This window comes from Heteronotia binoei, chromosome 3 (genome assembly GCF_032191835.1).
Source record: "Heteronotia binoei isolate CCM8104 ecotype False Entrance Well chromosome 3, APGP_CSIRO_Hbin_v1, whole genome shotgun sequence".
Lineage (NCBI taxonomy): Eukaryota > Metazoa > Chordata > Lepidosauria > Squamata > Gekkonidae > Heteronotia > Heteronotia binoei.
This window is the reverse complement of record NC_083225.1, coordinates 139,777,055-140,065,412: the sequence shown is the minus strand read 5'-3', so window position 1 is coordinate 140,065,412 and position 288,358 is coordinate 139,777,055. Positions and strand designations below refer to the sequence as shown.

The following is a 288,358-nucleotide window of genomic DNA, read 5'->3' as shown; positions in this document are numbered from 1 at the left end:
GACCACGACCTATCCACCTTTCTCCTCTTCAGCTTCTCTTTATTCTTCTCATCTAGCTCATCCTTGGACTTCTTTTCCAGCTCCCTGTATAAAAGGCTGAAAACGTCTACATATTCACCTTTTAATATCTTCTCCCTAGTTGCCGCTATAAGATGATCACCAAGCGGCATAGCTGGATCCCCAAAGGGTAGCACATGAAACGCCACCGAACTGTAAGGAACCAGGGGATGCGATGAAAATCCCCAACTCCCCCACTGTTGCGGAGACCAAGTTGGGGGCAAGGAAGCGGCTTGCTGCCATCCCCAAGGTAACACACACCCTGCTGTAGAAGTCACTACTGCCCCCGGATTACCCGCCTGTCCTCCTCCAGATGAAGACGAAGGCCAAGGCGACCAGACCCCACCCTGACCTGGAAACGTAGGTGGATTAGGTGGCAAGCCTGACGACACTTGGTGACTTGTGGACGGGGCCCCACCCACATAGGGCAACCCTGTAGCAGGGGACATCCCCGCTGTGCCCAAACCAGGTGCCACCACCGGGCCCCAAGGGCCCCACCATCCCCCGTTGCTGGGCCGGTGACTTACCTTCCATGTCCAGTGGCACCACCGCAACCACTTCAGGCTCATCCTGCTGCTCTTGTCCAACAGCACCTCATTCATACTGCTGTCCTCGCCACCCTGTAAGGCAGAAAGCCTTAGCTAAAGTCTTTACAATTGTTTAATTGAATTAATGATAATACCTAGCATTTTAATATTTATTTGACTAATTCATTTATATCCTGCCTTTATCCCCAAACTGGCTTCCATCATTCTCCTATCTTCCATTTTATCCTCACAACAACCCTGGGAGGTAGGTTAGGCTGACAGACTGTGATTTGCCCAAGGTCATCCAAGAGCTTCCATGGCATGAGTAGGGATTTGAGCCTGGGTCTCACAGATACTAGCCCAATACTTTAAACCACTACACCACACTGGCTCTCTATAGCACTGTTGATGTCTAAGGCATGCAGCTGTCTTTTCAATAGCCATGTTAACTATTATCCCCATTTGCAGATGGAGGTCTGAAACTGAGGCACAGTGGCTTACTACCTATTGAATTTATGGTTGAGATGAGATTTGAACCAGCAGTCTCCTGGATCACTGCTACACCAACTCATAAAGCTTAATTTTTTGAAAATTTAAAATAAAATTATCATTCTTCCTTTGGCTAGAATATATGCAAGATAGGAAGAGATTTTTCCTGAGCAATTGATTATAACACAGTTTGCATATTTTTTGCATATTTCTGCAAGTAAATAGGCTAGCTGTATCCTTTTTATTAAGAATTGTTATTGTTTCAGATTCCCCCCACCCCCCGCAATATTAGACTAAGAAAACTTTTATAGGAGATGGAGAAAGAGAGAAATAATTGCAGTAGTTTTCTGCTGTTTTAGTATTCATAATGTTCTAGGAAAGGTCTCTGTATACTCTGGAATCTCCATTTCTCAATGGACAAATATTGCCTTTTCTTTTGCAGCAAGGTCCAGAAGTTCTTCCATCCACTTCTTTGTAGTAGGTGAAGTAACATTTCCCAGACTGAAGTACAGAATCATTTTTTAATAAAGTCATATTTTTAAATAAATAAATAAAACTAAAAATGCAGGAAGGATATGGAACCTCCTTCAAGGGGCATTCACTCCTATTGATGTTCTTCACAACAGTTCCAGTCCTTTTCCAGTTGCCACTTGTCTGTCTTTTACAAAGGCATACAATTTATTTAAATCAGGGGTGGAATTCTAGCAGGAACTCATTTGCATATTAGGCCACACACCCCTGATGTAGCCAATCCTCCAAGAGCTTACAAGGCTCCTTTTTGAAGCTCTTGGAGGATTGGCTACATCAGGGTGTGTGGCCTAATATGCAAAGGAGCTCCTGCTAGAATTCCACCCCTGGTATAAATTATTCAGACTCTGCCCTTTTCGATATGAACTCAAGGTGGCTTACTGCAAGAATACTAACCATTCTCAAAATGATAAAATCAGTTAACAGCACTACCATGCACAATATACATGCCACTACACAAACTCTAAATTTGTATCAAAAATTACAGATCTTCTGGCACTACATTTAAAAGCATCACTGAAAGAAAAATAGAACAGCTTTGCAAATCCTGTAGTAGCCATTCCATAAATTTAGTGCCATAGCAAAGAAGGCCTGGGTGCTAATAGTGGAAGATCTAGTCTCCAAAGGAGGAGAAATCAGAAACTAAAGAAATTTATACATTCACAGATGATTTATGGTGAATCAGATTCTAACTCTGTTAAATAGTGGGTTTGATGCATGAGGAGACTGTTGCAGTTGACCACAGCTCTTTATTAATGATTACAGCATTGTAATAGGCAGACTAAGACTACTGAACAAGGCCAACAAAGCCAATAATATACTATCCAAAGTTCCTGTGCTAGAATGTCATTGGGTCATTTGAATCAGCAGGGGGCTGGCAATTGGTCCAGGAAAGCAGAGTTCTGGATCCTGCTTCCCATTGTTCCCATGTCCCCAAGCTCAGTCCTAAGGGCTCCAGTGAGCCAGGCAGGAACTAACAGTCACACTAAACACAGAGTCCACATACACAACAAACTTCCAAACAGTTTATAAAAAGGACCAGTCCAGGCTATAGTGATATACTTAAAATAGAAGTCTTAGGTTTGTTCTTTGGGGTTGCGCTAATGTTAGTAACAAGGAATCTGATCTTTGCTGACTTTGCATATGTCCTACAGCTTTTATATTACCTGACTTTGTTTTAAGTAAAGATGGTCTTATATCAGGTCCCAAAGTTCATGGCCTTCTACATTCAAACTTTGAAAATTCTCTTTCTATACGAAGCAGAGGTTTACATTATGAATATATGGTGTGCTATACTCCAACAAGCCAATTATGATACAATAAGGCTGCTCTTTTCCATTTATGCAACCTTGCACATATTTTTGTCAATAAAACACTCCAGTTCAGCATTGTGCTGTGTTGGCTTTTTTCTTGCAATGCTCCTGAGAACATGGCCAGTTGTACAAGCAACAATTGCTCAGATAAGGATAGATTGTCTGTCTGCCTCAAATACTATATTGTGCAGAATGTATTGATTTCATTTGCAAATAAGACCCTAGCTACTGAAGGTGAGCTTAATGTACTTGAGCACACAACTGTAATCGTTGTGTTCTACCACCAGCAACAGCTTGTTCCATAAAAATGTGGCATTTTTGAAGTAGCATTAAAATTATGTTCTGAGGCACCAATACTATTTAGCTACAAAGGGCTTCTAAGTGATAACTGTGGGACTATAATGAGCAGAGTAGTTATAGGAGCCATTATTTCAAGAGCACACAAGCCCTAAAATGTACTCTGTCACTTGTTTATGTGATTAAGGGATTAGTCATAGAAATAAAGTTCCTTCTGAGCTGGAACTCCTAGGTTACGTTATTGCATCTTAGAGAAACTGATGCAAATAACTTTTGTTATAGCTGGTGCTTTCCATACAATACTAGTTAAGCCATGATATAAATAAAAATCAGTTTAAAAGTTTAAAAGAAACACTAGATGGACACTAGTTGAATTAGTTGGGTTGGGTTTCTTAAAAAAATATTGTAAGCAGGGCTTTCTTTGCAGCAGGAACTCATTTGCATATTAGGTTACACACCCTTGATGCAGCCAATCCTCCAAGAACTTACAGTAGGTCTTGTACTAAGAGCCCTGTAAGCTCTTGGAGGATTGGCTACATCAGGGATATGTGACCTAATATGCAAAGGAGTTCCTGTTACAAAAAAAGGCCTGATTGTAAGCCATTTTATATAGATAGCCGGGTTTAAATCTTATTTAAAAATGTTTATGAAGTGCCTTCATTTACAGAAGGGGGAAAGAATGTTGAAACTGAATGACTTGCTCAAGGCCTTCCAGAGAATTTATGGTTGACATGACAAAGCAGAGATCTGGACCAACCTCATTCCCCTCTAAATTAAACAAACTACCTATTGAACACAGGGGTCATTTTGTAGAAAAATAGGTGGTGGAGCTCATCCAGGGATTGTTATGCATCTGCACCTACTATTCAATGGACAAGGTGGGAAGGAGGAGATGGAACTGTCAGAAAAGTTCAGGAGCTACACTCCTGTGAGCTTCTGCTGAATCCGAGGCCTGATTGACCCTATCCTAAATATTGCAAGCTATTCTGATGCATTAAAAGGAAAATAGGTGCCCCATGCACACAGTAGCAGAGGAGTTGACAGTTTAGAAACTGAGGAGAAAATGGGGATGTCTGACAAAGTAGAACTGTACAGAAGAGCTGCTTAGAGCAGGTTGAAAACAGTACAGTTTAACTAAGGGATCCCAGTTGTAAGAACAGACCTCAGTTCAAAAGTTCGGTGGAAGTGTAACATTACTTATTCCTTACTTTCCTCAGTGTTTTGTTCATACTGTAAATAAAAGTTAAGGTGTTTTTACAAAACAAACAAATGCTGAGGGCTGCATGCCTAAGGCAAAGAAGCACACACACACAATTCAATATCTCAATCTATACATATATTATAGGATATGAATAAATGGTGACAGCAAGGGATTGGAACAGTGTTTAAGCCCCAACCCCAATAACTCTGTGTGAGTGAGGCCTTATTATTAAAGGAGGCTGGGCTACCCTGTCTGTGGATGTCTCTGGGCATGAGAGAGAGAACCTGAAGAGTGAAATGGTCATAGCTGAATATTTTAAAAGAGACAAGAGGGTAACTTGTGATGTCCTGACTGATATATATAGCATCATTTCCAGGGACTTTTGTCTTCTCATAATGTGACCAAAATATGTTACCTTCAGCTTAGTCATTTTAATGTCTAGGGAGAGTTCAGGTTTGATTTGATCTAGAATTGTCTTTTTTGGCAGTCCATGGTATCTGTGAAACTCTCATCCAATATCACATTTCAAATGAATCAGCTTTATTCCTGGGGCTGTTTAATACCTATATAGAGCGGGGTGGGGGGGGGGAGGAGATAAATTTTGACATTGAGTGCTATCAGTATGCTGGAGACATCCAATTTTATTCCATTTACCTAGCTCCCAGGACTAGGAGAGTCTGTTCTATACTAGTATCTGGAAGCTGTAGCAAGTTGCTGGGGTTGAAGGACATGAAACTGAATTCAGATCAAATGGAGATGTTTGGGTAGACAGTCTTGAAAAAGTTAAGGGAACTGTGAAGGAATGGGTCCGCAAACCCTTCCCTGGTCCTTCTGAATGGAAGCCCCTAGAGGTTAGAAGAACTTAATGGCCACCCCAAGTCTCCACTTGCTGACACACCTTTTCCTCATTTCCTTGGCATATCAGCTACAAAAATACATTGGCCTGTGTCCTACCACTCCACAGAGAAAAGCTTGAAGTCTTGTTCTAATTTAAGTGGCTGTTCTTTCAATTGTGGAGCCACTTAAGCTGAAGAAAAACTAGGATGCATGGCACTGTAATTAATACATAAATTGACATCTATAAAACATTGATTTTGTAGTTGTGCAGTTGACGTTGTCTTATATTGAGTTGAAACAGTAGTCCATTTGGTCCAAGAGCATGCATTGGATAGTAGCTTTTCAAGGTCTTGGACAGAGATCTTTCCCAGCTTGCTGTTGGAGATTCTTTTAACAACTGATGTCAGGAACTGAATTTACCAAAGGAAACAGTATGCTCTGGGCCCCCTGCCTCAAGCAACATGTATTGATTGGAGCCCTGTGAAGGTAACAATCACCTAACAGAACAGCTGAAGAAAACAGCAACTAACTTTTCTTTCTCCAATCATTATGTTTGCTTAGACTTAGAGCCTTCTTATTCGGTTGCCAAGGTGTGGGCATGGATGTTCTAATTACAGTGGCTTTTAGGCTTCTTCCTTTTTTCTCAGTATGTGAAATGGTTAGCCAAATTACAAAAACCTTGTCTGAGGATTTGTCTGATTCTGATGTTTTTGTTTCAACTTTTTCACTACTCTGATCATATTCTTCATTATTTTGCTCTGTAAATTTCTATCACCTTTGATGATGGTCATTAAATGTTTGGGGACCAGGATTTAAAACAGCATGGCTGCTTCCAGTTCTCCCTTAAAGAGGATCAGGTTTTGGTCATGTTTATGATATTGCACTGTCACCTTTCTCATGACTTTGCTGTTGTGCCTTTTCAAGAGGGAATCAAAGGCTGGTCCTCAATTTAACCCTAAAATACCAAAATTGAACAATGGTTATTTCTTCTAGAAGGCATCAGAAGTGATCAAAAAGTCACACTGCATGTGGGTACTGGTTTTAGATTGAAAAAGTTTCATGTAGCACCGTTGGTACATTTGAATTCTTTGTAACTAACCAGAAGGTTAGCCATGCTAGTACATACAATAAAATTCAAAGAAAGCTGTGGCATCTCAAATTCAAACAGATTTATTAGGCCACGCATTTTGGTGATGAAGTGTGCTCTAGTCTCTTAAAGTTTATGCCATAATAAATCATTAGTTGTTAAGTTTCCATGAGACCTTTTGTTGTTGCTGTAATTAAATAATATATGGCTGCGGTCCCCAACCACCAGTCCCCAACCAACTAGGCTGCCAGACGAGCTGCCCACCCACCCCCGCGGTGTCCCACAGCCTCCCACTCCCTCCGTGTCTCCTCCTCCCTCTGTGTTTATTAGGTTCAGTCGAGGAAAGCACCATCCTGGCTCTTTAAAAGCTCACCTCCCTCCCCCGCGGCAGCAGCTGATCTGCGGGGGAAACCGGCAGCAACAGCGAGCGACTGCTGAACACACGGCACTGCCTTTGCCTCCGGAGGTGGTTCCCCTGGCTTAGCATAATAAACACGGAGGGAGGAGGAGGCGACACAGGAGGAGGAGAAGGGGACGGTGTGGGAGTGGCGAAGCTGTGTGGCGCAAGGGGGAGGCCAAATTCAGTCCCCCCACCCTGTGTTTCCCCCACCCTGCCAGTCCCTGGTGCCAAAAAGGTTGGGGACCACTGGTATATGGTATGGACATGTTTGGCAATAAGCTATTTTAGATTAACATTTCAATCAATGTGTCTTGAAAACATCCCTCTTCCTTTTGAAGTATTGACTTAATGCTTCCAGAATCTGAACAGACTATGAATTTCCTAGTTAGAGTTCGTATCTGCACTTCTATGCTCTGTAATTAAAATGTAGTTACTGCACTCATCCAAATGCAGTCAAGGGATGCAGAATTTCTTGTGACTGATTTATTGCTATGGCATTAGAACTTGGTTAGAATTGATTTTTGTTCCAGATTTCCCTGAATGCTAATGATGGATTGTTTGGTAGTTTAAAGCTTTGTCTTCATATCATAAGATTGATCGGAATGGTTATTGCTGCCTGCTGTTTAATCATTCTGTTGCACAAGTCTTATTGCTGTGATTATTTTAGATTAGCTCTTTCATAGCAATATTTATTGTCAAATGGCTTGACCATTTAATGATCTGTCAGGAGATGGTAATTTGGTCAATGCTCAATGGGCTTTAAGCTTAAACCATCCAACTCTTTGCCAAGATGCACATTTCAATCTAACTGTCTTGGTTTGGCTGACAGCCCTTTCTGACTTTACATTATTAACATGTAATTGCCATGCATGTAGGAGGAGTAATTGTAGACAAAGGGGAGGTTCTTACAATGGCTTTCATGGATTTGTGAGTTGAAGAAAAGGTGCCTGCCTGAATTTGAGGAAAGGCCAAATGCAGTATATTGCCTGCATACAATTCCTAAGATAATCATAACAATCCCAGAGACATAGCTGTTGGTCTTGGCTGTTTGTTTGTTTTATATTCCTATATAAAGCATTTGCCTTTGTCCTGGCCTCATTCTAGGCTCTCAAGTTTGTGTGGGGCAGGGAGCAAGCAGGGAACACTCAGCCCCGCTCTGGAGATGCCAAAGCAGAATCCAGGAAAAATAGACACAGTGAGGAGCCCCACACAAAAGGGAGGCAAGTGCTAAGTGCGGAATTGGTCAAAATGACTGCATATGTAGTGAGGAATGGTCATTGCATCTGAAGTAGGCTTTAGTCCACAAAAATGTAACTAATATTGTGTTAGATCCAGGTGGATAGCAGTGTTAGTCTGAAGCAATAAAACAAAGATATTTTGGAATATTATGAAAATCATCCAGATAAGCAACTGGCTTTAATTTGTCTAGATGCTGAAAAGGCTTTTGACAATCTTCGTTGGCATTTTATGTTACAGCAATTGAAAGGTATAGAGTGCGGTGAAAACTTTTTGAAAGCAGTAGCAGTAATATACTCCTCACAAAAGGCTAGGGTGACAGTGAATGGCAGACTAACAGTTGTAATCAACATTCAAAGAGGTACAAGACAAGGCTGCCCACTGTCCCCTTTACTTTTTATTTTATCTTTAGAGGTATTGAACAATCAAATAAGAGAAGATACTAGTATAAAGGGAGCTGTGATAAAAGATGAACACTGCAAACTCAGAGCTTTTGCTGACGACTTAGTTTTTATACTAGAACAGCCAATGGACTCAATAGATTGTCTGACAAATAAAATCAAACAATTTGGTTATTGGGCAGGGTTAAAGATTAATTATCATAAAACAAAATTTTTGACAAAGAATATGACGATGGAACAAATTCAAGCCTTCCAGCAAAAATTAGGATTTTTGTATGAAAAAAGAATCAAATATTTAGGTGTGGTTATCTCAAACAGGTGTAGCAACTTAAAGCAGATAATTATGATAAATTACTGAAAGAAATTAAAAAAGATTTGGAAAAATGGCATGATTTGAACTTATCTTTTTTGGGAAGAATAGCCTTAATAAAGATAAATATTTTACCAAGGTTACTATTTTTGTTTCAAACTATCCCAATGTTCTTAAATAGTGGATTTTTTCAAGAATTAAACAAGATGGTTGCTAAATATGTATGGCAAGGTAAAAAAAACAGAATTAAACTAAAGACATTGCAGGATTCTAAATTAAGAGCAGGCATGGGCCTTCCAGACTGGCAATTGTACTATAAAGCATCTGTACTTAGTTGGATAAGAGATTGGATATTGTTGAAAGATTGTTGTTAGAAGGATATGATTTGACTATGGGATGGCATGCATATTTGTGGTATCAAAGACTTGAAGGCCACTCCTATTTTAAGAATCACTGGTTTTGAAAATCCTTGTATCATACATGGTCATGGTTAAAGACTAGAATTTACCAAAAAATTCCATATGGGTTTCACCAGTAGAAGCATTTACACATCCAAATCTTTTAAAATCAAATCAGAGCTATAGATATGATGATTTGCTGGGAAAAGATAATCAATTGAAAACCAAAGAAGAATTGGAAAATATGGACATTAAAATGAATTGGTGGCTGAGAATGCAAATTGAATCCAGATATGCTAAAGACAAGGCGACAGGTTTTAATACAGAACAATATTTGTTTGACAAAATTCTTTTGGGCTCACAAGAAAAGTTAATCTCCAAACTATATGTGTACTTACTTCAAATGAAGACCTAAGATGAAGTTGTAAAGGACTGTATGGTTCAATGGGCAAAAAAAATGGTTATAATATCTCATTAGAAGATTAGGAGAGATTGTGGAAGCTTAATGTGAAACTAACTAGGTCAGTAGCCTTCAAAGAAAACCTTTACAAGATGTTTTATAAATGGGACTTGACCCCACAAAAATTCTGTAAGATTTATACCAATATGTCTAATAAATGTACTAAACAGATTGGTACCTTGGACGTGTGAGATGGTGAAAGACTATTGGAAAATGGTGCATGAAATGTTACAGAAGATCATGAAGACTCAGATCCATTTCAAACCAGAACTATTTTTATTGAATATATTTCCTGAGAACTATTCAAAAGAGATGAGACATTTGTTGGCACATTTTATCACAGCAGCTAGGATCCTTCTGGCGCAGAGATGGAAATCTGACAGCATATGGCACTTTAAGGAGCCATAATGCTGAGTCAGTGTTATGTAACTCCTACTATACAGCCAAATGAGAAGCATGTGAGTTACATGTGGAGCTAGTTAACTGATTAAGAAATGTGATTGGCTAGCTGAAGTATAACAACAGAGGCCAAACTCTCTGTCTCTTGTGGGGTGTTGATGAATGAGAGTAGATCGGAGGAGAGGAGAGGAGAGGAGTGGAGAGATTTTGGAACGTGACTGTTACTCTGTTGGACTGGATAATTGTATTGACTTATGGACTGGTATGTGAAAATAATATGAGACAATTTATGTAAAGAAAATATTGTAGAATCATACTTGTGTTTGTTGAAAATATTTTATGTAGAATAAGATCAGAATGTATTGTGCTTTTATCTTTCTTTTCCCCCTTCCCTTACCCTCCCATTCTTTTGGAAACTAATAAAACTTTTGAAAACTCAACAAAGATTGAGTCCAGGCATCTTTAAGTCCAACAAAGACCACCAAACAAATTCCTTGAATAAAACTGTGTTGGTCTTAAAGATGCCACTGGACTCAAACTTTATTCTAATATTGTTTTAGTCTCTTGGGTGAACTTGAAGGAAATGAAAACTATGGAAAGCCGTCACAATCAGATTCTGGAATTAATTAGAAATTCTCCTGGAATTAAGCAGCAGCAGAATGAAGAGAGGGTAATTCTGGAACAAAAAAGGAATGAAGCAGGGGAAATCTGTTTTCTGCTATTTTGATGGCAGTGTGGAACACAGGTGACACCATTGTTGCCATCAGGATTACTGCTCTCCTCCATGTTTCTCCCTTGGGCCAGTCATTATCTCTCATTAAGCTACTTCACAGAATTGTTAGGAAGACAAAATTGGGGAGTCAGGGACATGGTATACCATTGTATGCTCCTTGGTGAAAAGGTCAGATAAATGTCAAATAGAATGTATGGTTGTTTAACTTTGTAACTCAATGACATACTCCTCAGCAAGATGAATATAACACAACAGTTGAATCCAAATTCCACCCCCCCCTCTGTATTTAAAAATCTTCAAATTTTAATTTCTTAATCTTAAAAGTTCATTAGATATAAAGTCACCTTTCTGTTATAAAGGTGATCTGCTGAGTCTTCCTGCTAGGATGAAATCTTTGTTTATTTTCCCCTACAGGTATCATATTACATTTCACATTTCATTTAAAATTTGCATCTCTGTTTAAAAACCTCTTCAATAGATCATGTGTGAACTATCTTGATTCCTGTTTCTTGCCAACACATCTAACTTGCTTTCTCATTTAAAAAATGAACTTTTTTGAATAATAATAATAATATATTTTATTTATATCCTGCCCTCCCCACCAAAACAGGCTCAGGGCGGCTCACAACATATAAGAATTACAACTTACAATATACAATATAAAAACATCTCAGTATAATATATATAATTTGCTAATTAAAACCATTATAATTAAAACCATCAAAATTTCAATTAAAACTAACATTTACAGTGCTATATTTTAGATGTTCTCCTCAGTAGTTTATGAAGGCCGGATATAGTAGACTAAATCCACATTAAGTGAAGGCCATTTGGAAAAGGGTAGTCTTGCAGGCCCTACGGAATTGATCAAGACTCCACAGGGCCCGCACTTCATCCGGTAGTTGGTTCCACCAGTGTGGAGCTGCGATCGAAAAGGCCCTTTCACGCGTACTCTTCAGTTTGGCCTCCTTCAGCCCAGGGATTGTCAGCCGATTTTGTGCACCTGATCTCAGTACTCTCTGGGGCACATATGGGGAGAGACAGTCCCTAAGGTAGGAAGGTCCTCGGCCATATAGGGCTTTAAAGGTAATGACCAGCACTTCGTAACAAATCCGGTATACAACTGGCAGCCAGTGCAGCTTGCGCAGCCCCGGCTGTATGTGCTCCCACTTTGGGAGCCCTAATAATAGCCTAGCCACTGCATTCTGCACTAGCTGCAACTTCCGGGTTTGGCACAAGGGCAGCCCCATGTAGAAGGCATTACAGTAATCCAATCTCGAGGTGACCATTGCATGAATTACTGTTGCCAAGTTGTGACGCTCTAGGAAGCGGGCCAACTGCCTCACCTGCCTAAGATGGAAAAAAGCAGATTTGGCAGTGGCTGCTATCTGGGCCTCCATTGACAAGGAAGGCTCCAGTAGAACCCTTAAGCTCTTGACCTTGTGCACCATTTTCAATGGTGCACCGTCAAAAACTGAAAGGGGGATTTCCCTTCCCAGACTGCCACGACCCAGGCAAAGGACCTTTGTCTTCGTTGGATTCAGCTTCAACCTACTCAGCTTGAGCCAACCTGCCATGGCTTGCAATGCTAGGTTCAGATTTTTTGGGATGCAGTCAGGCCGACCATCCATTAATAAATAGAGCCAGGTGTCATCCGCATATTGATGACACCCAAGCCCATATCTCCAGGCAATCTGGGCAAGGGGGCGCATGTAGATGTTAAATAACATCGGAAAAAGCACTGCCCCTTGTGGCACCCCGCAATCTAGTGAGTGACTCTGGGACAACTCTCCCCCAATTGCCACCCTTTGTCCCCGTCCATCAAGGAAGGAGGAAAGCCATTGTAAGGCCAGCCCCCGAATCCCTGCGTTGGCAAGGCAGCAGTCAGTAACCAATGGTCAAATGCATCCGATAGATCCAATAACATCAGCACTGCCACGCCACTTCGATCCAGATGCCTCTGGAGATCATCCACCAAGGCGACCAGCACTGTCTCTGTCCCATGACCTGGGCAGAAGCCAGACTGGTGAGGATCTAAGACGGAAGTGTCATCCAGAAAACTCTGCAACTGTAACGCTACTGCCCTCTCAATAATTTTATCCCAAAATGGTAAATTTGAGACTGGCCAATAATGTGCCAATTCGGCCAGATCTGATGTAATCTTTTTCAAGAGAGGGCGGACCACAGCCTCTTTAAGAGGTGTTGGAAAACGCCCCTCTGAGAGGGATCTATTTACGATGTCCCGTATAGGACATCTAAGTTTTCTCTGGCAAGATTTAATTAGCCAAGAGGGACATGGGTCCAAATCACAAGTTGCTGGGCGTACAGTAGAGAGGATTCCATCAACTTCCCCCAAACTAAGTGTGTCGAAGTGATCCAGAAGTGAATCAGAAGACAGGCATGGCGCCTTGAGTTCTTGTACTGTATCCAATGTGGCGGGGAGGTTGTGGCGGAGCGACGTGATTTTATCCGCAAAATTTTTTGCAAAAGCCTCACAGCCAATCTCTAATTCTCTAGCATTTGGTCTGCCTTGAGGCAGCGTTGTAAGGTTCCCAATTATCCTAAACAATTGTGCCGGGTGCAAATTTGCAGATGCAACCTTAGCCGCAAAGTAATCCTTCTTAGAGGCTTTGACTGCCATCTCATAGGACCTCATAAACTCTCTTTAAGAAGTTCTCATCGCTTCATCTCGAGTACACCGCCATTGCCTCTCTAACCGTCTGAGCCCTTGTTTCAGCTGTCGCAGCTCCGAGGTATACTACAAAGCCAGCTTAACACAAGGGTGCAGAGGGCGTTGAGGTGCGATCTCGTTGATGGCCCTGGATAGTCGGCCATGCCAAGACTCAACCAGGTCATCAAGGGAATCACCAGGGATCCAGGGATCCAGCAGAGCCATTTGGAACCGCTCAGGGTCCATCAGACTCCACGGGCGAGCCAAAATAGGCTCTCCGTCCATACAGGGTTGGATTTGAGCATCCACATGAGCCTTGAGGGCAAAGTGGTCCAATCATAGCACCGCCTCAGCTGCAATACCATCCACCAAAACTCCAGCCGCAAAGACCAAATCTAACATGTGCCCCACCTGGTGAATGGGTGTTGTAACAAGTTGGGAGAGTCCCAGTGTCGCCATGGAAGACACTAAGTCCGTTGCCTGACTGGAGGTCGCGTCATTGGCATGGACATTTGAAATCACCCAGGATCACAAGCCTTGGGTATTCCAATACCCAGTCTGTTACAGCCTCCATCAGGGATAGTAAGGCACTGGATGGTGCGTTAGGCAGATGTTACACCAGCCAGATCGCCAACCCCTCCCACACATCCCACGCCAGACCAGCACATTCTATACCATTGATCGTTGGGGCCGGGAGAGCCCAAAAGGAGTAATCCTCTCGTATGAATAGCACCACCTCTCCCCCCGCCCGCTAGTCCGTGATTGGTGAAAGACTGAGTATCTTGGGGGGGGGTGTCATCTGGGAGAGAGCTACAGTCTCCTCATCTCGCACCCAGGTCTCAGTCACGCAAGCCAGGTCCACATCCTGCTTAAGCAGGAACTCCCTAAGGGTCGAGGTCTTGTTATTTATGGACCTGGCATTACATGACAGAGTCGGGCCATTCCGCTTGACCCCACTACCTGTCAGCATTGGGATGGGACGCAGACTGGAAGGGGGCCGAGCACTATTTTGTCTTTTGAAGAGGATACAAACATGTGCTAGCAGTTGCCTGACTGGCAAAATATCCTATAGACATAAAACTGGTTTCATCTTGGCAAATCTGAACTCCCTAATTGGTTGGGACTGGGCAGAACTGCACTGCATCAGCCTTTGGCCCGTTAAACTATCAGACAAGATAGTATTGGTCAAGAGTACTTGCGCGCCATTGGTTGCGTCTGCATCTGTCTTATCTCCTGTCCTGGAGATTTAAGGGGTGGAGCCTGGAGATGGTGGAGTTTGAGGAGGGGTGGGACCTCAGACAGGTGCAATGCCACTTCCTCCTGGGGAACCACTGTTGCCAATCTCCAGGTGAGGATGGGAAGTAGGGGAGACCCATGTTCTACAAAAAAGTCAATTTCAATAGTGAGTTTTTAAAAAATTCCTTGTACTGAGCAACTACAGCATATTCTTGTACATTTCACTGAAATTGACTTCTTTTTTGTAGAACACAAGTCTCCCCTGCTTCCCAACTTCACTGTGTTCATCCCGTTTGGTTTGCAATCTCCAGGTGAGAGTTGCAGCTCACTCAGAAGTACAATTGCTCTCCAGACAGCAGAGATCAGCTACCCTAGAGGTGTGTGGGGGGAGTGAACATCTTCATTTGGGTGGGTGGGAAGACAAGAAGGACGGCACTCGCCCAGAGCCTCCTTCTAGAGCCCATTGTATTTTTCTTCACAACGGGCCTTATTACTAGTGTTTACATCTCTGTTTATTTACATTACTTTTTGTTCACCTTTTTCACTGGCACTCAAGGTGGATTACACAGTGTGTCAATACACTCAAGAAGATGAGACATCCAATAAACAATGCAATGGGGGTTGGACTGCAGAAATATGAAACAGAGTTGAAAATAAAGCTAAAATAAAACATAAGCATTAAGGTGATACATTAAATAATGCAGAAATTATGTAGCAGGAGCGTGCTGTACATACTATGATCAGTGGTATAATTCATAGTGCATATCTCTTTACCAAATCATCTTTCTAAGTGAGTTGCATACAGCCCTATTACCTGTGTTTTAAAAAGCCCTCCTGAATAATTCAGTTTTGCAGAATATTGCATAAATCAGTTTGTGGGAAGCCAGTAGAGTAGAAGCCTTCCTAACATCATCAGGCATGCCATTCCATAAGGCAAAAGCCACGAGAGAGAATGAAATTGTACAGGCATTTTGTCCATTTGCAAATCTATGAATGATTTCTCATGATGGTTTTATGTAGAAGCTGAATTACATGGAGATAAGATTGTGCCTGTGGAACCCACAAGACAACTTCCAAACTGAAGATGGCTGATTTCCAATGGCAACACTTTGAGTCTGATCCATGAGAACAACTACATCGGCAGCTACTTCTGCTTCCAAATGCCTCAGTAGGATACATAGTGTACTTATGCAGATAGAGCCAGTAGGAGTGACAATGAAGCATGGCTTTTGTCTACATTCTGATGGTCATAAACTAAACTCACCAGAGCCATCTCTGTCCTGCAACTTGGCCTGAAACCAGATTGAAAAGGGTCCAGATTGCATTTTTTTTATTATTTTATTGGATTTATATCCTGCCCTCCCTGCCAAAGCAGACTCAGGGTAGCATCAGTTATCCAAGAAGATGTGGGGTTGTTCCACTACTGCTTTCTCAATCACTTTGCCAAAAAAAAAGGTTGGATTAGAGACTGGGTAATAATTGGCAACATCATTTTTGTATAGTGGTGTTTTTTTAAAGCAGTAAATAGATAACTGCTTCTCTGAATGGCCAAGAAAAGGTAATCTCTCTGCTCTGGATTACAGTTAGATTCCCAAAATCCCCCCCCCCAAACACATAACTCACATTTTCTAATTATGAAGTTTAGAGGAAGGAAAGGAGATAGAGGGAGAGCCATAGAGAGAAACTAATACCTTCGAACCACCTTGCAAAATTATTGTCTGTCATGCACATCAGCACAGAAGAAGCACTTTGCATTCTAAACTAAAATATTTTACTAATATTATGACTTTGATCTTTACCATCCTGTTAAACCAGTGGTTCACTATGCTGTTTGGCTAGAAATTTAAATTCTGAAGTGGTTGTATAGCTGGCATGAACAAGCACACTGAGTTTTTAAAAAAATCATGAGCAATGGAGGCCTGTGTGCCTTATTGAGGTAATCAATGAAGCTTATCTTATCTAATTATTGCAATGCTTCAAGAGAAATTTAAAACCATTATGGATATTTGAACTTAACATGACCCTCTGCAGTTAATTTTCTTTAGACAAAGGTGGTCTTGATAAGAATGGTGGTGTTCTATCCATCTATGTTTAGTCTGAGCGCTTGCTTAAGAATAAGCAGTTTCTCTTGAGTAAGAATAAGTTCCATTTTAACAGCACCTTAAAATGGAAATCAAATAGATAGAGAAACTTGGGCCAAAGCATTGATAAACAAGGAAGTTGTGTTAGAAAATATTATTGACAATGTTGTTTGTTCCTGGAGATACATATAAGCCTGGCATTTTCTGCTGCCTCTCTGATCTTCAGATTTTATACACACATACACACACATACATTTTCTAAGGCTAGTGAATGGCATATTATTTTACACCTCTATTTGGCATGAAAAAGGTAAAGGTAGTCCCCTGTGCAAGCACCAGTCGTTTCCAACTCTGGGGTGATGTTGCATCACAACATTTTGCACAGCAGACTTTTTACGGGGTGGTTTGCCATTGCCTTCCCCAGTCATCTACACTTTACCCCCCGCAAGCAGGGTACTCATTTTACCGGCCACATTATAGAAGGAAATGTATAATAAGAAGCAACTGTTTATTTCACTTGTTTAATTGCTGCTTTCATTGAGCTATCATGACCCCAAGACCTCCCTCTCTCTCAGTCTAAGCAAGTTCAAAAGCCATTCACATATACTTGAAGTTGGGATTTTTTTTTGTTTCAGTGTTCATCACTGTGCTCTTACCTACGTTGAATTTCATTTGCCGCATTGTTCCCCACTTTGTGGAGATCACCCTGCAGCTTTTCAGTCAGCAATGGCTTTTCCCATCCTGAACAATTTTTTCTCATCTGCAAACTTGGCCACTATACTCCTCACTCTCAGTTCCAAATCATTTATGAACAAACTAAATCACAATAAGTCTAACACTGATCCTTGTGGAATCCCAATGTATACATCCCTCCACTGCAAGAGCTTTTTTAATTTATTCCTATTCTTTGCTTCTTGTTTAACCAATTTTAATCCTAAAAGGATCCATCCTCTGACTAAAGACTCCTAAATAAGCTAGTCAATGGGTAACATTGACTAGCTTATTTAGGAGTCTTTAGCCGATATCTCAACAAAAGCCTTTTGAAAGTCCAAGTATATAATGTCAACTTTTGAAAGTCCAAGTATACAATGTCAACTGCTTGTTCACTGTCACAAAGAATTCCAAAAGGTTGGCAAGGCAGGCTTCCCTTTGCAGAAGCCTTGCTGATTTCCCCTCAGCAAGCTTTGTTTCTCTGTGTGCCTAATAATGCTATATTTTATTAGAGTTTCTATTAATTTATCCAGGACAAACAGAGTAACTGGCCTGTAATTTCCTGGTTCTCCACTGGACCTTTTTAAAAAAATCAGTGCAACAATTGCTGCTCTGCAATCTTCTGGTACTGTGGTGATTTCAGTGAGAAGCTACATGTACTGGTTAGCAAGGGCATAAACTTTACGGGGTGGGGGGAGCAGAACATGGGGCTGAACTTGGTCCAGGCCCATACGTTGTAATCTGCATTAAATTACTGCTATATGAAATTCTTTATATTTCCAAATATCTTATCAAAAATCCATCAACAATTAATCGTGATTTTTAAAAATATATATTTTCCCACTCATAATAATCTGAATCTCAGTCAAAGAAACATGACTCTGTAAGAAGACAGGAAAGAATTCATTATTTCACTGAGACAAAAATTTCACTTATGCATGAAAGGAAATACCCCCCCCCCCTTTCTTTTCTTCACCACTTAGGCTGAATGTATGACAGGCATAAGATCACAAAGTGTGCTTTATGGCTAAGTGGGGATTTGAACTCTGGTCTTCCCAGTCTTAGACTGGAACTTTAACAATTGCATCATTCACATACTGGCTCTTCAGTAACCCCATCTTCTCAATTTTTTTTCCTCTAAAGCTGCAAGTCCCAGGATACCAAAATCACCTTAACTTCCAGTACATTTTAATAATCCACAGTTTGAGTGTAGGGCTTTAGGCGGAACTTCTAAAGTCCCAAAGGGGGGGGGGGAGATATGGCAGTGGAGGGGTACTTCTGCAAGTAAATGTCCCAAAGTCTCAGAGAAAAAAAGAACAGAATTGGCAGCCTTAGTGTGAGTGGAGAAGATGAGCCTATACTGATCCTGTGAATTAGGCAGATCATGAGAAGATGGGTGGGAAGAGTTGTATCAGTGCTTAGTTCTTGTGGCCCTTTCTTATATGCCCAGGGAAATGAGACACTTTGGGGTCAGTCAGCAATTTTTCTCCAGGCCAGTTTGACAACGGATCCTGGAAGTTTTTGTATTTCTTCTGGGCATGTAGTAGGGGTCACTGGCGATATGTGTGTGGTTTTTTGGGTGGGTGGGTGGTATTTGTGAAGTTCCTGCATTGTACAAGGGGTTGAACTAAATGACCCTGGAGGTCCTTTCCAACTCTATGATTCTATTATTCTATTCTATACAGTTTTGGCTAGCAGAGCGGTGATATTTATCGGAGCCAGCACAAAAAAATTTCAAATAATAAGGTCCAGGAAATCAAAATGAGCCCAGGATGAGAATTTATAGATTTCGTAGTTCTGACTGAATTAGCTGGAAGGGGTTTCCAGAAAGGCGACAGATGCAGTTTGTATCCAATCAGGGTGGACAACAGAGCTTTTGGGGTGGAGGATTCCTAAAATCCATGCCTGGAATGGGCTAATAGGCTAACAGACATCATTCACAGAAGGTCAGCAAAAGATCATCAGCTCACCTGGCTACTTGATAGTAATTAGACTTTGCACTCAGAAAGAGCTGCATTTGCCAGTGAAATTACCTTGATAGACCAAAGTGGGCTGCCTGGCTTTGCAAGCCCCTGTGGCAATACATAGGCATGCAGATGCCCCATCAGCTAACTAGTCTCCTGAGAAAGGTTTTGGACATCATTGGTATAGAGTGTTGGCCTCGCATTCTCCAAGGCAAGGCATTGCTAGTTCCTAAAATGGCTGCCAAGGTAAATTTAGCCAGGGTAGAATAGGGCATGCATTGTAAGCCAAAATGCCCTCAAAAGAGGTTGGGGAATTGACAGGTGGGCACCTTTGGCTTAAAAAGGATCTAGAATCTATGTATACAGGATTCCACTTCCAGATTGCTAAATTTACCAAGGACGCTAATTAAGTAAAACAATTAAAAATTTATTACAGAAAAATATAGACCATACATACAAGGTAATGGATACATACAACACACATACAGCCCTAATAAAAATAGAGAGAAATGCATAGAGGTAACATAAGGATGGACAAACAGGGTGATAATTACCGATCGTAGTCTTCAAGGAAGGCTCCAATGGCAACAAACAAGGACGATGGGGAAGGGGACCCTCAACTAGCCAAGAATCGGGGATGTATCTAAGCAGCAGGAATGGGGTACTGCTAGATGCACACCTGTGGGGAACTGGGTCACAGGTTATAAGGACTATCTTGAGCCCTTAGGGAATGGGAGGTACAGGGGTGGATGACAGGTGGTCAGCTGGTACATGACCTCAGAAAAAGGGGAGGCTCTGCAATGACCATAAGGGCTGGACTTATGTGGTGTCCAATAGCAGTTTATTGGGGGCACCTGATTGGATGCCCATACCTGGCCAATGAGCAGACCTGGCCCTGGTTACCTGATTGGACTTCCACGTAACAATGGACCAAAGGAGGAGGCTCCAGGATGACCATTAAGGGAAAGAATGGGAGAAATTATTGGGGTGGAGGTGATTAAAAGGCTATCAAAACTTATCTAAAAGGTGACAATAGATGGCCAAATTGCTACCTAAGGTAACACCTGATCTATACAAAGAAACTTGGCTCTGGGTGAAGATGTTCTTCCTCTTCTTCATTCCTCTATTGGCACCATCCTTTGTCTTGGGTTCTGTTGGACAAAGGCTTAGGCAGTCAGACAGGATTCACGCCTAAGATAAGCTTGATTGCCTTATGCGTAGGTGACATCTGTTGAGTACGTGAGCCTCCCGCTTCGCTGTAATGAAATCTGGCACTGCAGAAAGATAGCTGATGATGATGTTAGTCTTCTCATATGGATTCTATGGTCAAGCCTGGAAACCACTTGCCCGGACAGTTCCTGGCGGTGCGACATCTTCCGCTGCAACGGCCGAGGTGGTGATCACACGGAGTGACTGGAAACCCATCTGTTCTCCTGGTTAGCACCCTTCCAGAGACATGGAATGCTACTGCAACGTTGTGGCTGTTAGTACTCACATAAGTCCCTTACAGTCTGGTAGACAAAACCCACATTCTCCTGGCAGATGTGTATGAGTTGAGTCTCCTGGCAGATGTGTATGAGTTGAGTCTCTCTAACTTAAACTTACGAATTTGTATTTTAACTGTATCTTATTGTATTAATTGTATTTTATTGTTATATCATGGTATATGTACCATGTCTTGTAAGCCGCCCTGAGCCTGCTTTGGCGGGGAGGGCGGGATATATAATATTATTATTATTATTATTATTATTATTATTATTATTATTATTATTATTATTATTATTATTATTATTATAATTGAGATGGAACTATTTTTTTTCTTTAAGGCAGGGCCACTGGGACACAGAAATAAATTATTAGTCTCCCATCTGTGAAAGGAAACTATAATTCTCCTGATCTATTACTTACACCAGATAATTTCAGAGGATAGCCATGCTGGCCTGTAGTAGGTTCAAGTCCCATAGCACCTTAAGAGATCAACAAAACTGATGTGTGTGTTTGTAAGATTTTGAGAGTAAATGTCAGATACTTTTGTCAGATACTAGGCAATAGCCTAGGGCACCAGCCTTCTGGGGGTGTCGAATTGGGTGCCCCTCCATGTTATCAGTACAGGGTGTGTGTGTGCCAGAAGTTAGCCCTTGCCTAGCATGCCAAACAGTCTAGGACTGGCACTGACTGGACTCAAATTTAGCTGTACTTACATCAGAGTTGGTATAGACTACAGAAAATAATATTCTTCCATCCAACCATTGAGTCCTCCTGATTGTTAGATGGATTGATCTTTCCCTTCCCCCTTCCATGCTCTTTGTCTCTCTATTGTTTCTTCACAGACAATATTATCCACTGAATGTCTCCTCTTCCTCTCATCTTTACACAAACTCAACCAGTCCTGTGCCTCCTAGGAACTTGTTAAGTGCTACAAAGACAAACAGGACTCGATGAATTTGAGAACTTGACAGCACGAGCATCTTCATGATGCTACCTGGCAGCCCAGGGGGCATTGCCCCTGCTGGGAAAAGCTGGTGGTTTGAGCCCTGCTGCCCCCTGCATAGCTTATGCCCCTGCTCATTAGTAGATCTACAGCCTCAAGATGTCCTACCTGTTAAGGAGCTCTTCGTCATGAAATGCTCTTAGCAATTTGGTTCTGACAGTATATCATGCTCTTTCTGTTGGTCCTTTTGATGTTTAGAAAATTCAATCATGGCATTGTAAGTAAGTAAAGCGATCAATATACTTTCTTTAACTTACTTGAATGCTACATTTCCATATAAACTAATCCTACTATTGTGGAAAGTGCCATCAAGTTGCAGTTGAAATGACCTGTAGAGTTTGAAAGGCAAAAGACTTCAAAGTTGTTTCCAATTGGCTAGATTTCCTTGAAGATCTCCCATCCAAGCACTAACCAGAGCCAACATTTCTTAGCTTCTCAGATCTGAGATCAGGCTAGCCTGGGTTATCCTGGTCAGAGCTCCTGCTATTAGAACGTATTTAATTTTCCAGTGAAAAAAACTGTATATTCACATTTTTAAAAGAAATCATAAAATATGCAAATATTTATGTCCTTATCTTCATATTTCAAATAGATTCACATCTCAGATGGCTTTCATGGAATTTTGTTTCCTGTGCTTTACATGAAATCTTTGACCCCCTGATTATTATTCAACAGAGAAAACTTTATGTGAAACTGTCAAATCCATAGGTATTTTTCCATTTCCCCCTGATCAAGTAAGCATCATTTTCCATTTCCCCCTGATCAAGTAAGCATCATTTTACTCATCTAGAGTATACACAGGCTAATATCTTACAATGTACTTTATTCTTGCTCTTCTCTCAGTAGTTATACTATTCTTGGACAATGAAACTATTCAGTGCATTAGCATCTACATTATGCCAAGTACTGAAATTGAAACATTTATCTTGCAATTTCCATATAAATGTCTTAAAACAGCTCTCCAAGTCATCTGCATGTTCAACTATAAAAGGTTCATCTTTTGTTGAAGAGGCTAATATCAGATCCTGTAATACCTTTACTCCCTCCTTGTAACAATCACCTTTTAAAAAATAATTTAGGTTCACTTGCCTTTTTGCAAGGCAGACTTCTTCTTTCATGATGAACTTAAACGCAAGCAACATAAACCCATCTGGAGATAAAAATTATGTACAAGCTACACTTTAAAAAGACATAATCACATTATAATAAAGCTGCCACTTTTAGTTGGTGAGATGAAATATGCCCTAAACTGAGAGGCTGCCAATTGTTCTTACAGACATTATTCTGAAAGAAGAATTCAGATGGGAATTAGAGTAAATAATATACTGTTCAACAAGGAAATCCCAGGCATATTAACAGAACTAGATGAGAGGCAGGAGAAGATTAATCTGTATCCTGGCACCTTAAAAGATCTCCAGAACACAGTGCACTGTTAGACTAACAGTGGACAGTTATTTCCACAACACTTACCATACCTTTACTAGCATTTAACAAGAATGCTATTTTGTGTGGCTTGTTACATCATTCACAGAACTTCCATGAATGATAATTCCATTATTATGGAATTGAACTAATTGTGATTCATATAGGATGACAATTTTTATAGAACTAAAAAAATTATAGAACTGAAAAATTTCATGTCAAACATTTTCTACAGTCATACTTACCATGTTCAAACACAAAAATCAGGTGAACTGATCACCCAGTCTGTTTGACAGACATTGAACCTAAGAGGTTTGCTCCCTGGTTTTTGCTTTGTTTATTTTGTTTTAAAACTGCACATGTGCAAAGCATTGCTGATCCAAATAGCAGCCATTAACTAAGAACTGCCTGGACAAACACCAAAGCATAGGGGAGTTTTTTTACATAAAAAAACCCAGCATTTTCATGACATGTACGTATATATCTAACTACCTTCAATGGCATCCAAACAGCAAGTGACACAGCAGTAATTTTTTGCTGCTGTGTCACTGAAGGGATTTTTGCAATCTTTAAACAACAAAAATAAAGGAATAAAACTTTTAAAATCTAAAATGAACTGGACGGATTTTTCATCTTCATTCATAGATGTATTTTCTTGGCAGCTGTATTTTTTTAAAGCAACCCTCTAGCCCCTTCCTTTTTTGAAATATGTTAGTTTCACCATATATCTTTGCTATAGAAGAACCTGAAGACTTTTTGAAAAATGAAAGCTGAGAATTCTCCAAACCTGGTAGACTTATTGTTACAATGGTATATTGATACAAGAGTATGAAATTGCCAATTTTAAAAAACTAATGATTAAAAACTACCTGCTGAGGATAGAGAAAATGAGCCATTTTATGGGAAGGGCGGGATATAAGTCATAGAATAAATAAATAAATAAATAAATAAATAAAATAAAATGACAACTACAGGGACAGAGACAGGGAAAATGATTGCCATGTGGGCAAAGCTTTTGCACCCATGTGGCAGCCATCCTGACAAAAACAGATTTGAAACTGATCAGAGAAAAGCTGAAAGAAAACCTGGGAGATGCTGTGGAGAAGCAGGGGTGGGGGAATGGCCCAATAGCATTGAACCAGGAGCAAATAACCCTTGTGGAAATAAAAGGCCAGCACATGTGAATGGCTTATGTCAATATTCTGTTTAACGAATTAACACCAGATCATGCCTGAGGAAAAAAGACAGAAAAACAGCACTGAAAAGTGAGATACAATTGATTTGCTGTATCACCTTCCTCTTGGAGACTTTTCAACTGAACTATTGTTGCTGTATGGCATGGAATCTGGTTTTGGTGGAGCTCAGTGTCTTTCAGCATGGTGGTAAAAATGTGCTCGTCTCAATTTCAATTTTTAAAAATGAGGCAGGGTGGATTAACTGTTTTGAAACAATAAGCACAATTAAAGAAAATAGGAGCCCAGTGTCCCCTTAAAGACTAGGCATGCTTTAACTGCAGGTTTGGATTGCCTAGTAATCATGGGGTATGAATATGTCACTGATTTGTCAATGATTGGATTGACCAATCAGCAGTGAGTCATTTTCACTGGGGTTTATGATACTGTACAACATCACTCTTATGGCCTTAGATTTTAGAACCTGAATTGCCTATACTAATATTGAGATAGACACAACTGCATGTATAATCTATTTTGATCAGTAGTTTCTTTGTTTAAATGATAAGCAACTGGAAACATACTAATACCTGGGATTAGTCCCTCCATATCTTCATTAGAAGCTTAACAACATTTTCTGGAATCAACTAATGAATGACCTTGTAGATTTGGATGTTATATTTGTGCAACTGAAGGAGGATTTTTGTATTTGTTGCTAATTGTTGGACTTATAATAGTAATGGACCTTGAAAGAAATAGATATAGAGAATGTTTGATGATATATTGTTTATTTATAAACTGCAATACAACATAATACAGCTGTATTAATTGTTACACAGTGTTGATTTTGTGGTTTAGATTTTAAGTATGTAGGGTTGTGATGTACATTCCAATGTCACTACTTCGCAGACATAATTATTATCTCTGCAACCATGCCTATACCTGTCTCGTGAAAAGAATGTCTTCCAAAATAAATTAGTTTTAAAGTCAATTCTACCTTTTGTTGTTCTCACTAATGAGTATAGCCAGCAAACATGGTTTTACTGTTTACAACTTAGTTTTGCAAAGGAGCTCAGCATAGAGATTAGAGTTATTCATAAAACCAGGAATGGATTTGAAAGAACAAGGGAAGAGATATAATATGTCTTTGCAAGTAGAATAAGGCTGGGGACTTTGTCTGAGTAGATCTGCTTGAAGATTATCTTTCCCTTGGAAAAAACCACCACAACCACAATCCCATATTCCTTGGTGATGAAGTGTGCATGCACATGAAAGCTTAACCTTTGTTTGTCTTAAAGGTGCCACTGGACTCAAACTTGGCTACCCCACCTGAATCCATCGTTCTTTGTTGGAAGAAGGGGCAAGACACCAATCTTCTAAACACTAGGTCACATCACCCAGATAGCCTTTTCTGTCACTATTATACTTAATTTCTTTTCTACATCTAATACTAATAAACTTTTTTAGTAAAAGCTGCAGACTGCAATTCTAAGCTTTCTTACTTGAGGACTAGGGTTGCCAGGTTCACCTCAGGAAATATCTGGGGACTTTGGGGGTGGAGCCAGGAGACTCTCCCATTCTCTAAAAATAAATAAAAATATAGCAGTGCAGTTCCCCTGAATACAGTCTTCATTGCCTCCTCTTTTTTGCATTCAAGTGGTTTCACAGCAACTATACTTCCACTAAAATGAAAGTGAACTCATACACACACACAAAGCAGCCAAAATAAACAGTTTGCATGCCCACACTTTTGTGATCTCCCTGGGGCAATGGTATAGATAGCTTTACTCACCAGAGTTGCTGAATGTAACATCCTGGTGTATTTCAGCAAACTTACAGAAAGAGAGGTCTAGGGGGTAGAGTTTTCCTCTATCCCAGACTAAGGTTCTAGTTAACTCTTTTACTATCCCTTTTACTATGGAAACAGCTTCTGAAAAGAATGCAAAACCATCAGAGGGAATGGGCTCTCTCACTTCTTCTCTCTCTCACACATGTGGGTCTTCCTGCTCACCCTCCAGCTTGTTTTGCTAAGATTTAAAGGTACGCACACACCTTCCAAAATGGAAGCAGTTACAAGCTTCTGAACTTGCCTGAGATCTAAAGGCAGATTGTGGCTGTTGGGGTGGGGCTTCACCCCACCAGCTGGCTGGCTGGCAGCAGGGAAGAACCTGCAAAACTGGGGGATCTTCCACCTGGACCTGAGGACTCTGCCTATTGAGTACAATTCCTAAGAAAAATATGGGAATGAATCTTATGATCTCTGCAAGTAGAACAAGGATGCAATGCTTCCTGAGAGAAGGATCGGCACTTCCCAGCCAAGCCGGCTCGCCGGCGTTTAGGCAGGGGGCCGCATTTGCCCGTCCGGAAGAAGACGAACAGGCGTCGAGAGCACTTGCCCATCCGGGGCTTGAACTGGGCGCGGCGCCGGGGCTATATAAGCCCTGGCCCCGCCCCACTCAGTGCGGCTGTCGTCTTGGCTCTCTGAGGGAGAGCTCCTTGCGCAGCGTCGTCCAGGCGGGATCGTCGGCAGAGGCGGCGGGGAGCTGGATCGGCAGCGCAAGCGTTGACAGCGCGAGCGGCCGGTGCTGTTCGGGAGCGTGAGCGGCCGGTGGTTTTGGAGCGCGGTTTGTTGGTTGAGCGGGGGCTGGAAGGGCAGCTATAGGCGCGGTGGTTCTTGGGCCTGGGGAGACGGCGTGGGTGGTGTACGGCCAGGCCTGGGTGACAGCTTACGCGGCAGCAGTTGGGGGGGGCAGAGCTGCATCGGGTGAGAGGCGAGCCACGTAGTGGTCATTGGATGGGCGGCCCCTTCCGATCAGGCCCTGACTACCCTGTGCGGAGCACGAGGAGCGTGCGGCGGCCATTTTGAAGTAACGGCCGTCCCAACTTGCTGTTAGGCGCACGCGGCGGCCATTTTTTTTGGTCTCTTTGGGCGGCAAAAATTTAAAAAAAAAAGGGGGAAAGGCAGCGCGTGCGTCTGCAAGGTTAAGGCGCGGGCGGGGCATATTATACAGGCGGGCGCCTACCGCTCCCCCCCTTTTTTACACCCCCCAGTATTGCTTGGTGGCTGTTTTGACTTTGCGGCCTGCGCAAGCGGCGGCCATTTCGTAGCCCGTCACAGCGGCCATTTTGAGCACTATTGGCTCCGAAATAAGCCCTTGTTTAGGGAGCCACCCAGCCTCCTGGGGTTTTTCAAGTGTTTGCTTTGACTGCATCCCTGGGCGGGGGAAGTGCTGGACAGTAGTCTTTTACCAGGTTCCTCGTTAAAGGTTTGAATTGGGCACTATGGCACCCAAGAAGGGTCAGGACAAAGGCAAGGGAAAGCAGCCTGCACGGCCACCTCGGGTACGGCCAGGTGGGGAGCAAGGCCAAGGGGAACAGGTCCGTTTGGCCCTTCTTAGGCAGGTGGAGGCATTAGAGCAACAGAGGATGGCAGTGGGGGCTCCTATTTGGCAGGGGCGTCGCCGCGCTTCTGGGCGGTCGACGCGCCTTACATTTGAAGCGGAGATGCTGGCACGATTGTCTCCATTGCAGGGCGGTGTGTCGGCACCTGAACCACAGCCTGAGCCTGTGGACGAGGAGGACCCTGGCGAAGGACCATCAGGCGGACAGCCGAGTGGAGGCGGAGCTGGAGGCGGTCCTCTTCAGACTACGGAAGTAGGCGGAGCTTCTGGTGATGTTGGGGGTAAGTCCTTGGGTCAGCAAAACCCAGGGTGGCCTTGGGGACCCATCCAGAATCCAGTTCACCCCCCAAGTTTGGGGAGTGGGAATTGGGGAACAGGGCAGCCTGCGGTACCCACTAGTCAGTGGGGGGCGGGGTTACCTTGGCCTTGGGCCATACAGAGCCCTGTTGCACCTGGATCTGGGGAAGGTAGTGCTGGTTGGCATGCTGCTGGTTTACAGGTTGTGGCGCCAACTACTGTGGCGCCAACTCCAGCAGTTCCCGCTGCACCTCCCCCCCAAGGGGTGCTGCCTTGGGGGGGACTGCAAGCGTCCCAAATATTTGGAATGAGTCCCAGTAGTCTGGGAGGGGGGTGGTTTTACCCACCTAACCCTTATACGAATGTCCCTCTCCACGCGTTCCCATATGGTGACACCTCGTTGCCGCTTGGGGACCACTTAACGGCAGCTACCCGGGAGAAGATTTTACGTGGAGAATATGTGGACGTTTTCGGCCTTCTATACAGAGAGCTCGAGAAGAAAAATAAAGACGAGCTTGATGAGAAGGATAAGGAGAAGATGAAGCGTCGGAAGGTCGATAGGACCTGGACGAATTGGCTGCCAGGTTTTTTGATCTATGCTGGGGTTATCGCCAGGGCACAGCCTGCCCGGGCGGCCGCCCTTTTTCAATACATAGATATTATTTATAGAGCGTATTCGGACTTCGTCGGGGCAGCCTGCCTGCAATATGACGAAGCTTTTAGGATGAGGGCAGCAGTTCACCCGGGGTTGCCCTGGGACCAGGTCAGCCAGCAGCTTTGGCTGCAGCTGATGACCCCATCGAAGCCCAATGCTGGGGACAGGTCGGACAGCGGGCATCTGGTGCAAAAGCATCAACAGCAGCTCACGACAGGTGCCCGCCAGTCGGCGGGCCAGCCGGTTCAATCCCGGCTGCTATGTTGGGAGTTTGCTTCCAAGGGGGTGTGCCCCAGGAAGCAATGTAAGTTCAAACACAAGTGCCCGCTGTGCAGCGGGCCTCATGCCCAATCCGCCTGCAGCAAGTCTAAGCCTAAACCGTGGGGAAAACGCCCCGGGGGGGGGGGGGGCAGCGGCCAGCAGCCTCCTGGAAAAGGGGCCCAGAATGGAGGAAAGGGGATAAATGGGTAAGACTTGAATCTGCAGTCAATAAGGGAGCAGGTAGTAGTGGAATTTACACGAGAGAGATAAAAAAGGTAATGATACAAACCGAAGGTCCAAGAAAAATAGCTTTAATGGTGTGGAAGAGGTGGAAAAAGATCTTAATGCCTTTAACCTCGAAATGGACCCCACTTAAGGATATCTGGGAAAAAGAGATGAACCCAAAATTCTATGAAGAGCTGCAAAGGGAAGATATAATAAGAGTCAAGGATTTGTACAATAGCCAAGGGGCCTTATTACCACTTCAGGAGTTGAACTGTAAGATAGGGAAACAATATTGGTTAAATCTAATGGGATTATATCAAACAATCCGACAAGAAAAGTATAAAGATGCTATTAAAAGAGATGACAATTTTATAGAAAAGGTACTATATGTGGATGAAAGGAAGAAAGGACTGTCAGGGATTATTTACCTTGAATTGGTAAAAGATAAGGAGTTCATGTATAGAACCTTAAAGAACAAATGGAATAAAGAAAAACAAATAACTGATGGGGAGGTGAATAAGTTAATGATGAATTTGAAGAAAATTAAGATAGAGAAATATAGAGAACTGGAAAGGAAGATAATCTTGAAATGGTATAGGACGCCGGCTCAATTGGCATATATGATTAAAGGGATGAAACCAAATTGTTGGCACTGCAATGCAAAAGAAGGGTGGTACTCCCACTTATGGTGGGAGTGCCCCAAGGTTATAGAGTTTTGGGGGAAAATTCGGGGAAAAATAGTGGGGGTATGCAAGTTTAATATTGATATAGATGGGGAGTTGTTATTTATGGGGGTACTGGAAAACAATAAAATTGAGAAACAAAACCAGAGCATTTTCAAAGCAATGATATTAGCAGCACATGCAGTGATAGCATATGGTTGGAAGGAGAGCTCAAAATGGACCCTGGAAAGATGGAACAATTATTTGTATGAATATATACAATCAGACATATTAGAATGTTTAAAACAAGATAAGATATGGGATAGAAAAATTGAAGAGATAAAAGAGAAATGGGATATATACTTCTCATGGGTATTTAAGGGGGAAGCCAACAAAGCTATATTTGAAAAATTGGGAAAAGTGTGCTCATGGTTAAAAATTTAATTGTAACTTTAGTATGGTCACTTGGTGGGGGGGAGGGATATAAATAGGGGTAAAAATGGTGTCACAAGAGAATTGGAAATGTATTCTATGTAATGTAATATTTGAGACACAATAAAATAAAAAATGGAAAAAAAAAATAATTTATTGAGGAATTACCCGCGTAAGGCCGATGGGCAGTATCTGTGGGAAGGGTTTTCCGTTGGGTTTAGGATTCCTTACCAGGGGCCCAGGGCCCCTTGTTTGTCTCCTAACCTTAAATCAGTGGCAGGTCTTGAACACATCGTTCGAGCTAAGATCGCCAAGGAGTGCCAGGAGGGCAGGGTCCTTGGACCCTTTGAGGCGCCTCCGGTCCCAACATTGCGGGTATCCCCATTGGGGGTGGTGCCTAAGAAGGCTCCAGGAGAGTTTCGTCTCATTCATCACCTGTCCTATCCTAAAGGTGCATCGGTTAATGACGCCATCCCTGATGAACTGATGAACTTTGTTCTGTGCGCTACACTTCATTTGACCAGGCGGTCAGGGTAGTGCGGGGGTGCGGTATTGGGGCAGAGATGGCGAAATGTGACATCAAGTCAGCATTTCGCCTCTTGCCGGTGCATCCACAGGATTTCGAGCTCCTGGGTTTTTGCTTCGAGGGCAAATTCTATATGGACCGTGCCCTCCCCATGGGTTGCTCGGTATCCTGCGCGGCATTCGAGCGCTTTAGCTCCTTCATGGAATGGGTGCTGCGGGATAGGACGGGGTGCAATGACACGGCACATTACCTGGATGACTACCTTCTGGTTGGTCCTCCAGGCACTGGCCAATGCGCTAGGTTGTTGAGCGCCTTCCAAGACTTGGCCGCGGAGCTCGGGGTCCCGCTGGCGCAGGAGAAGACTGAGGGACCCAGTTCGGTACTCACCTTTTTGGGTATTGAGCTGGACGCCCACGAACAGTCTTCTCGGCTGCCAGAAGCTAAGGTACGGGATCTCAGAGCCCGGTTGGCTACATTGAGAGGCCGGCGCAAGGTTTCGTTGCTGGAGTTGCAACAGTTGGTGGGTCACCTTAACTTTGCATGCAAAGTGGTGGCACCAGGTAGGGCTTTCTTACGGCGTCTCTGTGACGCCATGCGCCAGTTGCGTTCCCCCCATCATCGGGTCCGCGTGACCGCTGGAATGCGGGCGGACCTAGAAGTATGGGAGTTGTTTTTGGAGGCTTTTAATGGGGTCTCTTTTTGGAGGGAGGAGTTGAAGATCGAGGCCGAACTTCAGATCTCCTCGGATGCCTCTGGATCTACCGGGTTTGGTGTGTACTTCAGGGGGCATTGGTGTGCAGAGCAATGGCCTACAGAGTGGCTGGACAGTGGGCTCAATAGGGACCTGACCTTTTTGGAATTTTTCCCTATCTTAGTTGTGGTTTGGCTCTGGGGGGAGCAGCTTGCCAACCATTCTGTACGCTTTTGGTGCGATAACATGGCAGTAGTACATGTTATCAACTCCTTAACATCAAAGTCTCTGCTGGTCATGAACCTGGTTAGATGTTTTACGTTGCGTTGCCTCCGGTTGAACATTTTGTTCACGGCCAGGCATGTACCTGGGGTCTGCAACGAGGTGGCGGACGCTCTATCTCGCCAACAAATGGAGCGTTTTCGGCAGCTCGCCCCAGAAGCGGACTTGCGGCCGGAGCGGATGCCCTTGGATCTATGGCGGCTTGGAAAGCTGAAGCCGGTAGGGCCATTCAGTTGGCTTTAGCGCCTAGCACGAGAAGGGCTTATGATAGGGCGGCCTCTCAGTTTCGGGAATTTAGGAGGGCTGCCGCGCTGAAGGATTGCTGGCCGATTCCCGCGGCCCATATTATGCAATTCAGCGTTTTTCAGAAACAGAGGGGCCTTGGGTTAAAGACTATTAGAGGCCAACTAGCAGCGTTGGCCTTTATTAGCAAAGCCCAGGGGTTTCAGGACAGCACGACTGATTTTAGGATCAGGAAGATGCTGGAGGGTTGGGCCAGGGAGCGCGGCCCGCGTGTGGATGACCGGCAGCCCATCTCCCCGTCTGTTTTGAAGGGGTTGTTTGGCAGCTGGCCGGCCATTTGTTCTTCCCCCTTCGAAGCCGCTTTGTTTCATGCGGCTTCGTTGGTGGCTTTTTTCGGTGCCCTAAGGATTAGTGAGCTGGTGATGCAGTCCAAGACGGACGCGTCAATGCGGGCGCTCCAGGTGGGAGACGTCAAACTTGGTCAGGAGCAGGTGGTTCTGGCGATACGGCGGTCCAAGACTGATCAAGGGAGTAAAGGGTCCGTCATCACTTTGGGACAGTGTGCGGTTCATGAGTGGTGCCCGGTTTTGGCTGTTAGGCAGTATATGCAGTTGAGGGGCACTGGGGATGGACCCTTTTTCCGGCATGAGGACGCATCACCCCTCACCAAGTACCAGTTCTGGGCGGTGACGAGTCGGGCGCTGGCCGTGATCGGACTGAAAGGAGTCAAATTCGGTACCCATTCGTTCCGCATTGGAGCTGCCTCCACTGCTGCTGCAATGGGTTACACACCAGCGTCTATTCAGCGCATTGGGCGCTGGCGGTCGGTGGCCTTTAAGGCGTATGTTCGCCCATTAGGGCCATAAGGGGTGGAGGGTCAGGCGTGGTTGTTATGGTTGTTGTTGTTAAGTTCAGCGGCCTGACTCTTTTTTGTCTTACAGGTGCTGTGGCTCGTGGTGAGAGGCGGCGTATTCTCATCTGCGGGCACAGCATGGTGTTCTGGGCCGCCCATCAGGCTCGGCGGTCGTCAGTTGGCACCCAGTTGGGCCTCAGTGCATGGGCGGTCGTGGAATGGCTTGGTCGGCGAGGCCTGCGGTGGCCTGGTTTTCTGCCCTTATTGTTCAAGGAAAGGGCTGCTCCGCCTCCACACATTCTGGTTGTTCATTTGGGAGGTAACGACCTGGGGTGGCTGCGAGGGAAGGCTCTCTCGCAGCAGGCACTGGCTGACCTCCGTGAAATTAAACGGAGATGGCCTGGGGTAACCCTGGTGTGGTCGGCAATTCTGCCACGCAGGGTGTGGAGGCATGCCCTTTCTCCGGGTGGGATTGAGCGCGCTAGGCGCAAAGCTAATAGGGAACTACAAAAAGCCATGGAGGATGGCTTGGGAATTTTCCTCCCTCATCCGGCCATACGGGTCGAGGATGCTGACCTGTATCGGTCGGATGGGGTCCATCTCTCTGAATTGGGCAACCGGGCCTTTTTGGACGAGATTCGGCAGGGTTTACGGTCGGCTCTGGGCCGCCCGGTGGGGCGCTAATGCCTAAGCAGAGGCTTGGCATTGGCGGTGGCCGGGGATGGGTTGGCCACAGTGTTTCAGGGGAGCACCTATGGCCTAGCACCTTTGGTGCGTGTGGTCTGTATGAACCGCAGATGGGCTAAACGGCTCAGTGCGGGGAATGCAGATCACGGGGAGCCTCACCTTGGGCGGATCTTTCCATGGGGGATCGATGCTAGCCCAGGTGGAGAAAGGCTGGAGGCCTGGCCGCTCAGTTACAACCCGAATACGGCGGGTTTGTGCTGGGGGCAGGGTTGCTCGCCCTTTGGACAAGGCGGGGTCCGTGGGTGACCCCAGGGGCTTGTCTGGTTAGGTCATATCCCTGCCGAGTTCTCAAGTTAATTGAGTTAAATAAAGCGGCCCGGTTTAAACCCAATATTTTGTGTCTGTGTCTTATTTCGACTGGGGGGGCAAGGATCGGCACTTCCCAGCCAAGCCGGCTCGCCGGCGTTTAGGCAGGGGGCCGCATTTGCCCGTCCGGAAGAAGACGAACAGGCGTCGAGAGCACTTGCCCATCCGGGGCTTGAGCTGGGCGCGGCGCCGGGGCTATATAAGCCCTGGCCCCGCCCCACTCAGTGCAGCTGTCGTCTTGGCTCTCTGCCCACCCACCCTCCCTTGGCAGTACAGGTTTCAACCGGTCGCCTTGTTGGGGGCCAGGTAGGAATTTTTTCAGCTCCGCATAATTGGCTCATGTGGAGTTGTTTTTCGCCTACCTTGTACTGCCTTATAGTGATAGGTTGAGGTATGGATTGTAGTTGGTCACTGGCCGGGGATGGGTTGGCCACAGTGTTTCAGGGGAGCACCTATGGCCTAGCACCTTTGGTGCGTGTGGTCTGTATGAACCGCAGATGGGCTAAACGGCTCAGTGCGGGGAATGCAGATCACGGGGAGCCTCACCTTGGGCAGATCTTTCCATGGGGGATCGATGCTAGCCCAGGTGGAGAAAGGCTGGAGGCCTGGCCGCTCAGTTACAACCCGAATACGGCGGGTTTGTGCTGGGGGCAGGGTTGCTCGCCCTTTGGACAAGGCGGGGTCCGTGGGTGACCCCAGGGGCTTGTCTGGTTAGGTCTTATCCCTGCCGAGTTCTCAAGTTAATTGAGTTAAATAAAGCGGCCCGGTTTAAACCCAATATTTTGTGTCTGTGTCTTATTTTGACTGGGGGGGCAAAGCTTACTGAATAAAAGGGAACTTGCAGATGATTGGATTAGACTGGGGTGGTCTGGAAGGCCAAAACAGTGCTGGAAAAGCACCCATTCTGATTGCATGGACTTTCATTCAGGTCTGAGGCTGGCATTCTAGTTCTTTTGGACTGCCAGTGCAGTCCTAAATCACAAATAAGTCCCTTTTCCAATTATAGGCTTACTCCTTGGAAAGAAGGTTGCATCTTGTTCTACTTTCAGGCACTGTGTCTGATGCACTGTGTTAGTTGCTTTATTTGCTGCTAGTGCTACTTTCCTGGCAGAAGATTGCAAGCACAACAGGCATTTGCCACACTAATGAACTAATCCCAAAAGTGGCTCCCAAGATTTGCTGCCTTCAATTTTGGTAAGTTCACCTGGTGAACTCATTGGTGGTAGACATCACAACATCCCTGTTAAAGGAACATTTAAACATTTATTGCAGTGTGAGTTTTGGTGAGTTGGAACTCACTTCATTGGATGCACAAGGATATCTAAATAAGTATTGTCTCACTCACTGCCACAGATCCCTTCCTGAGGTTGTTATCCAGGTCTGCATCCATCCAAACACAACCCAAAGGTCTCTTGCTCTGGGGATCTGGAGGTGAATTTGTGAAGGAATATTCACGCATACTCCCAGATTTCCCAGTAATATCAGTAGAGCCCAGCTCAGCAGGGAAGAAAAAAAGGAGGGTGCAGCAAATCACCATTGTGCCATGGTTTTGTGTGTTGATGAAGAAGGAAGAGGGAGGAGCAGTAAGCACAATGGAAATGGGGTTGTGCAGATGCTATGCCCACCCACTCCCACACCTCTTACTGCAGCTACTGTGGCACAGATGCATTTTCATGCTACTGTGTAGTTACAGCCAGTGATGCTATATGGTTCCATCATTTTGAAAAGGCATGAACAAATCACAGGAATTCCAGACAGATTCAAGTCATGTGACTCACCTTCATATGGGCATTGTGAAGACCTCTCCTGCCTGCGAAAAGTTACTTTAAAAACTCTGGTCAGCAATGTTCTCTCTAAGTTGAGTTGGCGTGAGCTAGCTCACAGTTTTTTAGCTGCCAGCTCACACATTTTTGTCTTCTTTCAGGAAAAATGGCCCCAGAGCAATCTGATTTATGCATTAGCTCACAACTTCTATACCAGTAGCTCACAAAGTAGAATTTTTGCTCACAAGTCTCCACGGTTTAGAGGGGGTATTGCTCGTCAGTGAAGGCATCAGTGGCTTAGATGTTTCTCACTGTATTCAAGTTATTCAGAAGAAAGAATTAGAACAGACTAAATTAAAAAAAAAAGTTCCTTTTTAGCAATTTTTGCTGATTATCCTCAGATAAGCCTACTGTTTCAACAGATGCCATGTAATGGAGCCATCTACAATGTCAGCTGGTAGCTTGCTAAAAACTGCAAGCACTAGGAAACTGGCGGGGAGGAAGGGAGTGCATAAATTTTTGCTGTTGTAATTGTGAATGTATACATGTTACTATTGATTCCCCCCACCAATCTGTACACTGACATTTTAGTTGAGTGAAGGCGTCTACCAGTTGTCCTTTCTATGAGCTTAGCTCTCAAATGGCTGAAATCTACTCCTCAAAGAATGGGAAGAAAGAGCTTCAAACTTAGTTGCTTCACAAGCAGCTGTTGATATTTTTAACATTGCCATCAGGCTTGGATGAAGGAGGATGTGTAGCACATTCTCTGGGTTTAATGTTACCTTTAATAAATCCACATTGAAATTCCATAGACATTCCCCACCAAACTCATTGTTCTGAGCTTGTGGTGAAGCTCTGCCTTTGAAGCGGCTGCTAAACACCAAGTAGGAGCAGATCAGTTCCTTTTTATATATACCTGAGTACAATAGATCAAAAGTGAATCAACAAATACTCAAAATATAGCATATTCTTGAATGATCCTGAAAACAGTTTTGTTTTGAAGTGTAATCATTTTACTTTGAATACTGTAAGCTTCTTAACATGTCCAAATATATTTTGATTTTAGGAGCCTTCAAATATGAATGTTCACGAGTTGCCAATTAGTACTTATAATTGCAGGCTTTTTATTAAATGTTCTAAGACACTTTATAAATGATTAAATATTAGATATAAAATATAGTGAAATACAGTACAACAGTGATTTTTCAGATTTTTTTTCTGGGAGAATTTGAGTTTCTCAAATTAAAAAGAAAAGAGCTGAAAACTCACTTATCCACATCCTTTGAAGTATGTGGCAACCGAGAATTTTGGGTGTGTTCTAGAATATAATTTCTACAAACAATATGTGGCAGTGAGGCTCTGCCCTGTGGGAAAACAGTCTGCACTGCACAATGTGTGGCAAAATATAATGTGTGGCAAATGTTGATGTGAAAAAATGTTGTCTGAATACAAAAATTCTGAAACCCACTATCATATACTATCTGGAATATCAGTCAGGTCTATTACTAAATACATATTTTGTTAACAAATAAATATCTCAAAATAGAGCATTTAAATAAAATGTCATTGGGTGTCAAAGTCGGATACCAAGTTATTTGATTATTGTGAAGCCTTTTGGAGACTATTACAAAGCCAAGTTTTTCATGGAGGATGTTGGGGTGTTCACTATAACAAATTAATCTCATCTCCTGTTTTCAAAAAACATTTATAAATGTTTCACATCATATGCAGCAGTCAGCAGCTCACAGTCTCCAAAAAAACCCCCAGAGTCCTGAGTTTTTTATAGGCTGATTTTTTGATAAAGTAACATCCTTTCTGATAGATTCAGCTGGGTGGCCATTGGGAGTGTGCAAAAAAAAAAACCCTCTGGTATTTTTCAGGTTTGGGTATATTGAACCTGGAAAATATCATTATTTCCTGATATATCTGAATCTCAATACCAGTATGGAAACAATGGAGGAGGGGAAAAGGCATTTAAAAGAATCTAAATGCCTTTTGCAAGCCACGAATGAACTCTGAAGGCAAGTTCACCTTCAGCTATTCAGAGAGTAAAAAAAAATCCTGAATATTTTTGGATAGCAAAAAAACAAAAACAAATCTCGGCTCTATGAAAAATATCTGCTGAAAAAAACCTGGAAAATATCAAAAAGGTATTTTTCAGATTTTTTTTTTTTTATGCTTGGTCAAATGCACACCCATAGTAGCCTTGTTGGTCTGAAGCAATGGAACAAGGTTTGAGTCCACTTTTAAGACTAGGGTTGCCAGTTCCCCCCAGCTGCTGGTGGGGGATGAGGGGGATAGAGTTGCCAGATTCAAGTTGGGAAACTCCTGGAAACTTGAGGATGGAATCTGGGGTGGACAGAGACCTCAGTGGGGTACAATGCCACAGAGTTCACTCTCCAAAACATTGTCTCCAGGGCGTGTAGTCCGGCGATGAACTGTAATTCCAGGAGATCTCTAGGTGTGCATGATCACTTCATCTGATTTATACCCATAATAAACTTTGGTCTTAAAGATTACATTGGACTCAAATGTTGTCTTTCCAGTGTCCCATTCTCCCCCATGAGGCCTACTACCCAGTTTTAAAGGCCCAAAAGTTATTTCTTTGTTTAAAATATTTATTAGTTTTGTTTCTACCATGAGGAACTTAAGGTGGCTTGCAAGGTGGCTTGCACTTTAAGTGTTTGTCTCCTACTTTTATCCATGAAGGGACCTAAAGCAGCTTACAACAAAAAAAATCTGTATATACATAAATTAATAATCAACAAACACTACTTCTTGGGGTAGTCTCATACTCATTTCCTGGCTTGTCTGAAGGCATATGGATTGCAAACTGTGGGCTAAGAGCCAAAAGGCTAAAAGCTCTTTGAGACTTTCCCCTTGGCTCATGCCCAGTGCCTCCCAAGTCTGACTGCACAGAAACTTTATTGGTACCTGGAGCAGGATGGGGAAAATAAATCCTCAGCAAAATGGTGTCGATGGTAAAAAAAAAAAAGTCCCTTCCTCTCTTTCCCCATCAGACATGAGAAGAGCATATTTTGATTCATAATAAGTTTTCCATTAGAATTTGTGCTGATTCTCTTATCTCACTGCAGACTTCTAATTTACTCCTCATACTCTTCCTGGGAGTCCTCCTAGCATGAGGAGTAAGGTTTCAAGATGATCAGAGAACAGCAGTGGGGGTGGAAACACAGGAGAGTACCATATCACTGACACAGGTGCCTTCCGTTGATGGAAAATTAGTCTGGATACAACCCAGTGCTTGCATTAGCCTTTTAATGTAAGTATTAGAGGAGGAAAGACCGCCAAGATGTATATTATGGTTATTTTTATCCAGGAGTCGTTTGTAGAAAAATAGGTGGTGGAGCTCATCCAGGGATTGTTATGCTGCTGCACATACTATTCAATGGACAAGGAGGTGGAACTCTCAGAAGGAGGAGGTGGAACTCTCAGAAAGGTTCAGGAGCCGCGCTCCTGAGCTTCCACTGAATCTGAGGCCTGTTTTTATCCTGCTTTATGCACACACAAATATAAATCTCTGCTTATATAGTGGCTAATAATAGAGAATGAGCTGCCTCCTATGATGTTAGAAAGATCGATTGTGAAGTTCTGTATGAGTTTGTCTAGTTCAAGCCTTCTGGCCTAGTAGTGATTGTTTGTGAAACCAATAAAGAATGTCCCTGTAAATGTAACTGTCTGAATTTATGTTGTGGAATTTTAATGTTAATTTATGTTGTGGGATATTTGTTGCTCTTTTGTGGTCAGAAAACACCAGATATGTCTCTTGTTCTGGTTGCTTAGTCTTTCTCCCCGTCCCTGTTTTTTCACTGATGCTGCTCTTTTGCAGTCAGCTCACACTTGTCAATGAAAATGTCTGCAGTTCTACAACATGTGAGTAATTTAGACAATATTGATTGTATCCCAAGCTGGTTCTGTAGGACACATGGGGCTAACCCATGAATTTGGTGACGTGTGTGATGTAGGCTTCTGGGTTCACAGATAAAGACTACTAGAACAAGGAATGGCTTAAAATAACTTTAATATGGACAGCAATTAAGACATCTTGTACAGCAGTCTGTAATCATTGTTTTATAATGAACGACGATCATGCAATTTTAGAGCAAGTTATCAAATTATCAGTTGCCTAACACTAGTAAATATAAGAGAACATATTTAAATTATAGATCTTCTTCCTACATCTTCCACCTGTTACCACATGAGGCTCGATGCACATCTGTGCATCTTCATGTGTGCCTTCGTGATGCCAGTTTTAAGGTCCTGTGTATAAATAGATACTTTTGGCCATATCTAGAAAATGAACAGGGGAGGGGGAAGCTATTAATTACCTGAACCAATCTTTGTGGGATATAAGTGCAGACAAAAGATCAAGGAAGAGAGGGAAATTTCAAAAAGGCAGCCCAGAGTAGTAAAAAAAAAAAAAGCAAAACATGCTTAGCATTCTAGTTGTCTCTCTCTTTTAATAATTTGTTAAAAACATATCAAACCAATGATAAAACCATGTTTTAAGAGATACAGCTTCTGAACATATACAAAGTATTCTTATTTGTCAAGAGCTCTGCTGGGAATGCTGCTGTGTTTATACTGTACAGATCAGTGTAGATTTTTTTTTATTAAAATGGTTGATTCAGTCTATGATTTTTTAAAAAATTAATAACTGATGTATCACTCCTAAAGTTCCTAATAATGTTCTAGTGGTTCTTGATTTTAAAAAAAAAACCTCTGCCCCTATAGGAAATGCTTAACTGTTTGTCATTTCAAGTCTTGATGATGGACTACATAATTATCTCTGGATCAAAAAATTCTATATTAAAAACTTAACCCAGGATAAAAGATATATAATTAGAGACAGCTTATTCAAAATATGGGAAATGCTACGAAAAAAAATCAGCCCCACCAATAATGTTACCAATAGATGCTTATTATGATAATCGTACAAGAAGAAATAGTGACATAGTGATATTATGAACCCACAAGATATGATTAAGATGTGGCAATAGATCAAAGAACAAGGAAAGGAAATAAAATGGTGGACATACTTTCAAATTTCTTCAAGACTCAAAAAACACTATCTGTAACCAAGAGAGGTGTTACCAAAGAACTGACTGACCATTCATTAGGATGAATTTACAAATTACTGCTTCAATATGACTCTGAATAAGAACAGGTAAAACCCTGCATAATCAAATGAATGCAAAATTTCAGTGCTGAGGAAACCCATGAATTAAGGACATTACATTTACTGTTAGTCAAGCACTAAGAGCAAATTGGTAAAAGATGTTCTATAGTTAGTATGTTACAAAAGATATTGAAAAGATGGACAAGAATTACAGAGGAAGTGCAAAGAAGCAGAAGACACATTTTACCATATGTGGTGGACCTACACCAACATGAAAAAATAGAAATACATACATTAAGACATACAAAACATTTTAAAAACCAGATTCCCAATGATACTAGAGACTTGTAATGGGGTGATCCATTAAATCTAATAAATACATAGTAAAATAATTATGAATATACTGTAAAATAATGTTACAGTATCCTGTAAAATGAATTAGTTTATACAGTTTACAAAGACTATGTTCATCATCATCATTCTCTCTCCCTCCCTACCTACCTACTTACCTCATGCACGCTTGCATAACTTGGATCATGAACACGTGGTTTGGGGAAATGATCCCAAAATCCTTGTGCTGAATTGTGCATAAGAATGGGAATGGGAATTGTGCATAAGAATGCTAACGGGAAGAATGGGATTACTGCATCTGAGCTGCACTGGCATGCTGATGACTATACAACAAGAATGATGGTTCATGCCTTTGTAAGGCAGCTACTGTATCATTTCTTGACTTTGCAGTTGTTTCCATATTTTTATAAGAGCAAATATGCCAAAGAATTAGATTTATAACCTCCTAACCTAGACATGTGAATAGCACATATTAGCCATATTCACATAAAATTCAGCACCAATATGAACACCACACACTTTTATTTAATAGAATTAAAACAAGGAGTTTCAAGGCATCAGATTGCACTATTTTGCACAACAAAACCTCTTGGCAGCCAAATTTTGAAGATTCTGACAACAGATTACATATCACCTTATCTGTGGCAGGTGAACAGATGAGTATTACTAGAATCATGCCTAGAGGAAATAAAAGCACAGTTGGGGTTCCCAGAACTGGCTAATGAAGATGTTGGAAAAAACACAATGAATTGAACAGGAACATGAATTCTTCTGCTCATTGTGTTGGACTAATGTGTTACTCATCAATCCACAATGGAGAACCATACAGTGATCATCATTATCCTGCTTTCAGCTGCTATCCATACTATCATTTAAAAAAAAAATCCACCCTGAAAACTCTGATGAGTGAAAGCTGATAAAAAGAAGTTGAAGCCTAACAGTCTCTAGCTTGGTTTTTATCCTAACTTTTCATAGAGCAAAAACCCTGACTCATTGACCAGTCTTTGTGTCCAATAGCCAAGTGACTAGGCTCATCATACTGAGATTCAGGTATGCTTTTCTCAAATAAATGTGGCAGTCGTGCAGTTCATTAGGAAACAAAACTGTTTCATTGCAGCATTTTTTTTTAGCAGGCTAAAACATTAAATTCAAAGTACAGGACCTTAACATGTTTCTGTAATCAGGAAGCTAAGATGCTTAGTATCACTCATTGAGGTCTGGATTCCATTTAAAAGAGGGCTAGTTTTTATTTTTAAAAAATACTTATCTACATTAAATATTCATAAATGCATGAACTAGTAATAGCACCAGTATTTTATTGTAAGTAACTAGTAATGAATTGAACAAGTTTGGCCAAAGATCTAAATTCAGGAAAAGGTTTTACAAATGATGTACACAGGTTATCTGAAGTAGTGAGTAATGACTCACGAAAACTCATACCCTTCCACAAATGTTGTTAATGTGCTACTGGACTCTTGCTCTTTTTTACTGGTACAGGTTAATCAGAGTTTTTGTAGCAAGAACTCTTGCATTTTAGGCCAAAGACCCATGATGTAGCCAGTCCTCCAAGAGCTTACAGGGCTGTTACAAGGCTATTACAAGGCCTACTGTAAGCTCTTGGAGGATTGGCTACATTAGGGATGTGTGGCCTATAATAATAATAATAATAATAATAATAATAATAATAATAATAACTTTTTATTTATATCCCGCCCTCCCCACCGAGGCAGGCTCAGGGCAGCTCACAATGTATAAATACAATATACAGCAAAACCATAATACGCAATAATTACAATCAAATAAAACCATCATTAAATCAACTTATATTAAAAATTAACATTATGGTGCTATAACTCAGTGGCTAAAACATTTCCAGAGAATCTATCTTGGCACAGCATTAAGTGAAGGCCATTTTAAAGAGGAAGGTCTTGCAGGCCCTGCAGAAATGGTCCAAACACCGCAGGGCTTGCACCTCCTCCGGGAGCTGGTTCCACAGTAGTGGAGCTGCAATAGAGAAGGCCCGTTCCCGAGTAGTCTTCAATCTGTCCTCCCTTGGCCCAGGGATATTCAGCTGGTTCTTTCCAGCTGACCTCAGTGCTCTCTGGGGTTCATATGGGGAGAGACGGTCCCTCAAGTAGGCAGGTCCTCGGCCATATAGGGCTTTAAAGGTAATAACCAGCACTTTGTAACAAACTTGGTACACCACTGGCAGCCAGTGCAGCCCGCGCAGCCCGGGCTGTATGTGCTCCCACCTTGGGAGCCCCAACAACAGCCTAGCCACCGTGTTCTGCACCAGCTACAATGCAAAGGAGTTCCTGCTACCAAAAAAACCCTGCAGGTTATTAATGATGGTACAAAACTTGATCGATAGTGGATCTAATATAGGGGTCTGTGGACAAACAGAATGGGCCCACTTTATTTTAAAATGTTGCATAGTGAACCTTGGTTATTTCTGCACTTGGGCAATGCATCCTAGATAGTTGGGGTTTCTACTCATTGATTTGTACCATCCAAGCACAACAGCATCCTTTATGGACAAATCAGGTTCATAAACCACAAATCAGGTCCCTCTGTCCCACCCCATATCTTTAGAGCATGGTATAAAGTCTGCCGTGAAAACATTGTGAAGAAAACTCCGGCAGCTGGCCACATCACGGCTCAGCTGTCGGAGATCTGTTTGCCGCCCTGGAGGGAAGAACGGGCTTTGCAGGCCTGTTTAGGCGCACTTTGGGGGGGGCAGGGGTTGGGCGTTCTAACAGCCAAGCCTCCGCCTCTCTGCTTCAGTTCCTCGTTGATGTTCGGCTGGGAAGGAGTGTGCTAGTTGTGCTCTGAGCCGGCATTGGGGGATTAGGCCTGGTTAGGCTGTCGGGTGCCCTTACCGGTCTGGCTCTTGTCGGGCTCGTTGGTCAGGCTAGTGATACGGAGTGCGTCAGAGTGCAGAGATTTCGTCATGGGACTCACAGTTTGTTTTTCGGGGGTTTTAGTGGCACGGCGGGGTGTCTTTCACCTTCTCCCTCCTCATTTCGCTGAGCTTAGTGGGGACGGGATTTGTGAGTAGTGCTAAGGGACAATTGGGGGCTGCCTTATGTTGTAGGCCTTCTCTGCTCACCACCACCCCTCCTCCTACCTCGCCTTGTGGGGCTTGGTGGCCATTTTAATTTTATTTTCTTAGGCGGCCATTTTAAGGGTTTAGTTTGAAGGCCTTTTTAGGTGAAGATTTTGGGCAGCCATTTTAGGGGCTGAGTGTTGGGGTCTTTATTGTTAGGTACTGCAATCCTTAGTATTTGGAGAAAGTCTGGGCGGAAAGGTGCAGGAAAGTCAAAAGGCAAGCAGCCTGCGCGTAAGGCTCCTAAGCCTCTACAGAAGCGTCCTCCGCCGCTTTCATCATCAGATGAGGAGGGGGAGGATGAGGTGAACGCAGCTATCTTTCTGAGGCTGCGGACCCTTGAGCATGCATCTGGGTTTCCTCCTTCGCAGGTTTTGAAAAGGGGCAGGTTTCCAAAATTGCTTTTCAAGCCGACATACTAACCAGATTGTCTATTTTAGAGGGCAGGTCTGCTGCTAATGCCACTGGAGGAGCCGTGGGTCTGGGTGCTCCGGATGCTGGAGCAGGCCCATCTTCTGGTGTCGTTGGGGCAGGCACGGCCTTGGTGGTGCCTGCTAGATTGCTGGGTAAGTTGGGTGACAGCTCTGTGGCCTACACTGGGCTTGTTTGGCTTTGGGGGGCCTGGGGACCTGCCGCACCTAATGGTTCGGGCATTGCTTTTGGGGGTTCAAGTACTCCTTCCACTTTGGGTGTGGGGCCTCAGACCAGCTGGGCATGGCCACATGGGAGTTGTCCAGGGGTTGGGCAGCAGGGGGTCATACCTTCATTAACTGGGGGATGGGGATTTCCCTCTCCCTATGGGGCAGTCCCTTTTACTGCCATGCCCTTTGGTGATGTCACCTTACTTTTAGGCGACCATTTGTTGCTGGCCACAAAGGACAAGATCCTTAAGGGGGAATATGTAGATATTTTTTCCCTTCCATTTAGGGAGTTGGAAAAGAAAGATAAGGAGGATCTTGATGACAAGGAGAAGGAGAAGTTGAAAAAGTGGAAGGTGGATCGGACCTGGGCTAATTAGCTGCCAGGGTTTTTTGTGTATGCTGGAGTGATAGCACGTGCTCAGCCTTGGCGGGCGGCAGCACTAATACAGTATATGGACATTATTTACAAAGGGTACACGATGTTTAGCGGCCCGGCCTGGATTCAGTATGACAAGAAATTCAGGATGAGTGCCTCATTGTACCCTTTCCTCCCCTGGGATCGTATCCATCAGCAATTGTGGCTGCAAATTATGTCACCGGCTCGGCCTAATTTGGGTGACCGCTCTGACAGCGGTCATTTGGTTGCTAAGGCTTCCACTTCTCTTTCTACTACGTCATCATCTTCCCGCGGTTCAGCGGGGCAGGCGGTTCAACCCCGCTTGCTTTGTTGGGAGTTTGGTTCACAGGGGGTGTGCAACAGGAAAGCTTGCCAGTTCAAGCACGAATGCCCCATGTGTGCCGGTCCGCACTCCTTTAGCAACTGCCCCAGAGTTCAGCCACGTAAGGGCCAAAAGAAACAGGGTGGGAGTGCTTCACAAGCTGGAAAAGGGGCCCAGCCTGATAAAGGTGGGACCTCTTGAGCGGTGGCTACGTAGGTACCCACGCAGGGCTGATAGTTTATATTTGTTAAACAGTTTTATATTAGGTTTTAGAATTCCTTTTCAGGGTCCCAACTTGGTCTCGGAACCATAGTTCTGTTAATGGTTTAGAACATGTGGTGGAGGTTAAGATCATGAAGGAAATGGTGGAGGGCAGAATTTTGGGCCCATTTTCTAATCCTCCTGTGGTTAACCTTAGGGTTTCCCCTTTGGGGGTGGTACCAAAGAAGGCGCCTGATGAATTTCATTTGATTCACCACCTTTCTTACCCCAAGGGTTCTTCTGTTAATGATGGGATTCCCGAGGAATTATGTTCAGTTAGGTATACTAGCTTTGATCAGGCCATGCGCGTCGTTCGACGCTGTAGTCAGGGGGCTGAGTTGGCTAAATGCGATATCAAATCTGCATTTCATCTTCTCCCTGTCCACCCAGATGATTTTGAGCTTTTAGGTTTTTCTTTTGCAGGACAATTTTACATGGACACGGCTTTGCCTATGCGCTGCTCTGTATCATGTGCGGCTTTTGAGTGTTTCAGCACATTCCTTGAATGGGCTGTGTGCGAAAAAGTGGGTTTGCAGGATGTTGTCCATTATTAGGATGACTATCTTTTTGTGGGTCCTGCAGGGACTGGGCGTTGCGCTCAGTTGTTGTCCAGCTTTATTGAGCTGGCCACAGAGTTGGGTGTGCCATTGGCTGAAGAAAAAAATGGAGGGTCTTGCTTAAGTCCGTCCCTTGTATTTTTGGGAATAGAATTGGACACCCTAGCGCAATCGTCCAGAATACTTTTCAGAAGGTGGAGGATTTAAGGAATAGGATTAGTAATTTCCTCCTCAAGAGAAATGTTACGCTGCTAGAGCTCCAGTAGTTAGTTGGGCATCTTAACTTTGCTTGCAAAGTGGTTGCCCCGGGAAGGGCTTATCTTCTCAGGTTTTGTGACGCTATGGCGGGTCTGCGCTTGCTTCAGCATAGGACTCGGGTTACCAGCAGCATGAGGGAGGATTTGCAGGTATAGCATGAATTTTGGAACCCTTTAATGGGATTTCCTTCTGGAGAGAGGACTTGAGGCAGAGCTTCAGGTCATGTCTGATGCTGTTGGGTTGTTAGGTTTTGGGGTTTATTTCCATGGACACAGGTGCACAGATGTTTGGCCTGATTCATAGGTGCGGGCGGGGTTGAGCTGGGATCTCACTTTTTTAGAGTTCTTCCCTATTTTGGTTGCGGTTTGGCTGTGGGGGAGTTATATGGCCAATCGCACGGTACATTTTTGGTGCGATAACATGGCTGTGGTTCATGTCATTAACTCCCTTTCATCCAAACCTCAACGGGTTATGAGGTTGGTGAGGGCCTTCACTCTGCATTGTCTGCGGCTTAACATTTTGTTTTTGGCGAAGCATGTTCCTGGGGTGAATAACGGGGTGGCTGACGCTCTCTCTCATAAACAGATGGAGAGGTTTTGTCAGCTGGCCCCGGATGCTGATCGAGAGGTGGCGCCAATGCCCCAGGAGCTATGGCTGATTGGAGAGCCGAGGCCTGCAGAGCGATAGGCCTAGCCATTGCACCTAGCACCAGGGAGTCTTACGAACATGCTGTGCGGCAATTTGAGGACTTTAGGGCTGAGGTAGGGTATCACATTGTCTGGCCCCTTCCGGTGGAGCAGTTGCTCCATTATTCCTTAAAAGGTATGGGATTGGCCGTGTGATCTATTAGGGGACGCTTGTCTGCGCTGGCTTTTGCTAGCAAGGCATTGGGGTATAAGGAGGAAACATTAGACTTTTGTCTTTGAAAGATGCTGGAGGGGTGGTCCAGAGAGGTTGGGCCTAATCCTGACACCAGGAACCCTATGTCCCCTGAGATTCTTAGGGGTTTGAAGGGGGTTTGGAGTATGGTTTGTGCATCTCGTTTTGAGGCAGTGTTGCTTCATGCAGCCTCTTTAGTGGCCTTTTGGGGACACTTAGGATCAGTAAATTAGTGGCAAGTTCCAGGTATGATGTTTCTGGCAGGGCTTTGTCACTTAGGGACATTATGTTAATGGAGGGTAAGGCGGTGCTTGCCGTCCGGAACTCCAAGACTGACCAACGCAGCAAAGGGACCGTACTGGAGCTGGGTCCTTGTTCTGAAGTTGAACTTTGCCCTGTTTCCACATTGGATGATTATTTGGCAGTCCGGGGAGGCTGCGAAGGGTTGTTGTTTTGTCATTTTGGAGGTAGCCCTCTGACAAAACATCAGTTTTGGGCGATAACGTCTAGGGCCTTAGCTCTGCTGGGATTGTCTGGAGTGAGGTTTGGTACCCACTCCTTTAGAATTGGTGCGGCCTCTATGGCCGCTGCCTTGAGATACTCTTCTTCATCCATTCAGCGCCTTGACTGGCAGCGGTTGCGGGCTTACAAATTTTATGTTCGCCCTTTGCTACACTCTTAGTTTTGTTTTTCTGGAGCTGGGGTAGTTATGGTATGTTTTTATAACTTGTCTATTTCTCTTTTAAGATGCTATTGTTCCAGGCCAGAGGAGCCAAGTTCTCATCTGTGGGCACAGCTGTGTGTTTTGGGCCGCACATCAGGCTGGAGAGAACTTCTGTTGGCTCTCAGCTGGGACTCAGCCAATATGTTACGGTTGAATGGCGGGGGCGCCGGTTTCTGCAGTGGCCTTGTTTGCTGTCACTGTTGTTTCATGGGAATGTGGGCCCTCCTCCTCAGGTTTTCATCATTCACTTGGGGAGGAATGATCTCGGGCTGATAAAAGGCAAGGCTTTGATCTTGCAGGCACGAGATGATTTTAAGTACATTAGGAAGAGATGGTCGGGGACCATTATAATTTGGTCGGCCATGATTCCTTGCTTGGTGTGGCGCAGCACTTGGAATCCAGCAGGGGTAGAGAGGGCTCGTTATAGAGTAAATAAGGAGATTCGTAAGGTATTGGAGGGAGGGTTGGGCCACTATTTGCCTCACCCGGATATTTCCACGCAATATCCTGACCTCTACAGAGGGGATGGGGTACATCTCTCAGAAAAGGGTAATATGCTTTTTTTGAGGGATCTTCGGCAAGGGCTGCGGTTGGCTCTGGACCTTCCTGTGGGTGCTAAGTCCTAAGTAGAGACTTGGCCTGGTTGTGGCAGGTTTTACTGGGTTTATGGTTCTATGCGGCTTGGGGAGAACCAGAAAGCCTTCCCCTTTTGGGGAGTTAGGGGTCTGGCAGGATCAACCTTTGGGTAGTTGTGACCCAAGGTGGGAGAATGCAGACTGTCCTGGAGACTCGATCGGAGGGTGCCTTCCATTGAGACGTGCATCTAGTGGCTGGGCCGTCTGGGGCGTGCCTCCCTGCTGGGCCTGCCAGCCGGAGCTGTGACACACAGCTCCGGCTGGGGGGCCGAGTCTCTTACTTGCTAATGGCAGGGGAGTGGCCTGTGGAGACCCCTGGCCCTGACCTGGCTGCAGTTCTTGTTGCCCTTGCCATTTTTGTGTTTGCATTTAATAAAGTGGCCCTTAGTTTTACCAACTCCTTGTGTCTGTCTCTTCATTCCGACTTGGGGGGCAAAGCAATGTCACCCCAGAGTTGAAAAATGACTGGTGCTTGCACAGGGAACTACCTTTACCTTTGTCAAGCATGGTTGAACCTGCATGCTTGACATTTTGAGAGAAAACTTTTTAGAAGTTTAACCGTCCTGGCAACTTTATAACCAAATGGCTGAAAAGATTCCAGTAAATGGTGAATTTCCAGAACCTGAAGAAGGGGTGAGAGCACCAACACTGCCGTGGCACGTGCTGGATGCCCAGAGAGGACTGAGTTCGCCCCTCCGCATCCAACAGCTCCTGGTCACCCCCCGATGGACGAGGCCCCAGCATGCAGAGAGGCCATACTAACCAGGCACATGCGCCGGGTGAAGATGGCCAATGAAGGAGGTGACAATCTGGGACCAGGAGAGGAGGAGATCGACACGATCATAGTCGTGTCCCTGACGGACTCCGATCCTACTGGAGGAGGAGGAGGGGGGATCCGGACATGCCGGTCCCAAAAGAGGAGGAAGATGAGATGGCCCACAAGTTCCGAGCGATGGTGAGAAAGGAGGTAGAAGACGTCGCTAATGGCTACGGGACGAGATGCAGGCAATGACCACCAGGATGGCCAGAGAATTCGCCAAGCAGATAAACTGAGTCTTGGGTCTACCAGGGCTGTGGAGGGCTCCCCAACCCCTTCCGGCCAGGCCACCAGCAGCCCCAGTACCACCACCGGCCCCACCAGCCCCGCAACCAGCAGCACCCCCAGCTCCCTGCGAGGGGGGCCGAGGAAGGGAACTGGACGCCACCTTTGATGGGGACCCAGACGAGGTGGAATACTTCATGATCCAGGCTAACAGTTACATGCACTATTGGGAGAACACCTTCCCTGATGAGTTCAGTCGAGTGGACTACTTGGGGTCAAAGCTGAAAGGGGCTGCCAGAAGATGGTAAATAAGCCTATGCAAGGCCATGAGCCAGGAGCTGGACTATGTAGCCACATTCTTACAGGCTCTGATGGCCCAGTATGAAGACCCCTTGCAGGAGACCCGAGCGTAGGCCGCTTTGAAGGACATGCAGCAAGGCTCCAAAACTATTAGGGAGTATGCTGCGGAGTTTCAAGCCAATGCCGCCAAGGTGAGGGGTTGGAGCGAGTTGATGAAAATTGAGCATTTCACACGTGGGCCGAATGCAAGCATCCTGGATCGAGCTCCCAAGCAAGCGAGACCCACTACCCTGGTGGGTTGGATCCAGCTAGCGGGAGAGGTAGAAACCAACATGAAGAGAGTGGCCATGCAATGCCAACATCAAAGCAGTAAGTCAAACCGGGAGCAGAAACCAGGGGGAAGGCAGAGGTGAAGAAACCCCAAGGGGGGTGCCAGTGGGAAGACCCAGGGGCCCTGCAAATGTTTCCAATGCGGGGACCCGAACCACTTGGCTGCGCCGGGGCTAGCCACGATGGCCCTACCTTTCCCCATCCAGTTCGAACAGATGGATGGGTCGGTCATGAGGGGGGAGCCCTGTGTCTTAGAGACTCAACTGGTGCCCATAGGGATAAAAAAATCATTGGGACCAGGAGATTTTTGTAATTGCCCCCTCATCCACTTATGATGTAGTATTAGGGGTAGGGTGGCTGGCCAAACACGAGCCAGACATACAATGGGGTGAATAAAATTCACTGATCTGAGATGCAAAACCGATCAATGGAATATAGAGTGGGGGCCTCAACCCCCTTCCCGAAACGAGAAAGTATGCTTAACGATGGAGGAGGTCCGGGCAATCCCCAAAGCCTATCAAGACTTAAGAGGAGTGTTCAGCGAGCAGGGGGCTGATGAACTCCCACCACACCGAAGCACATACTGTGCTATTGAACTGATTCCGGGGCAAACCCTGCCTGAGGCCAAACTGTTCTCCATGGGGTGGACAGAGGTGGAGTTGCAGAAGTTTTTGGACAAAAACTTAAAACAAGGCTTTATTAGACCAGCCACAGCCCCCCATGCGGCCCCCGTCCTTTTTAGGAAAAAGAAGGACGGCTCGCTCAGGCTTTGCACTGATTTTCAAGGGATTAATGGGATTTCTACTTCAAATGCTTACCCCGTCCCCCTCATCAAGGACTTGCTCAGCACGGTGTCTGAGGGGAAGATATTCACCAAACTAGACTTGAGGGATGCGTACTTCAGAGTATGCATTAAGGAGGGGGATGAGTGGAAAACAGCCTTCAACACACCCATGGGACAGTTTGAGTATTTGGTGATGCCGTTTGGACTGCAAGGGTCTCCGGGGGTGTTTATGAATTTTATCAATGATGTATTACGAAAGTTTTTGTTTAAGGGAGTGGTGGTGTATCTGGATGACATCATTATCTATTCTCAAGATCTACAATCACATGTGAAATTGGTGAGGGAGGTGCTTAGTACCTTATTGAAGCATAAGTTATACGCTAAACTGTCAAAATGTGAGTTTCACAAAACTGAATTGGACTATTTAGGATTCAGAGTCTCAGCCCAGGGGTTGGCAATGGATCCGGGCAAGGTTCAAGCAGTGTTAGACTGGGCTCCCCCGAGGACACATAGACAGCTTCAATCATTCCTCGGGTTCACAAATTTTTACAGAAACTTCATACCAGGGTTCACCCAAATCATGCTTCCTCTCACTGAGTTGTTAAAAATGAGGGGGAAGAGCCCAGACGCCAAGAAGCCGGGGGTGCGTTTAAATTGGACCCCTAAATGCCAAGAGGCATTTGATAAACTCAAGTGGCTGTTTACTAGCGAGCCAGTCCTGAGCCACCCCAATGAGCTGAGATGCTTTATTGTGCAATGTGATGCCTCCGATGTGGCCATAGGAGCCATCCTCATGCAAAAAGACGAGGAGGGGAGGTTGAGACCTTGTGCGTACATTTCAAAGAAATTCTCCCAGGAGCAAAGGAATTGGTCGGTGTGGGACAAGGAACTTATGCTTTGAAAAGATGGAGGTCTTGGGTGGAAGGTGCCAATGTCCCTTTCGAAATCTGAACCTATCACAAAAATTTGGAAGTGCTCATGGGGAGGACGAAATTAAGTGAAAAACAAATCAGGTGGGCAGGGTTTTTCTCCAAGTTTGACTTTGTGCTGCGGCATATTCCTGGAACCAACATTTTTTTTGGCGGACGTCCTTTCCCGCTTCCCGCAGCATAACAGTCAAAAGGAGGAAGTGGTAGACTCTTTAATTTCCCCCTCCCAAGTGGTGGCGATGGTAACCACTCGGTCTAAGATGAGGCGTGACCCTAGCACTTGGGGGGGGGGACGTCTGGCTTTAGAAACTGAGAAAGAGGAGGAGGACAAACCGGGGGAAGTGCAGAAGAAGGGGGATGGATTGTGATACAAGGGTGAGAAACTACGTTCCCAAAAGTTTACGGCTAGAAGTCCTGCAGTAGTGCCATTTGAACAAATTGGCTGGTCACTTTGGATACATGAAAACGCTCCACCTAATAAGTAGGCAATTCTGGTGGCCGTCCATAAAAAAGGATGTATCCGAATTTGTAGCCTCATGTCCTATTTGCATGATGGCGAAAAGGAGAGGGGGCAAGCCTCCTGGACTATTAAAGCCATTAGAGATGGCTACTCGCCCGTGGTCGGTAATATCAATGGATTTTATAGTCGAACTGCTGCCCTCACAGGGAAAAACCGTAATTCTGGTAGTAGTAGACACCTTTTCCAAACAGGCACATTTTATTCCCTGTGCGCAACTGCCAACCACGAAGCGATTGGCTTATCTGTTTTTCCATCACGTGGTGAAACTCCACTCATTCCCGGACAAGATAATTAGTGATAGGGGGCCACAGTTCATTGCCAACTTCTGGCAGGAGTTCTGCAAACTATCCGGCATTGAGCAAGGGTTGAGCTCTGCCTATCATCCTCAGACGGACGGACGGACAGACGGAACGCGTGAACGCGTTGTTGGAGCAGTACTTGCGGTGTTATGTGAACCATCAGCAGTCCAATTGGGTGGATCTATTACCATTTGCCGTGTATGGCTACAACAACAGCGTGCACAGCTCAATCAAGGCTTCCCCCTTCCAGATTGTAAATGGGTATGAGGGCAAGCCAATTCTGCTATTGCCAGGCGGGGAACAACCTCGGGAGCCCACTTCATTCGAACAGTGGTGGGGAAAGCTGGGGAGTAGTTGGAAAGGGATTCAAGAGAATCTAGAAATGGCCAAGGAGGCGTATAAAAAGCAATATGATAAATCTCGTGTACCTGTATGGGATTTAAAAGTGGGGGACTTGTTATTTGTGTCAACAAAAAACCTCCCACTAACTCAACCCTCCAAAAAAATTGGCCTATAGGTTCTTGGGCCCCTTTAAAATCAAAAGAGTGATAAACAAAGTAACAGTGGAGTTAGAACTGCCCAAAATGTTTAGTAAAGTCCATCCTGTTTTTCATTGCAGTCTTTTGCGAAGAGACCCCGGGGCTTCACCCTGGCACCCTCGACCGTCAGCTCCACATCCTATCCAGATTGGGAATCAAAGTCATCATGAGGTGCAGGATATATGAGACTTGAAACTGAAACGTGGGACTATGTATGATTTGATTAAGTGGAAACATTTCCCAGCCAGTGAAAACAAATGGGTAGCTAAGAAAGATGTATTGGCTCCAGAATTGGTTAATAAATTTCATTGAGCATTCCCAAACAAACCCTGAGGTTGATTTTAAGGGGGGCAGTATGTCAAGCATGGTTGAATATTATTGTCAATTGATTGTTTTAGGGTCCTGCCTAAAGCTGATCTGTGAATTGTCATGGAGGACCCAAGTCTATTTGTTTGTTATTCTTTCCCCTTTCCTTATCCCGCTTTATGGCTGTTAATTAAGAGTAGTGTGAAGGGAACAAAGTAATCAGCACCTTCCCATATTTCCTCCAGAGGGAGGATGAGACATCTGGTGAAAGCAAGGACAAAGTCCTGATAAACGTCCTGGGAAAGTAGACAGTCTGACAGTTTAGGTGTGAATGCTTCCCCACAGCCCCCTCCCTTGGAATCCTTTTGAAGTATGCTTTAAAAGTATTGTATCAATGTATCAGTTTCATTACTCTCAAGAAATGGCTTTGGCTGAAGTATCGGTCTATCAATAAACGTAGACTTTGTATCAACTTTGACTCGTCATTGAACCCGCATGCTTGACAACCTTTATAAAGGAAAGAAGAGTAACAGTGATATCTTTGAGAAAGTTTCAAGATGAGCCTTTGTGGGGTAGGTGTTCTAGCAGCTGGTGGTACAAATACAGAGCAAGAGCTACTAGGAGGGGATACAAAATTCAGGGGACCCAGGTCATGCTTGAGAGCTCAGTGAATACATTTCAATTTATTTTACTTCTAATGCAGCTCCCTGAATTTTGTACCCACCAGTCTACCCCTCTTGGTGGCCCTGACCTTCAATAAGAGCAGATCCACACAGAATAAACTATAACTATCCAGATTCCCCCCCCCCCCTTACCTTCTGGGCAGAGAACAGGCAGGGGAAGTTAGTCAATGGTTTTCCAGGCTCATCTCAGGTACCTCTTAAAAATGCTAATAGGTCTAGCTAGAGACAATGGGATGGTCAAGCTTCATCCCCTTCAAGTAGGGAACAGAGATCCTGAGGAATTAACTATTGGAGAGGCTTCAGGTAGGAAGATTCTAGAGGCCTGATTGGCCTGATGAGATCAGTGGACAGGGAAAAGAGAGGTTATAAAACTCAGGGGAGCAAGGACGAAACCCTCTTTTTGGTGCTGGGTCCATCAGAGCAGACAAAACTCTTAGCTGAGGTCTGGAGGAGGTGGCCATTGACCATGCCATGGCCTGAAGAGCTACAGAAAGTTTCAAGGTAATGGGAACTCTGTGGAGATCTGTACTCTTCTAAGCTAAGGAGCTTGTCCTGTTTTTTAATATCTGAGAGGGCATGTATAGAGAAAGGGACAAAGGAATTGTGTTTTACCCATTTCTTTTGAATCCCCTGCTCGATCTTGTGCTGTGCTTAAAGTACACTTACGAACCTTTTCTCTTTTGAATAAACGTTTTACAACTTTTTATGTTGGTAGTAGTTCTGTGTACTCCATAGACCCACACCATATTGAACACAATATTGTAAAAGGAGCATCAGGGAAGGCAAGCAGTTGGCAAACTGTCCCTGCGGTTACTAGATGCTGGGCAGCAAGAGTCACAGAGCCAAGTCCTCAGTACATGGAAGGACAGCTGGGGGTCCTTCCCACAAGGCAATTCCTACAAAGCTCAGGTGATAGAAACAGATTATTGGAGAGAAGCCAGAGAAACATCTACATCATTCTGTAGCCAAGCAGAGGTGGTTTGTCTTAGATCATATAACTATGGCACTTGAAGCCAGAGAAACATCTACCCATTTTGTCACAACAGAATGGTGCTATCAGAGGCTGTCCCCATGGTTTTTCAGTCCTTAAACCAGTATCAGTACTGGTACACTTTGCCCCAAACTCATTGTCCCCACCACCACCCTCAGCCTCAAACCTATCCTGGCACAAGGCAAGAAATCTAGCATCAGACCCACAGATGCATCATGAACCTCCACAGGGACCCTTTTTTGGTGGCTGAAGAATTAGAGGAGGAAGTAAAATCTATTTCCTTCCTTTCTCATGGGCCTCAACTTGTGTTTTCTTATTGCTGGCCCAGTTTTGTTCACATTAGTATAGGATACTGATTTCCTTATTAATTTTGTATGCACTATGCTTCAGAGTCTGTCAAAAATTAGCTGCTTAGCATACACAATTTCCTTTGACTTTAATATACATTAAAATACATTATTGGTATGGGGAAAACTGAGCCTGCTTTAACCTCCAGAGACTATATACTGAATGAGATTTAATCTGCTACAGGATGTCAACTCAGGAATACAGATGAAAATGTTCTAATATGAATAACAAATTAGTCTGTATTTAGGGTTTTATCATTCTTCTTCAAACTCCTAATCTGTATTATTTTCAGTACTTAATCGATTGCTTGGAGTGACCCATTTCAGAGATTCCAGGATGGGGCAAGTGCTTTGATCCAGGAATGTCTTGATATAGGACATCTGAGAGCCCTGTTTGCGAATTGACTTCTTAATGAGTTTCTTCTAAAAACCTCCTAATAAATTCAGTCAACTTAACTGATAATTTTGCATGACTTTATATAGGTTATCTTGCCCAGCTCAACAATTTTGGTACTCTCCATAATAAGGGCTAGGAAAGAATAGTTCCTAGTTTACAACCAATGGAATGGAATCAGGAACCATTGAGAACTACATTTCTCAGGATTCCTTATACCTGAGATGCTGCTGTTGCATTTTTTTTTCTTAGAACCCAGAGAGAGAAGGAAAAAAGAGGAGACTTTGCAACTGCCCTGACTGATGACAGGTAAATTTGAAAGAAGTAAAAAGGGGCAACGAGAGAGGGAGTAAAAGCTGCTATAATATTCAGTGGGCAAACACAAACCCAGATCTGAATTAGATAAATTCATATGGGAATAAAAAAAATCATTTTGATGTTCCTTAATTCAAACTTCATGTGCACTGATAATTTTATTAGTGTGCCCCAGGACATATACTTTCCAGGACACATAAAATGTATATTAATCACCTTAAATGCCTTGGGGAAACCACACTTCCCAGAGTTTCTGTTACCTGGAATGCTGCCTTTGCAGTATCTGCCTCACTGGGCAGGAGATGAAGGACTTTGAGGTAGCAGCCAGATAGGTGGGTGAAGGAGTGGGCTGTAGAAGTCAAGTGTTACAAGCAGCCCAAATTCATAATCTGAATCTAGTAAATTTACAAACTATACAGAGGTTGCTATATCCCTGTCTAAGCTCACAAAAAAAAGGAAGAATCCTATTTGTAAATTATTTATTGACTTATCAGCTGTGATACATTAATAGATAGATGATACACACACACACACACATGAGGGAACATGCAAGAACTTATGGGGAGCATCGCATTTGCTTTATCCCACTATTTCCTCTTCCTTTCCCTGAAGGACTCTTAGCCTCTCCTCTTGTCTTGCTTCCTGCTATCTTTCCGATCAAACAGCCAACCTTTAGCTGTTCCTCTGTCTTTAGTTTCCACTTGGGTTGCCAGGTCCTAGCTGGCAGGAGGATCCTTAAGGGAGGAGGGTTGACCCAGGAAACTACAGTCCAGTCAGTCTGACCTCTGTCCCAGGGAAGATACTGGAACAGTTTTTAAAGGGATCTTGTGAGCACCTAAAGGACAACTTAGTGATCTGGAGGAGTCAGCACAGATTTGTCCCTAACAGATCCTGCCAGACCAACCTTATTTCCTTCTTTGGTCAAGTGACAAGCTTATTGGATCAAAGGAGTGATGTTGATGTTGTTTACCTAGATTTCAATAAAGCTTTTGACAGGGTTCTCCATGATGTTCTGATGGGTAAACTAGAGGACTGTGGACTGGACTTGAGGATAGTTAGGTAGATAGCAAACTGGTTGGAGAACCGCACACAAAGAGTAGTTTTGAATGGCATTACATTTGAATGGAGGGAGCTTAAGCACTGGCCTATGGGCCCCCCTGCCTTTAAGGGCCCCGGGCCAGTCCCCCCCCCCCCCGGTTTTCCCCCTGCTTGCAGCCCTCTCACCCTGCACATACAACCAGCAACTGAGCTGCTCTTTGCCTGATTTGCCTGGTGCGGCTGCTGTGGACATCATCGCCAAGTTTCCTCTCTCTGCCTGTCCCCCACAGCTTTGTCAAAGGGGCTTTTGAGAAGGTGCCTGCAGGCTGCTGTGGGGCTGCAGGCAGCGGGGCAGCCACTGCAACTCTGAGATAATTTGTGAATGCCTCCCCCCCAAGATTTTGAATGCCTAGGGGCCTCCACATGGTTTAATCCGGCCCTGGGAGGGAGGTGTCTAGTGGGGTGCCACAGGGCTCAGTTTTGGGCCCTCTACTTTTCCATATTTTCATCAGTGATCTGGATGAAGGTGTGGAGGGGCTACTCAATAAATCTGCAGATGACACCAAATTGGGAGGAGCAGTGAATACACTGGAAGATAGAGTTAAAATTCAGTGAGATCTGATCATGCTGGAAAAGTGGGCAGACATGAACAAGGTGCAATTTAACAAGGATAAGCGCCAGGTTCTACATCTCGGTAACAAAAATGAGAAACACATATACTGGATGGGAAAACTCTTCTGCGTAGCAGTGTGTGAATACAATCTTGGGGAATGGGTGGACCATAAGTTAGATATGAACAGCCAGTGTGATGCAGTGACAAAAATGCAAATGTCATCTTAGGGTGTTTCAACAGAGGCATAACTTCCAGATCACAAGATGTCATAGTTCTGTTGTACACTTCATTGATCAGGCCACACCTGGAGTATTGTGTACAGTTCTGGAGGCCTCATTTCAAGAAGGATGTGGACAGAATGGAGCAGGTCTGGAGTATTTGAAGGGCTGTCACTTAGAGGAGAGCAGGAAGCTGTTCCTATTGGCAGCAGAGGAGAGGACTCATAATAATGGGTTTAAATTAAGGGTGGGAAGGTATCAACTGGATATTAGAAAAACTTTTTTTATAGTAAGAGTTGTTCGACAGTGGAATAAGCTGACTGATAGTGGAATAAGCGCCCCCTCACTGGCAATTTTAAGCAGTGGCTGGATGAATACTGGTCAGAGATGCTCTAGACTGATCCTGCATTGAGCAGGGGTTAGACTAGATGGCCTATATAGCCCCTTCCAACTCTATGAACAACCCTACAAATAGGTTAGGCTGAAATTGTGAGACTATCACATCATCACCTAGTGAGCTTTCATGGCTGACTGGTGATTTAAAGACTGGTCTTCTAGATTCTAATCAGAAACTCTAACCACTACACCACACTGGCTTTAATAGGGTGGCTTCTGTTGAATGGTAGCAAGCTGCCAGGCCTATGAGAGTCACGCAGTTGGGTGGTATCAGATCATTCAGTGGTTGCTGCCAGGACCCTGAAAGGGCCCTTCTCCTTCCCCCCTGCCTTTTGCTCAGAGAAATCAAGCCTACAATGCTATGGTTGCCTATGAACTACCACTGAGGGCTTCTCTTTTTAAAGCTACAGGCATCCCTTTTGTCATTTTGGGGTTTTAACCCCCCCCTCCATTTTTTTAAAAAAATTCAGATTTTTCTGCAAACCTGGCCTGTAGAAAGATCTGTTTTGTCCATTCACAGCTCCTATCATTGGATTTTAGCATCCTCAGATTTGGTATGAGTGTGTGTTTTACCACTGCCTTACTGTCATTGTCCTCCCTCGGGGGCAGCAAGCCACAACTTCTGCTCCTCCCCCCTTTCTCCACCAGAGGGGGTGAACTGCAACTTCTCTTCCATTCTCAGCCACACTTCTTTCCTGCTCAGGTGTTTGCACTGTGGAAACCAAAAGCAGTAATGCAACCTCCTCCCAGTCCTGTCCCAGCCACAGCCATTTGTCTGTCTTCTCTCCCTGATGAAGGAGGGAGAAAGCTGAGCTGCCTCTTATTGCAACCTTTCTGTCCATCCACCTTCTTTTCTGTTACGCATCAGCAACAGGAATCAAGCTCCTCTTTTCCTGACCTCCAGTTCTGCTTGCTTGTCTGTCTGCCCTCTCTCCTTGTCTTTGTCAGTTGCTGTTACCCTTACCCACCACAGCTTCCTGAAAGATGTTTCCCTTGGGTTTGTGTGTATGTGTGTAGTTGTGCAGACAACAGTTCCCACATATAGGGGTTTTTTTACCCTGCCCCCATTTTTTTTTTATTTTTTTTGCATTTTAAGATTTTTCTGCAAGCCTACTCCAAGTTTGCTGCAAAATCTTACTTCTGCATAAATGGCCCTGATCATCCGATTTAGGTCAGGGCTTAGTTGGCTATAACTATATCACACAGAAGATGTTGTGGGCTGTGGAGGAACTTATGCCAAACTGCTCATCTCCAGGTACAAGATACTGAATATCACCTGTAATGAGTGATTACAAACCTTTTCTGAGCTAGAACTGCATGCCACACTATAGTGACTTTGTGATCTAGGATGTGACTCATGTCCTTAGCAATATTCAACATATTTACATCCACAGACTGTGGCTGCTCCATTCATGAAAAACTCTGAGATTTCACTCTGATACTTCAGGGATTTCCCAGGTGAAGGCAGCCAGAAAACCCCTCCCTTGCACACATTTTAAATTTCAAAAAATAAAACGAACAACAATAAAAGTCATGATAAGTATGCAGCACCAGTGACCTCCCAACTTTAGCAGGTGCATGCCATTTTGATACAGACTTAGGATAAAGGTTTTGTCCTGACATTGCAGTCTGGGCTTAAGATTCCATCATGTTAGATATTTACATTGGCTCCTAAACTGATTTTTCAATACTCTCAAAGCAGAAATATAGCCAGCATATTGCTACCACAAAGAGTGGTGTCCTCATGTCTAGTTCTCCCACTCTTCCTTGTAATATCTACTGAAACTCCCTGCATGATATGATATTATCAAGCCATGAGTTTGAATGCAAATATATGTTTATTGACTGGCAGAGTAGATAAACTACTTTAAAATTTGACTAAGCTCAATACCCTAGCTATCTTCCATTCATTGCTTATGCTAAGTTGTACAAATAGATTAAAGCTGTTATGGCCTGATTCTTGGTTAGAAGACAGGGGTGGAAACTTATGGTTTAATACCTATGAAGTTCAGAGATTACTAACATCTTGACAAATATCTTGACAAATACTTAGTGATTTTATGAAGCTTGGGTCTAACCAAATAAACATGATTGACAATTAATGAATTAATACCATTATTTCTGCAATTATTCGCAAATCAGACACCTTATATTTTATCCAGCATGTTTATCATCTTGTTTTTCTTACTGGGAAACATACTCACTGCTGGTGAATTGATTTGCTCTAGTTACGTGCTCTCTGAGCATCAGGATGTTCGGAAGTCAGCACTACCAGGGCTAGCACTGTTTGCAGGAGTGAAAACTTTTGTGTGCAAAAGGGACGATTGCAATATAAGTGATAGGCTACCACTGGATCCTATGTCCTGAGTTACTTCAACCAAGTGAACTTACAATTCTGTATGCTGCACTCTCTGTATGACACACATTCTCTGTCTCAATCAAAAGCTAATTGTTTCTTCATATACATACACACACATTTCCCCCTCCTCTCTTCTGGGAGGTCACCTTCTCCAAGCTCTAATGAATACATAACAAAGCTATCAGGAGACTGTCTTTAAATAATTAGCATTCTATGAAGAAACATTAGCCAACCTTTCTGATCCATTAACTTGAAGGAATGGTCAGCCCGCACTACAGCACTATTACCTGCCTTGTGTTATTTGAAAGATCCAATACAAACCCAAGCTCCATGCTCTCAGTCTGGCATGATGTGTTACAGAGGAAAATGCAGGAAATTGGTAGAGACAGGAACTACAAAATACCTTTTATTACATGCAATGCTATAAAGCTGCTCTAGTTAGGTGAGTGGCTTACCATGGCTTGTAGAACAGATGGAAAGGGACTGTGAGCTTGCAGGGATGTTGAAAAAAGCAAGAGTCAAGTTGCACCTTTAAGGCTAACCAAGTCTTATTGACAATGTAAGCTTTCGTATGCTCTCTAAGCACACTTCATCAGAAGAGGGGATCAGGTCCGTGATACCTGATCCCCTCATCTGATGAAGTGTGCTTAGAGAGCACATGAAAGCTTACGTTCTCAATAAAACTTGGTTGGTCTTAAAGGTGCCACGACTCCTGCTTTGTTCAGCTGCTTCAACACAGCTGCCCTCTTGGATCTATCTTACAGGGATGTGGCATAGCTTGCAATAAGCTGCAGAGGTAATGAGCAGTGGACAAGGTCAGAAATCCACATAATAGGCAGGCAGAAAGAGAGGCAGGATTCAGAGAAGATAATAGGCTCAGCAAGGGGATAACAGAACAAGAAGGAGACACAAAGGAATAAACAGGTGGACTCAGAGATACAGATAGTGAGGTTCAGAAAAGAAACAAACCTTAGCAAACTTCACTGACTGTACAAGTGGAGCCAGGGGCTGATGGACCTCTGCTCCATATTTTTATCTAACCCCCTCTTGAAGCTGGCTATGCTTGTATCCACCACCACCTCCTGTGGCAGTGAATTCCACATGTTAATCACCCTCCAGAGTGGCCATTTTCTCCAAGGGAACTGATCTCTGTAGTCTGGAGATGAGCTGTAATTCCAGGGGATCTTCAGGTCCCATTGCTAACTCCAGATGAGCTTGGCTAACAACTGGAAAGACTGACTGGCTCTTGCCAGGAACAGGTGGCAGGCTCCTTCCATCCCATGACTAGCATGGGTTGGAAGGAGCCTGTGGGGACTATGAAGGGTGAAGGTTTGCTTGAAGATGGATCCATTATTCTTCATATCCATTTGGTATGTCTAGGTTTCTTCTTACTGGATCTATCAATTTCTGTGTCATTTACTGGGCCCTCAATAATTGTGATTTTTACCCTGATTGTTAAATAACCAGAAGTGATTGTATTAAATTCAGTGCTGTTGCATTCCACTACTCTTGGGGTAACTGAGAAAATATTTCTGCCCTTAGTCTTGTCTCTCTGCCTGAATGGAATTTAAGTTTGTTAGCCAATAAGTATATTCACAGAAATGCTTTGACTAATATTTCTTTTGCTGGTAAAAATTCTAAAAAATTAAATAATAAGCATGTAGAGTCTTGCATATCATGGACTATTCATTTAAAGAGGTATCTTGTCAAGACTGAAAGTCAAGAGGTCACCTTGATTTCTAGCCAATGAGACTGGTTTCTTCTAGATGCCCTTCAGACTTTATTTCTCTTGACTTCATTAGGCTGTGTGATTTCAGCTGGAACCAGGCATGCTGTGATGTCTCTCAGATTCTGTCTGCTTTCTGATTCATGTTATTAGCCAAACTAATTAGGATAAATATTCTACATTATCAGTAACTGCTTTAGGTTTATCTTGATTTATTGTATAGAACACTGAATAAAAGACAAAGACCTTTCTAGTTTACTAGATATGCAAAAATGCAAGTAGTTAGTTTAATTATGTAGGAATAGTATATTCTAGGGATGGGCATGAACTGACTTACAAACCGAAGTTTATGATTACTTGGCCGGTACATTAGTTTGTGAACCCTGATTCAGGCAATCGCACTGTTCATGAACCACCCACAAACCACCATGGTTTTTTGTGGTAGTTCAATTGTCTATTTAAAATGCCTTCCCTCCACTTGCTGAGGCATGGTGCCACAGCGGTATGCCTAAGCAAGTGAAGGAAAGGCATTTAAAGAAACCTACATGCCTTCCCTTCACTTGTTGAGTCCCACCACCACAGCGGCCTGCCTCAGCAAGTGAAGGGAAGGCATGTAAGATGCTTTAAATGCTTTCCCTTCAGTCACCAAGTCATGCTGCCACTGATGAGTGAAGGGAAGGCATTTAAAAACGTTGCCCCCCCCCCCCCCGGTGAAGCTCCCTCCAAGTCATGAACCAACAAACTACAAAATGGTTCAGGAAACTGAAAAATTCATGGGAGTTCAAGGTTTATGTTTCCTCACAAACCACCATTAACCTCCGTTCTCATGGTTCATGCCTCTCCCTAGCACAGACCATTCATGCTTTACCATTAAAATATGGCTACCTCTCCGGACCTGGATGGCCCTGACATGGTTAGGCCTGGCTATCCTGATCTCATCAGCTCTCAGAAGCTAAGCAGGGTTGGCCCTGTTTAGTATTCAGATGGGCAACCACTCAAAAATACCAGGGTTGCTATGCAGAGGCAGGCAAGGACAATCCACCTCTAAATGTCTCTTGCCTCGAAATCTCCATGTGATAGCCAAGTCAGTTGCCACTGGATGGTAAAAATTCAAAAACAGATCTAACTGTGAACAATACTATTGTTTAGTTTCAATTGTACAAGAATTCCTTTGAAGTAACCACCTTTCCATACTGAAAACTTGATTCAATATGAAAGAACTCTGAGGGTTTCTGCTGTGGCTTGATGGGACTTCTTTATATTTTTCTAGTTAATCCACTCTTCATTACTTGTAGTTCTCTACTGTTTCATTTTTTTCCATAATGAGGGTATTGGGATAAAGTACATTATACAATTAGATCCTAAATGTGTTGAATTTTAATTAATACTCTTCTTAAGGTTTCACTCCATTAAAAATGCTTTTATTTTAGCAAATCTACACAAATAAAGTGTTTTGAATTTAACTCCAAGAAAAATGAAAATTAAATCCATGGAAGTGACCTGGGGAAAAATTAGGGATCTCAGTCCCCTGCTCCGAGTGGGGGGTCCCCCAATTTGGGGAGGGCTTCCCCACTGATGGCCAGCTGGCTAGTGGGGGAAATCCTAGCCCAAAGTGCTGCTCCAGAACAGCCATTTGAGTGGGGAAACAAAAAGGACAACTCAAATGGCTGCTAGCAATTTTAGTGGCCACTTTTTTTTCCCCTAGGGAAAACAAAAAGGACCACTCAAATGGCTGCAAGACTTCAATGATCCTGAATGCTGAGGCTTGTAGGTCATTTAGGGTAAGAGCCTAAATTGGGTGCAAGCCTTTCCAGGGATCAGTTTTGCTCCTCTTCTCTTGATTAGAAGTAGGGAGGGAAGAACAAAACTGGTCATGAAATGGCTGGCAACCATTTGAGTGGTCCATTTTTTATCCACCTAGATACCACTAGGGGTTTGGGGGGAGGGGGGTACTTCCAGTTTTATCTGAAGTAGTCCAAAATATCATTTGCATCCCCACCCACCTCCCGGAAGACTCCCGCAAAGGCTCCCGCCAGATAGGTAAGAGGACTTGGCAATCCTAGGAAAAATACAAGTATGCTCTTTGCATTTTCAGGTTCTTTTTAAAGCAGAAAGTGACAAAGTATGGGGTGTCAAAGATGTAGCCCGTGGGCCACATCTGGCCCATGCAGGCCTTAAATCTGCCCCCCACCCCAATGTTATTCTTCTGCATCCTTTCCAGGGCTGCTACTGCCGCTGCACCACAGCTGCCTTTTCCCCAGCTCCCTTGGTGGCTCCTTGCTTCCTGCTTCCCATTTCCTGCCTGCCTGCCTCCCTTCTCTCTCTCTCACTCACTCACACACACTCACACACAGAGCTTCTGATTCCTTCTCAAGGGCTCCTCCTCCTCTTTTCTGTGGGGGAAGGAAAGAGAGAAAATGACTTCAAGACCAAGCTTCAAGACAAGGTATAAGTTTTTGTGTGCAAGCATGTTTCTTCTTCCCTCCTTCTCTTTCTCCTCCTTCTGAGGGTTGGGGAGGTCACTAAAATAATCTAGTTTGATCCTGTTTTTTGAGGGAGGCTTCCATTTTTAACAAACCCCTCCCAGCCACGGATTTGGGGGAGGTTTGGTATGGGTGCAGTTTGATTAGGGAGGGGGGATAGAAAACTCCCCCCCCCCCCCCGGCTTGGATTGCCTACAGTTAGAAAATGCTAATCTTCCCTGCAAAAGTAAAATCTTTGCTGGTGAAGTTGCAATGACCCAGAGGCAGTTTGGAGGAGTTTGATTTGCTTTAACTTTGCAAGCTGTAAAATTTCTTTTGGGAAGGTGTGAACAAGCTGGCGGAAGGAGGTTATCTCTCTCAGCTGGGGAGCCAGAGTGTGGAAGGCTGCAACTTTGGAGGAGAAGGTGGTAACTATAGAAAGGGGGCTGATGCTGAAGAAGAAAACTATTTATTATTGGAAGCATCACTTCAACAATAGTCTTCCCCCACATACACACAAAACTTCCCTTCCACGCACCTCTGTGCAGAAATGTTCTCTTGCTCGATATCTATAGGTTTCTTAATGCAGGGCTTTTTTTGAGCAGGAACACATAGGAACGCAGTTCCGGCTGGCTTGATGTCATGGGTGTTTGGCCTAATATGTAAATGAGTTCCTGCTGGGTTTTTCTACAAAAAAAGCTCTATGTGAAACAAGGGTGATGTCAGGAGGTGTCATTTTAATGTCAATGAGAATAAGATGAGGGGAAAGCCTCTTTGTGTATGCATGTGCGCCTATGTGTATGCATGTTTTTAAAAAATGGTTTCAAGAACTATCATTTTAGTGCATATATTTTAAGCTAATCCCCCTCAGGGTTTTCTTCACATTAAAAAAAAATCAATATTTCAATGATAGTGAAGAATGACGGTGGATTTAGCAGCTGGTGGCTGTGGCAATCAAAGGTAGTAGGGCAGGCAGTAGCAAGATTAATGGGGCATTAGCAGCAGTTGCTCATGGCAACAGGGGTGACCTTCCTTTAAGGTAGCTGTGAGCCCTCAGACCTACCCTCTTAAGTAGTCCTGATATTGACCAGCAGCATTTATGTTTGGCTGAACAAAATGAAACTCATTACACAGTCTCTGCAGTTGGTCATGCAGTTGGTCATGTAAAGGAGAAATAAGCATATTCACATAATGCATGTTTGAAGTACTGGGTGATATGCAAGTGTGTTCGGTCCATGCTGCCATCTATCTCCCTGTAAAAAGGATGAATCTCTATGTGCTATGATCCACAGCTCACATTACTGTGTATCCTCAGTATGTACATCAGTGATCCCATTTTGCTTATCATGGTGAGCATGTGAAAACCATATTAGAAATATACGGACTTTGAATTTCTTGCCAGTGCTAAGGAAACACTACATCATGACATTTCCATTTCCTCTCCTTCCATGTCTAGTTCAAATATAGTAATTGTTTATTTATAAATACTACAGATACTTTAAAGCTTCTTTGTGGAAGTTAATTCTAAAAACTGGATGACTTTCAATTATACAAGCCAATGACATCATGGCAGCCATTAGATAAATCAAGACTAAGGATAAAACTAAGGACTTTTAACTGCTTCACTGGTTTTTATTACTATATTAAATGACAATATGAAACCTTATAGAGCAAGGCAAATTAACAACTTATTGGAAAAATGCAATTGGAAAAGCTCTGTCCCCTTGAAGGTACATTCACAAGCATAATGCTTTCCTCAATATTATAGCAGTAAAATGTAAATGCTGATACACTGGAATAAAAACATGTTTAAATTTCATTTATTTTGATCTGCACAACAATATTGGATAAGATTGGGTGAGAATCAGAAATATGATGGAAGTTATAGAACTGGGACAGGGAATAGGACAAGGCTATTTTCTTTCTAGGTCAGATGAAATAGTTTTCCACAACATCCCAAAGTAATCCTTTGCACAGCTTTACTTGAGCCAGAAATTTTGCCCAAGGATGATGTTGTGGAAGCTGTTTCTTTTAGGCTGCTATTGTCTGCATCAGTACATACAAGTCAATGTAGCTAACTTGTCTTTTCCCAGGCTTTCATCTACACTGAGAACTATTGTTCTCTGGTGCACATATGTTGTCAGAGCATCTGCAGTTAAAAAATAGGGGGACCCTACCATGGCGACTGTCACAAAGTGCATAACCCTCTCCCTTCGGTCAAAATGTGCATAAGAGCTTACTGTTCAGCATTGAGCAGAATTGACAAGTATCACATGTTGGGCATAAGCCAGCCTAGGAGTTTGCACAAGATGAATACAATATTGATGTTTCTGCATGGAAATGGAAGCTGGGAACTAGATGTGTTGTGTTAACAGCACTTGGATCCTTCTGCATGGTGACTGACCTCCTTCCTCCTGTGCTACAGTTGTGGCAAGGCATGAATCTTCCAAGTAGGTCATGACACAAGCACCCTTTCAAAGAAATACAATTTCCTGGCCTTGGTTGACTCTCAGTGCAGGAGAATGCAGTTTAATAGCAACTTGGCCTGGTCAGTTGGACACTTCTAAAGGATTACAGAAAACACACTTGGTTGGTCTTGGTTGTCTCTGCATAGCTAGACAGTAAGTGCTACATAAAAAGGGCTTTAGAGGGACACTGAGTAGTAATTCAGGAACTGATGCAGAAAAAGAGCACATTGGAAGTCCTAAGTGAGGACTTCTTAGGCAGAGCTTCATGTTTTCTGCTTGTAGTGCAATGCACAGAAATAGGATTTTGATGAATGAATATTGAATTCTACAGTATTAGCACCTTAATGGTTTATTTCACACTTTTAAAAATCATTATATAATTGATAGAATGCTATAAAAATGACTTAAATTTTATACTATTTAGGTTTAGGGATTTATGATGCATTGCAATGATCTGGGAAAGAAAAGCTACCAGAAATATTTACAAGTAGAGAGATTCTCTTCAATTCACTCTGAGATTTTCACCAGAAACAAAGCAATTTCACTTGAAATGAACAGGTTAAATGCTCCCAAAAGCAATAGTATTACTAATGATAAAGGAGGAAAATAGTTCCCACTAGTGTGTTCCATCTTCATCTATTAGTATGATCCTCAGTATCTTCTCTCTACTCTTTGGGAATCCAACGCTGAAAACCTTATTGTCACCTTTTCTGCTTCTTAGCCTGTTTTATGTTACTAATACAGATTGCAACTATGTTAACTCCAAATTAAATTCTCCTCTCTTTTTCAGTCAGATGGTACATACATGTCACTTTGGCTATAAAATCAGTGGGGAAAAACCAAAGATATTCTTAAATGCTCCCTACACTCTTCCACTCTAAAAGATCGACAAGGATTTGATTAAGTGAAAAGATAGAATACGGTAGATTTATCACAACATTGCATATTGTAGTAATAAGGCCGCAAGCTTTAGAGCAGAGTATCAAACATAAGGCCCAGGGGCCAGAACCAGCCTGTTGAGGCTCTTAAGCAACTGGTGCGAGTGAGGAAAGAAGAGGCTGCTCAGGAGAAGCGGGTGGAGCCCCTCCGACTGTAGCTTCAGCACAGCGGAATAACCTCATCTGCTGCAGTCAGGCTGAATCCTTTTGCTTCAGCAGCAGCAGTTGGGGGCCACCACAGCCTCATTCATGCCACCTTGGGTTTCCAGGACAAGGTTGTATACCTTTCCACTCAGCCTGCAGGTCCAGGGATGCTGTCCTGGAGTGCTGCAGACAATTATCTGCTGGGGGCTGCTGGCAGCCAGTGCAGATGAGGGGTATTTGCACCCCCCATATGACAGCTGTGCTTTGGCCCATGGGGAGTGTTCTTTGGCAGTTTCTTCCACACACTGGGGGCCTAGTCCTGCCATTGAGCATGCAACTTCTTGGCTGGGCCTCCTTGTCCATGGGCCACCAAACAGTTTTCAGCTGTAGGCAGCTGTCATCTTGTGGGAGGTGGGGCTGGCAGTCTCTGGTTATATTGGTCACTGAGTGGCCTGGGGCCTCTGCCACACACACAGGTGATGGTGGTGGGGTTAGTTCAACTTCTCTTCCCAGTTCCTTTCCATAGTATCTTGGGGACAGGGGGGAGCTCGCAACACCTAGCTGTTTTGTATTTTTACCTTGGGGCCTGGGCTGACAGCATTGGTAGTGGAGTGGGCTGGGAAAGAGGCTTGCCCCCCTCCATGCAGTGCCAGGAACATCTGCCCAGTGCTGTACCAGTGGATCTGGAGAGCCAGTTTGGTGTAGTGGTTAAGAGCACAGACTCTTATTTGGGAGAACCAGGTTTGATTCTCCACTCCTCCACATATACCTGCTGATGTCACCCTGAGTCAGTCACAAGTTCTCATAGAATCGTTCTTCTCAATAACAGTTTCTGTCAGAGCTCTCTCACTTCCACCTACTGTACAAGGTGTCTGTTGTGGGGAGGGAAAGGGAAAGGAGATTGTAAGCTGCCCTGAGACTCCTTTGGGTTTTGAAGGGTGGGGTATGAATCCAATCTCCTCTTCTCTCCAGTCCACCCAGGTGGGTTTTCCTCTGAATCCTCCTCCCAGACTATAGGGCCTTGCAGTAACAACACACCAATTTGGAGGTTACCAACTGCTGTTCTTTATAAAGTTTATATACCAAATACCTGGCATTATGTTTTATGGCACACATGGCCCAACCCAACGAAGTTATATTTATGTCAGAGTTTGACACCTCTGCTTTAGAGTCCCCAGAACAACAGTATGGATCCTTACAGTTTCCCAATTTGTTTCTGTGGTAGCAACTTTAAGGCCAACAACATTTTATTCCATGTATAAGGTTTTGTGTGCAAGCATACTTCTTCCCTGGAGGGAGGTAGAGTGGATGGATTCTTCTAACAAGCACAATGCATATTGAGGAAATTATTTTGGCTTATTCTGAAAAGTTTTTGCTTAAAAAAAAAAGATTGGATTTCTCTGTTCCTATATAAATTGAACACTTCGGTTGGAGTGATTTCAGATGTCAAATAATAATAGCCAGGGCCGGTGCTAGGGTTTTTGCAGCCCCAGACAAGGCCCTGCCCTCCCGTAGGGGAAGGCCCCCAGTGCCAGCCCAAATCGAGCCCTGTTTGCATGGAGGGCTCCTCTTGAGAAGCCCTCCGTGCAAACGCTGTCCCCACTCAACTTTTCCACAGCATGGGAAAGCCGAGCGGGGCCAGATGGCCCTGTTGGCACAGTGGCTCCTCTTGAGGAGCCCTCTCTGCAAATGCCTCCTGCTCGACCTTCCCACGCGTGGGAACACCAAGCGGGGCCAGCTGACCCTGTTTGCATGGAGGGCTCCTCTTGAAGAGCCTCCATGCAAACACCCCCCTCCTGCTCGACCTTCCGACGGTGTGGGAAAGCTAAGGAGGGCCAGATCACTCAGCCCTTTGCTTCCCCAGCACTCTCTGAGGTCACTGGGGAAGGGAAACACCACTCTTTCTTGGGTCTGAGGGATCGGGGGAGCTCCTCTGATCCCTCAAAGCTGAGAAAAAATGAGCCAAAGGCTCAGGGACGTCATGAGCAGGAAAGGGGCACCCACCCCCTGCCCCTGCTGGGAGCTGGCTCCCTAGGTAATTGCCTAGTTCGCTGACTCCCACACACTGGCCCTGATAATAGCACACATTGGTCTTGAGCTTCATTATCAATTGCAGTTCAGCAGTCACTCTAATCTCCATTTGAAATTCCTTTGTAAGAGCACTGCTACCCTTAGGTCAGCAACTGAATGTTGTGGTTTCTAATGTCAGATTTATGTCCATTTACTCTTTGCATCCTCCTGGACTGAATCCTCCTGGATGGAATTGAGACTTAAGCTTCCTGTATAATTACCAGTGGTGAAATCTCCATGCCTACTACCCCAATCAAGTCTGCTGTTATCATTCATCTGCTATTGCCATTTGACATTTGAAATCACCTTTATAAATTTATATTTCTGGTACCTTATATTGCATTTTATGCTTGCATGGCCCAGCCAAACAAAGTGACATTTATGTCAGACCAATCCCTCATAACAAATGAGTTTGACACCTCTGCTCTAAGGCATAACCTGCTAAGGTCCCGCCCCTCTTCAAACTCCTCCCTCCCCAGGATTTTCCCAACCCAGAGTTGGCAGTTCTAATAAACAGCTTGTTTCATTTTCCATGCTGCAATGAAGAAAATGAATGCCCTAAATCCTTAGTGGGACTTTTGATGCTTTTTCAAGCACAACACCCTCATACCACATCACCTTTGAAATAAAAGCAGCTTGCTATGCAGAATAAGGAGGACTGGCTACCATCTGGGGGAAAATACCTTCTGCTAGATGTTCATGAGCCTTTTACGTGTCCCCTTATGGTCCACATGTTTTAGTATATTGTCACACATCCTCAGTTTCTAGAATAAAAAGATCAGGAGTGAAGGTTTATTTTTTATGAGCTTTTCATTTAAGAAGAGAAGTTGTGCTAGTCTGTGGCAGCTCATTTATACTGAGGTTGACACTCTCACATTATACTACACCTAAACAAATATGAGTTTGTTGGAATCTCGGTGCTGTACCCCTTAATGGGGTAGAAAGTTCATTAAACTATACTGGTTTGTTCAGCTACAGCAGTGGGTTCGGAATTTCACTTGCATCACAGTCTGGAAGAAGGAGGAGGAAGAGGAGGAGATTGGATTTATTCCCTGCTCTTTACTCAGAGTGGTTTACAATCTCCTTCCCTTCCTCTCCCCACAAGCAGACACCCTGTGAGGTGCTCACTCTCTCACTGTTTCTCTCTTTGCGCGTGGGCTCTCTCTCCCTCTCTTTTCTTCGGGCCCAATGGAGGGGCCCTACAGAGGGAAGGGGGGCTTACATAGAGCAGCCCAGCTCCTCCTGAGCCCAGCCCCTCCTGAGCCCTCCCCATAGCTACGGGCCTGGGGGTGTGCAGCCTAATATGCAAAGGAGTTCCTGCTACAAAAAAAGCCCTGTTGAAAAGCATGAAGTTACATTGCACTTAGCAATTATAAAATCAGCTGCTGATTTAATTTATATTGTAAAAGTCTTCTACACACTGGTTTTCCCCTCATGCCTAGAAAGCCACAGTCCTGCCACCTGTTGCTGTGATATGCTCCTTTGGATACATATGTGACTGATTGTATTGTGGAGATGAACAGCCATGAAAAAGGATAATTAAATTTTAAAAAGCAGAGAACCCATAAATAAAATGAAACACAACAATTGCTAAAGACAACCCACTCTAAATGTAGCTTTTATGACTAGAGGGTAGGAAATTGAGAGAGAATCTTGCAAGCAATTGCATTTATAGCAAGAAAATGTAAACATATCACAGCTATCTGCAAAACACTGAACCAATAAGAGAAGAATAGGACACAAATAACTGTTACAAATGTGTTTTTTTGTTTTAAGTCTTATTACTGGGAATGGATGTGGCTAAGGTCTAATATATAGTATTATTCCTCAGTGTCAGGGGGCTCAGTAGCTCTAGCAGAGGTTTAGGATGAGAAGAAAGTTTGCTTTAGAGGCTAGTGTTCAGGAGTGAAGGTTAAGTGAGGGCTCAATAAAACTTTTGATGAGTTTTTCATGTAAGAAGAGAAGCTGTGCTTGTCTGTGGCAGCTAGTTTTACTGAACTTGACACTGTCTTTTTATTTTAAAAAACTGGCTATAGTCTAGTGCCTTGAGAACCAGCTGGTTTATTATAGTATTCAGAAACTAAAGTCTACTTAATTAGATGCCTAAAAGTGTTCTCTACAATGAACATGTATAGGCTTTCAAACAAGCAGTTTGCATACTCAGTGAAATTTGCAAATGAAATATTTCAGAAAAGCACAAAACAGTGAGGGACGAGTCTGAGGCTGCAGATGAAAGAACCTGATGATAAAGACAGGATTGCAAGTGGCCAAGGAGAATTGAAGAGAAACAGCAAAAACTAAAGGAAATACTGAAAGAATAAAACAGTGCACGAATGAAGGTGCCTGATACTGAGTCAGACTATAGCTCTACCAAGGTTAGTATTGCCTATTCTGACTGGCAGCAGTTCTCCAGGGTGTCAAGTGGAGGTCACCTTTTGTCAGGCCCCACCTCCTCCAGTAGCCCCACCCCTCGGGTGGCCATAGCTTGATTGCCCGGGGGGAAAACCTCTCCTATCGGCCATGAAGGGGCCTCAGACAGGTGAGGGGCCAGGTTAAGCGCACCTGATCCCTTGCTGTAGCAATATTGGTGGCTCATTTATCTCTCTGTACTTCTCCTGCCTCCAGTCTCTGCTTCACCTCCTTTCCTCCTCATCGGCCCCCCTCTCTGCTGCCTTCCCTCTCTTTATACCTCCCCTGCTCCCTTGCCACCTGCCCCTTCCTCCTCCCCTCTGTCCTGCCCCCCGTATGAAGGACAAGATGGCCAGGCTGCCTCCAAGGTGGGGCTGGGCTTGTTTCCAGCTCTGCTGGGGCAGGGCTACAGTGTCTCGCGGCATGCCCTGTGGGCCTGGCACAACTTCGGGCTGTGGAGCAGCTGGTGTGGGGGCTGGTGGCCTCATCAGGAGGCTTTCAGGGTCTTCTGGGACTGGCAGCAGTTCCCAGCAGTCGAGCGGAGCCGCTGCTATGACCCCACGAGCTGCCCAGACCTGCATCTTCAGCCAGCCGCACTGGCACTTGGATGGACACAGGAGCCCTGAGGGGTCAGTGGCGAGTGGGGGTGCAAAGTGCTGGCCAGGACTGGTCAGGACACCTTTTACCAACTCTTTTTTAACTAGGGTTGCCAGAGGACTGAACCTGGGACCTTCTGCATGTAAAACAAATTTTCAGCCACTATGCTATAATTCCTTTCCTAGCTATGGGCAATATTGTAGGCAAGCAGATTGAAATTTTTGATTTAAAAATATGAAGAAAAATAACTAACAGAATTTATACCCTTGTGGCAAGCCTAGGGGTTCACTGGTTTTCCTGCATTTATGGTCTGACCCTGGTTACAAAACTCCAGCTATTAAACTGGTTCTGACCAATTCCCTAATTTCTCCAGACAACATTTCAGTGGCATGTTCCTCCTCAAAGTAGTTAATACTTTCTACTTTCTCTTGGAAGGAAATAATTAGTTCATCCATATAATTTCTTAAGATAACACTTAAGAAATTATATGGGTGAACTAATTAATCATGTAAATGTTTTAGTATATATCAGGGATGGCCAACAGTAGCTCTCCAGATGTTTTTTGCCTACAACTCCCATCAGCCCCAGCCAGCATGGCTAATAGCTGGGGCTGATGGGAGTTGTAGGCAAAAAACATCTGGAGAGCTACCGTTGGCCACCCCTGGTATATATTTATTCCAGGCATAGCACCCACATTGTTATACTAATTTAAACTATAAGATAGAAAGACACTATCCATTCTTTTTTTATTCTTTAATTTTTACTTTGTTTATACCCCCTCAAAGTATCTTACATTGTTCTCCTCTGTACTATTTTATACCCACAAAAATCCTGTGAGGCATTGTCAGAAGTAGGGGACCAGGGAGGGCCTTCTACTGGCTGTCACCACTCTGGTAGGGGTCTGTCTGGGAAGGCCCAGAACACCCACCTGACCCTGTCTTCCTTCTCAGGAAGTACCTTTTATCTGTGACCAAGAGGCATGCAGACCCAGGCAGTGTAACAACAATTTTTTATAATAAATGCTCAAGAACAAACAAGGTGTTTTTTTTAATTATTTAGTGCAACAGTAAACAAGGAAACTTAAAGGTAGTACAGATTTTTTAAAAGTCCTGATACAACATTCCCTTCCTCTAATTCCAGCTCTAATTCCAAAGACTCACCACTCTTTGGCTGAGGGAACCCTCCTGACTTCAGCCTTCTCTCCAGCTCAGCCTTTCCAGAGAGCTCTCCCCTGACTGCAGCCTCACCAGAGAGAACAACCCTCCCTCTCTAGCTGGGCCTTTTTTTTCTTTCCTTCCAGGTCCTACTCCTCTGATATCCCAGTCTTCCCTCCAAAACTGCTGTCCAGTCAATCAGAGGGACAGAAGGGATCCTGGGAAAGGTAGGCCCTATAGCTATTCTGATACTGGCTTCTCTGGAACCTGTAAGCCTCACTGGGCCAGGATCATGACAGGCATGTTAGGCTGAGATGATATTGTTGGCCCAAGGTCACCTAGCAAGTTTCCATGGCAGAGTAGGGATTTTAAGCCTGGTCTCTCAGAAACTAGTCTGGCAGGGTTTGTGATTCCTTTGGAATTCTTTAGATTTAAATTATTCCTTCATAATGAGCTGTCCAGCAAAGGCACTTAATTTTGAATCACTGTATTTCTAAAAAAAAAAAAACCCTCCATACAAGGTATTCTTTTTGGTGCAATTCCATGACAAATTTTTGAGTCCTATATACTATGTCAGGCTCTATAAATAAAAGTTTAGTAAGCCATTTTGATATAGTGAGTGCCAGTGTTCCCTCTATGCTGAGTTAGCATGAGCTAGCATGCAGAGGATGGTTTTGTAACAAGTACAGAGCGCATTCTGATCTGTCAGGGACTGCAGCAGAGAGAGTCATCTGCATTTTACAATATTTACTTCTTCCAGTTGCCTCAGCTATAGTGTAATCATTTCCATTTTACAGATGGGGAAACTAACTGACAGTGATTTACCAATGGCCGTTTACTGTTTTGACTGAGATAACTCCTGAATCTTGGTTTTCTGGATCCCCATTCACACTGGGCTGCACTGTTTCCTGCATGACATCAATCCTGAAAGGGGAACTCTGAAAATAAACTGTGAGAGAATGCATCACTATTGTCCTAAATAATCCTTCATTTACTCATTCCACACACACACACACACACACACACACACGGAGAAGTAGATTAAGAATGCAGTGAACACCTTTGAATATGGATGTAGATTGAAAAAAAGCTTGGACCCTAAGGTGTTATCAGTAAAGGTGCCCATAGTTCACTCCATAGTTCTCCTATGACATGCCATTTTCCTTGGTCAAGGCTTCACAATGATTATTTTTCTGATTGTCTGTTCTCTTTCTCTTACCCATTGTGTTTCTTTCATCCATTCATCAGTCTGTGTCATCTGGTTATTTCACTACCATCCCAGGAAAGAATGCTGTCCATCTAGTAAGCTACTCCAAGAGTGCAGTCACACGTCACATTAAAAGCGGGTATGTAGCACTCAAATTTGAACCGCTGAATATTGATTCGATGCAGGGCTGATCAGAGGAGCATCCAAGAATGAGACTCATCCTGTTGAGTGATCAGACATCCAATACTATCACGCTCTTTTCTTGGCGTGACAGGAGATGGTGGCGGCCACAAGCATAGCCACCTTCAAGAGGGGGTTAGATAAAAATATGGAGCAGAGGTCCATCAGTGGCTATTAGCCACAGTGTGTATATGTGTATATATGTGTATAATATATATGTGTATATGTGTATAATTTTTTGGCCACTGTGTGACACAGAGTGTTGGACTGGATGGGCCATTGGCCTGATCTAACATGGCTTCTCTTATGTTCTTGTGGCGCATGCATGATCAGATGGTGATTCCTGGGGGGGGGAGGGGTCCATTGAAAGTGCGCCCAACTGTTTGGAGGTGGGAAATCAAAAGTTGCTTCAGAGGCGGTGGGGGGGGGGAGGGAGGAAAGTTTCCGGAATTAACGTTGCCGATTCAAACCAGGTGACTGCCAGGAACTACTTTCCTGGAAATTGGCAGTGACAATGATATCTGGAAATCCTTCACATTGAAAAATATATATATATATTTTTCCTGTTCTGAATAGTGGGATAATGTCATCCCCCCGATCCTGTGTTGATCGGAGAAGCAGAAACATCACTTCAAATTCCCGGATGATCTGGCAATGCGCATGTCTGCTGGGACTTTTAAAAAAAAAAGGTGGGAGGGGCTGTAAACATTCCAAGGGGCAGGAAAAAACCGATTGTGTGCCACTTCTGTGAAAAAAGGGCTGTACTTCCTGTGTTATCAAATTAATGCGGCATTGATCCACAGCAAGCTGGGATGACCCCGGATGATGCTCGATTGCCAGATGTGGATGTCTGGATGAACATATTTAATCTGTCAGCGAGACGGAGCTGTGTCGCCACTAATAGTATGTCTGAACACACCCCAAGAGACCAATTTAAAATATTTCATTTTAAAAGTCTAGTACCATCATCCTTTTGTTGCAGATGACATGATTAATTATCCATAGCATATGACCCTTCAGAATTGTGAACCACTGGGTCTTGAAGTATTTTACTTCCTGGGTCTTAAATCTCTCATCATTTTTAATGGAAAGAGAGGTATCAGAATATTTATACTAATTTCCAGTTCCAAGTTTCTGCAGGGCCATTTAAATTAGCATGCAGCATTATGGTTTTGGCCCCCCACCCCTCCCTTAGGCAAGGTTTTCTGTATCTTCATTTTTCTCAGACAGAAAACCTGCTCCGTAAGTCACTTGAAGACACAAGGCCCTTGAAGCACAATACCTACCGCATGTGAAATGGACCCCATTGTTTTCTGCTTCTGATGAGAACATGCAGCTCGCCCATGCCACTTTCAACATCTAAGCAAATTCTGTGTGTGCTAGGCGAGTTATGCATTCACTTCACGAGCACTGCCTTTGAGTACATAAAAGAAAAACAGTATTTGGAATTGTTGGAAATAAAACCCTGTCCTTCACCTGAGTAGCAGTGAATTACTCAGAGACAATAATTTGCTATAAATTATCTCCTAACCAGGAATTGGTACTTAAAGGCAAAGGTAGCCCACTGTGCAAGCACCAGTCATTTCCGACTCTGGGGTGATGTCGCATCACAACGTTTTCATGGCAGACTTTTTACAAGGTGGTTTGCCATTGCCTTCCCTAGTCATCTACACTTTCTCCCCAGCAAGCTGGGTGCTCATTTTACTGACCTTAGAAGGATGGAAGGCTGAGTCAGCCTTGAGCCGGCTACCTGAACCCAGCTTCCACTGGGATCGAACTCAGGTCATGAGCAGAGAGTTTAGACTGCAGTACTGCAGATTTACCACTCTACACCATGGGGCTGCTGGAACTGGTACTTACAGTGGGGTATTAGGATTAGGGCATCATTCTCACTCATCTCTGCATATCAGGATCTGCCAATAAAATAAGAAAATATCCATTCAGATGGCAGGCCCATGCTATCAATACATCTGTAATGTTCATCACTCTTTTAATCTGACCCATGGCTTGCTTGTTCAATATTTGTAATGTGCCAGGAATCTCAAACACAAGATCAGGTCTCTTCCTGAACCCTACCCCCACAAGCAAGTTGAGCAACCTAGGCCTGAAGTAAACATACCTGTAAGTGGCCACTCTAGGAATGGCAGCCTGGGCCAGTCCAGCAGAAACATGTGACAAGCGGAGCCAATCTAAGCAGAGTCAGAACTTTATAAGCTCTTGACTATTGCATCCCATTTCATTTGGTCCATAAAGATCTAGTTCAGTTTCTTGAACCTCTTGCTACTAAGGTCTAAATTCCCTGCTTGTCTTCACAGCAACTCCAGCTCTAGTCCTATTGTCTGCTTTACTGGAGTTGATCCTTACCCAGTTACAGCTTTGCCTCACTATTCATTCCTCTTGTCTGACAGTGACCATGCTATTTGACTCTGGCCCTGCTTCCTACTCAGTAAGATTAGTTTACTCACTCACTAATATTATTTGGCTATAAGGGGGAATGGATATGGGCAAGACTGAGACAAAGAGCAAGTCCCACGGCATAAAAGTAAGGTGTGGAACATTTGGAATACTGTGTACAATTCTGGTCACTGCAAATCAAAAAAGATATAATAGCATTGGAAAAAGTGCAGAAAAGGGCAACTAGAATGATTAAAGGGTTGGAACACTTTCCTTATGAAGAAAGGTTAAAATGCTTGGGGCTCTTTAGCCTGGAGAAATGTCGACTGAGGGGTGGCATTATAGAGCTTTGCAAGATTATGCATGGGATAGAGAAGGTAGAGAAAGAAGTACTTTTCTCCCTTTCTCACAATACGAGAACTCATGGACATTCAATGAAATTGCTGAGCAGTTGGGTCAGAACTGATAAAAGGAAGTACTTCTTCACCCAAAGGGTGATTAATACATGGAATTCTCTGCCACGGAGGTGGCGGCAGCTGCAAGCATAGACAGCTTCAAGGGAGGATTGGATAAACATATGGAGCAGAGGTCCATCAGTGGCTATTAGCCACAGCATATTGTTGGAACTCTCTGGGGCAGTGATGCTCTGTATTCTTGGTGCTTGGGGGGCACAGTGGGAGGGCTTCTGGTATCCTGGTCCACTGATGGACCTCCTGATGGCACCTGGTTGTTGTTTTTTTTGCCACTGTGTGTCACAGAGTGTTGGACTGGATGGGCCATTGGCCCAATCCAACATGGCTTATCTTCTGTTCTTTGATGTGTATTCAGACTAACCAAAATAACTGCACTGCACATACCCTGGTTATTATCTTTATTATTGTGACTAGGCTAAATTGAAAAATTAGTGATAGTCAGAAATATTGGATCTGGTAATTATTCCACTACCTAGACATCTGCCTTTGAATTCAAGGTCAAATGAAGAACAGCATACACAGGTGATGGTGTAATTGACAGGGATATTTTCCAATCAACATAGTTACTTATGTATCATGCTACTGAAGGGAATGGTATACAATAAAACCATGGTCTTCAGTTGGCAAGACCTAAGAATGACTGTTAACATTAGGACATTTTGAAGGACATTAATTCATTGGGTTGCTAAAAGTCAGAAATGACTTGATGGCACTTAACATAGAGAGACTTGCCCCTCTCCTAGCAATGGAAAGCAGTGCTGTTAGTAAGTCATAGAATCATAGAGTTGCAAGGGACCTCCAGGATCATCTAGTCCAACCCCCTGCACCATGCAGGAAGCCCACAAATACCTACCCCAAATTCACAGGATCTTCATTGCTGTCAGATGGTCATCTAGCCTCTGTTTAAAAACCTCCAAGGAAGGCGAGCCCATCACCTCTCGAGGAAGCCTGTTCCACTGAGGAATCGCTCTAACAGTGAGGAAGTTCTTCCTAATATTGAGCCAGAAACTCTTTTGATTCAATTTTAACCCATTGGTTCTGGTCCTACCTTCTGGGGCCACAGAAAACAATTCCACACCATCCTCTATATGACAGCCCTTCAGGTACTTGAAGGTGGTGATCATATCACCTCTCAGCCTCCTCCTCTGCAGGCTAAACATCCCCAGCTCCTTCAATCTTTCCTCATAGGACTTGGTCTCCAGACCCCTCATCATCTTCGTCACCCTCCTCTGGACCCATTCCAGCTTGTCTACATCCTTCTTAAAATGTAGTGCTCAAAACTGAACACAATACTCCAGGTTTTACCAGAGCAGAGTAAAGCGATACCATCACATCACGTGATCTGGACACTATACTTTTGTTGATACAGCCCAAAATTGCATTTGCCTTTTTAGCCACTGCATCACACTGTTGAATCATGTTCAGCGTATGATCCACTAAGACCCCTAGATCCTTTTTGCACGTACTACTGCTAAAACAAGTCTCCCTCATCCTATAACTATGCATGGGATTTTTCCTACTGAAATGCAGAACTTTACATTTATCCCTGTTAAAATTCATTTTATTGGTTTTAGCCCAGTTTTCCAGCCTGTAAAGGTCATCCTGTATCTGTCTTCTACTGTATTTGCAACCCCTCCCAAGTTGGTATCATCAGCAAATTTAATAAGCATTCCCTCTATTACTTCATCCAAATCATTTATAAAAATGTTGAACAAAACAGGTCCCAGGACTGATCTTTGAGGCACTCCACTTGTCACTCCTCTCCAAGAGGATGAGGAATCATTCACAAGCACTCTTCGAAAGCCTTACTGAAATCAAGATAAATGACGTCTACAGCATTCCCCTGATCCGGCTAGGTAGACACTTTCTCAAAAAAAGAGATCATAAGAACATAAGAGAAGCCATATTGGATCAGGCCAATGGCCCATCCAGTCCAACACTCTGTGTCACACAGTGGCCAAAAAAATTATATATATTTTATATAATACACACACACACACACTGTGGCTAATAGCCACTGATGGACCTCTGCTCCATATTTTTATCTAACCCCCTCTTGAAGCTGGCTATGCTTGTAGCTGCCACCACCTCCTGTGGCAGTGAATTCACATGTTAATCACCCTTTGGGTGAAGAAGTACCTCTTTTTATCCATTCTAAGCTGACTGCTCAGCAATTTCATCGAATGCCCACGAGTTCTTGTATTGTGAGAAAGGGAGAAAAGTACTTCTTTCTCTACCTTCTCCATCCCATGCATAATCCCATGCTTTCGCCCGGGCTATGGGACGGAGACAGTACTGGTCGCCCTGGTAGACGATCTCCAACGGCATCTGGATCGGGGCGGTGTGGCGGTGCTGATGTTGTTAGACCTGTCGGCAGCGTTCGACACGGTCGACCATCGGCTACTGACCCGCCGCCTCGCCGATATAGGGGTGAGGGGGTCTGCCTTACAATGGCTCTCCTCCTTCCTCGAGGATCGGGGACAAAGGGTGGCAATTGGTGGCGAGCGGTCCCGGAGGCGCACACTGGACTGTGGAGTGCCTCAGGGGGCAGTTCTCTCACCAATATTATTCAATATCTACATGCGCCCTCTTGCCCAGATTGCCAGGAGATACGGACTTGGGTGCCATCAATATGCAGATGACACCCAACTCTATCTGCTAATGGACGGCCGGCCTGACTGCGTCCCTGAGAATCTAGACCGGGCCCTGCAGGATATGGCAATGTGGTTGAGGAGGAGCGGGCTGAAATTGAACCCAGCGAAGACAGAAGTCCTTTGTCTGGGTCGGGGCGCCCGGGAAGGGGAAACACCTCTTCCGGTCTTCGACGGGGAGCCGCTGAAAGCGGCGCACCGGGTTAGGAGTCTGGGAGTTTTACTGGAGCCTTCATTATCAATGGAGGCCCAGATTGCAGCCACTGCCAAGTCAGCCTTCTTCCACCTGAGGCGGGCAAGGCAGTTGGCTCCCTTCCTAGAGCGCCAAGATCTGGCAACGGTACTTCACGCAACGGTCACCTCGAGACTGGATTACTGTAATGCCCTCTACATGGGGCTGCCTCTGTACCGAACCCGGAAGCTGCAGCTGGTGCAGAACGCAGCGGCCAGGCTACTGTTGGGGCTCCCTAAATGGGAGCACATACAGCCTGGGCTGCGCGAGCTGCACTGGCTGCCAGTTATATACCGGGTTCGTTACAAAGTGCTGGTCATTACCTTTAAAGCCCTATATGGTCGAGGACCTGTCTACCTCAGGGACCGTCTCTCCCTATATGAACCCCAGAGAGCACTGAGGTCAGCTGGAAAAAACTTGCTGACTATCCCCGGACCAAGAGAGGTGAAGTTGCAATGCACCCGCAATCGGGCCTTCTCCTCTGTGGCCCCGAGCTTATGGAACCAACTTCCAGAGGAAATGCGGGCCCTGCGGGATCTTGAACAATTCCGCAGGGCCTGCAAGACTTTCCTCTTCCGACTGGCTTTCGATGATGTAGAAAATTAAGTACTAATGATACCGCCATCATAATAAAGAACAAATAGCAATAGCATTAGCACTTTTATAACTGTAATTAATTTTAAATCTATTAGAATTTTAATGTTGAATGTAACCTTGTTTTTATACAATGGAATGTTACTGTTACTGTTAGCCGCCCTGAGCCTGCCCCGGCGGGGAGGGCGGGATATAAATAAAATTATCTAATCTAATCTAATCTAATCTAATCTAATCTTGTAAACCTCTATCATGTTACACTTGCACTCCCCCAGTGATAAGCAAAATCTACTGCAGAGTCTTAATGTACAAGCAGCTGCAGAATTAATTGATTCAGTTTATAAACTGCCGTCACCTGGAGGGCTCAGGGTAATGTACAACAAATGCCAACATATCAATAATTAAACAGTTTAAAAATTCAATAAAAGCATTTAACACAATACAGTACAACCATATACTCATCTGAAGGCATCTGATGACAGTTTATACCCTCCTCATGGGAGGGGGGAGGGCAGGAGATGGAGGTCAGGCTATTGTATACCCTTAACTGAAAAATGGTACACTCCTATCTGGGATGGTCATCCTCTTCCACTGAGTGTGCAGCTTCAGGAGGGACACACATGGATCAGCAAGGGAGGTAGGGGACACCAGTCAGATCAGCTGAATCAACCCTGGTGATTAATGGGGTGACAGATGTCACAGCCAGATTGCTCTCACATTCTGGAGGCTAGGCTCAATAGCAGACCATTGTTGTCCTCAACCATAGGCCTGGGAAAACATTTGTCTTGAAAGCCCTGTGGAACTGGACCAGGTCCCACATAGCACAGATGTCACCAGGCAGAGAGGCTGTGGAGGACAGCTGGATATCTTTTGAGTCATGGATCACCAGAAGATTTTGCTTTCCAGGGGGGTATACCAGGAGAGGTGGATCAATGCCTCACCACTGGGACAGGAGAATTAACCCTTGGTCCCTTTTCACCCAAGGGAAATTCTCCCCATTGCTTTTAACCCTGATGGGGTGGGGGAGAGACAGACAACCTTCTCTTTATAGGCAAAAAAAGAGTTAAAAGTTAATATTTTAAGCTAATAAAGGAGTGCTCTAATGAGCGGGACTTCTGGGGTTGGAAAATGCCGAGCTGAATTGCTTCTCAGAAGGGGAGCAGGCTGGGGCTTCTGTTCGGGGTAGTGGAGGGCAATTTAATGCCTACTGCCTACTTTTTTCAGTCAGAGATCAGTCCAAGATAAGCACAGGAAACTCTGAGAAGATTTACCTTGGCTAAAAGGGAGTCCCGGGGGAGGCTCCTTTGAGGGGTCTCCGGAGACGAGTTGCATATTCATCATCTGCAGAAGTTTCCAGAGTCATATATTTGACATAAGCTTGACAAGATCCTAACCTTCTTTGAGACTGCTAAACATCTAAAGCTATACAAGACTGGTGTTGGATCTGGATAACTGCAGAAAAAGGTACTGATGACTATCTTCATTCCAGGACTATTTAAAGTTAAACAAAATAAAATCAGAAGGTGGGAAATAGAGATTCAGAAAGCTTGGAAAAAGAAGGGGAGAAGGGGCGAAATTTGAATTTTGTAAATTTAAAGGACAGTGCTAAAAAGTGGAAAGGAATTTATTGTTTTGTCTACCTGCGGTTTTGGTGAAAAAGCCCCATCGTCACAGATTTACAGCTCTCACAGTCAACACAGGAAATACGTCAAACATACGCAAGATCTTTTTACCAGTGAAAACGGGATTTGGTGGCAAGAAAAGCAAGAAGTGTCGGATGGAAAATCATTGAAGCAGCTAGCCTACTCTAGGACTATAATATCATAGAAAAATATCGGCGGCCATTGCTAGGAGGTCAAAATTTAAACTAAGTTTTTTAAGTGTTCGGGCTGACCATAACCCAATAATGTGGATTACAAAATTGTCTAAGAAGTTGAGAAGATGGAGATTGAATGAAGATTTACTACAGAATAAAGAAATAGTGACATCTCTAGAAAATGAAACTAAAGCTTTCTTCCAAATAAACGATAAAGAGGATATAGAATTTCAGACGGTCTGGGATGCTTATAAAGCAGTAATGAGAGGAATATTGATTACATTGAATAACAAAGATAAGAGGGCAAAAGAAAAACAGATTTTGGACATTCAAAATGAAATAAAGAAAAAAGAAGGGGAACTGAGAAAAAGGCCAGGGGAAAAGAAAATTATAAGGGAGATTACAATATTACTAATGCAAATGAGACATTTGTTAATTAAAGAACTGGAATGGAATCTGAAAAGATTGCAGCAGAAATCTTTCGAGGGAGCAAACAAACCTAGAAAATATTTGGCCTAGCAACTGAAGAAAAAGAGAGAAAGTAAAATTATTAATAAAATTGTGGTGGATGGAAGAGAGGTGGTAGATCAAGAAGGAATAAAAAGAGAACTCTTTAAGTATTATGCCAAGTTATTTAAAGGTGTTAAAATAAGGAAAATATGCGAAAAGTTTTGAACGATCCAATTGAAAAAATAGAAATTGAAGCAGCTATTAATGCAATGGAAAATGGAAAAGCACCTGGTCAGATGGATATACAGCTAAATTTTTTAAAACCCTCAAAGAGGAGTTAATCCCAAAACTTCAGAAATTGATGAATATGATAAGAACAAAAGGGAAAATACCAAATACGTGGAAGGAAGCTGTTATTTTGTTGATTCCAAAGGAAGATAGAGATGTTACAAACGTAAAAAATTATAGACCAGTTTCATTATTAAATAATGACTATAAAATATATACAAGAATCTTGGCAGAACGGTTTAAACAATATTTGTTAAATTGTATAAAGGAAGATCAAGCGGGGTTTCTTCCCAAAAGGCACATAAGAGACAATATCAGAACACAACTACACCATCTGGGAGCAGGAACTCCTGGCAATCAAGACCGTGCAAGGCTATGTATAAATGCTGATCTTACAGAAGACATGATAATTAGTAAAGGTACAAGACAAGGCTGTCCACTTTCCCCACTGTTGTTAATAATGACTCTTGAAATATTACTGATGCAAATTCAAGAAGATAAAGAAATAGAAGGATTAAAAGTAAAAGGATTTATTTACAAATACAGAGCATTTGCAGATGATATAATGTTTATAAATGAAAACCCCATACAAGTCACACTATTGTTGTTAGCCAAAATACAAGAATATGGGGAGTTGGCGGGACTTTGTATTAATAAAGAAAAATCAAAACTTCTATGTAAAAATATGCAAATAAATAAGCAACAAGAATTGCAGAGACTAATGGGCTGTGAAGTTACCTCCAAGGTAAAATATTTGGGTGTGGAGATAACAATGAAGAATATTGATTTGTTCAAAAATAATTATGAGAAGCTATGGCATAAAATGGATGGAGATATGTTAAAATGGAATATATTTAATTTGTCACTGTTGGGTAGAATAGCCGCAATTAAAATGAATATTCTACCAAGAATAATGTATTTGTTTCAAACTATTCCAATTGTGAAAGACAGTAAACAATTTAATAGATGGCAAAGAAAAATTTCAGAGTTTGTGTGGGTGGGGAAGAAACCAAGAATTAAAATGAAAATTTTGACAGATGCAAAAGAGAGAGGCGGATTTCAATTACCAGACTTAAAATTATATCATGAAGCAGTTTTCTTAGTATGGATAAAAGAATGGATAATGTTGTTAAACAAAAAACTCTTAGCATTGGAAGGTCATGAAAATAAATTAGATGTATTATTGGGGGGGGGGGAGTTATGACATGGAGTAAAATGGACAAATTAACAAGAATTTTAAGAGACTATAATTTAAAAGTTCTTAAGATGGAGTGGAAAAAGTACAGAAGGTATGTAGAAAAAGAGTGGAAAATAAAAGGACATTGGACAATTTCTGATAATGATTAAGTCTTAGAAAAAAGAAGAATATTAATTTTTGTTTTTATTAGTTAAGGGTACCTTTAAACATTAGTACTTTAAGTAAATAACACCGGCGGGGGTCAAGTAATGGGGGGAGGGGTGGGTAGAAAGTAATACATGGGATAGATAAAAGAAGTTATTAATGATGCAAGAAATATAATTTGTTACCATATGTTACCAAATAATTTTTTTTTAACCAGGAGTGCTCTAATGAGCAAACTGTAACATTGCTGCCATCTGTTTTTTTCACCATTTTTTGCCAGGCTCACATAAGTCAACCACAGGCTGGAAAAAAAAATACTTCAGTGAGGTAATGTAGAGAGAGGAGTAATATTTAACTCCCCTCACCTGTGTAATTTTGTTTTAAAATAAACCCACATCCATATTTTACACTTGAGTAGGTAGACCTATACACAATGTTCTGCTGGCTATTATTTTTAAAATAAAAATTAAAACAAAAAAAAGTTCCTGGTGGTAATTTGTGCCACACTAATATTGTTAAAATGATCTACAATTCTAGCCTAGTTAGCAAAACTATTCAGAGTAAAGCTTTTGCACCTGAAACACTGTGAGTGGTTAAACGATGCTGAGCTGATTTTAGCCACTCCTATTATCTTTTTTCTCTGTATAGCCTTTCTGCCACAAATGTGAAAACTGAGAGCAACATGTTTTTTTCACTGGCCAGAGAGGCTTCAAATCCCTTTATATCAATTCTTACTTTTTTCTCATTTTACTGCTTTAATCATAACAGTAATAAGCGTTGTCATACAAAATATGCACATTGACCATCTGTGTTAATAATTGACTTAATGAGGATCTAACAGGCTCTAGCTGATCCTGAAGAAGTTAATTGAAAGGTTTGTGTTTATAAGCTGCTTTGAGAGTCTTAATCTTCCATTCCAGAACCACCAAGCAAAGACTGATTGATTGATTTTGTTCTCTGGAAATGAATAACAACCCCCCAGAGACCGATCTTGGCTTTTTCTCAAAGAAAGTACATCACACTCAGGGGGCCTGGCTGGTGAAACCAGACAAAACACCTTCATTGTGTCTGAATATTTGATGCCAACTAGAGCTTGTTTGCCATCCCCTAGGCCTGACCCTCAGTACTACAGTCTGAAACAACTACAGACAATTAGGAGGGTTCTCCCTTTGCTCAATATCTGACAAGGACAGACATAGAATTGCCAGCCAGGAAAATATATGCATCTTGCTACAGCTTTGTAGAAACAAACTTCTAATTCATAGATAGTCAGACACAGACAGACAGACAGAGATACATACACATAGCAATTTTGGAAACCATACACCAGACCTAAATGGGCAGGGTAGCAGTATTCACGTCAGTGACTTCTTGCCATAAATAAAGGATGCTAGTAGACCCCATGAGTCAAATGCTAAGATCTTCCGTTACCTCTTAAGTAATTAGCTACTGGGAGCAGAAAGAGTAAAATTTAAGATGGCATCAGTGAGCATTTGACTTTGGCAGCACTCCTCCTCCATTGTCCTAATTGGCTCTTTAGCGCTTCTTTAAACTATCTCCATCTTCCTCAGATCCCATCTAATTAAGACATGGACTTATTTGTCCTTGACTGTAGCTTATTGCGGGGGGGGGGGGGGGGAGTTAGTGGTAAGATTGCCAGCTCTGGCTTAGAAAATTTCTGGAGATTTGGGATCAGAGACTGGAGAGGGTGGAGTTTGAGGAGAAGAGGGTCTCACTGGAGATGTGATTCCATGAAGTCTATCCTCCAAAACTTCAATTTCTTCCAGCGGGACTGACTGCTGTAGTCTGATGATCACTTGAGGATGACAACCCTAGCTGGTAGCTGTAAAGAATTATGGTTCACTACAAGTTTTGCTCAGTGTAAAAATGATGGTTCAGGCTAAAGGCCTACAAAATACTTTCTCATGGAGATAGCTAGAACAAGAGCTAACTGCTTTGCATCTGGCTGGGAGAGAGTGTCATCTTTGTCTAGGCCTCTTAATTGGCGAATTCCTAGAATCTGAAGGAAAGACTGTGCTACCTGAGAAACTGGACAGCTAATCTGCAGTGAGGTGGTCACATGTCTCAGAAACAAGGGAAGAGAGTTACATTATCTTACTGGTTCTGATTGGTTCCTCTGGGCCTGAGGCCCTTCAGAATCCTTTACTATAAATTAGCCAGTTTATGTCTTGTCTGTTAGCTTAGTAATCACTTGGCAAACATCATGTCCATAATGGCTTAGCTCAGATTTGCTTGGAATCCATTTTGATTGCTGTTCCAATATGGACTGATGCCCTGACTTGTCTCTGAAAACCAGAGGTTGATGCTGAACATGGCAAACTTTGTGAACTATAATGGTAACTGTTCAGTTTTGAAATAGCTATGCTGGTTATGCTCAGATTTCTTGTTTTTACCCTTCACAATCATGTCCTTTAAGAAATACCTTTGTACTTAAATAAAACAATTTTTAGCCTAGTGTGGTTTCTTGTTCCCTGTAGCCTCAAAAGCTAAATCCAGAAGTCTTGGACTTGACCACCTACTGGTAACATCTTAGTTTGGAAACTCAGACTGTAAGCCAAACTTGCAGGGCTGACTTTTATGTTAATTCCTGGAGACACTAAGAGGCTTGTCTCCTCAGAGGCTGGTGGCATATATTTTTTAGGCTAGAGTGAGAACTATTCTCCCTCTAGTAGCTTTGCAATTTGTTTTGCCTTGCTCCTTGATCCAAGGTTTCTTCTTGTCCCTGGCTTGGGGTGAGGGGAAACTGTGACAGTAGCAACCATAACAGAGGAGATATCTGACTCCTCCCTGGCAAAGTAGCAAAAGTAGGACCAGCAATTCAGCCAGATCCAGGAAGAATTTAGGGTTGCCAAGCCCAATTCAAGAAACATCTGGGGACTTTGGGGGTGGAGCCAGGAGACATTGGAGGTAGAGCCAGGAGCAAGGGTGTGACAAGCATAACATTTAAAGGGGCAGCACATCTTTTTAAATGCCTTCCTTCCATAGGAAATAATGAAGGAAAGGGACACCTTCTTTTGGGGATCATAGAATTTGACCCCCTGGTCCAATCATTTTGAAACTTGGGGGAGGGGTATTTTGGGGAGAGGCACTAGATGCTGTATTGAAAATTTGGTATTCTACCTAAAAAAAACAGCCCCCCCCAAGCCCCCAATACCCGTGGATCAATTCCCCATTATTCCCTATGGGAATCATTCGCCATAGGGAATAATAGAGTGCCCAGTAGACATTCCCCCCCCAGCTTTCTGATGACTCTAAAGCAGGGGGGGGCCCTCCAAACCTGGGGATTGGCAACCCTCTCTCTCACGCACACACACACATTTACTGGGTCTGGTTCCTCCACAACAACATCTGAAAAGAACAGGGGCTATGCTGCTCTCTCTCTCTCTCTCTCTCTCTCTCTCTCTCTCTCTCTCTCTCTCTCTCTCTCTCTCTCTCTCTCTCACACACACACACACACACACACACACACACACACACACATTCCTACTTGCTCTAAAATGAAAGCAAAACAAACAGACTGTGCTGCTGACCCTTCCCCATTAAGTGCTTCCTGCTTCCTGCTAAACTTTAAAGGCACACTGACACACACACATTTTGAAACGGACCTGTTTGCAGGTTTCTAAACCTGCCCAGATCTAGAGGTGCATGGTGGCGGGGCTTCCCCCACCGGCCAGCTGGCTGGGGGCGGGGAGAAGCCTGTAAATCCGGGGGATCGCCTGCTGGGACCTGGGGATTGGGAAACCTAGAAGGATTCCAAATAGGAATAGGGTTTGGGGAGGAGTGGGATCTCAGTGAGGTATAATGCCATAGGCTCCACACTCCAGAGCAGACTTTTTCTCCCAGGGAGACAGACCTCTGTAGTCTGGATATAAACTATAATTCCAGATCTTTGGCTAGGACTGCAAGGTGACCCCTGGCTACCAGCAGAGAATGGAGGGGTAGATCCAAGTTGGGAAATTCCTGGAATTTTGAAGATTGAGCCTGGGGGAGGATAGCAACTTCAGTGAGGTACAATGCTATAAAGTCCACTCTCCAAAGCATTCATTTTTCCAGGGGAACTGATCTCAGTAGTCTGGAGATAAACTGTAATTCTGGAGATCTCCCGAGTCCTACCTGGAGACTTCCTAAAGTTGCCAGGTCTCTCCGGGCCACCAGCAGTGGATGGGAAGGTAGGGTTACCAGGGCTGGGAGGTTTGAGGATGGAGCCTGGAAAGGACAGGACCACAGTAGGAGTACTGTGCTATATAGTCCACCTTCCAAAGCATCCATTTTTGACATGTTCTCAGGGTGCAGGCAGGCAGGAGTCCAAAGCCAGTCTAAGGTCAAAGTCCAGAAAGTCAAGCAGGAGCCAAGTCACCAATGCAAAATCACAAACCAGAATCAGAAGTCAATGTCCAAAAGCCAAAAGATCAGGGTGCCAAGGAAATCAAGCAGGTCAGGATCAGGAAGGAGCATGGATGCATGGATTGAGAATCATGGAGTAAAAGGACAGGTCCTCTTGTGGATCAAAAACTGGCTGAGTAATAGGAAGCAGAGAGTGAGTATAAATGGGCAGTCTTCGCAGTGGAGGATGGTAAGCAGTGGGGTGCCACAGGGCTCGGTACTGGGTCCCATGCTCTTTAACTTGTTCATAAATGATTTAGAGTTGGGAGTGAGCAGTGAAGTGGCCAAGTTTGCGGATGACACTAAATTGTTCAGGGTGGTGAGAACCAGAGAGGATTGTGAGGAACTCCAAAGGGATCTGTTGAGGCTGGGTGAGTGGGCGTCAACGTGGCAGATGCGGTTCAATGTGGCCAAGTGCAAAGTAATGCACATTGGGGCTAAGAATCCCAGCTACAAATACAAGTTGATGGGGTGTGAACTGGCAGAGACTGATCAAGAGAGAGATCTTGGGGTCATGATAGATAACTCACTGAAAGTGTCAAGACAGTGTGCGTTTGCAATAAAAAAGGCCAATGCCATGCTGGGAATTATTAGGAAGGGAATTGAAAACAAATCAGCCAGTATCATAATGCCCCTGTATAAATCGATGGTGCGGTCTCATTTGGAGTACTGTGTGCAGTTCTGGTCGCCGCACCTCAAAAAGGATATTATAGCTTTAGAGAAGGTGCAGAGAAGGGCAACTAGAATGATTAAAGGGCTGGAGCACTTTCCCTATGAAGAAAGGTTGAAACGCTTGGGACTCTTTAGCTTGGAGAAATGTCGACTGCGGGGTGACATGATAGAGGTTTACAAGATAATGCATGGAATGGAGAAAGTAGAGAAAGAAGTACTTTTCTCCCTTTCTCACAATACAAGAACTCGTGGGCATTCGATGAAATTGCTGAGCAGACAGGTTAAAACGGATAAAAGGAAGTACTTCTTCACCCAAAGGGTGATTAACATGTGGAATTCACTGCCACAGGAGGTGGTGGCGGCCACAAGTATAGCCACCTTCAAGAGGGGTTTAGATAAAAATATGGAGCAGAGGTCCATCAGTGGCTATTAGCCACAGTGTATGTGTGTATATAACATTTTTTGCCACTGTGTGACACAGAGTGTTGGACTTGATGGGCCGTTGGCCTGATCCAACATGGCTTCTCTTATGTTCTTATGCAAGCCAGAGAATATTGTTGCTTCTACAAGGTTACCAGGTCCTGGGTGGGAGCTATATAGGAGCCTCAATCAGTCTGCTACCTGGGTGGCGGTGACTCTGATAGAACTCAAGGCTGAGAGATCTGAAGCATCGGCGTGCCTCATTTCTTTGCTCTGACAGTTCTTTCCAGAGCCTGCTTTGAACTCTTGAGATGGGAGGAGGAGAGCTTGGAGGCGATTGATCATCAATAGCTGACACTTGTTCCTGGAGAGTGATTGATGGGCCAGCTGCTGTTTGTTCAGCTGGCAACTCTTCCAGGTCTGTTAACCCTTCCAGCTCCCTCTCATCAGGGCTCATTGCATTATCCCCTCCCTGCAGGACCCCCCCCACACACACACACAGAGATGGTCCAGGCCAGTCAGGGTAGGCCATGTGGAACTGCTGCATGAGGTCAGGGACGTGTAGGTTGTCCGCGTGTTCCCATGAACAGTCCTCAGGGCCATAGCCTTCTCAGTCCATGAGGTACTAGAGGTCCCCGCAGTGGATTTGGGAGTCCAGGAGCTGGTGGACATCGTATTCCTCCTCATCATCAACAAGGACAGGTGGAAGCGGCTCTGGAGGCAGCGGTCAGATGGGATCCGGTGGTGTAGCAGGAATAAGGAGGGACCGGTGGAAGACCGGGTGGATGCGGAGGGTGGCCGGCAGCTGTAGCTGGAAAGCAACGGGGTTGATTTGGTCCATGATCAGGTAAGTCCCCGTAAAGCGAGGGTCCAGCTTGCGAGACTGGCCAGGCCAATGCAGGTAATGGGTGGAGAGCCAGACGTGGTCCCCGGGCTTCAGTGGTGACCCCACCTGTCGCTTTCGGTAGGCGGTTGTCTTGTAGGCCTCTTTAGTCTGTTGGAGCTGCTCTTGGAGAGCCCAGAGTTCCTGCAGAGCCCAGAGAGCCCGGAGTTCCTGCAGATGTGTATCAGTGACCGGGACTGCTGTGGGTGGCAGGACTGCAGGGAAGAAGTGAGGGTGGTACCCATAGGTGGCAAATGGGGTCTGTTGTGTGGACACATGTACGGTGTTGTTGTAGGCAAACTCAGCCAGGGGTAGCAAGGTGGACCATCATCCTGTTGGTAGCTGGAGTAGCAACACAGGTATTGTTCCAGGGTGGCATTGGTGCGTTCAGTCTGCCCATCCGTTTGAGGATGGTAAGCTGAGGACAAATGCACCTGGGTGCTTAAGCTGGAGTGCAGGGCTTGCCAGAATCAGGAGGTGAACTAGAGGCCTCTGTCTGAGATCAAGTGTGCCGGGAATCCGTGCAGGAGAAAGACGTGCTGGAGGAAGAGCTGGGCTGTTTCAGGAGCCGTGGGCAGCTTGGGACATGGAACAAAGTGAGCCATCTTGGTGAAGAGGTCCACCATCACCAGGATGCAAGTGTACCCCTTGGACCTGGGGAGTGCGGTGATAAAGTCCAGGGAGACGGTGTCCCAGGATCCTGCAGGCGTGGGTAGGGGATGCAAAAGCCCTGGGGGCTTGGCTGGTACATCCTTAGCCCACCGGCAGACCTCACAGGAACCGACATAGCAGGCCATGTCGGCATGGGCACGAGGCCAGCAGAACTCCCGCATGAGCAGGTGCAGAATCTTGTGTTGGCCGAAGTGCCCCGCAGGAGGGAAGTTGTGAGTCAGGCGGAGCACGTTGGCCCAGAGGCACATATAGGTGCCCACGGTGCATGAGGAGACCTTGGAGGGTAGAGAGGTCCCCAGCCAGGCCGTCTTGCACTTCCAGGAGGCATTGCTGAGCCCAGTGGTCTTGGGCCTGGCTGGCCTGGATGTCTGCAGCCAAGATCGGGTTAGTCGTGGCGAGTCGTGGTGGCAGCAAAGACCAAGGGTGCAAGGATGAGCCCAGTTGGGGTCTCCTCCATTAGAGGTGCAGCGCACTTCAGTTTTTGGGAGAGGGCATCCGCTTTCCGGTTCTGGTTCTGCGGGATGTAGGTAATCCAGAAGTCAAACTGGGAAAAGAAGAGGAACCATCCAATCTGACACTGGGTGAGGCATCGAGCAGTCTGTAGATGCTCCAGGTTCCGGTGGTCAGTCAGAACCTGGATGGGGTGGCAGGCCCCTTCAAGGTGATACCTCCAAACCTCAAAGGCAGTCTTGATGGCCAGGAGTTCCTGCTCCCAGATGGTGTAGTTGTGTTCTGTGGGCGTCAGCTGCCATGAGTAGTATGCGCAGGGTTGGAGTGGCTGGGAGGGGTCCTCCTTCTGGGATAGCACTGCGCCGAGGGCCACGCTGGAGGCGTCGGTTTCTACTGTGAACGGCAGTGTGGGTCTGGTAACGCAGGAGCGGCTCGGTGGTGAAGCAGGTTTTCAGGATGGTGAAGGCATGGTCTGCCTCTGGAGTCCAATGAAATGGCTCTTTGGGCCGGAGGAGCTGGGTCAGAGGCATGGTTATGTCGGCATAGGCAGGGATGAACTGGCGGTAATAATTGGAAAAGCCAAGGAACCACTGTACGTCCTTGCAGTTCCGCGGCGTCTGCCAGGTCAGGACCGCCTTGACTTTGTTTGGGTCCATCCAAGTTCCATGGAGTGAGATGATGTGGCCAAGGAACTCGACTGCTGTTAAGTCGAAGGCACACTTCTCTAGTTTGGCGTAGAGACCATGCTCGCACAGGCGTTGCAGGACCTGGCAGACGTGCCCTGCGTGCTGGGTGGGGCTTTGAGAATAAATTAAAATGTCATCTAAATAAATGATCACAAAGTGGTCGAGCAGGTCACAAAAGATGTCGTTCATCAGCCTTTGGAAAACGGTGGGGGTGTTGGTCAGGCCGAAGGGCATCACAAGATACTCATACTGGCCATAGCGGTTCCGAAAGCCGTCTTCCATTCGTCTCCTGCACGGATCCACACCAAGTTGTAGGTGCCCCAGAGGTCCAGCTTGGTATAGACCTGGTCCCCCTTAAGGCAATCCAGTAGTTCTGGGATCAGTGGCAATGGGTAGCGGTCCTGGACGGTGATTTTGTTCAGGGTCCAGTAGTCATTGCAAGACCGGAGCTCGCTGCCTTTCTTCTTGACAAAGAGAACAGGGGTGGACAGTGGAGATGTTGATGGCCGGATGAAACCCCATTCCAGGTTTTTGGCGGGGAAGTCTCACAGGACTGCTAATTCCGGTTTGGACATGGGGTAGAGCCGCCCCATGGGCAGCGGTGCCCCTGGTACCAAATCAATGGCGCAGTCATAAGGCCGGTGCGGGGGGAGCTGGTTGGCCCTCTTTTCCTCAAAGACATCGGCAAAGTCTGTGTAGGCCAGGGGAAGTAGAGGACCAGCAGCCGGGGTGTCAGCAGCCAAGGTGGCCGACCAGGCCTGGTGAGGACAAGGGTCCTTGAAGCTCAGCTTTCCCTGTGCACAGTCCACGAGAGGGTTGTGTTTTACGAGCCAGGAGAGTCCCAGAATGAGGGGAAAGCGAGGCATGTGAGCAACATCGAATTGTACTTGCTCGTGATGGTGTTGGATCTGGAGCGTGACCAGGCGGGTCTCCTGGGTCACCGGATCAGAGCGGAGGAGGCACCCATTGATGGCTTTGACTAGGGTCGGGGTGTCTTTGTCCTGCACCGGAATCTGGTGTGGCTTCACAAAGGCTATGTTGACAAAGCAGCAGGCAGCCCCGAAGCACCCGTTCGGCAAGCCAAGTGTGACTTGTACAAGGAACGGGCCCTGGCCAGTAACATAGGGTTTAGGGGACCCAGCTAGGTGCCCCAAGTGGGGGGGTCCACTCAGACTTGGGGCTGGTCTTTTACTGGCAGCAGTAGCAGCTGAGAGGGATGGGCACTGCTTCGCACTTGTCGGCGGCTTTCCAGGCAGCCATCGATGCGGAGACACAGCGTGATTAGGCCTTGCAACGTGGCCAGTCGGTTTACTCATGCCAGTTCATCAAGGACTTCGTCAGCCAATCCCTCCATATACTGGTCCATGAGGACAGCCTCATTCCAGGCCAAGGTTTGGGCCAGAAGCTTGAACTTGGTGGAGTACTGGGAAACCGAGTCTCTACCGTGCTACAGGGTCTGGATCTTCCGATTGGTGGTGGCTGCTTGCTGGGTGTTAGCAAAAGCCACCGCCATATGCTCCAGAAAGCCCTGGTAGTCAGTCAGCAGGGGTGATTGGGCTAGAAGCAAGGGAGTAGCCCATTTAGCTGCCTGCCTTTTTAAGAGGCTGACAGTGAAGCATACCTTGGTCTTGTTGTTGGGGAAGTCTCTGGCATGTAATTCAATATATAGTTTGCACTGTGCCAGGAATGCAGGAAATTCCTTCACCTTCCCAGCGAACTTCTCTGAGGGAAGCACTGGGGTGGGGCGGGGCAGTGACAGTGGCTTGCTGCTGCTGCAGGTGAGCCACCATTTGAGTGAGGTGCTGTACCTGAGTGAGGAAGGCTGCTAGCTGCCCAGAGTCTCCACTTGCCTCCTCATCCATCTTGTGGAGTGAGTGTGTAGGTGGAAGCAATTTGTCACGTTCTCAGGGTGCAATTTGTAGGTGGAAGCAATTGTAGGTAGAAGCAATTTGTCACGTTCTCAGGAGTCCAAAGCCAGTCCAAGGTCAAAGTCCAGGAAGTCAAGCAGGAGCCAAGTCACCAATGCAGAATCACAAACCGGAATCAGAAGTCAATGTAAAAAAGCCAAAAGTCAGGGTGCCAAGGAAATCAAGCAGGTCAGGATCAGGAAGGAGCATGGATGTAAGCCAGAGACTTGTTGCTTCCACGAGGTTACCAGGTCCTGGATGGGAGCTATATAGGAGCCTCAATCAGCCTGCTCCCTGGGTGGCAATGACTCTGCTAGAACACAGGGCTGAGATATCTGAAGCATCGGTGTGCCTCATGTCTTCGCTCTGAAAGTTTTTTCCAGAGCCTGCTTTGAACTCTTGAGATGGGAGGAGGAGAGCTTGGAGGAGATTGATCATCAACAGCTGACACTGGTTCCTGAAGAATGAGTGATGGGCCAGCTGCTGTTTATTCAGCTGAGGAACTGGCTGGCAACTCTTCCAGATCTGTTAACCCTTCCAGCTCCCCCTCATCACGGCTCATGACAATTTTCTCCAAGGGATCTCTGTAGTCTGGATATGAGCTGTAATTCTGGGAGATCCCCAGGTCGCACCTGGAGGCTGGCAACTGTAAGGCTGGCATCCCTAAGTTTTGCAACTGTACCAGCACCTACTACCCAAGGTGCTTTAACTGGAGATTCCAGGAATTGAAGGTGTGGCCTTCTGCACCAAAGCTGTGCTCTAGGTGAAGTGAATTGCCATGAATTCCTACACATTGATGATCTGATATTCTCTTGCTCTCTAGTTTCCTTGTCACTATCTCTGCAACAAATTATCAGAAGAAGACTCCGCTGGCCTGGCAGTTGCCTAAGAGACCAAAGTTGACCGGCCAGGCTAGATGCAACTGGGACAGGTCAAGGGGCTTCCTGCGCATATTTTCCGCTTGAGCTTCCCGCTTTCCCTTTGAATTTATAATGGTTATATTGAATGTATATAAGGGAGTCAAAGACTAGCCCTGCCAGTCTTTGCAAAACCTGCCATGCCTAATATAGTTATCAAAGTTCAATAAACTACTATTACACTAATGATCTGTTTGATGTACCTGGGAGACTGAGGACTTGACACTAGGGTGTGCCTATGTTTACCTGAACAAAAAAAAACCTTTAAAAAATACCAATGGTTCCAAAAGGGTATAATGGAGCTGAAAAAAGTTGTGTTTCCTGAATATTTCCTAAATTTGAATATCATACTGGTATTGGGATATGGGAATATAGGGAAATACCCACACCCTCAAAATACCATGTTGTTGTTTGCACATTGCTAGTGTGCTCCACTCCTGGACCCTGGCTTTCCCCCAAATGCCTAGTTCCATACATTTACTAAAATTTACAGTGTAAAATTCAGTTGTATTATATAGAGAACCAGGAGTGAAGATGAAGATCATCACTGACAGCCTACCAACCTCAAACTGTTTTAGGTGGAGCACTGTTTTGGATCAACAGCCTCATAAATTCCAACGAGATGCTTAGTTCTGAGGGATATGGTTGTGTGTGCATGTGTGTACATGTGTAATGTTGATACACAGCCACTTTACTGAAAGATTTCTTCCCCATAGCTGGCCCAGCACAGTACCATCACCACCAGCAGTTTTTTTTCAAGCAGCTTTCTAAATCTGCAAAACATGGTTTGTGTGTTTGGTGCCATCAAGTCACAGCCACCCTAGCAAAGGACTTTCAAGCCAACCAGAGGTGCTTTGCCATTGTCTTTCTCTGCAGAGTCTTCCTTGGTGGTCTGGTCTCTCTTCTGAGTACTGGTCCTGCTTAGTTTCCGAGATGTGATGAGATTGGACTATACCATGCCACCTTCCCTCCCAAACATGATTGGTACTGAATAATACTTAGCAGAAGCTGCAGTATAAAGTAAAACTGTATCCACTTGTTAGCATCTTTATTAAAGCTCCCCCCACACACACACTTTTTGTTGCGTAGACTGAGCATGTTCTTCCTATACTATCTCAATTCACTATTCATTAAGTGTGTTTGGGATTAGTCAATAGTAAAACCTCTGGTTTTCTGGGTTCAGAGAAGCACCATTTTCTCTTTTTGTTCACTCTCCAGAAAGGAAGTCAGTATAAAAAAATATGTTCAGGGGACTGCTAGTTGAGGATCAAACACTAGAATGAAATATGAAGGCAACGCTAAAACTGAATAAAAATACATTTTTAAAATTTCATTTCTACCTTTGTCATAAGCATTGTTGGCAGTATTCAATATTAGGCTATTATGTCATACTATTACCCGTGTGTAAAGTGGCTGGTGGGTTCAATTAGTCTAGATGAAATTCTTTATTCAGCACCCGGGATAGGGACTGCCAATAGACCGTATAAATTGATTAATTCGGTATTTTCACTGAAATTTGTGAAGTTAGCATGAACTTATTTGGGTTTACTACTCTTTTGTGGAAATCTATTGAACTATTACACTCCAAGGTACCACAGTAAATCCATTTTCATCTTAATACTTCCTTGTAATGGTCTTTATCTGTTATGGGTTTTGTCTATATATAAATTGCCCTGCTCTTTAAAAACAAAGACTGTAATGTAATGGCTACTGCTGTTCCTCTCATATAACGTATTTTGTAAAAGCCATCCTTTCTGTTCCAAATGGGATTACTAGATGAAGGAATGGCATTCCTTGTGCAATAGTTCACAGCAAAGTGTGTGATTTCAGTTGGGCAATTATATCCATTTCTTTATTAGCAATTCAAATGAAAATTTGCATTTGTAAAATTCAAAAAGACCTCTCTCTTCCTTACCCTTTAAGATGAATTTTTCCACACTTCTGCTTTTATAGAAGATCTTGCAGGCAGCTGTTTTCAAAATCCAATTATCAAAACAGACTGAAATTAATTTACTGTATCATTGATTTTTCCAGGGGCAGGAGGTGGCTTCAGCAATTGGGAACGATTAAATAATTACAAACTACTGTGTTGTCTAAACAACAATAATATTTAAAGTAATGGGAAAATGAAAAATCTGGTTAATAATGAAAAATCATCTACTAATCTACCGATTGACATTGGGAAGACTGCTGTCTTCAGTTGCTCATTTGTCTACAGAGATTGGACAATAGCAGGTAATTATATAAAATATTTTTAATTCTACACAACATTTGCACGTTTTGCTCTGGAAGTATTATTTGTCTTTTAGAAATGTGCGTGTCATGAGAATTCATTGTAAGTTTGAGAGATGGGACTTAAATGGAGTAAACCAAGACTTCCTATTACTGGTAATATCAAGGAGTCTGACACCCATTGATTCAACAACTATGATACTGGTTGTTTCCAACAGAATAGCGGTGTTAAAAGTGTCCTGCTACTAGGATCTGGAAGACCCATGTTTGAATTGCCGCACTGCCACTGATGCTTACAGGTGACCTTGGGCCAGTAACTTTCTCTCTCTGCCTTACCTGAGAGAGATCGTAGCAAGAATACAATGTAAGCTGCTTTCTGTCCCTCTTGAGTAGGAAAAAATGGCATAAACAACTTAAATAAATACATATGCTTTTGGGACTTTAATTTAGGGTTGAAAATCATCACAAAATGGCCCTACTGTGCTACAAAGGAAAGGAGCAGGTTTGTCTTGGCTTCTGCACAGCTTGCACGCACATGCCATATGTGCAAGGGGGGGACGGCCTAGTAGCAGCTCCCATATATCTCATGGAGGCCAATGGCATTGGCTCATGTCTGCCTGGCAGCAGCAGTTTGTATGTGTCTTGTGGGAATGATGGCTGCTAGTGCTGGCCACTGGCTATAGGGAGACAAAGGTGACTGCTGGCAACTTCCTCTTGCTTGACACAAAGTGGAGAACACAAGCTCACAATAGCAGTGTCCTGGGGTCAGAGTGATCCCAGGCTGCCAACCTCCAGATGAGGACTAGGGGAAAACCATGTTGAAAGTGTTAAATCTGCCAACACATATAACTATTACTCACAAGTAATACTAGTTTACTATAATGCTTATTTTTGTTTACTCCTGAAATCTGATCAATTTGCACTTATATCATGAACATACATACACAGAAGTATACACTACATGTCTGAAGATACATTTAAATTACAATAAATTCCATGTATAGTCCACTGGAACAAAAATAACAATTTATACATGAAAACTTATATAAAGGTGCCAGAGTTTCTCATCCAGAAAATGAACTGTTTGTGACACGTTTCCGGTAATATACATGTTTCAAATACGATTCTTCGTCCGACAAAAGAGATTATTTCTCTGGAACCACAGCTCAATTAAAAGTAAGTCTAGGTCAATTTCACAAGGCAACAGTCCTCCTCCCCCCCCCCCCTTCCAATCTCTTTTTTATTATTCAAGTCAGTTGTCTTACCACTTGATCTTTTACTCAGGGCTCTTCCTCTCCTCTGTGTTCTGGCAGTGGCTAGTACTCCATTAAGGCATCCGCGGCAGTCAGGGCTTTGGGGTATGGGGTGTTCGGAAAGCCTTGCACATCTCCCCTCACTTGACCCTCGCACCCTTTGCTGACAGTGCTCTTCCACCTGAGCTCTGCTGAGTCTCCAAAGGCCCCCCAAACACATCCAGTTCAGCACTGCCTCACAGCCAAAGTTGTGAGTCTGGAACCAGTGCTCTGTACGCTACAACACAGTGTTACTGGTCAATTACTCAAAGCAGGCACTATCAGCCTGCGGCTATCAATTTATATAAGTTATTCCATTTATTGCTTCTGAAGGTGAACTATATGGCATTATACCCTACTGGAGTCTCTCATTCTGCTTTCCCATGCTCCACTTTTAAATCTCCAGATATTTCTCAAATGAAGTTGGCAGCCTAATCCAAGTGAGGGTTTGCCACTGGGGCTTTCCTTTGTGTTCTTAATGGCCAACCCACTCTTACCTGAATCAGAGTACTTTTTTGGTGACAGGAAATGTTTGCCCAGGTAATCCTGTATAACTTATCTCAAAGGAACAGAACTCAAGAGACTACAAATACTATCTTTTCAAAATTAGTTTGCAGCTTTAAGTGGATTCCCCCTTCATAAGTGGATTCCTCCTTCACCTGTGGTCCTCCAATTTCCCCACAATTGGTCCTCCCACAAGCTGTTTCGGGGGGGGGGGGTCTTCTGTCCCCCAGGAACAGTGCTTTGGGGGTCATTTTGGGCTGCAGAGGGAGAGGAGGCAATAAATTGGGCTCTGCTAATAGAAATTGCTTCCATCAGCAGAATTTCTGGCAGTTCCAGGTCTTGATGCGCACATGGAATTTCTATTTGCAGCTAGGCATCAGACAGTGTTATGTGACTGTGTGTGGGCTCTTTGCATAACATGAGAAAATGGGCAACTGTTTATAGATCAAGGCAAGTAACTTTACATGAGATTTTTCATCCAGTTTCATGTTTGTGCATGAGCTGAGCATCTTCATACAAAGGTGGTATTTGGTGCTTTGCTGGGGCAACTGAAAAAGAAAGGATCAGAATGTGCCACACACATGCGGCTTGCACAAAGCCTAACTATAGAGCCTAACAAAAAGAATGCCTAAAATTTTTTTGTACGAATAAGTATGATTTTGTAATTCCTATTTTTTTCAAAATGTTTATGACTCATTTAATTGGTTGGAGGGAGAGACATCTTAGTGAGCAAATTGAGGGTTTGTTTCCTCCTTCTAAGAAAGACAGAGTCTGTCAATTTTTTTTTCTGCTTTCTGGAAGTTCTGATGAAAAATAATAACTGATTAGGGAGGAAACAGGGATGTTAAATATATTTTTTAAAATTCTGTTTTGATTCTATGCCAATATGACAAATGCCTGTTTTTATATTTTGGTGGAGGAGGGAAGATATTTTTACATTTGCCATTGACTCTAAATCCTCACTGTTGTCTTTTTAAAATGCAATATATGACATTTACAGTACAATTCTAAGAGCACTTTCCTGGGAATAAGCCCCACTGAATAGACCTTAGTAGAATTTAGAGTAGATCTGCTTTGGGTTGCTTTTTTAGTATCTCAAACATTTGAGTATCTACTTGACTTCTGAACAGCTCCTTTATGAAATTGCTATTGAGTTTTGCTGTATTTCTAAGTACAAAGTCCTTTCCATTGTTTTGGGTGGTCAGACATTTATACAAATAGGAGAGAAATGCTAAGTAATTATTTCAGTTCCACATGCGAGATGAAAATACTCTGTATTCCTCCTTGACAGAAGATTGGATGAGAGACCTGTTTGTCATCTACTAAATCCATGACTGAAGGAAGAATTGAAAAGTGACCTCACAGGCCCAAGATCACCACTCAATTCATTGGACTGCCCAAACTCTGAGGGCAAAACACAGACTCTGAGAGCAAAAAGGCACAATCCATGGCCACTGACACAATCTTAGATGAAAATTTAGCCATTCAAAAATTGCTACAAAAGTCCAATCTTGATTGGACCCATGCTGCCTTGGCACCAGTTGATCTTGTTGTCCCTCCCCCCACACCTTTTCAAGTGCTGAAACAGTTCAGGTGGATGTTTAGGCACTTTTAAAGGTACAGAGCGGGGAAATGACATTATTTTTTTGTTTGCAGCAATTTGCTAGTTGCTCATATAATTTTTAAATGGCTACGTATTCCTGTAAAATAGCATTGGTGGCTATGGGTTGCACCCATGTCCACCATAACATGTAGTTTGGTTTTCCTTTTGTAACATTGTAACAAGAAAAAAATTGGTCAGGAGACTTGAATTATCTTTCTGTGATGGTCTAGTGCAAGGGTGTCGAACTCATTTGTTATGGGGGCTGGATCTGACATAAATGAGACCTTGAGGGGCCAGACCATGCCGGGTTGGGCTGAGCCATGTCAGGCCAGGCCATGTGTGTACCTATTTAAGATTAGGTAGCAGAGATATAAATCTTATAAAGAACACAAACACATTTTTTTAAAAAAATAAATCATGCTTAAAACATCAGCACTCGACTTCTGGAGTTGGAACATGGCGAGTTGAGACGCTTCTCACAAAGAGGAGCGGACCAGAGCCTCTGTTCTGGGTAGAGAAGGCAACCCCAACACCTGCTGCCTACTTTTTTCAGTGAGAGAAAAGACTAAGACGTGCTCAGGAAAATTCTGAGGGGGTTTACTTTGGCTTATGAGGAGCTCCAGTGGGGTTTCTTATGGGCTTTGAAGGATCCCTGGCAAAGAATTGCACTCCAGCGTCTACAGAGGACATCCGTGGTCATTAATTTGACTTAAATTCATCATGTTTCAAGCTTTCTTTGGACTATTCTAATAATTAAACATTTATCATCACCAAGAACAGTGTTAACAAGGATATGTTTGGTTGCAAGGTAAGAAGATCTTTATCTATCATTCTGGGATTAAAATTAATTTTATCTGAGACAAAGATTAAGATTTGGACTCAAATATATGATTCTAAAGTTGTAAAGAAGAGAAGGGGGGTAATTTCGAGATTTTTGGCATTCAGGAAGCAAAGTTAAAAGATGAAAAACAACTATTGTTTGGCTTACTTGCGGTTTCTGCAAAAAAACCCCCATCATCACTGAGTTGCTGAGCTGGAGGATGTTACAGGAAGTGGCGTCATACAACCATCGTGAGATCTCTCAACCATCGAAACGGGACTTCGTGGCAAGAAAAGCAGGAAGGAGCCATCAGAAGAAGGGAATTTTTAAACCTCCTGGCCCTCACTAGGACTTGAAAACCATAGAGAAATTGCGGCGGCCATTAAAGGAAGGTCAAAAAAATTAAATATTGAGGAAAAGAGATTAAGACTTTGAAAATTAGTGGAGCCAGCAAATAAAGTGAAACATATTGAATCATATTATTGGAACTGATTTTGGTGGCTTTTGGGTGAAAAAGAAAAGGGCTTGAAAAATCGCAGATGCCATTTTGTCTATTTTTAAAACTTTACAAAATTATATCTCGAGTTAGGAAGCCCTGAGAATGGCGATTTTAGGCTCATTGGAAAGGGCATTTCCTAAGCTACAAGGGCATTTCCTAAGCTATGGTCTAATTTGACTTTGGTGAGATCAACTTAAGAGCCTATTTTGATAGTGGGACATAGTAATGTCAGATCATAAGCCAGCACCAAAACAGACACGGTTAAGGGCTTGTATCTTAGGCATAATCCCTAAGATACAAGATCAACTGGATGCCATGGAGGCAAGACTGGTTAAAGTCATGAAGGATTTAATAATGGACACTAAGAAGCAATTAATTAAAGAGTTAAAAAAAGATATTGAAACAAGTACTGAGGTGGTTAAGACAGAAATCAAAAAAGAAATTGAGGATCTCAGGAAGGACTCACAAGCAACTTTAAACAAAGTATATGTGGTGGAAAATAAAGTCAAGATTCCATGATTAATAAATTGCAGGAGAAAGTAGCTCTGCAAGATTGTAAGTTAATGGAAAACCAGATACGGCTGAGAGGTGTACCTGAGAAGGAAGGAGAGGACTTAAAGACATATATAATAAATACTATTGCAGAGTTTCTGGAAATAGACCCTGATGATTCTAGCTATCTTTATGATTACACATACAGAGTCAACTCAATGTTTGCCAAGAAAAATAAACTGCCAAGAGATGTGGTAGTAAAATTTATTTCAAGAGACATGGTGGGAAAGATCTTAAGGAAACAATTTGAAAAAAACATTGAAAATTGATGGAAGCAGAGTAAGAATTATGAAAGAGCTGCCAAGAAAGGTTATAAAGAACAGAAGATTGTACAAAAAATGAACTGACAAGTTGCGGGAGAGTGAAGTGTGATATAGATGGATATTGCCTGAAGGTCTAAGTTTCAAATATGGAGGAAAGAGGATTACAATTACTAATGTACAGGAAATGAGATTTTTTGAAGAGGATGAGGGATTTGGGGATACAGAATAAATGAAGAATCATTATGGATTACAAATTCATATCTTGGAATGTAAATGGACTAAATTCACTGCAAAAAAGGAAGGTCACATTTCATTGGATCAAGAAACAAAAGTGTAATATAATATGCTTACAAGAAGTACATATTAAACAATTGGATTATAAATTTTTATGGAATAAACAATTGGGTAAAGAATTTTTTTCCTTGGCAAAGGAGAAAAAGGAGAGTGATTTTTTATGTTAAACAGGAATTGGATCCAAAATTGGTATTTTCAGCCAGGCACAACTCTTTCTCAAGAATTGATATGTTATGGATGACAAAAAACATAGGACTTACGACGAAAAAAATAGAGATTCTTCCTAAAGTTGGGACTGTCCACAATCCATTGATGTGGTTGGCAAAATGTGTAAAAAAGACTAGGAGATGGAGAATAAATGAAGATTTGCTACAGAAAATTGAGACAGTGGTGTCTCTAGAAAAAGAAACTAAAGCCTTCTTCCAAATAAATGAAAAGGAGGACATTCAATTTCAAACTGTGTGAGACGCGTATAAAGCAGTATTGAGAGGTATTTTAATTACAATGAATAATAAAGATAAAGGGCCAAAGAGAAGCAAATGTTGGATATTCAAAAAGAGATTGGGGAAAAAGAAAAGGAACTTAAAAAAACCGGGGGGAAAGAAATTAATAAGGGAAATTACAATATTGCAGAATCAACTGAGACATCTGTTAAATAAAGAAGTAGAATGGAACCTTAAGAGACTCCAACAGAAATCTTTTGAAGGAGCAAACAAGCCTGGAAAATACCTGGCTTGGCAAATGAAAAAAAAAAAAAGGGAAAACAAATTTGTGAATAAAATTATATCGGGAGGTAAAGAAATTGTTGACCAAGCAGGAATTAAAAGGGAATTCTATAAATATTATGCTAACTTATTTCAAACTCAAAAGGTGAAGAAAAGAAAAATAGATGCGTATTTACAGAAATTTCAAGTAAATCCCTTAACAGAAAATATGGAAAAGGTAATAAATGAACCAATTGAAAGAACTGAGGTCGAAGCAGCTATAAATTCAATGAAAAAGGGAAAGGCCCCGGGTCCAGATGGTTTTACAGCAAAATTTTATAAAGCCCTCACAGATACATTAGTACCGAAACTTCAGAAATTGATGAACATAATAAGGATTGATGGGATAATACCAAATACATGGAAGGAAGCTACAATTTCATTGATACCAAAAGAAGATAGAGACACAACAAATGTTAAAAATTATAGACCAATTTCATTACTTAACAATGACTACAAAATATATGCTAGGATACTAGCAGAACGACTCAAACAGCATTTGAATAATTTTATTAAAGAAGAACAAGCAGGATTTCTTCCCAGGAGACAAATCAGAGATAATATCAGAACTATTATAGACATTGTTGAATATTACAAAAAGCATCCTGAAAAAGAAGTGGAATTATTTTTTGCAGATACAGAGAAGGCCTTTGACAATTTGAATTGGGATTTTATGTTTGCAGTGATGGAGAAATTGGGATTAGGAGAAGATTTTATAAGAATGGTTAAGGCGATATATACTGAACAACAAGCAAGACTCTGCATAAATGCAGATTTGACAGAGGAAATGATTGTTGGTAAAGGAACAAGGCAAGGTTGCCCTCTATCTCCATTGATATTTATAATGACATTAGAGATTTTGCTTAGGCAAATACAAGATGACAAAGAGATAGAGGGGTTGAAACGGAAAGGTTTTTCTTATAAATACAGAGCGTTTGCTGATGATGTAATGTTTATTAATGAAAATCCCTTATCTGTGACACCATTGCTGCTTTGTAAAATACAGGAGTATGGAGAATTGGAAGGCTTTTATATAAATAAAGAAAAATCAAAAAATTTGTGCAAAAATATGAGTAAGAGTCAACAGGAGGAATTACAGAGTGCAACAGAGTGTGAGGTCACTTCAAAGAAAAATATCTAGGGGTGGAAAGTACCATGAAAAATATAGATTTGTATAAGAATAATTATGAGAAGCTTTGGCGGAAAATTGATGAAGATCTGATAAAATGGAGTAAATGGAACTTGTCTATGCTGGGCAGAATCACTGCAATTAAAATGAATGTTCTACCAAGAATGATGTTTTTATTTCAAACAATTCCAATTGTGAAGGACAATAAACAATTTACTAAATGGCAAAGAAAAGTTTCAGAATTTGTATGGGCTGGAAGGAAACCAAGAATTAAAATGAAAATTTTGACTGATGCAAAAGAAAGGGGAGGTTTTCAGTTACCAGACCTAAAATTGTATCATGATGCAGTGTGTTTGGTGTGGATTAAAGAATGGATGACATTATTAAATAAGATTTTAGAAGGCCATGGAAATATTTTTGGTTGGCATGCATATATGTTGTATGGGGAAAATAAGATGGATGGGTTTTTCTCACACCATTATATAAGAAAAAATTTGTTAAGTACTTGGTTGAAATATAAAAAATATGGTGATGAAAGAAAGCCACTATGGATTGTGCCAACTGAAGTAATAAAATTATCCTCAGAAACAAATGAAGGGATGTGGTTAACATATAACCAACTATTAAAAATACATAGAGGAAAGGTGGAATTAAAATTGGCTGAAGAATTACAATATAAATATAATTGGTTTCAACTACAACAAATTAAGAGCTTGGGGGAGCAGGACATTAAAAATGAGGGTATAAGACAGGAGCAAACAGAATTGGAAAAAATGCTGTTGGGTGAAAATGAAAAGTTCATTTCAAGGACTTATAAATTACTATTGAAGTGGTCTACAGAAGAAGACGTAGTTAAATCTCAAATGATAAAATGGGCAATCAATTTTAATAAAGAAATTCAAATGGAATCTTGGGAATATTTATGGAAGAACTCTATGAAGATATCGACATGTTATAATATTAAAGAAAACTGTTTTAAAATGCTGTGCAGATGGTACATGACACCTAAGAAACTGGCAAAAATGAACAATCAGGTGTCAGATAGATGTTAGAAATGTAAAAAACATGAAGGATCTTTCTAACATATGTGGTGGTCTTGTGAAAAGGCGAAACAATTTTGGCAAATGATTCAAAAAGAAGTGTCAAAAAATTTAGGTTATGACATTAAAAGGTCTCCAGACTCCTTTTTGTTGGGATTACAAATGGAAAGTTTTCCGAAGCAAGATAGAACGTTGGTGTGGTACCTGCTTTCAGCTGCAAGGACATTATATGCGCAGTTATGGAAGCAAGATAAAATACCAGGAAAATGGGACTGGATTTCAAAAGTTATGTCGTGGAGTGAAATGGACAAACTTACAAGAATCTTAAAAGACTATGATTTGGAGAAGTTCAGTAAGGATTGGGAGAAATTTCAAAATTATGTTGAAAAACAATGGAAAGTAAGGGGATACTTAGTGATTTTTGATAAAAGGTGAATGGGGTGGAATGGTGGACTAGAATTTATAAAGGGAAAATCTCTTTACTGAAAAATGAAGATGAACTTATGGAGTTAACTTTTTTAATTTTTGTTTTTATTTCTCTTGTATTGCTATAAGTTTTTGAAATGGAGAGTCTTGATTTGTTTAGTTACCTTGTTTTCTTTTTTTAATTTTAAGTAAACACTGGCGGGGGTCAAGAAAAGGGGAGGTGAGGAGGGGGGAACGCGATGTATTGTTTGTATTTTGCATTATTTTTAATTTCTTTAAAAATTATTATAACAATATATTGCAAATTAATAAAATTGTTTTAACAAAAAAAAAACACATCAGCACTCATTGGTCTTAAAGGTGCTTTCTTTGTATTTCTCCCATGGGATCCAGGGAATTGGATAAAGGAAGCTCTGCCTCTTTACTTCCTTCCCCAGAGACTGAGGGGGCGGGGAGCCTCAGTCAATAGAAGGAAGAGAAGCTTGACTCAGTAGCTCTGCTATGTGATTGAGAGCCTGGCAAGGCATGCTGTTCCTCCCCCCTTCTTCCCCAAGGGAGGAGCCTCAGCCAGTGGGAAAAAATAGAGGTTTTGCTCTGTAGCTCCTGTACAATTGAGCAAGCCTGGCAAAGCAAGCTGTTACACAGAAGGAAGCAAGAAAGAGGGAGAAAGACGCAGATGACAGCCAGTTGCTTGAGGGTCTGATAGGAGCCCTCCGGGGGCCTGATTTGGCCCCAACTGCATGTTTGACACCCCTGGTCTAGTGTGACCTGTCTAGTGTGACCTGTGAATACTATTCATTGGAAATTTCCATACTTGATAAATTACAGACTCACATTATTCCTGAAGGGGAAACCCATGTAAATTAAGGTCGTTTTCGCACTTACCTTATTCCGGAGCGACGTCCCACTACACCAGTTTGGTGTAGTGGTTAAGTGTGCGGACTCTTATCTGGGAGAACGGGGTTTGATTCCCCATTCCTCCACTTGCACCTGCTAGCATGGCCTTGGGTCAGCCATAGCTCTGGCAGAGGTTGTCCTTGAAAGGGCAGCTGCTGTGAGAGCCCTCTCCAGCCCCACCCACCTCACAGGGTGTCTGCTGTGGGGGAGGAAGGTAAAGGAGATTGTGAGCCGCTCTGAGACTCTTTGGAGTGGAGGGCGGGATATAAATCCAATATCTTCTTCTTCTTCTTCTATCTTCTTCTTCACCACGCAGCGTCTGCGCGGATTTCGCACTACTTGCTCCACAGAAGCCGGAAGTCCCGTGGCTTTTGCGTCGCAAATGTAAACTGTTTTTTGGCTGTTTACATTTGCGACGCAAAAGCCGCGGGACTTCCGGCTTCTGCGGAGCAAGTAGTGCAAAATCCGTGCAGACGCTGCGCGGTGAAGAGGGACGTCGCTCCGGAATAAGGTAAGTGCGAAAACGACCTTTGTTTGAACAGAAGATCATTGGACAACATATTTAGAGTTAAGAAGGATATTTTTACCAGGTCAAAATACATACTGTCCCACCAATCAAAGAAGCTTGCCTGTTGGGTACCCAAAAGAGGGGGTTTTTGCCGGCAGCCCCACAGTTATGGAGGTGTGCCCGGTCCACTAGCTTTCATCTTCAGGAGGCAGCTGAAGACAGTTTTATTTAGAATTGCATTTGACTAATTTAGTTTTTATTTATTCACAATTCTAATTGAATTTTTAAACTGTTGTCCTTTATGTAAGTTATAACTCTTCTTCTATTTATCTTGTAAACCACCTTGAGTGACACAAGGTAGAAAGGTGACTAATAAATGTTTACAATAAATAAGTACAAGGTGGGGGGGGGCTGTCTCCATCTGTAACATGTGGTTGCATTGGATATGAGACATCTGAGCTGTTCCAATTCTTGTTATGTTCCTGTGATCATTAGTAAGCTGGTGATTGACTGTCTTGACTGTGCCATGTGTGTGTGTGCACATGTGTGTACCCTCTAGGCCTTAGATTCTGTGGATAGCTTGCACATTATTTCTACCCTTCCTCTGCCATTACCTTGTATTTGTCCGCAGTGGGAAACAGTGCAATACTAAGTAGAGCTACACCCTCCTGAGGCCAGTGAAGTTAATGGGCTTCCAAGGTTTAACTCTGCTTAAGCCTGCATTGTGGGTTTCCTTTTTTATGGGCTCTTTTACCAACTTTGGCTTCTGGAGGCAAACAGATTTTTTAAAAAGGTCTCATACACTACAACTATATATTGCTTATTGATACCTTTATGGAAACTTTCTCTGGGGAAAATAATGTTTGAAGAGACTGTGTTTTTCTATAAAGCTCATTTATGGCTTACTTTATATTAGCAGTGGGAGCCATGTGCTGCTAGATAACAACATTCCGTGAGAGATAACCCTGACCTTGAGAAGATTACCATCTGTGGAGGTAAAGGTTTCACCTCCATAGGGAATCAGTGCTGTAATATTTTGCCTTAAAGAACCTACAAAATAATTCAAAGGTGTGGGGGGAAACTTCCCTCTGCATTTACTCAATGTGCACCCATTGGGCTATTCTGCCTCTTCAGTAAAATGAAATAGTCCTTGTAAAAATGCTGCATTTTTTCTGTAGAAACTAACGTGCTGTCTAACCACTGAAAACAAAATAGGACAAAGTAGGAATATCTGCTATTTCAAGCATCACTTAAAAAAAAAAGGTTAGTTTATCATTTAATGACATTCCTTCTTCAAAGCGTCCTCTTTCTTTTCCAGTGGGGAGCAGAGCTTCCTTTAAGCAATGTTGAGAGGACACCCGTCTGCAAGGGGAATCATTCCTCGCCTCTAGCAGGAACAGTTCTCGCGCCAACTTCTCTGAAAAGGCTCTCTTTGTGAATAATTGAAACTGTCCCCAGAGTTCAAGATTTCTTTTGCTGTGGGACTGGCTGCACTCCTGTGTTCTTCTTAACAGTAATTGTGGAAGAAGAATTGTATTGCAATTGATGGTACAGTTTTGTTTTCTTTTTTTTTCTCCCTTCTGAGCAGGAGGGATAATGGAAGGAACTGTTGTGCCTTCTGCTGGAAAAGTAAATTTTTTATCATTCAGAATGCCTTTTCTGGAAGTAAAAGCATCAATAGAAGATAATTGGAGGAGCCCCGTCGCCACCCTCCATATGTGGGCAAAGTTAATGTGTACCAGGAGATTTGTTTTTAGTGCTGATACAACAGAGCTTGCATATGAGATTTCACTGCCACCTACTGATGGTTCCTTGATACTGATTTCTAGGAAAAGATAGCAAAAAGTGCATTTTGTGATGTTTTAAAATATAAATGCATTTTTTGGGGGGGGGGCTGTTTTGCAGCTTACCCCCCCCCCCCCAAGAATCCCAATGTTCTTTAAAATAGTAAGAAACTGAAAAGAGATATATTTAGTGTGAGAGAACTATTAAAATGAAATCACTCTCATAGAAAAACAATAGTGACTAGAAAAGGAACATTATCCAGAAACTCCATAGGAACTTTCTGGAAAAGTTCAGAAAGATAATCATGTTACCCTGTGGCAGAAAAAATAAACAGGCACCATAAAGACTAACAATATTTTATTGAAACATCAGTTTTCATAGACTAAAGCCTACTGCCTCAGATACTAAGAGTGGATCCTCACTTTGCATTCTTTATAACAGGAAATTACTGAAGCAAGGTTTATTCAAATGTTCCACACTATCTACCTCCCCATCAGTTGAATAGTGAGACATGTTAGGTGCATTCATAGGGTAGTCACAGACCATATAGAGAGGACTTCCAGGTTAGAATAAGAACTTTTGTTTTTCTCATTATCATTACTCCTTGTGCACCTGGACATGACATCAATGTGCTGCTAGGGGAGACTAGGAAAGCTTTGGCATTTGGGCAAAACTCTATGATTTAACCATATAACACCACTTCTGGGTGCAAGGGAGGTGATGTCAGCATATTGCCAGCAACATAATTATGTCACTGGTAAGGGTTCCCATCCACTGGTAAGTTTCACCAACAGTTGCCCTGTCTAGCAACCCTAGACTAACATGGCTACACTCTGGAATTTAAATCAAAACAAGGAGGCATAGTTTTCTAAAAGTGTGAGAACAATTGTTCTCTAAGAAAGATACATTCTGCCCAATAGTTTTGGCATAATAGCTCTCCTCTCTTATGTGAGCAATGCCAATGTACAGACCCCTGGTAAGTGTTAGATTGGAAGGATAAATTACAGGAGGAAAGGTCCTTTTATTGTACAGATCTCACTTTCTGTTGTATGAATATGGCCCAATCCAACAGCCTGTTTCACTGGTATTTTGAACGCAACATGTGCAAAGGTGTGGAGCTACTGGGGTAGGGTTGCCAGGTCTGTGTTGGAAAATACCTGAAGACTTTGGAGGTAGATCTGGGAGAGGGTGGGGTTTGAAGAGGGGAAGGACCTCAGCAGGGTATAATGCCTGTGAGAAAATGACCCCTCTGTCACAAACATGGTTGCCAGGGCGCCTGGAGAAGTAAGCTTGCATCCGCCTGGCCAGTGAATGCGAGTAAAGCTATCCAGGGACTACGTAAGACTCCCGTGTACCTATTACCAAGTATACAAGTGCTTGAGACAGGCACAGAGTGTCTGCAGACGCACACGGACGTTTCCCCGCTATCGCGTGGAATCCGCCATGGCGAGGAGGAGGCTACGCCGCCACGGAGCTGTCCAGGCGAACGGTGTTGAAGCGCTAAGCATGGAAACCACTGTGTTTCGCTAACACCACATGTAGCCATCTTCCTGCCTGGTTGGGCTTCATTCCTTCTTAGTGGGAACCTCACGTACACACCTTGAGTCATTCCTAGCCCGCAAGCAACCTATCTAGTTTATGAATGGATTAATGGCCCTACTATTAATCCTGATTGCCAAGTAATATCCTGAACAACAGGCTTCACCCAGGAGATGATGAGAAAGAGGAAGGATCTCTCCTGATACATCCAAGCCCTTTTGTCTACACCGGAATACCTAGGTTCATATCTGATTCTCTATTGTCCCTTTCCCAGTTAATCCCATCTCTTCCCAATCACCTAACCATTCCCATACTGATATCATTGGAGCCGCCCCAGGCCCTGTCGCAACTTGGAAGTTTCCAGGATGCCCAGGATGAAGGTGATGTTCATTGGTTGAAGCATGCACCCAATCAGGTGTCGCCATAGACTCGCCATTGGTCCAGCCGATGTCCAGCCTTCTTGGTCATCAGCGGACCCTCCCATCACCACTCTCAGTCACCTCCCATCCCCTCAGGACTGAGGTGACACTATATAACCTGTGGACTAGCTACCCACAGGTGTGCTCTCTATTCAGCAACCCCCTTAACCCGCTGTATAGATCCATCCCCGATTCCTGATCAGTTTCGGGTCCATTCCCCCATTCCCTCATTCGTCGCCATCGAAGCCTTCCTTGGAGTCTGCGAGAGGTAGTATTACCCTGTATGTCCATCCCTTTATGTTCCCCTATCGATCTCTCTATATTTCTTTAGACCTGTGTGAATGTGAGACTGTTTTTATACCTTGTGTGAAAGAACTATTGTTTCAAATAAATTACAATTGACTTTACTAAATTAGAGTCCTTTATTGAGCATTGACTATCTGAATGGTTGAGCCTGGTATACACAGATAACAAAGATTCCTATTGGGCTAGCTGTCTCTCAGTATAATTCCCCAAGTTATTTTGAGAGCAGTTTCCCTAACATGCCATAGACCCCACCCTTCAAAACAGTCATTTTTCCAAGGAAGCTGATCTCTGCCAACTGCGATCAGTTGTAAAAGCACTAGATCTCCACACTCCACCTGGAGGCTGGCAACGCTATGGGAACCCTTGCCAGTGACATAATGATGTTGGTGTCAATGGGCTGATGTCACTCTCCCTGCACTCAGAAGTAGCATTAGGGTGCGGTCACACTCACCATTAAATCCATCTGCAACGTGCCTGTATTATAATCCGCACAATCAATTTTCCGATCAGACAACAGCCAGGCTCCCGTTCTATCCCATGTGGGTCCCGTCGCTGGTCGATCAGATTGATCTACCGGACCTCGTTTCATGAGACGTCAATCTGCATTAGCGCAGGTGCAGTGATGCCCGCTATCTGCAGCGCGTCGCTTTTAAATGGGTCAAATCACTAAAGTTTTGCTAGTCCGTTGGCACTACTTTTCCAGCACGAGCACTACGAGTGCAGAAAAGAACCCAGGAATTCAAATCAGTTCACATCTAGTTCACATCTACTTTCAAAAGTGATTTTTGTTTCCAGACATAAGGGCGGGTAAACGATTTATTGAGCCAACATTAGCTCGCTCATTCACTGGCGCAGTGATATCACTTGCAGGGGCTTTGGGAGAAAAGCGGTGGTGCGCTTCTGACGAGTCGCCAACGATGGAGCGTTCAAACAGAGAAACTCTGCTCAGGAACTGTCAGAAGGATTTTGTTCCTGATTTAAAGCAGTATCAAATTAGTCCTCACCCCAGTCGTCTCAACGCGGGACTCGAACGAGCTAATCACCATTCGCAGATGCTGACGTTTGGACAACCGCTTAAAATCCGACATGCTTCCGGAATCCACTCATGCTCATAGCGGGATTTTATGAACGTCTGACCTCACCCTTATATGGCTAAACCATGGAGTTTTATCCAAATGCCAAAGCATCACTGGTCTCCCCTAGCACTGACATCTCTCCAAGCACACAGGGAGGTTTGGGGAAAACTTCTCAAATATAGCATTCAGAGGACCTTTATCACTTGCTGAGCCATCAGGCCTGTGACAGCCTTCCTTTAGGAATCCTTGAGCAGCCTGTAGCATAACAGATCTGAAGAGATTGCAGTGTTAGGTAATATAGCCACATGTATAGTATTCTGTCTTTCAGAGCTTGCTGATTATCTTCTATGGGAGATACTGCAGCCCTTTCATGAATATTGCAAGTGAGTACTTGATACATAAAGATACCTCTGGCAAGCTAAGACAAGTTTTGCATCAGCGACATAATTTAAGATTTCGCATTTCCCCCCCTGCCAGTTTATTTTCTCTAAGGTGTACAAATAAATGCTGGTCCTATGTGTCCTGATGGACAAATTAAGTTACTGTTCTTATCTTCCCTTTCTTCTGTATTCCCAGTGGAATGACAAGTACCTGCAAACATGGTCCAATGAAAGTCAAGGCCAAAGAATGATTGTTAGCATGCCTCCCTTTGATAGGAACTCATGACTACTGAGAACTAATGGAAGACCCTCTTATGGACATGATATATTTCATGCTGTGCTTGCATTGTGTTTCCAGTTGTGAAACGGCTATCCAATTGTAAAATCGCTACCATTTAGTTTTTCTCTCATGTCACACAAAGAGAGCTGAATATTCTGACTTCTTGCTTCTTTCTCTTCTCCTTTAGCAAAAGGAAGGTAAATAATAATCTAAAGCAGGGGTGTCAAACTCATTCATTATGAGGGGTGGATCTAACATAAATGAGACCTTGTTGGGTTGGGCCATGTCAGGTTGGGCCAAGCCATACTGGACTGGGCCATGTGTGTATCTATTTAAGATTAGGTAGCAAAGATACAAATTTTATAAAGAACACAAACACAAATATATATTTAAAAAACTTAAAGCATGCTTAAAACGTTAGCACTGATTGGTTTTAAAGATGCTTTCTTTCTATTTCTCCCATGGGATCTAGGGAATGGGGCAAAGGAACCTTCCTTCCCCAGGGGACCAGGATGGGGAGGAACCTCAGCCAATAGAAGGAGAGAACTGAGTTCCGCACCCCACCACCTTCCAAAACCTAGAACATGGAAGCATCAAATAAATTGATGGTCAGTAGATTCAGGATGGACAAAAGAGAAATTATTCTTTACACACCAAGTGGAATTTGCTGCTATATGATGTAATGGTGGTTACAGGCCAGATAACTTTAAAAGCTGATCAGACAGATTAATGGAAGAGAATGGCTACTTGCCATGGTTAGTAATATTGGGAAAGGAATTCAAGAGACAGCCTCTTGCTCAGAATGTGAACATTTTTTCCACCTTGTGGAAAGGTGGGTTTGGGTGGCGATTTTTAAAAATATGTATTTGCATACCAGCATTTCAGTGTTTCATTATTGGAAGACACCTGTGCTGAAACAAACGGCCACTCCCATTGGGAGACCCAACACCAGCATAAAAACATAAGAACATAAGAGAAGCCATGTTGGATCAGGCCAATGGCCCATCCAGTCCAACACTCTGTATCACACAGTGGCCAAAAATTTATATATATACATATATATACACTGTGGCTAATAGCCACTGATGGACCTCTGCTCCATATTTTTATCTAACCCCCTCTTGAAGGTGGCCATGCTTGTGGCCGCCACCACCTCCTGTGGCAGTGAATTCCACATGTTAATCACCCTTTGGGTGAAGAAGTACCTCCTTTTATCGGTTCTTTTTTTCTTTTTTTAATAAATATTTTTATGTTTTATTGACTCTTGTACAATTGACCATTACAACATATGAATGTTGGAATTACAAATAGCCCTTACCCCCCCCCCCAACTCTCCCCATCTTCTCTTAGTCTTTCCCCCTCAGCCAAGGGCACAAAGTCTTGATCTTCCACTGAATGTCCTTCCTTGTTTCTCCTGAGATCCATTCTAAATAAGGGTTCCATCTGGTCTCTATTTCCTTGACTTTATCTTTCCACGTGGAATCCTTGATGATTGTTGCCACGATGTCAGACTGTATGTAATCAAATAGTTGTGCCAGATTTCTATTGACCATTTACTTTTATCTTTCCACCCCAAAGCGATGACCGCCTTCCCCACTAGTATCATTGCCTTGACAAGGTTTTGAGTGGGTCTACTTAGTGCCGGACTTCCTGTTGTGCTTAACATCATATTAAAGCCAATGGTTAATGGTACATTGCAGACTTTTCTAATAAATTGAATAATTTCCCCCCAGAAGGGTTTAACCTCTTCACACTCCCACCACATATGTGCAAACCAACCCTTAAATTGTTTGCAATGCCAGCACTTGGAACTCATTCCTGGGAATATATTGTCTATTTGTGCGGGTGTTTTGTACCATTTTGTGAAAAATTTAAATTCCAGTTCTTTAAATTTGATTACTTTAATCCCTTCTAGTCCTTCCAAGATTTTCCCAGTTTTTATCCGTTCTAACTCGACTGCTCAGCAATTTCATTGAATGCCCATGAGTTCTTGTATTGTGAGAAAGGGAGAAAAGGACTTATTTTTCTACCTTCTCCATCCCATGCATTATCTTGTAAACCTCTATCATGTCACCCCGCAGTTGACTACTCTCCAAGCTAAAGAGCCCCAAGTGTTTTAACCTTTCTTCCTAGGGAAAGTGTTCCAAACCTGTAATCATTCTAGTTGCCCTTTTCTGCACTTTTTCCAATGCTATAATATCCTTTTTGAGGTGCGGTGACCAGAATTGTACACAGCATTCCAAATGGGGCAGCACCATCGATTTATACAGGGGCATTATGATACTGGCTGATTTGTTTTCAATTCCCTTCCTAATAATTCCCAGCATGGCGTTGGCCTTTTTTATTGCAATCGCACACTGTCTTGACATTTTCAGTGAGTTATCTACCACGACCCCAAGATCTCTCTCTTGGTCAGTCTCTGCCAGTTCACACCCCATCAACTTGTATTTGCAGCTGGGATTCTTGGCCCCAATGTGCATTACTTTGCACTTGGCCACATTGAACCTCATCTGCCACGTTGACGCCCACTCACCCAGCCTCAACAGATCCCATTGGAGTTCCTCATAATTCTCTCTGGTTCTCACCACCCTGAACAATTTAGTGTCATCCGCAAATTTGGCCACTTCACTGCTTACTCTCAACTCCAAATCATTTATGAACAAGTTAAAGAGCATGGGACCCAGTACTGAGCCCTGCAGCACTCCACTGCTTACCGCCCTCCACTGCAAAGACTGCCCATTTATACTCACTCTCTGCTTCCTATTAATTAGCCAGTTTTTGATCCACAAGAGGACCTGTCCTTTTACTCCATGGCTCTCGAGCTTACTAAGGCTCTCCCCTGGAACCCTTTTTAAAGATGGGGGTGACATTTGCTACCTTCCAGTCCTCAGGAACGGAGGCAGATTTCAATGAAAGATTACATATTTTTGTCAGCATCCAATCATTGTTCATTTATTTTCTCTACAACCCAATCTGTCTTATACATGCAGCAGCAGCATATTTTAAGGTGTACAGTGGGACCGTCTCATGTCAAAAGCCCTTGACTCTCATGGAAGCATGAAAGAAAATTGCTTCACCAGAGACCAGTCCAGAGGGGTGGGTGTTTGTGTGCATAGCTACAAAGCTTCTCTTGAGAGAGCAGCTACAACTTCACACAATTTCATTTCATTTCATTTTTCATTTTATTTAGTTTATATCCCATCCTTCCCACCAAAGAGGCTCAGGGCGGCTCACAACACAAAAGTTCTAACATAGGTTAGTTTTAAAATACATCAATTTTTAAAATAAGTTTTAAGATTCATCAATTTACAACATTTAAGCAATAAACCAGTAAAAACAGTAAACAAAGCCATTTACCAAAGTACCATACTATAGCCTTCTATTTGAGTTATCTACCACAAAGCTGGTGGCTCAGCAGAACAAAGTGGAGTTCTGTCTTTCAGCCTTCAAGGCTGGGCTTCAGCAAGCCAGTTCCATGACAATATGCACCAGGGTCTTGGGTCCTCTCTGGCTCAGGATTGGGGCACTGAGCAGCTGCTTGCAGAAGACATCAGGAGTGCTTAGGCAGCAGCTGGTCCACTCAGTAAGTGTTAAGGGTGGCACAAGAAGGGCAGTTGCTCCTTCTGTCCAGTGAAGGACTGTCCAATGCAGGGGCAGCTGGGCAAGGTGGTGGGCAAAGCCAGTTCTCTAATCAGAGACAAAATCATTTTTCAAGTAGCCCTATTGAGATGCAGATGGTGACTATTCCCCCCCCAGGGCTGCAGGGGCCCTTTTGGCCAAACAAGAGTTCAACCAAGGGCAGGCCTGAAACTCCAGAAACCTCACCAATGAGGGCTTACTTACTTATATTTCAGTGAGGAGAGGGCTTTCATTGAGCTTCTCCCCCAAGAAAGAGAACAGGTGCTGCATAACAGGGCAGGCTCCTCCTGGGAACACACATCTCCACACATTACTTGAGCATTGAGTTCATTGGGACTGCCAATTTGGGAGTAAACCCATTTGATCCCTAACCTGAAAAATTTTGTTGTATAGAGGAGGGGATGTTAAAAAATTATCCACTCCTGGTGTCGAATACTCTAGGTATGCCACTGGAGCTGTGTACCTGGTGTAAGTTGGATAAAGGAATTCAAAATTTCTGAGGGGGGACAATCAAGGAGACCACTCAAAAGCAGAAAAGAGGCAACCAATAAGAGGTGAAACAGATATGCAACCCTGAAATGGTGGGTGGGGAATGTACTTTAATGGGGATTGCACAGCTCCATTGAGACCACTGAAGCACTGCAATGTTTTACTACGTGTGCAAAAAAGGGGGGGGAGCAGAAAATTAATTCTCAAGGTGAATGTGAACAGACAGAACCCTGATGGGGAAAAAAGGGTAAGAAATGTAAGTGTGAACTGATTGCACCGATAGCACAATTATTGGAACAACAGCAAGGAAAACCTGAAAGGTGGCTGCAGTCTGGAAAATGCCTTTGATGAGTAGCTCCAGAGCCAGCTGGTTTGCTTCAAGATATTCTTTCCTTGTTACTTTGTGAGGCACTGTGACAGCACATAAAACCTGTCACATTCCTAGGATTCTTGCAGTCATAGGTTCAAATTTCCCCATGCCACGTACAGAGATTGCTACAATTGCCCTTTTACTATGATGGTTGGGGTTTTGCCCTGGGAGGTAGAACTGCATGAGTAGCTCTAGATCTAATTTTTTCCTCAGCTGCAAGGGAGAGAGATAATGAAAAGGCAGAGCTTTAAAACTTACCCATCTGCTTTTCCCTATGTTGTATTTGGGATTGATTGTGACTTAATGGTAGAGCATGTTTTATGTACAGAAGATTCCACGTTTAATCCTTAATATCTCAAGTTAAAACACATCTTAGGTAACAAATGCATTGTGTTATGATTTTTTTTTTTTTTTTGCTATCAGGTTGTAAAGCATACTGTTTCACATACAAGCATACATAATGTTAAAGCCTTGGTTTCCTGTAACATACATTTCCTCTCAGATGTGAAAAAAGAATATGCAAATTACATTTCACCGTTTGTAGAGAAAGAGATAATCATTTGGTGGTTTGTCTGACTCCACAAGACAGAACATTTTGACTTCTTTGAGCTTCTTTGAGAACCACAGAGTGATTTTTTTTTTATTTTTAAAACTTTCTTAGCAACTCAAGATGGCAATCAGATGGCCATTTCAGGCATATTATTGGCTCATCCTGACACATTTTGTCAGAGGTAAGTGTTGTCTTATAACAAAGCTATTCCTGTTACATCAGTGAACCTGTTTTTTATGCCTTAACTAAGAATCCAGTGCATATGGTGATGTCTATTGTAGCATTTATTTTAAGTAATACAATACATCAGTTCTGGCTGACTATTGTAGGAGGAAAAGACCTTGACAAGATTGGCCTTTGATCTTATATTCTTCTGATAAAAGCATTAATGAGTTTTATTTTAAAAGGGAGCTTTCTAGAACAAGTTCTTAGAGTATATTAAGGATAAAATTATAAAGTTTATTTCTCCTAAAGAGTAGCATTGCATTTATTTTACTATGATTATGGACGAGCATTGGTGCATACCCTACAACATTTCAGGGTTGAAAATAGATACTTGCTTGGAACTCTTCAATTCCTATGCCAAGGCTTGTTTCCTGAACCTGCTACTCCACCACCATTGAAATATACATGTAGCCAAAGGCTCCAGTTCATCTGCCAGAGTGCAGTCAGACCAGCTTATCTTGGATTGCTCTAAAAGCCAAGAGGGAAAACCATTTGAAAATTATAAATCATCCTAAATATCATCAGATCAAAACATATGCCTATAGCTATGAAACTATGTGGCTGTTGCTAGTGTTTATACTGATGGTGTATACCAGGGGTGGCCAACGGTAGCTCTCCAGATGTTTTTTGCCTTCAACTCCCATCAGCCCCAGCCATTGGCCATGCTGGCTGGGGCTGATGGGAGTTGTAGGCAAAAAACATCTGGAGAGCTACTGTTGGCCACTCCTGGTGTATACTGACGGCATTATATAAGCCCATTGATAATCATTTGTACTCAAGATAAGATGCATCCAGCCTCAGAGTTTTCCTAGAGATCCTGGGAACAGAGATGAACCTTGAGAAATGACAGTTCTAGCAGCTCACACTAAGAAAATGGTGAGGGGCGGACTAGGATACTACAACAGCCCTGGATTAGCTTGGGCCAAGTGGCCCCTACAGGGCTAGCAGTACCACAGGGTCTACTTGGCTCTGACCTGGGCCAAGGGAATGATGACACTGTGGCTAGGTTCTGCTTTCTCCTGGCAGCTAGCGGTTCTTCAAGGCAGAAGCCCATTGGAATCTTTCACAGTAAGTTAAGGAATTGAATTGGTCCTGAAAATTGAATGAGGCATCACCAAAAGGCAAAAACAGTAAGTTACAAGGGTCTAAAAAGTACAGACTGTCTAATGTAAATAAGAACAATTAAAGTGGCTTCTGAGGCAAGTTCGCTGTATAGGTAAACTCTCAAAAGAGAGCACAAGTGGTATAAAATGGGGTTGCACTTACCTGTAACCACTGTTCATTGAGTGGCCTTCTGTGCAAACGCACATGGGGGGAACTGCATGATTACAGGCCAGGTGCAGAAAAGAGCTTCCCTTCCCCTTTGTCTTTTCCCATCCAAAGGGTCATGTGACAGAGACAGGCTGAGCACTCCTTCCTTCAGTTCCCTTCACCACCACGAGGAGGCCCCTGCTCATTTGGTGGTCTACAGTAGGAAAAGGAGGGAGGGATGTGTCCACAGAAGGCCACTTGATAAACAATTGTTATAGGTAAATGCAACCCTGTTTTCATGGTTGTGGCTTCTTTTTCGTCCTACATAGGAGAATAGCAAGGTCATATACCCAAGGAGGAGCGTGTGAGCTGTTCAACAGAAAATCGCTTGTAGCACAGCTTCCCACTGCAGTTTTACTTTTGTAGTCCATGTCCATCGAGTAGTGTTTGATGAACATAGAGGGAGTGAACCAAGTTGTTGCCTTGCAGATGTCCTCCAGTGTGAGTCTGGCATGGAATGCTGCTGAAGATGCCTGAGCCCTTATCAAGTGAGCTTTCAGGTACACTGGGCAAGGGACCTTAGCTTTGTCATAAGCAATTAGGATTGCAGAGACCACTCAGCAGGCGAATGACTGTGCTGATGCAGCTCTCCCTTTATTTGACCCTTTGAAACATATCAACAAGTTTCTACCCTCCCTGAATTTGTTTCCTTTTAAAATAAAAATGAAGTGTTCTTCTTACAACTAGTGTATGTACTGTTTGTTCTGATGATGATGTTGGGGATGGAAAGAGTACTGAGAGGGTTAGTTCTGTCAGTAAAAGCCAGAGGAAGGGCCTTTTCCAGACCTATTTTGGCTTTGAGGAAGGACACATTGGGACCAAAAAAGACTAAGGGAATACTCAAAGGTGGTCCCTGAACATTTCAATCTCAAGTACTTCCAAGACATAGGAAGTGAGGAATATTTATCATTCCCAGACATTAGAATGATTATAATTTTGGCCCATTTTGGTTCCACACTCATTGCACTTCTTAAGAAACACATTCTTTCCTCCCAGTGGCAAGAAGAGAGCAGAGGGAAGGAGTGTTCACCCTGCCTCTGTCATGTGACCCTTTGGGCATGAAAAAGGTCCTCTATAGACAGAGGGGAGGGGGAGCACTCCAGAGCCTGCACAGAAGCCATGATGATGAATTATGTTCATTTCAATAGGATTTCAGTGGCTAAAGTTCCTGGTAGTGTCAAGCATGGTGTCACGGCTGGGGCCGGGTCAGGCAAAGTCCAGAGGCAGTCCGAGGTCTGTAGCCAGCAAGCAGGAGTGTCCAAGGTGCCAAATCCAAATCGCTGTGCAAGTATCGCAGGTCCGAGGTCCAGAAGCCGCGGTCAGGGAGTCCAGAAGTCAAAAGCCAAAGTCAGGGAGTCAGGAACCAAAGTCAAGCCGGAGTGGATGCTAGAGCATCAGGGAGATGACTAGTTGCTTCCACAAAGCCTCCTCCCAAAGCCCACAGCTATATAGCCCTCTGCTGGCTGTTGCCCATTTGGGCTAATTGCTGGCTCTGGGAGGCAGCCAGGATCCTGTTACAACTCAAGCATCCTTGCTCTTAGGAGGGCCAGAATCCTCTCAAAACTCAGGACTCAGGGAGTGTCTTGCTTGTGAGCGTGCCACCCTCCTCTGATCCCTGAGGTCCTGACGGAGGCGGTCACGCACACGAGCCACCCGAGAGGGCGAGGCAGGGGGGGCTGGGATCTTCTTCAGCAGGAGGCAGGGGTACTGGTGCAGGTGGCAGGGGTACAGTTTCCTCGGCAGACTCGTCTTCCTCTGCAGGGTCCCCAGCACCCATGACACATGGTAGAATTCCATTGGTAATTGATTGTTTTAGAGACCCCCATAAAGCTGGCCTGTGAAATATCATGGAGGACCAAGGTCTGTTATTCTTTTCCCCTCCCCCTTCTTACTTTATTGCTTGCAAATTAGAAGTAGAGAGAAACTAAACTAACTTGAGAAAGAGTAAGTACCTTCCCATACATTCCTGTTAGGGAGTATGGCACATCTGGGGAAAGCAAGGACAGAGTCCTGATAATGCCATGAGAATGTAGACATTTATGATAGTTTATGTGTGAGAGTGCATCTCTCGCCCCCACCTTTTGGAATCCTTTTGAAGTATGCCTTAAAAGTATTGTATCAATGTATCTTTAGCATCACTCTCAAGAATCTGTTACACTGAGAGTATCGGTCTATCAATAAACGTAGTTTTGTATCAAACTTGACTCATCATTGAAACCGCATGCTTGACAGGTAGAATGTCCCCAAAGTTAATACAAGCACATGATTTGTGATGCTGCAGCAATCTTTGTTGTTGTTATTTCTAAGCGAATGTGCACTTTGGAGTTGCACAAGTGTGCTTGATCCTGACAGATAATGTAATCAGTTGAGTCTCTGTATGAAATTATAAACCTATCCCAGACAGAGCAGCTGAATTTTAGGCAGACAAGCTTAAAAACATTGGACATTTAGCCTGTTAATAAGATCTCTCACAACAAGTTGAAAGATACATAAACCAAAAGTTGCAACACATTTAGAGATAAAAGGGCTGTTAGTAAAAATTAACTATTAAATATTTATTTCTGATTCTCTGTCAATATTGGGCTTTGATCTTTTTGCATGCTCTTAAGAATTTTTCTCAGAAAGTATTTCCTGTCTAACAGTCTATCAAAAGTCTACTGTATGCTCACCGTTTCCCCACCCTCTTTTTTCCTTCTTCATTCCTTCTCTCTCTCCTTCCCTCCCTTTCTCCTCATCAAACCTCATACTTTGTGTACCTCTATATTGAGTGAATTCACTTTTAATTTTACATACTTCAGGGTCTCCTATTAAGTTATTGAACATTTTCCTAATAGTTTTACAGTATGCAAAGCTCTATAGTATATGCGATCTCTTTCAATTCAATTCATACTGCTGCTTGACATGTTACTTGCATTTTGAATATCCACTTACTTGTTTACTGATTTTACTTTTCTTTCTGTATATCTATGAGTTTTCTCAATAATTTTTTGAAAAGTTAAAAAAGTCAAGCAGCTTATTGAATACAAAATGCTGAACTAAAGTAAACCTCTCTGTGGTCTATCCTGTAGCACTTCCTGTAGTCCTTTATATGACTTCTACAACTTGCAGGCTTAGGAGCTTTCTCTCAAGCCCTGACATCTTTCCTCCCCTCCAGTTTTTATATGCTTCTTCTCCTGAACACAGGCCTCTGTATTTTCTAAATACCTCTATATACTATTTCCCATGTGTGCTCCCTATCTGCAGATAGCTAAATCTGCAGATAGGGGGCACAAGGAGGCTAAAGAGATTTTCCTGCAAAACTGGGGTACTCCCCAGGTTTGCAAAAAAATATAAAACTTTTTTTTAAAAAAAATAACTATATAGGGAAGGTGTGAATCCCTGAAGGGAGGGCACATGGGGACTGCTACTATTGATAGCGGGAAGGAGAGGAGGCAAGAGTTCTGCTGGCCCCAAGAATTGCAGCAGTAGTTGGGGGTAATTAAGATGGGGAGAGGAATTACCCCCTGGAGTATCACAACAGATCTCCACTTGTCTATTAATAGCCAAATCTGAGGATACTTAAATCTGATGACTAGAGCTGTGAAGAGGCAAAACAGATCTTTCAACAGGTCTGAAAAGGGCCTCAGGTTTCCAGAAAAAAATGTGAAACCTAAATAAAAATACATTGGAGAGTTTAAAAACCTTGAAAATGATAAAAAGGTGTGCATGTAGGTTTAAGCAACAGATTCCCTCAGTGGCTATTGCTAGTCAACAACAGCATTCCAAGCGTTAGCTCTGTCAGTAAAAGCCAGGGGAAGGGTTTTTTTGGCTTTGGCTTTGAGGATGGACACATTGAGATTTAGACGATCAGAATAGGATCTGGGAGACCCAGCTTTGAATCCTCATCATGCTGCGTAAGCTCTCTGTGTGATTTGTGACCAGTCACATACTTTCAGTCTAACCTACTTCAAAGGGTTCTTGCGCAGATATCAGGGAAGAGCAGAGAACAGGGCTTTTTTTGTAGCAAGAACTCCTTTGCATATTAGGCCACACACCCCGATGTAGCCAATCCTCCAAAAGCTTACAGGGCTCTTCTTACATTGCCTACTATAAGCTCTTGGAGGACTGGCTACATCAGGAGGGTGTGGCCTACTATGCAAAGGAATTCCTGCTACAAAAAAGCCCTTGTGGAGAATAATATAAACTGCTTTAGTACCCATGATTTCAAACTGGGAACAATTACCAACAACAAGCCGCATTGTTTTGAAACATGGCACAGGTGCCATGTTGGCAAACAGTGTTCAGAAGAATCACAGGCAGCATGTCAAAAAGCCACACATGGTCCCCAAGCCTGTGAGTATCATTAGTTTAAACTGAAATAATTCTGCATAGGATTGCACTGTAAATAGATTAGTCTACTAGTCAATTGGAACTTTTTGTTTTTTTATTATTTATTTTATTTTAGGCAATTTCTATTCCACCCTTTTCCAGAGATGGGCTCAGGGCAGATAACAACATAATAAAAACAATTTAAAACGTACCTTTAAAACCGGAGCAGTATAAACAATACAGTTAGACAGACTACAAATAAATTATAAATGGCAGCTCAGCTGGGCACAAATTAAACATACTGAAGATCTAGGACTGTAATTAGAAATAAAAGGTGCCTCTGTGAACTCACTGTGAAATGTGTGCATTTGTATTTTTTATTTTAGCCCAGTCTGAGATCACCATAAAGAATGAGGAAACTGTCTATGCCATGCCTGGCAGTGATGTGACTCTTCATTGTTGCATTCTGAAACGAGATGGAATCCACATCACACAAACTCAGTGGTCAAAAGTGGATGCCACCTTCCCATCCAGGATAGCTGTATATAATCCTGACTATGGCATTAAATACTTGCATTTTGCTGAAATGAATTACAGCCATTCTGTAAACTTCAGTCAACAATGCCACCATCACCAGCCAGACTTGAACAGAAATTCCAGTGACAGTCATTCTACAGCAAACAACACAAAATGCAACCAATGGAGTTTACAGCTGAATAATGTTAGTCTGGAACAGACAGGACATTATGAGTGCAGCTTTGCTACATATCCAACTGGAATAAGAAGCTCAGAAATAAACCTCATTATTAAGAAGCCTGGTAAGTGAACACAGTTCTACTATTTAATGAAGAATATATATATATGAAGATGAAGATATTGGATTTATATCCCGCCCTCCACTCCGAAGAGTCTCAGAGCGGCTCACAATCTCCTTTACCTTCCTCCCCCACAACAGACACCCTGTGAGGTGGGTGGGGCTGGAGAGGGCTCTCACAGCAGCTGCCCTTTCAAGGACAACCTCTGCCAGAGCTATGGCTGACCCAAGGCCATTCTAGCAGGTGCAAGTGGAGGAGTGGGGAATCAAACCCGGTTCTCCCAGATAAGAGTCCGCACACTTAACCACTACACCAAACTGAAGAATATATATATAATTAGCTTAAACTGAAATAATTCTGCATAGGATTGCACTGTAAATAGATTAGTCTACTAGTCAATTGGAACTTTTTGGTTTTTTATTATTTATTTTATTTTAGGCAATTTCTGTTCCACCCTTTTCCAGGGTGGCCAATATATATCAGGGGTGGCCAACGGTAGCTCTCCAGATGTCTTTAGCCTACAACTCCCATCAGCCCCAGCCATTGGCCATGCTGGCTGGGGCTGATGGGAGTTGTAGGCAAAAAACATCTGGAGAGATACCGTTGGCCACCTCTGATATATATAAAGCCCTATATGGCCGAGGACCTGCCTACCTTAGGGACCACCTCTCCCCATATGTTCCTCAGAGAGCACTGAGATCTAGTTTCCAAAATCTTTTAAAAATCCCTGGGCCAAGAGAGGCTAGATTGAAAACGAGGGAGCAAGCCTTCTCAGTAATGGCTCCCCGATGGTGGAATCAACTATCAGAAGAGGTGCGAGCTCTGCAAGACCTGAATCAGTTTTGCAGGGCCTGTAAAACTGCCCTCTTTCAGCTCGCTTTTGAGATGGAACCCAGCTAAGATGACATCTAGCCATCTTGTATGTATTCTGAACGGTAGCACCTTAATTGTTAAAAATTGTTTATTTAACTTTTAACTTAATTTATATATGGAAGTTAATTATATTTTAACTGTTCTATATGATTGTATTTTATTGTAAGCATGGTATTCACCATACTCTGTGAGCCGCTCTGAGCCTGCCTGTGGCGGGGGAGGGCAGGATATAAAAATAAACTTATTATTATATAATGAAGAATATATATATATATATATATATATATATATATATATATATATATATATATATATATATATATATGAGCCCCGTGGCGCAGAGTGGTAAAAGCTGCAGTACTGCAGTTGGAGCCCTCTGCTCACAACCTAAGTTCGATCCCAGCAAGAGCTGGTTCAGGTAGCTGAGTCCAGGCTGACTCAGCCTTCCATCCTTCCGAGGTCGGTAAAATGAGTACCCAGCTTGCTGGGGAGAAACTGTAGATGACTGGGGAAGGCAATGGCAAACCATCCCATAAAAAGTCTGCTGTGAAAACGTTGTGAAAGCAACGTCACCCCAGAGTCGAAAATGACTGGTGCTTGCACAGGGGACTACCTTTACTTTTTATCTTTATATTTATAACTTAAATGTTGTTAAAAAAACCCTGTATATATATATATACACATACATACATACATACCTATATACATACATATATATATATATATATATATATATATATATATATATATATATATATATATATATCACATATAAAAACAATATGTATATACTTAAATGTTTAAAAAAACTGAATCCACACATCTGGATCTTGTAAAGTTGTAAACATGGATCTTCTTGGGTTTCCTGGCCTAACAAGGAGATTCAGGAGGTGAATTATTAACATAGCACAATATCCATTGGTGGGTGAATCCTACCTATGGCTCCAAATGAGAATGTCTGTTTGGCCTGGATAAGAGACAACTGAGAGGTGATATGATAACCATCTTCGATGGGTTGTCATATGGAGGATGGTGCAGAGTTGTTTTCTGATGCCCTGGAAGGTTGGACCAGAAACAGTGGGTTGAAATTAAAATAAAAGAGTTTTCAGCTAAACATTAGGAAGAATTTCCTGACAGTTAGAGCAGTTCCTCAGTGGAACAGGCTTCCTCAGGAGGTGGTGGGCTTTTCTTCTTTGGAGGTTTTCAAAAGTTTGCTAGGTTGGCCATCTGAAAGCAATGCTGATCTGTGAACTTGGACAGATCATGAGAAGGAGGGCAGGAAGGGTTGCATCAGTGCTAAGTTTAACTGGGAGTAACTTGGGTTGTGTGAGGGAGATATTTGTGGATTTCATGCATTGTGTAGGGGGTTGGACTAATGACTCTGGAGGTCCCTTCCTACTCTAAGATTCTATGATTCTACTGTTGTTACTTACATAGCCAGCTGTATTCCTTTTACAGCTATTTTCTTTTTCAATTGATATACTTCATTTTTGCAATGTTCTGCAGATCATACAGTGGCATTCCATTCATACAATGCCAGATGTGTCTGTATGGACCATGAAGGTCCTCACAATGATCTTGATATATGTGATCACCATATTTTATGAAAAGGGCACTGCATGGATTTTCCATACAGGCATAACTTCCATTTAGGCATACCAGAACCTACATAGAAAACCCATGCATTATCCTTTTCACACGATACAATGGTCATGCATATCATGCTAACAAATGCATGGAAGATGGGCTGCTGCATCATGTGAATGGAACATCAGCATATTATCTACAGAGTTAATTCCCTCTTTACTGTCATTCTGGATTTCACAAAAGAATTATATTTTGTCGTCACTGGAAGCTGTTTTGAAATCTCATCTGAAACATTTGCTTATTTTGTAAAATATGATGGAACTAAAGGTCATGTTTCTGATTCTATAATGTTAACACCTTAGGAGAAATAATTTATAGTTTTGGGCTTGGTTGTCATCAATATGCTGATGATAATCAGTTCTATATATCTTTATCCAGATCCAGAGAGCCAGTTTGGTGTAGTGGTTAAGTGTGTGGACTCTTATCCGGAAGAACCGGGTTTGATTCCCAGTCCCTCCACTTGCAGCTGTTGGAATGGCCTTGGGTTAGCCACAGCTCTGGAGGAGGTTGTCCTTGAAAGGGCAGCTGCAGTGAGAACTCTCTCAGCCCCACTCACCTCACAGGGTGTTTGTTGTGGGGGGAGAAGATATAGGAGATTGTAAGCTGCTCTGAGTCTCTGATTCAGAGAGAAGGGCGGGATATAAATCTGCAATTCTTCTTCTTCTTCTCATCTCCTGGTTATGGATCACTGCCTGGCCATGTTGGTTAACTGGCTAAAAGTGAACAAATTGAAACTAAACCCTGCAAATAGATCCAAGAGGGAAGCTGTGTTGGTCTGAAGCAGCTGAACAAAGCAGGAGTCAAGTGGCACCTTTAAGACCAACCAAGTTTTATTGAGAATGTAAGCTTTTGTGTGCTCTCTAAGCATACTTCATCAGACAAGGGAATCAGGTATTGATCCTCTCAATACTTGATCCCCTCATCTGATGAAGTGTGCTTAGAGAGCACATGAAAGCTTACGTTCTCAATAAAACTTGGCTGGTCTTAAAGGTACAACTTGACTCCTGCTTTGTTAAACCCTGCAAAGACCGAGACAATGCTGGTTGGGAAGGCAGAAGCCTTAAAGGACATTGTTCTCCCAATTCTTGATGGAATTCATCTGACCCTTGCTGAGCAGTAAAAAGCCTAGGGGTTATACTGGATCCCACTTGATTACTGGAGAAGCAAGTTAATGCAGTTGTAAAGAAGGCTTTCTACCAACTCAGTCTAGTCTGTAAAATAAGCCCATACCTTGATACTCCTGACCTAGCTACTCAGATCTATATTACAATAACTCTGAGACCAAGCCACTGTCATGTATGTATGCTGGTCTCCCCTCAAAATCAACTTGAAAACTTCAGCTGGTCCAGAGTGCCATGGCTCAGCTATTAGCAGGAGCCAGATGGAGCATGCCTATTACTATCACTACACACTCTCCATTGGCTGCCCATCTGTTACCGGGCTCAGTTTAAGGTACTGGCTATCACATACAAAGCTCTTCATGGCCTTGGTGCCACTCTTTTGCAGGACTGTCTCTCTTCCTATGTTTCACCATGACAACTGTGCTCATGTCAGCAGGGTACTAACTTGGAAATGGGCAAGATCAACAACTGTCTGTACATGTGCTTTCTCCGCTGTGGCTCTCATCCTGTGTAATGGTCAGGAAAGCCCCCACTCTCCTGGTTTTCCTCAAAATATGCAAAACTGAACTACTCTAGAGGGCTTTTCTGCACAGATAATAGGATTGCATTATGCAAAATGGTTCACGAACTTACTTGGATAAATGATTGAGACTATGGTCTATACTGCTTATAGTTTATAGTAAGTAGGATCCTATTATGTAATTTAAGCTACAGCACCAACCCCAAATCAGACTTTTCCCTGCAGCCACTGTGGCTGGACCTGCCTGTCCCGCATTGGTCTTGTCAGCCACCAGCGAGCCTGCAGCAGACGTGGACTACTGCACCTTTCTTAAATCTTCGTTCGCGAAGTCAAGCCGAGAGAGAGAATTTGTCATGTTAATGTTTATTTTGTGCTTTTTTCTGATGGTTCTATTCCAGATTTCTCAAATCCTAATGCACTGGTTACTAAATGTCCCATTCTGTTGATTTTACTGCTTTGAGTCCCTGTGAGAAAGGCGGACTATAACTAATGTAAATAAATTTTAAACATTCGTTCAAGATTTCTTCAGAGTCTTTCAGCTAAGAACAGCATAGGGCATACCTAGCAACATAATACCAGTGAAGAGGATACAGTTTCTACTGAATCTAACATTTGAAATTTGTCTTTATACTTGTTTCTTGGGTGAAGTTCATTTGTTCCAAAGCTTGCTCCTTGCTGAAGTGTGACCATCAACGCCAACAACCTATCTAACATTATCACAACCCCTGAAATAGGACAAAAGTCAAACAGCTCTTGTTCACAGTCCATTTATTTTATGCTTCCTCTCTCTGCCATGATATCCCTGCCCCTTAATCTCTGCTGCAACGCCTGCTAGACAGAGTTCCAAAAATAGTTAGCAGATTTCAGTTTTGTCTTTCAACTCACTGGATAGAGCATGCACAGAAACTGTGAGTGGGAGGATGTGGGACATTAGTCATTAAGGAAACATAACTCCACATCAAAGTCAAACAAGCCCATCTGGATGGAACAAACTCATGCTAAATCCCTAGGGACTGATAACTGGCAAACATGAAGGCCCAAAGTGGAGGCAATGAGGGTTACTGTAGAAATGGATCAAAGGAAATATGACAAAACAGAGTAATTGATGCTGCACTGTGAGAATGCAAAGAGCACTTGGAAAGCTGTAAAGAATCTTGCTGCTTAGCCAACCTCTTCCTGTTTGTCTCCCAACATTATTTAAACCACCTGGTCTGTGTTCTTCTGCTTGAATGATTTGCAGTGCCATTCTAAGCAGAGATGCAGTTCAAAGGCCATTGACTTTACTAGCTTAAAATTCTGCTTAGGATGTCACAGTTATTTCCTTGGTCTGCTGTTTGTCTAATACAATGCTTCTCCAGTACCATAGAGGCAGGGACGTTCTGATTATTTGGATGCAGAATTATATGTTCTGCCTGCTCTTTTACAACCCCTGGTGTAACAAAAATGCACTGTACTTAAAAACATTGCAAGAACTATTCTGGTTGACTGCACAAATGGTCTTTTGAACCCAATATTCCATTTCTGATAGCTGTCAATCAGATGTCCCTTAAGGTGCACAATGAAATCAACTAAAAGAGGCAACTGTATAACAAGGAACAAGAACAGCAAAAAATGCTCATGGTCCCAATGGCTATGAACCAGGCAATATATTAAGATAAATATCAAAAGACAGTATAAAATAATATAACAACGATACTTGCAATGGATAACAATTCCAATACCATACACTTTTTACATGTAGTTCTTTGCAGACTCAACCAAACAGCGAACAGTCCAATGCGCAAAGTCCAAAGGCAAACTTGTCAATATCAGGGAACTCCCATTCCTTTACATTAGGTGAAGTAAAACTCTGTTGAGATTATTGAAGTGATCCCCGCACACAAAATTCCTGCGAGGGAGTAGCTAGCAAAACCATGCCGTTTCATAGAGGCTTCCTCAGGCATGCGTGCTTTTGAGACACTATACAGCCAATAACCATACATCAGTAATCCTAATATATTCTCCAGAGCATAAATCCACAAGCAAATTCATAATCTTACCATTTCCCAAAACTACAGACACTTCAAGTCATGCAAGATGCTGGCATTCACTGAAACGCCCTGATTGAGCGATCACAATGCTTCCATTCTAAATACAGTAAATTGGCAACAGCTGCAACATACCTATACCTTTTAGACACACATGCACATATTTCTTCTAGCCCTAATACAAAACTTATTTTGATACATAATTTGTTCAAAATTCATAATTGACAATATAATCTTAAAAGACACTTTTAGTTTAGTTTTGTCTTTAGCTGGTGTGCTCTTTTGCTCATTTTCTTTCAATGTGTTTAGTATCACAATGAAACTTCCAGCCATAAAGCACCTGTAGACTCCACTCAGCATTTTATAAACCTGGCAGAACAGGGTAGAATTTGTTTTTAATGTGCTATACACTGTGATTTTAATCATCATTTTATCTCTTAATCATTTTTTGTTCCATTACGCAAGTTGAGAGAAGTTCTGTGGTAAGAGTATTATTGAACCAGACGCTGGAAATTCCATGCTTTAAAGGCATGAATTCTTCATTCCTGGCTAATGCTACTTTGAAATGGCTAATGGTAAGTAACATTTTTTTCAGGCAGTGATAGCAAAATTAAACAAATAGAAATATTCAGCTTCAACTGCATGACTTAAGTATTAAAACATAACATTATGAAAAGGGATGGATCTGTTTTTTAGTTCCAGGATGCAAATTTTTGTAAGACAGTAGAAACATTGCAAAAATAATGTACAACTGCCAGATAACTGGAGAGCAGCAGTACCCACAATAACTGCCTTTGAGAACCATCAATAGGAGTAACTGTGGCCCTAACTATATGATATTTGGAACCTTGACTATGGGTTTTGTGGGAGAAAGAAGGTGAAGGGTAGAACAGTCCTGTGACATTTTGAAAATTAGTTTTCTTTCATTGGGATGGTATTTCCTGGATAGTGGTCTAGATAATTATATCTTAAAATGCCACCATAGAACACTTATCTTGGAGTAAGGCCCAATGAATAGACTTAAGTAGGATTCTGAGTGGACCTGTTTCGATTGCACCTTTAGTGCTTAGCAATTATCAGCCTTCCAGAATTCATAAAGTTATATAGCAACCCCATCCCATGGTATATGACAAGGAGCCATTAGGTTGATGAAAAAAATTGGTGTGCCTGTTGTTCAAATTGATTCCCTTCTTTGGAATGACAATGGAGGCTACAATTATTCCAAAAGCTACAAGCCTCTTTTCTTTTATTCTGCTTTTAAAAATTGGGTTTTTTTCCTCTTGCAACAAAGCTGCAGTAGCTTGTGTATATGCTATAGGGTACTGATGCAGTATGAAAATGTAAATATTAGAAAATATAGTCTAATACATAGCAGCATTATGTTCATTTATAATTCATGAATGTCTTATGTTTTCTTATAAATATTCAAATTCACACTTTAGCCACTCTACATCATAATCTTTGATGTCCTTCTTCATACTTAGAGATGGAGGAGAGGTGTTGGAGGGGGGACTCCAATTACAATTCCTACCACTTCCATAATCAATACAGACACAAGTCAGTGATTCATGTTGAAAGGAAGTAAATTTTAGAATAGAGCAAAATTATCTAGTGTTAAATTGTGTTGTTTTCTAATACATCATTCAGAAGAACTTGTGAAAGATGATCAGATCCAATACATACAACCAAAAATAAAAATCCCAAGGCTTGTGAAGTAAATTGCCCTGTGGGCAACTTAATAGGCATGGTAGAACTAAAGATTTTACCTGTCTTTGTTCTTGAGGATGGCAATGAACTGTCCTTCTGGATCTCTTTCTGCTATTCTATGATGCTGGGAATAGTTTCTTAGATTATAAAATCCTCTCAAAATTCTAGCCTAATTTCATGGGTTTATAAAGGCTTCTGGAGGTTAGTCTTTGCTTGGGCAACACTCAGCTTTCACTGAGTTTTCCTAATTATAATCCATCCCCTAGTCTGTGTTTCCTTGCCCTTTTGCTAGCCCAAGCATTTCTATTCTGCTAGCTCTCTTTTGCTGCCTAAAGCGTAGCATCAAAGCAGAGCACAGAGCTCAAAAATAGATTTTAGAGCAGTGGCCTCAGTGTGGGCACAAGGCAGTTGCCAGTGTGTTACCTGGTGTCCCCTTGTTCTATCTCTAAAATGAACATTCAGCCCTGGCCTTTCTCTACTTCAATGACTAGCAGAGGGTCCTAGGAAGCATCTAAGACCCATTTGGCTTTATCATAGTACAGGGTGCTTGTCTTGCAACCTACTAATTTTATGTGGAACTTTCCGGTGTTTAGTACATATAGCAGCCATTGTTCTCAATTTTTTTTTTTAAAGCCCACAATTTCTAAACTAGAGGGGGACCCCTGCTGTAGGGAGAGGGGAGCTCATTGTAAACTCCAGGAAAATGAGCAAGGCATGGCTTTGTCACAATTTATTTCCACAGCTATCAGGTAGCTAACCGTTATTCTCATGGGTGAAGGATAAGGGCAGCCCAATCCAGAGATAAGGGGTGGCTAGCCATGGCATAGCTGCCGCGCTGCTATTAGACTTCCTGAGGCCTTCGGCACGCTGGAGCATGGGGCGGGGAGAGGTGTAGCTTGCCATGAGGGAGACAATCACCATGCAACGCTGCTGGCTGAGGCACGGAAGGGAGGTGGAGGCAGCCGGAGGGGAGAGCCAGCCCACCCCCCCCATTGGCCAGTCCTGGCGCATGCGCCGAGGCTCATGACAGTCAGGATGGGGAGAGGCGACCCCAGAGAGGCTGATAGCCATCCCCAACCTGCCCCCAAACAGAGAACGGAGCCAATGATGGGCAGACCATCACAGGCAAAGGAGAGATGTCCCACCAACACGGGGAGGGAACAGGAGTGAGGCTGGGCATGCGTGCACGAGAAGCCTGGCTTGGTGGCGAGGCGGGGGTGGGGGCAAGACAGGACCATGGAGAAGCCGTCAATCCCCTCACACCCTTCCGCTGTCAGAGACTCTGCCAATGACAGGCAGCAAGCAGGAAGTACCAAGTCCAGGAGCTCGCTGTCATAGACAGCGGCTGGAATGTGTGTCTGGGAGTGAGCAGTCCAGCAGCAGACACTCCCCCACCCAGAGACCCCGTGTGCTGCCCTGACGCCCCCTGCCATGTGCATGGAACACCTCCCCTGGGGACCGCAGAACTCAGAGTGCGAGTGCCTCAGCTGCAGAACTCTGAGTCCACCTCATCAGCCCCCCCCCTTAGTGCCCTGCGGACAACAGCCCTGTGGGGTCAGGTAGGCTGTCAGCCCAGGCAGGCTGAGGGACGGCACTCCCCTCCCCTGTCCAACCACGCAGGGGGCAGTGTGGCGGCTCATAGACCGTACCCCCCCAAAACCAAGTCTGCCCACCCTCTCAGGCATTCCTTCAGAGAGGCCACTGACAGGAAGGGGGTTGCCCAGGGAACGTACAGCAGATGCCAAGTGGGAGAGACAACAGAGGGCACAGCTCAGACTTTATTTTTCTGGAACAGAGTGCAACAGTCTCCCTGGTGCGTGATGAGCAGTCTCGCTGTGGGTGGGACTTCATTCCGAGTGGTAGGCAGAAACAGCTGAGGGAGTGGGGGAGGCGGTGGAGTGGCACACACAGAAGCCTCTGTGTTGGAGTCCCACCTGCAAAACAGAGATAGAGATTAAGAGCACCTGCAGGGGCAGCAGCTGGAAGAGCGAGCTGCATTTTAGCCGAGCACTCTCATAAAGGGACAGTCTCTGACCCACCTCCCTGCAACGGGGCAGCTGCCACACACACACACACACACACACACACACACACACCATGCCCTGCCAGGGGTTGGGAACATGGCAGAGGGCAGACCAAGGAAAGGGAGCAGGCGGCAGCATAGGGGAGCGGGGTCAGCAAATGCCCCCTGCCAGAGCCCACTACCTGGTTCAAGTGCCAGAGACACTCGCACACTGAGCTGTCGAGAGCAAGAGGTGGGAGAGGCTGGGGGTGGGGGGTGGGAATGGAACTTACCCAGCCATGGGCGACAGGAACCTGTGGAGACCTGGAAACAAGAGCAGTTAGCCCCAGGGAAGAGACCTCTCTCCCCCCCTCGCAAGTCAAAGATAATGTCAAGGCAACTGCAAGGTGCAAAACCCATCATCAATATGCCTGTCTGTCCCTCACTCTAAGTCTGTATGGCTGGGAGCTCGTCAGCAGATTTTCCCGCCATGCGCTCCTCTCCCTAACAACTGAGTTGTGCGAGTCCAGAGCAGAAGTATTTCTAGGAGGAGGGAGACCACGATTGGGTGCTGGGGAGGGGGCTCATCAGCCCAAAATGCGAGGGGATTGGTGAGGCAATCACGCCGCTCCTCAGGGGTTTGCGAGCTTCCTCAGCGGTGGAGGCGACCTTTGTTTTTGGTTTCAATGAGTGCCTATGGGGCACGCCACTGTTTTTGCAGGCGTAAAGTTGTGCCTCTCGGGGGGGGGGTGTCATGGGCAAAACTGCTCAGGAAGCCACCTAAGCCTGGCCGCGCCCCCAACTCCACCCCCTCCTTCTCCTGAATGGAGCACTCTGCCTCACTTCTGCCCACGCTCGGGCACAGACCTCAGGCACCTCTGCCCTCAGGTGGAGCAGTGCTCGGGCAGCCCCCCGCCACATTACTCCCTTCCGCTATGGCGGCGCCGGTTGTACATCAGCGCAAACCCTTCCTGTGCCCACGTAGCAACTCCTCTGCTCCCAAAAGACTTTCCGCCGCCCCCCCCCTTTCTGGATTGTGCTGTAAGTCAACTCAGCATTTGTCCATACCTAGAATCACAGAGTTGGAAGGGAGCTCCAGGGTCATCTAGTCCAACCCACTGCAGAATGCAGGAAACTCACAAATACCCCTAAATTCACAGGAGGAGGTATTTGTGAGATTCCTGAAAACTGCAGGAGGTTGATGATCCTAGAGGTCCCTTCCAACTCTATGATTCTAGGTATTGACAAATGCTGAGTCTACTTAGTCTCCTTCACCCATGAGAACAACTGTTTTATAAGAACTGATAAAGCTATTAATTATTCTGGACATAGGGAACTTAGATATCCTGTACGGGATATCATAAATAGATCCTTCTTGGAAGGGCAATTTCCAACATCATTGAAAGAGGCTGTGGTCCGCCCCCTCCTGAAAAAAAAGTACAGCAGACCCGGCCGAATTGGCGAATTACCGACCAGTCTCGAACTTACCATTTTTAGGTAAAGTTATTGAGAGGGCAGTGGTGCTACAGCTACAGAGTTTTTTGGATGACACTTCCGCCTTAGACCCCTGCCAGTCTGGCTTTCGTCCAGGCCATGGGACGGAGACAGTGCTGGTCGCCTTGGTGGATGACCTCCAGCGGCATCTGGATCGAGGCGGTGTGGCGGTGCTGATGTTGTTAGACCTGTCGGCTGCGTTTGACACGGTCGACCATCGGTTACTGGCCTGCCGGCTTGCCGACGCAGGGATTAGAGGGTCAGCCTTACAGTGGCTCTCCTCCTTCCTCGATGGTCGGGGACAAAGGGTGGCAATTGGGGGAGAGCTGTCCCGGAGGCACCCACTAGTGTGTGGAATGCCGCAAGGGGCAGTTCTCTCTCCGACGTTGTTTAACATCTACATGTGCCCCCTTGCCCAGATTGCTCGGAGGTTTGGGCTCGGGTGCCATCAATATGCAGATGACACCCAGCTCTATCTATTAATGGACAGCCAACCTGACTGCGTCCCAGAAAACCTGGACCTAGCATTGCAGGCCATGGCTGATTGGCTCAGGCTGAGTGGGCTGAAGTTGAATCCAACGAAGACGGAGGTTCTTTGCTTGGGTCGCGGTGCCCCGGGAAGGGAAATCCCCTTGCCAGCTCTTGACGGTGTGCCGCTGAAAGCGGCCCACAGGGTCAAGAGCTTGGGGGTTCTTCTGGAGCCTTCATTATCAATGGAGGCACAGATAGTTTTTTCATCTCCAGCGGGCAAAGCAGCTGGCCCCCTTCCTGGAGCGCCGGGACCTGGCAACGGTGATTCATGCTACGGTCACCTCGAGACTGGATTACTGCAACGCCCTCTACATGGGGCTGCCCTTGTGCCGAACTCGGCGGTTGCAGCTGGTGCAGAACGCGGCGGCTAGGTTGCTATTGGGGCTCCCAAGATAGGAGCACATGCAGCCAGGGCTGCATGGACTGCACTGGCTGCCAGTGGTGTACTGAGTCCGTTACAAGGTGCTGGTTATGACCTTTAAAGCCCTATATGGCCGAGGGCCCGTCTACTTGAGGGACCGTCTCTCCCCATATGAGCCCCAGAGAGCACTGAGGTCAGCTGGAAAGCACCAGCTGAATATCCCTGGGCCAAGGGAGGCCAGATTGAAGACCACCCGGGATCGGGCCTTCTCCATTGCGGCCCCACTGCTGTGGAATCAACTCCCGGAGGAGGTACGGGCCCTGCGATGTTTAGACCAATTCCGCAGGGCCTGTAAGACCTACCTCTTCAAAATAGCCTTCACCCATACCGAGCTAAGATAGTGTCGCTGTATATGTTTTTCCCACTGAACTTATGAAAGACCTATTATAGCACCTTAATGTTAATTTTAATGTAATTTGTAAATTGATTTATGATTATTTTATTGCTATGTATGATTTTATTGTATTGCATTTATACGTTGTGAGCCGCCCTGAGCCTGCTTGTGCGGGGAGGGCGGGATATAAATAAAAAGTATTATTATTATTAATAATACTGCTGATTTAAAAAACAAAATTTACAAGATGGGAATAGGGTAACTGACATTATTCTTATTTTAAGCAGAAAGAAACTGGAAATGAAGAGATACTTATAACCAAACAGCCTTTTTACCCTCCTGGGTATAGAATCAATGACACAGTATATAAGGAAAGAATCCATGTGGGTCCAGAAAACACACTGAGAATATCACCTGTCTCCATTCTTGATGATGGCAAGAAATTTGTCTGTTATCTCACCTACCAATCTGGAATGAAGAGCACCACTGAAGTGAAAGTATTTGGTAAGGAAAAATAATACTAATAAAAGTAAGTTAGTTACAAAGTTTGCAGTGGGTAATGCTGTTTGTAGAAATTATTTTGTAGCAGTTATCTCGATTATTTAAAAAGTTCTAAGGTCCCCATTACATACTATGTATACCACATGATCACCCCAGAGACTTGTAGACATACAGCAGCTTTGAGCTTCCTTTGGAACTCAGTTTGGAAATCTCACAGGGACCAAATTCAGAACAGGACTCAGCGGGGACAGGAACTCCTGATTTCTCCCTCATGCAATTTTCTTGAGACAGCTCCTGAAGGCATTACTCATCCATTGGTAGGCTGCACACACATTGAATGCCTGCACATGCAAGTCCCATGGTGCAAATAACTCCCCTCGGGTCCATTCTGGATCCAGAAAATGGCACGGTGTGTGTGTGTGTGGGGGGGGGGGAAGCATTAGCTTCTCTTCCTGTACGGAGGTGCCAGTCTGAATTTGGCCCCTGCAGCACTTCCAAATTGAGTTCCCATCCTGTGCAAGTTCCTGTCATGATCACATAGTGTATGTAATCTATAGGTAGGCCCTAAGATATATCTACATAAAGTGCAACTGAATTTTCATATTTATTTAGAACTGGTTTCTAAAAACACAATAATATTGTTTTAAAAAATCTGTTCCCACAATTAATACTGAACAGTATTTATTTCTTATTATATTAATTTTTTAAAAAATGTATACTACTTTTCCACCAATTAAAAGTGAGTTACAGTAGCTACCAAATATTGCTGCACAAAATTAAAACCCATCATTGAAACAAACATTAAAAACTGATTATAACAATTATAATAAAAAAACCCCAATGCATTGGATCCTATGACTCTTGCCCACTCTGTGGCATTTCCTTTCAATTTAACAAGTCTTCATCCAATGTGAGAGATTTTACCATTGGCAAAAAACCCAGACAATAGGGTTATTGTGCTTTAAGGAAAGGTTATTGTGCTTTAAGAAAGAACTGCCATTGGTCAAAAGGAGTCATTGGATCCAAGCTAGTAATATCAAACATAAATCAAATGATCTCCAGGCATTTCTTTCCAGACGAAAATTCCACCCCCACCCCCTCCCCCACACTCAAGTTAGTCTTTCCTTGGAAGATGATTGCAGAGGGTGATTAGAGCTAAAGAGAAGGCCCCAGGTCTGCTCCAAGTGAACCCACCTGTCAAAGGATCAGCCAGTAAAGCCTAATGGCTTGATTTTGATTTCATTCAAAATACAATGGATCACATTGATTTTGCAGTTTTCCGACAAAATTCACTAAGGAAAGCAGTGCTTCTTACCCTGGGCTTATGGCTACATGTCAGTACATGCTTACTGATTTTACTGGCTGACATGGGCTGAGATGATTCTGTTAAAAATCGTCCCTAAATCATACATTTTCTAGGTCATCTATGTTAGTATAGCCTCCTACCCCACCCTGTGTTTTAATGCTGTTATCTGGAGTAGGTCAGCTGTTTCTACTGCCAAAACTGTGGTAATATCAGTAATGCAAATTATCATGTTGAGTCTGGTGGCAGTCACTGAGTTTGTATACTGCTGAGAATATTCACATTTTCTTTTGAAAAGTATGCTGAAAAAGCACCTAAGTCCATTTTTCAAAGCCAATAAGCAGCTTGTCTGTGCTTTCCTATGTACAGCATAACAATTCCCGAACTGTATAATGTGGCACACAAATATGATTTTAGAGAACTATTAGTGCATTGATAGAAATGATAATTAATGAAATTAATTAAAAGCTCTGATGAGTTCAAAGTACCAACCCACAGAAAAGGTTGTCCAGTGCACAAGTTACTGTTCTGACCTTGCCTTCTCCCAATTAGTCTCCAATATAATTGGTTGATTCTGTTTATATATACTTCATTGGATGTGATTGGATCATTCAGTCATTCTGAATGCTTCAGAATTACCATCCAATACAAGGCTGCTCATTGTGTCCCTACATGAGTCATTGCTCTTGGCTTGTCTTCTTCCATTAAAGAGGCAGGTCTGGAATGATGACACAGAGAGTGTGCTTCTCTGTCATAAGTTTTAGAAACACTGATATAATAATATGTAGGATTTTGAAATATGCACTCTTAATGCTGTTAAAATGAATGAATATCAAACAGATAATTTCCTTTACAGAACCTCCTACTTTCAGTAGCCAGTGATTCATCTGATCAAATATGCATACAAAGATGTGCAAGGAATAAATGAGTAGGGGGATAAGTACTTGTCATTCCCTGCTGGAAAAGAAACAAACACAGAAATGGAAGGGATGAGATTTCCTTCTGTGTTTAACACAAAAGTAGCTTTTGAGTTTATTTACTGACAGGAAGGTTCTCCTTTTACTCCTCCCTTAGGAGATTAAAATAGAGTGACTGCACTGCGATTTATTTCATCTTGATTGTATAAATAGATTTTCTACTAGGGGTTTATAGTGAACAAAAGCATAACCAGTCTTTTAAAGCCTCAGAAGCATAGTACTCTGTCTTGGCAGTATTTTACAGCACCACAATACTGAACATATCTGATATGATTCCAAGTTCAGTGAAGCATCTGATAAACTCCTTAAGTAACATGGCTTCTTCCCATTGTCCCTACAATAGGTACAGTGCATCTTAAGATCTGCATTGTTTTCATTATCTCCCTCATGCGTGTAGGAGGTTGAGAGAGTAATAACATGGCAGAGCTAGCTTTATCAACCTCCATGTTGGACCTGGAGTTCTCCCAGCATTACAGCTAATCTCCAGATTACAGAGATCAGTCCCTGTGAAGGAAATGGCAGTTTTGGATGGCAGACTCTATGGTATACCATAGTGTTTTAGGATTGCCAGCCCTTGGCAGATGGTGGAGACAGATGTCAAAAGCAATACCACATCATTTCCAGCCAAAACCCCAGAGGTAATGTCTTTTGGCTGGAAACAATGTCATTGCATTCACAACAGTGCCCCTTCCCATTTTGTCTGATGCCCTATTGAGTACTGATGGGGAACAGGGGAGTACCAGCAGGGGTTCTCCCACCAGTCATGGGCAAATGGCAACCCGGCAACCCTAACAACTATAGCAACGCTGATAGAATTACTCATTTCAGATTGCAAATGGTAGATTCCAGGTATGAAATGTTCTTTTGCATGTAAAATGCCATACAACCTAGCACAGTAGGCAGTTTTTGTATATATAGGAAATGGTGGGCTAGTTTTTGTATATGTAGGAAATGTTTAACATAGAGGACTATTCCAAAATGCAATCCTCGAATGCTGTCTGTTCAGTTTGGTGTAGTGGTTAAGTGTGCAGACTCTTATCTGGGAGAACCGGCCTTGGGTCAGCCATAGCGCTGGCAGAGGTTGTCCTTGAAAGGGCCGCTGCTGTGAGAGTCCTCTCAGCCCCACCCACCTCGCAGGGTGTCTGTTGTGGGGGAGGAAGATAAAGGAGATTGTGAGCCACTCTGAGTGGAGGGCAGAATATAAATCCAATGTCATCCGTCGTCTTCTTCTTCACACTTCCTGTGGTACAGTTCATTCTACCAACTCAGGAGTCTACCATGCAATCCCATTTCATTATGTTGCATGACTAATTGATAGGGTTATTGCCAGCTCTGGGTTGGAAAATGCCTGGATTTTTTTTTGGGGGTGGGGGGTGGGCTGAGGAGACCAGAGTTCGGGGATGAGAACTCTTCTGTGTGGTATGATACCAGAGAGTCCAAATTCCAAAGTGGTCATGTTCTATCTCTGTTGCCTTGTTACCACCCCAAATAACCTTTTATTAGGGAATATTAATGTTTCTTAGCTCAAAATGGTAGGCCTACAAGAGGTGAGGTGAGCCAGGATCTCTGTCAATGTTTACGGAGATAGACCACTGAAAATCCTTTGGTTAAATAATGGATTTTATTATAGGTATTGGTTTTCAAATAGTTACATCCCAGTCAAACAATTTCAAGCATACAAGAGGAATACAGTGGTTAGCTGGATAAGTGTGGATGGTGGGGTATACAATACCTAAATCTTGCAGAGTAGGTTCAGTCAGAGATAACGCATGGCCTCTGAAGAGAGATTTCTCTTGAGAAGAAGGGGGAGGGGGAATGAAGGCAGAACGGCATGGAGGGAGGGAAGGATGCCAGGAAGAATGGGAGAATGGGAAAATTCCTGGATGGAGGGGAGGGTGGAAAAATCTAATCCTGACAGGTAGGGTTGCCTGTTTTCTTGGGTACATTACGTCACATCAAGAGGTTCAATTGTCCAATATGATAACAGAGTATCAGAACTCAAATGTCCAATGGAAAGTCAGGGTGTCATATGCTGAGTGTCAAATGAGAGATCATAGTGTCATACACCTATACCCCAAAGAGGAATTTTAATTACACTGGCCAGATGGCTTTTATGGCTGTTGTGGCCAATCACTGGTTCCTTTGAAGCTCACCAAAAGTGATAGATTTCTCCCTTAATGTCAAAATGGATAGCCATCAAAGTTGAACTTGTGGATCTTCTAACAACAATCTGTAATCTTTCATTGAAATCTGCCTCCGTTCCTGAGGACTGGAAGGTAGCAAATGTCACCCCCATCTTTAAAAAGGGTTCCAGAGGAGATGCGGGAAATTACAGGCCAGTCAGTCTGACTTCAATACCAGGAAAGTTGGTAGAAAGCATTTTCAAGGACAGAATGAGTAGGCACATTGATGAACACGGGTTATTGAGGAAAACTCAGCATGGGTTCTGTAAGGGAAGATCTTGCCTCACTAACCTGTTACATTTCTTTGAGGGGGTGAACAAACATGCGGACAAAGGAGACCCGATAGATGTTGTTTACCTTGACTTCCAGAAAGCTTTTGATAAAGTTCCTCATCAAAGGCTCCTTAGAAAGCTTGAGAGTCATGGAGTAAAAGGACAGGTCCTCTTGTGGATCAAAAACTAGCTGAGTAATAGGAAGCAGAGATTGAGTATAAATGGGCAGTCTTCGCAGTGGAGGACGGTAAGCAGTGGGGTGCAGCAGGTCTCGGTACTGGGTCCCATCCTCTTTAACTTGTTCATAAATGATTTAGAGTTGGGAGTGAGCAGTGAAGTGGCCAAGTTTGCGGATGACACTAAATTGTTCAGGGTGGTGAGAACCAGAGAAGATTGTGAGGAACTCCAAAGGGATCTGTTGAGGCTGGGTGAGTGGGCATCAACGTGGCAGATGCGGTTCAATGTGGCTAAGTGCAAAGTAATGCACATTGGGGCCAAGAATCCCAGCTACAAATACAAGTTGATGGAGTGTGAACTGGCAGAGACTGACCAAGAGAGAGATCTTGGGGTCGTGGTAGATAACTCACTGAAAATGTCAAGACAGTGTGCGTTTGCAATAAAAAAGGCCAACGCCATGCTGGGAATTATTAGGAAGGGAATTGAAAGCAAATCAGCTAATATCATAATGCCCCTGTATAAATCGATGGTGCGATCTCATTTGGAGTACTGTGTTTGCAGTTCTGGTTGCCGCACCTCAAAAAGGATATTATAGCATTGGAGAAAGTCCAGAAAAGGGCAACTAGAATGATTAAAGGGCTGGAACATTTTCCCTATGAAGTAAGGTTGAAACGCTTGGGGCTCTTTAGCTTGGAGAAACGTCGACTGTGGGGTGACATGATAGAGGTTTACAAGATAATGCATGGGATGAAAAAAGTAGAGAAAGAAGTACTTTTCTCCCTTTCTCACAATACAAGAACTCATGGACATTCGATGAAATTGCTGAGCAGACAGGTTAAAATGGATAAAAGGAAGTACTTCTTCACCCAAAGGGTGATTAACATGTGGAATTCACTGCCACAGGAGGTGGTGGTGGCCACACTGTGTGACACAGTGTTGGACTGGATGGGCCATTGGCCTGATCTAACATGGCTTCTCTTATGTTCATCCATCAAGTGTTCAGGAGATTGGTTGACTTTGTTAGCCTTTAACAGTAATTAAAGAAAATAGAAATTCTGTAGAACTTCAGATTCCTTGGCAGAAATGTGAGACCAGTTACAGATATAGCACATTCACAACAAGATGGCTCTTGGCCTTTAGTCTTTGTGTTTTTCTGCTGTCTTTTCTTGAAGAATAACAGAACATATATACAAACCATTTGTTTGTGTTGCAGGGCTCTGATAACCCTTGTATTGTTTTTATGTTTTGAGAACAGCACTTAAAAGGTTGTCAAGAGGAATGAAGGAATTTTTACAGCTCTACCCACTATGTGTCCCTTTCTGGGCCTGGGTCCCTCCGTTCCCAAGATCAGAAAATGGAGATTCTTTTTATCCTTTCAGCACAGTCACCACATTTGCCCAGTCTGTGAACCAGAATTGGCATCATGCCAGCCTGCTTGGGGCTTTGAATGCACTGGATTTGTCGCCCTTATGTGCAAGAAAGACCATTCCAATTCAACTGGGTGTTGCTGTGTCATATTAATATTCTAGGGTTACATAACAATATCACATTCCAGGGGTGCATTGTTTGGGTATTAAGCCAGGGGTCTCTTTCTGGATATCAGCCTGGAGATCAGATGTAATAGCAAGAGATCTCCAGGCACTACATGGAGACTGGCAACCCTATTTAAAGTGACTTAGGCTTCAGCCCCTTCTGTGAATGTGCTTGGTTAGCATCTAGGCTTGTGACTGAGTGGCCAGTAGGGATGGGCATGAACTGGGAAAATGCAGTTGATGATGGTTTGTGGTTAATGGTGGATCCACAAACTGAACCTAATTAAAATGGCCTTACACAAATTGAACTGGTTCATTAAGTTCGTGATGCAGCAGAACACACACACACCAGTGTGTTAGAGATGTCTAACTCACAGGGGATCTCCAGCTAACTCTCCTCTGCCTGCCCACCAAGTTTGGTGAAGATTAGACTTAGGGAAACCAAGTTAAAGCCTCTCCTCAAAGAAGGTGCCCCCAGAGAAAGTGATTGTGGAGAAATGTTAAGTGCAGCTTCAGAAATGTATAGCACAGACCCCATACAAGCTACACACCCTGCCACCCACTCCACTACAGTCTCACAGAGTGAGGGGTCAGGTAACATCCCAATGACTAATCCCTCAAAATGGTCTGTCATGTTTATAGCTGCCACCCCTAAGAGTGTGAACCACTCAGTGTGCTATTAGGATTAAAGTGAGTGTGAAGGGCACTTATCATGTGGGAAAGAAGAATCCACCCACTCACATGCCACAGGCCCCCAACCCATCCTGCTGGGCCAGCTCTAGCACAGCATCACCAGGGATCTAAATTCCCCCCTTCCCCTGTTCTGTTCCTGGGGATCTCCACAAAGGCAGAAGAGTTTTCAGCACTGCTCCAAGAGAGCAGTGATTCAGGGGTGGAGGGGGGAATAATCCTTTCCTTCCACATCCCAACTTCCCATTGCTGTTCTCACCTCAAGTACAGACCTTTAAGGCTCTTCCGAGCCTGACTCTAGAAAGAAGTCAACTCTTCTACCCAGGGCCCAGGAGCCAGTCACCCATCACAAGTGGCACAGTTGCTGAGGTTGTCAAAAGAACATAAGAGAAGCCATTTTGAATAAGGCCAAAGGCCTGTCCAGTCCAATACCCAGGTGTCCAACCCCTATTCCCCTGGGCCCTGGAAGTGGTAACTTGGCTTGGCACAGTCAAGAGGAACACTGGGTATGGCCAACCCCCCTCCTCCCCTGGGCCCACGAGTCACCCACATTGTTGTGTGTGGCTGTATCCCTAGGCTCCACAGCTTCCTGTTCACTCACACTGCTGGCAAAATGATCACTGTGCATGGCCAACCCTTCCTGGGAATAGGATGTTGGCAGCAGGTTCAAGCCAGCAATGCCTATCAAGCTTCAGAGGGCTCCTATTGTTGTTGCCAAGGCTGGAGAATTTCACCCCCCATCATTACCTTGAGTTTGATGGACAATTGTTTGTCTGCAAATTGTAGCCATTCACAAACCACAGTGAGGTTTGTGAAATGTTAATTACAGAAATCCTTTCACAAAGTACACTTTACAAACCACAAACCAGCCAAAGTTCATCATGTTTGTGCCCATCCCTAGTGGCCAGGGAGTTGCTGTTTCACCCCCACATCCAATACAGGCATATATACAGAAAAAGTTAACAGAGATGGAATAGAGACATCAAAGCAACTGGGTGAATCAGCCCTCAGATCTGGGCAAACAATTGAAGTACCCCATTAGGCAGCTTGAATGGGAAATCCTGCAGGCATGACTGAACACTACAAATGAGTTTACATTTGGCAGTAACATACCAAATATGCAGAGGACTCGGCTATTTAAAAAATCCTAATATTACAAATACCACTCATGAGATGTGAACTTACCCATGTGTTGTCAGTATAAACACAGATTTTTGTGTCTGTTATATCAACAGACTACTGAGCTTTATGCAAGAATTTGCCGCAGGGCTCGGTACTGGGTCCCATGCTTTTTAACTTGTTCATAAATGATTTAGAGTTCGGAGTGAGCAGTGAAGTGGCCAAGTTTGCGGATGACACTAAATTGTTCAGGGTGGTGAGAACCAGAGAGGATTGTGAGGAACTCCAAAGGGATCTGTTGAGGCTGGGTGAGTGGGCGTCAACGTGGCAGATGCGGTTCAATGTGGCCAAGTGCAAAGTAATGCACATTGGGGCTAAGAATCCCAGCTACAAATACAAGTTGATGGGGTGTGAACTGGCAGAGACTGACCAAGAGAGAGATCTTGGGGTCATGATAGATAACTCACTGAAAGTGTCAAGACAGTGTGCGTTTGCAATAAAAAAGGCCAATGCCATGCTGGGAATTATTAGGAAGGGAATTGAAAACAAATCAGCCAGTATCATAATGCCCCTGTATAAATCGATGGTGCGGTCTCATTTGGAGTACTGTGTGCAGTTCTGGTCGCCGCACCTCAAAAAGGATATTATAGCTTTAGAGAAGGTGCAGAGAAGGGCAACTAGAATGATTAAAGGGCTGGAGCACTTTCCCTATGAAGAAAGGTTGAAACGCTTGGGACTCTTTAGCTTGGAGAAACGTCGACTGCGGGGTGACATGATAGAGGTTTACAAGATAATGCATGGAATGGAGAAAGTAGAGAAAGAAGTACTTTTCTCCCTTTCTCACAATACAAGAACTCGTGGGCATTCGATGAAATTGCTGAGCAGACAGGTTAAGACGGATAAAAGGAAGTACTTCTTCACCCAAAGGGTGATTAACATGTGGAATTCACTGCCACAGGAGGTGGTGGCGGCCACAAGTATAGCCACCTTCAAGAGGGGTTTAGATAAAAATATGGAGCACAGGTCCATCAGTGGCTATTAGCCACAGTGTATGGAGCACAGGTCCATCAGTGGCTATTAGCCACAGTGTATGGAGCACAGGTCCATCAGTGGCTATTAGCCACAGTGTATGTGTGTATATAACATTTTTTGCCACTGTGTGACACAGAGTGTTGGACTTGATGGGCCGTTGGCCTGATCCAACATGGCTTCTCTTATGTTCTTATGTTCTTAGTGTTGCAATAATTGCTGCCTATTTAATTAAAATGTATGTTTTGTTTCTGTGCTCAAGTCAAACCAGAAATCTCTGCTGTCCTCCACACAAGCATAATAGGAAAGGTGAGTGAATTTGCTTATGAATGAATGGTTTTGTGTACCGTTAAATTTCCTATACTTATCCAGTTAAATGGTGGGGTGACAAGCATTTGGTTGGGAAAACTCTGCAAATAATGTGTATGTGTTTGGTTTAAGTTAGCAGTTGGCCTGCTAGAAATCTCCTTCGAGTAGCTGAGCAGGTGGGATAACTTTTCTCTGTTTGAGTGAAGAACTTGTCCGCATGCCTTTAAATATGGAAATAATGTACCACTTTAGAGGATAATTCCAGAAAGTTAGCTGTGTTAATCTGATCCAGTAAAAGTAAATGGGAGTCCAGTGGCACCTTATTCCAGAATAAAAACCGGAACCTGTTTTTTCAGGTGCAGTTTAATAGCAGCAGGTTTTGCCAACATCAGGTGTACTATCTTAGATTCATCTGCTTGTTCCTTATCCACTAGGAGTGCCAGCTCTGGGTTGAGAAATGTATGGAGATCTGCAGGTGGAGCCTGGGGAAGGTGGGGCTCATGGAGAGGAGGGACCGCAGAGAGATATAATGGTATGGACTCTACCCTCCAAAGCAGCCGTTTTTTCTCCAGGGGCACTGATCTCTGTGGCCTGGAGATTATTTGAATTCCAGAAGGTCTCCAGGTCTTATCTGGAGGCTATCTATAATAAACAAAAAGGGATCACAGTTAATAAGACAGGCAATGAAAGAAACAAATATTGTGATGTACTGGCTAACAATGTTTAATAAAACCATTTAAAAACCTTTAAAAATATCTTTTTATACTTCATTAGAAATATCCATTCACATAACAATATTATCACAAAGGTCCATTCTCACATTCCAATATTATAAGAAAAGTCCTATGAGTACTTGGATATAGGCTCATTTCGTCAATGGGCTTCCTCAGGAGTAATCCTTTTTATATTTCTTCCAGGGTTACCAGCCTCTTGTAACAACCCAGTGTTAATGCTCTTCTGCAACATCTTCTATCTCAAGTTTTCTCATCCACTCAATGACACTTAAGTACTTATATTATATTATAGTATAGTATATTACATTATATATTCAATTTATTAAGCCAAACTCTGCTCAGAATAGCTGGGTATGTGATGAGGGAATTTTGTTAAATTAGTTGTGCTTGAAAATAGGGACCTATATCATAAATACCTCCTTGAGTAGCCTAAGAAAGAGTCCTTTTGAATCAAAGTTCATACTTCTCTATGTACCTTCTCTTATCATTGTTCCTTTTATTTTCTGCCACAGAAAAAAAAGTTAAATAAATTATTCACAAGGGGAATCTTTAAAAATCAAAGGCCTAACTTATCCAGAATGCTAGGAATTAGACCATAATTATGTTCTATAGTTCAGTCCTTACTAAATTTAAATCCTGAGTGTAACACAATATTTCACTAGTACGAAGATGTCTATTATGCTGACAACTTCCTCAGTACCTCATTTTAATCTAGGCAGTTCACCATTTTGCTCTTTGTGCATTAAAAATAAGATTCTTGTGATCTAAAGACTCTCAAGACCTGTCAGCCAGGGCTCAAACCACATCCTCTCTATTTTCATACAAACCACACCTCAGACAAAGCCACTTCATTGTTTCCTAATAACTGTGTCAGCACTAATAACTGAGAGCCTTCATTTCACATATGACTCTGTAGAAGACATACAGGCTGCTTATGAGCCAGGAAATCCAGGTTTTAGTTATTTACCTGGAAATAACAACCAGAAAATTTTTAAATCAATGATATTCAGTTGACAATATGAATAATGGTAGGATGTTTGAATCAACAGTTCAGAAGTCAATAATAGGATGCATTTAAATGTTATGAAGCTGTAGTTCACAGATCCATTAGCCCCTTAGGGCTTCTGCAGAAATCCCATACAAATCCATGGGCTATATTGGCCTTCCAACATATAACAGCAAAGCTAGAGTCAGTGGCTGTGAGCTTCAACTTTTATGTGGCAAAATAAGGGCATTTGCTCTTTCTGTCAATGGTTGATACATTTTTGAACATGGCTTACTTTCAGAATGATGTTTCCTTTGGTTTCACCGCATTTAATGAAACATAAGTGACAAGATTTATGGGTGAAGTCAATCTCATGCTTTCCTGCAAGCTCTGCCTTGTATAAGCCTTCTTGGTTGGAAGGGCTACTCTTGTCTCCTTCCTTTAACTCAGTCCTACAGCAAAGAACTGGAAACTATATATAATTTCAGCAAATTTCTTCACTTTCAATGGAGAAACAAGGAAGTGGAGAAGTTAAGTACTCTGCACATCTCACCACCAATGTTCCCTCTAAGCTGAGCTGGTGTGAGCTAGCTCACAGTTTTTTAGCTTCTGGCTCACACATTTTTGTCAAAGCTCAGGAAAAATGGCCCACAGCAAACTAAATTACACAGAAGCTCACAACTTTAATGCCAGTAGCTCATGAAGTGGAATTTTTGTTCACGAGATTACACAGCTTAGAGGGAGTATTGCTCACCACTCTTCAGTTTTTCAACCTTCCATTCAAAGCCATATAACCATTGCACTCAATGGCTGTTCAAAAATGAATCCCAGCTGTACTTAATTGATAGGGTTTTCAGCCTCCAAGTGGGGCCTGAAGATCTGCCAGAATTACAATGCACCTCTGGAGAAAATGACTGCTTTGGAGGGTGGATTCTATGACATTATAGCCTGCTGAAGTCTCTCCATACACCAAACCCCACCCTCCCCGGGCTCCAAATCTCTAGGAATTTCCCAGGCTGAAACCAGCAGCCCTATTATTACATCTAAGAACTGAATGAATCAAATACAAGACTAAAATAACATGGATCAGAGAAGATAGCACTTATTTCTTTAAAAAACAAAAACAGAAAACAGTGCCAGCATTCACATATAAGGCTATACCAGTTTCTATCATGTGAGAGCCAGTATGGTAGTGGTTAAGCATGTGGACTCTTATCTGGGAGAACAGGGTTTGATTCCCCACTCCTCCACTTGCAGCTGCTGGAATGGCCTTGGGTCAGCCATAGCTATTGCAGGAGTTGTCCTTGAAAGGGCAGCTGCTGTGAGAGCCCTCTCAACCCCACCCACCTCATAGGGTGTCTGTTGTGGGGGGAGAAGATATATGAGATTGTAAACCACTCTGAGTCTCTGATTCAGAGAGAAGGGCGAGGTATAAATCTGCAGTCTTCTTCTCATCAATTTCCCCCTTTAAGAGCTGCCAGTACTTACAGTGAGAACCACCATCACCAAAAAACCCCTGCATATAAATATTAATTATAAAAATGAAGGGTTCTGAATAACTATTTGGTTAGCACTATTATTCTATAGTAATGGTGCTTTCAGTTACTTAAAATCCAGTCCTAGCCAGAAGTAAGTTCTATTGTGTTCAATAAAAGTATGTTCAGAATTCCAGCCATAGTCCCAAACCACCAAATCTAAAAACCATTGACATGGTTTTCTTTTCTCCCCCCCCCCCCCACAGGCTACTCTTACTTGTGTAGTAAGAAGGGCATTTCCCAAGCCGAACCTCTTATGGTACATGGATAGAAAGATTCTGAAGAACAACTCTAAAGGTAATGCAAATTTTCTACAATGGCACTCAAAAAATAACCTTTTTAACCTTATCCAACTCTAAGAACCAAGCAGAGCACTGTACCTGGGCACTAGAGTTTAGTAATCCTTATTTTATATAGGAGCATGGATATTTTTAATGCTGAAAGCACCGAAAGAAAAAAGAATCACAAGTTTAAGCTAAGAATATCATATATTTGATACTGCTTTTATTTTCAGGGCAGCCTTTTCACAGTTAACTGATAGAAAACAATAGATAAGAGAGAGTGAACTTTTTTCCTATCTCTTTTCAAAGGAACATTTCTTGAAAATAAAGATATAGAGGATGTAAAAGGTTTTCATGAGATGAGATCACTGTTGACAATATGGGATACATTTCAGCCACTCATTCCTCAGACTTTCAGATGCATGGCTGTCTACCTTTTCCCAGGAAATGAACAGTGGAATGTTTCCTCCAAAGAAATACGTCTTCCTTTGAGTGAGTAAAATTAACTTACCAAAATCCAAAGTATGCAATTATGCACAAGAACTCAGTCTAACTGAATATATTTTGAAAGTATAAATTCCAAAATCTTTCTAAGTGTTCCATGTACATTGTATACAAGTTTTCAAAGGTATGAACTCAGTTATCCTGGGGAAACAGCCAATTGTGCTGATGTGTATTTACCTCAAATGCACATTCACAAGGTTATATATTCCTTTTCCATCTTTCTTAATGTCCATTGAGCATGAATTTAATATGCATTGTATACTGAAAACCAGAATGAACCATATAAAGCACCAAATAGGACCAGTGGGAGGAATCAATCTTACCTCAGTCTTTTATCTGCACACCCAAGTATTTAGATCCTTGCTAACCATTTATTGCCACTGCACTTGCTCTCTACCTGGGAACCATATATGATAAGAAAAGATCTTTTCCTAAAGGGGTGGGGAGAGAATGCTTCTTTTTAGTGTTTGGACACCTGGTCATATAGCCCTTAGTCACTGAAAGAGAACAGTCATAGAATTATAGAGTTGAAAGGGACCTCTAGGGTCATCTAGTGCAACCCCCTGCACAATGCAGGAAACTCACAAACACTTCCCCCTAAATTCACGGGATCTTCATTGCTGTCAGATGGCCATATAGTCTCTGTTTAAAAATCTCCAAGGAAGGAGAACCCACCACCTCCCAAGGAAACCTGTTCCACTGAGGAATCGCTTTAACATTCAGGAAGTTCTTCCTGATGTTGAATTGGAAACTCTTTTGATTTAATTTCGACCTATTGGTTCTGGTCCTACCTTCCAGGGCCACAGAAAACAATCCCACACCATTCTTATATGACAGCCCTTCAAGTACTTGAAGATGGTGATCATATCACCTCTCAGCCGTCTCCTCTCCACACTAAACATCCCCAGCTCCTTCAACCTTTCCTCATAGGACTTGGTCTCCAGACCCCTCACCATCTTTGTCACCCTCCTCTGGACTCGTTCTAGCTTGTCTATATCCTTCTTAAAATATGGTGCTCAAAACTGAACACAATACTCCAGGTGAGGTCTTACCAGAGCAAAGTGATACTATCACATCACGTGATCTGGACACTATACTTCTGTTGATACAGCCCAAAATTGCATTTGCCTTTTTAGCCACCGCATCACACTGTTGATTCATGTTCAGCGTATGATCCACTAAGACCCCTAGATCCTTTTTGCACATACTACTGCTAAGACAAGTCTCCCCCAAACTATAACCATACATTGGATTTTTCCTACCTAAATGCAGAACTTTACATTTATCCCTGTTAAAATTCATTTTATTGATTTTAGCCCAGTTTTCCAGCCTGTCATCCTGTATCCTGTTTCTGTATCCTGTTTCTGTCTTCTTTTGTGTTTGCAACCCCTCCCAATTTAGTATCACCTGCAAATTTAATAAGCATTCCCTCTATTCCTTCATCCAAATAATTGATAAAGATGTTGAACAAAACAGTTCCCAGGACAGATCCTTGAGGCACTCCACTTGTCATTCCTTTCCAAGAGGATGAGGAACCATTCACAAGCACTCTTTGGGTGCGATCTGTCAACCAGTTACAGATCCACCGAACGGTAACAGGATCCAAACCACATTTTACTAACTTGTCAACAAGGATAGTATAGGGAACCTTATCAAAAGCCTTACTGAAATCAAGATAAACGATGTTTACAGCATTCCCCTGATCCAGCAAGGTAGTCACTTTCTAAAAAAAAAAGAGCAGGTTAGTCTGACTTGACTTGTTCTTGTGAAAACCATGCTGGCTCTTAGTAATCACATCCATTATTTCTAAATGTTCCAGGACCGACTGTTTGATGATTTGTTCTAAAACTTTTCCAGGTATAGACATCAAGCTGACTGGTCGGTAGTTACCCAGATCGTCTTTTTTTCTCCTTCGTGAAGACAGGGACAACATTCATCCGCCTCCAATCTTCCAGCACCTCTCCTGTTCTCCAAGAATTCTCAAAAATAATAGCCAGAGGCTCAGAAATTACATACACAAGCTCTTTTAGAACCCTAGAATGCAATTCATCTGGCCCTGAGGACTTAGTTTCATTTAAAGAAACTAGGTGTTTATGTACTACCCCTATGCTGATCCTAGCTTGGAACTTCATACCCTCCTTATATGTTCTGTTTTTGCCATGTTAAGCACCGTTTCCCTCAGAAGAGAAGACTGAGGAAAAGTAGGAATTGAGCAGTTCCGCCCTCTCTTCATTACCCATTACAATTTTACTTTCTTGCCCTTGCAGTGGGCCCACCATGTCCTTGCTGTTTTTCTTACTCTGAACATAAGAAAAGAACTCTTTTTTGTTGTTTTTAGCAACTTTGGTCAGCCTAAGCTCATACTGAGCTTTAGCTTTCCTGACTTTTTCTCTACAAGCACTGGTGATTTGTTTAAATTCATCCTGGATTATAAGGCCCTCCTTCCAATTCCTAAAGGAGTCCTTTTTATTTCTCAAAGCCTTAGAGAGTTGTTTATGGAGCCACTTCAGCTTCTTTAGGCTTTTTTCATTTTTTCTTCTCATAGGAATTGTCTGTGATTGCGCTTTCAGTATTTCGCTTTTAAGAAACTCCCACCCCTCCCGTACCCCCTTCCTCCTAAGTATTTCTGACCATGGGATTTTACCCAGCATAGTTCTAAGTTTATCAAAGTTTGCCTTTCTGAAGTCCAACCTATAAGTCTGATTACGTATAGCGTTTCCCTTCCCTAAGATTGTAAATTCCAAAATCACATGATCACTGCTGCCCAGGGTGCCCACTATTTCCACTTCTTCAGTCAATTCTTCATTGTTGGTGAGAATCAAATCCAAGATAGCAGATCCCCTTGTTTCCTTCTTCATTTTCTGGAAAAGGAAGTTGTCAGCAAGATAAGTCAGGAATCTTATTTGGCTTTTCATTTTTAGCAGAGTTGGACTTCCAACAGATGTCCGGGTAATTGAAATCTCCCATGATCAAGGTATCCCTTCTCTTGGAGAACTTTGAAATCTGCTGTAGAAGTATCTCATCCAAGTCCTCTGCCTGACTTGGTGGTCTATAGCAGACCCCCACAATAATATCACTGATATTTCTTACTCCTTTTATTTTTACACAGAGACTCTCAACTGAGCTGCCATGCTCAGATTCACATATTTCCTCACAAGTATATACCTCCTTCACATACACTGCTACGCCTCTGCCCTTTCTCATTTGCCTGTCCATTTTAAATAAGTTGTACCCTTGAATCCTAATATTCCAGTTGTGAGTGTCATCCCACCAAGTTTCAGTAAGACCTATTATGTCATAATCTCCTTCCTTTATTAGGACTTCCAGTTCCTCCTGTTTGTTTCCCATACTCTGTGCATCAGTCCTAAACTGATATACTCAGAATCAGTGTTCCCTCTAAGCTGAGTGTGAGCTAGCTCACAAATTTTTAGCGTCCAGCTCACACATTTTTGTCTCAGCTCAGGAAAAATGGCCCTAGAGCACACCAATTTTTGCAGTAGCTCACAACTTTAATGCCAGTAGCTCACAAAGTAGAATTTTTGCTCCCAAAACTGCACAGCTTAGAGGGAACAGTTGAACTTACTCACAGGGAAGTGTTCCAGGATTAGATTTCTCTTAGATTTTTATTCCTATTTGTTTCATATTTCCTTAAGGCAGAAATTCTTTAGAGAAAATACCATAATCGTATATTTCTGTGGTGCCTAGATCAGTAGAGTGCTTTTCTGAATTACTTCCATTGGGTGGAATTATTTCTTCTGGGTGTCAGCAAAAAGTGCTGGCAAAAAGGTGGATCTGTTCTTTCTTTCCCAAGCAAGCATTTGTGAACACTGAAAAGGTGATGCTAGGAACATAGTACTATTGTCCTTGGATATGGGATACTTTATCTACTACATTTCAGGTCATGATTATTTCAACAGGGTTTCAGACTACTTTGGCAGCCTCAGAAATCATTAGTCAAGTCACTCCAGTTTCAGATTCATCCAGAGAAGGTAAGTTTCTGATTTGGTATACATATTTAATATTTTCAGTGCTTTTCTCAAGAGCACGAAAAAAAATAACAAATGCAATTTTGAGAGACAATTTTCTAGTGATAAGGTATTCTGGCAACTCCCATTGCCAGTTATTTCATTCCCATGTTGTTCTCTTCCAAGAATACAGAACCATAAAGTTATTAAAGAAGAAGATGATATTGGATTTATATCCCTCCCTATACTCTGAATCTCAGTCTCAGAGCAGTCACAATCTCCTTTACCTCCCCCCCCCCACAACAGATACCCTGTGAGGTAGGTGGGGCTAAGAGCTCTTACAGCAGCTGCCCTTTCAAGGACAAATCCTTCAAAAGCTATCGCTGACCCAAGGCCATTCCAGCAGGTGCAAGTGGAGGACTGGGGAATCAAACCCAGTTCTCCCAGATAAGAGTCCGCACACTTAACCACTACACTAAACTGGATCTTACACCATGTTTCCAAGCCACACACTCACCCACCCTAGGACACCAGGCAAAGCTAATTGAAAAAGGATTCATAGTGTGTTTTGAGTTTCTTCACTGAAGGGCATTGCAAACATTATCAGTACATGATTGTGTATGTAAATAATAAATATATGTGCATCCATGTTTTTAAAACAGTATTGTCGACAATAAAAATCATAAAATGCTAATCATACTCTAAGGTTGCAATTAACCATTGGCTCCATTCTGAGTATCCTGAGAATCCAAGTACATATGTTGTTTCTGGAGGCAAGCTTCCAAAGTATGTGGGATACAGAAGTTTTAAACTTGCCAACCTCATTTATGGCCCTTGTGCCAAATTAGGGTTGCCAGCCTCCATAGGTGGTAACTGGAGATATCCCACAATTACAACTGATCTCCAGGCAACAGAGATCAATTTACCTGGAGAAAATGGCTGCTGTGGAAGGTGGACTCTATGGCGTTATAACTCACTGAAGTCCCTCCCTTCCTGAACACCACTCTCTTCAGGTTCCACCCACCAAATTTCCAGGTATTCCCCAAGGCAGAACTGGAAATCCTATGCCAAATAGAATCAAGCTGTCTACTCACAATGTTCTTCAGGGGATGCTTGAATGCCTATTCCCAAGCTCCACAAACTGAGCAGACATCCAGCTCTGTATTGTCTTTTTGGAATCCTATGGGAAGGAAACTGTCATACAGAGCTCCTGTGCTTCAGGATGTAAGAAAGAAGGACTGTCTCACTCCACAATCACTACCACCACATTTCCCTTCCCCCATCTCTTTACATATCTCCTTCCCCCAGTACTCCACCATCTGGCCAGCGTACTCAGTTTTTGGAAGTAAAGAACAGAGGGGAGCATGGAACAGAATGAATGTATTTTACAGGCTGTCAGCTCCTACTTTCCTCCATGTGTGTGCACTTTGCCTGAGTAGTGGCATTTGCAAGGTAGCAAGAAAGTTGCTGTAATATATCCTATTGCATTAGTGTAGATGACTAGGGAAGGCAATGGCAAACCACCCCGTAAAAAGTCTGCCATGAAAACATTGTGATGCCATGTCACCCCAGAGTTGGAAACGACTGGTGCTTGTACAGAGGACTACCTTTACCTTTTAATACTGATTAAGCTCCTATATAATTATAATTTGTTTTTTGTCTGAAGTTAGGCATCCTTCTCCTGGAACTCTTACTCCATTCATAATAATGAAACATTTCTGAACTGATGTCCTGTTTCTGCATCAGGTAGCTGACATGTTAGCTGTTGGCACATGCTCAGAACTTGATTATTTTAACTCCTGTCTGCTTCCTGTGAGCTGAAATGGATATCTATAAGTGGCACTGTAATTTAGAATACAATGGCCCAGCGCCACCTTCAGTCCAACTAGCTAATTGCCCTCATCGAAGCATCATCCTGTTTGCTTAGGTAATACACTATTGTCTGCACAAAGCCTAGCTAAACTGGTGAGAACACCAGTTTAGAAATCTTGGGTGGGGAGAATCCCTTTTAAAAATTCTTCTTGGAAGAAGCTTGTAATTAGCTGTCCAAATGCAATCTGAACAGAGAAGAATTCACCCTGTGAAGCTTGATTCTCCAGGCTGACAGTTTATAGAATGAGCTAGCCTTCTTCTGTTTGTTCCCATCAAGTTTTGATACATCTTAAAATATCAATATATCTAATTGTCCACATGACCCTATCTGTGTATACTTAAATCCAGGACTGGAGACATTGATAGACAAGGCAGATCTTTCTAGAGATACGATAAAAACTCCAGATTTTTTAAAAAATCAGAAATCTTTAAAGGGGGGGCTTATGACCCCCCCCCCATCCAAATGAACCTGTAGTTCTAAGAGACAGATGCTCTTAATGGCCATCACTACAACTACAACAGTATTGCCAGCCTTCAAATCTTGGTTTCTGTCAGTAAAAGGCAGGGGGAGTTTAGTGTTTCAAACTAAGAGAGCTAAGTTCAGATCCCCACTATGCCTTGGGCCAGTCACAGACACTCAGCCTAACCTAACTCAAGTGGTTGCTGTGAGGGTGAAATGGAGAAGAGAAAGATGTAAGCTGTTTTGAACCCCCATTGTGGAAAGGTGGGATATAACTGAATTAAATAATAAATATAACTGAAGGTGGGGAGGGGAAGATAAAAGGTAAGTTGGTTGGTGGGTAGAAAGGAGTGAAGGAAACAACAACGACAATGACAACTGCAGGTTTATACCCTGCCCTTCCTTCTCTTTGAATCAGAGACTCAGAGCGGCTTACAATCTCCTATATCTTCTCCCCCCACAACAGGCACTCTGTGAGGTGGGTGGGGCTGAGAGGGCTCTCAAAGCAGCTCTCCTTTCAAGAACAACTCCTGCAATAGCTATGGCTAACCCAAGGCCATTCCAGCAACTGTAAGTGGAGAAGTGGGGAATCAAACCCAGTTCTTCCAAATAAGAGTCTGTACACTTAACCACTACATCAAACTGGCACCAAACATTTGGAGTGCTAATTATAAGGCCATGAAGAATTTTTAAAAGGGATTCTCCCCACCCAAGATTTCTAAACTGGTGTTCTCACCAGCTTAGCTAGGGCACTTGTAGTTCAGGCTTTGTGCAGACAATAGTGTATTAGCTAATACTGGGGAAGGTAAAGATATGGGCGCTTCCACGAGCAGGACAAGAGAAATACTGTAAGGACATAATGCAGGGGAAAATAAGGTACCCCCACAAGTCATTGTAGATTCTCCACTGCATAACTGGTTCAGCTGGCACCACACAGTTTGGCCAGAGCTCTCCCAGGAAGTAGCCACCAGGGGAAAGGCAGCTGAAGGCAGGAGTGCAGATAAAGGTAGGTTGGCTGATGGGTGGGAAAGAGAGAAGTAAGCAAGAAAAGGGGGAAGGCTATGGGGACTAGTAGGAAAGGGAAAGAGGAAATACGAGAGAGGGCAAGAAGAGATGCCTTGCTGACATGTGGGTGTCCCACTTGTATATTTTCTTAAAATGATACAGATGAAAAAGCATAAAAGCAAGAATGTGAGGCTAGCATAGCAAAATGGTACAGTCAAGAGGAAATGCAATTGAAGAGGGCATGTCAATAGCCCCTGAATATCTATCTCCCAGGAGTCACTCATACATGTGAAACTACCTGCAGGTGGAGCTCAGGGACAGCTGTTTGCTGAACATTTGTTTTCAACTGGCTCAGATTTCCTTGTAGGACAGACAAAGCATATCATAATGATGGGACATAATACATTTGATAAAGACTAGTCTGCCTGTTACTGCTTCAAAAAACAGATTCAACTAGCCCAGGCTTGTTTTCTTCCTGTATATTTCTCTTTATGTGTTGTTATCAAACGTATTGATCCTAAAGCTCCATATTTATCAAAAAAATGAACACTGCCTCAAGGGAAATCCCAAAATGCTACATAGGCTTGTTTGGCTTTGTTTAAAGATGTATCTGAAAATAAACCCTGATTTTTTATAAAAGCTTATCTACTATTGTGCATTTATGCCAGTAAAATAGTGACCAGTAGTGAGCTGAAAGTAGAATTGTGGATATTAATAACTCATGCTGGGAGTAGGAGTACCCACCTTCAGGTGAAATTAGAAATGATCTCTGGATTACAGAAATTAGTTCCCCTGGAGGAAATAGCAGCTTCAGTTGGACTCTATGGCATCACTTTCCCACTGAGCTCCCTTACATCCCCAAACTCCACCATCTCCAGGCAGGCACTGCCCCCCAGATCTCCAAGAGCTTCCTAAGACAGAGTTGGAATCCTAGCCGGAAATTGGTGGAACAGAGTGGCTAAGAGAATGAACTGAGATCTGGGAAATTTTCCTTTTAGTAGGGAAACCTCCAAGTAGCCTCAGGTAGGCTACTTCTACTTTTGCAGTGTAGCAATAATACTGGCCTACCCGCTAGAAAAGATAATACTAGAGAAAGTTGAAGGCATCAGAAAAACAGGAAGGCTCAACATTAAATGTTCATTGCCTCATAAGAACATAAGAGAAACCATGTTGGATCAGGCCAATGGCACATCCAGTCCAACACTCTGTCACACAGTGGCCAAAAAAATTATATACACACACACACTGTGGCTAATAGCCACTGATGGACTTCTGCTCCATATTTTTATCTAACCCCCTCTTGAAGCTGGCTATACTTGTAACCGCCACCACCTCCTGTGGCAGTGAATTCCACATGTTAATCACCCTTTGGGTGAAGAAGTACCTCCTTTTATCTGTTCTAACCCGACTGCTCAGCAATTTCATTAAATGCCCATGAGTTCTTGTATTGTGAGAAAGGGAGAAAAGTACTTCTTTCTCTACCTTCTCCATCCCATGCATAATCTTGTTTTTTTTTTTTTTAAAGAGTTTTCTTTTTATTGTTAAACATAATCATACGCTTTACATACTAAATATATACATTTACATATAACATCAACATCAACCTACTAACTAACAGACAACACCTAACAAACAACACCTAACAAACACCTAATGGAGCGATTGAGTCAATAAAGACTATAATTTTCAGCATTTTCATATCATTTCAAATCCTAATGTTTTAGCCCATAAATACATCAGACTCCATGTCTCTTTACATTCTTCCATATTTCCTCCTTTCAGTCTGCAAGTTAATATGTCCATTTCAGCTGCTTCCATTAATTTAGACAAAAATTCATTCTTGCTTGGCGTTTGCGGCTTTTTCCAGTACCTCGCATACAATATCCTAGCTATAGTTATAATATGCAGTAACAGTCTTTTTGTTTTCTTGGGTAATATAATTTGACAAATATTTAATAAATATAATTCTGGTACATGAGGAATTCTTATTTTTAACATCTTTTGAGTCCAAATAGATATTTGTAACCAATAATAATCTTGCAAACCTCTATCATGTCACCCCGCAGTCGACATTTCTCCAAGCTAAAGAGCCCCAAGCGTTTTAACCTTTCTTCATAGGGAAAGTGTTTCAAACCTTTAATCATTCTAGTTGCCCTTTTCTGCACTTTTTCCGATGCTATAATGTCCTTTTTGAGGTGCGGTGACCAGAATTGCACACAGTATTCCAAATGAGACCGCATCATCGATTTATACAGGGGCATTATGATACTGGCTGATTTGTTTTCAATTCCCTTCCTAATAATTCCCAGCATGGCGTTGGCCTTTTTTATTGCAATCGCACACTGTCTCGGCATTTTCAGTGAATTATCTACCACGACCCCAAGATCTCTCTCTTGGTCAGTCTCTGCCAGTTCACACCCCGTCAATTTGTATTTGTAGCTGGGATTCTTGGCCCCAATGTGCATTACTTTGCACTTGGCCACATTGAACCTCATCTGCCATGTTGACGCCCACTCACCCAGCCTCAACAGATCCCTTTGGAGTGCCTCACAATCCACTCTGGTTCTCACCACCCTGAACAATTTAATGTCATCTGCAAACTTGGCTACTTCACTGCTTACTCTCAACTCCAAATCATTTATGAACAAGTTAAAGAGCATGGGACCCAGTACTGAGCCCTGCAGCACTCCACTGCTTACCATCCTCCACTGCGAAGACTGCCCATTTATACTCTCTCTGCTTCCTATTAATTAGCCAGTTTTTGATCCACAAGAGGACCTGTCCTTTTACTCCATGACTCTCGAGCTTACTAAGGAGCCTTTGTTGAGGAACTTTATCAAAAGCTTTCTGGAAGTCAAGGTAAACAATATCTATCGGGTCTCCTTTGTCCACATGTTTGTTCACCCCCTCAAAGAAATGTAACAGGTTAGTGAGGCAAGATCTTCCCTTACAGAACTCATGCTGAGTCTTCCTCAATAACACGTGTTCATCAATGTGCCTACTCATTCTGTCCTTGATAATGGTTTCTACCAACTTTCCCGGTATTGAAGTCAGACTGACTGGCCTGTAGTTTCCCGGATCTCCTCTGGAACCCTTTTTAAAGATGGGGATGACATTTGCTACCTTCTAGTCCTCAGGAACAGAGGCAAATTTCAATGAAAGATTACATATTTTTGTCAGAAGATCCACAAGTTCAACTTTGAGTTCTTTCAGAACTCTTGGATGTATGCCATCCAGACCTGGTGACTTATTAGTTTTTAATTCATCTATCAGTTGTAGGACCTCCTCTCTTGTCACCTCAATCTGACACAGGTCTTTCAACACCCCTTCCAATATAAGTGGTTCTGGAGCAGGCAAACACTTCTCATCTTCCACACTGAAGACAGAGGCAAAAAATGCATTCAGCTTCTCAGCCATTTCCTTATCCTCCTTCAGTAATCCTTTGACCCCTTGGTCATCCAAGGGCCCCACTGCCTCCCTGGCTGGTTTCCTGCTTCTAATATATTTGAAGAAATTTTTATTGTTGGCCTTTATGTCTCAATAAAGGAAGCCACAGCTCTCCATTTGCAAGGCCTAAGCAAGGGTCTTAATAGGATTGCCAAGAAATTCCTGGAGATTTAAGGTGAGGAGAACAGTGTTTGGGGAGGGGAACGACTCCAGTAGCATATGATGCCCTAGAGTTCACCTTACAAAGCAGCCATTTTCTCCAGGGAAACTGATCACTGTTGACTAGAGATCAGTTTTAATCAGAAAGGATCTCCATCCACCACCTGGATGATGGCAACTCTAGCTCTTAATGGCAGGACACTTTTGGAGGTTATTAATTCACAGGGTTGCCATAAATTGGAAGCAACCAGATGGCACAACACATGCACATCTTTACAAGGATCTTCATGTATTTCATGTTTGCTCATTCACATGTAAAGAAACTGCAGGCTATTTTAAATTAAAAACAGAGTTACAGGGAATCAAAAATAGGTGTGTGTGGGGGGGGGGCAGAAAAAGACCCTGCCCCACACCAAGCATTGTCCACTAAAACACCAAAAATACATAGAATGACAAGAATGGACATATATAATAAATATAGCAATAAGAAAAAATAATAAGAAACTAAGACTGAAAATAAACAAAATGTCTGTATCGTCAAGACCCCACAGTTCGATGATCACAAATGGTCCACTTTGTTAATGGAAGTTTATTGATACATGACAGTTGCAGGCAGGCCGAACTTTGCGAAAATGGACTTGGTGGGCTTTTGCCCCTCTTACATAAGGGTGGCTTAAACTGTTACATGTTTAAAGAAAATTGAGAAGCTGCAACCCCTCCCCCTGAAGTCCTTCGCAGGCCCCTTCACAGGTGCACATAATCTTAGAAGAGCAACCTTGGTTGCCCCTGGTAACCCTTCAGACCAGGCATAAGGAATGTTGATAATTGTTACATAGAGACAGGTGCAAAGCAAGCAAGGAGCAGAAAGCAAAAGCATATTCACAACTCAAGATAATGGCAAGGCATCTTGACATATATGTATCCTTAGAATATAGCCAGTTATTTCATTTAGGCGCAAAGCAGGGAAAAGTTCTGTTTGATTGGGACCATTCATTCTAGCATATACAGTAAATTATAAGCATGCCCCAATTCCACATAAGTGCAAAAGATAAGAGATATGCACAGAGAAAAATGTGTGACATCTTCCTTATTCCATCCTGTAGTTAGTGTTCAATAGGTAGGTTGGATCCTGCCAGTCTCTGCTCAGTCTTATCCAATTCTTCTTATTATTAGAGCCCGCATCCCAATGGCTTTTGTCTATGTAGGTCCCATGATGTTCAGTGTGATCTTTTTGGTGATCAAAGACAATTGCCTAATCCCTTTTTCACCAGTGGAAAAGATGGCAAGATCCAAGCCTGTGAGCGCGGAATTTCTCCATTACTATTTAACTGAAAAGTGCAGTGTACTTGCTCAGATGCTCTGTGTGTATCCTCAAGCTCTGAATCATAGTTATGCTTAAAAGTTTCACATTAGTTGCCTGGTGGTCTTGTTTTCCATGCTATCTAACAAATCCCCTGCCTGGGAAGAAACACTTGAATTAATGAAGCAGTAATTTCCCTTTGACTTTTTCCTCCTTTGACTGCAAAAGTTTTCTGTTCAGTTTTACGAGCTCTTCAATGCATAGCTTCCAGAGAAGCATCCTTTGTGTGTTGTACCAAGAGACACTTTGATACTGAATGTTAATCACTGTATATCTCATCTTCTCAAGCATACAGCCATTGTCAGATGACTGAGTTCTGCTCTTCCCAAAGCCAGATAGGTGTCAAGGATGATTGACCTATTCCCATAGAATGTCTGAAACAAGGACTTTGAATCAATACTGAAGGGTTTGGGGTTTTTTTGAGAATTCTGAGCTTGGGCATCTGACAAAGAACTAGCTAGTTTTGAAATATCTGACATTTCACTTTCATTCATTTTAAATTGATGAGTAAGTGGAGAATTAGAAATAGATTTCATAAAGGAAATATGTCATCTTGTTCCTTCAAAAAATGGGCTTGCTCAACTTTGGACTAAAGAAGTATTGAGAAAGGCCAAGGAGTGAGAAGTTGAGAAGAGACTAGAAAGCAAAGTGTGTGTGTGTGTGGGGGGTGGTGGTGGTGGAATGGATGGGAGACAGCAGACAAGGCAGTGAAGGCATGGCAAGACCAGAGGAAGTTTTAAGGAACAGTGAAGGTTAAGCTGAGGCAAAGCCAGCTAGGAACAGGAAGGGGAAGTGGGATTGACAGCTGCCTGACAGTGGAGGGCTTTACCTCAGATGCATCCTGGGAGTTCCATGTTTGGAGCTTCCAGTGATATTTTATACAACTTTTAGGCATGGAAAGGACCAATTCAGATTGGGTCCACAGCATATGAGGAAGAAGTTTTAATACTTCCGGTTCCACATGCCAGGACCTGAAATGAGCTGCTACTTGTGCTGCTTCACAAAACTTGCAAGTGCATGTAAATTTAACCTAATTCCTTGGGGGAGTTCCAGGGCAAAAAAAGGCCCCTTCCCTGAGCCATGGTCCTGGTCAGCTTAAAATTCAGTTTAAAAAGCTCTGAATAAAGAACTCCCAGCACACATCTGGTAAAAACCCTCAGCTACAGTCTTACATGATGAAAATGGTTTTGGAGCATGGTTTTTCCTCTATTCTGTTCTACAGTTTAGTGCTTGAATTGTTGATTTTGTCATAATGCTTGTCTTACAAAGTTTGCAGCTTTCTAAACCCCAAAAGGAAATCTGCTCATTCATTTTGCATTTCCTCCAAATTGAATTTGAACTTGTCCCTCCACAAAGCAGTACTTTTAACAGTGAACTTAAAGGGACTGTTTGATTTCCCCAGGACACTTGCATGCTACTACAAACCTGCAAGAGATTACTGTTGCTAAAGTCTCCAGCTACTCAACAGTGCCACAAAGTAGGTAATTTATGAATGCTTTTGCAAATTATGAATTTTGCTAATATCCCAAGATAATGAAAGATGATGGCTTAGAAGTACCACCAAATGTAATAATACAAAAGATTCATCTGTTTGTGCTTCTATCTATCTATGGGGGGAATTTGTTATTATCTTAAAAATTAAGCAGTTCCCTAGAAATTTATTTATTCCTAACTATAGTTTTAGTACTGCTCTGTAGCAGGCAACATTAAAGTCTTTTCAAAGAATATGGAGGGTTTTTTTTTTTCATACAAGGAACATGCAGTGGTCGTAAAGTTCCTGCAATTGCTCATGCCTTATGGTTTCCAGTACTGAAAATTGTTTAATCTGATTTCTGGGAAAATGCAAGTGAATCCATTTTAGGGATGCCAACTCTGGCTTGAGCACTTCCTGGAGTCTGATGGCATTGCATGGCCTGGAAAGTGTGTCATCTGTAGAAGGGGGAAGGAGCTGTGTGGGGATGTGATGTCATATCCAGTTAGCCTACGCCTGACTAGATAAATGTAGCTTATCAGACTTCAGTGAAATATACTGTATACTTTTAACGTTAAGATTTTAAGGTTTTTAGGTTTTTAAACGCTTCGACTTTTTAAAATGTAATAACTTTGCACTCTGTTTATTGTTTTATCGTTTGTTGTGAGCCGCCCTGAGCCATTTTATGGGAAGGGCGGGATATAAGTCATAGAATAAATAAATAAATAAAATAGACTCTGCCCTCTGAATAGTGTTCCCAGCTCCCCAGTGGGGTTGGGGGATTGTCAGTTCCCATTTCCCACTGCTGCTCTGTGCAGTGTCAGGAATTTTTTTTTTTTAAATGGCCACTGAACCTATGGTATGATGTCACTTCCAGGTAAAATCATAGAGGTGTTTCTGTATGTATGCATGTATGTATGCATGTATGTATGTATGTATGTATGTATGTATGTAAACCAAAAGATGTTGTTTAACCCATGCTTGAGAGACCACTGGAGCATGACAACAGACTCTAAATTTGTTACTCTATACAATTAAAAAAACCTAACAACAGACTCTCATAAACAAGGACACATCAAACTCCAATTCTACCATATTTATATCCTTGTGATGTTGTTCCTCCCGCCACCAGTTGAACCCTAACAGATGATAACGTGACAGCAGGGTCAGATGATTGCTCTTAACACTTCCTAATTAAGAAGGATACATTTACACATCTCTCGCCTATTCTGACATCTTTATTTTCCTTGCTGTTTTCCCTTGGAATTAAATCTAAACAATGATGACCTTATAAACTTAGTTTGTTATTCCTGTTTGCATCTGTTAAAACATTTCATTATATTGTATGCTTGTATGCTAATGTTGTTCATTCTTTGCCTGATATGTATGGACTTTTAAGTTTCATCCCAGTTTGTCTGAGAAAGCATGCCTGCCTTGAAAGCTCACACCCTAAACAAAAGGTGCCAGTGGACTCCAACTTTGTTCTGTTGCTTCAGACCAACATTGCAATGGTCCATTGCAGACCCACCTGCAATGGTCCCTCTAAGCTGCAGAGTCTTGTGAGCAAAAATTCTACTTTGTGAGCTACTGGTATTAAAGTTGTGAGCTACTGACATTAAAAGTTGTGAGCTACTGCATAAATTACTATGCTCTGGGGTCATCTTTCCTGAGCTAAGACAAAAATGTGTGAGCTGGAGGCTAACAATCTGTGAGCTAGCTCATGCTAACTCATTTTGGAGGAAACACTGCCCATCTGGATCTGTCCTAGAGAGCCATGATGTCAGTTCTGGGGTTTTCCCCACAGTGATATCATGCTGTCCCCAAAAACTGCTCCCCGTATCTCTGCCCCTGGTTTCCCAAGGGTTGCCAGGCTGGGCATGGCAACCCTACCTCTGAAGTTGTCATTTTCTCCAGGGTAACTGGTCTCTGTAGCCTGGAGATCAGTTTTAATTCCAGAAGAACAAGGCCTCACCTAGAAGTTGGTAACCTTAATTGCAGTTAAGCGTTTTTGTCCAAGCATCTCTATAAGGTAACTTATGCACATATTTTCTCTTGGCCTTGCCATTTTGACAACTATTTCTACAGTAATTTTATTTTTCTAGAATTTGATTGACTGCCATGCTGTATAACTGTCATAGGAGACCTAAAGGTCCCATAGGCATCTATGGGAGTGGCTATGGCTCAGTGGTAGAGCATTTGCTTAGCATGCAGAAGATCACAAGTTCAATTCCTGACATTTCCAGTTAAAAGGATCAGGTTGTAGGTGATATGAAGGACCTCCACCAGAGACCCTGGATAGCCACTGCCAGTCTGAGCAGACAGTATTGCCTCCAATGGACCATTGGTCTGATTCAGTATGGCAGTTTCACATATTCATGTAGGAGACTTCATAGCTCTTAAAATTTAGGAACACAACTGGGTGAATTCAACCTGTGCTACATTACCCCATAATTACATAGCAGTCTAGTATTTCCTACTTTGTTCTACCATCAGTGGAACACTCAATACTTTATACATTTATTTCAGTGACAAACAGGCCATTTCCCCAGCAGCATAGCTCTGCCAACTGTCTGGCAAGGTGCCTCTCTATCCTATAGACATCCTCTCTAGTAGTACCTAAGTGTTCAGTTCTTTATTGCTGGAGGCTTTCAACCATTATTCTGGGAAGAATCAAACCAATGACCTGTGGGTTAATGTTGTCCATTCACAATTACAGTTCTCGTAACACAATCATTTCCCATGTCTAACATATTTAACTGGCTGCTGCTCTTTAAGTCTGAGGAGTCTTGCTTGACTTACAAGCTGTGAAATACTATTCCCAGTGGCAAGACATTCTGCTTGTAATGGCTCACATACAAAATTAGGTTCAAGCAACCTAATATTGATTGCTCTCTACCAAACTATTTCTGGCATATGAGCATTGAAAACATTGACTGAAGCATAGAAATTTGTTTCCTGACAAGAATACATTTCCCCCCTTCACCTGTACATTTGGTATAGGAGATTAGACGAACCTGCACATCTCTCCTTCTCACCCCATTGAGATGCATCTGGTCCAAGATTAAGCTGCTTTCAGTTTCAGTTACTACAATTTTGGTGCTCCTACCTTATATACTAGGAGACTGTGCTACATGTGACCCTCTCTGAGTACATGTTCTTTTGTGCAAATAGGGCAATTATGTGAGCAGGGCAAATTCATACTTTGTGTTCTGGTGCACACAATGAGAAACATACATGTTTATGTGTGGATCCCAAGAACTGACCAGAACCAGACCTGCTTCAGACCACACCTTGGACTCTGTTCTCCTAGTCTTGCAGTACAGAAAAAGAAACTGCAAAACTTTGGGCTGCTTTAAGAATTGTGGCCTAGGAAAGGTATTGTTGAGGTCGCTTAGCAGCTAACTAGGTAAACTATATACCCACCAGACTCACTCTACCACTTCAGTTGTGAACAGTCAATTTGGCCCCAAAGAATTTCTCTTGGCCTCCTTCACTCCTAACCTGAATATCATACAAAAATTAATCACATTACTTGCTCAGTCATATAGGCTGTCAGGCTGACCAGGGGCCCCAGAACTGTGTACCTCTCATTGTCTCTCTGGGTATCTGTCCAAGAGGACAGTCTAAGGGCTGAGATGAAAACTCTTGTCCACTTTGTCCTGCCACAGCATTGCCTGAAGAAAGAGAACTTTGAGTTGGTCATAGGGTTACCAACCTCTAGGGTTGCCAATCCCCAGGTGGGGGCAGGGGATCCCCCGGTTTGGAGGCCCTCCCCCCACTTCAGGGTCATCAGAAAGCGGGGGGAGGGGAGGGAAATGTCTGCTGGGAACTCTGTTATTCCCTATGGAGATTTATTCCCATAGAAAATAATGAAGAATTGATCCATGGGTATCTGGGACTCTGGAGGGGCTGTTTTTTGAGGTAGAGCCACCAAATTTTCAGTATAGCATCTAGTGCCTCTCCCCAAAATATCCCCCAAATTTCAAAAAGATTGGACCAGGGGGTCCGATTCTATGAGCCCCCAAAGAAGGTGCCCCTATCCTTCATTATTTCCTATGGAAGGAAGGCATTGAAAAGGTGTGCCGTCCCTTTAAATGTGATGGCTAGAACTCCCTTTGGAGTTCAATTATGCTTGTCACAGCCTTGATCTTGGCTCCACCCCTAATGCCTCCTGGCTCCACCCCCAAAGTCCCCAGATATTTCTTGAATTGGACTTGGCAACCCTACCAACCTCCAAGTGGGGCCTGGTGATCTCCCATAATTACAACTGGTTACCAGACTACAGAGATCAGTTCCCTTGGAGGAAATGGCAGCTTCAGAGGTCCTTTTGAGATCCCTTCCCAGGGTCTTCCACAATTCCCCAGCAATTTCTCAACTCAGAACTGGCAATTCTAGCAGTCTCTGCTTCCTTGTCTTTGTTTAGTTTTCACTGCAGATTATTTTTGTGTTGAATTATTTTCTAAACTTTGGAAGCTGCCTTGAGTGCCCTTATTAGTCAAAAGGTAAGGTATTAACTAGGCAATATGTAAATTGACTTCTGTAAACTGTCTTTGTGCAGGAATGGAGGATTCGACCATTGTAGCCTCAAAAGCCTCGATGCATGCCACCCTGCATCAGATCCTGACACTACCAGGATGTAAGTGTTCAGCACTTTTTGGATGTGGACCACTACTATAGTATGATAAGGATGAAAAACAAGTGGGGATCTGCTACAAACTTCACATCCTCCCACACCTTTGCTTCCCTCTTCTTAAATAATCTTCCACCCCCTCTCCCCTGACAATCTTGCCCCCTCTCTTTCACCCCTTTCACCTTCAGTGCCAATCTTTCCCTCTCTATTTCTCCCCCTCCCCTTCCCTGACAATCTTATCCACCTCTCCCCCCTACCCTTCTCTGTCAATACCCCCCATCTTTCTCCCACTCCTTCCCTTGACCTCAGCTGCAGCATCAGCAGCAGAGACTCTGGCATCCAGCAGGGCCTCCAGGAGCAACCACATTGGTGGCAAGGCCTCTGGTAGCTTGCAGGGCCCCCCAGGAGCCTTTATGTTGGCAGCAGGGCCCGGGGGGATGCAACGTCATCAGCAAGGCCCCCAGTAGTTCCTGTGAACTGCTTGCACAGTCACCTTTTCTTTTAAATGATGAGTAGCTATGTTTGTCTGTAGCACTAGAAAAGAGATACAGGTTTCTGAAGAAGTGAGCGGTGACTCACTAAAGATCATACCCTGCTACAAATTTTGTTAGTCTTTAAGGTGCTACTGAATTTTAGCTCTTTTCTGCTTTTTAAAAAATGAAATTGGTGCTATTATACCCTTCCACTATTTCTAACATGAAGTAATACTCCTGGACCAGTTCTTCACTAGCCTTGTTTCAGTCTCACGCTCCTCTTCTCCAAGGGGCTTTCTTCTGATTTTGCACAAGCTGCCGCAGGGCTGCAACTTACTCCGCCTCTTTCACGTGGCAAGCAGAAACCAGTTTTTAGAGGATCTTGCTTGCCATGTGAAAGCGGCAGAGTGAGTTGTAGCCTCAAGGCAGCTTGTGCAAAATCGGAAGGAAGCCCCGTGGAGAAAAGGAGTGTGAGACCAGGACAAGGCTAGTGGAGAATTGATCCTGGTGTCATGACAATGCTAATTGGCTCAAGCTGAAAAAAAAAAATTAAGAAGCAATTCTTCTGCCAACATCAGCAAAAAGGAAAGCAGATTCACAGTCATAATGAACTGTGGCACATGGAGACACCTAAATAGGAATTCAAACATATTTTTCCTGTAAATACTCAGGTCTTTGCTTGCAAATGGTGAGTAGGATGTAAGCCAAATCACCAGGTGCTGAGTATACCTAACAGTGGTATCATTTTTTTCAAAAATTCAAAATATTAAAGTCAAGCCTTTCTGATACATTGTGTATGTTTTCTTTAAAGACAATCTATCTACCAAAAGAGTGATTGACCTGACCTCACAGACTATAACTAGCTCTTCACCCACTGTCAAGGGTGGATTTAATCTTACTGGTGAGTCATTATTTCTCTCTCAAATCTATTGTTAGTTAACCATGTCATTTTGTTTGGGATCTTGATATGTGACTTTTAAAACTGGAGGAAGTGACAGATGAATGTCTGGGGGATGGGACTGCTGCAAAAAAGCATTCTGATCATGCAATAAATCCATGTAGTCATGCAAAATGGACACATTCTGAAAATCAGCTCCCTGGTCTCAAATGATGGGTGTGGTACAGTGGGTAGGCTAGGATCTGAGAGACCCAGGTTCTAATCCTTATTCTGCTGTAGAAACAAACTGGGTGGCTTTGGGCCAGTTACATACTCTCAGGCTAACCTACTTCATAGGGCTGTTCTGAGGATAAAATGGAGGAGGAAAGATTGATGTTGTAAACTGCTTTAGGTCCCCATAGTGGAGAAGAGTATCTCTGATCTAATAATAATAATAATAATAATAATAATAATAATAATAATAATAATAATTTATTTTTATATCCCGCCCTCCCCCCGCCAAAGGCATTCTGATCATGCAATAAATCCATGTAGTCATGCAAAATGGACACATTCTGAAAATCAGCTCCCTGGTCTCAAATGATGGGTATGGTACACCCATCTAAATAAGGCGATGAGTATCAGCCCAACTGGCAGATACTTGAGCATACTTAGAAGCGATAAGATTTTTTTTAAAAAAAAAATGTAGAAAGTTAAAATCAATACATTGTAATATATTGTACATTTTTTAAAAGAACATCTCTCCACCCAAAGAGTGACCTCATGGACTGGCCATAACTCTTCACCCACCATAAAGGACAGGTTTGATGTTGCTGGTGAGTCATTGTTTCTGCCTCAAATCTACCCTCATCCAATCAATTCACTTTGTTCCTGATCTTGATATCTTTCCGTGTAGCATCTGTAAATATGGCTGGTGCTGCTAGCTCTGATCTCAGTGTTCTGGGAGTGAGTGGGGAAATTGTGTAACAAATGGAAGGGAATAGATGTAGTAAAAAACAAAGAAAAGCCTAAAGGCAAAGCCACAAGGCCATAAACAGGGATTCTTAACAGTAATTCCACATAGTAGTGATGTCTAAGGACAGTGCTAGCCTTGGGGCCTAGCTTCAACCCAGCCTCAGGAGGTAGCCCCCACTGGAGACCCTGGCATCTGACCTGATGGTGAGGGATCCAGCTGTGGCCCAACCCATAATGGTCAAAGACACATCTGGGCAGCTCTTGAAGAGGCAGGGATGAGGCCAGGCCAAGGAGGAAGTGGCGCAGTCCTTCTGGCAGGGGCTGATGTTACTAGCCTGGGCCAACACAGCCATTCCTCAGTGGAGAGATGGGCCCAAGGGAGGGAGGGACAGGCCCGCTGGCAGGGCAGCCTGCTCTAGACAGCCTCTAGCAGTACCCATAGGTAGGCCAGCAGGAGAAGGGAGGGATCAATATCCCCTCCCTCTGACACATCAGGCCAGGTGCTCAGGAAGTGACAGGAGAGGAAAGGGAGTGGGCAGTTTGGGAAGAGGAGCAGAACATGGCATATCCTAAAAAGCAGGCTCCAGAATCAGACCAGGGAAGAAGTACATTGTTCTGGAGGTGAATGATCAGACACCCTGAGAAGAATGAGCGATATGGTGGTGCAACCTCCTCCTCCTTCCATTCTGAGGCCTGCAATGCCCTAATGCAGGTCAGCAAGACAGTTGAGGGACGGTCATCAGGATCAGTTAAAGAGTAGCCTTACAAGTTATAGCACCTTTTTAAAATCCAAACTCTAATAAATTCAAGATTATATATATATATATATATATATATATATATATATATATATATATACTGTATGTGTATTTTTGTTTTTAGATAATCCGTCTGCCACAAGAGCAACAGAACTAACCTTATTAATTAGCCCTGATAATTCTCCCACTGAAAAGGGTGGGCTTGATATTACTGGTAAGTTGGGGGGTTTTATTCCCCAAAAGAAATTTTCTTATTGTGCTATTTCATTTTGGTCCTGATCTTGGCATAGCTCCATATAGCACCTGCAATAACAACCAATGTTGCCAGCTCAGGTGACTTCGGTCAAGGTGGTGATGATGGTTAATACTATCAAAAATGGTCAGATAGGTCATTATATGTCTCTGTTATGCTGGAAAGGTTGTGGGAGTATATATGATGGTCCTGTGACAAGGTTGTGAAGTTTTGGATTGACATTTTAGCATAAATCAAAAGGGTTACAGATTATGACATACCGTATGATCCAGTATTTTTGTTACTAAATTTATGGCCTTGTGAAACTAGAGAACTTATTTTGATATTACTAACCCTGTCCCTTGTGAAACCAGAGAACTTATTTTGATATTACTAACCCTGTCCCTTGTGAAACCAGAGAACTTATGTTGGTATTACTAACGGCTTCAAAAAATGTTTTGGCTTCACACTGGAATGAATCGTGTATTCCAGATGTATATCAGTGATGCCTGAAAGTTTGAGATTGCTTTATCTTTGATAAGGTTACAGACTGGATTTTGCAATATGAAGGAACATCTAGAACAAATAGCTTAATGAGCCAGTGGTCGATGTAGTTGAATTCATTTTCTGACAACTTACAAATTCCTCTCATTCACTGCATCTTACAAACCATGATGTATCTTTATCATTAATCTATAGCTATGCACCTAATATCTACTATAGGAAATTCACAACATATCTGTTGGTACCCCTGTATTACGTTGGTAATTAATCTTAAACTGTTTGGTCCTTATATGTATGCTGAAACATTTTCTGAATAAACTGTTTGCATTTAAAAAAAATCCTGTCACATCCCTCAGCACTGACCATATCTTTGGCAACAGAAATGGTACAGGAACAACGAATGCTAGCTATCTCCTGCACATTTTAATGCATATAGGAACACTTTCAAGTAAATTGTGCTTCCTATCCCATGGTATGAACTCCTGAGATCTGCATGTCTTGTTTCAGTGATCATCATCATCACTCATTGTACATGTGCATTTGTTCCACAATTCCATTTATAACCACAGTAGCAGTCACAAGAAAGTAATTATGCTTGTCAAAATTTGGTCTCCTAGGGAAGTACATAGCAATCTCTGAGAATTCCTAAATGGGCGTAAATTGTGGAACCACTGGGTAAAACTTTTTAGATAGCTTTCCTCAGGTAGTACAGACTTCAAAATCTATTTTCCATGGAACAGCCCTTCAAAGATTTATAGTGGATTCTTATGCAGAGTGATACCATTCTAGGTCCATTGACTTCAATGGACTTAGTAGAAAGATCTAGCTCTTCTTCAGATATTGTACTGGTAATCATGACTGCATGGAGGTTGGTGGCAGATTACAGTTGCTTTCTATTATCCTCTGGGCAAACGGCTTAATTTTAGTTTTTGACATACAGAGCTGCACACTGCTGAAGTATGAATAAGGGTCAAACTACATGGTACAGTTTGTAATATGCAGTGTGAGGGTTCCTTTGACCTGACTTTGGTAGAGGCAGCCAGATCTCGGGTGTGAGGGAACTTGTTTTCCAGTCATATGAGACCCTGATTCAGACTGGGACCATGATGTGGCAGGAGAAGAAGATTCAGTTCTCCTTAGGGGGAGCTGACCATGTGCTACCTGTGCAGCCCTCCAACTGGGAAAACAGACCCCACCCCTGATGCTGCCTTTGGACTGGGAAAATAGTACCAGGCTGGGGGAAGGCTAAATTCCCATCACTTGCTATGCCAGGGACCCAGTCTGAATCTGAATTAGAACCCCACACTCAGAAAATAAATGCTCATATCATCACAATCCTATCACAGTCTCTTTCAAAAAAGGGCCATGACTTCATCTGTTATGGAGCTAATTGAGACTTCCATATTCCCTTTCAATAGTAACATGGATTCACAGATGCACTGATGTGCAAGTTAGGGTTGGTACACAAAATAAATGTACCTAAGTAGTCTCAATGTTTCCTCCATCACACACACAGTTAGAGAAATACACTGCAGAAAACAGTGGAATATGATGTAGCCCACCACAATTTCTGACAACAAAGCCATATTTTTTCCCTAGTTGTTCTTATCACAGGAGTTGGTGCTGTAACTGCAACTCACTACTTCAAAAAGCTCAATTCTGCTTGGGTGTAACCACCTGAGACACCCTGTATGTATATCTTTTAAAACCCTAGTTTAGAAATTTGGACAATGTCATTTTTCAAAGCTTATTGCATAGAGTTTAGCTGGGGTGTTCTATAATTTTTTGCAGGTGTCACAATGAATCCAGGATCCCGGCATTTCTCCTGGCCAGCATTTGTGGCAGCATTACTTTTCATCTGCAGTTTCTTAATGATTTTGGGAATCAGAACATGGTGCCGTTATCAAAAAGAAATGTAAGTACAGTGAGACTCATATAGCATTTCTAGAATCATAGAGTTGGAAGGGACCTCCAGAGTCATCTAGTCCAACCTCCTGCACAATGCAGGAAATTAAAAAATACCTCCCTCCAACGCCCCTCTGTTCCATGCCCAAAAGATAACAAAAAACCTCCAAGATCCTTTGGCAAACTGGGGGTGGCCAGTTTGTATTGTACTTTAATAAAAGGGGGGGGAGGGAGCAAGAGAGAGAAGTAAATAATGTAGAACCTATGAAGCACTGCTGGATCAGACCAAATGTCCACATATTTTAGTATCCCATAGTGGCCAACCATTTTTTTTTCTGGGAAATCCTCTTACAGTAAATGAAATCAATAGGGCTCTACCACTGTTTGATCCCAAAGCTGCAATACTGCTCTGAACTGATGGTCCTTTGCTACTTGCTGATGAACCTATACCAGGGGTGGCCAAACTGTGGCTTGGAAACCACATGCAGCTCTTTCACACATACTATGTTTGTATTTCATGGTTAAATGGGTCTGTGACTAACTGTAGCTATCAACATAAGAAGGGAAGGGGAGGATAAAATATACAAGCCCAACACTACGCCAGGTTTGGATGGGAGACCACCAAGGAAGTCCAGGGTTGTTACACAGAGGCAGGCAACTCAGTTTGTGTCTTGCCCTGAAAATGCTATGGTGTTGCCATAAGTTAACTGTGACTTGATGGCACTTTCCATCTCCATCTACCTGTCTTATCCACCTGTCTATGCTCAAATGCAGAGAGATTGTAGACAGCACACCATGGCAGTGTTAGATAAAGACTGCAGATGGGTAGCCATGTCATTCTGTCACAGCAAAGCAAAACAAAAGACTAGTGGCATCTTAAACACTAACAACATTTATTTCATTGTGAGCTTTATAGAGACAGAGCTCATCCTGGTAACAAAGAGACAGCAGCTCAGCAAAGTAGCTGGAACTGACTTAGTCTTGCTACATATACTCATTTGCCCGGCATCAATGTGCTCTGTACAAAGGAACATGGCACAGTTTCATTCACTTCCAACATCCTGGACCCAAATAAAACATGTGTGTGCACTCCTATTTGCTAATGTTCAAGGGAAAGAATGATGGTAACCCCCATATAGCCAACTATCTGATCCTTTAGACATTGCCAAACTTAAATTTTAACGCTATTCATTCCGACAAAGCTGAACAAAAACTGAACAAACTCTAATATCTGTGAAAACCCTTTATGAAATTGGTAATATCTGAAAAGTAGTGCTAACCTGACAGCAATATTAGAAGGATTTTAGAAATCACAATCCATAAACCATACTTTTTTTCAGGTATCAGAGAAGTCACTGACTACAGTCCTACATCTCTTATTGCATCTGACAGTCCAAACAAAATCAGTGGAATTGTGCTTGTGTAAAATTTTGGTACCACAGTGGCCATTTTCATCATTGTTTGTCATTCAAATATGTTTATGGGGGAAAGAACCTGATGGTAATAAAATAATAATTTGGCACAAATAGTGCTACAGAAAATAGTTACTGTCTGAGATAGTTGTATCTTCTTTACAGAATAGTGAACATGATTCATTTTATCTATCTTGTCTACTGTTTTATCCTGTATGTTTTATCAGCTGATTATATTTCAAGGTCCTGTTTTCATTTTCAGTATGAACAGGCCGCCATCTTTCAAGCCTCCACCTCCTCCAATCAAGTACATGTCTATGCAGGAATGTGAGGGCGCTTACCCACCCTGCCAGGAACTGGAGAATCTGTAATGGGCCTGAAATGTTCCAACAGAACAATGGGTTCTTTCATTGTTTTCAGAATTAATTGCAAAGGTTCACTGGTGATGATGTTACCAATAAGCCCAGGAAGGGGGTTCTTAGACTAGTGTGGCTTGAGCCAGTAAGTCACACCAAGACTGGAATGAAGGTTAGTAGAGGAAAAACTTTATTAATAAATGGAACTCTTTTAGCTAACATATTCCCTAACTGGATAAGAACATAAGAGAAGCCATGTTAGATCAGGCCAATGGCCCATCCAGTCCAACATTCTGTCACACAGCGGCCATATATATACACATACACACACACACACACACATACATACACACACACACACACACACACACTGTGGCTAATAGCCACTGATGGACCTCTGCTCCATATTTTTATCTAACCCCCTCTTGAAGGTGGCCATGCTTGTGGCCGCCACCACCTCCTGTGGCAGTGAATTCCACGTGTTAATCACCCTTTGGATGAAGAAGTTCTTCCTTTTATCCATTTTAACCTGTCTGCTCAGCAATTTCATCAAACGCCCACGAGTTCTTGTATTGTGAGAAAGGGAGAAAAGTACTTCTTTCTCCACTTTCTCCATCCCATGCATTATCTTGTAAACCTCTATCATGTCACCCCTCAGTCGACGTTTCTCCAAGCTAAAGAGCCCTAAGCGTTTCAACCTTTCTTCATAGGGAAGGTGTTCCAGCCCTTTAATCATTCTAGTTGCCCTTTTCTGAACTTTCTCCAGTGCTATAATAATGGGTGTTTCCAGCCTGAAACATAACCATAAAATGTATATACATACATATGGTTGCCCTGATCTGTATGGCCAAGGCTCAGAGCAGCCTGTTCTCCTCAAATCTTGGAAGCTAAGCAGGGTCAACCCTGCTTAGTATTTGAATGGGAGGCCACCAAGGAAGTCCAGACTTACTATTCAGAAGCAGGCAATGGCAAACCACCTCTGAACATCTCTTGCCTTAAAAATCCTATGGTGTCACAATACATTGGCTGGGTCCTGAGAGCTCTTTCCACCACCTCCAATATTCTGCATTATCCTTCAGCATGTCATCTCCACTAACACTTCATACATCCATATATATGAAGGTGTAATAGTCACCTTGCACCAGAAGGTGGCGCTATAGTTTTAAATTTACTCTTGCTGTTGAAATAGTTGATGCAGGCCAGGTAAATTTGCTAAAATCAAATGTGTAGTCAAATAGAGATAAGTAGGTTGAATAGTCAAACTGAGATTATTTTCTTAAAACATAAAAAGACAACCATGGCTGGATTTCAGAAAACCTCCTCGGAAGGAAATAAATAGCTTGAGAATGTCATGACAGCATATCTGAAAGATTCTGACAGCAGCACACAAGACAGTTACTGCGAAATGGTCTCCAAATCTCCAGATCATTAAGCATGCCTCATGTTTTCAAGATGTTATAAGAATGTTGAACATTTAGTAATGTTGGAGTTAGCCAAACTATACTCCTTAAGGCAGTATTGTACAAGTATTTATGCAACAAACAAATAAATAAAAGTATCACTTAAATATAGATGCATCCTGTGATTTCACTTTTTGGGTTTGGATTATGTGTTTCTGAAAAAGTTTAGGAACACATTTTTCAGGAAAAGCAGATTGTTGATTAAGGTCCCTTTCATATGGGCTCCTTAACCCACTTTGGCTTCTAGAGACAAGAAGGTTTTTTTAAAAAAAATATATGTCATGTATTAAATGTCTATCTGCAGCTCATAAAGCTTTAATCTGGGTTTTCCAAGACTTGCATTGATCCTTTTGTTGTTGTTGCTCTTACACTTACCTTGTAAAATCTTTAAAAAAAAAGTTTACCTTCAGAAGCAGGTTTAAAGAGCTCCTATTAAAGGGACCTAAAACCCCCACACCATTTTCAAGCACCCAACCTGCCCCTAGCCTTTGGATTCTTAAAAACTGTGGGGGCAGAGCAGGAACCCCTCTTCCCTCTATACTGTGGCCAATTCAGGATTGAGCCCTCAAGACTTTTGTAAACAGAAGGAATTTCATTCCTAAAATAGCACAGGTGTCCTCATGGTAGACCTAGGATGCTGTCACATCTAGTTTGGTTCTTACAGTGCATTCTTAAGCAGAGTTTCACCCTTCTAAGCCCTCTGACTTCAATGGATATAGAAGTATCTAACTCTGTTAGATACAATTATATAGTATATAGCTGTATCCTGGTCTCAAATAGTATCTCCTTAACTTTCTGACTTAAGAGCAGATGATGGCAAACCTGTTGCTAAAGAGGTCACTCATGAGTGAATCGGCTAGTCTAGAAGGTTTCAGGGTATCAGATAGAACTTAAGAGTTCCAGGATTAGATGCAGGGATCAAAAATATCTCACCATATTTGATCTTTTCTTTTTGCATCATGAGAAAATAATGATTCTTCCCTCCCGCCCCCATCCAGGACACACACACTTGAGTTTGGAATGTATTCCAATGATCTTCCATATCGAATAGCATCTTTAATATGGGGAACTACAAGAATGGAGCATTCAGAAGGACAGTTACCACTCCGTAAATGCATCGTTTACCACTGTAATAATGCTGCGTAAATCATGCTGTTTTAAAAAGCCACATACGTAAGCTAAAACTATCAGAACAATATAGGATTATTAAAGGATTTGGGCTTTACAGGGAATAATTTGTTGCTACATCCAAGCATTTGTGATCTACATGTAATCAAACCCTCTGGAGAAGGCATGTGAAATTAAAATACCAGATTGGTTTTTAACTGAGGTATTTTCCCTGATGAATAAGAACTGACTTATTGTTCCTTGCAAGACTCCCAAGAGGTTTATTGGCAGTGAGTCAAGACCTTTTCTAATAAGCTCTGCAGGGCAAAGCTCTTCACTGAATCATGTAAAAATACATACAAAATAAAGCTGAAATACAGAACTGAACATTATTTCCTCAAGGGCTTATTCAAAGACAAGTGGAAGAAATCAGTGTCAATTGTTACATTGACTCCAGTGTATTTTGAACTGAACCTTCTTTGTACACACTGTTTTATTTATATTTTTCCTGGTTTTTAATATAGAATTCAGACAGCATTATATTCAATTAAATTAGTATTGGGAGCAAATTAGGTATAATGGTATCACTTCATACAACTGTCCAGTCCACCCTCCAAAGCAGCAATTTCCTCCTAGGGAAACTGATATCTGTAGTAGGGTTGCCAGTGGGGGATGGGGGATAAGGTTGCCAGATCCAGATTTGGGGGTGGAGCCTGGGGGGACACAGACCTCAGAGGGGTACAATGCCATATTCCAACGAAGACGGAGGTTCTCTATCTGAGCTGGGGTGGTCCGGGGCGGGGGTGAGATCTCTTCCGGCTCTTGATGGGGTGCCACTAATACCGGCCCCTAAGGTCAAGACCTTAGGTGTGCTCCTGGAGTCCTCTCTTACAATGGAGGCCCAGGTAGCAGCCACTACTAGATTTGTCTTTTTTCATCTTCGGTGCGGCAGTTGGCCCCTTTTCTGGAGCATGACGACTTAGCAATGGTGATCCATGCTTCGGTCACCTCAAGAATAGATCACTGTAATGCTCTCTACATGGGGCTACCCTTGACGTTAACTCGGAAACTACAGCTAGTGCAGAACACTGCAGCACGGCTGTTAATGGGGCTCCCTCGATAGGAGCACATTCAGCCAGTGCTGAAAGAACTGCACTGGCTACCTATTGTGTTCCGAGTCCATTTCAAGGTGTTGGTATTGACCTTTAAAGCCTTCTATGGTCAGGGGGCTGTCTATCTGCGGGACCGACTTTCTCCACATGTTCCCCAGAGAGCACTGCGTTCAGTGACAAAAAATCTACTGTCCATCCCTGGACCAAAGGAGGCTAGGTTGCGTTTGACATGGGCTAGGGTCTTCTCGGTGGCAGTACCAGAACTGTGGAATGCTCTCCCAGAGGCCATAAGGGCCCTGCGGGATCTTTCTACTTTACACAGGGCCTGTAAGACTGAATTGTTCCAACAGGCCTTTGATATCTAGCCGGGAGAGAACTGCCACCCACATCATTATAGGGGATTCCCAGGTTCCACCTGGAAATGGTATCCCTAATAGTATCCCGCAAAGAAAGCATACTTTGCGGCTAAGATTGCATCCGCAACTTTGCGCCTGGCACAATTGTTCGATATAATTCGGAGTCTTACAATGCTGCCACAAGGCAGACCAAATTCTATTGAATTGGAGATTAGCTGTGAGGCTTTTGCGAAATTTTTTGCAGACAAAATCGCGTGGCTCCGCCTCGACCTCCCTGCCATATTTGAGGCAGTTAGCGAAACCGAGGCTCCGGGCCTGTCTTCGGATTATATCCTGGATGGTTTCAGTCCTCTCAGCCTGGAGGAAGTTGACAGGATCCTCTTATCTGCATGCCCAACAACTTGTAAATTGGACCCATGCCCCTCCTGGCTTATTAAATCCTGCCAGAGGGAGCTTAGATATCCTGTACGGGATATTATAAATAGATCCCTGATGGAAGGGCATTTTCCAACACGGCTTAAAGAGGCGGTGGTCCGTCCCCTCTTGAAAAAAACAACCTTAGATCTGGCCCAATTGGCACATTACCGGCCGGTATCAAATTTGCCCTTTTTGGGCAAACTTATCGAGAGGGCAGTGGCAGTGCAGTTACAGACCTTCCTGGAGGATGCTTCCATCCTCGACCCCCTGCAGTCCGGCTTTCGCCCAGGCCATGGGACGGAGACGGTGTTGGTTGCCCTGGTAGATGACCTTCAACGGCATCTGGATCGGGGCGGCTCGGTGGTACTGATGGTGTTGGACCTATTGGCCGCGTTCAATACGGTCGACCATCGGTTGCCGACCTGCCGCCTTGCCGACGCGGGGATTCAGGGGTTGGCCCTACAATGGCTTTCCTCTTTCCTTGATGGTCGGGGACAAAGGGTCGCGATTGGGGGGGAACTATCTCGGAGGCACACGCTTGATTGTGGAGTGCCCCAAGGGGCAGTTCTTTCCCCAATGTTATTTAACATCTATATGCGTCCCCTTGCCCAGATTGCCCGAAGGTACGGGCTGGGCTGTCACCAGTATGATGATGACACCCAGCTCTATCTGCTTATGGACGGCCGGCCAGCCTGCGCCCCAGAAAATCTGGACCGGGTGTTACAGGCCGTGGCTGAGTGGCTCAGGCTGAGCGGGCTGAAGCTAAATCCGGCAATGACAGAGGTCCTCTGCTTGGGTCGTCGGGGTCTGGGGGAGAAAATCCCCCTGCCAGTTTTTGACGGTGCGCCGTTGATAGCGGCGGACAGGGTCAAGAGCTTGGGGGTACTATTGGAGCCTTCCTTAAAGATGGAGGCTCAAATAGCTGCCACTGCCAAGTCCGCTTTTTTTCATCTTAGGCGGGCAAGGCAGTTGGCCCCCTTCCTGGAACGTGACGATCTAGCATCAATGATCCATGCTACGGTCACCTCGAGGCTGGACTACTGCAATGCCCTCTACATGGGGCTGCCCCTGTGCTGAACCCGGAAGTTGCAGTTAGTGCAGAATGCCACGGCCCGGCTGTTATTGGGACTCCCAAGATGGGAGCACATTCAGCCGGGGCTCCGGGTTCTGCACTGGCTGCCAATAACATACCGAGTCCGGTACAAGGTGCTAGTCATCACCTTTAAAGCCCTATATGGCCTAGGACCTGCCTACCTGAAGGACTGTCTCTCCCCACATGTTCCCCAAGAGTGCGCTGAGATCGGGAACCCAAAATCTTCTCGTTATCCCTGGGCCAAAGGAAGCCCGCCTGCAATCTACCAGGGATAGGGCTTTCTCTGTAATGGCCCCTTCCTGGTGGAACCAGCTGCCGGAAGAGGTGAGGGCCCTGCGGGACCTTGCTCAGTTCCGCAGGGCCTGTAAGACAACCCTCTTCAGGCTGGCCTACAACTAATCTGGCATAGGAAACTAAGTGTAGCTCTATTAGATTTCTGCTTTGTTTTAATGCTTTGCCTTGTTTTAATGTTTTTATATTTTAAATGTCTTAATTGTGTAAATGCCTAAACTTAATTTTGTTATGTTGGATTCCATGTGTTGTGAGCCACCCTGAGCCACCTTGGTCGGAAGGGCGGGATATAAATCATAAAAAAAAAAAAATAGTCTGGAGATTAGTTGTAATTTCAGGAGATCTCCAGCTCCACTGCTCACCAGACTGAATGCTACTAATTCATGGGCAGGCTAGTCTGATGCTGTCATATCTTGGAAGCTAAGCAAGGTCAGCCCTGGCTAGTATCTGGATGGGAGACCTGAAAGGAATATCAGGGGTGTGACATGGAGACAGACAATGGCAAACCACCTCTGAACTTCTCTTTCCTTGAAAACCGTACAGGGTTGCCATAAATCAGCTGTGACCTCATTTATTGTTAGTTGATCAAGACAATCCCCTCATTATCCAAAAAGAGCACATAGCTTTGTTATCTGTCAGTTTCCCCTATCATCTGATATTCCAATGATTTTTTTCCCCTAATTCTGAATCATACCATTTTGAAAGGCTGTGGTGGGCACTATGAAACTGGGTAACATCCACTAGTCACGGCAGTCACTTGTAACAGGGCACCAGAAAGGCAAAAAACATCATGGCATATGTCCATGGAAGTCACCAGCTCTGCCATTGCTGTTGTACATGTATATCCTTTCTGTTCTGCTGTTTTAACTTTATCAATTAACTAATTCACTTAATGTATTCCTTTTGATCAAGCATCTCCAGTCAGCCGTCATTAACATGTATCCAACTATGCAGGCATGAAAAGCTCAAAGAGTTTTACCATTTTTCTCTGTTTCTGTAGCCCCTTCTGACCTCTGGAAATCTTATATCTGAGGTCACAGACTCTGCATGGAGGAACAGCCTTGCAGGACAAATGGGCAGAAGTAAGAAAGGAACAAGGGGATAAATCAACCTATTTCCTCAGTGGAACTGTGCTTGCCAGAAAGGAGGAGGAAAGGATGTCACCCCCTTGTCCTTTCATACTGCAGTCCCCCAAACTTATGTGGCTGTTCCCTGTGCTGCTCCCGTGATCCTGGAAATGATTTTTCTGGGGGTTGGAAGGGGCTGCAGGAACAGTGAGGGATGAAGGGAAACTCGGCATTCTGCTGAGTGGTAGGATCCATGTCAATGTGTTTACATCACCTGTTCTGCCTTTCCTTCTAGGCCTGTTGCTGGATTATCAAGGCTCAGTTAATAGGATAGGATATGTATTAAAACAAAGAATCAAACAGAACAAAACAACTTCTGTCTCCTATTTTCCTTCTCAAACAGTTGTGAATGTGCTATGTAGAAACCCTTTCCTGAAAACTTAGGGGAAAGGTGGAAAGTGATAATATGCAAACATAAGCCTGGTAATAGTGATAATATGCAAACATCATCTTATAGACGGCTTGCTTTCCCAAGGCCTGTTACATCCCTGAAGAAGTGAGCCATGACTCAAAAAAGCTCCTACCCTGCCACAAATTTTGTTAGTATTTAAGGTGCTACCAGAGACTCTTGCTCTCTTTTACAGTTACATCTCTGTCAGCTTTTGTTCTAGAATTTATTTAGAGTATTGATACTGCAGTTTTGAACATTTTAGAGCAAGGCCTATCTGGATGAACAGAAATATTGACTTTCTGACCTGCATGATTATGGATTTTCTGTGGGTTAATGGAACCCACACCTGCTCCTGCTCCAGGCGTTTGAGTTGCCCTCTAGCTGACCTCAGCCGAACTAAGAGCAAAGAGCCATAGTACAGTAACACAGCTTATAAATGGAGCTGACAGAGAGGCACTGCTTTGTCCAGAGCTTCTTGTGACAGAAGTGGCATTTCAGTGACAGGGTGTGCTAAGGATACAAATAATCTTCTTACATTGCTAGGACACCACTCTGGAACATGAAAGTGTCCCTGAGCTGTTGCAAAGTGCATTTTCATCATCACAGCAAATGGTCCCAAGTAACTACAAGTCTGATTTATTTATCATGCCTTAAATCCCATTGAAACCAGCAGAACAAGTTAATCAGGACTAAATCCCATAGAAAGAAATGGGATTTAAGTTAATCTCAACTAACTTTAGCTGGTCTAGGATTACCTTTTCAGTTATCAGCATGCCTTGACACACTTAACTGTTGAAATTGTTGCTCGTGCATTTAGTTAAACGCAGACAATACAGTAGTGCAATGTTTCTATAATTAAGAGAGATGCCCTTGGTTGTTTGGGATGTAAGGTCTGTCAGTCCAAAGCTAAACTGTTTTTTGTCTTCTTTCTGCAATATACAAGTTCCAGGACAGTACTTGAATTGGTTACAAGTTCCAGGACACTACTTGGATTGGTTTGCTTTGGAAAAGAAAACATTGAAGACTAATGACATGTTGCTGTATTAATTTAATTACATTTATACAGGTGAAAACAAAAAGGGGTTCCTATAGAACAGCTTATTGGTTATCCTAGATCAGATCCCCAGAGACAGACAGAAAGGCTTTTCCATATGCTCCGCTTACTCTTGATTTTCTTGAGAGTTGGTTGGAAATCAGTTTGGGCATGATTCTTCCACATGTCTGCCCTCCTTCTGCATGCCCACAGTTGTGGAGTCAGTTTATTTTCTTCATGCTTTAAATAATCAGGATTTTCAAGGGAGGGTGCTGCCATCATCAGTGGCATCACAGCACCCTCCCACCTCCCCTTGTGCGTACTTATATCAGTGTTTTGATATCATAGCTGCATTTTTTTTAAAAAAGCAATAAAATATCATTATATCAATATACCATTGTAATGCTTAGCATGTTCTCTGAATTCCCAGTTTTCATTTTTTTTTTTTAAAGGAAGTCTCGGACTTCCGGAGTTGGAAGATGGCGAACTGACCTGCTTCTTTTAGGAGGAGCAGACCGGAGCCTTTGTTTTGGGCATAAAAGGTGATTCCAACGCCTGCTGCCTACATTTTCCAGTAAGGAAACTGTCTAAGACATGCTTGAAGAATTTTGAGGGGTCTTACTTTGGCTGACGAGGGATCCCAGCGGGTTCCTTTTCGGCTTTGAAGAATCCCTGATGAAGAATTGCATTTCATCATCTACAAAGGATCTCCGGAGTCATTAAATTGACATAAATTCACCAAGACGCCAACTTTTTATGGACTACAATAACATCTGAAGGTGAAGTGAACCGTATAAAGAAGAATAGACTTTCATTAAGGTAAAAGATCTTTATCAGTCCGGGACTAAAATAAGACTTTTAAAATAAAAGATTTAAGATCTGGAACTAACTGTAAGAGCATAAAGTCAAGAAGTGGAAGGGGGTAAAATTGGAGTTTTTGGAGTGAAAAATAAGCAGAAAAGTGCAGAAAAATAACTGATGTTTGAAATACCTGTGGCTTTGAACAAAAAAACCCCTGACATAACAGTTGCTGATTCTCAAGATGACACAGGAATTGACGTTTTATAACTATCGTGGGATTATCAACCATTGAGAATAAGACTTCACGACCAGAGAGTCTGGAAGTAAACACTGAAAGAGGAGAAATTTTTAAGCATCTGGGTCTTCTCTAGAGCCAGAAATCATAGAGAAACATCAGTGGCCATTAAAGAAGGGTCAAAGGTTTTACATTTTTAAAATTGAACGGGACTTTAAAAAATTATAAAACCAACATGAATCATCCCAAAAGGTAAAACAATCTGGACTATATGGTTGAAATTATAAGGGCTATTGGAAAAACGAAAACTTTTTTTAAAAAGGGGCTTGGAAAAATCGCGGCCGCCATTTTGAAAAAAATTAAGAACTTTAAAAATTAATATCTTGAGCTAGGGAGCTCAGAGGAAGGCAATTTTAGGCTTGTTGGAAAGGGCATGCTCTAATCTATTGAACTCTGTCATTGGATTGCTGATTGGTGAAGTCAACCCAAAAACCCATTATATGCAATGGGAGGACTGTGATGTCTGACCAGAAATTGGGACCAAGGCTTCCACGTCTGAGAGCAGCCTCTGTGGGAGAAGGAAAAATGGCCAAACAAGTTCAAGAACAACTGGATGCTATGGAGGCAAGACTGGTGAAGGTGATGAAAGATCTAATAACGAAGTGAGAAGAAACTAACTAAAGAAATAAACTCCAGTGCTGAGGAAGTCAAGAAAGAGATTAAAAAAGAGATTGATGATCTCAGAAAAGTGTCACAAGCAACAGCACAGAAGACACAGGAGATAGAAGCTAAAGTTAAGGACCAAGATGCTACTATTAAGAAGATGCAGGAGAAAGCAATATTACAAAAGACTGTAAGCTAATGGAAAACATGATTCACTTAAGAGGTATGCCTGAAAAAAGACCAAGAAGACTTAAGTACATTTCAACAATCATTGCTGAGTTTATGGGAGATGACCCTGAGGTGATGGGACATTTGTGTGATTATGTTTATAGGGTCAACTCTGAATTTGCTAGAAAGCGCAAGTTACCAATGGATGTGGTAGTAAAATTTACTACAAGAGACATGGTGGGAAGGATTTTAAGTCAACAATTTGAAAATCCAATGGTAGTGGAGGAAAGCAGTAAGAATAACAAAGGCGCTGCCAAGGAAGGTCATAAGTGACAGAAGACAGTTTAAGAAACTGACAGACAAGCTAAGAGAGAAGGGAATAAGATATAGATTGATCTTACCTGAAGGTCTTAGCTTTGAGTATAAAAGACTGAGAATTACAATAATAGATACTCAAGGCATGGAGAGGTTTTTGCGGACAATAAAGAATTTGGAGATAAAGAATAATTGATGAATAACTATGGATTACAAATTCTTGGAATGTAAATAGACTTAATTCACTGCAAAAAAGAAAAACAACGTTTCATTGGATTAAAAAACAAAAATGTAATATAGTTTGTCTATAAGAAGTACATATCAAGCAATTGGAGTATACATTTTTATGGAATAAATCTTTGGGTGAAGAATTTTTCTCATTAGCTAAAGAAAAAAAAGGGGAGTGGTTTTCTATATCAAAAAAGATTTGGAGCCTAAGCTGATTTTTAGGGACAGTGAAGGCAGATTTGTTGTAGTGGAGGTGCTGATGAATGAGAAAAGAACTTTGTTACTGGGACTATATGCCTGAAATGGGGCAAAAGATGGTTTTTTAAAAGACATTATGCAACAATTAGATCAAGTGACATATGATCAAATAATGCTAATGGGAGATTTTAATGGAACTATTAAGAATTCTTTGGATAGATCTGGAAACAAAAAAAAATAAAGATGGCAAGCTGCCAAAGTCATTTTTTGAACCAGTAAAGCAAGAAAGCTTGGAAGATGTATGGAGAAAGTTTAACCCTAACATGCATGATTATACTTTCTTTTCAGCAAGGCACAACTCCTTCTCAAGAATTGATATGTTAGGGTCTACTAAGGATTTGGGGCTTATTACAAATAAAATAGAGATTCTTCTGAAAATAGGTGCAGACCATAATCCATTAATGTGGTTAGCAAAAGAGAGGAAAAAGGTGAGGCAATGGAGGCTAAATGAAGATTTATTGCAAAAAGTAGAAATAATGACATCTCTTGAAAAAGAAACCAAAGCTTTCTTCCAAATAAATGAAAATCAGGACATTCAAATTCAGACCGCGTGGGATGCATATAAAGCTGTAATGAGAGGAATATCGATTACATTGAACAACAAAGACAAAAGAGATAAAGAAAAACAATTGTTGGATTTACAAAAAAAAATAGGTAAAAAAGAAAAAGAACTGAAAAATAGACCGGGGAAAAAGAAAATATTGAGGGAGATGACAATTTTACAGAGTCAACTGAGACATTTACTGAATAAAGAGGTGGAATGGAACCTAAAATGGCTACAGCAGAAATCCTTCGAAGGTGCTAACAAGCCGTGGAAATATTTGCCGTGGCAAATGAAGACAAAAAGGGAGAAAAAATTTATAAATAGAATTATATCGGAAGGTAAAGACATTGTGGATCAAGCCAGAATTAAAAGGGAATTCTACAAAGATTATGCTAAATTATTTAAAGGTCAACAAGTAAATAAAGAAAAAATAGAAGTGTATTCGCAAAGAATAAAAGCGAACCCCTTAAAAGACAGTATGGAAAAAACTTTAAATGAACCAATTGAAAAAGGAGAAATTGAAGCAGCAATCAGTTTAATGAAATTAGGTAAAACTCCAGGTCCTGACGGTTTTTCAGCAAAATTTTATAATCTTCTGGCAGAAATACTAGTACCAAAACTTCAAAAATTGATGAACAGTATTAGACAAATACATGGAAGGAAGCAGTTATTTCATTGATACCGAAAGAGGATAGAGATGCTACGAATGTCAAAAATTATAGACCGATTTCATTACTTAATAATGACTATAAAATATTTGCTAGGATACTAGCAGAACAACTCAAACAGCATTTGAACATTTCTATTCAAGAGGAGCAAGCAGGTTTTCTCCCCAAAAGGCAAATAAGAGACAATATTAGAACAGTAATAGACATTGTAGAATATTATGAGAAATATCCAGAAAAAGAGGTAGCTTTACTCTTTGCTGATGCTGAAAAAGCTTTTGACAATCTTAATTGGGACTTTATGTTTGCAGTGATGGAGAAATTGGAATTAGGAGATGATTTTATAAGAATGGTCAAGGCAATCTATACAGAACAACAAGCTAAACTCTGTGTGAATGCAGATTGGACAGAACAAATGATAATCAGCAAAGGTACAAGGCAAGGATGACCTCTATCTCCGTTGCTATTCATAATGACTTTAGAGATTTTGCTGATGCAAATCAAAGAGGATAAAGAAATAGAGGGGCTGAAACTGAAAGGTTTTTCCTATAGATATAGGGCTTTTGTAGATACGTGATGTTTATTAATGAAAATACACTACAAGTGATGCCCCTGCTGTTTAATAAAATTAAAGAGTATGGAGAGCTGGAGGGCTTCCATATAAACGGAGAAAAATCGAAAATCCTATGTAAGAATTTGTCATTAAGCAAACAGAAAGAGTTACAAAGCATTACTGGATGTGAAGTTACCTCAAAAGTAAAATACTTAGGTGTGGAGATTACGATGAGATATATAATCGTATATAAGAACAACTATGAAAGCTTTGAGGAAGAAGAAAATTGAGGAAGACATGTTAAAGTGGAACAAACTGAATTTGTCCATGCTGGGGAGGATATTTGCAATTAAAATGAATGTTCTACCAAGAATTATGTTTCTTTTTCAAACTATTCCAATAGTGAAGACAAGAAACAATTTAATCTCTGGCAGAAAAGGATTTCAGAATTTGTATGGGCGGGTAAAAAACCTAGAATCAAAATAAAATTTTTGACAGATGTGAAAGAAAGGGGTGGCTTCCAACTGCCTGATTTAAAGTTATACCATGATGTAGTTTGTTTGGTATGGATCAAAGACTGGATAACTTTGCTTAATAGAAAATTATTGGCACTAGAAGGCCATGAAAATATTTTTGGTTGGCATGCCTATATGTATTATGGAAAGGAGAAGATGGATGGATTTTTCTCACATCATTACATACGGAGGAACTTGTTGAACACTTGGAAAAATATAATATATTTAATAAATATGGTGATGAGAGAAAACCACTTTGGATTGTGCCAACGGAAGTTATAAAATTGTCTTCAGATCCACAGGAAGAAAAATGGTTATCATATAAACAACTGCTAAAAATCCAGGGAGGCAAGGTGGAATTGAAACCGGTTGAAGACTTGCAGGACAAATGTAATTGGTATCAACTGCAACAAATTAAAAGCTTAGTAGAGAATGACATCAGAAAGACAGGTATAAGGCGTGAGCAAACAGAAATGAAAAAAAAATGCTGTTGGGCAAAGATGAAAAGTTGATCTCAAGGATTTATAAGTTGCTATTGAAATGGTCTACAAAAGACGAAGTGGTGGAACCTCAAATGATAAAATGGGCAATAAATATTAATAAAGAAATACAAATGGAGATGTGGGAACACCTATGGAAGAACTCTATGAAAATATCGACGTGTTATAATATAAAAGAGAACTGTTTGAAAATGTTGTATAGGTGGTATATGACACCTAAGAAACTAGCAAAAATGAATAATCAAGCTTCAGATAGGTGTTGGAAGTGTAAAAAACATGAAGGTTCTTTCTACCAGATGTGGTGGACTTGCGAAAAGGCGAAACAATTTTGGCATACGATTCAACAAGAGATTTCAAAAATCTTGGGCTACAGTATCAAGAGAGCACCAGATGTCTTTCTGGTGGGATTACAAATGGAAAGCTTTCCGAAGTGAGATAGGACATTGTTGTGGTATCTGCTTTCAGCTGTGAGGACATTGTATGTGCAAATGTGGAAGCAAGATAAAATACCAGAGAAATGCGACTGGATCTTAAAAGTACTAAACTGGAGTGAAATGGACAAACTTACTAGAATCTTAAAAGAATGTAATTTAGAGAACTTCAAAGATGAATGGGAAAAATTACAAAATTATGTTGAAAAACAATGGAAAGTGAAGAGACACTTAGTGGCTTTTGATAATACTAATTGAATTTTTAATGGGAAGATGTAGTTGTAAACATTGATATTTGATTTTAGTGAAGATTCTATAATTTTGAATTTTACCTTTATGCTGTTTTTTCTATATTTTAAATACCGGCGGAGGTCATGAAATAGAGGTGATGGGAGGGAGGAAATTTTGTAGTGTATTGGTTGATTATTTTAAGTGCAGGATTGATGAATTTTTTCTCAATATATTGCAAAAACAATAAAAATTGGTTTACAAAAAAAAAAAAGGAAGTCTCCAATATCTTCCCTTGCGGAGTTATAACAAAAAAGGCACATATCCATGAAGAAAAAAGGCAAAGACTCGCTTTCTTTTAAAAGGAAGCTATAAATTCAGAAAACCTGCTAAACTTAACATTATAATTATATATTCATATAACAATGCAAGGGACGTATTAAAAAAAAGCAATTATCTCCAGCACATGGGTGGGGGAGAGGGATTAATTTGATTACAATTACACTCCAGTCACTAAAAAGTGGGCTGGAGGGATGGGCAGGACAAAGAAAACCAAAAGAAACATTAAGCATGAGGGAAAAGGTGATTAAAAATTGGCTATCAGAAAAAAGATTGAGATAAAAATGGTCTAAAAAGAACTGGGGGTGGAGGGAAGCGAATGAAAATGAAGTGGGAAAAAGGGCACAAAACTGTGCAGAAATCAGAACCAGAACCAAGAACAACAAAACCCATGCAGGAAAACCCAGAGGGGGAGAGAGATGCTTTAGCCAACACATAGCAGTTTTTGTTTGCTTCTTTCTGATTCTTCCAGAATTTAAACTGCTTCTTTACAAAGATCTGTTCTCTGCTCACATAAGAGCAAGTTGACATGCTATCAAATCCTTCTGTCCCCCACGTGGCCACCATGGGTTCCTGTCAATCTGGCATGCTCCTGGAATTCTGTGCTCAGAACCTAACTCTCATCTAGCTATATTAATTCAGAAACATTAGTATTCTTTTGTCACAGGTACTAGTTCCTAGAAGCACACAATTTGCAGTCAAACCAATAGGGCAGCACCTTTGAATATCAAGGCATGATAATATTCAGCCTACTGTATATGCAAACATTTGTTGACCTACTCAAATCCCTCCTTCTACTTTTATTTCACATTCAGGAATCAGAAAGAATTTCATTAAAGTCATTTCTCAATGGCAGCTGGCACAGAAGGAGGAAGTAGGGAGGATACAAACAAACTTGAATCGCATGTCACAAGAAATAGAATTCTTTTGATATGTGGCGGGTAATATTTCATCTGATCAACACCTGTCATCCTACAGAGTGCCTATCTGCACTTGTGGTGCTCTCTCTATCATTTATACAGAAAGAGTGAGACCATAACCACATGCTATGCCTGACATGTGTTGGGTCACAGATACATGACTGGACTCTTGTGTGGCTCAAAGACATGTTCATTGTGGCTGATGCCCTTCCAACAAGATTGACAGTCAACAAGTTTTAGTCCGATGTATACTGGAGGAGCTCACCTTAAAATCTCTTGTTCTTTCAGGACTGTAAAGGAGCACTACTGGGGTGGAGGGAAGTTTCCAGTTTCCCTCTCTCTTGTTTTGCCAGTAGAAACAGTGGGGAGGGGACACTTTTCACCCCTTTTCTCTGGCTTCACCATGTGCATATGTAACCTGACATGTTCATGCATGTTATGTTATTGTATCTGGGGTGGGGTGGGGGGAGAGATAGACTGACTTTCAATTCAACTTTAAATGTTTGCTCATAAAAATTATGGAAGTATTGTACAAGACCCAAGAATCTTTAGGTTTCTAATACCATCATCTCTACTGACAAAAAACCCCCCAAACAATGAAACCATACATCGCATCAATGGTCTTTATTTTAATATGCAACAGATTTTAATTGCAAACCACTTTGAAGCAAACCTCCTCAGAAAATTGAAGTGTTTCATTCCAGAGCCCTCTCATATTAGAACAAGGTGATCCAGAATCATACCGTGTGTGTGTGTGTGTGTGTGTGTGTGTGTGTGTGTGTCCCTTTGCCTCCCATCAAACTACTTGCTCACAAGTGGAAGCTAGAATCTAAATGACGGGAATGGTCAGCAAAAGAAGCATCATGCATGGCTAACATCAGTACAATTTCTAAACGCAAATGATAAATTTTGGGGCACAGATACCATGGCTATCAATGTCAAAAGCAATTCCTCAATGGTTAACACTACAGCTGTCCTTTATAGCCAAGCTTGTGTTATTTCCAAAGGTCTGGCTCTTTATTTCAAGAATGAAACTTATGTGACCACATCATTTTTGTCATGACATGCAGCTATGGGTGTGAGTGATTCAGTTTCAAGCCCTTGTCTGTCCTAAAGCTCATTGGCTAACACTGAGTGAACCACTTTCTCTCACCCTAATCTAGCCACAGGACTGTTGACAGGATTAAATGAGGGCCTCTTCTAAAGTTACATCTCCTTACTCATGCTTTGAAAGCTGCCAGGAAATAGTTGGCTCAGTTTCCACATAAACTGCTCTAGAATTGTCAGACATGCAGACTCCAGAGAAGGTTCTGAGCATTTTGCAAGAGATGGGTCTCTTATTCTCAAATGAGCCTAAATCTACAATGCATCTTGCAAACATTTTCTGGCTGCCATCCTACATAAGAAGATAAGTTCTGGACCAGTCCTACTTCGATTGGTGGAACGGTCAGAAGGGCCTCTCCTTGTGATCTTAATTCCTGAGCAGGAACCTATGGGAGAAGACAGTTCTTCAGATATCCCAGTCCTAGATATTCCATAACACCAAGAATTCCATTTTGTACATGGTATATTATCTCTTTTCAAGACTGAGGGCCACTTGATACATAACTGTGCTACAGTCAGGGGTAAATCTCACAGCATAGCAATACGTCTTCTATTTGTTGGATTTAGCAAAAGGCAAAAACAAACCTGTGACAAAGGTGACTAGGTAACAGGGGTGTTGAACTCATTTGTTATGAGGGTCGGATCTGATATAAATGAGACCTTGTTGGGCTGGGCCATGTCAGGTTGGGCTGGGCCATGATGGGCCAGGCCATGTGTGTACCTATTTAAGATTAGGTTGCAGAGATATCAACTTTTAAAGGACATAGGCAAACACAATTAAATATTTTTAAAAACCCTTAAAACATGCTTAAAACATTAACACTCATTGGTCTTAAAGGTGCTTTTTTTGTATTTTTCCCATGGGATCCAGGGAACAGGACAAAGGAAGTTGTGGCTCTTTCCTTTCTTCCCCAGGGGACTGGTGGGGAAGGAGCCACAGCTAATAGAAGGAAGAGAGACTTGGCTCAGTAACTCTGCTATGCGATTGAGAAAGCCTGGAAAAACGAGCTCTGCCTTTCCCCCTTTCTTCCCAAGGGAGGAGCCTCAACCAATGGAGAAAACAGAGATTGCTCTGTAGCTCTTGTGCAATTGAGCAAGCCTGGCAAAGCAAGCTGTTACGCAGAAGGCAGCAAGAGATGGGGAGAAGGAAGCAGATGACAGCCAGTTGCTTGGGGGCCTGATAGGAGTCATCCAGGTGCCTGATTCGGCCCCTGGGCCACATGTTTGACACACGTGAACTAGGACCATCCACAATTCTAACTTGCTTGCTGGAGGAACAGGAAGTGCCACTTCTTTGGGTCACACTAGACAAGCTGGCATATCTATGGCTACCACAAGGACACTGCCATCATTTTAAAGTGATTTTGAAATGCTGTGAGGTCTGATCCTGATCCTTTTTTCAGTCATGCTATCTACAGTGAGCAATGCTTTCTTCATTCAGTTCTATTTTAATAGTTCTTTCTATACAGTAGCAAAATTATGTTAATCCATTCATAACCCAGCAGTGCTATAGATATTTCATTTCAATGGAATTTAGTTCTGAAACAGGCGTTGTCCTTTGTCTGTATGGTGGGCATAACAATCATTCATGTCTGAGTGAAAACAATACCCTCAAATGTTTTGGCAACGTATGAGAACCCTCAGTCTAAAGAGACTGGGCTTCTTTCCAAAACACCATGCCTTTTACTTATTAAAAAAAATGATCATCTGTGATCAGGTTACTAAATTAGAAATACAAGGGATTTTCTGGAAGTGACAGTTAAAGCATCAAGCATATTCTATGATAAAAATATATATCTGAGATTATCATAAGCTAACACTACTGGAGAATTTATGGGCACATCAGAATACAATACAGATCACATGTTAAAGCTTTGCAGTTTTTGAATGCTTCTATAAGGTTCATGTAGCAAGGGCTTCACTACAATACCTGGGTTACAATAGCATTCAAGAGGTTTGGTCCATGTCACACCCTGCAATGTCATGTTCATGGCTCCAAGCCTGGCTTTTTTTCAAAGTCAAGGCTTGCACGAACAATACATTATCTATTAAAGCATAATTTAAACTAGAAATCACTGGTGATTTCTATATTCAACCTATGGGGGGAAAGCTTACGCACAAAATTTGGGGGCCTAAAGGAAAACAAAAGATAATTATTTCTATGCAAGTGCATGTGTGTGTGTGAAATTTTCAATATATATACCATTTGGTAGAGTGACTAGAAATATCTGACATGAAACTAAAAATATGGGTCCCAGTTCATCTCAAATTAGACTAAGCTCCATTGAAGCTAATAAAACAGTATGGTTGTGACAATCTTAAGTCACATTTCTTTTAAAGAGACATTGTAGTCACCATTAAGTCTTCCTGGACTGGAGACAGTTGTCTTCCTGAGTGTTCTACACCTCAGACTTGGTCCCACTGGCCTGGAGCAATATCTGTACTTCACTCACTGTGTTGTCATTGGCATTCCTAAATTGCAAGACCACCTTGGCCTCTGGTCTAATTGCTACCACCCAAAATGTCAGCCAAATTCTTTTTGTGTGGGGTTTTTTTTTGTGACCATAGCAACCCAACAATTTGCATGGCTCCAGTTGTGTAACAAGGCCTGTCTACAGAATACACAGCTCTTAGACTGTCATCAGGTGTACCTAGTCCTAGGATGGCAGCCTACCCAAAAAGAACTGGAGCCTCACTTCAGGTTGGTTTGTTAAAGCAACCCAAAATAGCACCTGAAGCCTTACAAGAATGTGGGAATTATTTTGGCTGCCTTTCCAACCTTATTGTTCTGTGGTACCCCAACATGGGGGTTAAGGAAGAAGGCATATTTTGGTATGCAGTACCCGCTCAGATTTGGCCCTTTGCATCAATGCTACTATCCACAATGGTGCCACAACTTTAGAATTAGATATGATTATCAGGCTCACCAGCATAGCTGTGTATGATGGACTCCTTCCACTTCCCTCCCTCAAAGGCTAAATTTCCCTTCTGTTTCTGCCCCCTCAATGACTGTGCAACCCTGGTAACATGCTTTTCTTCTCCCCTGAAGAAACTTTGTCTCACCCTGTCCCACCCAGTCAGTGTCAGTAAGATATATTTTGACTATTTGTTCAATATAGGAACCTGAGGGAAGGGATAGGATAGTCCTTTAACTTAAACCCTTGAAAATGGCACTTGAGAAGCTTTTAAAATTCAAAACTATTAAAAGATTTTATTTATCTTCTCTGTTTTATAATTTTTATTGGTTTTAACTACAAAAAAGAAAAGCAAAAGCAAAGATACATAAAAGGGGGGAAAGGGCATTAACAGAGTGGGAAAAACAGAAACAGAAAAAAGTACAAATATATCAATTATAATTCTACCTCCAAATAAGATACCCAGATCATTCTGCCTGCAAGTATAAAATTCTCCATATATTTTACCATCTTTCATAATAGAAAATTTTTACTAAGCTGATACTAGCAATATAAATCTAAACAATTTTTCTTGAACACAAATATATAAAGCAAAAAATTTAAAGCCATCTCAACACAAAGCTGTCTAGTTTAGCTTAACCATGTTATAAGCACAAACTAATGTGTTGGTTTAACAATATCCTTATTAAAATAAGCACATAAAAATCATATCTTTCTCCTTAACAAATTAAAAAAGATACAACATAATAATTTGTCTATCTCAGTATAAACAGTTTCTCCAAAGGGGCATATTGGAAACAGATCTACCAAATTGCAAAATAATTATGCTATCTGCCTTTTTAACAATTAATCCAACTCTTGTATCATTATGAGCAATTTCACCAAATAAACATACTAAGACTAAATCTGCTATGTAAAAATAAATGTGTTGTCTGCACTCTTTAGCATTGATCCAAATTAACTGTATTTTTAACTAAACTTTTAGCAATACCCTTCCTTAGAATCTCCATTGGTCTTTTAAAATCACATATCAATTCATTATTAATAATTCCATATGTATTTACCCACAAAGAAAACCAGAACTCAGGAATCCTTCCCAAAATTTAAAAACTTTTGGATTTCTTTAGTTTCTATATCTATATTACACCAGAGGAAACCAACTTAGTGTAACCCAGCCATCGCACTTTGCCTTTTAAAATCGCATGTCAGTTCTTATTGAGAGTTCCATATCCAACTATCCACAAAAAGGAAAAAAAGTTCAAGAATCCTTCTTCTCGAAAGATTTCCACATCTTAATTCGCTGGCCAGGGTGCACCTTCTCTCTTCTCAATGCGGCCTGCCCTCTCGATAATGGGAAGAATTCAATGCCATTTCTTCCTCTCAGCATAACGTCTCTCAATCTTAATTTCCGGTCTTGTTTTGTAAGTGCACCATAGGGATCCATTTTGGTCTTCTTTTGTTCGTTTCAGAGCAGATCACTTTCCCATTCTAATTCCACAGATATCACCAGAGTCTCTCTAGCACTCAGCTCCTATAAATTTGGAAGTTCACTAGCTTTCAGCATAAGAGCACCTATTTGCTTTCTAATTAGCTGCATTAATGAGCCAAGATCCTGTTGCAGAGAAGTAATATTCCATAGAATATCTTTTTTATAAGACATTTCGCTTGGCAGTGCCATTTTTCTCTGTCAGCAAGCCAGTCTCTTAATCCAAGTTGAAAAGTAGATTAAAAATCCTGTTAAATCGTCATTCCAAATCAGCTCCAGCTGAGATTTCAAATGTTATCATTTCAATTGCAGTCAAACGACAGGAACAGATCCCTCTAGAATATATTTCATTTATGTTCAGATCATATTGCAGCCAAATAATAGTCTCTTTAACATATGTCCAATTATAATCCGAGTCAATTTAAGTATTTATATTCAATCCAATTCAAGTAATTACTGATACTTAAGATTGCTCATAGACTTTTTGCGGCCTCAGTTGCTAGAGAAGAAGGCAGAAGAAAATTCTGTACTCTTCAGATATAACCCACACTGTTTGACTGGGTAGGAAATACTATCTCTCTAGAAGATCTATCCTCTTTCCTTTGACGTGAATGGGAGTCTTCTCTACTACCCAAACTTCCTTACCAAACTCTCCCCCAGTTCTTTGTGTTAAAAATGCTCTCAGCTAATGCTGAATTCAAACTGTGATCAGTCAAAGTAGAAACCTGATTCTGCCAGCACTAAACCCTATTTCTGCTAGTGCTGTTTTCAGACGGTCTCAGTGCATGTCTCTTCTCAGTTAAGGCAAGAATCTGACTCAATCCCTTCAGCTCCAGCTCTCTCAAGACTTTTTTTTTTTTTGCTCAACTGATGCTAACCAATCAGATTGCTTATACCAGCCTGCCACTCATGGCTCTGTGAAGAATTAACTCTTCACAGTCCTTTAGTTGTTGGTACAGCATTTCTAAGCCTCTTAAAAAGTGTAGTCTGTCACACTTCGGGGAGATGTAACCATATAACTTTTGCTGTCCGCCCTAGCTATAGCGCAGTATTACTTTCAAAGCAGACTTACTGTCATAGTTGCTAAGAATAGTTTAAAGAATTTACACAGGACTGCAATCACCCCGCTCTAATCTGAGTAATTTTACATGAAATACCAATTCCAATAACTTCAAAGAAAAGAGGAAAAAATAAAACAGTATAAGTACAGCACTTTATAGCACTACATAATAACAACAATAGTAAAATACATCACAGGAATCTCAAATATTACAGTAATTAAAAGAAAATACAAGTTATTAAAGGTTTTCAAAAATAGACTACTGCAGTAAGATTACTGAGGAAGGGGTTTTTAAAAGAAATTAGTTTCACAGTTAAAGCTTATTTTTCTTTTTGATAGTTTCATATCAGAATAAAACAAAAAAAACTATTTGTCACTGGCTTTTCATCTGTCTAATATCATCATTGTTATAGTGCAATCTGGCCTTTAACGTTTTTACAATTCTGTAATTGCTTTGAATTTCAGAGAGGCAGATAAGAAAAAAGGTGGATAAATAATAAACACAATTGTGGGGAGAATGGGGGCAATTAGAAAGGGTTTTATAATTAAATAGAAAGAGTTTTATTTTTCCTGTTAGGTTACTAAAGCCCTATAAACTTTTTTGGAACTAAATTCCAATTCCAAACAGCCTGCTTGGGTTTATTCCAAAATAAGCAGGAAAGTGTAACACTGCTAAATTATTACAGACATTCCATACTTTGATGTGGTAAAGATGACATCACCAAAACAGAACTGAGAATACTGAAGAAAAAGATTATATAAAATAATATGGTATGTGAAGAACAGATTTTGAGTCCAGTGGCACCTTTAAAACCAACAAAAGTTTATTCAAGGTATGCACTTTTGTGTGCACAGTTCTTCAGCAACACGGCTGCCTACCTGGTATGAACAAAGGTTGTCTTTGTGTGTGTGTTTGTGCAAAACAAGAAGTTTCAAACAAATTTAAAAGAAAATCTGAATGACTGTGGTAATTATGCGTTTTCTCAGATTTAAGGGCATATTGTTATTTCACAAGAATACAATTTTTGCTTTATGTTTTAAAAAAGAAGGATTGGGGAGACAAAAATAAGTGGAGCTGTTGTTCCACTTGGGGGGGACCTCAAACAATAAATAGATTACCTTGTATCTTCCACAGGGACCAAAGCTTCACACCATCTCCTGTTTCTCTGTTACTACTTTCTCCAACCCAACGTGTTCCCCGCAACCTTTCCTCCACTTTTCCTCTCTAGTCAATCCATTCAAACCAGAAAGCTTCAAGAGGCCTCTTTGGCGGCTAAAGAAGTTGAAATTTCAGGAAGAAAATTAGCCAATCGGAGCTAAGCCGGTCGTTAGCCAATCGGCATCCGAAACTGTCCTGCCATGCAGCCAATCACCGAGCTTGCTCCAAGCGCTGCTTTCTTCTTGCTTCGCCCTCCGCCTCTGCCAGAATGTCCCCGCGGCTGTCGGGTGCGAAGGCAGGTTGCCTCCTTCTCTCGCAGGTGTGCGCCGGTAGTGAGCAAGCCGGTCTCTCGTTACATAAGAGGAAAGGGAGGCGCGGCCGGTGGTACAGTCTTGCTGGAGGAAGGCCGCGGTGGCCCCGAGCTGAAGGCATCCACCCCGGAGGAGGCGGGGTCCGATTAGGTGACTGAAGAGTGGTCAGAAGGGCAGCCGTGTGCATGGGCGCTCTAGTCTGCCGGAGAATGGGAGGAAAGGGCACCCTGAGGCGATAGCGGCTGCCTCCCACCGCTGACTCCGAAGAGCCAGCTGGCTGGTAGGCGGGCTAGCGGCAGTAACAAGTGAACTCGCGGCTCCAAGGTGGAGAAAGAAGGCGGCGGCGATGGCCGGAGAAGGCAGCAATGCCGGGTGGATGGGCTCCTTGCCGCCCGCCCTCCGCTCTCTGCCACTTTCCAATCTGGCGATCCCGGGTAAGTAGCGCTGGAATATGAAACAGTTGCCTGGGGCATCATCCAGTGAACTTTCATAGCAGAGCAGGGATTTGGTTTGGGATCTCTCAGATCTTAATCTAACAATCACCCATGCTCCGGCTTATAATATTAGCTTCAGATAATAGGAATCTAGAAATGTTGACTTCATTTGTATTTCACCTTTTCCCCCAATGGGAACTCAAGGTGGCTTACATCATTCTCCTCTACTCCATTTTATCCTCACAATATGGTGAGCTAAGTTAGACTGAGAATGTGTGACTGACCCAAGATCACCCACGACAGAGTGGGGATTCGAACCAGGTTCTCCCGGATCCTAGTCTGACACTCTAACCAATACTATTATTTAGAAGTTTTCTGTAAATTGTAATAGTGACTGAGCCTCAGATTTAGGGAAATTGTTTTTAATGGCTTTTCACCAGTATTCCTCATCTGTGCAAATTCAACACAAGCTTGCATTTCTAAAAACTGGAATGTATAATAATGATGATTTTTTTTTTAAGTACAAAGGAGGGAAGCAAAATGCTCCTCAGCTTCAAGTTACAACAAGTCTATTTATTGGTCTTTTAAAACCATCAGCTTGTTTTCTGGGACTCTGGTCTTTTTACAGCATATGTCCATTTAATACCTTTCTTTATGGTTATGAGATACAGAGGAGGGCAGAAGTTATAGTAGTCTTAATAGTTGTATTAAAAGGCGAATATTTGGGAAGTGTGATTTGTCATACAGGGATGAAAAAGCCACATCCACGTCTACTTAATTACTGAAGTCGTGCCCTGCACCTTTTAAATAAAAAGGTCACCTTTTTATTTTTTCACCTTTAATATCTTCTGATATAATTATGTTATTGTCTTTGGTTACAACCTTCAGCCTGGGCACAACTCAGTTGTGGCTCCTGATCCACTAATGAGATTAGAGAAGAACCTACACAGAATAGTTACTAAGAGGCGGTTGTGGGAGAAGATGTATTTGGGACATTTTCCTGGGACAAATCCTCCCTGAGCTGCTGTTTTGAGTCTGTAGGTTTTCTCTGTGGACAAAATACCTATTTATTATTTTATCACCTGCTTTTCTCACTGAGACTCAAGGCAAATTTTACAATCTGAGAGTATAGAGTAAACATTGCAAACATTACAATGCCTTTTCCTTATAAGAGCACCCTTTGGACTGTTCAATTGTACTGCAATTCTAATCTCTATAAAAATCTCCTCCTGAAAAAAAAATTGGTTTGTACAGTCTGCAGAATGATGGAGGCGTGGGAGCCTTCTTGATCTTCAGGTAGGCCATTCCACAAGGTAGACGATAGAGCACAGAGATAGCAGATTAGAGGGTTGTTTGTGCTAGAAATCAAGAGTTAAGCCTTCCCTACACCACAGTCGCTGGTTCAAATTTGCTTTCCCTTCAAATTCTGTTTATACTTCTAAAAATTACACCTTCACACTCAGCTTGGTCCTGATGTGAGACAAGCTGGAATTGATTGGACAATTTACATGTGTATGTGTGAAGTTCTCATCTCCCGCTCCTTTCTTCTCTTTTTTCAGTGGTTTTATCTCAGTAATCTTTGTGAAGTAGTGGCCAAAGTACAGGCAGAAACTCTGTGATTAGAACTTCTAAAGTGCAATTTGGGTCTAAAAGGCAGTTTCATAGCAGTTTGATTGGTAACGCAAGTGTTAGAAAAGAACTCATGTCTGCAATATTTTCCCCAAAATAATTCCCCCAAATACCTTCCCTATCTGCTTTAAGGCCTAGTAGGGAATAGTGACAAGCCTGTTGATACCTTCATTTCTTATGTATTTGGGTTAAAGCAGCCAGGCTGGCATTTTCTCAGTGATGTGACCCCAGTTTATATCAGGTCGTCTTGCTATAGATGGTTTTCAGAGGCAGACATATCTGGAATTGCAGTTATGGAACTCCTGTGTCATTCAATTTTGACACTATGCAAGTAATTTTTTTCTGCATGTTACAGATTCAGAAGGGTAAGAGAGACAGAGGCTTATCTAAGGCCATTCAGTGACTCATACTAACATAGCTTTGTATCACGGGCTTGAAGGTAATATAGTACTATCCAGGTACTTAATTTTTTTAATATTTCTATTGCGTGTTCCTTTCAATGGCCATCTTCTTCACGCCATCCCCCCTCCCCCAATCATACAATTGTTAAACAATCAGATTGCTGTCAAATTGTATAGCTCTATAGGCAGAAAATCCAAATAGCACCTTTTGCGCTGGTAATAATAAAAATAATCAAATCATAATTCATCAGACATAAGGAGAGCCTTGCTGACTCATACCTAGTTTTATATAGATGTATGACATTCTATATATAATTTTTCTTTTGGTGGCCAACCAGATGCATCCAGGCAGCCCACAGGCTAGTTGAGAGGGCAGTGGACATTAGCTCTGGTTATCCCAGCAACAGATAATTAGTGACATACTGCCTTTGAACTGGAGGTTCCATTTAGACATTATAGCTAAAAGTTGTTGCTCTAGCTGTCCTCTGTGAATATCTAATAGTATCCCAGAATTAGCTGAGGTGGGTTACTCTGTCAGATAGTTGGACCAGTCCTAGTTGTATTGCTGGCTCATGCTGCATTCAGGTCTTAAAAGTCTCTAAAGTGATGGACTGTATAACAATTCATGGATGTACTTTCCAGTACAATAATCTGCTTTTCCCAGGTATAGCTAAACATCAGAATTCAGTGTAGGCTGAAATTTTCCTGCAACTGTGAAACTTGCTGGTTAAGCTTACGCCAGTCATTTTCTGTTGGACTAATTTATCTTAAAGATTGTTACAAGGATAAAATGTGCTGAAAGAACACTATGGCTGTGATCACACACATTAATAATACACTTTCAATCCACTTTCAGTGCACTTTTCAGCCAGATTTTGCCAGTTCACACAGTAAAATCTATTTGGAAAGTGGATTGAAAGCGCATTATTTAGTGTGGGTGATTGCAGCCTGTGTATGCTATGCCAAGCTACCTGAAGGCAGGGTCAGATAAAAATATTAGATACCTTGATTCTGTTGATTTTCCAGAAAAGCTCCAGATTGATATCACTGTATCAGTGGTATTCTGGATAGGGTTTTAGGGGCCATGGCTGGATAGTTGTAGCAGAGCTGGCTGGAGCAGAATCCAACAAAGACGGAGGTCCTGTACTTGGGTCATGGGGGACTGAGCTCAGGAATCAGGCTCCCAGTCTTTGGTGGGGCACCATTGGTGCCAGCACTGAGGGTAAAGAGTCTTGGGGTAATGCTGGATTCCTCACTCTTTTTGGTGGTCCAGGTCATTTCACTTGCCTTCCATCTGTGGGTAATTAGGCAACTAGTTCCCTATCTCACTCTTGGGGTTTAGCTACAGTGATCCATGTAGTGGTCACTTCCAGGCTGGATTACTGTAAGTTGTTCTATGAGCCTGATCTGGAAATTGCAGCTAGTGCAGAATGTGGCAGCACGCCTGCTGATAGTGATACCAAAGTGGGTGCACATTCAGGGCTGGCTTGCCCACTAGGCAAACTAGGGGCTTGCCTAGGACACCAAGAGGGAGGGTGCACCAAATTAGGCTCCCCCCCCCCAGTGCCCATGACAAACACCTAGTTTGCCTGCCTGCCTCCCTCCCGCCCGCCACTGCACCTTACCTTCTTTCCCTCCCTTCTTGCCCCACCCCCGCCTGTGCGATCAGAGTGCAGCATGACTCGGCCCAGCCCTATCAGCTTGGACACGGCCAGCATCTTATCCTTCTTTGAAGATGGCACTGGAGGAAGCTTCACTCCCCCTCGCTTCTGGTTCCGGAAAGGAAGGGGGAGAAGCCTCATCCAGTGAGTTCTTCAAAGAAGGATAAGAAGCTGGCTGCTTCAAAGCTAGTAGGGCTGGGCTGAGCTCTGAGGGAGGGGCCTAGTTTGTCTTCCTGCCTGGCTCTTCCCCCACCCCTTCCTGTGGGTAGCCCCACGAGTAGGCGGCAGGCCCAAGGCTATTTGCGAGTAGGTAGCAGGCCCGGTGACTTGGGGTGTGGGCGGAGCTGTGCTGCCTAGGGTGCCAAAAGGGCTAGGGCCGGCCCTGAGCACAATCAATTGATGTTGCACCAACTGCACGGCAGATCAAATACTGGCTCTAGTTAAAGGTTATGGTCTTGACCATTAAAGCTCTATGTGACCTGGGATCATCATACCTGTGGAACCACCTTTCCACATAGGAGCTCCAGAAAACTTTATGCTCTTTCAATCAGCACCTCCTGGTGGTCCCTAGCCCAAGAGACATTCGCTTAGCCTCAACCTGGGCAAGGACTTTTTTGGTCCTTGCCCTAGCCTCAAGATCAGTGCCCTGCAGGACTTTTTACCATTCCACAGGGCCTGTAAAATGGAGCTGTTCCACGGTTACCAGAAATGCTGGGGATCTCCTTTTTACTGGGAATTGAGCAGAGATTGACCCTGGTGGAGCAAAAATCTCCACCTAGTATATACCAGCAATAATTTCAGAGAGAGTGGGATTTTGAAATGATCAATTTAATTAAAAATGAAATTTTATTGTAATAAAAGCAATATTATTTAAAAATACACACAGAGATAATTTCAGCTCACACACACACATGCTCAAGAATCACCAGAAAACAGGAATTAGCGGAGCAGATAGGGATGAGGTTGGTTGGAGGAAGATTGATAGCTACCTGTCCTGGAGAATTGAAGACCACAGAGAAGAGCAGCAGAATGAAACGCTTGGGACTCTTTAGCTTGGAGAAACGTCGACTGCGGGGTGACATGATAGAGGTTTACAAGATAATGCATAGGATGGAGAAAGTAGAGAAAGACGTACTTTTCTCCCTTTCTCACAATACAAGAACTCGTGGGCATTCGATGAAATTTCTGAGCAAACAGGTTAAAATGGATAAAAGGAAGTACTTCTTCACCCAAAGGGTGATTAACATGTGGAATTCACTGCCACGGGAGGTGGTGGCAGCCACAAGCATAGCCACCTTCAAGAGGGGTTTAGAAAAAATGTGGAGCAGAGGTCCATCAGTGGCTATTAGCCACAGTGTGTGTGTGTGTGTGTGTGTGTATATATATATATATATATATACACACACACAATTTTTTTGGCCACTGTGTGACACAGAGTGTTGGACTGGATGGGCCATTGGCTTGATCCAACACGGCTTCTCTTATGTTCTTATGTAATGGCCAGTGTTCTGTTGTGGAGAGTACAAACATTTGAAGGTGCAAATCTGAAGATGCCAAGACAGACATGCTGAGCATGTCCAGAATGTGACCTTAAGTAGGCAAAACATAACCTTGGGGCATAGGTGATCAGAATGTTCCTTGGAACAATGTGAGATTGGATTATGGAGTTGTGAGACAATGTATGCAAGGGCAAGAGGATGGGTTTTGCTGAGACAAGTGAAGGGTCCCAAGAAGCCAGGGCAATGGTTTTGGGTGTGACTAATAGGTGCTGGTAGCCCATTGCCTGAAAGGTGAAGGGAAAAGAACTGAAGGTGGGTAGGATGATTAGATTACTTGGTGGAGGCAGGAAGTTTCTGGGATGGAGGCAAGGGGAATCAGAATCTTGAAGTATTAACAGGAGACGTTGGCAGGTTATTGACACAACTGGAGGTGTTATTGACAGAGACAAAATATTGGGGGGAAGAGAGCAGAAACTCAAGTGAAAAGACTTTTCTTATCCTGTTTCATGGAAGCTGAAAAGGGTGATGAGATTAGCTATGTGTCTTCTTGCTCCCAAGAGTGGAGTAACACCTTTGCCAGAGACAAAGAGATTGATGCATACTTAGCTCACTTGCTCAAGGCTTACATAGGATGGACCTTGAGGACATAGCATTTGTGGTGCTTCAGCAGCCTGTCCAGGGTGCTGCTGGACTTCATTTTGTGTGCCAGTTCGGCAGAGAGTGTCTCAGGGTCCAATAGTGTCACTTATGCCATGTGTTTTGAGGGGTGTCCACACCACGTGCTACCTGACTGACCCTCCACGAAGCAAGCATGTGAATAGGGCATATAGGAGGGGTAAGACCACCAGACATTTGGCTGAGGCAGCAGACATTCAACCATTCTGGCCTCCCCTGTTCATGGCCGTTTTCCCAGTGCACTGCTGTCCTGGATATTATTTTGCCACTGGAGTTTCTTGGGGTACCTATTCCTGCCTGACATGAGACATTGGTTTTTGTTATATGTTGTGCTATTCATGGCATATGGTTGGGTATAAAATAAATAATTTTAAGCATTCTTGCTAGAACAAAATGTGGGAACCATGATGTTTAGAGGTCCCCTGGTGCCTGGCGCCAACCAAGTGTTTTTAGAACATTGGTGGAGCATGTGGGGTCTTTGCCAAAGAAGGCTTCTTGTTGGCACTGCAAATTTTTAAGTAGTTGTTCCAGCAGCAGATGCCACCATAGCACAGGGATCTGCATTGCATGACTGACGGTAAGTTCTCTGTATGTAAGAAAACATTTTAAAATAATATGTTCATTTTAAAAGATATCCTGTTAAACAGAGCTTCTGCTGGACATGCTGAAAAGTAACTTAAAAAGTAACTATCAAAGTTATGCATTACCTTATTCTCTAATATTTTGTGGTTGGCTTGGATTCATCTCCTGTGACAGACATTTTGTAGTTGCACAAACCACTCTGTATCAGAACTCCAAAGGTGCCCAGAGGCTTAAAAAGGTTGGAGACCTTTGTTATTTAATTACTATAAAATTCAAAGTCATGTTATTGGATAAGTGATATATATACAAAAGGTTTTGAATTGTCCATATGGAGTTTGCCTTTTTTATTAAAGAAGTTACAATTTTATTATCTTCTATTCTTGCTTGACACTTGTATTAACTGGTTATTTTTTAAATAAGTTTTTGCTTGACAGTAAAAAAGACAAAGAAATTGTCCATAGTGACATTTTTCACATGACTGTTAAAATTAATGTATAATTTTTAAAACTTCTGGTATGGAATATTTTTCACTTCAGAATCTACTTATCAGTTGTGACTTCTCATTTGCTGTGATGGGGGATGGGCACAAACAGGCTCATGAGCCAAAAGTTGGCACAAACCTGAGCCAGTTCACTGCCCCTGAATCGATGTTTGGAGAAGGCACCTTCCCCGAACATTTACTGGACTTTTGTCCAGTTTGGTTCAGCTGCTTGTGGCCATTTAAACCTAACAGCTGAGTGATGCAGATCCCATGGCTGAGATATTAGGTTTAAATGGCTGTGAGCCATTTCACTAGTTAGTTTCACTTCCTCTGCTTGAAGTCGGGGTGTTTTGGCTCAGTTTGGTTTGCAGACCATCCCAAACCCTGAACTGATCTGGGAGTTTTATGTTGGTGCTCATCCCTAATTGTGACTTCTCATATTTGTATATAAAATACATATACATATCATGCATCAGAAGAGCTCAACTGAGTACAAATGTTTGGAACACCTAATATCGAAGGTCCAGTTCTGAATGTGGTGATGGTGGAAAGCGTCATCATCACATCTCAGCTGACTTAGGGTGACTTCGTAAAGTTTTCAACCTAACAGATCTTCAGGGGTGGCATGCCATTGCCTGCCTATGCATCACGACCCTGGACTTCCTTAGTGATCTCCCATCAAAATGCTGACCAGGGCTGACCCTGCTTGGTTTCCAGGATTGGGCAAGCCTTGGCTATTCAGAATGAAGCCTGATCCTGGTTATCTTCAGGCAAAGTATCAGGACTAGGAAAAACCTCTGACTGAGCCTGAGTTTAGCCTTTGCCAAATAAAGGAAAGACTGCATTGTGGACCGGTATACATTTGACTAGCATAGGCTCCATCTTATGTTGTGGAAGGCAGGAGGACTGTTTCTTGCTTAAGATAATGCATTTTTAAATTTGACTTAATGATTTTTAAAGTAGTCTGATTGGGACAGGCTGTGGTTCAATTCGTGCTTTGCATCACCAATTCAGTCTCTAGCATCCCCAGTTAAAGGTTCTTTGGTAACTTGGGCTGGAAAGCCTCTGCTGCCAGTCAGAGTAGATGATCCTAAGCTAGATTCCCTAATTGTCTTACACAGTACAAGTCAGATTTGTGTGTTTAGATCTCTTGTTAAGGACTGTTAGGAAACTTGGTGGGAGCATCTCAGAAATCTGGCAAAAGATTAGTAGATAATATGTAGTAAAATATAAAAACTGAAGATAAATCCAAGTAGGCAGCCGTGTTGGTCTGAAGTAGTAAAACAAAATAGGTGTAGATTGCACCTTTAAGACCAACTTAGTTTTATTCAGAATGTAAGCTTTTGTGTGCATGCACACTTCATTCCTCGTCTGAAAAAGTGTGCATGCACAAGAAAGCTTATGTTCTGAATAAAACTAAGTTGGTCTTAAAGGTGCAATCGACTCCTATTTTGTTCTATAAAAATTGAAGGCAGATAACATGAAGAGATGTTCTGCTTGAGTAGGCCATAGTATATAATAATGTGTATACTGTTAATCAGCCATGGTCCTCATCTGTGGATAGCTAAATCTGCTGATCAGGACCATGTGGACATGAAACAGATCTTTTTTCAAACTTGGGGTATTCCCCAGGTTTGCAGCAAAATCTGCAAATTAAAAAAAAAAATTGGGGGTTTAAATCCCCCCAACACTTATTTCAAATGGTAAGGGGCAGGATGGGGAGCCATGCTGGGTTTAGCAGTGGTGGAGCAACCAGGGAAGCCTGCCTGAGTCCAACTGTGGCATAGCCCTGTTGGCAGCTCCTCTAACCTGGTGGTGGAGAGTGCCTGGCAGCAGCAGTGGAGGAGCACCTCCTTTCCAGGGCTGTCTTGGTTTGCTTCACTCTGGAGACCCAGATTCAGATCACCAGTCTGCTATGGAAGCTTACTACTAGCTTATATATATTTTCAGCCTAACCTACCTCACAAAGTTGTTGCTAGGATAAAAAGAAGAGGTGACAGGGTTGCCAGTTTTCAAGTGATGGCTGGAGATCTGCTGGGATTACAGTTGATCTCTAGGAAACAGATCAGTTCCCCTGGAGCATATGGCTGCTTTGGAAGGTGGACACTATGGCATTATACCCCACTGCAGTCCCTCCCCAAAATCCGTGCCTCCCAGACTCCACTACCAAAGTCTCCAGGAATTCCCCAACCCAGAACTGGCAGTCCTAGAGTAAAATTATCTAAGGTGCCATGCCCTTACTGTGCAGAAAGGTGGGGTATAAATGAAGAAAATAAATAATAAATGTGGCTGAAGATGGGAAGGAGAAAATAGGTTGGGTGGCGAATGACTGAGAAGGGGAGGATATAGGAGTTGCCAGGAGGAGGAAAAGAGGAAATAATATGGGGGATACAGAGGAAGTGAGGTGCTCTCCCACAAGTCCTTGAGAGTTCCCTACTGGCAAGTGATCCTGGCTCCGTGGCCAACACCATACATCTGGACCTTAGTTGTCCTAGGCTGAGTCTGTAGGGGGCAGATAAAGGTAGGTTGGCTGTTGGGTGGGAAGAAAGCAGGCAAAGGGCAGAAGCTGTGGGTGCTTTCATGAAGGGGAAGAAGGATATTAGATTCGCCCTCCCCTGCAATTTCTTGTGGGTTCCCATTTGTAAGTTTCTGTTGACCAGTTCATAAAAAGGATGATAAACTAGGGGAACATTGGGAATCCATGACTTAATTCCTTTACTTTCTTATTTCTTTACTTAATTTGTATTCCACCTTCCTCCCAGTGGAGACCCACAGTGCCTTACATCATTCTTCTTTCCTCCATTTTATCCTAACTACTCTATGAAGTAGGTTAAGCTGAGAATGTGTGACTGACCCAAATTCTCCCAGTGGCAGAGTGGGGATTTAGGCTTGGGTCTTAGAGATCCTAGCACAACACTCTAACCCAGGAGTGTTGAACTCGTTTGTTAATGGAGGCTGGATCTGACATAAATGAGATTTTGTCAGGCCAGGTGTCGTAAAATACAATGCCAGGTAGCACATATAAACTTTATAAAGGACACAGACAAACAAAATTGAAGATTTTTTTTTTTAAATCTTAAACTAGAACATGCTTAAAACATTAGCACTCATTGGTCTTAAGGGTGCTTTCTTTGTATCTCTCCCATGCAATCCAGGGAACCGGGCACAGGAAGCTCTGGCTCTTTCCTTCCTTCCCCAGGGGACCATAATAATAATAATAAATTTTATTTCTACCCCGCCCTCCCCGCAAAGCGGCTCAGGGCGGCTAACAGTAAGGAGAGGAAGGAGCCTCAGCCATTAGAAGGAGGAGAGGCTAGGCTCGGTAGCTCTGCTGTGCAAATGAGCAAGCTTGGCAAAGCAAGCTGTGGTGCAGAAGGAAGCAATAGAGAGAAGGAAGCAAATGACAGCCAGTTGCTTGGGGGCCCTGATAAGAGCCTTCCAGGGGCCTCATTCGGCCCCTGAGTTGGTTCTTTGACACCCCTACTCTAACCACTATACTGCATATTGCATTGGCTCAGACAGTGCTTTAAGCTTTTCAGTGGAATGAGAATTAAACTCTGTAAGGTATGCTTATGAGGATATTGGATGTACTGTTACCAATAACATTGCCCCCTGAATTTCTGTTCTTTAAATAGATCTCATTCCAATGCCTCAGTGAAAGCTAGAGATATTTAAAATGCAATTTGTGACCTCTCGGAGCCAATTTGGTACAGTGGTTAAGTGTGCAGACACTTATCTGGGAGAACCAGGTTTGATTCCCCACTCCTCGCACCTGCTGGAATGGCCGTGGGTCAGCCATAGCTCTGGCAGAGATGGTCCTTGAAAGGACAGCTGCTATGAGAGTCCTCTCAGCCCCACCCACCTCACAGGGTGTCTATTGTGGGGGAGGAAGGTAAAGGAGATTGTGAGCCATTCTGAGATTTGGAGTGGAGGGGGGGATATAAATCCAAAATCATCTTTGTCTTCATGGGGGTCTTATGAGTTGATATATTCAAAAATTCATCTCTTGTGCACAGAGGATATTCAGTATTAGGACCACTGCCAAAAGCTTCATAAAAAATTAATAGACTCAAGTTTTTCCTTGAAGTGAAACTTGGGGGTCTAGCAGTTTATTATTACAGAAAAGAGTAGTTTTCATGGGCAGAGGCTTTACGTGAGCTTGGGATAAGGTGGAGGCAAAATATTCTTCACAAGACCCACATAACCTTCTGTTTTTCAACATTATTTTACTGCTGTTTTCTTGGAAATGCTTTAATACATTTAAAAGAAAAATGACCCAATCAACCAGGATCATACCATGAGTGTATGATGACATCAGTATCACATAGATAATCAGATCTGGTTATATAGAGATTTCACAAAGCCAAATCTGGATAAGGATATGTTCTGTGTGCCTTCATTTTGTCCTGTTTCACAGACCTTTTGAACTGTCATCAAAGCTTATGTGCACATGCAGTAATTTTGCAATATCATCAATTGCAAAACTGTTTTGCCCTAATGTATGTACATACTCAGTTATTTATAAATGAAGTATAATTATACATTCTTATTAATTTAATTGTGATAGAAGGTAATTTTCTTCAAGACTATAAACCCCAGTCTTATAGTCAGTTGTGGACCATGTTGGAAAATGAACTGCCTCTCTTACAACAAGATAAAAGCTGTGGTTCTGCTCAACATCCAAACACCCTGTTAGTTAAGTGTACTGCATATGGCAAGCCAAATGCCAGTTTGTGCCAGACTGTGGATATGCCCATTTTGGAAGATGACCACACATAAATGTCACTACAGCCAAACAATGATTCATCTAGTCTGGAATCCTGTCTCTAACAGAAAGCAGTCTTGGATGTTTTAGAGAAAAGATCACTCCCTCCTCAGTAATTAAGCTGTGCTTGCAATAATACATTAACAGCACAGGCTGTGACTGGGAATGTTACCTGACCTCAACTAGTGATCAGCTTACATCCTAAAGCCGGAGGTAGATAGTACTGAACATTTTATCCTGGTTAGCTAGGCTCATTTACAGCAGTGCACTACAACCTTTATGTTATTTTAAGAAATGGGTAGGTGTCATTCTTACATTTCCATAAGAAGAATAAGATCATTTGGTGCTTAAAGGCACAGCAGGGGTTTACAAGCATATGGATTGAACAGACATAGATACCTTTGCCAATTGGAGGCCATTCTGTTTCTCCATAATCTGTCCTGATAGTAACTTTGCCTAGAGTACAGATTGCATATCAAAACAATCAGATGTTGTGGCACACCCATTCATTTTAAAACCAGCCATGTGATCAATGTATGAGTGGGTACTATTCAATTTAAATATTAAGAACTGGTGCCTAAAAATGTCATGCTGGTTCCTTGGAATCAACAATATATTTCCAGGTCAGTATGCATCAAAGGAGAAATAACATGGCTAACTGCCCTAGAACAGGTTATCTTATTTTCACAGTAGCTTCTTGGACTCAAAAGGTCCCATGTGCTTTGATACAATATCATCTAGGCTGAGGCTAGTAGTTTAGTATTATTTAGTCTGAATAGGGTTATGGTTATCATCAGATACTTAAAACTTAGAATTAAAACAATTTTCAAATAACTCTAAGATTTCATAAACTCCTAGATATTAGCTCATCTCAGTACAGGGTGACAGTGGTCCGGATGTATTACTGCTGATGCAGTGCCATGGTTGGACCACTATGCCCTGAAGGCCTGTATGAATATTCCACTCCAACCCTGCTTGGGCGGTGAGCATATTTTAGCTTGTTTGCAGAGCCAAATGGACCCTATGTGGCTCCAGATGGCTCTGCGGGACCCTTGGCCCCCTGGCAGTGGCTGTGAGCCCATGGTGAAGTGACAAGAACAGCTTATAGGTCATATATGAGAACCTATGAGGTGGCAGTCAAGGCCACTAAGAAAGTCTACCTTACGGCCTCAATTGTGTCTGTGAACTCACGCCCAGCACAATAGTTTAGCACAATTCGGTCATTAACCACCCTACTACAGGGTAAACCAAATGCTAGGGAATTGGACATCAGCTGTGAGAGTTTTGCGAGCTTATTTGCAGATAAGGTCTTGTCACTCCACAGTAACCTCCTGGCCACAATTGAAACAGTAAATGAACTTGAGGCTCCATGCTTGTTTTCTAGTCAGATTTTGGGTTATTTCACTCAGCTTGAAGTTGATGAAGTTGACAGTACGCTGGATGAAGTTGACAGTACGCTTTCTACTGTTTGCTCAACTGTAGTCTGGACCCGTGCCCATCTTGGCTAATCAAAGCTGGCTGAGAAGAGCTACGGGCTCCTCTGAGGGAAATTGTCATCAGGTCCCTTCTTGAAGGAACCTTCCCCTAACCTCTTAAGGAGGCAGTGGTCTGTCCCCTTCTAAAAAAGCCATCAGTAGACCCGGCCGTATTGGCAAACTATCAGCCGGTCTCAAACTTGCTGTTTTGGGGCAAGATTATTGAAAGGGCAGTAGCAGTGCAGTTGCAGAGCTTTCTGGAAGATGCTTCCATTCTCAATCCCTTCCAATCTGGCTTCTGTCCAGGTCATGGGACGGAGACAGTCTTGGTCACCCTCACAGATGTCCTCCAGAGGCATCTGGATAGAGGCGGTTCGGCAGTACTGATGTTATTGGACCGGTCAGCTGTGTTCAACACAGTTGACCATTGGTTTCTGACCCACCGCCTCACTGACGCTGGGATTCTGGGGTTGGCCTTACAATGGCTCTCCTCCTTTTTCCAGGGTCGGGGACAGAGGGTGGCGATAGGGGAGGAACTATCCTGATGGCACCCACTCACATGTGGTGTGCCACAGGGGGCAGTTCTCTCTCCAATGTTATTTAACATCTATATGCGTCCCCTTGCCCAGATTGCCCAGAGGTTTGGGCTGGGTTGCCATCAATATGCAGATGACACCCAGCTCTATTTGTTGATGGATGGCCAGTCCGACTCCACGCCGGAAGATCTGTCAGGGTGGTACCCCAGAGGGCACTTCGGTCAGGGTCTCAGAACCTGCTCTCAATCCCCAGGGTGGCTCAGGCTGAGTCAACTGAAATTGAATCCAACAAAGATGGAGGTCCTGTATCTAAGCCATCGCAGTCCAGGACCAGAGGTGTCTCTACTGAGCTTTGATGGAGTGCAAATTACATTGGCACCTAAGGCTAAACGCTTGGGGGTGCTCCTGGATCTCTCCCTAACTATAGAGGCCCAGGTAGCAGCCACTGCTAAATCAGCTTTCTATCGTCTACAGCTGATAAGGCAGTTGGTCCCCTTTCTTGAACACAATGACTTGGCAGCAGTGATCCATGCCATGGTCACCTTGAGACTGGATTACTGTAATGCCCTCTACATGGGGCTGCCCTTGTCCCAAACCCAGAAGCTTCAGCTAGTGCAGAATGCTGCAGCCAGGCTGTTAATGGGGCTTCCTTCACGGGAACACATTCAGCCTTTGCTGAAAGCGCTGCACTGGTTACCTATTGCTTACCGGATTCTCTTCAAGGTGCTGCTTATCACCTTTAAAGCCCTATATGGCCAGGGACCTACATACCTTATGGACCACCTTTCCCTGCATGTACCCCAGAGGGCACTTCGATCAGGGTCTCAGAACCTGCTCTCGGTTCCCAGCATCAAAGACGCCAGGCTCAAGACGACCAGAGCCAGGGCCTATTCTGTTGCGGCTCCTTACTGGTGGAACAAGCTTACAGAAGTTGGGGCCCTGCATGAGCTCACACAGTTCTGCAGGGCCTGCAAAACAGTGCTCTTCCGCCACGCATTTCTGAACTGAAATCTGTGACAACAGATATTATACCATCTGGCCCAAACAGACACCAATTGGCCCACCTCAAATACTCTATTGTGACCCTGGGACTTTTCTTTTAATAGTACAACCAGTATCAACCAAAACATCAATATATTCCATTATTAGATGGAAATAGTACCTGACATTGTTTTACAATATGTTTAATAAGTTTTATCTATGATGTATTCTTATTTTTCTGCTTGGTTTATGTTGATATTGGTTTTAATGACCTTGAATGTGAGCCGCCCTGAGCCTGCCTTGGTGGGGAGGGCAGGATATAAGTCAAATAAATAAATAAAAATACACTGTTATCAACCCACCTTTGTTATGGGGATTGCACTGACAACACTTGAAAGCTGAAGAACAAAGTAGATCTGGATCCGTCTACTTGAAAGCAGACTTAATGAACCTGATAGTTGCTATGAGAAAAGTTTCTGTGAAAAGATTTATGGTTTATGTGATGCGTACTTCTTGCCAGTGACAGGACACACAATCTCTTGAAGGTGTTTTGTTCATCAGTCACCTGTGTGACATGATAGGTGGTAGTTTGGAGATAAATCTGAGATTTGTCAGCTTTGACTTTTCTTGTCTTTATCGTGCCATCAATATTCTAGGTCATTGGGAACTAATTACCATGATTCCTGAACCATTATCAAATAAATTATACAAATGTCTTCTATTATGAGGCAGGAAAGAACACACAGAAATTATTTAGGGGGGAAATAGTTTCATGAAACTTTGCCATGTGTAATTATTTAGAGAAAGAATTGTTTCACGCAGCCTTGCCATGAGTCTTTGTGACTCCTTCCCAATGTATAATAAAATTAATGTGTAATTTAAGCGTGATTTAATTATGTCACATATACAGGGTGATGTACTATCTTTGTGTTAAATCATAGTTTATATGAAGTGCGCTAATAATAAGATAAGCCAGTGACTCTTTAGACTAAGTTAGATGACTGTCAGTTTCCTCTTAGTGTCCTTCTCATGACACCTTCAGTACTGATAGCATGGGTCCTATATTATATTTGTAGGCATGCTATTGTAATGACAAATATGAGCAATAGAAATTTTTATTATATTGCTCATGGTCATTATCATTACTCCTACACTTGGTACTGGTAGTAATTAAAAGCAAGCCACACCTGCTTTCAGCTGTATAGAACAGCCTGAAAACAGTCCTCAAGGAAGACATGTGAGGAATTTAGTTTCACCAAGACCTCCTGATGTTAAAAATGTTTTCATTGACAGCTGTCCCCTCCTCTCTCATAAATGGTCTTATTTAACAGTTTTCAGTTTTAAAGGCAAAAAACCCTCCTTTGTTGTGCAACTGGTATCAGCCATAATACTCATTTATGATTCACCAAGTAGTAAAGAGATGTAAGAGTAGTAGTACTGATTACTGGTAATAAGGAAAATAGTGTCTTCTCATTGCATCTAACCAGCAGCATATAGAGGTTCCCCATACTGCATCATGATATCTAAGGGACAATCTCTCTTTGTGCAGTCTAATGCCCCAGTTGATTGAGGTCTTTGCAGCATTCACTTCTCGTCACTTCATTATTTAGATATATTCAGTGCAGTCCTGAGCCTTTTCTGTAATAATGGCTCCAATTCAGTGGAATGAGCTGGTTAAGGATGTATGGAATGCACCCTCAGACTTGTGTAGAGTATGTAAAACATCCTTATTCTATATGGCATTTGGTGATTGATTATCTGTGACTGGTAGACTAACTAGAATCTGTATGACCAGTTATGGTAAACAAACTACAGTTAAATGGGATGTTTGTTTTTTTGTAAACATAATTTTATTAAGTTTTCCAAGTAACTATAATGAAGAATTCTAGAGTATCACAACATTAATTCCATACACAGTGTTGTGATCAAAAGCAGTTAGTGCTGATTCACATATAAGGTATACTCAGAAAGCAAAGGGAAAAACAATCTCAATAATATTTCTAGCATATAAAGAATGTTGAACTTTTTCATGCATGTTCTAGTACTTATGCAATCCCTCATAAAACATTAAATTTAACATTGTTAACTATCTCATTACTACCATAGCTGTAATGATGTTACCATTTCAGAGATCTCTTTTTGAAGAATAAGGTATTCCAGAAATAGCATAGAAGTTCGAGTTCTCCAGTTCTATATCGGTTTTTGTCAGGTCTGTTAGTTTGTCCATAATATAGAGGTGCCAGAGTTTTGCATGCCAGTGAGTCAGGTTTGGAGCAAATGCTTGTTTTCATTGTGCTGCTATGGTTATTTTAGCCGCAAATATTAATAAAGCAATTCTTTTGGACATTACTGGAGTCAGATGTAGATCGCTATAATTTAACAGAATAATTTCCGGTGACAAAATTGGGATGTTTTAATATTCATATTCAAATACAAAGCTGTTGGGTTTAAAGGAAGCATTGCCTAGTGTTAAAATAGGGGGTCTTTGCCCTTTGGATATTCAGTATGTTTACAGTTAGCCTTTCTTTTCTAGTTTCCCCCCTTAAATTTTCCCTTTGCAAGAGATTTTTAAAAGCATTGTTAAAAGGTAGTGAAGCAGAATCTCTATTGCAGTATGTATCACTATGGCAAGTGGTATCCTCACATAGTGTTTGCAGTAATGCTTTACTTTGGCATGAATGTTCCAAGGATTAGATGAGAACCAACTGCCTTAAGAACTTGCCTTAGTGATGGCTGCTTCCACACAGAGAGCCGCAAAGCTGCACCTGGAGCAGAAGCAAGTGGCACGGCAGAATGAAATTTGCATACTCCCACCCATGCTATTTATTGTTGTCACCATTAGATAACCATCATGTCAAGCCCAGCACCAACCCCTGTGGCTTAGTAGCTTCCTCTTTGTCCCCTTCCAAGCTGAACTGCACTGCATGGCTCAGAAGCCCTTTTATGCACCGTGATAAAGCAGAGAAAATTTGATTTTTCGTTGGAGAAAAGTGTAAGAGTTACATGAACCATGTCTGGATTGGGCGTGACATCCTGTGGATGATACCAAATACACTGAGGCAGCTTGATGCTCATGGGGAAGGGAAAGCAGTCATGTCCCAATTCGGAACCAGACTCTGAGGTTGTGTGGTTTGTGAAACTGGCTGAATCTAGAAGTTATTTTCAGGGCAAGCTAATTCACAGTTGATTTGTAGTTCCCTTTTCTGCATGTGGAATCATTTTCTATAGATTTGCTGCAGTGTCCTCAGAGGGAAACCAAATAGTTAGATTACTACTTCAAGAGCTTGGATGGAAGTGGAGAGCAGTGATTCACTATGACTTCATGAAAGCCAATCAGGAACAACTTGATGAAGGGATTCACTGAATTATATAACAAGGAACCATCTGGCCATCTGTTTATTTTGAGGTCATGGCCATGAGCAAAATGCAGAAATGGAAAATTAGGAAAAGGACCCCAAAAGATTGATTATTCCCTGTAGAAGGATGACTAAACCTGTACCAAACTTGGGACTGAAATCTAGGCAGAAATGTGCACAGAAAATTGAGCCATTACGCATTGGGACCCGGAATGTTTGGGAGACTGGCAGGTATATAAGTATTTTCAGTAAACAAATTCATAAATTTCTGTAAGGGTAAACTTATTTCCAATGGAGCTGGTATTAGCTGTGTTCTAAAGTATAAAATTCCTAAACAATTATGATAAGCTTGAAACTTTTCCATAAAATAAGACAATAGAGAAGCAAATAAAATGGTATGTCCATAAGAAAATGGTATCTAAAAGCGAATGCTAATATGGTGTAATGGTTAGAGTCTTGCAGTAATTTAGATCTCCATACCAGTAATGGTACCCACATTTTTTCCCACTTAGTGGTGTGAAAGAAGCACATAATGGCTTTCTCCAGCAGGAAAATAGCAGAGGGCCTGCCTCCCTTTCTTCTGTATTATCCTCTTATTTAATCAAGAAATCCCAATAGATAAATTGGTGTATATATATAAAATCCCACAATGTATAGATGTGGCCTGCACGGTGGTTTGAATTTAGGTCATCCACTTGTAGTACAGCATTCAATCTCAGCTTTGCCCACTTCACAGGTTCCTCATGAAGATAAAAAGGATGAGATAACTTGGCTTGCCAACTAAATGCTGGCAATTTGTAGGAGACACTGGGGGAGGGGGGGCAATGAAATTGGCATTATGCTGGGAACAACATTACAGTGTTGGCATAATGCCAGTTTCCCCACATTATTGTTGCTGCTGCACCAAGCAGGAGCAGTTGTAGTCCAGGGCAGGAGATCTTTCCATTTTTTAAAAATGGTGTGTATGATGCTGAGACCATCCAAATGATATTTTTTGATGTAAACAGTTGGCCTGGATCATTTTTTAATAAAGATTTGGAATCTTTGTCAGCATGTTCGGTGTAGTGTCAGCCCCAGGAGAAAGATATCTCAGTCATGCCCACGGGTTGAACTTGTTGTCTGCATTTATTACAGCACATCTGTGTAGGCTGGTGATAACAGAAGAACTAGGCACGTGGTGGCAGATGCATGTGGCTGGCACAGCACGTGTTGGGTATAACTGTGGTTGTCTATAAGAGTAGGCTGCTTCTTTGTGTATCATATCTAAAATGTCCATGAGAACACAACCTAATAAGCCTCAGTGGAATTCCTGAACATTCCCAAGATGTTATGAAGGTTAAGCTTTGTTACAGGTCTGAGAATCCTTCATTGATCACTAGTTGTTTTTTGCCTTGCCCATTTGATTTTAAGTTACATTGAACAGATTGATAATAAGTCCATGTGCACTTTACATAGTGTACTCTCTTGTTTAGTGAAAAGTAACCTTGGAGGTTGTAATTGTGGACAGAGAGAAGTGATGGTGGTGCCAGCTAACTCTTCCTGCAGTTGTGGGATTTAACATGGCACATTCCCCTCAGTGGCTTTTCTTCCTGTGGTGGAAAGTAGGTGAAGCGTTTCTCCGCTCCTTCCCTACCTCTGCTTCACCTCAGTGACCTGAATTTGGGAGGCGGGGATGTTAGGGAGGCCCTTAATGAAATTTTCCATCTCTACTCCAGACTCATCTCAAAATAGCCCTACCCACTAATCCTATTAATTAGCCAGTTTGATGTAGTGGTTATGTGTGTGGACTCTTATCTGGGACAACCAGGTTTGATTCCCCACTCCTCCACTTGCACCTGCTGGCATGGCCTTGGGTCAGCCATAGCTCTGGCAGAGGTTGTCCTTGAAAGGACAGCTGCTGTGAGTCCTCTCAGCCCCACCCACCCCACAGGGTGTCTGTTGTGGGGAAGGGAGATAAAGGAGATTGTGAGCCATGCTGAGACTCTTGAGTGGAGGGCGGAATATAAATCCAATGTCGTTGTCTTCTTCGTCCCATTCCTAGCTCTGATCCTACAGAAATTATTCATATAGAATATATTCCAAAGGTTGGAGGAGAGATATTGAACTGTAATGGTAAAACTTTCAGTTCTGTGGGGTACTAAAAGGGCTAGGTTCACTCCAGAGAAGAGGAGACAAATAATATACATAGTGGATAGCACATGCAGTAATATTGTGTTCTCCTTGAGGTGATTCCATGTTATTTTGGGTTCTGACATTGCCCCAAGGTAGAAGGGTAGATTTCTAAAGCTGGTTAATGAGACACTAAACTTCCGTAGGCTGATATTTGCAGCTTTGGATTGATATTCTGATGTACAAAACCAAACCAAGGGGATGGACAGGTAGCTTGTCATCTGACTAAAGACTACCTGGAGTCATAACATGGTTGGATCTCAACAGAAGAGACATAGCAGTGCACAGCTGGAACCAGAATAATTATCTTCAGCCACACAAATGGCCACCAAAAGATATGGTCAATAGATCCTGGCAGGGGAACATCCTAAACAGTAGCTAAGGGGTCCATCACAAGATGTAAGGTGCCTGGAAAACACCTTTTACTCCTTCCATTCTATTGCTTCTATTCCCTGTTGCATCCTCTGAGGCTTGAGCTCTGTTTTAAACATTTTTTGGGAAAGGTCTGTGCAGTATGTAGTCTGACCCTTAAAGAGAAGTTGGTACCTTGATAGTCTTTGTTAAATTTGTTTAACCAATCACTATAAAATTAGCATGTTTGCCTAGATAGTCTGATTGTATCATTCATTTAATTTGTCAACATCCTAACAATCAGAGTCTCCAACCTGTAGCCTTCTAATAAACACACAAAGCAAACAATTCAATTAGTTTATATTTGAAAACTTAAAACGTTGATCTTTGATTAAATAATCTGCCCTGTTAAGGGCATGAATCCTAAAGTCCAAGGAGATTTTGTCAGCCAGCTTTATGTGCAAATCTGGCACTTGGGAAATGAGGGAAACTGCAACTTGACCTCAGGTATCTTCTCTAGGATTTATAGTGAATATTTCCCTGAGAGTCTTTATTTCTAAGATGTTATTATATAAAAAGGCATGGTATTCTCTGGAAATTGTGCTTTGCATTTTACACACAATACAAATTTTTATTCACCTTCACTATGATAACTGATGACAGCAATACACTATTAACTATAGCAGTATCCACAGGCAACAGGCCAAATTAAGAAGGGTTATGTTGTGAGAGATGGGTTCAGGGCAGGTACGGTGGTACTAGTGTTATCTTCTGCTGTTTATAATATAATAATAAATTTTTATTTATACCCTGCTCTCCCCGCCGAGGCAGGCCCAGGGCGGCTTACAGGACATGGAACATACCATGATACAACAACAATAAAATCAAACAATAACAATATAAAACTGTTCATACATTAATTAAATTACATAAATTACACAAATAGTTTAGAGAGGCAGCTGACATTCTTTCATGCCTGCATTATACTGAATAGCAGTTCTAAATGTCAGTCATATGCAATGATGCTAACCTTCAGGTGGTGGCTAGAGATCTCCTGTTACTACATCTGATCTCGAGGCAACAGTATAGTTCACCTGGAGAAAATGACCACTTTGGAAGGTGAAATATATCCCACTGAACTCCTTCCTGTCCCCCAAACCCTGCCATCCTCAGGCTCTTCTCCCCCCCCCCACCCTAGATCTCCAGGTATTTCCCAGCCCAGAGCTGGCAGCACTAATTGTGGACATGGACAGAAGGCATCCTGGCTGCAACACTGCTGCTCCATGTCTAAAACACATTCTAGAAATGGCTTGGTTACACCTCTGCATTTGGTATAGAGCAGGGGTGGCCAACGATAGCTCTCCAGATGTTTTGCCTACAACGCCCATCAGTCGCAACCATTGGCCATGCTGGCTGGGGCTGATGGGAGTTGTAGGCAAAAAACATCTGGAGAGCTATCGTTGGCCATCCCTGGATAGAGCAAAGGAACCCATCATACTGAGCAAAATGGTCACAGATGCTGTCCTCCATCACATGTTTCAGTGGTTTCCTATGTCTGTCCTAGGTGAAGCTGTTAAGAGCCTGGTTACTTACCACCCACTTTGTCTTGTGCAAGGCGAAACAGGTTTCTCCAGGTCAGCAAACTGCTGAAAGGAGAACCCCCCCCCCCTCTCCTCTCTCCCAAAATAAATGCCAATGTGATTTGGATAGGTCCTCTCAGAGGCCTGGGCCATTTTTAATTTTTGAAGCTCCTGTCTGTAAATACACACACACACGTATTAACCATAACAATTCTTACATTTGCAGCTCTACGCTAAGAGTACTGTATATTTTGTCTGAAAGGGATGATCATAAACTTACCAAATGCCAAAACATTTAACAAACTCTAAATCTGAGCTCCCACCCCCACTTTGAACTGCAGACCCAGGAACCAAATGGCCTTCCTGGCATCCCTGTTGATTATCCCTCCTCACAGACATTCGATGCACCTGTACATTTCTTTTTGATGATTTTGTGATGTCTTTGTGCTGTGTGGAAACTTAAAGCTGCATGTGTAAATCTTACTTTAGGCAATAAAGAAATATATGTCTTTGATAACCCATGAACCCAGAGAGAGAGTATAGGTCTTCTAGTGCATGCTGGAGATGTTTGCTTCCTGGCATCTCCAGTTATCAGAAAAAATCACTTCTCCCTATGATCTTCTAGAACTGCTGATATTCAGGGAAGTACTGCCTTACCTTCTGTCCCTAACCCTAGTTTATATCTCTATAAAACTTTAAACAGACTGTCAGTGTAGAGGTATACCTTTCGAAGTTCATTGAAGTGATTTCAGAATCATTTTTAAATGCTGAGAAATATAAATGTTGATAAATATAATACAGTCCTTCCCCAAACACACATATCAAATACAGTATTTAGAGTTTCTTTCATTCTGATTTTTCAGATTAAAGGAATGTCATCACCTTGTTTTCTTGAACACATAAAAGTTTCCTAGTATGAGTCCAGCTGTTGATCTGTCAGGGTTAGCACTGTTTACTCTGGCTAGCAAAAGCTCTCCAGAGTCTCAGGGTGAGGTCTTTGACATCAAATATTACTGAATCTTTTTAGCTGGATATTCCAGGATTGAAACACAGACTTTCTGCCTACAATGCAACACAGAAACTTTTAATGGAACCACAACACCTCTCTCCTACTTTGTGTGTAGTTATAAAAATCATGGCTACTTATAGGGAAAGCTGGGAAAATTGTTTTTTTTTCCCCTGTCCTGATGTGTCACATTAAAGTTCTGCTTTTATTATTGTTATTGTTTGGAATTGAATGGCTACAAAATGTTTTAGTGGATTTGGATATTTAGTTTTTTGCTAGTGGAATGGATTAAGCAGATTACAGATGGAGAAATCTACATGTTGACATAGGATTAGCCTCATTTTGCACAGGTACTTACGCCTGTGCTCTGATTGGCACTTAATACTTGTCTTGTTTAATTATAACTCTGAAATTTTTACAAAGAAGAAAAGGGGCTGCATCCATATATTGTTTATTTTGGTATACCAATCGTTTTAACGTGGATTGTCTTGCTGACACAGGAGAGTTCAGTTGCAAATTATTGCCATAGCATAACAATTATGCAATATCCAGCAGGGTGTGTGAACCCAGTTTGGGAACAGGGCTTATACTACACTGATCATACCTATATCAATGGAATAGGTATTGTTGTCATTTCACCACTGTAAGAATTTGTGTGGTGATGTTTTGTATAACCCTTAACTCCCAGTATACGTTAGGATGAATCTTGAGTCTGGCTATATAATCCTAGATCTGTAGAGCAGGTGGTAAGTATTGAACCTGGACCCATTCACATTATCCTTTGTCACTGACTTTTAGAGAAGTTGCCCCTCAAGTCGGAATAAAGAGGCAGACACAAGAGAGTTGGTAAAACTATGGGCCACTTTATTAAATAATCATGGGCCAGAGGTCTCCACAGACCGCTCCCCTGCCTTTTAGCGGGCGAGGGACCTGCCCCCCCCCCAGCGGGAGCTGTGTGTCACAGCTCCCATCAGGCAGGCCCAGCAGGGAGGCACGCACCTGAGGGCCCAGTCACCAGACGTACATCTCAGCAAAAGGCACCCATCCGATCGAGTCTCCAGGACAGTCTGCATTCACACACTTCAGGTCACCAATGCCCAAAGGTTGAACCTGCCAGACCCCTAACTCCACAAAAGGGGGAGGCTAACTGGTCCTCCCCAGGCCGCATGGCACCATAAACCCAGTAAAACCTGCCTTAAAAAGTGAGCAACCTATAAAGAGGCACCATTCTGAAGCCAATTCCATAACCCACTGATATGCTATGCAGGGTAGGCAAAAAACACACCCCAGTCAAAAGCCAAACAGCCGGGGAGTAAAAAATTCCTACCCGGACCCTCAATAAAAGAGGCGACCAGCACTTGCCTACATAACAAACAGGGCAGGCGGGAGGGCCGAGCAAGGCCAAGGGACTGACAAGAGGGGGGGGGAGGGCCTCAAGAGGCACGTTTAAAGCCCCGCCCCCTAAAGATATGCTTAACGAGCACGCCGAAGTCCGCTCTCCCTTCCAGGGAGGCAAACGATCCCCGGCAGCCAAGCCGCGAGGCTGCAGGCTGCCAGATATTCAATTGTAGCCCCATCCTAAGGACTGGTTTCCTTTTCAGTTCTAACCTCATAAAGGTATTATTAAGGGTGTGTGTTTGATTAATTGTGCATTTATACAGGCAGAGAATATAAAGGAATTTTTCATTGGAATTGCTTCCTATAATAAATTACTGGAATCTTGGAATGGGGTGGATGCTTTTCTGAGTATGGTATATAAAGAGAGCTTTGATAGCTGGCCTTTCCTCGGTGCATATGCGGATTTTGTTTCTTTTTTCATCGAGAGAATCTAGTGGCAAACACAACTCACAAGTAGTTATTTTTCCTCACAGTGTCAATGTGTGATCTCTACCTTGTAATTATTATGTGATAATCCAAATCTTTACCCTGTGGTTCTGAAGTAAACATTTTGCAATCAGGGTCACAATGAAGCTGCTGCTCAATACTTAAGCCTAAAGACAGATTATGATATTCCTCCCAACTAGCAAAGGGACTACCTTCAAAAAGTGGTTCGAATAGGGCTTGACAAATCCCAGGGGCCAGGGTTAGAAATTTCGTTGCATTATCTGTTACTTTAAGTAATCATTTACTGTAAGTGCCTTTTTTGTGATTCTCAGTAGAAGTACAAAATTTATTTAAGTGAGGGAGAGAGGTTAGCTTCTTGTTACAATAACAACCAGGTTTCCCCCATATTTATTTATATACTACAACACTTGTGTCATAATAGCCTTTAAAAAGATAGCAAGAAACTAAAACAATTATGATTACGCTTCATGGTAGCAATAGTTAGAAAGTCTGATCATTAAAATGTAAAACCTTGAAGGCTGAAAATCAAGTTTGGTTCCTAAATGTTTGGGATGGCTCACAAAGCCAAAGAAAATTAAGGGTTAAAAGAATTCCCAGTAAAGAAATGTTGTTTATGGCTCTGGTTGCCATAAATCAAAAAGGATATTTGAATAGCTGGGAAAAGTCCAGAAGACGACAACCAAGATTAAGCATTAGAGGAAAATCTAAAGAGTCTGGAGCTTTTCAGTTTAGAAAAAAATAGACCCAAGGGGAGTATGTAGAGATGTATTAATTTATGCATGGTTTGAGAGAAAGTAGATAACTTTTTGTCCCTCTCTCATAATACTAGAACTCATGGGACACTCAATAAAGCTGATGGGCAAAGGATTTGGGATGAACAAAAAGAAATGTTTATTTAATGAATGAGTAATAAAATTATGACATTCACTGGCAGTGGGTTTAGTGATGGCCACAAGCACAGATGGCTTTAAAGGGCAGTTAGATTCATGAAGAATTCGTCACCATGGCTAATGGCCATTGGCGAACTGATCAGTTTTAATGACCATACTTTCTAATTACTGCTGCCATGAAGTCTAATCCTAAATTCTTCATAGTTTCTTGTCATCTGTTGTAAGTATTATAGTATACAGGACCGGTGCATGGGAGTAGGGCAAATAGGCGGCCGTTTTGGGTGCCATTTGGCCTAGGGGCACCATGAGGCGCACCCTCCCCATGCCCACCGCCATTCCCTGCCCTCTGCCATGCTGTGCCATTCCCTTCCACCGTCCTGCCACCCTTCGCCTCCCTGCAGCCATCTGCTGCCGTCCCCTCCCTGCCGCCGCTCGCCTCCCCACGCCCGCCCACCTTTTATTTCCCCACGTCTGCCACCGTCCACTGCCTGCCCACACACATCCCCCCACTCCCATGCACATGCCGGCTGCCAGATCGGCAAAGTCTGGCTAGGCGTGCGTGGCAGTGACATCATAATGACATCATCAGGGCACGTGTGAAAATAACACTGGGGGGGGGTGGAGGTGAGCCGTTCAGCCTGGGGCACAGGCACCCCTAGCCTGGTAGTATATCAATAAATATGGGGGAACCCTTGTTGTAGTAACAAAAAGCTAACCTCTATCCCTCTATAAGCTTTGTACTTCTACTGAGAATAACCAAAAGATACATGCAGTAAATTATTGCTTAAAATAACATCCATATTTAGAGGCAGTAAAGCTCTGAAGCCCAGTTCTGGGAAGGCAGCCTCAGAGGAACATTCTGGGAAGGCAGCCCCTGTTGGTTGGTCCGAGATAAACTGGCTTGGCCACTGCATGAAAGAAGCTGCTGGTCCAGCTGTACTCTTCTTATATTCTTAAATCTTGGAAATAGTTATTAACTTGAATCCTACCTCTATTCCCGGGGCCTTTTTTTCCTGGATAAAGAGATGCTGGAACGAACTCTCAAGAGGGAAATGGAGAAACACAGAGGTGGCCCTCATGAACTGTTAAACTTTCTTTTTGAGAATTTTGTTTCCAGAAAGAGGTTCTGGAACTCTATTCTGCCACATTCCCCCTTACAAAAGCCCTGCCTATTCCTGACAACGTGTTAAAATGACTTTATATATCTATGGACACTACGGTGGCAGAAAATGCCATCAAATTGGAGATAATTTATGGCAACCTGGTAGGATTTCAAGGCAGGAAGCAGTCTGAAGTGGTTTGCCATTGCTTGCCTTTGGTTAATAACCCCTGGACTTTAGTGGTCTTCCATCCAAATACTGATCAGGGCCGCCCCTACTTAGCTTCCAGGTTCTGCTGAGATTGGGCTAGCCTGGGCAATTCAGGTCAGGGCATTAACAGTATACTGTCAGTATAATAAATTAAAGACTTAAAATGCAGCAGTATCACATTCCTTAATAAGAGATTTGGAGAAATTTAGTTTTAGAGACCGGGAATGTAGTTTTAGAACTTAGAGACAAGAGATTTACATTAGCACATTCTGTCTTCGGTAGAGTTATACTTTTCTGTGCCCACTGACACCAATAGATTTAGAAGGGTATAATAACAGTTTAAGATAGCATTGTCGATTAGTACAATAGATCATGTGATGTGTTCTAGAATTTAGAGTAATACGATAGTAATATGTAAGCAATGTTTATAATATATAAACTGTGGCAATCTGTTTTGGGCAAATTACTTTATTCCGCTCAGTTGTCTTCCTGTTGTACATCTGCATTAATGACTTTGTTCACTTTCGTTCACTTCATTTAATTGCCCGGCAGCTGCACTTGAACTGCTTGCAAATCACAGGTTGTTTTGGTTTCTCTTGGATGATCACAGTGCATCTAGATTCCACTGGGCTTTTTCCTTTTCAAATATTCTCATGCCAGCTCATGTTCAGTCTTGTGAAGGAGGATTTTTTTTTCTTTGTTTACATTCTCAGCTTCAGGCTAAAGAAGCCCTTACCTCTTATTTTCCTTCAGATTGCTCAGTCCCAAAGGCTCAGATGCACAAAGCAATTTGAAGCAGTCTAAAAGCAAACATTGGATTTGTAAAGCCGAGTAGCCCATTTTTAAAAATAAATTCATGATTTAAGTGTCCTACATAAACAAGTCTATAATCCTTCATGCTGGTGTTCTCAGTATGAGGCATGTTGATATTTGATTTGAACTGTAGATGGGCATCCGGGTGGATTCAAAACTCCCAGCAACATAATCTATTTAGCTCTTGATTCTCATCTGCAGCTTCTAGCAGCAGGAAAAGGCATTGCTTTTGGTGAATACATGTTAGATACTAAAAAAAAAGGATAGATTCAGGTTGGTAGCCATGTTGGTCTGAAGCAGAACAAAGTTGGAGTCCAGGGCTCTTGGGATATATTGAAATGTAAGTTAACAGAGTGAGCAGCAGATCAGCACAAGCATAGTAAAAGGTGTTTAACAAATCTGTTTAGGCTTGCACTTTTTGTCCCCCTCCCAGATCTGTTAAATGCCTTTTATTTTGTTTTTGTTAAGATGCTGCTTATCCTTTATTTATATATGGACTGCTAACTTTCATTTCAATGTATCTGAAGAAGCGTGTGTGCACACAAAATCTTGCACCTTGAATAAAAATTTGTTGGTTTTAAAGGTGCCACTGGACTTGAACTTTGTACAAAAATAAAAGGAGTTGGATACCAAAAAAGAACAACCATCATCTGAATCCTTGAGAATAAATAACTTTTTTAGGTGTTAGTAGATGCTTCCTATAAGATGGATGGAGGGATGATGGATGGATGGATGGAGGGATGATGGATGGATGGATGGATGATTGATAGATATAGAGAGGGGGGAGAGGGAGGGGAGGGGAAGGGGGAGAGAATATGAATCTCAAGGGGAGCAATGAAGAAATAGGAGGTTAAACTAGGGTTACGTTTGTAACAGTAAGTACATTGTACTGGGAGTCCAGTGTGGTATAGTAGTGAAGGTATTCAAGGAAGAAGAGACTGGATTTATACCCCACCCTTCACTACTCAAAGGAGTCTTAGAGTGGCTTACAATCCCCTTTCCCTTCCCCTCCCCACAACAGATACCTTGTGAGGTAGGTGGGACAGAGAGCTCTCCCAAGAACCGCTCTTTGAGCAGAACAGCTCTGGGAGAGTTATGACTGACCCAAGGTCACTCCAGCTATTGCATGTGAAGGAGAGGGGAATCAAACCCATTTCTCCCAGATAAGAGTCTGTACACTTGACCACTGCACCAAACTGACCCTCAGGAGACCCAGGTTCAAATCTCCACTCAGCCATGAAGCTCACTGGGAGATCTTGGGCCAGTTATTCACTCTTTCTCAGCCTGACCTACTTGCTGCTAAATGTGTACATAGAATCCAGGTTTCAGTAGAAAGATCTAATGTGATAAGAATAAAACAATATTGCCTTTCTTTTATGTAGGATCACATGACTCCTTCAGCTACTGGGTTGATGACAAATCCCCTGTGGGGCCAGATCAAGCAACTGCCATCATACGGTTGGCTAAAATCCCTTTAGTGAAGAAGATAATGAAGAAATGGTCAGTAACACAAAACCTGACGTTCAAGGAGCAACTTGAAGGTGGAATTCGCTACTTTGACCTTCGAGTATCTTCAAAACCGGGTGAAGCTGGACAGGAGATCTATTTTATACATGGCTTGTTTGGAATCAAAGTGTGCGATGGGCTGATGGAGATGAACACCTTCCTAACACATCACCCCACAGAAGTGATCTTCTTAGATTTCAACCATTTTTATGCTATGGGTAACAGCCATCATGAATACCTGATCAGCAGGATCCAAGAAGTATTTGGGTCAAAACTTTGCACGAAGGAGTGTGTAGAAAATGTGACCTTGAACTACCTCTGGGAAAAGAAACAGCAGGTAGAAAGAAACTTCCTTTTAATTGGGCTTAGAACCAAAGTTCTATAAACTAGGTTGTATCCAGACTAAAAATTTCCGGTGGCATAATGGAACTTTCCTGTCTCCCCTCTCCTGCTACAGCCCTCTAATCTCCACAAAATGCTCCTGAGGAGATAGAGGTCCCTCAGGAATCACAGAAGGAGGGTCTACAATGGAAATTGCTGGGAATTGCAGTTTAGTTTTTATCAATTCACTATTAGAATTGGAAGCAGGAGTTTGATGTTGACATGTTTCCCTTATGTCTGGAGAATTAATTACAAAGTAACACCTAGGCTGCATATAGCTTATTTTTAAATGTTGGAATGCCTGATAAAGTAGCAAAATCTGTTTTGGAAATGAGGATTTTCGAATAAACATACTCCATTACTCTGTTTTTCATATACAAATATAACCTTACTCCCTACTATGTGAATGTGAATGTTAATATGGGAGGGGGGGACATTGTCAATATACTGCCTTCTCCCACTTCTTCAAAACAATGGCAAAGTGAAACTCTGTAGATATCACACACTATAACAAATGGTGATGAAACAGTAATTATGAGTAAATAGGACTCCACCTGGAATGAATAGTCGTGAATTTATGTCAACATACATTTTCTCTCTCATTAAGAAAATGAAAAGAAACATTGAGCATGGTGTGTTATCTGGAATACACTATAGCTTCTAAATTATTCTTCCCAGATGTCTTCCTCTTACAAGTTGCATGCCCATTGGTCCTAGTCACCATCTCCCAAATTACTCTGCTTCTATTTGTTGCACAGCTCCAATATTAGAATTTTCACATATTGGCCAACTTGCTTCACTTTGTCACTGCTCCTGCTATTAAAAACTTGAACACATCCAATACTGTTTTGTAGTTCCTCTGACAGATTTCTTATTTATGCCTGATCTATCTTATGTTTTTACATCCTGTAAAACCCTAGAACCTTGTCTACTGTACATGCCATCTCTATTTTCCATAAGCTCCAGGCCGCTGCTTTCCTCCTACACTTTACACTATTGACTGTCACCCCCCCCCCCTTTTTGGTAGAAGGAAGGTCAGAGGGTTGGAAGCATGTGCTGAAGAAGCTCCTCCTAGTGGCAGTTGTTCAGAACAGCTGCTTAAAATGTTTTATGGGCTGAATTGGCCCATGCAAAATCAGCAGGGGGGGTGATCATGTAATATCTTAAATTAATAAGCAAAATTATTTGTTTCTTGTTCCTGGAATCTAAGTGCTGCAGTCCAACACCTACAACAATATAAATGTGAGCCTGCCAGATAGATCCAGGTGGGCGGCCATGTTGGTCTGAAGCAGTAGAACAAAGTAGGAATCAAGTAACACCTTTAAGACCAACAAAGTTTTATTTAGAATGTAAGCTTTCATATGCATGCATACTTCTTCAGACGAGGGAATGGGGTGAGCAGAACTTACATATATCTGGTGGGTACTGGTCAAGAATGTAAAGTGATACGAAGTTAGGATCCAATGGCAAAATAGTGTAATAAACAAATTGAGACACTATGGTCTGAATAGTATTTGCATGGGAAACCAATAAAAAGTATAAGCTGCCTGTTAATTACTCTTGCTACAAGTCTACAAAAGAACATGTATTTCCTAGTGATGTTCTTGTCCACCTAATTTACTCTATGAGCCTGCCAGTATCTGGAGCTAGATCTAGAAAATTTTGCTTTCTCCCCCCATTCCATTTTGCAATTTTTTCGTAACATCTGTCTATAGAATTCAAAAGCTTGCACAATATTTCATGTCATTTGGACTGGACCCAGTAGAAAGGCACTGTATGGTTTTGTTTTATGATTGACCACAGTGTATCTCAGCTGTGTGATCTGGTTACTTGATTTTGATTTATTTGATTTCTAGTCCGCCCTTCCCATGAAAAGGCTCAGGAATGACCTGTTTTGTTTGGATAGATTTGTGCTGCCAATATACATAAAGTGCCAGTAGGAAGGAGTTAGTTGTTTCATTTCTCATGTTTCAGAAAACCAGAGAGGCTGGCCATGCAGTCTTTTGCATAATTACTGCACAGACAGTTACTGTAGTCTAAGCCTACTGAGATCTATTTGCTTATTTTGGAGTGACTTTGCATAGGATTGCACTATCAGAGTGACTGCCCATCCTCCACCTATATGTAATGGTTGTTGACTTCTGTTTCAATGTATCTGAAGATGTGTGCATGCACACAAAAGCTTATACCCAGAATAAAACATTATTGGTCTTAAAGGTACCTCTGAATTCAAACTGTGTTCCAAGTAGTCTGGAAAAGAGTATTAAAGCCTCCTTGTGCCTGACATGAGATTCATTCAACTGGGGCCTTCTGGTGCTTTTAAGTGCTGTCCTGCTCCTATTACATGTTGACAATAAGGCCTTGATCTCCCATCCTTTCCAAAGCAATAAGGCCTTGATCTCCCATCCCTTCCCTTGCCTAATTATAGAAAGCACTTTCAGTGGAATTGTATGACAACAAAAAATGTTTGGGGAAGATAGTTCTTGACATTTAGCAGACTTCCATCGTCTTTCTTGATTTTTCAGGTTCTTATTTTCTACCATCATCCACTCTACGAAGAATACCTCTATCTGTGGCCAGGGAATAAAATGCCAGCACCGTGGGCAAACACAACCAATGTACATAAACTGTTACAGTTCTTAGATACTACCCTCGGTGAGCGAGCAAAACAAGGAACTTTTCATGTTTCACAAGCCATTCTCACTCCAAGGGTCAAAACTATTGCACGGCATCTCATCCGGGGCCTGAAAAACACGCTTGTTCAGAGGTTAGTGCCTCAGATTTCACCGGGATCTCCTCAATTTGCTCTCTGTATTTTACTAATGCATATGAATATAACCAAGTAAAGTGCCCAGCAGAAATGAAACCTAAGTGATTGCTTTTTATTTGCATTGATCCCTTAGTACCTTTTCATCTTTCACCCTTTCCAGCCACTACCATCTACCTCCATCACAGTTTAGAGAGCAAGCACCTTGCAGACAGGGACCTACCTATTGGGCTTATATACTCTTTTTCGCTCTCACCTCTGCCTCCACCTTCCTGCTCAAACTCCTTGCACCATTTGAAAATCAATTCCTGAAATTGGAGGAGCCTTGGAAATTGCATAGGGTAGGGAATGGAAGATCAGCAGAAATTGCTTTTCCCTTTTGCCTGAGTAGAAGGGAAGGTTTAGACCAATGTTCCCTTTAAGCTGCAGAATCTTGTGAGCAAAAATTCTACTTTGTGAGCTACTGGTATTAAAGTTGTGAGCTATTGCATAAATTAGTGTGTTCTGAGGTCATCCTTCCTGAGCTAAGACAAAAATGTGTCTGGAGGCTAAAAATCTGTGAGCTAGCTCATGCTAACTCAGCTTAGAGGGAACACAGGTTGGGACCCAATCCAGTATTTCTGGATTTTGAATCTGATCAATCTGTTTCCTCATCAAAACGGAATCATTCAAGATATACTAGTAATTCTGTGTCACATTACATTTGGTGATATTAAGCTAGCTGATTGTGCTTGCAAAAACAAGGCTTGCACAGATGTGGAAGTATAGCAAGTTGCAAGACAATTAAAATACACCAAGACCATTACTGCAGCAAGTTGCTGCCACCTACAGACCAAAAATAAGAAATGCAGTTACTTTCTCTTGAAACATAGGTATTATTATTATTGAGTGGGTATGATTTTTTATATTACTTTGGCTTCCATTTTACCCGTAGATTTAACTACAGAGAAAGGCAGGATTGAAATGTTTTAAAGATAAATAAAATAATATGCTATTAAATAACCAATTATTTAATTATAGTACATAAAGCATTCAGTCCTAGTTGTGCTCATGTAACAACTAACTATGGTTTTTACAACCGGAAAAGTTTTAATAGCAAAACTGTTGATATGTTTAGACTATAAAAAGCCCCTGCCACCTTCCAAAGTTGTTTTGCTTGGCAGTGATTAGACACTAGATGGCACCAAAGTGCTTTCTTAATCTCATAAATGCATTTGTAGGGTGTCATTATTTAATGTAAGGAATGGCTGTGTGTTCACTACACAGAAGGCTAATATCAAGAGTTACAGCTTATCCCCATCGTCGCCCCCAAGTTATGAGTATGTAAACATCTTTTTTTTAATTTTTAAAAAAGCTGTTCTGAGAAGAGCAATAACTTTTAACCTTTTTATGCAATTTCTCGGTCTTTTTTCCTGAAAATGTGAACATAAATACATGCCAGATTTGTGCACAAGGACTCCCATGTATTTTGTACAGGAAAAGATTTGCAAGAAAGGAATGGAGAGAAAGCCTTTCTGTGAATGGTTCTTGCTGGCTGCTAAACTGAGTAAGAAATGGAATGTTGTTGCCTGCCCAGCCGATGGCTTTAGGTCCCTCCCAGTGTGCTTCACAACAACAGTGGCTTAAGTGTCCCCGCAGACTGCAGAAAAGGCAGCCCAGTGAAAGGACAGCCACTTGGGCATAATGTGGCCTCTCTTGTTTTCAAGAGTCGCTGAAATGGTGAAACAACTAGTGGTTAAAAAGCAAAAGTTAACATCTTTAATAGAGAATGTGCTTCACTACAATTTTTTCATGGCCAGCATTTAATTGAAAAACATTATCAAAGGCACCATTTTACAAGCAAATTGATTGACAAATACATTTCCCCATGATACTTATGACTTTTTAAAATTGTACTAGGTAATCTTGAAAAAAACACAGTGCTTTCCTAAGATGTGCTGGCAGATATTTTCTTAAGAGTGTCAGAATGTTGTATCTGGTTGTTATGGCATTTCATTTTAAGAGAGTTCTGAAGTCTGAATATTTATCCTCTAGATCTAATTTGTGGGTGCTAATCAGAACAAGCTGTTTGTGCCCTTTCTCTGCTTTTAAAAGGCATAACATATTATAAAAGCAGAGAAAGGGCACAAACAGCTTGTTCTGATTAGCACCCACAAATTAGATCTGGAGGATAAATATTCAGACTTTTGTATGTATAGATGTTAAAAAGTCATTTTAGAAACTTCCATCATTTGTATTTTCAATTACTTGCATACATTTCTGTTCAAAAAGATTTATTCTTTTCTTTCCCTGTGACAGCCCTGTCATTATTGAATGGGAGGCCCACTGAAACAAGGGCTGTATCTTCCTTTCAAACTTGTAAAAATCTGTAGAGCAAAACTGTTTCCAAGGGCCTTTGGTTGGATATGGGTTTGGTTTGTGGAGCCTTGTTGTCGGAATGTGTTATTTTAATTATTTATTGTATATTAGGATCATTTGTTATAATCTATTGAGAGTTTTAAAGGGTTAAATAGTATATAAGTAAGTGGCACTTCCTTTGTTGTGAGGTCTCTGGGCTGCTGGTATACTAGGCTTGTGGCATCAGCTGATTAGGGCTGATGGATAGAAAGAGATTCTCTCTTAGGCCATCATTCTGCCAGCTGGGATGCTGCTTAAGATACCGGGGAGGGTAAAGGAAAGGAGGCGGTGCTCATGAGAAAGCTCTGGGTTTGGGGATGGGTGCACACTTGATATTCTGTTCATGTAGTCGTCTCCTGCCTCCTTTTGGAACATGACTTCTTAGTTTGGAAAACATTCAGTGAAATTTTCAGTTTGTCATGATGTCTGAATACAGGTACCTGTGACAGTTAGAGCTTGTTGATTCCCCCACAGATGGGGTTTTTAAACTATGGTTCAGTCCTAGTTTTAAAAACCCAGCTTGAGGAATAAGCCTATTTCAGATAGCCTAGGTCTCTGCATTTGAGCATTATAGCTAAATGGAGTTCCCTGAAGAAAGGAAGAGTTCAGTCTCCCTGGTGCCACCCAGGGGAAGGTGGGAAGAGGGAGGAAGCATATGAGTCTGGCAACAAGCCAGTGTTGTGCTAGTCACTGATAAAGTTCCGTTTGTTTGCAACTTTTGAAACAAAGAGTCTGAGTCTTTTCCCATTCACCTATAAGCTGGGTGAGTGAGTGCTTCAGTGGGACAACAGCAAGTGTTGGTCACAGTAAGTGCAAAATGCAGAAAGTGGAGTTGGAAAAGGAAAGGCAGAGAGGAGAGGAGGAGTCTCCCTGCCTGCCTCTGACATCTCTGAACTTTCTTAACAGTGACTGAAGAAATGACATTTGTTGATTCATTCATTGTTCTCCACATTTGCTTGTGTTACTCAGACAATTGAATCAAATGGGACTTTTCCAGTCCATTTTCTCCCCTATCGGTTTGGGAACAAACACACATCCCTTTTTTGTATGGAATTCTGCATTTAGGTATTAAAATATTAACTATATTAATCATTTTAGTAAAATATATATTTCTAAAAATAAAATGATCAATTTTGACCCATCTAATTTTCTGTCCTTTTTGGTTAAGCTTGTAAATAACTTGGAGTTATAAATACTGGAGGTCATCCCCCGCATAACCACATTTTTCTTTTTAAATGAAAACCAGAGCAAATGGTAAAATATGTTCTCGTTTCCTCCCCCACTCCCAGGCACACACATTTGTTGAGATCTTTCTGGTGCGTTCTAAAGTCTGTCTGTAATGGTCGAGGTCATCAGGTGTGGCTGTGCATTTCTCTTTGTGAATAGAAGGTGGTGCAGTCCAAATCTATTGGGTGACTGCCTGCCATTGTCATTCCCCAAAGGGGCAGCTCTTCGTCCAGATAACATTCTGTGTGTTTGATTTGTGAGGACATTGTCCAAGTTAAATATTTTCTCAGATATTTTAAGTTGTGTAACTTATACTAACATATGGATGGTGCATAAACTGAAGGATTATGTTACATTTTCCTTTATTTTTTTCTCTTTAGGAATCTCCCTCTGATACTTGAATGGGTGAAGTTACAGAAACCAGGCATCATGGGCGTTAACATCATTACATCAGACTTTGTGGAGCTGGTTGACTTTGCAGATTCTGTAATTGCATTAAACGAACTCCTGTTAGAAGACGGAAAGAAATGAGAATAAATTCTGACTTTTTTTTTTTATTTCCCTTCTGTCATTCTCAGAACTTATTTTTACCTCCAGGTAAAATGGGCCAGTAATATAAATAACTTTTTTTGAAGCTCTCCCACCAAGTTGCTGTTTTGCAAAAGATCAAGGAAATAGTCACAAACCTGCACACACTAATGGGCTGCACAGTTCTAAACAGCATACAGTGGGATTTTCTTTGTTGCTTCTCTGTTTGCATTGACTAAACTACAGGATGTGCTGAAGGCCAGCCAATTTGGAGTCTGGATTCTTGTACATGTGTAAATAATTAGCAGAGGCCTCTCTCTGGAATTGTGGATCCTGCATATTGTGAAGCCTAGGGCTCCAGTTCTAAAGATAATTATTGATCTCTAAGCACAGTTTTACTAGGCTGACTACATCTGTCGGGCCTGTGCACTGCACTCTTCCAATGAACTGTATTATGCTACCTCAGTCACTCTTTAAAAAAAACAACAACTGAAAGCCTAATATTCAGTATGACCTCTTGTGTATATTTTTTTAGAATTGTGAAATTACGTTTTTAAAGCCTCCCAAAACTTTTTTTACTTGAACTCAAATTGTAATTTTTAATGGGAGGTGATAGGTTCAAAAAGATGGCTATTTTAAATACAGAAGTATATTGTCTGTTTAGATTGTGTTAAATATTGAAGAAATTATGCAGAGTACTGAGAAGTTGTATTCTAATTCTCTCTTCTAATTTTATACTTTTCTTAAATTCAAAATGATTCATTAGAATGAAAAAACATGCTTGTGCATTTTGTAGGCAAGAGTAATGGCAGCCATTTCCAAATTTATTTAATTCTTTTATACCCCACCTTTCTTCCCAAAGAGGGACCCAAAGCAGATTATTTCATTCTCCTGTCTTACATTTTATATGCACAACAACCTTGTGAGGTAGGTTAGACTGAGAGAATGTGATAGGCCCAAGGTCACCTGGTAAACTTACATGGTATAAGTGGGGATTTGAATCTGGATCTCCCAGATCCCAGTCTAACATTCTTAATCTCTGTACCACACTGGCTCTCAATTGCATACCAGGTCACTCTGGCAACCTATGGGGAATTACTAGCATGCAGAGCTTTTTTTCTGGAAAAAGAGGTGCCAGAACTCTCAAGAGGGAAATGAAGGAGAAACACATGAACTTTTAAACATTTTTTGAGAATTTTGTTTCCACAAGGAAATTCTGGAACCACATTCCCCCAGAAAAAAAGCCCTGCTAGTATGACACAAGAGAATGACTGATTAAATCAGGCACTCCTATATGATTTTCACTTCTCTTGTCCCTTCCAGTAGCCTTCCCTGGAGGTAGTGTTACTTTATGTCTGCATCAAACATGAGCTGTGTTTGAGTTGAAGATAGGCTATAAATATTTTAAGTAAATAAAATACAGAATTGAATAATTAAGTAGCTCCCAATGCAGAGACACATTGATTTTGCCCACCCTCTGTAGAGTCTGCCTGTTGTGGCATTATGAGTCAATACTCTGTGCTTGTATATTCCAATCAGAAAGCAAGCCCACATCAAGTTGAAACATGGATGATGGACTTTCCATGTAGAGGTGTCATTTTTACTACTGTTCACTGTAGTCTGTTCTAACTGTAAATATTTGGGGATGGAAGAGCAGTGAGTGTCTCCAATATAATTCGAGGCATAACTGCACAATACATCCCTGGGTGTTGTCAGCAGTTAGGTTTGTTCTGGAAGTTCCATGCGTCCCAGATGTCTCATTTGGATCAGACAGTGATTTGCAAGGAGAGGGGCTTAAACCTTCCCTGCTGTGCCATTTTCTCCAACATGAAATAGCTCCTGGGAGCTTCTATTTGCCGTGTTGGAGAAACTTAGCATGTAGCCAATTGATACGTGTTAAGTTCTTCCAGGAGGGCAAATAGTAGGCCCCCATGACTGATCCTGGTGCCACAGAAGTGGCTGAAGACCTCTCTGTGGTCCTGATTCAAATCAGGCCTGCATGGACTTGGGAAGCACAGTGCTTCCTGAAGTAGTTGGTTGAGTTGATCCACAGACATAACCTAGGGAATTGTATTGTATTGTACACAAGTTTGTTGTAGTTAAGTGCGTAGATTTTTATCTGGAAGAACCTGGTTTGATTCCCCACGCCTCCACATGCACCTGATGATGTGACCTTGAGTCAAGGCCCAAGTTCTCACAGAGTTGTTTCTCTCAAGAGCAGTTTGTCAGAGCTTTCTCAGCTCCACCTACCTCACAGGGTGTCTGTTATTATTTATTACATTAGATTTATATCCCACCCATTCCAGAAAGACTCAAGGTGGCTAACAACATAAAATAAACTATTAAAACAGTAAAACAATCAGGTAAAATCACAATGGTGCTACTTCATCTATTCAAGGCGGGATCATATAGTATGTTGTGAGGAGGCGAAAGGAAGGGAAAGGAGATTGTAAGCTGCTCAGATTCCTTCAGGTAGTGAAGGGTGGGATATAAATCCAATCTCTTCTACTTAAAACCCTCTGTGATTTTCCTTAAGTTTTGAATAGTAAACAGAAAAGAAATTTAGGCTGTTGTATATGGGCTTTTCCTACTGAACACATATGGATTTTGCATTCCAATGTGTAATGTATGTAGGCTTGCCAGAAGAAACTGATCCTTTGTTTTCATAAACTTGTTTCTTTCACATTTTAGCTCTGAGGCAAATTGAAAGCAAATCTAGAGCAGGACAAAGTAGCTAGTTGAGATAGGGGGCTACAGGTTCTTTAGACTGGTGAGGAAGTTAGTTACCCCTCTAGAACTTAAGTCCCAATCATGCCACTGGTGCTTTGATGGCCCAGTATATAACATAGCTACTTGTTGTATCTTTAGTTTTCTTACTGATTTGTAAACAGTGTCTACTTTTTTATTCAGGAAAAGGACATTTACTGTACTTATTAAAATTTCTCACTTGAGAGACGAAAACATGGCTCAGTGGTAAAGTGTCAGAATAGAGTACTGAGTTTGACAGACCAATTGTCAGTGTAAGGCAGCTTCATGTGAAATCAGTAATGTTCTGGTTAATTCATTTTTATTTCATAATTTTTCTGGAATATCAAAGGAAACAGATTTACTGAACAGAGTTTCTTCCAATGAGTACCCCAAATTCCAGGTTCTAAATCTGATGGTTTGAGACTTATTTATTTATTTAAATATTTATATTTCTTGTTTCTCCCCATTGGAGACCTAATGCAGCTTCCTGCATTGTCCTCTATTTCATCCTTGCAACAACCTTGGGAGGTTGGTTAGAGAGCATGATTGGGTCAAGGTCACCTCTGAGCTTCCACGGCGGAGTGGAAACTTGAACCTCTATTTCCTAGATCCTAGTTCAACACTCTAACCATTTGTTTCTTAATGTTATAAACCATTTCAACCAGCATGAAATAACTTGAAATGAAGACAGTGTTTGTATAACAATCTGAAGAACCGGCTTACACAGGTCTCTGCAGATTCTAGAATTAATCTATTAACCTACCTCAAGATAGAATCACAGGGCTTGAATAGATAATGTTGGTTTTTCTTCTCTCAGTTCGGGGTGAGAATGGTTGTATTTTTATTATTTTCTTTTGTATTGGTTGCATTTATTTGAACACAATAGCATGTGGGTACAAAACATGTTTTTGGATTTCCCCCCCTCCCCAGTGTAATAAGCAATAATTTCTATTGATTGTTGAGCGTGTTAAAGTGCCATCAAATTACAGCTGATTTATCGTGAACTCATTGGGTTTTCAAGACAAGTGATTAAGCAGAGATGGTTTGCTGTTGCCTTCCTCTGCAAAGTCTTCCTTGGTGATCTTTCATCCAAGAACCGACCCTACTTCACTTCCAAGATCTGCTGCCTTCGCTCCCATTATTGTTGAGCACACAGTGTAGCAATTAAAAAAAATTGATGCAAATGTGGAGCATTGCAATGATTCTGTAGTTTTGATTATGAAATTATGATTATTAAGCACATGCTGAGGGCATCAATATGTTTTTCTTTCATAATGGGAACATGCCACTACAAAAGAAAAGACTGTTGATAGCCTCAATATGTGCTTAGACTTGGAGGTCTGTTCCTATTAAATGCTTTTTTTTGCGGGGAACTGCTGTAAATTTTTAAATTGTGGGCATTTTTGTTTGTTATTCACTGTCAAGTCCAGCAATTTACGGCAAACCTAAAGGGCTTTCAGGGCAAGAGGTGTTCAGAAGAGATGTGTCATTGCCTGGCATTCTTTGGCAGTCTCCAATCCACATACTGACTAGGACTGACCTTCTCGATAGATCCAAGAGGGCAAGGTCTGAAGCAGTTGAACAAAACAGGAGTCAAGTTTCACCTTTAAGACCAACCAAGTTTTATTCAGAATGTAAGCTTTTGTGTGCTCTCAAAGCACATTTCATCAGACAAGAGGATCAATACCTGATCCTCTCGTCTGATGAAGTGTGCGTAGAAAGCACAAAAAAACTTATGTTCTGAATAAAACTTGGTTGGTCTTAAAGGTGAACTTGACTCTTCTCAGTTTCTGACTTCTGACTAGCCTGGGCTGTTGAGGGCAGGGCAGGGCAGGCTGATTGTACCGTCACACAAAAAGCCCCTCCTTCTTGAGTTAAATATCTGCTTCAACCTCTGACTTTGACTCTTAAAGAGTTGTTGTTATGATTAACATTATTAAAATCTACTTGAGGTATGAGCATGTTTGTGGGGATCACTCGCACAAATGGTTTACCATGTGCAACTGGGTAGATAGATTTGTACGATGAGTGGCCTCTCACAAGGCTTGTGGCATGTATAGGTTGCGGCTAAAGGTATGTGGCCTTGTGTTGAGAATAAGGAATACATTTCAGAGGCAAAAGGTCAAGGATGCTGTGCACCCTTAACAATGCCAATTATATCCAACTGATTTCATTTTTTTTTTCAATTTAGGGCTGGGATCTTCCATGTGCAATTTAATATTTAGGAAGGAGAGGTCTTGTGGCGAAAAGGGACTGGGTATTTTTGAACTATTTGCTTATTGTTGTGTTAACTTGTAAGCTGCTATATACATCATAATTCTGGGACTTGTTTTGGGTTATTTGAAATATTGTTAATATTGTTCAGTACTTGTCACAGTAGGCCCATGGCTGTTGCCCAAACTTAGGCACTGCCACCACCAGCAATACATAGTAATGGTGGTGTCTGAGTTAGGTCTATTTACGCTGATCAAAATAGTTAACAGTTATGGTTTTGCTCAGCAAACTACAAACCCAACCCAGGGAAAGCAGGAAAATAGTTTGAGTTTTATAAGCTCATATGTGGTCCATTAGCAGCCTATTAGTATTGTTGATCCTGTTTGCAGTTAACAATTAAACACAGTAGAAGAATAAAACTATACATGTATTTATTATGTCTATTTATTTCATCTAAACATCTGGTATCTGGCTTCACTTTATGTCAAAGTCAGATGTCTTGTTTTTATAGTTTGATTTTCCCCTGAAGTTTACATTTCATGTTTTCCCTCAGAATGTGTATTCTTCCCAGTTCATTGCTTCACTGAACATGTTCCGTGTTCTGTTTCAACCCTTCTGAGTGTTGTAAAACTAGAATACCTCATTTTAATTGTGCACATAAAATGTGAGGCTTACATCTGTCATTCACATTAACTAAGTACTATGCTGAGTCACCCTGAGACTGCTAACTTCACATGAGTGTACAGTGTACAACATGTGTGTATATGATTGAAATCTTCTGTTACATTTTAATGTAATAAAATTATTTTGATACACCGGACAATGGCTTCAGGTTATTTGCTTTTGGGGAGGAGGAGCTGTTTGTGCAGAGCAATTAAGGAAGATCTACAGTCTTCCTTGGATTATTTAGTTCAAATACTGCAGTACTAACAATAGGTCTCTTCACATTACAACTGAAGTGTTCTGCTGCGCTTTTAAAAATATTTGCCCTGGCAAGGTTTGCTAGGGGAGCATAATGCTTCTACTTGTGTATAACAATACTATCATCCTATATACCTTTGAAATGGGGGATTTGGTCTTATTTTCAGTCTTTCATTTATCTTGTAAGATACTTTAATAAAAGTAGATGTTGCCAGATCAGAATGCGGCTCATTACATACAATAAAATTTATGACTGAAAGAAGCAATTGTATCTGGAAAATTCATGTAGCTCATGTTTTCTGTTTTAGCATTTGGGCACATTTGCTCATGACAGACAATATCCCTGCAGACTGGAAGACAAGCTGTACAAATGCCGATTCTGCTGGGACAAATCAAAATTTTGGTCCATTTGTAAAGTGCATATTAAGCTGCCTTATACAGAATCATATTATTGGTTCACCTAGCTATCTCTTCTCGCTGGCAGCAGTTCTCCAAAGCAAGTGCTGTGCCACACAGCCATGCCCAGGCAGCAATAATGAGATGGCTGACAACACTGTTAAGAATAATTGCACTTATCAGTATTAGCAATATTGTCAATGTTAATAGTAAAGATTACAAAAGTCTAGTTATAAAGTGACAGAGAATGACAACATACTTTTTTTTTGAGAATATAATTGAACATTAGCACTTCTTCCCATTCAGACTCAAGTCCAAGTAGGGTTGCCAAGTCCAATTAAAGAAAAATCTGGGGACTTTGGGGGCGGAGCCAGGAGACTTTGGGGGTGGAGCCAGGAACAAGGATGTGACAAGCATAATTGAACTCCAAGGGAGTTCTGGCCATCACATTTAAAGAGACAGCTCACCTTTTTAAATGCCTTTCTTCCATAGGAAATAATTAAGGATAGGGGCACCATCTTTTGGGGCTCATAGAATTGGACCCTCTGGTCCAATCGTTTTGAAACTTGGGTATTTTGGGTAGAGCCACTAGATGCTATACTAAAAATTTGGTGCCTCTACCTCAAAAAATAGCCCCCCCAGAGCCCCCAATACCCACAGATCAATTCCCTATTATTCCCTATGGGAATCATTCTCCATAGGGAATAATAGAGTGCCTATTAGACATTTCCCTCCCCCACACACACTTTCTAAAGGGGGGGAGGGCCTCCATACCAGGGAATCCCCCCTCCCTGCCCCCTCCCTCTCTCACACACACAAATACTTACTTGGTGGTCTTCCGGAAAACTCTGCCTGCTGTGAAAATGAAAGCAAAGAAAGGGAGGGGCCGTTCTCCGAAGCCCTTCCTGTTTCCTCCTTCCTGCCCAGCCTTAAAGGGGCAGACATTTACAAACTGCTCAGGAGCTCTACACCAACATGAACCCTACAGGTATGTTCTCCACCCCCCCCACCCCCACCCCGCTTCCCGATTTCTGGAGACCAGGGGATGAAGCTGCGAACCCAGAAGTCTCCCGCCAAAGCGGGGGGGGGGGGGGTTGGGAAGCCTAAGTCCAAGCAGCCTTTGAGCAACAATATTTCTTTTTTCAAGGCCTTCTAGATTTTTGTGACCTGGATTGTGGTTGCCCAGAACAAATGTGAGTAGCCCAGAACAATGATATTATAGCATTGGGGAAAGTCCAGAAAATGATAGAGAAGGTAGAGAAATAAGTACTTTTCTCCCTTTCTCACAACACATGGACACTCAATGAAATTGTTGAGCAGTTGATGATTAACACATGGAATTCACTGCCACAGAAGGTGGTGGCTTCTACATGCATTGATGGCTTCAAGAGGGGATTGGATAAACATACAGAGCAGAAGTCCATCAGTGGCTATTAGCCACAAGGTATAAAAGGAACTCTCTGTCTGAGGTAGTGATGCTCTGTATTCTTGGTACTTTTTGGGGGGAGGCAACAGCAGGAGGGCTTCTAGTACCCTGGCCTCACTAGTGGACCTCTTGATGGCACATGGTCTTTTTTGCCACTGTGTCAAAGTTTTGGACTGGATTGACCATTGGCCTACCTGACCCAACAGGTTTCTTTTATGTTCTTTTGTTCTTGAGATGGATGGAAAATATTCAGCAGTATTGTTTTGCCATAAGTTCTACTGCCTTCTTATAACTCTGTTCCAGATTGACTCTTGCTAGAGTTGGGGCAAGAACTCTTAGCAGCCGCATACATTTCTTCAGTTTGGTCATGAATAAAGCAATCCTGTATTTTTCTAGAAGCAGGGCTTGAATTCAGCAGGAGCTCACAGAAGTGCAGCTCCTGAACCTCCAGCCACTGCACACAGATCCCAGGGCAAATGCAAATGAGATGCTACTGAGCTCCTGCTCCCTTTTTTCCTACAAAACAACCCCACTCTAGAAGGGTTATAGGATCTCATGAGGAACTAATTAAAACATTCAAAACAAAAATGTAATTGGTGGCTACTTATATCCATTGCAATAATTTTGAGTTAGCTTGTTTTGAGGGGAGGTACACATCTGCCAGAATATGCAGTTCCAGTCCCAACATCTGTAAGTATCAATGAGCCTGAATAACCCTATTCAGAAACTTCTTTGCACTTTGTTGCCTTTCAAGATATATCAAAGACTGAAGTCATGGTAGAGTGCAGAACAACACTGCAGTTTTTTGACTTTCTGAAACTGGAGCTTGTCTACTTGTTCAGAGAAAGGCAATTAACATTCAGCTTTATGCCAGAGCAGCCAATGGTTATAGTGCTTTGTGTTGTGATTCATTAATTTACCACCAGGAAAGGTCTTTGGGTAAGTGGAAGTTTCTCAATGCAGCTATATTTCTGAATGACACATGGCAGAATGCTTGCCTATTAAGATAAGCCACATTACAGCCCTTCACTGGGGTTGGAAAACACTGTCTCTTGGCTTTTGAAGGAAAGTCAATGCAGCCCTTTGCAGAGGTTGCCAGCTGTGCTGGTTGTCCATGTTTTGCCTTAAGGTACTGAAGACATTTGGAAGTGCTGTTCTTTTAGCTTAGCTTCCTATTAGCTTAACTTTCCAGTTACTGGCCACTGAAGACAAAGTCAATCATTCATGAGACACATGAGTCCCCTTTCCCCTAGAAAAGCTAAACTGGGCTGTGATTTCAAATACTTCTACACTGAAACAGCTCTACCAAAGTCTATTTTAGACTCACAAAGTAATATTTCATGTTGAGCAAGTCGTGTTGGACTAATCCCACTGTCCTGCTCCAAAGTAAAGCAAATTAGGTAGACTAAAATACTAAAATCAAAGCTGACATCACATACACACATTCAAGCACATTAATGCTCATTTGAAAATCTTTTTGCAGCTCAGTCAGTACACATTCCTACCATTCACAAATAATACTTTTTATTTATATCCCACCCTCCCCGCCGAAGCAGGCTCAGGGCGGCTCACAACATATTAGTTCAATACAATACAATAAAATCATATAATTCAATAAATACTATGTTATAAAACCATCATTTAAATCAACATTCTAATTAAAATTAACAGTTATGGTGCTAAATTAAAGGTTTTTAATAAATTGATGGTGGAATACAACAGCAGCGAATCTATCATTAGCTCAGCATTCAGTGAAGGCTATCTTAAAAGGTGAGTTGCTTGCATCCCCTTTCTTTCAGCCTCTTTATTTTTTCCTTTCTTGCTTTATTTTTCTTTTTCTTGCTTTTCCCCCCTCCTTTCTTTCACTCCTTTTTTCCCTCCCTTTTCCTTTCTTCCTATTTTATTTCTCTTTTTCTTTTTTTCTCTATTTGTTTTCAACTATCTCCCCCTTCCTCCCTTTCATTCATTCATTATTTCTTTCTTTTTGTCAGTCTTTCCTTCCTTCTTTCTTTCTTTCCAACTCTCTCCCCCTTTCACTCATTCATTTTTTCTTTCTGTCAGTCCCATTCATTCATTCATTCATTCATTCATTCATTCATTCATTCATTATTTATTTCTCTCTTTCTTTCCAACTCTTTCCCCCTTTCATTCATTAATTATTTCTTTCTTTTTGGCAGTGTTTTCTTTTTCTCCCCCCTTTCATGCATTCATTTTTTCTTTCTGTCAGTCTTTCTTTTTCTCTATTTGCTTTATTTTTCATTCCCTAACTTTCTTTCTGTCAATATTTCTTTTTCCCTTGTTGCCTTATTTCCCACTACCCCCTCCCTCTCTCTCTCTCCTCTCTTTCCAACTCTCTCCCCCCTTTCATTCATTCAGTCAGTCTTTTCTCCTGTCTGTTTGCTTTATTTCTCTTTCTTTCTTTAAGCACTACGCCATGCTGGCTCTGTAGTAGTCATTGGAATTTGATTTTTTCCCCTGGGATTACTATATATTTATGGCTTTGTGTGTGTGTGTGTGGCTATATATTTATGGACTTTTTCCAATGTTAGAATATCTTTTTGAGGTGTGATGACCAGAATTGTTACCACACCCCAAAAAAGACATTGTACACTTTTGGACTGGAGAGTTGGAAGTAAAGTGGAGCATGGACAGAGGCAAAGGTGATGAAAAAAGGGGGGGGGATTACCAGCTCTCTCCTTTTATTTTTTTTTTCGACAAAATTTTTGCTTTTATTTGAACATAAAAATATACATAAGAGAATAAACAAACGTGCAAACGTACAAACAAATAGGTCCAACACAATAATTAAAAAAAAACGAAACAACAACACAGCAGATACATCACGTGCACCCAAGGAGTGAAGGGGATCAGGTAAGTTACTGTTACTCCACATCGAAACCTTTACTTTTAACCCAACTATAAATAAGGTCCCATTCCTCCTGACATTTTTCTAGATTTCCATCTTTCAATCTTGTGGACAATAAATCTGATTCGGCAGCTTCCAACAATTTAGTAACAAATTCCTCTCTATTAGGTACCTTATCAGACTTCCAATATTTTGCATATAATACTCTAGCTACAGTAACTATGTACAACAATAATTTCAGCTTTATTTTAGGAATGTTTTGTCGGCATATGTTGAGGAGATATAGCTCAGGTGTGTGGCTGATTTTAATTTTCAAGATCTTTTGTGACCACATATTAACTTGGGCCCAAAACTTTTTGGCACGATCACACTGCCACCATATATGGATAAGGGATCCTTTTGTTTCTCGACACTTCCAACATTTATTGGAATATTTGGGATATATTCTGGCCAATCTATCTGGGGTAAGGTACCATCTGTACACCATTTTATAGAGGTTTTCTTTAAGGTCTGCAGGTTTTATTAGTTTCAAATTCTGTTTCCATAATTTTTCCCATTCGATCAAGTCTATGCTAAATCCAAAATCTTTTAACCAACGAATCCAACATTCCTTTACTGTCTCTCCTTGCATCTTTATTTGAAGTAGCCAATCCTAGGCCTTCGAGATAATCTTCTGTTTGGTCGACATGAGCGAATCTAAATCATTGGGTTTATTCAAAAATCCTTTTTCTTTGTCCTTTTGAAATCTAGACTTTATTTGGCATTGTACCCACCAATCCAATTTGGTGAGTTCTTCCTCAATCAAGGCATTTTTATTATCCAGTAAACTTCCATAGTTATGCTGGTTTTCCCAGACATACAAATTTGGATGAGTCAAGGCTTCTATTGGAGATAGCCACATTGGTATATTGGGGTAGTGTATCTTGATTTCCTGCCAAACTCTAAATAGAGATCTTATTTCGTGCCTTAGGAACAGGCTAGATTTGGTAGGGTTGTGGTACCACATATAGTTGTGCCAGCCTTCCCCTAAACCCGCACCTTCCAAAACTAATGGTCTTTTATTCTCCAGGAAACACCAGTCTCTTAGCCAAGCTATACAACAGGCTTTGTAGTATAGACTCCATTCTGGGAGAGCAAGCCCCCCTCTTAGTTTACTGTCATGCAACACCTTAGATTTTATTCTAGGTTTCTTGCCCTGCCAAATGAAGATCTTGATCATTTCGTTAAGCTGTTGAGAGAATAGTTTGGGGAGGATAATTGGGATCGTTTGAAAGAGAAATAAAATTCTTGGAAGAACGTTCATTTTGATTGTAGCAATTCTGCCTAAGAGTGAAATTTGGAGGCCTTCCCATCTGATTAAATCGTTTCGAATTTCCTTCAGTATTTTCTCATAATTATCTCTATACAGAGTTTTTAAGTCGTTCGTCAAGTAAATACCTAGATATTTTAACTTCTTTTCGTATGTAAAACCGGAAATACTTTCTAATTGTTCGATCTGAGCTTTGTTCATATTCTTCGTTAAAATTTTGGTTTTGGATACGTTCAATTTAAATCCTGAAATTTCTCCGTATTCTTTTAGTCTTTGTTTCAAAAAAGTTATAGACAAAATCGGTTGTTCCAAAATAAATATTAAGTCGTCCGCGAAGGCTAATGTCTTGTATTCTTCATTTTTCATTCTGGCTCCTTGAATTTTGGGATCGTCTCTAATCTTTTGGATCTGAGGTTCTAATGTTAAAATAAAAAGTAGAGGTGACAGGGGGCATCCCTGTCTGGTACCTTGTCTGGTACCTTGTTAATTTCAGTCTATTTCAATTCACTTTAAGTCAGTTACGATGTGATTTACATACTTATACCAGCTCCTCTAATATATATTTGAACTTATAAGTGAAAAGTAGGGGAAGAAAAGACAGAAACAGAATAGGGTACCCCAAAGTTGATGAAAGTTGATGAGAGTTCTTAAGTGACAGTCAGTAGTGCAAGGTTTACTCCACTATTACACAGTTCCTTCTTCTCTTCTTACTTCTTTCTTCTTACTTCCTTCTTCTTTCAACCTCCTTCTTGTTTTCTTCTTTCTTGCTGTTTCAAGCAACAGGGCAAAAACTGGATACTTATAAGTCCAACTTAAGTCTTTTTGATGTTAAGCCCCAAGACTCAGTCTACATTACAACCACCAACCCAAACAACCTTCGGTGAAGTGCAGCTGCGGCGTTCGCCGCTAAGAACCGCTGCTTCACCCTTTAACTTTTCCCAGCACTTCACTTCTTGAGTCCCGTGTCGCTCCAGCAAAACAAAGACAATAAAATGGTTCCTTTACGTTGGACAGCGTGGACAGAGGGGGGGGGGGGGAGGAAGACCCGGCTAAGTCTTAAACTTTCATATCCATCTCACCTTCCCGGTCTACCTCCTCGGTTCACCTTCTTGTATCCACCTGTAGTGTATCAGTAAATAATATGCGACCGGGCGCAGGGGCAACTGGGCCGTCCCAGAAGCCCCAGCGCAGGGCGCGAATCTCCCCGCCTATCAACAGCTGTGGCGGGAAGTTCAACGGGTCAGGATTGGCCTGACCAACCCTGTAGGCTGTACCGGGGATTGTATATAAGTGGGACCCGGCCCGCGTGTTAGCACTCTTGCAACGTGCTCCTAATAAACAATGTTGCCCTACTCTCGTCTCCGCTTCGAGTACGTTACACTGGCGACGAGGATGGGATCCTAGCCTTATCGGCTATGACGGAGATCTTGGGCAACGAACGACCGGTCACGACCGCCGCCGCCACCATGGCCAACCAGGGCGGAATCACCGGCTACCTCGAGGCCTTCGACCCTGCAAATCCAGAGGGCTGGGAGTCCTACTCGGAACGGGTCGAGTTCTACCTCCGGGCCAACAAGGTCACCGACGCCGGAGCAAAGAGGGATGTTCTCCTGAGCGTATGCGGGCCTGCCACGTTCGAGATCACAAAGGGTCTCTCAGCGCCCGCCCGCCTGGCGGAGAAATCCTACGAGGAGATCATCAGACTCCTCACGGGCCATTTTTTGCCGCAGCCCTCCCGGGTGGCTCGCAGATTCCTGTTCCACAGGAGGGACCAGGCGGCAGGAGAATCGGCCACCGACTATCTGGCAGCCCTCCGCAAGATCGCCGGGAACTGCAACTTCCCCCAGCTGGAAGACACCCTGGCCGACCGATTCACGTGGGGCCTCCGCGACGAGAGGCTCCAGCAGAAGCTCTTCGCCAAAGAAGAGCTCACCCTCCAGAGCGCCTTCAGCGAAGCGGTGGCGTTCGAGAGGACCTCCAGGACCTTTCCCAAGACCCGGTCAGACGCCGTCCACCACGAGGAGCTGGACGACGACCGCATGGAGGAGAGAGAAGCCTACCAGCTGCGTCGCCCCGCCGGCCCACCCAACAGAGCGGCCCAACGCCCCCGAGCGGCCGATCGACCACCGGCGTCGGAGAGGGTTCCGGCCACCAAGTGCGCCAGCTGCGGCGACTCCCACGATCGGAGAGACTGCCAGTACCGGACCTGGGACTGCCGGAGCTGCGGGAAGACCGGCCACATCGCCAGGGCTTGCCGGGCCAAGCTCAACCGCCGGAGGCCGACCACGCACCACGAGTCAGCGGAGTCCCACTCAGCAGACTCCACGTCCCTACAGGTACTGAACTTGCCCCTCGCCACCCCCGATAAGATTAAAGTGGCAGTCCTCATCGAAGGGAACCCCTGCCAAATGGAGGTGGACTCAGGTTCCTCCATTTCCCTCATAGCGGAGGAGACCCTGAGGGAACTACGGCCGGCGAACTTCATACTCCGGGACTTTCAGAAGAACCCGGTGCAAATTGCGGGGTGGGCGCGGGTGCAAGTCGAGAGGGGGTCCTTCTACGGGCCGCTGGACATCCTGGTGGTAAAGCGCCAACTTGCCACCCTGCTAGGGCTGGCTTGGTTCAAACCCTTGGGGATACGCGTGGAGGGGGTGGGGCAAACCTTAACGCCCAGCGGGTTCAGGGAGATTTGCAAAGAGTTCCCCGAAGTATTCGACGGGTCCCTGGGAAGCTACAAGGGGCCGGCCATCTCACTGCCCCTAGACCCCACGGTCAGGCCGATTCGGCTCAAGGCAAGGAGGGTTCCGTTCGCCTTGAAGCCCAAAATAGAGGCCGAACTAGACCGCCTGACAGCCCAGGGAGTCCTGGAGCCAGTGGACTACGCCCCCTGGGAGACCCCCATCGTAACCCCACTAAAGCCAAACGGGGAGGTGCGGATCTGTGCAGACTACAAATGCACGATAAACCGGGCACTGCAGGATAACCCCTACCCAGTGCCGGTGGTGAGCCACGTCCTGGCTGCCCTCGCGGGGTCTAAAATCTTCGGGAAGCTGGATCTGGCCCAGGCCTACCAACAGCTCCCGGTAGACAATAAGACGGCCGAGGCCCAGACGATAGTAACGCACAGGGGGGCCTTCCGGGTGAGGAGGCTACAGTTCGGGGTAAGCGTCGCTCCGGGGATCTTCCAGAGTATAATGGACGCTCTCCTTAAAGGGATCCCCGGAGTCCAGCCGTTCTTCGATGACGTTTTAGTCGCCGCCCCGGACCCCGAAGAATTCGGCAACCGCCTAAGAGAGGTGCTCCGCCGGTTCCAGGCTGCGGGGCTCAAAGTCAAGAGGGAGAAGTGCCTGCTGGGGGTTCCGCGGGTGGAGTTCCTGGGGTTCGCCGTGGACGCAGCTGGAATCCACCCCACGGAAGAAAAGACACGGGCCATCGTGCAAGCTCCGGCCCCCACCTGCAAATCGGAGCTACAAAGCTTCTTGGGGGTCCTTAACTTTTATCACTCATTCCTCCCCCACAAGGCAGCCCTAGCAGAGCCCCTTCACCGCCTACTGGATAAAAAAGCCCCTTGGGTTTGGGGCAAACGACAAGCCGCCGCGTTTCAGGCGGTCAAGGACGTTCTGGTGTCCAATGCGGTGCTCCACCATTTTGATGAGGGCCTCCCCGTCATCTTGGCTTGCGTTGCCCTACTCTCGTCTCCGCTTCGAGTACGTTACACCACCATAAGGTATTCCTCTGCCACCACGGCAGATCGTTTTTCTGCGGCTCTCTCTCGTCACTACCTTCCTCTTTCCAGCTGCTTACACCTTCTCCTCCTTATTTCTCAGTCCAAACACAGTCCAAACGCAGTCCAGACACAATCTCTTTCTTTGCTACTTACTTCTTGCCCCCCAGCTCAGTCCTACTGCATGCCTCTCGCCTTCCTTCTCCGTTTGCTCATCAAGCCGGGGACTCACCACACAGCCACCTCCGTGTCTCCTCGCTGTCCGCCGCCATCGCCGCCATCTTTCGCTGTCCACCGCTCAGCACCAGCTCTCCCTTGCCGCTCCACTTCAGCTTGTCACGCCTCGTGGTAGGTCGCCTTTTTCAGTACCGGAGCCTGGTTGTTCGGTGAGGGCTCGGGTCCCTTCAAAACCTTGAAATTCAATTTGGGAAGTTCTTTTAGGGAGTTGGGAACGCTCCCCCTCCAAACTCCTTCACCGGTGGCCCAGTTAAGCACCGGAGTGTTGAGAAGGTATCGGCCAAAGGAGAAAACTGAGAGTAAAAGCAGAGCCTCCGCTCTACCTCCACCCCCAGAAAGCCCCCCAGCTTCGGAAGTACCCCCCGACATTTCCTAAAGGGGTGCTTCCAGTACAGAAAGCCCCCTCGAATACCTCTCAAACAGAGAGTTCTCCCGGAGCTCGGGAAGAAATCTCTGCCTTCACCACGCCATCATACCGGCGGTCTCAGCTCTCTCCTTTTCTTTTTGGAGACTTCAAAAAGTTCCTGCCTAACTTGGTGACTTTCCCAATGTTACCCTGAAAAATATGATTGAGACTCACACCAGTTTCTAAAGATATAAAAGAATTGATGGCTGAATTGAATCAATTTGCCCCAAACTTTTTTGGGAAGGAAGATCTTGCTGTTGGAAAATTGCCTGCAAGTCTACGTGGATGAGAAGAACAGTTAAGAATTCTCAGTTGCCAATGAATACTATAAAGAACTGACTCTTAATGGACAGATACAGTATTATATAAACCTTTGTGACTCTGAAAGATATAAGAAAAGGAAGGCGTTTGATGCCTATGTTGAAGTATATTGAATAAGTCTCTGTGGGTCCTAAATATACATTTAAGGTCACACTGGATTTGTGTAGTGGATTATAAAATGCAGCTATATTGTTGACTGTTGGAAGAATAGCTGTGAAGTTTCCTAAATGAATTATAAATTTTTGATGGTGGATATTGTGGATATGGTTTTTCAACTTGGGTTCTTTCTTTTTCTTCTTGTGTATTTATTATATGTGTTTTTTCCTGGATGACTCATTTTTAAACATATGGTTTGAACATTTTTTCTTTTTACCTTTTTTCATTTATTTCTCTCCATTTTTCTTTTTCTCTTCTCTCCTTGTGGAATTTTTATTTTTTATTTTCATTTTGGGTTCACTTGGATTGTTTCATTTTTTAGCTTTTTCTGGTTATTCTTAATTTTTGCTCCTGCCTGTGGATTATACAAATTGGACACCCAGTCCTGGATTACAATTTATAGCTTGGAATAGTTGAATGAACTTATTAAGACTTGGACTCCATTGAGCTACTTTTTCTAAAAAAAGCACAACAGTGAACTGTTTGTTTCTGTGAGTTGAACTGTTTAGGCTAGGTGATACTAAAGATCGTTGTGGTAAAAAGGCTTTGTTTAATATAAGGCTTATCACTGTTTGGGGTCTGTCAAATTGTTGATAGAAGTAAGAAGGTTGTATTTTTAAACAAACCATTATCTTTGCATAATATTGATACTGTTTGTTAGGTACTAGCTCAACTAATATAAATAGAAACATCATGTTCCAAAACAGACTACTGGAAGGACAGTACACAACATTTGTGGCTGTGAGTGCAAATACATTGATAAGGATGGAAAATAAAGCTGCTGCTGGCTTTAAAGAGGTACCAAGGAAAAAAGAGAACCGAGAAGGTAAGCCACCAGCTCCTTCACCCAGCTCCTTGTCTGGTCTAGGGAAGTTTACACCTGCAGCCATGCAGGGGGACATGAAAGAAATGCAAAATACTCCACTAACTGCCATAGCGCAACTGACTGGTAAAGTAGACAATATAGGAGAGCAGATGGCAGAAATCAAACAAGAGCTTCAAGAAAAAGGAAAACAGACAGCAGAGACCAATAAAGCTTTAAAGATCCTAGTCACACAGGTGACAGATAACACACAAAAGGTGGAACAACTGAAAAAAGAACAGAAAACATATGATAGTAGACTTCTACAGTTAGAGATAGGTAGAGCAGCCTATATGCTGAGGTTTCAAAATGCACCAGAAGAAAAAACTGAAGATTTACAGAAGATACTAAGTGAAGCCCTGGCAGAAATTTTACAGGTGACACCTGAGAAGATGGAGGAAGAGTTTGATCAAGTTAAGCGTGTACCATCAAGTTTCACAAGGTGGAATAAACTACCTAGCAAAATCCATTTGAAGCTCACAAGAAAGAAGACTAGAGACAATATTCTGAAGCAAGTGAGAGATAAACCAGTGATAATAGTAGGAAATATAGTGAAAATTTTGAGAGAGGTACCATGGCCAGTTAGACAAAGGAGAAGAGAATACCAAACTTTGACAAATTTCCTGAGAGAAAGAGAAATACCTTATACATGGCTAATGCTGGAAGGCTTGCTCTTTACCTAAGAAGAGAACAGATGTAGGTAAATTCTATTTTTAAAGTTCAAAAGTTTTTGGAGAAAGCTGAGAAAAAAGAGGGGAAGAAAAAGAAGGAGGACAAAGAGGAAGAAGAAGTCTCAGATGAAGAGGATCCAAGTGGATCAAGGAAATACCCAACAAGATTGCAGACTAAAAAAGATAGTGATAAGAAAAATCCATAATAGCATCAATAATTTCTATGAATGTGAATGGACTTAATTCTCCCATAAAAAGGAGGAAGACCTTTAGATATTTAGCAAAACTGGAAATGGATATAATTTGCTTACAAGAAACTCATATTTTGGCAAAAAAATCAACATTTTTTGAAAAATAAGAAACTTGGCAATTTGTTTACAGCAACAGATACAAATAAAAAGAAAAGGGAACTGGCAATATATATTAGGACAAATTTAATCCACAACTACAGTATGCTTCAGAAGATGGAAGGATTTTACTAGTGGAAGTTATGGTGGATAATAAAAAAAAATTATTGGCAAACATTTGTGCACTGAATGATCAAGAAACATTCTTCAAAGATTTACATCTTAGGTTATCAAATTTGGACTATGCAGAATACTATCTAGTAGGAGACCCTCTTGTAGAAGAATTAGAGTTAGTTGATGCATGGAGAACAAAATACTCACATTCGAAAGATTTTACATATTACTCTGCCAGCCACCAAACGTGGTCAAGAATTGATATGTGTTGGCTGTCTACAAACTTGGTTAAAGATTTAACTGAGACAGAAATCCATACAAGAGTTATATCAGATCACAGTCCCATAATGATAAAACTCAAAGGTACTCAACTGAGAAGAACTTGGAGGTTAAATACTTCTGTTTTAAAAGACAAAGACTTTCTTAAAGAATCCAATGTAGAAATGGAATCCTTCTTTAAACTGAATATAACTCAAGATGTAAAGATGCAAGGTCTGGGATACCTCTAAAGCATATTTTAGGGGCCTTGCAATCAGATACAGCGCCAAGAAAAAGAAAGAAAGAACTGAAAATTTCCAAAGACTGATGTTGCAAGCAGGAGAAGCTGAAAAGAATTTAAAAGCACAACCCACTTTAAACAAAAAACTTCTAGTGTTAGAAGGTCACGGAAATAAATTTGGCTGGCATGCTTATTTGTATTATGGAAAAAAGAGGATGGATGGTCTTTTCTCTCACCATTATATAAAAAGCAATTTATTAAATACATGGACAAAATACAAGAAATATCGAGATGAGAGCAGACCTTTATGGATAGTGCCAGCTGAAGTAATAAAGATAACGGCTGAGATAGGTGAAGAAAAGTGATTGTCATATAATCAATTGTTAAAAATACAAAATGGAAAAATAGAACTGAAAACTGCTGAAGAATTGAGTCACAAATATGATTGGTTTCAAATGCAACAAATAAAGAGCTTGATAGAGAATGACATTAAAATTGAAGGAATAAGGAAAGAGCAAACAGAAATGGAAAAAGTTCTGCTTGGAGACAATGATAAATTAATTTCAAAAGTATACAAAATAATTTTACAATTGTCTACAGAAGATGAAGTAGTGAAATCTCAAATGATAAAATGGGCAATTAATGTAAATAAAGAAATAAAGATGGAATCTTGGGAATATCTGTGGAAGAACTCTATGAAACTTGCAACATGTCAAAGTATTAAAGAAAATTGTTTTACGATGATGTATAGATGGTATATAACTCCTAAAAAATTGGCAAAGTTGAGCAATAAGATGTCAGACAGATGTTGGAAATGTAAAAAGCATGAAGGTTCTTTCTACCATATGTGGTGGACTTGTAAAAGAGCTAAAATGTTTTGGCAGATGATTCAGCAAGAGATTTCTAAGATCTTGGGATATGAGTTTAACAAAGTTGCAGAGACTTCTGTTGGGACTACAAATAGAAACATTTCCAAAAGAAGATAGAACTTTAATCTGGTACTTGCTCTCAGCCACTAGGACATTGTATGCGCAGTTGTGGAAGCAAGAAAAAATACCAGAGAAATGGGATTGGATTATAAAAGTTATGACATGGAGTAAAATGGACAAATTAACAAGAATATTAAGAGACTATGATTTGGAAGTTTTTAAGATGGAGTGGAAGAAGTTCAGAAGATACATAGAAAAAGAGTGGAAAATAAAAGGACATTGGACAGTCTTTGATAATGATTAAGTTTTAAAAGAAGAATATAACTTTTGGTTTTTTTAATAGTTAAGGGTACCTTTAATATTTGTTTTTTTTAAGTAAATAAAGCTGGCGGGGGTCAAGTAACGGGGGGAGGGGTGGGAGAAAAGTAAGATATGGGGTAGATAAATTTTTCTTTTTAAATTGTAAGATATTGATATAGATTTGCTACCATATATTGTAAGATATTGATATAGATTTGCTACCATTTGCAAAGCACAACCCACAAAACAGGAGTTTCAAAATAAAGTTAAAAAAATACAGCTCCAACTTAATCGACTGCTTGTAGAGGAATCGGAGAAAAAATTAAGATTTGCCAGACAAAACTTTTTTGAACATGCTAACAAACCTGGAAGGTGGTTGGCTTATAGACTGAGAAAAGAGAATGCCAAAAGAATAATACCGATATTGAAAGATGAAAATAGTAAAGAGAAATTTCAAAGGCAGGAGATACGTCAGATTGTAGAACAATTTTATAAAAGACTATATGAAGACAAACAAGTCCAAAAGGAAGACTTAAAAGAATATATTAAACAAAAATAATCTTAATAAATTCACAGAAGAACAACAAAAAATTTTAAATGAACCAATAACGATAAGGGAAGTGGGAGACACAATGGGATCTCAAAAGAATGATAAAGCACCGGGTCCAGATGGCTTACCTGCAGAGTTCTATAAAGCTTATGAGGATTCCTTATTGCTGCCATTTAAACGTCTTATAGAAAGGATTCAAGAGGAAGCCCAAATACCAGATTCATGGCAAGAGGCTACAATATCTTTAATTCCAAAAGAGGGTGCAGATTTGAAAGATATAAAAAAATTCCAGCCAATTTCTTTTTAAAATGTGGATTACAAAATTTTTGTTGCAATATTGGCACGACGCTTAAAGAAGGTCTTACAGACCACAATGCACCAAGACAAGACAGGATTTCGTCCTAGAAGATATCTGAAAGATAATGTTAGAACAGTATGTAACATAATGGAATACTATGAGAACCATCCAGAGAAACAATTAGCACTAATCTTTCTGGATGCAGAGAAGGCCTTTGACAATGTTCGTTGGCAATTTATGTTGCAACAATTGAAGGAAATGGAATGTGGTGAGAATTTTTTGAGAACAATACAATCACTATATTCCTCGCAAAGGTGATGGTGAATGGTGAACTAACAGAAGCAATTGCTATTCAAAAGGGTACAAGACAAGGTTGCCCACTGTCACCACTTCTTTTTATTTTGTGTTTAGAGATACTGAATAACCAAATAAGAGAAGATACAAGTATTAAGGAAGTGGTGATTAAAGGTGAACAATACAAATTGAGAGCCTTTGCAGATGATCTGGTCTTTATATTAGATCAACCAATAGACTCAATTGATTGTTTGATAAATAAGATTAACCAATTTGGTCACTGGGTAGGACTGAAGATTAATTATCATTAAACAAAATTCTTGAGGAAGAATATGACGAAAGAACAAATTCAATTTCTCCAACAAAAATCAGGATTCTCTTATGAGAAAAGAATTAAATATTTAGGTGTACTCATTTCAAATACGTGCAGCAGCTTAGAGATGAATAACTATGATAAACTGCTTAAAGATATTTAAAAAGACCTGGGAAAATGGCAAGATTTTAATTTATCCATAATGGGAAGAATAGTCTCAGTAAAGATGAACATTTTGCCAAGACTGTTATTTTTATTTCAAACTATTCCAATACTTCTAACTGAATAAGATGGTTTCTAACTATATTTGGCAAGGTAAAAAAACAAGAATTAAGCTAAAGATATTGCAAGACTCTAAACTGAGAGCAGACTTGGGCCTCCCAGATTGGCAACTGTATTACAGAGCTTCAGTGCTTTCTTGGGTAAGAGACTGGGTGCTACTGAATGACAGGAGACAGTTGTTGTTAGAGGGTTAGAGGGTTACGACCTCAAGGAGAGCCAGTTTGGTGTAGTGGTTAAGTGTGCAGACTCTTATCTGGGAGAACCGGGTTTGATTCCCCACTCCTCCACTTGCACTTGCTAGCATGGCTTTGGGTCAGCCATAGCTCTGGCAGAGGTTGTCCTTGAAAGGGCAGCTGCTGTGAGAGCCCTCTCCAGCCCCACCCACCTCACAGGGTGTCTGTTGTGAGGGAGGAAGATAAAGGAGATTGTGAGCCACTCTGAGACTCTTCGGAGTGAAGGGCGGGATATAAATCCAATATCTTCTTCAATTTGGGTTGGCATACGTATTTATGGTATCAAAAATTGGAAGGACACTCTTATTTTAAGAATCACTGGTTCCGTAAATCTCTGTATCACACATGGTCATGGCTAAAACCGAGAATTTATCAGAAAATTCCAAGATGGGTGTATCCAGTGGAAGCATTTACTCCTCCAAATCTTATGAAACCTAACCAGAGTTATAGATATGAAGAACTGTTGAAAAATGATAACCAACTGAAAACCAGGGAAGAACTAGAAAATGTGGACATTAAAATGAGTTGGTGGTTGAGAATACAAGCTGAATCCAGATATGCCAAAGACAAGACAACAGACTTTAATATAGAACCATATCCATTTGACAAATCTTTTTAGGTCCTCAAGAAAAACTAATTTCCAAGCTATACTCATACTTATTACAGATGAAGATGCAAGATGAAATTGTAACAGATTGTACGGTTCAATGGGCAAAAAATCTGGGGTGTAATAGTATGCTAGAAGAATGGGAGATGTTGTGGAAATTCAATATCAAATTAAGTAAGTAACCTTTAAAGAAAATCTGTACAAGATGTTTTATAGATGGTACATAACTCTGCAGAAATTGTGTAACAAATGTTGGAAATGTACTAAATGTAATGTTTAATGTTTTTAAGGTTTTAAATGTTTAAATGCTTATATATTTAAATACTTGTTTAATTTTATGTTTGACTATCTGTTGTGAGCCGCCCTGAGCCACTTTCGTGGGAAGGGTGGGATATAAATCATAAATAAATAAACAAACATGTTGGGTCCTTCTGTCATATATGGTGGACCTGTGAGGTGGTGAAGGATTATTGGAAGATGGTCCATGAACTACTACAGAAAATTCTGAAGACACAGATTCATTTTAAACCAGAACTATTTTTATTGAATATATATCCTAATGACTATTCCAAAGAGATGAGACATTTGGTGACACACATTAACACAGCAGCTAGAATTCTTTTGGCACAGAGATGGAAGTTCCAGGAGATCCCCACAAGATTGGACTTGGTGGAGAAAATTCTGGAAACGGCTGAATTGGACTATTTATCCCAGTTGCTGGCTGGGAAATCTAAGGAAGAAGCAAGAAAATATTGGGTGAAACTATAAGTTTGGCTAGATGCCCAAGACTCTTAAGATTCTATGGTGTGAATTTCTATCTCCTTTCTCCTGTATTTTACGTAAGCTTAAGTAGACATTTTAATAAGAAGACTTACAATCACTAAAACATACTACCTAGATGCTGATGATTTAGTGTAAAGAGATGATAACATGTGATAATATTTGTATCTTATGAAAGCATACTACATGCAGATTAGATTATTATTAGCACTGATATTTGTAATTCCATTTTTCTATTTCCCTTTTACCCGTTCCCTTTAACTTTCTAGAAAACCAATAAAAAATTTTCAAATTTGAAAACAACAAAACAAATGTTTAACCAGATTTCTGTTTAATGACTGTTACTATGAATATTTCTATGGCTGTTATCATTCATTTCTGGAATCGTCAAGGATCTTGTGGATGTTACAAATTGTGGTTGCTTATGTCAACAACTCTGTATCTGTAGTGTACTGAGAGACGAGTCGTGGTGAAGGCATAAGTATTTAATAGCTAGCACACTACCGAACTGGTTAACACGCGGTCGGGTCCGCCAATATATACAAACATCCCGGAACATCCCCTTTGCTGGCCAGCCCAATCCTGGCCAGTTGAACTTCCCGCCCTTGGAGCTGATTGGGGTGGCTTTCCCGCGCTGCGCAAGGCGACCCGCGGCGGCTCGGGTTGCGCGGCGCTGTGCTGATTCCAATACTCTACACTCCTCCCCTCCTAGTTTAAACTACATAATCCTGTAGGTACGTTGGTGCCCTGCGTTCCCGGGTTGATCTCCTCGGGGTTGCTATTGGTGTGGAGCCCGACCCAGCTGCGGGTGGCTCCGTTTCTGGCGGTGGATGGTCCGGGTCGGGTAGCGGCTCTGGTACGGGTTCCGCGGCCCCGGGGACCTCGTATATGGGCTGTTCTTGAGTCGGCGGGGCCCCTTCTGGGGACTCCGTTTCCGGCAGTTCCCTGGTCCCGGCTGCCTCCGGCTCTTCGGGCAGGGTGCGGCGGCGCAGCTGATCGATGTGTCGCCGCAGTACTTGGCCCCCTGCTGTGGTCACTTCGTAGGATCGGGAGCCGGTTACTCTCAGGACCCTCCCGGCTACCCACTCCGGGCCGCTTGCGAAGTTTTTCGCGTACACCGGGTCGCCCGGAAAGAATCCCCTTACTGCCTCGCGAACCTCGGGGGACCCGCGGACCTCCGGCGCCCTGTCCGGGTGGAGCCTATCTAACCGGGTGGTCAGTTTCCTCCCCATGAGCAGCTCGGCGGGGCTGAAACCAGTTGTGGGGTTTGGGGTGATCCTGTTGTGGAACAGGAACGCGGAGAGGCGGTGGTCCCAATCCCCCTGGACAATGCGCCCTAGGGCTTCCTTGGTGGTCCGCACCATCCGCTCCGCCTGGCCGTTGGTGGCTGGATGGAAGGGAGCGGACCTTATGTGCCTTATCAGGTACCTCTCGGTGAACTCTCGGAATTCCCGGGAGGTGAAGGCCGTGCCGTTGTCCGTCACTAGGGTGTCAGGGATCCCGTGTGTGCAGAGAACCCTTCTGAGCGCCCGGACGGCTGCTGCGGTGGAGGTCGAGGTGACCGGGATCACCTCCAACCATTTTGTGTGAGCATCTACCAGTATAAAGAAGAGTTGCCCCTGATGCGGCCCCGCGAAGTCTAAATGGAGGCGGGACCACGGCCGCCCGTTTGACTCCCACCTGTGGACCGGGGCGGACGGCGGATTGGGCCTGGACTCCTGGCAGGGTTGGCACCTCCTAACCCACCCCTCTATTTCCTCGTCCATGCCTGGCCACCACACGTAACTCCGGGCCAGGGCTTTCATCCTCACGATGCCCGGGTGGGTCTCGTGGAGATCTTCCAACACCTGTCTGCGCAAGGGGGGGGGAACCACCACCCGGCTCCCCCAGAGTATGCACCCCTTGTGGGTCGATAGCTCGTCCTTCCTGGACGTGAATGGCCTGAATGCATCTTCCACCTTGCCCGCTGGCCACCCCCTTCCCACCCAGTCCCTGACCCGCGCTAGGATGCGGTCTCTGCCCGTAGCTCGAGCCACCTCTTCGGCGTGTAGTGGGCGCTCGGGGAGGGACTCTATAAGCATCACCCCGTGGGCCGGGGCGGGATCTGGGTCTGTGGCGGGCAGCGGCAGGCGGCTGAGGGCATCGGCGTGCCCCATTGCTTTCCCTGGGCGGTGGACCAACGTGTAGGTGTACGAGTTCAGGAACTGGTTCCACCGTAAAACCCTCTGTGAAAGGATTTGGGGGGTTTGCCGGTCGGGGGCTAGGAGGCCGAGGAGTGGCTTGTGGTCCGTGGCAATGGTGAAGCGCCTACCGTAGAGGTAGTCGTTGAACTTGTGGACTCCCGCCACGATCGCCAGGGCCTCTTTATCGATCTGGGCGTAGTTCCTCTCGGCTGGGGACAGAGTCCTGGAGTAATAGGCGACCGGCACTTCCCTCCCGTCCGGGAGTTGGTGCCCCAGGACCGCTCCCACCCCGTAGGGAGAGGCGTCGCAAGCCAGGATCAGGGGAAGGTTTTCATCGTAGTGATGAAGAACCGCGTTTGAGACTAAGAGGTCTTTGACCGCCTGGAACGCCGCGGCTTGGCGCTTTCCCCAGACCCATGGGGCTTGTTTATCGAGCAAACGGTGTAATGGTTCCGCCACCGCGGCTTTGTGCGGCAGGAATGAGTGGTAAAAATTCAACAATCCGAGAAAACTCTGTAGTTCTGCTTTGCATTTGGGGGCAGGGGCCTGGACAATGGCCTTGGTCTTGTCCGCGGTTGGGTGGATTCCCGCTGCGTCCACTGCGAAGCCCAGGAACTCCACTCGCGGAACACCCAACAAGCATTTTTCTTTTTTCACCTTCAGCCCCGCCGCCTGGAACCGTCTGAGGACCTCTCGCAGGCGGCGGCTGAACTCTCCTTCGGTGGGGGCGGCGATCAAAACGTCGTCGAAGAAGGGCTGGACTCCGGGGATCCCTTTAAGGAGAGAGTCCATTATGCTTTGGAAAATCCCCGGAGCCACGCTCACCCCGAACTGCAGCCGTTTAACCCTGAACGCCCCCCTGTGGGTCACGATTGTCTGTGCCTCTGCTGTCTTAGCGTCGACCGGCAGTTGCTGGTATGCCTGAGCTAAGTCCAGCTTCCCAAAAACCTTCGCCCCGGCTAGCGCTGCGAGGACATGGCTGACCACCGGGACTGGGTAGGGATTGTCCTGTAGAGCCTTGTTGATCGTGCACTTGTAATCAGCGCAGATCCTCACCTCCCCGTTGGGTTTTACGGGTGTCACTATAGGGGTCTCCCAGTCGGCGTATGTGACTGGCTCTAGGACGCCTTGGGCCGTGAGGCGGTCCAGTTCCGCCTCTATTTTCGGTTTTAGGGCGAACGGGACGCGTCTCGCCTTGAGCCTTATGGGCCGGACCGTTGGGTCGATCGGTAGGGTGATGGGCGGCCCCTTGTAGCTCCCCAGGGACCCGTCGAAGACCTCTGGGAACTCCCGGCAGACCCCGTCGAAATTGCTGGTCCGCATGTGGTCTACCCCCACTAGCTGGATTCCCAGAGGCTGGAACCAAGCCAGCCCTAGGAGTGTGGTCAGTTGGCGCTTGACCACCAGGATGTCTAGGGGTCCTCTAAAACTCCCTCGTTCCACATTCACCCGGGCCCACCCCACGATGTGTACCGGGTTTTTTTGAAAGTCCCTTAATACGAAGTCCGCTGGCCTCGTATGGAGGCGGCGGCGGGGGCATAGTCTCTTGAGGGTTTCCTCCGAAATGATCGAGATGGAGGAACCCGAGTCTACTTCCATGAGGCATGGGGCGCCCTCGATCAGGACCGACATTTTGACCTTGTCGGGGGCTGCAAGGGGCAGGTTCAGTACCTGTAGACTGGTGGAAGCCGTCGTGTAGGCCTCCAAGGAGTCGTGATGCGCTGACGGTTGGCGGCGGCTGTTTTTGGCCCGGCAAGCCCGGGCGATGTGGCCCGTCTTCCCACAGCTGCGGCAGTCCAGGTGGCGGTACGGGCAGTCCCTTCGCTCGTGGGGGTCGCCGCAGCTGGCGCACCTGGAACCGGTGGTGGCGGTGGGCCTCTCCGTTGCTCGTGGCCTCGCGGGGGCCCGTGTGTCGGTTCTTTGCGGTCGTCGGAGCTGGAACGCGTCTCCCTCTGCTCGGACCTCTGGCTCTGCTTCACCCTGGTGTACTGCCTCCCCGCGTTGCTGGCCGTACGCCTTGGTGGCCCTCTCAAACGCCGTCGCCTCGTTGAAGGCTTGTTGTAGGGTGAGCTCTTCTTTTGCGAAGAGCTTCTGCTGCAGCCGTTCGTCTCGGAGGCCCCAGACGAAACGGTCCCTCAGGGCTTCGTCCCTCTTATCAAAACTGCAGTTCCCGGCGATTTGCCGAAGTGCCGCCAGGTAGACCGCCGCTGTCTCCCCCGACTTCTGGTCCCTCTTGTGGAAGAGGAATCGGCGGGCGACGATGGAGGGTTGGGGCGCAAAGTGGCCCGTGAGGAGTCTCACGATCTCCCCGTAGGATCTCTCGGTCAGCCTTTCTGGAGCGGAGAGGTTTCGTGCGATTTCGAAAGTCTCTTCCCCACAGACGCTCAGCAGGACGTCTCTCTTCCGGTCATCATCAGTGATCAAGTTCGCCCTCAGGTAGCACTCGACCCGTTCGGTGTAGGTCTCCCATCTCTCGGGGTGCTCTGGGTTGAATTCAGCAAGGTGGCCCGTCGTTACGCTAGAGTTCGCCATGGTGGCGGCGGGCTGCTCGGTCGTCGGTCTCTCGCCTTCCTCGTCTCCGGCCAGGGCTGGTTCCCCGCGGGGTGGCCTGGCCTAGCTGGATCCCACCTTCGTCGCCAGTGTAGTGTACTGAGAGACGAGTCGTGGTGAAGGCATAAGTATTTAATAGCTAGCACACTACCGAACTGGTTAACACGCGGTCGGGTCCGCCAATATATACAAACATCCCGGAACATCCCCTTTGCTGGCCAGCCCAATCCTGGCCAGTTGAACTTCCCGCCCTTGGAGCTGATTGGGGTGGCTTTCCCGCGCTGCGCAAGGCGACCCGCGGCGGCTCGGGTTGCGCGGCGCTGTGCTGATTCCAATACTCTACAGTATCCTTGAAAGTTTCCAGTAATTATATTACTTAAATTTCTTTCTAATTATATTGTGTGCAGTACATGGTTTTAGCAGGTTAACATGTGCTGGTTGTTTTTCAGTTTCGTATTTAGATACCAACAAATGTTGCAATTGTAAATATTGCCATTCAACAGAAGTTGACAAGTCATCTAGACTTTTTATATTTTTGTTACTACTTTATGTATACTTTTTTCTTTTAAAAAAAATTCTATTTAGTTGCTGGATTTTGAGATTTTTCCCCTTGTTATTTTTTTCTGGGTTTTTTTTTAAAGAAAGAAATAAAACAATTAAAAACAGCTGTTACTGTGCTAGCCACCTTTTTAATTCAGTCTTGTCCAGTACCACCCATCCCTGTCCTATATGACTTTTGTACATGTGGAGAAACGCCATCTTGGTTAATGTTGGTGCTTGGTTGGAGGGGAACATGAAACTACCAGGCAGGCTGTGTGGCCTAGCCTTCCCTTCACTCCCCACCTCCCTTCTGGAGTTAAACCATCAACGCTAGGGGGAAAGCCTCCTAGAGGGGCAGGAAGTTCTTTAGCCTTCCCCTCATTCCCTCTGGAGTTAAACCAGCAACTCCTTCTGGAGTTAACTTCCTTCTGGAGTTAAACCAGCAACTCTAGGGGGAAAGCCTCCTAGAGGGGCAGGAAGTTCTTTTGGTTTTTTTATTTGAATTAGGCGGGAAAAGGCCAGTTCTCGGCTGGTGCTGAGGAAGAGAGGTTGCCAGCCTGTGGGCTCCTGCCTGTGGGACCCCAGGCAGTCATTCACAAGGTAGGGCAAGTTTATACCAGGGACGAGGGGATGCGTTTAAATCCACCTTTTATTTGTCCTGCTTATTGCTGTTCAGGTGCTGTGCTAAACTTTTACATGTAACTGTTTTTGTTTTTATTTTTCTTTCTCTTCTTATTAAACATTTTTACTGTTTTGAATGCTGGCAGTCAAACTCTGTACCACATAGATCCCCAACCGCTTAGACCACGCTGCTTTATGAAGGGGGCCCCAGGGAAGGGGGAAAGCATGCAGTTGGATAAGGTGCCAATCCTCCAGCGGTTCCCCGAAGAAGTGCTGTGGTCTCTGTGATACCCAAGTACAGGGTGGCAGAGGACCTTGAGGCCTGGCGTCATAGCTGGAGAGGGGGATTGGGAGTCCTGTTCCTCTCAATCTGAACCCCTAGACTGAGCAGGTGGTGGCAGCGAGCCCAAGTGGCCAGAGGAGAAATAGCTCCCTTTAGGAGTTGGCGACTCAATAGGGAGTTGATGGGACCGGGTCTGAAGGCAGAATCGGGCCGGTTCCGTCACAGTATATGTTGGTTCTCTGATCCAGCATTGCAATTTTGAGGGGTCAAATGTGACTCCTTCCTTTCCCACCCATGTCTTCCAATGAAACATGCCCACAAGAAGTTCTCAGTGGATTATGCCTTAGATGTTTGTCTTTGATTTATCCTGTGTCGTAACAACACAATTTGTTCTCTTAAAAACTCATTTCATAATAACATTGTTCTGATTCTAGCTAAGAATACTGTAAAATGGAAATTAGTCATTTAAAAAGCAGAGAGCTGACAAACAAGCCCTAAGGGTACATTACTAGTATATCCCTTAATCGGATAATAAAATTCATAAAAAGGAAGCTATATGACAGAGTGTTATGTCAGACACTAAATCCTTATGGGACAGGGTGTGCCTTTTGTCAGCCTGGGATAGCAGAACAGGACACAAAGAAACTTTTTTGTGCCAAGTCATATTTGAATCATTCCCATCAAGTATTGTTAGCTCAAAGGGAGACATGAAACTACCTTACACTGAATCAGACCCTTGGTCCATCAAAGTCAGTACTGTCTGCTCAGACTGGCTCTTCAAGGTCTCAGGCAGAGGTCTTTGACATCACCCTGCCACCAGATCTATAACTGGAGATACCAGCAATTAATCCTGGGACCTTCTGAATGCAAAGCAGATGCTCTACCACATAGCCACAGCCCCTTTGGAAGACCTTGAGACTAGTTATCTAGAAGCTCCAGAAGGGGACTTTCACAAATCTTACAGATATGAGTCAGTTTCGCTGAAACTAATGATACTCTTTTCCAAGAAAATGTCTTTCAAATTGTGGTGTGGGCTATATTCTTGCACTTACACAATAATATAATTTAATCACATATAATTATTTCTTGCCTGATAGTCAAGGAAGACTTGGAGAGGGAAGATTGCATCAGTAGACCCCACTGGAGTTCCTGTCCCTTCACCATCGCTGCCACCACCATTGCTGATCCTGGGGCATAAAGTTGCCAACCTCTGAGTGGGGCCTGGAGATCTCCCACTTTTACATCTCAAGCTGGCAAAAATCAGCTCCCCTGGAGAAAATGGCTGCTTTGAAGGGTGGACTGCATAACCAGGGGGTCCCCTGCTGGGTCCTGGTGGCTGGCAAGCCTAAAAGAACCACAAGTAACAGAAGAGCTTCACTTTGAAACATGAATGAGGAAAATCAATATTTAAAGACGTGGGTCTTCTAGTATCTTGTGTAGCTGGTCCCATCAGACCAGTGTTGATCTGCTTTATCTCAAATGTGGAGAAGCACACATCTGGGTCTGCCTTCCATTGTTATTACAAAACCATTCAGCTGGGAATCTTCTTGCACAGTCCTAAATTAGAAAATGACTGCAGCCTTGAAGCTGGACATCTCAAAATCCCTCTTCTTGTTGCAGCAAAGAACAGACATCTGTTTTGAAACTCTGCAATTTTTAACAGGCCATCCCACAATAAGGATTTTATTAGCATTATTTATCACCATTCTTATGCCTGCTAACTGCAAGTTTATTTAAAACTCACATACTAGAGAGGAGATTTTTGTTTTGTTTTAGAGACTGCAGACAAATGGTAAAATCAGACATAGGTAACATCCTGAGACATATACCAAAAGCCTTTTTAAAAGCTAAAAATAATTCTTTGGAGGCTCAGGGGGGAGCAATGTTAGGCCAGGTTTGCATTTTTTAAATTTTTGGTTAACCTTATTGGGGCATGCAAAATAGAATCCAGAGGTCTTTGGGGATTCAGCTAAATGGGAGGGGAGGGAGTAGAGGTGGAGCATCTGAGATTAAAGTACATGCCTTTTATGCCATAGATACATTGCTAAATATGGCTTGTATTACTAACAAATGAATCAGTTTGCTGGCAGAGCTGCGCAAAATTCTCCAACATCTACTAAGGTAGCAGTATTAATGGTATGTGAAACTGGTTAAGTGAAGCAAGCAGTTTTACAGCAGGCAGAAGTGCTTATTGAGGCGGCTTAATACAAAAGATATTTACCAAGCTCCAAAATCTATAAAACTGCATTTTAAAATGAATTGAACCAGAGAACTGCATTTTAATATGAATTTTTTTTCTAGTTCATTTTTAGGAATTTGCAGATAAATAACTATTTTCCAGGATCCCAACACAGAGGAGGGAATGAAACTGAGCAAGGACAAATCTGGATTTGTGAAAAAAACTCTTTTAGGGGTTTTCGATGTAATTGCAAAATCTTGTCTGTGTGTATAAGGGCATATGCACAAATTGCAGTCCAAAAACGTGCATGAACTAATCATTAAGAAATACTAATCTGCATTGTGTTCCATATGAAAGAACCACAATGCAGATTAGTATTTCTTAATGATCTAGTTCATGTACGTTTTTGGACTGCAATTTGTGCATATGCCCTTACACATACAAGAGCCCCATGGCACAGAGTGTTAAAGCTGCAGTACTGCAGTTCTAAGCTCTGCTCACAACCTGAGTTTGATCCCTGGCGGAAGCTGAGTTTTCAGGCAGCCAGCTCCAGGTTGACTCAGCCTTCCATACTTCCGAGGTTGGTAAAATGAGTACCCAGCTTGCTGAGGGGAAAGTGTAGATGACTGGGGAAGGCAATGGCAAACCACCCCGTAAAAAAGTCTGCCATGAAAACATTGTGAAAGCAACATCACCCCAGAGTCAGAAACGACTGGTGCTTGCACAGGGAACTACCTTTACCTTTTAAAGTAATTATATAAGAATAAGTGGCAATGTAGTTGCTCTATGGAGTCATTCCACTCAGCTACAAAGCTCATTGGATGACCTTCAGCCAGTCACCCTCAGCCTAACTCAGCTGATATGCCTTCAGGAAAGGTAAATCATGAATATGACTGATTTCTGAACCCAGAGACTAGAGAGAGTTCATAAAAAATGGCTGGGATTTGCTCATCTAGCAGGAAGTACACAAAAATATTCTAAATATTACATTCAGAGCCAGCAACATGTAGCAAGTAAACATTGGCAATAGAAAGCAAAGAGCACTTTCAAATTTTTGTTCAAATAAAATGGTGTGGCCTTGGAAATGCTCCCTCAACTCTCTGCCTAACGGTCTGCTTGGCCTCTGATCGTACATGACAAAAGGAAAGCAGTAACATGTCTCAAGGACTGTAATAAATACTTTGATGGGCACTGAATATCAGGAAGTAAGTTTACAGAGTTTTGAGTCCAGTGACACCTTTAAGATCAACAAAGTTGGGTATAAGCTTTTGTGTGCATGCACACTTCTTCTTCAGATACATTGAAACAGTTTTCCTCAAACCTTACAAATAGGTGGAAGGATAGTTTCCAGGAAGGGCTAGTTAGAGTCAAGATGCTTAGTAATTGGGCAATAAGGATAGCTGAGATTAGATTAAAACAGTTGTTAATGGAAGCAAATTAGCATACGAATACAAGAGTTAACAAACAGATCTGAGAACTAAGTTTGGGTCCAGTTGCACCTCCAAGACCAACAAAATTCAATGCTGGGTATAAGTGAAAACTGGGAGACTTAGTATGTGTGGATGCACACTTCCTCAGATATATTGAAACAGATTTCCTCAAGCATTACATATAGGTAGTGAGGGTTAGTTGCCAGGAGGGGCTAATATTGACTTTAATTAGGTTGCTAGCCTTAAGTTGTGAAAACAGCACTCACCCCATCTCTGTCATGCATATTTCAATCAATTGAAACTAACATTCCGTGTGCTTCTGATGATGCGAGCTCTGACTCACAAAAGCTTGTGCAACCACAAATCTCCTAGTCTTTAAGGTGCTGCAGCTGTCTTTGTTTTGACTGCAATGGATTATGATGAATAACCCCTCTGGAATGTGACCAAAAGAGAGAGAGAGAGAGACCAATGAGTATGCTGTTTAAAATCAGAAATCATACATAACCACATTTGTCCAAAGGGGGAGAAAACCAGATTCAAGCCATAGTTTTTATTAATCAATTTATTGTGTTTAGCCATAGGTGGTCACAAAATTACAGAAACACAACTAAATTAAATACAGATTGAGTTTTATTAAGACCAATAAAAATAATGCAAATCACTATTTAAAATCAGCAGGGGCAGGAGACAATTTTGCAGTTCTCATCAGTGGCGTGCCAAGGGGTATGTGCTCCACCCTAGGCACAATTTAAGGAAGACCTTTGAAGAGGGCCCTTGAAGCCAGCCTCATTCTGCTGTCTCCAGCAGAACATCTTCCCTTTTATTTTTAAGATGCAGTTCTGGCTGTAGCCACAAGGAGTGCAGGGAAGTCTGAGCATAGCAAAAAGCTCTAGGATCTACTAAGCTTCCTTGGCTTTCTCCAAAACTCAAGCAAACTTCCTTAACAGATTGTGTTGATAGCTGCTGCAGTAATTGCCAGAGAGAGAACAAAGTTTGAGCTCAATGGCACCTTTAAGACCAACAAAGTTTTATTTTGAGCTCATTTTGGGAAGGGCAGAATATAAATTTAATAAATAAATAAATGAAAGGTACACATTTTTCTATGCATACACACTTCTTCAGAGAGAGATGGAGAGGGGGGATTCTTCTGACAAGCACAATTTACATTGAGATCACCCTGCCAGGCTGTTTACTTTGAGATCTGATCACACACACACACACACATTAAAAGAAAGGAAGGAGGCACAGGAAAGAGATGCATTGGGGGTAAAAGAAATTAAAAGGTAATTATTTTGGCTTATTCTGAAAAAGTTATTTAGATTACATTTTTCTCTGAGAAAAGACCCTGATTTGGAATAAAAACACTTGAATTAGATTCCACGGTTTAATGACTGGAAGTAGATGGCTAAGTATTTAAAATATATTTTGGGTTCCATATGTTGCAGGGTTTTCTTTAATGTTTCAAAACTGTTTATTGAATATAAAGTATAACATTACATTACAAATGCAAGTATTCAATATAGTTATATAATAAAAACAAGGAATGTCATTACTAGCTTCATAATTCCCTTTGAGCTTGCCTGACTACTACAAAAACAAACAAACATGGAATGTGAGTCATATCTAAACCTTAAAACTACTTAGTGATAAAGATATATATGGACAGCTCTAATTAAAGTTTCTACTTGCAAGTTGTCTATTGATACATCAAAAGCACTGAGCCAAGGGGACCACTTAGACATATTGCTTTTAAAGGTAAATTGTGCATTACACTGTGTTATCCAATCTGTGGTTTTATCTAACAAATATAATCCCATACCTTCTGGTACCACTGATGCATTACAGAAATTTGATGTGATTTCCAATGATGTGAGAACATGTTTTGCTACTATCAATAAGATGAAAATGAGATCTTTACATTCATGCAAAATCTTGATGCTTCACGTAAGTCTGAGAGAATTAAAGACAGGTCCTCAGGAATATGATAACCTGTTATAAAATGTATTTGTGAAAGGATACAAAAGTGGTTGACCTTGCTGTACGTATGCCCACCAGCAATGACAAAATGTGCCTTTTGCTCCACATGGTTTCCAGCATGATGACATCAATAGTGGGCTGATGTGTGAAAGTTTTGCAGGAGTGAGGTGCCATCAGTATGACCTTTATAGCTTGCTATTGAATAGGTAGAAAGCAGGATGTGTAAGTTACTAAGCTCCTGTCCCACTGAGAAGTAGTAAGTAATAACCATTGCTGCCCTCAACCCTAGGTCTGGTAGAACATATCTGTCTTACAGACCCTGCAGAAATGTATTAGGTCCTGCAGGGCATGGATGTAATCAAGGAGAGAGTTCCACCAGGCCAGGGCAAGGCCCAAAAAAGTCTTGGTTCTGACTGAAGACAGCCAGATATCCTTTGGAAGTTCTTATCTCCAGAGCATACTGCTCTTTGGGGTGTGTGCTGGGGGAGGTAGTCCCATAGATATGCTAGTCCCACACTATTTAGGGCCTTGCAGGTCAACACCAAAACCTTGACCCTCATCTGGTACTCAACTTGGAGCCAGTGCAGTTGATGAAACACAGGTTGGATATGTGCTCTTGATGGAGTCCCAGTAGGGACTTGTGCTGCTGCATTCGAGTTGCAACCACAAGTTCAATGTAAGCGTTTCTTTGGAAAGCAGTCTCAAATATGCCATGATATTTTGTTCATAAAATAGGTTAAACAAGAAAAAAAGGTTTATCAGCAAAAACTGGTATCTAAGTTCTCAATGCATTAGCAAAGCCAGAAATTGAAATAGACTTGGGGCATACTATGAATATACATACAAGATTTACGTTGTTGGTTGGATTATTTATACATTGAAAATGTGCTATGAGGTAAGTACATTACATAGCCAGCAAAAACTGTTCTACAAATTTTCTTTGCATGCAGCGGTTGCTGGAGTGCTTATATACAGGCTGGTATGAAGAAGTGGATGGTCCATTTACAGAAAGAGGGGAAGCACTGCAATGTACTGGGCAGTTTGCTCTGGCCGATTTATACAAAGATCATGGGTTTACTGTAAGCCAAAATGCCCTCAAAAGAGGTTGGGGAATTGACAGGTGGGCACCTTTGACTTAAAAAGGATCTAGAATCTATGTATACAGGATTCCACTTCCAGAAATTATTGCTTATATTTGCCAAGGACACTAATTAAGTAAAACCATTAAAATTTATTACAGAAAAATATAGAACACACATACAAGGTAATGAATATATACAACACACATAGTCCTAATAAAAATAGAGAGAAATGCATAGAGGTAACATAAGGCGCAACTTCGCGCCCGGCACAACTGTTCAATACAATTCGGTCCCTTACAACACTGCCACAGGGCAGACCAAATTCTAATGAATTGGAAATTGGCTGTGAGGCTTTTGCGAATTTCTTTGCGGATAAAATCGCATCGCTCCGTTCCGACTTCCCTGCCATATTAGATACAATTAGCGAACCTGAGGCTCCGTGCCTGTCTTCGGATTGTGTCCTGGACGGCTTCGGTGCGCTCAGCCTGGAAGAAGTTGACAGGATCCTCCTATCTGCACACCCAACAACCTGTAAATTGGACCCATGCCCCTCCTGGCTTATTAAGACCTGCCAGAGGGAGCTAAGATATCCTATACGGGATATCATAAATAGATCCCTGCTAGAGGGGCATTTTCCATCAGCGCTCAAAGAGGCGGTGGTCCGTCCCCTCTTGAAGAAAACAACGTTAGACCCGGCCGAATTGGCACACTACCGGCCGGTCTCGAATTTGCCCTTCTTGGGCAAACTTATTGAGAGGGTAGTGGCGTTGCAGCTACAGAGTTTCCTGGAGGATGCTTCTATCCTTGACCCCTACCAGTCTGGCTTTCGCCCGGGCCACGGGACGGAGACGGTGCTGGTCGCCCTGGTGGATGACCTTCAGCGGCATCTGGATCAAAGTGGCTCGGCGGTGCTGATGCTGTTAGACCTATCGGCAGCGTTCGATACGGTCGACCATCGGCTTCTGGCGTGCCACCTTGCCGACGCAGGGATTCAGGGGCTGGCCTTGCAATGGCTTTCCTCTTTCCTTGACGGTCGGGGACAAAGGGTGGCGATTGGGGAGGAACTGTCCCGGAGACACACACTTGATTGCGGAGTGCCTCAAGGGGCGGTACTTTCCCCGATGTTATTTAACATCTATATGCGCCCCCTTGCCCAGATTGCCCGAAGGTATGGGCTGAGTTGCCATCAATATGCTGACGACACCCAGCTCTATCTGCTTATGGACGGCTGGCCCGCCTGCACCCCGGATAATCTGGACCGGGCGTTACAGGCAGTGGCTAGGTGGCTTAGGCTGAGCGGGCTGAAGCTGAATCTGGCAAAGACAGAGGTCCTTTGCTTGGGTCGCTGAGGCCCGGGAAGGGAAATCCCCCTGCCAGCTTTTGACAGCGCGCCGTTGATAGCGTCGAGCAGGGTCAAGAGCTTGGGGGTACTATTGGAGCCTTCACTGACGATGGAGGCTCAGATAGCAGCCACTGCCAAGTCCGCTTTCTTTCATCTTAGGCGGGCGAGGCAGTTGGCCCCCTTCCTGGAGCGCGACGACCTAGCAACAGTGATTCATGCTACGGTCACTTCGAGGCTGGACTACTGTAATGCCCTCTACATGGGGCTACCCTTGTGCCGGACCCGGAAACTGCAGCTAGTGCAGAACGCCGCTGCCCGGCTGCTATTAGGGCTCCCAAGATGGGAGCACATACGGTCGGGGCTCCGGGACCTGCACTGGCTGCCAGTAACATTCCGAGTCCAGTACAAGGTGTTGGTCATTACCTTTAAAGCCCTATATGGCCTAGGACCTGCCTACCTTAGGGACCGTCTCTCCCCACTAGGGTGGCCAGACCGTCCCGGTCTCCCGGGACATTCCCGGATCTGGCCACCCAATCCCGGATCCCGGGCTGCCTATACCGGGACCATTAAAGGTCCCGGTTTAGGCAGCCCAGGAGCCGGTGGGCCGCGGGCGGGGAAGGCGGGGAGTGAGTGAGGGAGCGTCCCTGCGCCTGCGCAGGGCCCCTGCGCACGCGCAGGGACGCTCCCTCCCTCACTCCCCGCCTTCCCCGCCCGCAGCGCGGGGCCGGCAGCGGTGGGGGAGGCCTCTCCGCGGCCTCCGCTGGTCGCTGGGGGCCTTCCAGAGTGTCTGGAAGGCCCCCAGCGACCAGCGGAGGCCGCGGGGAGGCCGCGGAGCACCCGGCGCTGGTCCGGGAAGGCCTTCCAGAGCCTCTGGAAGGCCTTCCCGGGCCAGCGCCGGCCAGCGAAGGCCTCCCCGCGGCCTCCGCTGGTCGCTGGGGGCCTTCCAGAGTGTCTGGAAGGCCCCCAGCGACCAGCGGAGGCCGCGGGGAGGCCGCGGAGCACCCGGCGCTGGTCCGGGAAGGCCTTCCAGAGCCTCTGGAAGGCCTTCCCGGGCCAGCGCCGGCCAGCGAAGGCCTCCCCGCGGCCTCCGCTGGTCGCTGGGGGCCTTCCAGAGTGTCTGGAAGGCCCCCAGCGACCAGCGGAGGCCGCGGGGAGGCCGCGGAGCACCCGGCGCTGGTCCGGGAAGGCCTTCCAGAGCCTCTGGAAGGCCTTCCCGGGCCAGCGCCGGCCAGCGAAGGCCTCCCCGCGGCCTCCGCTGGTCGCTGGGGGCCTTCCAGAGTGTCTGGAAGGCCCCCAGCGACCAGCGGAGGCCGCGGGGAGGCCGCGGAGCACCCGGCGCTGGTCCGGGAAGGCCTTCCAGAGCCTCTGGAAGGCCTTCCCGAGCCAGCGCCGGCCAGCGAAGGCCTCCCCGCGGCCTCCGCTGGTCGCTGGGGGCCTTCCAGAGTGTCTGGAAGGCCCCCAGCGACCAGCGGAGGCCGCGGGGAGGCCGCGGAGCACCCGGCGCTGGTCCGGGAAGGCCTTCCAGAGCCTCTGGAAGGCCTTCCCGGGCCAGCGCCGGCCAGCGAAGGCCTCCCCGCGGCCTCCGCTGGTCGCTGGGGGCCTTCCAGAGTGTCTGGAAGGCCCCCAGCGACCAGCGGAGGCCGCGGGGAGGCCGCGGAGCACCCGGCGCTGGTCCGGGAAGGCCTTCCAGAGCCTCTGGAAGGCCTTCCCGGGCCAGCGCCGGCCAGCGAAGGCCTCCCCGCGGCCTCCGCTGGTCGCTGGGGGCCTTCCAGAGTGTCTGGAAGGCCCCCAGCGACCAGCGGAGGCCGCGGGGAGGCCGCGGAGCACCCGGCGCTGGTCCGGGAAGGCCTTCCAGAGCCTCTGGAAGGCCTTCCCGGGCCAGCGCCGGCCAGCGAAGGCCTCCCCGCGGCCTCCGCTGGTCGCTGGGGGCCTTCCAGAGTGTCTGGAAGGCCCCCAGCGACCAGCGGAGGCCGCGGGGAGGCCGCGGAGCACCCGGCGCTGGTCCGGGAAGGCCTTCCAGAGCCTCTGGAAGGCCTTCCCGGACCAGCGCCGGCCAGCGAAGGCCTCCCCGCGGCCTCCGCTGGTCGCTGGGGGCCTTCCAGAGTGTCTGGAAGGCCCCCAGCGACCAGCGGAGGCCGCGGGGAGGCCGCGGAGCACCCGGCGCTGGTCCGGGAAGGCCTTCCAGAGCCTCTGGAAGGCCTTCCCGGGCCAGCGCCGGCCAGCGAAGGCCTCCCCGCGGCCTCCGCTGGTCGCTGGGGGCCTTCCAGAGTGTCTGGAAGGCCCCCAGCGACCAGCGGAGGCCGCGGGGAGGCCGCGGAGCACCCGGCGCTGGTCCGGGAAGGCCTTCCAGAGCCTCTGGAAGGCCTTCCCGGACCAGCGCCGGCCAGCGAAGGCCTCCCCGCGGCCTCCGCTGGTCGCTGGGGGCCTTCCAGAGTGTCTGGAAGGCCCCCAGCGACCAGCGGAGGCCGCGGGGAGGCCGCGGAGCACCCGGCGCTGGTCCGGGAAGGCCTTCCAGAGCCTCTGGAAGGCCTTCCCGGGCCAGCGCCGGCCAAGGAAGGCCTCTCCGACGCCTCCCTGGCCTCGCCGCCGCCCCCGCCGCTGGACTCGCCGCCGCCGCCCGACCCGCCGCCGCCGCCCGACTCGCCGCCGACCGCCACCGCAGGTAAGGGGGCCGAAAGCGGGGGGGGGGCGGCCTTCCTTTCTTCCCTCCCTCTTCCCTTCTTTCCTTTCTTCCTCCCTTCCTTCCCTCCCTTCCTTCCCTCCCTCCCTTCCCTTCCTTCCTTCCCTCCCTCCCTCCCTCCCCCCTTCCTTCCTTTCTTTCTTCCTTCCCTCCCTCCCTTCCTTCCTTCCTTCCTTCCTTCCTTCCTTCCTTCCTTCCTTCCTTCCTTCCCTTCCCTTCCCTTCCCTCCTCCCTTCCCTCCTCCCTTCCCTTCCCTTCCCTCCTCCCTTCCCTCCTCCCTTCCTTCCCTCCCTCCTCCCCTCCCTCCTCCCTCCCTTCCTTTCTTTCTTCCTTCCTTCCTTCCTTCCTTCCTTCCTTCCTTCCTTCCTTCCTTCCTTCCTTCCTTCCTTCCTTCCTTCCTTCCTTCCTTCCTTCCTTCCTTCCTTCCTTCCTTCCTTCCTTCCTTCCTTCCTTCCTTCCTCCCTTCCCTTCCCTTCCCTTCCCTTCCCTTCCCTTCCCTTCCCTTCCCTTCCCTTCCATTCCCTCCTCCCTTCCCTCCTCCCTTCCTTCCCTCCTTATGTTCTTATGTGGCGCAGAGTGTTGGACTGGAGGGGCCACTGGCCTGATGCAACAGGGCTTCTCTTATGTGACACAGAGTGTTGGACTGGATGGGCCACTGGCCTGATCCAACAGGGCTTCTGTTATGTTCTTATGTGACGCAGAGTGTTGGACTGGATGGGCCACTGGCCTGATCCAACAGGGCTTCTCTTATGTTCTTATGTGACGCAGAGTGTTGGACTGGATGGGCCACTGGCCTGATCCAACAGGGCTTCTCTTATGTTCTTATGTGACGCAGAGTGTTGGACTGGATGGGCCACTGGCCTGATCCAACAGGGCTTCTGTTATGTTCTTATGTGACAATACTGACTTTGGTGGACCCAAGCACTGATTCAGTGTAAGGGAGCTTTGTGTTTGTGACTGGAGTGGACAATACTGACTTTGGTGGACCCAAGCACTGATTCAGTGTAAGGGAGCTTTGTGTTTGTGTCTTCTGGTGCAATTTTGTTCTCAGATCCTGTATTTACTTCATCAGTATATGGGATAAGGCACTTTCTCAACTGTGCTGCATAATGCAGCCTATTTATTTTGTCCTGTTGGCTCTGTTGGCTCTATCTGCGCCACCTTCATCACTTTCGGGGTGTGGATCCCCCAGTGGGGTGGGCTCCCGACTCCCTCTGCCGGCTGTTTCTGATAGCCCTGCGCCCCCTCTTTCATTTGATATGTGTCCCGTGCGGGTGCCACCCTCCTGCCGGGAGATGCCGCAAAATGAGCCCCCTTGAGGCTTATGGCGGCAGGGCTCGGGGGAAGCAAGCTAGACTGCTGTTCTTTTGAGGGGTTATAGAGTGTTTCGAGCCCCTCCCTGTGGCATCGGTCCCATCGTTGTGGGACCCAGGGGGCCGGCGCAGCGGCCCGCTGAAGCAGCCTGTCAGTCACTTCCGCATCTCGACCTGTGTTATTAGTGACAGGCTGCTTCGGCAGGCTGCTGCGCCGGCCCCCTGGGTCCCACGACGATGGGACCAATGCCACAGGGAGGGGCTCGAAACACTCTATAACCCCTCAAAAGAACAGCAGTCTAGCTTGCTTCCCCCGAGCCCTGCCGCCATAAGCCTCAAGGGGGCTCATTTTGCGGCATCTCCCGGCAGGAGGGTGGCACCCGCACGGGACACATATCAAATGAAAGAGGGGGCGCAGGGCTATCAGAAACAGCCGGCGGAGGGAGTCGGGAGCCCACCCCACTGGGGGATCCACACCCCGAAAGTGATGAAGGTGGCGCAGATAGAGCCAACAGAGCCAACAGGACAAAATAAATAGGCTGCATTATGCAGCACAGTTGAGAAAGTGCCTTATCCCATATACTGATGAAGTATATACAGGATTTGAGAACAAAATTGTTTCCGGCGGTGATATTTGGGGGATTTTTGGGGACGTCACAGGAAGTGCTGTGAAGTCACTTCCTGTTTCCGGCAGTGGCATTTGGGGGAAATGATGCCATTTGGGGGAAATGATGTCACAGGAAGTGATGTCACTTCCTGCTTCCGGCAGGTGGCGCGGGGGAAATGATGTCACAGGAAGTGATGTCACTTCCCGTTTCCGGCAGGTGGCGCGGGGGAAATGATGTCACTTCCTGTTTCCGACGGTGGTATGACGTCGCCGGAAGTGACGTCGCCGGAAGTGACGTCACTTCCTGTTTCCGGCGGTGGTATGACGTCGCCGGAAGTGACGTCGCCGGAAGTGATGTCACTTCCCGTTTCCGGCAGGTGGCGCGGGGGAAATGATGTCACAGGAAGTGATGTCACTTCCTGTTTCCGGCGGTGGTATGACGTCGCCGGAAGTGACGTCGCCGGAAGTGACGTCACTTCCTGTTTCCGGCGGCGCACGCGCTTCGCGCGCGCGCACTCCTGCCTTCCCCCCCCCAAGGTGTCCCTGGCTGGCCTTCAGACATTATGGCCACCCTACTCCCCACACGTTCCCCAGAGAGTACTACGGTCGGGTTCACAAAACCTGCTGGTAATCCCCGGGCCAAAGGAGGCCGGTCTAAAATCCACCAGGGACCGGGCCTTCTCAATAACGGCACCTTACTGGTGGAACCAGCTGCCAGAGGAGGTGCGGGCCTTGCGGGACCTAGGACAGTTCCGCAGGGCCTGTAAGACAGCCCTCTTCAGGCAGGCCTATAACATCTAACTGACAATGAGGATACCTTCTGAATGGAATAAAATGCACATACAGACCGCTGGTTTTATTTTTATTTGTTTTATTAATTATGGTTTAAATTGTATCTGTAAATGCTTTTAAATTGAATCTGTGTAAATTATTATGTTGTAAGCCGCCCTGAGACACTTCGGTGAGAAGGGCGGGATATAAGTCTAAATATAAATAAATAAATAAATAAGGATGGACAAACAGGGTAATAATTATTGATCGTAGTCTTCAAGGAAGGCTCCAATGGCAACAAACGAGGACTAGGGGGAAGGGACCTTCAACTGATCAGGAATCGGGGATGTATCTAAACAGCAGGAATGGGGTACTTCTAGATGCACACCTGTGGGGAGCTGGGTCACAGATTATAAGGACTACCTTGAGCCCTTAGGGAATGGGAGGTACAGGGGCAGATGACAGGTGGTCAGCTGGTACATGACCTCAGAAAAAGGGGAGGCTCTGCAATGACCATAAGGACTGGACTTATGCAGTAGCCAATGACCAGTTTATTGGGGGCACCTGATTGAATGCCCATACCTGGCCAATGAGCAGACTTGGCCCTGGTTACCTGATTGGACTTCCAGGTAACAATGGGCCAAAGGGGGAGGCTCCAGGACGACCATTAAGGGAAACAATGAGAGAAATTATTGGGGTGGAGGTGATTAAGGGATTCCATCTTTATCATCCATCTTTATCATAAAATCACTGTAATGTGAAAACCATTCTCAAGGAAAACAAGTATGGAAAGCCACCTCTTTTGTGTACAGTCCCCTGTTGATTCCATGCTTGTTTCAGTCAGCCTTTTCACACGATCAGAGCATAGGGAAAAGAAGTGATTAAAAAGATCCTCTGTTCTCAAGGTAGATTGGGCAGAGTTTATCATTTAAGCCTATATAAATCTGTTTTTATCATTGTGGCTATGCATAAAATGCATTGGATGCAAAATTCTGTGTTTGAAGAATTTTAATGGATTTTTCAAATCAAGATTTTAGTCCCAGTGTGTGCAAAGATTGCTTTGAAAGCACGTGGGGAAAATTTCAGAGTAGGGGCCAGCTTGAATTTCCAGTAGTCTAGGTCAGTGCTACCTCTAAACTGAGTTAGCGTGAGTTAGCTCACAGATTTTTAGCCTTCAGCTCACACATTTTTGTCTTAGCTCAGAAAGGATGACCCCAAAGCACACTAATTTATGTAGTAGCTCACAACTTTAATGCTAGTAGCTCACAAAGTAGAATTTTTGCTCACAAGACTCTGCAGCTTTGGGGTTGCCAAGTCCAATTCAAGAAATATCTGAGGACTTTGGGGGTGGAGCCAGGAAAAGGGTGTGACAAGCATAATTGAACTCTGAACGGAGTTCTGGCTATCACATTTGAAGGGACCACACACCTTTTAAATGCCTTTCCTCCATTGGAAATAATGAAGGACACCTTCTTTTGGGGATCATAGAATTGGACCCCTTGGTCCAATCTTTTTGAAACTTGGAGGGTATTTTGGGGAGAAGCACGGAATGCTATACTGAAAATTTGGTACCTCTACCTCAAAAAACAGCCCCCCAGAGCCCCAGATACCCAAGGATCAATTCTCAATTATTTCCTATGGGAATAAGTCTCCATAGGTAATAATAGAGTTTTCAGAAGCCATTTCCCTCCCCTCCCCCCACTTTCTGATGACCATGAAGTGGGGGGAGGGTTTCTAAACTGGGGGATCCCCTGCCCCCACCTGGTGATTGGCAACCCTATGCAGTTTAGAGGGAACATTGGTCAAGGGATATCTTTCATGTGTTTTATTTGTTTATTTTTTTATTTTATTCAATTTATATCCTGCCCTCGAAAGCAGGCTCAGGGCAGCTTACACACTCATGTAAATACATGGAACATAAAATCACATTAAGATATAAAAACATAAAAATCAAACCATTTCAAGTGCTATAAAAATCAAACTATTTCAAGTGCTATATGTGTGTAAAGTGCCTTCAAGTCAGAGTTTATTCATGGCAACACTGTAGGGTTTTCAAGGTAAGAGATTAACAGCCTCTGCATAACATCCCTAGAATTCCTTGCTGGACTACCATCCAAGTACTAACCAGAGCTGACCCCATTTAGCTTCAAGGATCTGATGAGATCAGGCTAGTCTGATCTTTACATAATGCTGTTGTTATAATTGTATTTATTGGTTTTATCGATTTTATTATATGTGACTGTTTTTTATTTGTATGTGATCTGCCCTGAGCCCGTCTGGGAAAGGGTGGAATATAAGTGAACCAAATAAATAAATAAATTTATTACCAGTTACTTATGACAAAGAAGCAAATAGATGCAGATTTGAATGATTTGACAAACACAGACTTTGTGTGACCTTTAAAAAAACCTGTGCTAGATTATAGCAAACTGCAAAGATTATAGATTACAGCAAATTCCATACTGCAACATCAACCTAACTACACATTATTTTGTAAGACATATAATAGTCCCAGAGTCAGGAAATGCTACTTGTCAGGTTTTACCTCATGAAAGCATATTCCAACTGCTCCAACAACTTATCTCCTATGAGCAAATGTGTATTTGCAAAGGTAAAGTATCCCTCGTCTCCATTCTGTTGCTATTTTATATTCTGGAATGCATTCCTGGCAGTGATTATGCTGGATATTTTTCTTCATGTTGGGCTGATGCATTTTGTAAAGGGAGTATTTTAAAGTCCAATTCTCATTATATAAACCTCCAAACTTGACAACTATTCTAGGATTCATCAAGTACTCTCCTTTCCCCTTATCTGTGCCACAAGCAATGTCTTTTTGGATGTTAATGCCGATACTTCTGGCAAATATTCCTCTGTTTAAAGAGAGCCATGCCCACACATTGGGATGCTGTGAGACAATGCCTGGTTTCATATCTGGAATGTT

General features: G+C 43.1%; 2 protein-coding genes across 2 annotated transcripts; both read left to right on the top strand.

The window, feature by feature from the left end:
• The first annotated feature begins 121,818 nt into the window (after positions 1 to 121,818).
• CD96 (CD96 molecule) lies at positions 121,819 to 181,081 on the top strand. Its single transcript, XM_060235293.1, has 11 exons — positions 121,819 to 121,879; positions 127,929 to 128,360; positions 135,011 to 135,120; positions 141,322 to 141,538; positions 151,080 to 151,126; positions 154,587 to 154,677; positions 154,971 to 155,153; positions 173,463 to 173,540; positions 174,819 to 174,908; positions 179,145 to 179,268; positions 180,933 to 181,081. Exons 1-11 carry the CDS (start codon positions 121,819 to 121,821, stop codon positions 181,039 to 181,041), a joined length of 1,542 nt encoding a protein of 513 aa, XP_060091276.1. The 3' UTR covers positions 181,042 to 181,081.
• Positions 181,082 to 204,755: 23,674 nt separating this feature from the next.
• PLCXD2 (phosphatidylinositol specific phospholipase C X domain containing 2) lies at positions 204,756 to 242,761 on the top strand. The gene is made up of 4 exons (XM_060234528.1): positions 204,756 to 205,245; positions 234,633 to 235,093; positions 237,663 to 237,904; positions 241,909 to 242,761. Exons 1-4 carry the CDS (start codon positions 205,158 to 205,160, stop codon positions 242,057 to 242,059), a joined length of 942 nt encoding a protein of 313 aa, XP_060090511.1. The 5' UTR covers positions 204,756 to 205,157; the 3' UTR covers positions 242,060 to 242,761.
• Positions 242,762 to 288,358: the final 45,597 nt, after the last annotated feature.

What these genes read in the sequence shown, in the direction of transcription:
- CD96 (XM_060235293.1), top strand. Translation starts at nt 121,819, where the DNA reads ATGGCAATCAGATGGCCATTTCAGGCATATTATTGGCTCATCCTGACA. An exon ending in CCTCATTATTAAGAAGCCTG is followed by an intron (nt 128,361 to 135,010) that starts GTAAGTGAACAC and finishes CCATTACGCAAG; the next exon opens with TTGAGAGAAGTTCTGTGGTA. An exon ending in TCTGAAGAACAACTCTAAAG is followed by an intron (nt 154,678 to 154,970) that starts GTAATGCAAATT and finishes CTCTTTTCAAAG; the next exon opens with GAACATTTCTTGAAAATAAA.
- PLCXD2 (XM_060234528.1), top strand. Translation starts at nt 205,158, where the DNA reads ATGGCCGGAGAAGGCAGCAATGCCGGGTGGATGGGCTCCTTGCCGCCC. An exon ending in TTCCAATCTGGCGATCCCGG is followed by an intron (nt 205,246 to 234,632) that starts GTAAGTAGCGCT and finishes TCTTTTATGTAG; the next exon opens with GATCACATGACTCCTTCAGC. An exon ending in TCTGGGAAAAGAAACAGCAG is followed by an intron (nt 235,094 to 237,662) that starts GTAGAAAGAAAC and finishes TTGATTTTTCAG; the next exon opens with GTTCTTATTTTCTACCATCA.